The 224,278-nt window shown below is 35.1% G+C and overlaps 8 protein-coding genes across 11 annotated transcripts; 3 read left to right on the forward strand and 5 right to left on the reverse strand.

Moving 5' to 3' along the window:
* The first annotated feature begins 20,571 nt into the window (after positions 1-20,571).
* Hem (Nck associated protein 1 Hem) lies at positions 20,572-24,323 on the forward strand. The gene has a single exon (XM_031981797.2). The coding sequence runs from the start codon at positions 20,572-20,574 to the stop codon at positions 23,938-23,940; it is 3,369 nt and encodes a 1,122-aa protein (XP_031837657.1). The 3' UTR covers positions 23,941-24,323.
* Positions 24,324-24,636: 313 nt separating this feature from the next.
* On the reverse strand, positions 24,637-188,262 carry kuz (zinc-dependent metalloprotease kuz). Of its 3 annotated transcripts, none has more exons than XM_031982006.2 (15): positions 187,363-188,262; positions 58,752-59,012; positions 55,769-55,963; positions 37,167-37,465; positions 36,504-36,650; positions 36,272-36,420; positions 35,962-36,196; positions 33,648-33,822; positions 33,388-33,565; positions 32,278-32,455; positions 31,804-32,037; positions 31,603-31,719; positions 31,366-31,530; positions 31,149-31,281; positions 24,637-29,421 (listed from the first exon to the last, which is right to left on the reverse strand). In XM_031982006.2, exons 1-15 carry the CDS (start codon positions 187,439-187,441, stop codon positions 29,282-29,284), a joined length of 2,685 nt encoding a protein of 894 aa, XP_031837866.1. In that variant the 5' UTR covers positions 187,442-188,262; the 3' UTR covers positions 24,637-29,281. The 3 variants fall into 3 exon arrangements, with proteins under 3 accessions (XP_031837866.1, XP_031837865.1, XP_031837864.1); XM_031982005.2 differs by having other exon boundaries at positions 24,637-29,442; XM_031982004.2 differs by having other exon boundaries at positions 24,637-29,445.
* A 4,143-nt stretch (positions 188,263-192,405) lies between these two features.
* LOC116429292 (uncharacterized) lies at positions 192,406-199,609 on the reverse strand. 2 transcript variants are annotated; one of them, XM_076365580.1, is made up of 5 exons: positions 199,480-199,536; positions 198,700-199,015; positions 198,083-198,235; positions 194,185-194,288; positions 192,406-192,897 (listed from the first exon to the last, which is right to left on the reverse strand). In XM_076365580.1, the coding sequence occupies exons 1-5, from the start codon at positions 199,501-199,503 to the stop codon at positions 192,592-192,594; spliced, it is 903 nt and encodes a 300-aa protein (XP_076221695.1). In that variant the 5' UTR covers positions 199,504-199,536; the 3' UTR covers positions 192,406-192,591. The 2 variants fall into 2 exon arrangements, with proteins under 2 accessions (XP_076221695.1, XP_076221694.1); XM_076365579.1 differs by having other exon boundaries at positions 198,700-199,609.
* A 5,822-nt stretch (positions 199,610-205,431) lies between these two features.
* Positions 205,432-208,242, forward strand: LOC116429291 (uncharacterized). The gene is made up of 6 exons (XM_031982058.2): positions 205,432-205,709; positions 205,774-205,974; positions 206,549-206,727; positions 206,958-207,244; positions 207,330-207,583; positions 208,068-208,242. The coding sequence occupies exons 1-6, from the start codon at positions 205,432-205,434 to the stop codon at positions 208,240-208,242; spliced, it is 1,374 nt and encodes a 457-aa protein (XP_031837918.2).
* A 673-nt stretch (positions 208,243-208,915) lies between these two features.
* LOC116429290 (carbonic anhydrase 13) lies at positions 208,916-210,913 on the reverse strand. Its single transcript, XM_076365739.1, has 6 exons — positions 210,901-210,913; positions 210,649-210,831; positions 210,442-210,583; positions 209,723-209,828; positions 209,425-209,649; positions 208,916-208,972 (listed from the first exon to the last, which is right to left on the reverse strand). The coding sequence occupies exons 1-6, from the start codon at positions 210,911-210,913 to the stop codon at positions 208,916-208,918; spliced, it is 726 nt and encodes a 241-aa protein (XP_076221854.1).
* An 812-nt stretch (positions 210,914-211,725) lies between these two features.
* LOC116429321 (MYCBP-associated protein) lies at positions 211,726-213,615 on the forward strand. The gene has a single exon (XM_031982142.2). It carries the CDS (start codon positions 211,726-211,728, stop codon positions 213,613-213,615), a length of 1,890 nt encoding a protein of 629 aa, XP_031838002.2.
* An 815-nt stretch (positions 213,616-214,430) lies between these two features.
* LOC116429244 (carbonic anhydrase 2-like) lies at positions 214,431-216,533 on the reverse strand. The gene is made up of 7 exons (XM_031981984.2): positions 216,509-216,533; positions 216,296-216,430; positions 215,741-215,885; positions 215,571-215,676; positions 214,946-215,048; positions 214,598-214,734; positions 214,431-214,538 (listed from the first exon to the last, which is right to left on the reverse strand). The coding sequence occupies exons 1-7, from the start codon at positions 216,531-216,533 to the stop codon at positions 214,431-214,433; spliced, it is 759 nt and encodes a 252-aa protein (XP_031837844.1).
* A 335-nt stretch (positions 216,534-216,868) lies between these two features.
* On the reverse strand, positions 216,869-219,196 carry LOC116429289 (carbonic anhydrase 1-like). The gene is given in 7 exon segments (XM_076365740.1): positions 216,869-216,988; positions 217,073-217,212; positions 217,569-217,671; positions 217,951-218,103; positions 218,106-218,269; positions 218,856-219,038; positions 219,124-219,196. Coding segments are annotated over 7 exon segments (936 nt in total).
* Positions 219,197-224,278: the final 5,082 nt, after the last annotated feature.

Here is a 224,278-nt window from a genome sequence, read left to right on the forward strand (position 1 = left end):
AACTTAGAATTAAACCTTAATACAATGTATTTAATCTTGAAAAGTACAAAAGTTCAACTTCGTATAAGCAGCGAAACATCTGTAGAATCTGTGCAAAGCTGTTCGCATGAATGATTATAAATGGGGAAATGCAAATTCAATATTGACTTTAGTAAATAACTTTCTATCATCTTTTTCACGAATTTCTTCGCTTCTCTCACGAAATATAATATAGTTTGCAAATAGAATATAAAGAATTGTTACATATACAGTATTTATATAGAAATTTATTTATTGTTTTCGTGTAAAGTGTCACCCTCCCCTTAACCCTTCGGCAACAATATCGTGTGAGACTCGTAGTGAAGATTTCAAATGGTATTTAACAAACATAAATATTATTCAATTCGTTCGCATACAAATCGCATATTATTCCTCTGTTATCAATGATTATACCTTAGAGCACACGTTCACATAGAATCAAAGGCTGGAGTTTTCTCTTATTTTCAACAAATTAGTAATTTATCAATAACTTAATATTAATAAATTAATAAATAAACAAAGTAGTTACATCGATCACAGTTCAAAAATAAATCATATGACAAGAGGTTAACATGGCGTTTTGACGATCCTCTTAGATTACTATTACTATTCTTCTCCCTATTCTTCTCCTTAATAAATAAGTCTTCGAGAAAAAGGAATAGCGGAGAGATTATAACTGGAGAATCCCAGAAAGTTGTAATAATCTTTAAAATAATAGTTTTAATCATTTTTAAAAGACCACTTGGTTTTTCAGAAATATTTTAGGGACCCTATAAACGTAAGGAAATATAAGCAGGTTCTTACGTGCAACGATCCACACGGATGTATGGCGTAACTTACCTCAATTTATCGTTCGCGTGCTTATGCTCTTTCTCGTATACGATCGGCGAAACTTTAGGAAGTGAGACTGTCGCATTTCATCAAACATGGACACATGTCAGTCACACAGGCGTTCGTATACATATTATACTTTCTAACTTGCCGACACCATATTTCCGTGTTTTCGATCGCGAGACAGCGGAAAGTCTGCGACAAACTAGAGCAGAGGAAATACAGTAACATCTTGATTATTCGATTTAATTTTGCAATAACAGTCCTAATAAATAAGGACTCGAGAAGAAATTCTTGGAAGCAAGTTCACAGGTCGTATCTACTCCGAAGTATAATTAAAAAATTATTAAGTATGTGAATAGCCAAAGGTCTGAACAATCTGGGTCGCGAAAAATAGTGACCTGCTTAATCGAGGTCTTATTGCAACTTCTATTTGCAACTTCTAATTAATTTGAATTTTTATAATTTCTCTATGAAAATTCCAAGAGTGCATTTATTGAGACTTTAATTGATTTACTATTCAGTTTGCGTATGGCTAAATCAATTTCGTTAATAATTTCGCAAAGAAACATCTGTTATGTTTTTAATAATTGCGAGAAGAAGAAATCAGGAATGGGTCATTCCGACCCGTCTGGTAGCGTTAGTGTTACAGCTCTACTCCTGAACTTCTTCTCGGACCATTCATTCACAAGAAAAGTCATGAACAGTTTTCTTAAAATCGTATCGAAATTTTAAAATATGCTGTGTAAAAAATTACGATTTAAGGTTCATCAAATTGTACTAGACTTAACATTCAACCTAATTTATAATTTATCGTGTTGTGTACTTTTTATGCACTTTGTTTTATTTAACGGAACATTTTTTAAGTAATTATACATTTAAAGTTAAAAAATTAGGTGTATAAGGTTTCTAGAGAATTTCATTAAATAATACCTTTGAAGGTTAGATGCGTTATCAGAGGATGTGCAAATACGTCGCAACACATGTGATATGTACATGTATTATGTAATCTATCGCAGTATACGGATCAATGACCCTCACTTGAACACCGGGATCATTCAGAACAAGCTATTCCGTTTATTTGATGCTCGTCATTACCAGTATATAATAAAACCGATAATCGAACAGAACGTGCACCGATAGGTTCTTCTAATTGCTACGGATATTAAAGGATATCGATCGCGTAGCGAAATGATTGCCATGTCTGTACGTTCCAATTAGTGAAATTGATGAAAAATCTGGATTAAACGCACGTGAATGCAAGAATCCGCGAATTCCAATTTACGCGGTGTGACACGAAACTTTAACGTCATTAAAAATTCTCCCACCTCTAACCGCGTTCTGACCTGCGTTTAGTTTGTTACAGTATTACATCGATATTTGACTTTTTCTTGCCACGTATTCCCCTCAAATTACGCATAGTTTATCACTTTTGTATCGAAGCAATCTTAAAGAAATTAACAAGTAATTTAAACAGTCTCTTCTTGGAAAACATATCTGTGGTCAACTTAAACTGAAGGAAATTTTCCAGTTTAGAATCGAACAAACAATTTGAAGAACAATATTATAAACATTATGAATATGTAAACGACTCGACATTGCGATTGTTCCTTATTCACTTGTACTCTAAAATTTATAGCTGCATTCTGAACATTTTTTACGTGGACAATTAAACTTTCACCCAGTAAATCATACATGAAATTAATTTGATAAAATGTGAATCTTCAAGGATAATCGGTAAATAATGAAAACTGATACTATGATTTGACTATCGAAAGATATGTCTTGAAATTTACCTACGGTACCACCAATTATTCACTCACACTAAAATAAATAGTTAAGAAATACATCATAGAGTACGGGATTTAGAAAAAGGTTCATTGGATTATCAAAGTAAGGTAAATGCTATGTAAACTATCTATTTTCCCCAAAATCATGAGGTAAGTCAGAAAATATTTAAACGGACCGTCCAAATCTAAATTCCGTGTATATATGGAATAAGCAGTAAGGTACTGGTGCAGATTAAGATCGTAGGTAGTCCATGTGGTAGGACTCGAACTTTCTATGAAGTGGGACGGGATAATGAATGAATAGAGGTTAAGGATGGATCAATGGGGACAAAGGGATAGCACGATTGCTCGTGGAAGAAGGGACAGGGGACTAATTAAAATCCCACAACGACGCCTTCGGGTCAGCAATTCGGTTCTCGCGGTGCATGAAACTTTCCAGGCTACACCCTGCTTTATGTATAGATACCTCTCAGCGTCATATATGCTAAGGGATCAAAACTTGGACTGTGCAAATACCGTGAAATGACTACAATTTCGAGTTGTCGATATCGATAGCTTAATCGTAATTCAAACAATCCGACTGTTACATGCAACCGCAAATAATGTTCTACAGGGTAGAAACGCTGCGTACTCTCAAAATATTCTTACCGAAAGTTTGAATTTCTGGTTTTCTGTATAGACTGAAGAAAATGTTGATATAATTAGAAAATGTTGTACATTATTTTTTAATTCGTAAGTATTATTTAGAATCTACATTTATTCGAAATACAGTTAACGGCATTCAAACAGACTTATCGATTCTTCGATATCTTATTGTTGAATTTTTTATTTAAAAATCTTCTGTTGTGTTAGGTTTCTTATTACGTTTGGAAAGGAAAGAATGTAATAAATTATTTCTCTGAAAGTTTTAATAATAAAAAACAGTGGCAGATCACTGATGCAAACGATAACCACCGAGGTATAAACTAAGCTCCTAAGTTGTGCCATTTGTGAAATTTTCAATTCAAAACACTGTTTTAGATAAAAGAAAGCAAAGAAAGCGATTACACGATCGATGCACATGTATTCAAGATATATTCCCGCGAGCAATTCAACGTCCATCGAAGTAAGTTATTTACGACGCGCTTAAATTCCGTCGAAAACAAAAGGAAATAACTTTATCCAATTTCCTCGGGGCCAGAGATCATTCATGATAAAGCACGCTTAAGAATCGTCGTTGAAACGAGGGAAAAATGAATGTTCAGCGGGGAGATCGAAAAAACAGGCATGACTCGATGAAATACGGGGAAACAGCTGATGGGTCGCGAAAAATTCGCAGTCGCGCCGAAAAATTCATTTCATCGCAAGACAACGACCAATCAGCAAGTTAACCATGATAGTGCGGCTATACGGGAATAGTGGAAGCCATTCGTCTTGTCGTCGCCACAGGCATTATCATATTTCCCAGGCGGGTGGAGGAGGGGTCGTGACAGTCACCCCGAGAACCCGGAACGTGGGCCGCCCGGATCGGGGTCCCCCTTGCTCCTTTACACACGAGTAGTGTCGTCTAAGTGGATAAATCTCCTCAGAACCAATATCGTAAAGTTTCATTTGCATCGAAGGTAGATCGCCGGAATTTGATTTCGTGGCTTCGTAAACAACTCTTAGGTCTCTGCAACTCCTTAGATAGTTCGCCCAACCCGGTAAACTCGTTACGAGTTACTCGAGTGGATTTCGGCGAAGATTATAACCATACATGAATATATACATACACATACACACACACACACATATATATATATATATACATATACAGATATACATATATATACGAATCACGTTTATTGACTTTTCAGTGGAACCATGAATCGGATTACCATCGGCGTTTCGCTGTAGGTGGATCGATAACGGTTATTCGATAGCGGAATTACATGGAAAATTGGGAACACGCTGGGCGCATATGAATAAATTAGGCGCCGTTCTTTGAGGATGCGGGACGGAAGCGCGCGTGTAACAAGGCAAACAGTAACCAGCGGAGCGTGAAAGGGAATTTGGTGTCCCCCCGGCTCCTGCCTAAGATGGAAAGCTACTTAGCAATGGGATTCGAGCGAAGGAGAATATAGATTGGGTTTAAAATGGGATACTGTTGCGAGTTGTCCTACACTTGGGAGCCAGATAAGCGTAAAAGAAGGAGGAGACAAAAGGACGGGACGATGAGAGAAACTCTCATCGGCGGTCTCACAATTCTGCTCACGGAAGGGACCTTAGGAAAACGAAACTGAATCCCTCTATTTACGCTCGCAACTTTTATCACCACGGATAGCCATGCCACCCTCCGCCGGGCTTTCTCACAAGGCTGCCCGGGTAATAATCATAATTCGCTGGCTATTGTTTCACAGATAATTAAGTTCTTGCCCCCCGTGTACGAAGCGTGCCGACGGCCAGTGTTCCTACATGCCGTGCTTGCGTCTTTGCCAATTCGAGGAAAAACCATTCGCCGTCCTTATTCGGATAGAGCGGAACTTGCGCTGCAAGTAGGAAGGCATTAGGAACTCCTTGCAAACACGACCCCAGTTTTGGGAATTATAGCGCTGCGGCAAAATTTAATCGCGTATCAGTTCTACCCTCACCTGTTTTGCTATTGTTCAGTTTTGGGGGACTTTTGGGTTATTCGTTGATTAACCGTTAGAAGACGTGTGCCAAAGCGATATTAGTCCGTGGTATTCGCGAGAAATTTTATGATATAGTTTAATAACGCATAGGATCTTGTATACTGGTAGAAATCTGTTTGGGTAGGTGAGTATGAAATTTTGATTTATCGAATGGAACATTAATTGCACATAGCTTTCTCTTTTAGATAACTTTGAATATTTCAAAGTTCCAAACATTGAAATGGCTAATGCAAGTGCAAACACGAGTTAGTCTGTGACCGGTCAGCAATGTGTTAAGATTAATGAAAGATAAGTTACATGATACAATTATTAACCTTCATTACAAGTAAATACCCTGAACAACACTCAAACACATTAGTCAGCGTATTAGAGAGTATTCACATTCTCATCAAATTGCAATTTCTCGAAAGCGAATATTTCCCTATGAAGGATCAGTTCCTACGAATTTTCACCAGTTACCTCTCCAGTCTATATTATTACCCAAAAATTCCATATTACGATGCTGACTTGCGTTATGATAACACATGTGCGCCGCAAATACGATCGAAGTAACATAATATTAATGATGAAATACCGAGTAAACAATTTAGCGGAGCTCGGCAGCTGCAACAACGGTAACGGAGAACTTGCAGACAGAAGGCAAAATTGCGCGCGCGGGGTCAGCGATCTGCCAGGCGTACGTCCGTTCCATCATCCTCCCGCCGGTATTTTGGTTAAATTACGCTAGATATCTGCATACAAAACGGCCCGGGAAAATTAAAAATACAAACAGCGAGCAGGCCGCGCTCGCACCGCGCCTGCCGGTACCCTTCTTTTTCCCTTAGCGTCGGCCAATCTTTTCGTCCCGATTGCGCGGCCACCTCTATTTCGCCCGAGGCGGCAGGCGACGCTATCGCATTATAGCGCCAAGCCACCAATCTTGTAAATTGCCTTCCGCTGAGAGTAGGAATCATAAGTTTTTCGGTAATCAAGTGATTCATCGCGACCAACTACCGAACCAGATTGCAGTAGCGCTTGAAACAGTTCCAGCACGGAACGATTCGTTGTCCTCGCGCCTCTTATGACGAGGCTTCCGCTAAAGATCGTACGTTTACCTCTCACTCTACTCCTCTCGTTCCCGTTCCTGTTTTTTTCCTCCCTCTACAATCCTTTTCACTCTTCCTCCGGCTCTTTCTCTTCGTTTCGAGCATTCACACGCGAAAACGTCCGAAAAGAGCATGCGCGCGCGAGTACGACCACCGTATTTCCGGCCGGAGAACGGTGCATGTAAGAAATGCGGTCTTTTGATTTATCAGCCACAAATCACGCGACCCAAGGAAAGCGCTTGATTTTTATTGGCCACAGTTACTTCTAATACATCATTCGACGAGCGGCTGCCCCCGTGGTACGAGCGGCTTCCTCGGGCCATTGCTTCCTGCGCCGCCACTGTATTCAATTCCGGATTCTCGAGCCTCCCGGTAATTTCACCCTTTCATGGAAATTGATATGTGAACGTATGTAATTCCCCCAAGTGGCCGGGGGTATAGCCTCGTTCTTACCCGGTGTAGTCGGATCGATTTTAAAAGTCGATGGAGAGAATTATCGGAGGAATGATTAATTGACGGTTATAACTACATTAACCGGCTGCCCCACCATCGCCACCATTACCCCCGGCACCCCTCCGCCGACGATATCAGTGGTGGAAATTGCATTAATTATTCCAAGTGCTCGTTTGCTGCGGCTATACCGTTACCGATGACGATGGATTATTCGCGTCGTGCATAATTGCTGCGCCGAAGATATTATTAAACGATTTTAGAAGCTAAAACGCATCTTCCCGTTCCAGCGCCGATATATGGGAATTACGGTATCGGCGTAACTATCGTTCTAATTGGATGCATACCGCAGTTAGCGGATCGTATATGCATTAGCGCGATACATAGCATCGCCTGATAGATTAATATCCTTTCATTACGCGCTCGAATTAATTAGAAGAAGCAACGGTTTACGCTTGTGTACGTATGTATACGCTTTTCTGCAAATATTGTTCTTACCGCCTGTGCTCGTTTACATACGGAGAGTTTCGCGATGAACGAATTCACTGGAATCAGTCAATCCACGTGCGTAAATACTTTGAACGCGCGTAGAGAAGAAAAAAAAGCAGAAGCGTGCAGTTCGAAGTGTACTGTGAAACTGTAATTGGATGAACAGAGGTGTTATCGTTGATTAGTAAATTTGTTCGTTTGCCGTTTGCCGAATCAAGCGTGTGAAAAACCAATCCTATGGTAAACACTGGAAATACATTTGTACTTGTAAACGTGCAAACGGATACGTTTTTATACATTCAACAGAAATATCACGTCAAATTTTTGCTGGATCCATTTGATTATGAAATTAACGTCAACACTTTTATGAAAACATTTGGTAATCAAAAATAGTAACTTTGCAATTTTCTTTTATGCAATTGAAGATGTAATTTTTCACATTAAACACTTGCATTACTGCTTCGTATATTTAACTTATAATTCTTGTAATTCAATTGTAAAATTGTTTATTATGTTTATAATTGTTTATTATTTAATAATTTTTTGTGCAAATTCAAATTTTATTTTAAACCTATCTTTAGAAACTTTGATTTGAATTTCTTAATTATGAGTATTATTCATTTGGTATGAATTGAAGAGAAATACTGTTTTTCTCAGTTAGAAAGTCATTATCTAAGGTAATTTTTATCTAAAAACAAGAGGTTAAAACTATACGCTAGTAAAAGCTATAATCTAATAAAATTAGTCTTCTTATGCTGCATATAATTTTAATAATAAACACAACGAGACTCAGAAAAGTCCTCAAACTGGTTACAGACGGTAGATCCACTGCACACCCATTTGTACGTAAACCAGACTCCTGCTTTCAAAGACCTTCGTCATCATCAATTCTTTACTTCTACATACAATTTCTACCATTGAAACTCCCATTATACATCCAACAGAAATACATCTACTCGAATAACCCGACTGCCTTATTACCAATCCCACACAATGGCTGCGATTAATTTCCGTAATTCACAAGGAGTCAGATTACTGCTCCAAGAAACTCATGAAACGTACAATTAATTCATCGTGCTTTCAAAGCAAAATACAAGAACCCCAAAAGGAATACAGGTCTAACTGGACAGTTTTCATCTCTTCTCATCTGATTTTCGATGCTAACTTGCTATTTGCCAATAAGCTTAAACGTAATCAATGAAAACTATAAACAAAACGCATAACGAGAAACTTATTTTTTTCATTATCGTGAGTTTTGTGAAAATCTGAAAAATTTTAAGACACTTAGTGTGTTCCTAATTTAATGTACAAATAGACTTTTAACCAAATTTCCATACCATTTTACAATAAAAATTGAAAATCGTGGCAAAGTCATGAAGAAATAAGATTTTCGACAGTCCTTTAACACTAAAACTATCCAGTAGTTACATTGACTTCGACATTCCTCTACAAAAACTCCAAGTCTGTATCTACTTAGACTTTGTTATATTTTTAATAATTGCAAAAAAAAGAAACCAGGAATGGGTTATTTCGGACCGTCGTAGTGGTAGCGTTAGTATTAACCCTTTGGCCTATGATTTCTTTGAACTCTGATCGATACGGCTACTTTGTCATTAATAATTTATTGGAGAAAGAGAAAAATTCTAAGCGTATTTTATGCCTATATTTCCTTTTCAGTATAATAGTTGATTACAGAGTAATAATATTTACTTCGAATTCGAATGTACTGAGTAATATATATATTTGTTGAAACAGGTTGAAAATGTTCACCACGAATCTAACTCGTTGTTGTAGGGTAAGGGGTTAATAGTCTATATTGCCGATAGAGGGTTACATAGTAGACGGACAAACATGCTTACCGATGGCTTTCGACTTTCATGCACAGTGTACAGGCCTAACATATCATTATATATGGGCCCACTACGGTAGGCAAGGTAACAACCGCCCAAGTAACTTCCAATCGACCTTACCCCATCGAGTTTACCAACTACCATTTTTCTTAACATTTTTCGCAGGTTATCGCTAACGAAATCCTGGTTACCACACGCCAGAGCGTAACTGTCGCGTGAACGACAAACTTTCGCCGGAAAATAGATATTAATAACGCCTTTTGCCACGTATTATTCAAGATTAATGGGGAACGCCACCAACTGAATGTAGATTCCGTGTCGTTCCTTGCTGTTGCAAACTTTCCTACACATGCGCCGCGCAACGTATAATAAACCTGTCTGACATGGCAATCAACGATATCGCGGGGACGACGCGAAGCAGCGCACGATATCTATAGCAAAAGTCTGTCTGTGTGTTCGGCGGTTCTTCTGTCGCAATATGTTTTTATAAATTGGTTTAATTTCCTTAAAAGTATTTTTATCGGTACGACAGTCTGAACGGCGACCTCGAGAGTTATTTGTAAAATCGTATAGAGCCGTCGTCGGCGAAGCTAATGGATTTCTATCGTAGAGTTCGCTGCGCGATCATCGATAATATTTTATTGTATTTTTGTAACGGAAGATGTGAAAGCCTCACTTGAGAATTCACTGGGCTCAGCCATTGTTTACACCTTTATTCGAGATATTAATTATATTTCTGCGCAAATTATTCACTAATAGCGTAGTAAGCATCAGTCGCGGTTAGTGAATAATTTACTAATGTCTATTTAGTTCAGAATAATTGAATAATGTGAGATTTGAAGCTTCGTTTCCACGATATTAACAGTTAACCCCTTGACCTACAATATCGTGACAAACTCGTGGCGACAATTTCAAATTAAATTCGAGAATTTAGTTTGAAATAAATAAATTGAATATTACTGTTCTTTTATCAATCGTTAACATTGATCATAGTTAAGAAATAAATCATAGGGCAAGGGGTTAAAAATTGAAACTCCTATTTTTATGATCGAATTTTCAAACTCCGGTCAACGGGATGCTCATCCATTAGGTATAACACTTGTGTGACTTTAACTTAATTCACGATTTAACCTTCTGCACTCGAGAGATGACTTACAGTCGTCATTTGTCTCGACGTGGCTAAATTATAAAAGTCCGATATCCAGTATCAAACTTAATTTAATGTAATTGGATATGACATACTGGAATAAAATAGTTCTGTTTCTTGGTTCCTGTATTATACCCATTTAATACATTCAAAAATTTCATGAATGTTCCATTAGAAAATTATGAAGATATCTCGCTAAAAATGTTGAGTACAATGGATTAATCCACATGAAACAGAATATTTTCGTAAAAAATGCCTAATGAAGGTCTCGCTTTGCATCGAGTCGAATACGTATAAATTTGAATGTCAACGCATTGCGACAGTCACTCAGAAAGAGTTGATCGCTTCTGATTTATCTTCACTGCTATTCCTCCTTCAAATTCTAGCTTCGACTAGCTACCTGAGAAGGAAGAACGGGAATAGAAAAGGAATATTAAAAAGGTCGCTAAAGCGCGACGCAAACTGAAGTGTTCGTTTGAGCATATATCACCAGCCTGGAACTATGTCCTCTAAGAAACATGTAGTTAATACAGAACAATCATGCGCAACCTATTTCGTACGTTAGACTACGAGTCAGTGTTACCCCATGGTAGTGTGCAGTTCCGTTCGCAAATACTACAACAGAATCCGGCGAACTCGATAATTCTCAAGGTAACATGGACAATCAAATCCTAGGGACACGATCGCTAACACGTGTGAGTATATTAGTGTCGCGTCCCTCTATCCAGAATACATGTGGTGTATATCTGCATACCTACCTCACCAATTACCATTCCAAATCTATACTGGAGCACCAATTCACCATTACACGCAGATCCGAATCATTTAAGGACATAACTGCGGATCACCTCATTAAATTATTATGCGGGATAATCGTCTTGACATGCAAATACTGACAAATTAATATCATACCATATAATACGCTGGATTTCAATTACAGTAATTGAAATTGAAACGAACTGGAATTATATTAAGGATGACTCCTTGGTGCTCACAAACGGAGTCTACGAATCGCTTGTTCGAGAGTGAGAGAGACTGCAATAGGTCTTGCTGTGTCTTGCAATATTAATTAGATACGTATCTGTTACCGTAATTAGTTTTCCTGTTAAGGAAAGGTCCTTTCTATCGAGAGTAGATGCCTTCAAAAGAGTTATAACGATCTATCTTCTCCCAATGGCATTCACGTACACTGCGATAAAAGGTTGACCAATAATACTTTGATACCTGTTGATATATACGATTGATTCCTTCATATCTTCCTTCTCTTCGTTTATAATTTATAATGGACTAGAGAACTTTTTACCGAAATAAACGTTTGCTCAAAATATAGAATTATATATAACCTTGGTAAAATCTTTTCATCGGCACATTTTACTTTCAAGTTTCTGCAGGGTGGCAGAAATTCATTGACAATTGAGCTGTGAAGCAAAGGGTGAAAGATATTTAAAGAATTTACTTCTTATGTATACAGATAATCTCGCAAGTAAATTTAACAGCATCCATTTGTATTTATTATAATGCGTACACTTTACAAAACTTTTAAATATTCGTGTTCAAAGATTCTTATTTCAATTCCTGAAGGAGCAGGGAATGATTTCTATTATACATTGAATTATATCGTGTAAGTACGAATCTTTTGAAACCAACGTTGTATGGATTGTCCAGAAAAGTTCCGCCCAAGTTTATAGCAGTAGTGTGGGATATAGGAAATCAACGCATCGATCAGGGGGAATGGAGAAACGGGAAAATTGAGTCAACGTTGGGGTCATTCCCAATGTGTCAGCGCTTTAGCGTCGTTAATGACGTCATTTATTTGTCCTGGTAAGAGTTACGACATAAGAATAGGAAGGAAACTGAGGTTCTCTCTAGCAGATGCGATTGACCGACAAAAACTCGGAAGAAAACGCAGAGGAAAGGAACAAATGTATTGGCATTCCCAATCTAGTTACGGCATGAATACAAATTTCTGTAATGCAATGTAATTGCATATTCTGCGGGACGACAGTAAATTGAAAATTAAATTCAAAATGCGAATAATGGAAACGTATCCTATTCAAGAGTACTTAAAATTTGAATCGACGTGCGTGCAGTTATTGTTTGTGACAAATAATTAACTTCAAAATGAAAAATCCAATTATTCGTCCAAGTCCACAATCGCAAACATTCCGTTCTCACTTGTGTTATTTGTCCCGTCCAGTTCCATTTACTTCTGCAACATTACTCCTACACATTCAATTTCACATAATCTCGTGTCTAAAAAAGAAATTCTACTTTTTGTACTTTATATTGGAAAAATTATAATTTTCAGATATTTATAATAATATATTTCATATTTCTTAAAGGTAAACCTCATTGATTTCAATCAACATTAGCAATTCCTAACCGATTTGGATGACATTAAAATATATTGTCAGATGCTTGATTACAGCCGCTCGGTCTTAGTTTCAAAGGTATTCACCGATTGAAATTCTTTCATATAATGTATGGAAATTAGAATTATTTAAATAACAGAAATTGGTTTTAGTGGGGCTAGTTTCTTTGGAGCGGCGGTCTTCGTCCCTCCCCCTGCCGACATTATCACTTCATCAAAAACTCAAAAACTAGCTCTACTAATATAAATCTTTATTATCTAAATGAAACTTGGATGTATTTACATATTATAAGAAACAACATCAATAAATGAAGGCGACAGTTTGAGCGTTATGCAAAATTTGAATACTTTACAACTTTTGAACCAATAGTGCCAATAAATTTACGGTACAGGGCGCAAAAAGCAATGACCTCAACAGTATATGTCAAAATCAAAATCATACAAGAAATTGCTTTTTTCTAAATAATTACGATGGCTTTCCTTCTTCAGGCATATTTTCATAAGTATCGCGAAAACTAAGACCAAGCAGCGTTAACATGTACAGGAAAAACTTCTTCAGAATCACGTCCCTGATAACCTACCTCAATGTCATGAAAATTGATGCGAAGACTCCTAATAACCAAAAACACGAGGCATTATGTTGCTCGTAGTACATCCAGATAGTAATATTCATAAAACAGAATAAAGGTTTAAGTTCTAATCTGAATGGGCCATTCTACTCCGATCCTCAGCAAGGTTTCGAGTCCATAGGAGAGAAGACTTCGAAAGAAGGGAAAACTAGCGAATCGCAGAAGGTCAAATTATCTTTCGGCGACTGCCGTTTAAATCGTACGGGCCACTCCTATACTCTGCCAGTTCATGTCGTATCCGACCGGTAGAGGGCGAGAGGGTGAGAGAGGGAGGGGCAGAGTAGAAGGTACAGGCTTGAGTTTCCCCGCACACAGAGTTCGTAGGGCCATAGCCGGCTGGCTATAGCTTGCCTCTGCAGTTCGCCGGCTATTTCCCATTTGGCAGGCGAGCCAGACCCAGCACTTTTGGTGCCAACCGATAATTGGACGAATCGCAGTCATTCGCATCGCGCGAACTACTCTCATCTCTCTCTCCCTCCCCCCCGTCTCTTACTTTTGCGCCGCGCGCGCGCTTCCTAGCGTTTACTCTTTCTCGTTTTCCCTTTCTCTCCGAATCCCGTCTTCATCTCCTTTCTTCTCCGTCTCTTCCTCTTTCTCTCAGGATTTCGGTTGAACGCGATTCCTCCCCGTGTTTCCGCTCACCGTGTCCTTCCGACTCGCACCCTTTTCCTTTCTCTCCACCTCAGACCATTTTCCCGCGCGTTGATCATCCTATTCTCCGTCTCCATCCTTCAAAGGGGCCATTCCCGCGAAGTTTTAACCGTGCAAGTATCCGCAGTAAGAGTCCAGTCCCGGATATCGTATCGATAACCTTTAGATGATCGTGAAAAGGACCCGAAGACGCCATAAAGCAGTGGGTATTCCGTGAATGTACGCGTTGCTCCGCGATTTTTGGCACCGCGGTACGATTATATCCCCAGAAACTGTTGGGATAAATGGTCTAAACACGATGGAGAGGATAATGTTGCCGTATCTACCGTAAGTCGTGATCATATGCTGCACGATGTTCGAATGAAATTAATATTTTTGTTGACCCCTTGCCCTTCGATATCGTGTCAGACTCGTAGTGCAGATTTTATTTAAATGCAAATTACATACTATTGCTCTGTTATCTGTATTATACCTTATACCTCTATTATACTTTAGAATATACGTTGGCATAGAATACGACTGGAATTTTATTTTATTTTTAATGAATTACTGATAACAAAGTTGTTAGAGCGATCACAGTTCAGAAATAAATCATTGGGCCAGGGCTGAAGTTCTATGTTTCTGTTTTAAGCAGTTGTAATACGAATGTGACCTCATTTATATTTTATTGTGCGTACACTCTTTATTATATAATATTTCAGACAAGATGTTCTGACCTATAGAGAAATTCAAATTTCTATTCCTCTTCAAGTAAGAAAATTGAATTGTTAATAGTACTTGAGAATAAAATTGTGTTTATAGGAAAAACGTGGACAGGTTTGTGAAGTATACCACGATATAATAATTCTAGAACTACACGTGTTTGCATACAGTTTGTCATACACATGTTCATCTATTGAAACCCAAGCTTTAAGAGGCTTAAACCAGCTCGTGGTAAAACCGAGGATTTATGTCGGAAGCAATCATAAGATTATTGAACGCGAGCACGTTCAAACTTGTTTATTCAAAAGACAAGAAAAACAGTGGTGCATGGTTTCCTTGGTAAGTATTTAATGGAAAATTTTAATAGGAACTTGTACCTGCCTCAGTAAACAAAGAGACGAGCGTAATAGTATGAAAAATTCAAACGTGTAACATGAAACTGTGTAGAACTTGAAAACAGAGCACCTGTACTCGCAATATTTTCGTACACAAATATTACAAGAATATAATCTTAATTTCTTGTATATTTTTCTAGAGTTTAATATTGTATCATTTGTAGAAATGTTCGTACTGTTGCATTATATAATTCATCATGCATGCTCCGTTTGCCGAAACGATCACACATACTAATTCAATTGCATGACTGTAATAGTGAACGAAGCGCACAATGAAAGGCCCCTTTTGAGTCTATACTATCTCAATATCTATCTAGCCGTGTACGGGGAATACTATAATTTATTGAAATGTTCAATGAAATAGTTGTAATAGTTAACAATGCGCTACAATAGAATCCCTGCACATCGATACGCCAATTCCTTTCGACGAGACATGCGAACAGCGGTACAGTAATACTCGCTTAAATTCCACAATTTTGTGTCCCTGCAGTGAAATTTACGCGAACAGAAAAAAAACGGGAGGAAGCTATTTCCTTCCAGGAACTGACTCGAGCGTAGCCTGACAAAGGCAGAGAATCGATACAGTGAGCGAAAGCGGGACAGATACAGTCCGCCGAAAATCGAGGGTCGAAACGCGGGACTTCAAAGCGACGCCGCGCGCGTCGAATGCAAACGTGCAATGAAGAAAATTTCAATTGCAGTCATTTTAACCTTACTTTCTCAAATGTAGTGCCAGTAGATTTCTGAAATTGTTCTGATTAAAATGATTCCAAACACGGTGAAAATCGGTCTAGTTTTACCGACTTAATGTACTTAACGAAATTAAAGGTTCGCTTTTCTCAAATCGATAAAACTAAATCGATTTACGTCGCGTTTGAGATACAACGATAAGAAATGAGTATGAGCGTCAACGACTTACTTCTATCTCACTTCGTATTCTGTTTCATTTGCGATCTTCGTTTACGTCAACGTAATCAACCAATAATGTGTCCTCTTGCCACACTTGCTTCTTCACTCTGTTGGACATGTAAATAAACGTCCTCTGTAAACGGTATCAGGATTGTACGTAATTTTTAAATATTCCCTAAAATGAAGAATTTCTCATGGCAATCATGTTGAACTACGACCGAGCCAAAAATGACTTAAAGATACAGGATGAAAAATGGTAAATAACCTCTAAGCATGGTTAACAACGGAATAGCTAGACACATTGACCAACAAACTGTCCATTAAAGAACACGCACTTAAATGTTTCTAAACATATGTGCGCGCATGTGAGATGGTAAATGAGAAAACTGTAGCACAATCGAACGTGCATGTATAAACGCAGGCCTCTATGCATGTTGAAAGAGGAAATCGAAGAACAGAACCAGTTCATTTCTCGGAAGCCGGTCTTTAGTAGGCTCGAACACGCTTCCGTTGAAACAATGGATTTGCATTAGAGGCAATCACAAATTCACAGGGTATTAAGCTCATGTTCGGAGGCGATGGGGCATAGATGCGGAGGATGCAAAGAGCGCGAAAAGGTGACGGAGCAACGGAAGATAGCGACCGGGGGTACGGGAAGTATGCACTATCTGCGGGATCCATGCTATTTGCGCAAAGTGGCCTAACCCCGCCTCTTCGCCCACTTCCTCTCGATTCGACATAACCGCCCGCGTTTAGTCGGTCTGGAGGGTAATACATTGTTTGCTCTTCGTTCGCTAAACTAAACCGCATTCGGAATTAATTGCACGTTAGAAGGCCACGGGATAATTAAAGCCTCCCCGATTACCTTCGCTAGCTACGCTACGATCCCGATGCATTCCTGTCCGACGTCTTCGCCGAAATCAAGAATTGTAATAAAGCAACGCCATTACACCGTAATGAGGACACGTTGATCAAAGAGATGGAAGACTTCGTTTGGGTCTTAGAGACTGTTGATCTTTTGTAGCGGAAGGTTGGAGCAAGCTTTCTTGAAATATATCGTTTACACGAGGCTGCGGTATAATATATTCGAGAATTAGTCGAAGAAGCGCGTTTCCATTTCAGCATGAAATGTTTAGTGACTATGTAACGGAATCTTCAGATGAATATTAATATTGATAAATAGAATGATTATTAATGTGGGAAAAATTATTAATTTCTGTACCTGTTTTGTTACCAGATAATTATGTTTTATATTTGCTGTAATGGTAATGATTATACATGTTAAACACTAATGCCATTTATTTTATAAAGTTAATTGTTTTATTATCTCTTTACATTTATTTAATCGATCTATTGATTAAATTCAGCTCCTGTCAGTGTAACGTCATTATTATGAAATTTAATTTCATTCAAAAAGCATATGCAACATGAATATTGAAAAATCTGTTTATTTTCTGACATATTTAAGATTGAAAAATTAAATAATTAAAAATGTTGTAAATTAAGTGTATAATTAAAGTATCATAAAATATTAACGTAAGTAATTACGTAATTAAAAAATGATTAGTTCTTCTACATGCACTCAGTAAGATAAAGAAACAATCGCTTATACGGAAAAGAAGCAACCCTCCTAAAAGCTACCAGAGATAGAACATACGCCGTGGTCTTTGAAAAAATAAACGAAAGGATGGGCAAACGCCAACAAACCCCAATCGACTTCCCCGATAATCTATTGCTTTTTTCCTCGGCGCGGAAAACCGGCCAGGCAAGGGACCAGCAAGAAGCCATTGTTTCTTCGCGTACGGCCCGTTTGATTGTGCTAATGAAAAATGGGAAAGAAGTAAAACCCAGCTAATGGTTCTACATCGGAAAGTATCAGGGACGTTGACTTTTCGGCAGAGCAGCAGGATGAGTCAGGAATTGAATGTGATCCAAAAGAGCTTATAAATGAATAACATCCATAAAGGATAAGATATCGTGAAATTATACCTATTATCATATATCTGCGGCGAAGCAGTTTTTTTGTGACACATTATTGATGATCATATTTCTTTCCGGTTATGAGAATTATCGACCTCGTAAATATTCAGATACCGATAGTTTTTGCACACGTATCCAATGTAAATGTCCAACGGTAAACTTCTCCGATATCCGACAGCTTACATTTATATTAATAATAATCGCTAATTCGAGATTAAACTTCAATAATAGATTTAAGCGTTTAACGAAAATGGGAAACAGGTTTACAAGTATCATTTGATAGAATATGAGTGTACCACAAATTTTTAGTATTTTACCTTACCGTTAAAAATTTATTACTAATTGTACATTAATTAGTTATAAGTAAGAATTTATGGATTTCGTTATTAATATATTATATCGGAATTTCTCATATTTAAATTCTCCTTTATTTATTGTGACTCTTTAAGCACGTAATTTATATAATTTATATTATTTTGAAGTTAATTTAATTTTTATACAGTTATTATTTACTATTTAAGCTACTATTTAAATGTTTTATTCAGTTTGTCTGCCGAAGAATATTCGATCACAAATTTGTTATACTGTTTACATGTTATACTGTTATATTAATTTGTTATGCCTATTAAGGGAAAAGAAATATTAATATTTTTGTAAATATTGCAAATAATTATAAATATCTGCAATTGTAATATTATGTCCGTATATTGCACTTTAGTTAAATTTAATTTGCTACTAATAACAAGTTTAATATTATAAAATATAATTACAGCTTATTTTGATACATCGAAAGAGACTAAATAAAAAACGAGTACATGTACTCGTACAAATCAATATAATTTGATTGAACCTTCAAATGTCTAAAATTTATTTATGAAGTAGTATTTACATATGAAGTAGAAATATTATAAATTCATACTGAATTCTTAATATATTAATGTGTAATAAAAAATACATATAAAACAATTGAAAAGACCCATCGTGACTCTATGGCAGCAATTTTGAAAAGAATTTTTATTCGGAGAAGTTGGCACCAATAACATCGACATTTATTAATTATAATTTTGTGAAAATACAATTCCATCTGGAAATAAAATTCGTGAAAAAATGCGGCCACATTAAAATATACTTACTGTCACAAATTCATAAATATTCAAAATGCAAGTTTTTTCTAAATGTTCACAGTTTTTATATTAACCGTAAAATGTGCATCAAGCACCACCGGCGACCTGTGTCTCATCGGTGAGATAAGGCAGGTGAAAGAATATTTGCACACAAGTCGATAAGGCAGACAACTCTGGCCATCAACAAGATATGAGAATAGATTGCACACTTGATACACATATAGTAGATCAAGTTAACTGCTTTACCAGCATAGAAATTTAGACGCTCTTCTCTGACCTTCATAAACAACAGTCGATAGAAGAATTATCAACTGAAGTTGATAAAAACTATTCAACATAAGTCTTATCAACTCCAATGTATATAGAAAATGTTTTAAATCTGTTATATTTTTATATTTTATACTAAAGTTTATTCTGATTTTTCAAAATTAAATATTTGAAGTACACCAAAAACTTCATAAAATGATTCCAAACGATTATGAAATGAAAAAATGATAACGAAGTTATAAGGGCTGTTGGTGCTTAATTAAAAAAATGTTGAAATCAATATAACTTGAATTATTTTAATGAATTTATTTGAATTGGTTTCACCTATTTTAATATTCTGCTGAAATACTTCAAGTTTTGTCGTTTGAAGAGCTTTCCAAAATATTGTTAAGTTCTAAAAGCTCTTGCATTTTGACCTGAAATCTCTAAAATTAAAAGAAGAATGTAAAAGTAATCTCTAATCTAATAAATCTTTATTTCAATCGTAAAAAACGAAAGGCGAATATAAAATTAATGAGAACAGAATTTATTATAATGTTTTGAAACTAATAATAATATTTTAAAAATTGTAAAATGTAAAATTAAGTAACCTTTCAAAAAATATTCAATATTTTGAAAATCTATATTTTCAATAAGCTAATTCTGTTTTTAAGACTTATGTTCAAAGCTATAAGCAAAATATATTAAGAAAATTTTATAAATGCTTTTCATTATTGTGACAAACGTAAAGTAATATCGTTATCTTAAATTACAATTTATTGCATAAATATATGTAAGATTATTTTTATTTGTTTTAAAATACATGTACGAGTATAATAATTTTCATGCTCTGATTTTTAAAAACCATAACTGTTTCCATCAATCGATTTAAAATGGTTGTCTGTAATGCTAATAATCTGGCAATAGTTGGCAACACTGTTCCTTTAAAAGAATAGTACTTCATGCGGTACCTGACGTATACAGAAAGTTCTTCCCATCGTGTCATCGATTTATATTAAACATGTAATTGCAGGAAAGGTAAGACATAAAGTATAAAGTGTATTATATAATTTTTTTATGAAATGCCATTATAAACATTCAAAATTCTTTTGCAGAATGAAAAGGATCAATCTATTTTAAGCGCATCCGGTGAAGACAAATTACCCCCAGGGGTGGGGTCTGCTGTCATTTAAAGCCAAAGAAGTGAAAAAGTTATGTTGATCACGTAAGAAATAACATTGAATAATATAACCATGGCGCGACCTATTGTACCTAGTCAGCAAAAGTTGGCAGAAAAGCTAACTATTTTAAATGACAGAGGTATTGGAATGTTAACCCGTATTTATAATATAAAGAAGGCATGTGGCGATGCGAAATCAAAACCTGGTTTCCTGTCTGATAAAACTTTAGAATCTTCTATCAAGACAATTGTCAGGAAGTTTCCCAATATTGATATTAAGGGACTCCAAACAATTACAAATCTACGCAATGAAATTATTAAGTCATTATCGTTATATTATTATACTTTCGTTGATCTGCTAGATTTCAAAGATAACGTTTGTGAACTTTTAACTACAATGGATGCTTGTGGTGTACACATGGATATCACAATAAATTTTGATTTAACCAAAGGTTATTTGGATTTGGTTGTTACATACGTCAGTTTGATGATACTTCTGTCACAAGTAGAAGATCGTAAAGCTGTCCTAGGTTTATTTAATGCAGCCCATGAAATGGTACACAACCAGTCTGATCCTAGTTTTCCTCGCCTGGGTCAAATGATTATGGATTATGATGCGCCATTAAAAAAACTTTCAGAAGAGTTTGTTCCACATGCTAAATTATTGAAAAATGCTCTCACTTCCTTATGGCCTATTTATCCAGGAAGGAACTTATCTGCTGATACATGGAGAGCAGATAAAAAACTGAGTCTCGTTGATAGTCCTGGGAAAATACTTAAAGCAGTAGCAACGGATACCATGTCTTGTGAAACTTTAAGTTTAGACAGAATAGAAAGATGGGTAATTTTAGGTTTCACACTTTGTCATTCATTTTTAAGCCAAGAACAGCCTAGTAAACTCTGGACCACAGCTTTAGAGTCAGGTTGGGTTTTAGCCCTGTTCAGAGATGAAGTAATTTACATTCATCAATATATACAAGTATTTTTTGAAAGTATAAAAGGATACAGCAAGAGGGTGTCTGAAGTGAAAGAATGTTATAACCAAGCAGTACAAAAAGCAGGTTACAGACATAGAGAAAGAAGAAAATTTTTAAGAACAGCTCTGAAAGATTTGGGCTTAATTTTAACTGACCAACCTGGTCTTTTGGGACCAAAAGCATTATTGGTTTTAATGGGACTATCTCATGCAAGAGATGAAGTTTTATGGCTTTTAAGACATGGTGTGAATCCTCCAACACAAGGGAAAGGCAAAGGAAGAGGAGGAGAAGATTTAGTGGATCGTCAATTGCCAGAATTATTATTTCACTGTGAAGAATTAAGAGCATTAGTGAAGAAATATTCCCAAGTACTACAGAGATACTATGTGCAATTTTTATCAGGGTTTGATGCTCCTGCATTAGATCAAATGATTCAGAATCTCCCAGTTTGTCCAGAAGATGAAGGAGCAATTCTTAGTGACATGTGTTCAAAAATAGCTAGTCTAACAGTGAAACAAGTTGAAGATAATGAACTTTTCGATTTCCGTGCTTTTCGATTAGATTGGTTTAGATTACAAGCGTATATGTCTATCGCAAAGTGTAACATGAATCTTGCTGATAATAGAGAATTAGCATCATTTATGGATACAGTTGTATTTCATACCAAAATGGTGGATAATTTAGACGAAATGTTGGTTGAAACATCTGATTTGTCCATCTTTTGTTTCTATAGTAAAGTATTTGAGGATCAGTTTCATATGTGCTTAGAATTTCCTGCTCAGAACAGATATATTGTTGCATTTCCCTTAATATGCAGTCACTTCCAAAGCTGTACGCATGAACTGTGTCCAGAAGAACGTCATCATATTCGAGAAAGAAGTCTTTCTGTTGTCAATATGTTTTTGGATGAGATGGCTAAAGAAGCAAAAAATATCATTACAACTATTTGTGATGAGCAGTGTAATATGAGCGATAAGCTGTTACCAAAACATTGTGCTTTAATGATCTCACAAGTGGTGAATCGGAAGAAGAAAGATAAAAATAAGAAAAATATGTATGAAATTCATAAACCTGGTACAGAAAGCTATAGGAAAACAAGAGAAGAACTTACTACAATGGATAAACTTCATATGGCATTAACAGAGTTATGTTATGCTATTAACTACTGCCCCACTATCAATGTCTGGGAATATACCTTTGCACCACGAGAATATCTACATCAACATTTAGAATCAAGATTTGCCAGAGCACTTGTTGGAATGGTCATGTACAATCCAGATACTAGTGAAATCGCTAAACCATCAGAACTCTTTGTTAGTGTTAGATCCTACATGAATGTCCTTCAAACTGTTGAAAATTATGTACACATAGATATAACACGCGTATTTAACAATGCTCTTCTTCAGCAGACCCAAGAATTAGATAGTCATGGTGATAAAACTATTGCTTCCCTGTACACTCAATGGTATTCCGATGTTTTATTAAGAAGAGTTAGTGCAGGGAATATTTGTTATTCGGGAAATCAAAGAGCATTTGTCAGTCTATCAGTAGAAGGAGCGATACCTTTCAATGCCGAAGAATTTTCCGATATCAATGAATTAAGAGCATTAGCTGAACTCATTGGACCATACGGTATGAAAATGTTAAGCGAGAATTTAATGTGGCATATAGCGAGTCAAGTACAACAATTGAAAAAATTAGTAGCCGGCAACAAAGATGTACTTATCGCTTTGAGGACAAATTTCGATAAACCAGAAGTAATGAAGGAACAATTCAAGAGATTGCAACAAGTGGATAATGTATTACAACGAGTTACAATTATAGGTGTAATTCTAAGTTTCAGACAGTTGGCGCAATCTGCATTAGTCGACGTCTTGGAAGAACGCATACCTTTTCTTTTGAGCTCAATTTTAGACTTTAGGCATCACTTGCCATCCGGAGATCCCATGCGTGTTGTTTCGGAAATGACGTCAGCGGCAGGTTTAACCTGTAAGGTCGATCCAACGTTAACGGCAGCTCTAAGGAGCCAAAAGTCAGAAGTTGACGAGGACGAACATTTGCTCGTCTGTTTGCTGATGGTTTTCGTAGCGGTGTCGATTCCAAAATTGGCACGAAATGAGAACTCCTTTTACCGCGCATCCCTTGAGGGGCACTCTAATAATATACATTGCATGGCGACTGCTATAAATAATATTTTCGGTGCGTTGTTCACTATTTGTGGGCAAAATGATATCGAAGATAGAATGAAAGAATTTCTTGCTTTGGCAAGCTCCAGTTTACTTAGATTGGGACAGGAGGCGGATAAAGAGGCTATTAAAAATAGAGAATCGGTGTACCTTCTGTTGGACCAAATTGTCCAAGAATCGCCGTTTTTAACTATGGACTTGTTAGAAAGCTGTTTTCCGTATGCATTAATACGAAACGCATATCACGATGTTTATAAGCTTGAACATTCGCAGCCATGAAAACATTAATAAAGAATCATGTACTTTTAGCTTGCCACTCAGGGCTCCTTTTCTACGTCCACTTTTACTTTGGATATTATTTAAAACGATGCATTTTTGTATAGATCAGTACCTCCTATTTCATATTTGATATCTGGCTTTGGATATATTATGACATAAGTACTATATTTTCTTTCTCAGTATTTCGTTGTATATCGTATATCGTATCGGTACATAAGGGATGTTGTTTTATATTATCATAGGCGAAGTGTAAAATGCTGTCTGTCTAAGAATCGAGATACACACGTATCATAATATAAATATCACTCTATCCGCTACATTTTTTCTAATGTACAATTGTAACTTTTACAATAGTTTATAAAATAAATAAAATTATCTACAAATTGTCTCTTCATTTCACTTTAAGCTCGAACTCGTATTATATTTGATTCCCTAAAGGAATTGTTCTTTAAAGCGTTTAATTTCATGGATTTAGATTTATTTTATACAAGGCATAACTGTTAGGCTGAGTAATAGGCTGATTATAAAATGTTAATATTATAATAAGTTATTTATGATAATTATTTTTAAGCGATTAACATTATTTTATTTTTGTATTTATGAAATTTCGATTAAGTTTTCGCAGTTCTTTTCTTAAGAAATTGTATTTTATAAGGATTATCAGATGCAAAGGTGAACAATACAATTCTATAAATGTAAAATGTATGCTTTATTTACTTCTTTACAATGTTTTTGTTTTTTCTCTTTAATCACATTAACATAACACAAGAGATTTACAATCATATTCCTTTTTATTTATAATATTCTTAAAACACTCGCCGCGTTCTAAACATTTGAGAAAAAGAGAGAGTGGTGGTCTGAAGCTACGTTCAGGCGATTGGTCAGTATCATGCTCAATAAGATTTATATAAAAAAAAACAAATTCAACTAAAACGGTACAGCTAGACAGTGTAGGTATTACGAAAAGAAGTACAGAATATAAAAACACTACGGCACATCGAATGTAAAAAATAATTCGGTAGTTCTGGTAATATTTCAAGCAACGATTTGAAAGAAACGTACGGTCTTGGTGAAACGAGACGACTTATTTGGCAAATGAAACGTATCGGAACGGATTAAAGGGAACTAATATACGAGATGTAAATAATCTCAGATGCACGATGTTGATAGGTCACCACATTTTTGGATCGATAGAAAAAATATAATCTTCGATTTCTTTTTTGTTTCTTCCTCACTAACATTATGTACAAGTGATAGAGTAGTGTTGTATCGCGTCACAATGACACGGGTCTGGATTAAGATAGGTACATAGAGAAGATGCTGATCCTCCTAGAGAGATGCTCGTTCGTGTCCCGGAGAGTACGTTTTATCACAAAATGTGCAGCGGAACGCACGATTGCGGAATAATAATAGAACTCGATCTTAATCCAGACGACGCAGAAATGAATAAGCTTAAGCATACGTAGTAGAAACTTCTCGGGGAAGGATGGGGAGCCGGAGGATTTGGTGGTAGTGGTGTTGGTGGCAGTGGTGGCGGTGGCGGGGGAATGGGGGGGGGAGAACAAATGATGAAGGAAAACGTACTTTTGTTCCTTAATCGTTATGCTTCTCATACGGATAAGCGACGTCATCGTCAACTAGATACTACAACTTGGTCCCATTCCACGCTCGTCTTAGGCTTTTACCTGAATCTAAGTAACTTTACTATTCCCATTCATGTTGTCCTTGCCTTATCACGCGAGGACCGCGCACTGTACTCTTTTTGATCGTATATTCAGTCGTTTGAAATGTAACTATGGCAGTGAAATGGAAGCAAGGATAATTCATCACGAACTATATTTGAAACGTCGACCGACTCGTCCCGAGTAAAATCTAATCACACCTACGTCACGAATGCTGTTCGAATGGCAGTGTCCCGGACGCAAAAATGATCAACAATACCGTTCTTTTAAAAAATATCTACGATTTCACCGTCGCGTTGACTCACGGACTTACCGCGGTATCGATAAAACTCCACGTTGCCCATTGTTTTTACATCGAATGATCTCCCAACGAATCCGAGTCCCCCGGGTCCTCTTGCCGCAAACACAGTTACCGTAAATTACCGCGTCACGTTTCGAATAATAATAAATCTAAAATACGAAATCCTTTGGCTTATGAGCGAGATCGATTTTTATCTCGCCGCACGCTATCACGAATGGCAGTAAATCACATTCACGCCGACAGACGTGAATTCATTACGTCGAATCGACCGAGAAATCACGAAAACTAAATCAAGCAACGGTCGGACGAGCGATTGCGAATGGGACCAAACGGAATCCCGTTGCATCTATAATGCAAGAAACTTTGAAACTTCTTATATAATCTACATCGAACGATCCGTTCCGGTCCACGCTGGATCGTCGTTAAAACTCGTCACCTTAAAAAGTTAAGTGCTCGATTACACGCACGTACAGGCATTCGTTTGTCATCCTTGTTAACTTCCGTCCCGGTTACAAAATACAGAATAATATTTCGCTATTATACAGATCTGATATAAAAACAAGTATTTTTTTTGTATTCGCTTTACCATTCCTTATGGTTATATATTTACCGTTCCCTGATGATTGTGCCGTATGTATACGCAATCCACGTGGTACACGCATGCCATGTATATATACACACACAATATCAGCGTATGTACATAAGTTAACACTCTCTCTTTTATTCTTGCACGCCCATCCTCTGTCCATGCCCTTTCCTTTTATCACACCTCGTTCCGTTTTTCCTCTCTTACTCACTCTCACGTTCTCTCTTTCTCTCTCTCTCTCTCTCTCTCTCTCTCTCGCTCGCTCTCTCTCGCTCATCTCTCACATATGATCTCACACGATCCGCTCGTTTTTTTTTTATAATCACATTGCGACTATTGTACATTTCCACACGACCCGCAAACTCGTATTTCTGCGATTTGGCAGACATGTCCTTTTATTTTGTTTTCTCCATCCCTGGAAACGTTCCTTCTGTTTCGCATGCCCATAGGATTTTTCGAATCGTTACGTTCCTTTGCGAATGCTGACCACTACTACTTTGCCGTGACGTTGAACGGTACACGACGAAGCGGAAACGCCTCGTTAGAACATGGAAAGACAGTAGACTGATAAGTAAACATATTCGATTCTCGCGGGGATAGTTGGCAAGCTTCGTAGTATTATTATCAAAAAGTATAGGGAGAAGGCTAACGCTAAGCCGCGAATGAAATCATCGATGAATGGCTTTCGATCTGCGACGATAACGGTTTAACAACGTCTTCGGTTGTTATCCCCTATTGTTTCATATGGAAATCTCGCGGGGAATACTTGGACAAAATCTGCTCAAGAAGGCTCGACGAGGGACGAGTTTAAAATGGAAACAAAAGAAACTTTCAGTCAATCGTGTATAAACATTTTGGCGTTTCGAATAAGGAAGTGTGTGTTATATGGATATTGTATACTGCGCGAGTATTCGGTGCGATTCAATGGTCGAATACGCACGAATGTTCATCAATCGCATACGAGAATGCAGTTGTGCATGAATATGCTGCTTGAGCCCACGTATGTATATTAAAACATGTTTATATTTCAAGAGGAGGCCTCGTCTTTGGTCCGCCATGCGCATAATTTAAAGCGCGTTTACGGTACAGCCCCCGATAATTGCAAGTTAAAAACCGTATTTAAATATAACTTATAACATTTGCGATAGTGGAGATAAATTATCATCTGCAATAGATAACTAATCAATAATAGTAATAGTATAATAATAATATAATAATAATAATATTATTAATAATAATAGTAATAATCATAATTATAGTAATATCAGTATCAATATCGTTCTGTCATTACTTTTATCCAGACGATCGTTAATGAAATATCGCTATAAAAAGATCTGTTTTGTGTTGTCTGCTTCTCTTGTATTTACCATAGTCTCTAATAGCTTTGCTCTTTTCAATTGGCTAATAAAAATTAGTATAAGAATATTAAATATCATTAATTATTATGCAATGGTAGAGATCAAGTGAATGACCTGCAATAGTTTGGTAATGATGAGCGCCCCTCTTCGCTCCAGAAAGCAGTACAGCGCAATTAGAATACTTTTAAATCACGATTCAATATTTAAGTGTATCTTAAAGGCTACGTTAAATATCTTAATTAATTAAATTGAGTTGCATTGGAATAATAAAATCCTAACGATTAAAAATGTAAATGCGGATAAAACGGAGGATCGTATAAAAGGAATAAAATGCGTTACGCCCGATGAGAATGTTGTCGTCGCGTAGAAAAAACAATGTAGAATAAAAATCGCGCGCGTGAAATTCGTAAAATGCAAGGTACGCTCAGCGGGAGCCTTTCAAAAATTACGTTTATCATTCTAACACTTAATCCAAATATATATTGTCGTCTCCTGTCCCCCGCTGAACTTCCTTAGGTCATCTAGCAAACAATCTTATACATCCTTTGAAAAAGATTTACGCTTTCGGGAGCGAAAAAATGTGCGCGTCTCGACTTCATCCGGAAATCGACAGTCGACGCATCAACGTTACTATGCAATCTTGGCCATAAATGTTCCTTATATCGAACGGCAAAAATACGCTACGTTCAATACCACAATACAATATATCGTTTGCTGTGCGAATCCAGCGTTGTTCATTCACATAACTTTGATCGATACGTTCACTTGTTCAAAGAATTTCGCGGGCAGAGAAGTCTTTCTTTTTTTCAACCTTGTTTTCGATCTCATCACGACGCGAATACTTAATGGCAACGCGGAGGAATATGCGGAGAAACATTCAAAAGACAAATTACATAAAACCGTACGAGATAATACAGATTACTGAGGATCATCATTTACGATCCAACCTATTATTATGTCCAACGCTGTCATTCTTTCTTTCATCGTTCCCAGAACGTCGATGTCCCTACGACAGTATATTTCGCTGACCCGACGGTCGGCTCGACGAACGGAACATCAACAGAGAAAGTTCGATATATCACCGTTGACTTCTAGCATGCATCGTCATCACTTCGATACAATTCCAAACCAGACCCATTCTTTACGTGAATATACTTATATACGAAATAAAAACGTGGATCGGCGATCGTCGGTATTTTTTCTTTTTCCTTTTTGTTCACTTTATCGAAACTCACTCGATCACGCTTTTCTCTCTTTCATTCTTCCCCCTTCGTTTCTCGTTTACTCTCTCGCGATGCAAGACATCATGTGTCGGGTGGATCGGTTCTCGTTTCACAGTTTGGCATTGTTAATTAGAACAAGTTACGGCGCGACGTTGAGATTATTTCTCGTCCGTGGTAGTCCCCTAGGATCGTCACACCTTGTTGTGATGCCTCATCTCGTAGGCTGCGGCCCGACCGCCTCCCCCGGAGCCCGAATAGGCCCCGGCGTACAGTTCTGGGTGATTGGAACGGCCGTAGTTGGGTGCTGCACTGCTACTGGCTGGCGCACTAGCTGTGGGAACCGAGCGATAGCCTGCTTAAAGTTTAGAAAGGATTTCATCTATGAAATATCGAAGCGAACGTAATGTGTCTGGGCTGCGAATGATCACCACGCGATATGGTACAATGAATGATACGGAGGAGCAGCGAATAGTATGATAATCAACTATGTTAGCCATGCATTCGAGGGTTCCACGTATCGTTGCACAATGCTGGCCGAACATTTACTAAAATTTTGAAAATTAAAGGATTATTTGACGTGCTACTCTTTTAGTCTGTTTTAACTTCATGTTTATCATATGGTTTTATTATAGTGTTCCAGAATGCGTTTCTTTCGTAGTTTCTTTTGTTAGGAACATTCTAAAATTTGTAAGTAGACTTTTAGCATTTAATGCTTAACATGTAAAGAGTTAAAGGAAATTTGATTGACAGAATCAAAATTTAAAATAATAGAATTAGCCCTTTAGTGCTCTTTCATTGATTTTTGATAAAGTAATGTTACTGATCATTTTTCTTGCTATCTGTAGTTTATTTTGAGCGGTGAATTATGAACTATCGTTATATTTTCAAATATATCGAAAGTAGATACATTGAAAACATTCAGTTTAGCCGTTTGTGTACTTAAATTTATTATCAGCATTCAAAGAGTATAAACCTTTTTTTCGTCACATTTGAGAAGTTAATTAAATGCATATAATGCAGAAGCAGAAGAAACAATGAACTCTATGTATCAACACTAAAAATGAAGGTATCAATGATGATGACAAGAGAATTAGGAGCAAATACAAGAATGTGTAACTTCGTTAACGAAGATTTTCATAAAATATTCATAAAATTATTTTGAACTCTATCGTATTCCTAAATTTGCTCCTATTAAAGCTATAGAATATAGGCCCCAGCTCACCTCTGTAGGTCATAGAACGATAGTATCAGGTAGTGATGCGCGTCAATCAATGCGAGGGTGATGCAAACAGGAAAAAACATTGATGTAATTGCGGATCACAGAGGGATATATATCAGGTCATTCCATAAATAAGTTTCCATCTGCGACGTTAATACGATCAAAAACATGAAATACTGCATAATAAATCATATTATCCGAGCTGACAATCACTCATATTGACAGTTACGTAGCTATCAGCCCTAAAATAATACAATTTATTACATTTCGTGCTATACACGACATTCGGTAGTTAATAACAACTCTTAAATCACTTATTTTAATTACTTTTTTTGTAAAGTAAATACGACTTTCCATTTGTAATATAAAGTGAACATTTCTTTTAGAAATAGTGCTTTAAATATATTTTATATCTTAAAACATTAACAACAAAAGAACTGTACATGTATATACTATCTGAAGGTTATAGATTATAATATCTAGGCATGTAAGCATAAAATTAATTATTCCTGATTTTTAACCATCAACGAACATTTTAAGTATTGTATTAATACTAGACTGAACTAGTTTCCAACGCGTACATAGACTGCAGCACTGATAAACAGTTTCAATGCGCATAAAAAATATATATTTGTGTCTATGTAAATAGAGTAAGAAGCACCATTATTCATGAAATGACCCGATGCATGGCAGCAAGCTACTTAGCTTGAGTTTAATCCGTGTCTCACGAGCTAATATGCAAACATCCAGTATGCATTTTAACGAGCAATATTTACTAAGATCAAACTCGAGCAACGATAGCTGCGTTAAAAAGCAACAGAGATTTCGTAGAAACCTACCTTTCGGATAATACTGTGGACCTCTGCCCTCTCCATAACCGTGAGAGGGTCCTCGAGTTCCACTGTGGCCTCCTTGACTTTGCCTGGGAGGTATACTTCTCGGACCGGCACCTCCTCCACCGTGCGGATGTCGCTGTAGGGAGATGAATGCATCAATTTCACGAACGTTTAAAACTAATTTACATTCTATACGGTTTCTCCGTTTCAGCGTGTTTACCATTCTTCTCAAGGTGTTCATCGGCCTCCTCAAAGTGTCGCTAATACGTCTCGCCGGTGGTTTCTTCGGATTACTGGAAGGAGTGTGAACGGCACAGCATTTGATGAACAGACCCATGAAAATAATGAAAGCTATACCCATTAGCAATACTGCCCACCAGAACTCCTGGAAAAATCAATATTTTATTATTAATTTCGAGAAATATGACGAATGATCATTAGAAGACATTATACTTACGGTTACCCATTGCGCCACCGTGAGCAACGTCTCTTTGTTAAATAAAAGATTTTTCAATCTAGCTAACGGTCCTTCTGCGTCCACTGCTCTACATTTTAAAAAGACGTCGCAGTAACCCTACAGCGGAAGACGAACGCGTTATTGCCACCAGCGTTTCCGAGGTTAGTAACCGAAAATAATTTTCGGTGATTAAGTAACTACCTGAAAGTTATCGCAGGGTGATCCAGGTCGAAGACTAATTCCACCTTCGGGCAAACCGACGACATGTGCAAACTCGCTGGTGCTACGGCAACTGGATGGATCGGTTCCATTTTGACAAGCTAATTCGCACAGTTTACGTTTGTCAATATTTGGAATTACGTTACTGGTCAAAAAGCATTCGGTCAGGTTCCATTCCAGGCAAATTGATCCAGTGCACTCGCCATTAATGCATAACTGTCGATAAATTAGAAATATACTTGTCAAATGATGAAACGTCACTAAAAATTGGATTTTTAATTCGAAAGATTATGTTACTCAACTGATCGTTAGTTATCGAGATCGAATTATTCAAGAATACTTCTTTCTTTTTATTAACTCGAAATTGCTAAACTACACTTTATTTACTCTTATATATTTACGAATCTACCTTTTACGTCACCGATATAAATTGAAGGTCTGGGAAACTGTTCCTACCTGTGTTCCTTCGTTACATCTAGTTTTATTGGCTCTCGGTAACGGTGCAGGACACTCGGAGGACCACCCATTGCAGGTAGAATTGTAACTGCAATCGGATTCGGCCTTACACTGAACATTTCTAGATAGTGGCACAAATTGGCACGACTCGCTTGAACAGCAAGGTCCTTGACTCGGACTACAAAGAAAATTCTTTATTTTACCTTTTGCACTACAGTTACTGTATATTATTATTACATTACATACTAAATTAGTTATTCTTTGAAAAATATTTTTCAAATTCTTTTTTCCCAACTTTATAATTATTAAAAATATTAATTTTATGATACGTTTTTTTACTAAATTTATTTATTTCCTTTGTCACGTTTTGTGCAAGATATTTTCCATTATGCATTATAATGCAACTTTTTTTTTTGTTAAATAATAATTTATGTATTGATTTTTTAACGTAGAAGTTACACAATAAACACATTATTTTATTTCCAGAAATTTACACGTCTATATTATAAATGCAGAAGACGCAGAGTACTAAAAAAGTTCTGTCACACTCGCATAGAAAGCAACAAACGATTGTAAGTGTCTATTAGGAAAAATAATTCATATACATGTACTAAGCAATTCATAAAACATTTAAGAAACTACGCCCATATTCAATTACGTTTATCAAACAACTAAATGTTAAAAGAAAATTAATATCTCTCACTAAAACAGTCAAGAAACTATGTTTAATCTACTTCGTAATCAGAGAGTTTTTTTATTTATAAAACAAGTAAATAGTTACTCCTCTGTAGGAGGTAAACAAGTCAGAGGTAAATATAGTCGTCAAAGGAAACATTCCGTTATTGCATAAAAAGTTATATACTGTAAAATTAATGAAACAAATATTAAATGACATCAACGTGTACTGAAAAAGTATTTGAATGTGACATACGAATTATTATATTTTACAATACCGTTAATGAAACGAAGTTATATTATCAAGTAATAATGAATTGTTTCGAAACACGACGATATAATATTCCATAAATGTTCTACATATCGATTTATGAATTGCATAACATTAAAGTCACGCTCCCATTTAATAAGAAATTATTACATTGAAATATATACCTGCATTGCGTCCCAAATTTCCGATTGCAGCCTTTAGCGGTCTCGTTCTTTATTTTGTCCAACTCGGACACCTGCCTTGGGTAACAACATTTATCCACGCATTCGTCGTCATCGTACCCACAATCGCATTCTTCCCCGGCCTCAACAATTTTATTGCCACAGAATGCTCCAGCAGATGCTACGTAAGAAAGAAATACAGATTATGCATTCATCTTTTAATCTCGACGGATATTTACGCGTATAGAGCAACTCGTACATACCGGTGAAACAATTTCTCTTTTTATTATCCTCGATGGCGTCTAGGACATTGCTAATATTTCCGATACTACATTTCGAAAATTTACTGTTATTCGGTCGATCGCCGCTCGTCGCTGACGCGAACATAATGTAATTCCCGTGCAGACCACCCGGTCTACACTCTGGAGGGAAGTCGTGCTACAAATATGATTACAAGGGAATTCAGTTAAACAAAAATTATGATCTACTCTATGGCGATATACCAGTGGTTCTTAACTCTTGCCACGAGTGGAGCACGTTTGTTTATGAGAAAAATTTCTTAAATACTAAAATCACCGATAGCGTACACAAATAAGAATAAATATGCGCGTGTCTTATATCCAAAATTATATGCACAGATGTTAAATTTATGCGTGAATTTATGAGTTTGTACGGTCAATAACGGGTACCTAAATTTTTTCCGCAGAACCACTTAAGAAATTTTATGATTTCTCGGAACACCGGGTAACTTGTTACCGTACGACTTTCTTCGTGACTGTGCTTGTCAGACTTATTTTACTGTTAGCAATTGAGGGAATACAGAGAAATTTTTCTGTTTATTATAAATTCACGTTTATTCTGAAGGTAAAACAATGGCAGTGGCAAAATAGTTTCTTATTTGGACATATCTACAGCGATTTATTCTTTTTGCGATTACCGAAAAAATAACAGAGGATTCTCTGAGAAATAACTAAAGAAATTGATTTAGCAATACCCAAATTGAATTTTAAACCAATAGAAATCTCAATAGATGCACTCTTGGAGGTTCTATGGAAAAATTTTAAAAGGTCAATTTAACTGTTTGATAATTTTAGTCCTACGCATTCTAAAAAAAATTCAAAATAACGTAGTACCACGTTACGGTTTTCCAATGTATCAACCTATTTGCATCTTCGCTATAAACGTGAAGCTTCCTTTGTAAATTAGAAATGCTCAACTGAAAATTTTTCAAGTTTTTCATTGAAATTAACCTGATCCGACCGATACAACAAGCAACACATAGACAATTCAAAGTAATTGTGTGCGGAATTCTTTATGTTTTCGGATAAACATGTAATTCTTCTTTGTTTTGCTTTGGTTTCTCATTAATACGTTGAATGCCACCGGTGACCCCCAGCCAAATCGAATTATTATAGTTCACTCAATTAAGCGATGATTATTTGGAAACATTTCTGTATTATAAACAACGCTACTTAATGCGGTAACATTCAAATACACGAGCGTGTAATAATAATAATGCAGTTCAATCAAATGATTTGATATTATATTTTTTCCATGTTGTGTATTTTGCTCTATGAAGTCACGCGGCATTCAACCTGTGAAGATATACCCTAGGTGCATTCATTCTGCGTTTGACAGGTGCACACATCATTTTTTTATTTTATTGCGTGCAAAACGAGAGATTTTTCAAACTAAATTAACAGGTTAATGATGCAAGTGGGTTAAGATTTCTAGCTTAAGAGTATGAAAAAGATGATAGTGACCAAGAAAATTCAGTGTATATATACGCTAATGATGCGAAAAGGGTTAACCATGAGCTACACTAGTCATTAAACGTCAAAGAGTTAAGAACCACTACAATATACAGTGATGCTCTCTTAAATTCCACAGAAACCTGCTCGGCTTAATTCCACTGCACCGTCCCTACTCTTCCCGCACTGCTCACTGTCTTGAGCTTAATTTAACGTAATCCCAGTAAACAGAGACAGACACAGGTCAAAGAGATGTATAAACATGCAATGAAGAAAATTTCAATTACAATAATTTTAACCTTACTTTCTTAGTCGTAGTACCGACGGAATATTGAGATTCCTCTCATTAAAATCAGTCCAAATCGACGTAAATCGGTTGTTTTATCGATTTGGGGGAATGAACCTTTAATTTCGTTCATTACATTCAATCGCTAAAACCAGTTCGCTTTCCGCCGTGCTTTGACTCATTTCAATCGCAACAATCTCACAAATTCACCGGCACTGCATTTAAGAAGGTGACATTAAAATGACTGCAATTGACATTTTCTTCGTTGCATATTTATATTTAACGCATGTAGCATCGCTCTAAAGTCCCTCGTCTCGACCCCCGATACTCGACGAATCGTGTCTATTCCGCTTCCGCTTGTCATATCGATTCTTTGCCTTTGTCAGGCTGTGCTCGAGTCAGTGCCTAGAAGCAAATAGCTTCTTTCTATTTCTTCTGCTTGGTTAAATTCCACTGCTGGGACCCAAACTTGTGTAATTTAAGCGAGCATTACTGTACCTTTTCGTAGAGAAAAGCAAAAAACAAAGAAAGCGATCGTACAGGTGATCCAAAATTGTGTCCGATCTCGTGGGCCAGCGTCAGCTGCGACACTTTCGGCGGTACCCTGCTGTTGTAATTCACGAACGTGATGATCCCCGTGTTTAAGGACCTCTTCGTCGACTGATACATCCCGCCCACCGTTTCCGTGTAGGTTTTGTACTTCTCGCATATGCCCCCGGATGCGCCGGACGCCGAGGCGACCCAGGCGAGCCCGAGAGTGCCGCCGGTGAAATCCCTGTGAACGATAAGGGCGCGCGAATGAATATTCCCTGTGTAACATTTATCTCCAGACCGCGGCCAGCCGTCATACCTGTACGTGAACACGTAAGCGAGACAGAAGTCCTCGTGGTTGCCGAGCGAGTGCAAATTTAAAAAGTTACTGACATCGATGTTCTCCATGCAGAAGGGATTCGGCTCGCCGTACGTTTGCTGCGGCGTGCACGCGGTGTCGTCGTCGATCTGTCGGAAAGAACGTTCACGTTTAGCAGGCCCACGGAAACGATCGCCTTCTCGAAAATCACCCTAGGTCGCAATTTAATCACCTTAATCCGCTGCACCTCGAATTTAATATTCCTATGCTTGATTCTGCCGTCGAACCTCGTGTCTCTGTATATGTAATTGACAGCGGTGACGTGGTGCGCGATGAGAGACAGAATCTCTTCTTTGGTTTTCTCCGCGTCGTGATGCAGCTGCGAAGTCGAAACGTGGAATTCAATATTCGCGAACCGCGCACGCTTTAAAACGGTTTATACCTGTGTGCACGCGCGTACGTGTATATATACCGGCGAGATTTTTATAACGGAACGAGAAAGAATGCTACGGTCAGGAAGAAAAAAAGAAGAAAAAAAGAGAAAGGACGCGGAAATGGAAATATTCTTCTAACGCAAGGACACAGGGGAATGCAGAGACGTCTAGTTTGGAGGAAAATACGAAATGAAATTACGCTGGCCCCTATTACCCGGGAAAAGCTGTGCGAATGCGACTACAACGGTAGAATGGTTGGTATTCAGGGCATTCGGGAGGATTGCGCGAGAGGAATTATTACGTTTTCGAGTGAAATTTTATAGGGAAAAAGAAATGGGTCAGTTATTATCGCTCTGAAAGGAACGCCGTGTTCTCCGGTTTGAAAAGGGCCACCGTTCCAACCGCCTTCGCTGTCGGGTTCAGCCTCTCGTCAAACGTCCGCGTGGTTTTATTTCGCTCACCTGTTCGGATATGTGCCGCCATATAAGAGGGTCAGTCTGAATAAAGAGGGAACAAGTGTTCTTGTTGTCCTCCTTCGGCCTGGCCGCCCTTCGCACCCTGCGATGACTAGGTTCGTTAGCTTCCCGGGAGTATTTGTGACCAGGCGATTCCTGATCCGCGTTCCATGGATTCGTCCGTGGCTGGGGTTTCTTGACGTTCGCGGCCGTCCCCGGAGGTGGAACGTCCGGCTCGCCCGAATTTTGAATTCTCTCCATCCACTCCACCACGTCGTCGGTGATTCCGCAACCACCGTGCTCACCTGCGCGACCCAACACGTTAAACGTTATCGTTGCGGAATTATGCAGACCGATAAAACCGTGGAAATATTGTCGGGCACGGCGGCGGGTAATGTTTTAATGCGATGAATTTCATGCGCAGGTAATGATACCGAGTCGGTAAACAATTGTACTAATTATGACCAATCGCGCGTCATATTTACACCATAACGTGAGAATTACGCGGAATAATATAAAATAATGGTCTTCCATGTAATTGGGAAAATATCTTTTGCGAGGGAATTATTGTTTCGTCGAATTCTCGGTTGATGAAAAATGTCAAAATCTTTGCAGAATAGGAACTGAATAACGGTGAGTTCCTAAATTTTTCTGTAAAGTGAATAGTACTTTGGAACATGTAACTTTCGTATTGATTGTGTAGAATCTTACGTTATAAAATACAACTCGGTTTTGGATGTCATGTTTTAGTAAGGAATTAAGAAATAGGGACAATCCATGTGTAATCTTTCTGGCGACCTGCAAACCAAGTAGTTTTCGCCGTGTTCGGCACTAGTCATAACCGTTTTGCAGATTTTGTACTACGAAAGTGAAAACTTGAAAATACAGACTGGTAGAAGCAATATAAGTACGCGCATACTATTGTAAAAAGTTGTTTTCTTCGTTGCACGGGAAAAAGCATTTTATTTAAAGCAGTTTTAAAGATTAATCTATTCCTCTGTCCTTTCTGTTCTTTTCCCTTTCTGTAATCTTTTCGCTTGCTGCTAATTTAATTTGCTTTGCTGCTTCTGTTTTGTAACCCTATTTCCTTTTTCTGTTTTTCTTCTAATTTCGCTCAATTCCTTCTTTTTTAGCTTGCATAATATTCAACCGCATAGTCATATGATGTAAACGTAGGTATATAGGTTAACTTATAACCGCAGAAGAAGTAAGCTTAATACAATTTGTTTAAACAGATAAAAAAGGTTATTTGCCAAATAAAGTTCTCTTGACTGCTGTGATCTAAAGTTAATTTAAAATTTAAAGCAAATCACGGTAATCGCAAGTAAGGTTAAAAACAATGTTAATATTTAAATACCTGCCATGATGTGTATATGTACTGTGCATACATTTTTTCATTGATATTCAATATTTGATCATATGGTAGTTCGATTTTTAACTGATAAAGAGTATTATGTAGTTAAACGGAGACGTCCATTATAAGCCTCTTGTCAGTCATTCACGTTCGGAGAAATCAATTTAGAAAAAATATATAAAATTGGAAATAAATCTGTCAATATTTCTAAAAAGGAAACGAAAAATTGAAATTCATCATGAATCTTTCGACGGTTCTTCGTTTCCAAAGAAATGAATTTATAACAAAATATGTAAAATAAAAACGTAATTTGTCTCTCTTCCTAAAATAATATTTCTAATTCAAACGGAAACAGAACAGATGTTTTCAATACTTTAGTAGCAAGACGATAACGGTATAAATTAATTTCATAAACATAAATTCTGGTCACGAATTCCAAACCAACAAGTCCACCTTTTGGCACTATATGAGTTTGTTAACTCCTTACATGGTTTTTTAAGGACAATGACATTCGAAACAGTACAAGTCCCTAACATATGCAGGTTTGAAATTCATCAGCATAATACTGTGAATGGTGGAATGAATTTTAAAACTTCATATAAAATCATTGAATAAAAAAAATATATTATAACTGAAAGCATAACAACAAATAAATTAACTACGTAGACATTTCAATTTAAAAGCAGAGCTAATAATTTTAATATTCACGGAATAAAATCCGCTTATAACAGCGAAATTACGCTGAAACCTTTTAAATGTCGAAATCTAAAAAAGTATTTGTCATCAATGAGCCCAAATCATCGTTTATATTTTGAGAATCTATTATAAAAATAAGAATCTATTCGTAAAACTGAAAATGATGACTCCCAGGGTGAAACGTGGAATAGCGAATAAAAATTTTAATTTATAAAAAGAAATTTGTTTATTTCAATCAAAGTTTTTACTAAATTGGTTAATAATATATTACTTTTTTCACTAATTTCCAAAACAGCAAAAGTCCACAGCTTTTCAAGACTTTTCACACAAAAGCCAGTTATATAATATTATTGAAAATATATATACCATGAAAGTATATGCATAATCAATGTTCACAGCAAAAATAATCAAGATTGACATTAAATTAACGAAATTAATGAAGATATAATATAATAAAAGATTGATTTTCTCGAAATAGTGGTTACTAAATTTGTGTCGTTTTGGAATTCATACCTTTAATTGGATTATGAGTTAAACCAGCTCTAATCTAATTTAAAGTATATCTACTATATATCGTTTGGAATGTTATCGAAAAGGAGCTTCCATACCGATTTCGATGATTTTTAAATATACTGCAGAAATGAATATTTTAAACCGTTTCCTCTTACGAAAATGTCGGACTCTTCCAGTTTTCGAGATATTCATAAAATTTCACCGTATTCAGACGATAAGGATGTTCGGCGATTATGACGTAAAAGTGGGTGAGCGGAAGAGAGGATTTGCTCTCTTCCCTTCACCTCTACATCTGGTAAACCAGCTTTATCAATACCCCACTCTGCTATCTATATATATGAAGCTCATTTTAATAAATTTTAACAAACGATATCAATGATTTACTCTTTCGACAAGTTTACCATTCAATAATACATCGCTTCTTAGGGTTAAATATTATAAATAATATCATTCTTAATGAAACACCAATTAACTGCGTTTAACGTGTATACACGTCATTAAAACTCTAAACGGTGCTAACTTTTTCGACGATGGACTATTTTTTCTTTTTAGACAGACATGCAATTCTTCTTCATTCCCCTTTAATTTTTCGTCAGAATATATTATAAGTGTATTTGCACTGTGTTTGACGAGTATATACTTCATTACTCGATTTTATTACGCACACAATAAAATATTTTTGGAACTAAATTCCACACATAACGCGTTAGTATCACCTACTGAAGTATACTTTCGAATATAACATTACAAATTCGGGAATTATTGAAATCGAGGAGGTTTATTCTTTAACTCATTGCGTACGGGCTAATTTTCAGAAAACTGAATTGTGCGGATGGCAATTTTCACTGAGGTCAACTTATATCGCTATACATAGAAAAACTCAGATATATTGTTATGTAATATATTTTAAATAGATAATCAATTCGAATTAAATTTTATATTTTTTCAATGCCGCGGTAATTAGCGAAGTTGCACAGCTAAGTGTCTTTATATAAAATACATCTTCATAAATATCTCGAAAACTAAGGCTGAACAAGAGTTACGTGCGTATAAAATATTGTTCACAATGATATTCCCGGAGCATAGCTTGGAATCATTGACATCGACGAGGAGACCGTCTTTCCAAATATTTATCGAACGCAGGAATCGAGGCTAATTAAGAAGTATTTCGTATCGATGGAAGTTTGAAACATGTAAACGGAAGTTGCTTCTGACTGCGCGTAATAGAATCGAGCAACGCTAGGCTTTAATTCGAGAGCAAATCGGAAATGCCTGTATACTTTCAGCGTGCGATGTACGAAGGTGTAGCGAATCGCAACGGAAATACCGACCCGCAGTTTAATTATTCGTGTAATTTCGAAATGCAGGGAGCTCGGTCTCTACAGCGGATGCCCGGACATAATGCGTCAGGTAATGACAAACTTAACCGTTTCCCCTTGGGTGTCGTATCGCCCGTAACGACGATGCTATTATTTTGAGGACGTGGTCGACCACGTACGTACTGGTGTGAAATCACACTTCCTTTTTCACTGTGACATCGGCCAACGCAGCCGACGCGAGGCCACTGTATCACTTTTTACGAAGCGAGATTTCAGGATAGCCATTAATGTTTCCCCTGTTCTTTCTTCGACGACCCTCTTCCGCATCCGATCACTTTAGCACAATAGCCAAACGAAACGAATGTTAGCGTAGTCTTCCGAAATTGAATACTTGAACCGTTGACACGCAAGTAACTAGAATAATTTTTCAAATACATATACTATCTATCATCCAAGTGAATTGTTCCACTGTTACCAATTATATTTAAATTACTTTATGAATCTTTTTATAGTAACTTTTAACCCTTTGCACTCGAAAGTTTTTCACTTGAAATATTCTATACCTTCTAATTAGATGTAGACGACATTCTTTAAAACGAATTTAACAAGAAATCATACATAAATTAGGTACCAAAGTTATTTTCTTTAAATATTTCACGCATTGATGCAGTATACAAAGATTAATGGTAAATACTAAAGTTTATAATTTTACTGTATCGAATCATCTGGCGACTGCGAGTCGCCTCTCGAGTGCAAAGGGCTAATATGCAAATTTAATTTCATTGTATTGAATGTTAGTTTAAATGTTATACAAACACATAAAAAGAATTAATTCTTCTGCTACTGTATTTCATAATATATTTATTCTTTATTGTACAACTATTTTTGGTATTTATGCGGGTTTGAGAAAACTATTTAATAATAGTAATTTAAATGCAAAAAATAAATTTCAAACGTAGGAAACACATATAACTCTTTCTTCTAATAGGATTCTTTGAACGAAACCAGAAAAGTAACAGGACTTTGCATTTTAGTTATACAATCCACTAATTGTATAATTTTAACTCTACAATCTACTTTGTATTTAGCGTTTACATTGTAATTACTTGAATTATAATTGAGTGCCATTAAAAATGCAACTTCTGCTGGTATATTTTATACCTATCTATCATCACTGGTTCCAACCGAAAAATTATGAAAATTAATAGAAAGCCATTTTCGTTATTTTTCCGGAATAAAAGAAAGTAGCAATGTGTATTTATTTATATGCTACGCATGCACGAGCAAATCTAAAATTCTTTCAACATGGTTGTTATTAATCGGAAGTGTATTTACGTGCAACTTTCGCTGTGAATCGTATTCCTGTATATTTTATATGAAACACTGTAGCAAATGAATAAACAAGAATAAAATTCGACTGTCGAAACACCGAGAAACGAATTCAATAGAACTAAATATATTTCATTAAAAATAGTGGAACTGAATATTGAACTGTTGCATTTATGGGGTCGAGTTATAAACATAGTTAAACTAGCTCGCAATCAAAAGCCTTATCGTGTTACACCACTGAACCTGTTTATTGTGTCTGTAATCAGTGCTCTTATATTACGTTTCGTAACAATATAATAACTACACAATATTCAGCTCGCTATATGAAAAATGAAGTACTAACGATGTTTAACCTTTTACCTTATCATTTCTCCGGCAACTACGTCCACGAGAAATACTTTATTATTACTCTTTTGACAAAAGAAAAATTTCAATTTCGTTAGAGTAAATTGAGAAGATTGACAGATAATCAATGTTATATTGATAAACAAGGAACAGTGTATCTAACAGGGTTATTATTTGTTTCAAATAGAATTTTCAATATATCGCAGTTCTTATAATTTTTTAGAGGGCATGCAAGGAAAAAAAATACAAGTATTCATCGACTGGTTATTTTGTGCAATTTGGTAATTGTAAAATGGTACACGGTGATAATTTGAAAGCAGTATACTAGAAACATAAGTATAATAAGAAAATTATATTTCGCAGAAATTTCATTTAGCACAAAGTAACATAAGATTTCATTTATTTTAATGGTAATAATTTTTACGGAAGAAATACAATTAAATTTATAAGCAATATCTATTGACTATCACTGAAATTTCATGCGAAACGGAAAACAAAGGCGTTAATTGTAGGAGAGATATAAAATACGATCGATCGCGTAAAGTGTTATTCCGGGTTGAATAGCTGTAAACAATATGTGTGTATCAAACAGAATCGATACTTATCGAATACTTTCACGCCAATATCAATTTCCCGCGATAAATCGTGTTAAACTTTGTTTCAACTAAACCAAACCAACGATCGTTTCAAAGTGAAGCAACAAACTATAATACGTCTCCTTACAAATAAGTAGGATTTTTCATTTGAGAAAGTTGTAAGCAATTACAACTTTTCTGGACTCGTATTGTTACTAAAGACAAATTTTCGAGACATAGTTCGTCGAGTCGCTGCAAGGAAGTAATATACGCGACCAACAAATAGAACAATGCGTTTATACGCTGTGGTCACTTTTAAATCAAGGGACAGATGAATTACTAAAGGGCATTGTAAATTAAGTATTATTGAATGGTAGACGATATTGAACAATAAATGTAATAATCGTACAATATTCACTGTAAGAACTAATACGTTGATTCTTTATTAACCCTTATAGTACCGAGGAACTATGTATTGTTGTTAGTAGCATTTGCGAGAAGTGCCAATGACGATATATCGTTCCGCACGTATAGGTGTCTGATAACTCTATCTAATATCGAAATACGTTTGGTACTAATTTATTCCTCCTTTATATCGTAATATGTTTCTTCTTGAATCTGGTAAACTAATGTTACGAATAAAATTTCACCCTAGCACATTTTTCTGGAACTTAGAATTCAATAGAGTCAAGTAATTACAATGATCTGTTTTTTACTAAGAAAGTAATATTATCAGTTATCACATTCTTCAAATAAATTACAAAAAAATGTTAACATTGTAAAAAAAAATTGGCGGTGGATTAAGTAGCTAACTGAACGAACCATTGAGAGAAAAAGATTATTCCATTAGTAACGTTAACAAGTCTAGGCAATAATTATCGATATTCATAATTTGTTAATTCCACCGTTGAAAGTTTCAGTCGAAACGCATAAGCATTTTACTGAATTCTATTCCAGCAACGAAAGTTACTTGGTCGTAATTACAAATAATGCTACAACAATAGAAAAACCTAAATAGCGATGAGTTGAAAATATTCGGAGGCCGATGTATATCGATAACCGATTACGATCACCATAGTTTTAATTACCTTTGGACTTTCCGGAATCTAGACGAATTACAAGAAATAAGCCAACAACGCCGGTCCCCGATATCTGAGATAATTGCGGCGGATGGTGCTGGTTTTATTGGCGGGTTAACTGTCAGCCAGGAGCTTTAATAACTGGGCGCATTGGCGTGAAGATATTCGAGGGATTTATTAGTACCATCTACGCAGCAGGGTTAATATGGATCACCGTTATAAAGGCCGGCGAAAGGCGAAAGGTTACATAGACCAAAAATACAAGTCCGTTTAATGTGCGTTGTCAAGCGAAGTAACATTTCGTGATACCGTATATCGATACGATTCGAGACAATTATATTGTTCGTATTTTACGACACTCGTGACTGTTTTGTCGCAAATTCTACTGAAACAAAATTTCCGCTTGAAGTAGAACAGAAAGTTTTGTTACATTTCTTCTGAATTGTCGATAGTACAATGCTACACGAGCTCATTAGCGGACTGTGTCCGAGTATATGACTGGATAAAATGGAGTACAGCTTTTTCAATTTACAATTTATATGTATCGACGTATTTATTGTATTTTGCTTGTTGTTCTGGTAACGATTTTGTTATTGTGATTTGCGTTTCGTGTATTTAGTAAAAGTGTTATTATTTATTAAAAACCCAACAGGTTATGGGCTCAGATGATCGAAATAATGACGTTTCTATAGTGTAGTAATTATAATCATTCGGAATAGTTAAATGTAAATAAAATGAAGGTTGTGTGAAAATATAAATACGGCGTCGCTAAATCCGAATGGAACATAGAAGTTTGGAGAGAAGAATTACGAATCTTGAAAGATTCAAGTTTTAAGTCTCTTAACCCTTTGTGGACGGACGTCGACATTTTGGCGACATGAAATGTTCATATTTGGAATAATAAGTTGCAAACGAATGATTTAATTACTTGAATAGCAAGAGATCAGTGTATAGTTTCCTTTTTTCTATTGCTGAAGCACTCGATGTACAATTTAGCATCATGTGTTGTCAGCTTTGTATTCTTTAAAGAGTCTTCATTTTGTTGAGTGTCCTTTGTAATTTGTATTTTATATATTATAAATTTTTGTCCTTTGTTTCGTTAAATACACGAAGATATTATTAACGTATAATTTTCGAATGTCCTCTAATAGTAAATGCGTCGTCCAGTTAGAATATTCAAATTTGCCAATTTCTGACTGATAATGAGTTAAAGAATTCAGGTTTATCGTTTTCCTATGAAAAGCTAACAGTCAAATCTAAATATAGGTGAAACAATATTTTCTTTCTTGTGATTTTGGAATTCTTTGATAGGGGACATAAATGTTTGATGCATGAACATGGTACATGCATGCATATAAGTTAGAAGCTGATGTCCAATTTTTCCGATATTCTGAGCATACTATGCATGAGCATGCTATGCACGAGCATGCTATACTTTCTTATACTATGGGCGTAACATAGTATGTCGCAAAATTGTATTTTTTAAATGAGGAACGAGATTAAGAATTTCGAAATACTCTAATTACAGCAGAAACATACATGTGTCTCCTTTATACGTATTAAGTTTAAATGTTACATTCACAGAGCATTTTTTATAAAATATAAATACTACAGGAGTATTTGAATCATATAAATTTCACTGCAGAGTTAGTCATACAATTTTTGTAAGGAAATAGAAGCTGAAATGTCAACAATTTTCACAGAAATGGCGCTGTCAGCCCCTTCTCTAAACATCGTTATGACTCTTAATTATAAACCTCAATTTAATTAACGTTACCACTTTGGAAACTTCCATAAAAATTGCGTTTAAAGTACTTTTCCAGTAATGTATTGACCATATCGTTAATCCCTTATTCGTCCAAAGTATTTTCGAAAAATGTGCAAAAGTAATCAAATTTTCTACAGCATAATCCATCAGTACCTTATCAGTATCATTCTACGCTCTTCACTTCTATCATTCACAAGAAAGACAGTTACCTCGGAAACAAATAACTCTTAACACGTTGAACGCCATGGGGGTCACCGGTGACTCCCAACCAAATCGAATCGGTACACTTCATTCATTTAACCCTTTCGCGACGGGTGCCGCCTATATACGGCAGTCACTTGTTGGTGAATCATAATTATATTATTGTTTTATTTCAATAGCGAGCTCAAAACAAAGCTAGTACTGGCATTAGGCAACACAGAAAATGAGATACACAATTTAGCGAACAGTGGTTGACAAAGTACGATCAGCCGCGCAGTCGCGAAAAGTATAGGTACGCCGTCGCGAAAGGGTTAAACGATGATTATTCGTAAATATCTCTACATTATAAATACTATTATGTAACGCGGCGACATTCAGTTTGACAGATATACAATAACAACAACGATGTAACTCAATCAAATGATTCAATATTACATTTCTCCATTTAACGTACTTTTCTCTACGAAATCGTGCGGCGATCAACGTGTAAATGAAATAAACATCGGCGTCGCCAGAGTAAGACAGTCCTCGTCAACTGTTAGCTGAAGGCGCATCGGCGATGCAAGTAAGAACGAAAGTGGTTGTTCCGTCTTCCGGTCTATACAGCGGGCTCGCAGGAATTCATCGGAATTGTACTGGTCCCGCGGAGCGTTAACGTTGCAGACTCATAACGGCACGCATACATCCAGTGCGCAAACAGGCAAGATGCCAGGAGTTCGTCCGCGGAGCGCAATATGGACGACAACCGCGATAAATATTATACGCGATCCGGCCACTGTTTATTTAAGCGGCGGTTATTTGCACAAATGCTGTAAACAGGGCTGGGACCCGAGGACCGGGGAGCTAAATCCGCATGCGTACCGAACACCTACAGGAACACGCCGCCGCCGTCCATGCCTAATTCGGATTCGGTGAACTCCTTCCGTTGTGTTATTCCCTGTTCCATCCCCCCCTATAAGCGCTACGTATACACCCTACACGCTCGAATGGACTACTTTCTTCTGTAATGATATCGCGAACAGCGCATGGAATTCACGCTATCAAACGGTTCCCCAGAGTTCGCGCCTTTATACCGAAAATGCAATATCCCTACACGCCGGCGAACTCGTTTCAACCGGGAATTGACTATATCCGTGCTACGCAGACATTCGGCCTGTCGTTAAAGTTCCCGCCGATGAACAATATCAAACTTAACTGAACTTTTTCGGTCGCGGGTACTGCGGTCGCGTTGCCGCGACCGTGGGTTTGCACCTGTGGAAATAGCCGGGGGTAAACGCGGCGCTTGCTTTTTTATTTGTAGTCGAGTTAAACACGGTTGTTGGAATTATTATTTCACTGCAGTTGTACACTGCCATTGAGAAGTGTGGGAGTTGTGGAAATACTGACTTTTAAGAATGTAATTGGGAAAATAGAATTAGGATGGAAAATGGTTTCTCCTAGTAAATATAACGAGCGATTTCGATATTTCATGTTCTGTTTCGTACCTCTGTGCAATTCTGGGCTTTCAAGTTTTCTGTGAATGTATAGAAATTTGTAGTTTAATGTGGATAGTTTATTAATGTTTATGTCTTGAAGGAAGATTAGGAATCTTTGATAAATCTGAATACATTTTGTGTATTCTACTTGCAGTTTATATCGTGGCTAGCATTTAATACAATTGATATGTAGTCCTTGTAAAAATTGTAGCAATAGATTATTTTTAGTTCCTTTAGCCATTGAGTCCAGTATTCAAGTGAGATTATTTATTTTCCGTCCGCATGTAACGGAATATATAAGAAAGTGTTAATCACAAACTTTTAATTGTTTCAAATATTTGAATAATAATATATATGTGTAATAATCAAGACAACAGAATTAAGTAATAAACACTGTTTACAAAAATAATTCCTGTCTATATACTTTTAAGCATTTAAATTTCGTTCGACTTAAAAATGTTTGCGATAGACAAATTTTGTAAGCGAACAATTGTTGGAAAAATAAGATAAAAATTTTAGAGAAAACAGTGGTATTAAGTCATATGTTTGAGAACTGCAGAAATCACAGACAGAAGAAATAACAATACCAGTTAAACGTTTGTCTCGTAATGCAATGAATAACGACTACTGGAGATGTGCAAGAATCCAAAAATACATGGGGCGAAACAGGACGAGAAATTTGTTTAGGATCAAAATGAATTCCGGAAAATGTGCGCTCGGGATTCTCGAAAATTCCGAGGAACTACTCCGTGACCTGCTTTAGTGACTTACCATCGTGGTTTCGAATTTTCGATTTTTCATAGGTTTTCAAAAACTACATTGTATAATTCGATCGTGATAAAATTTGTGGGAATTTAAAATATTCTCGGAAATCCTAACACTTTCGGTAACTCGTCGTGATCCAATCGGATATATTTTCCGATTGGATCACCAAAAGACTGCAAGAATTTTTAATACACCTTTCCCACAAGTAGACTTTTCTTAGAAATTTTCTGGTGAACGAACTTACTCCAGAAAATAAAGAATTTTACAATTTTCATTCTTTGACCAGCTTCCAAGATATCCGACTGAATACATGCATGTTCTGCTGCCCAACTTTCGGTACGCCACTTTTTCCATAAAGATTCACGAAAGTCGGCTATTTAAAATTGATTGCATGCTGCCAGCGGCAATATAAAAAAATACAATAGGAAGTACTATTTTAATTAACAAGATATACAACGCTTATGTTTCCACGCGGACTGCATAGACTTCAGACTCCGCGTTTATCATTTCTATCGGCCACTATTTACTGTGAATATAGAACTTTATTAATCTTGGTCATATATTCTCTATTCCCTACAGGCAAAAAATGGTTTCTATCAAGAAATTAAATTCAGATAAACCTATAATCGATAGACCCCTCCGATAAACCAATGGAAACTCACATCCGTCTATTTATACAACTGCTACAATCGAAATGAATTCTCTTGGAGGTAAGAGTTCCGTGACGTCGATTACTTAGCGTCCTTTTCTATTATTTGAAAGAGGGCAAAAAGTAGCTCGAACGAGAGTAACTTAACACTACCGTACGAGCAAGACTTCAAAGACGAATAACTCGAAAGGCGGAGGGACGCGTAAACGCAATGTCGCTGGTATATCTTTCCTCGAGGTAAATGGACTGGAAGGCGCAATGTTCCGCGTCTACATGGAACTCTATTCGCGTCGTTAGGCACTCTTTTAAATCGTGAAAGTCCTGAAGCTCGACCTAGACATTCTACCCGGCTGAATTTCACATTAACCGTGTGTAACTTTAACTGCGTAGAGACGGTTCTACAGATTTTTCCCGCTCGAGGGAAATTTAACTGCGTGTACGTGTACAAGTTTCGAGTCGGACAGATTCCTCAGTTTAAATTGCGACGTGTTCCTCCAACGTGCCGCTTCCGCCATTGTTTACTGTTACACTCTATTATCTTGTTAAATTTGCTCTGTCAATCGAGTATCATAGATAAGCGACGAAGGATCTCTTAAATGAAGATTTTGTACTCGAATTTAGGCTTGATTGAATTTTTTAATTGAAATCGATAGTTAATTGTAGCTTGATAAGGAATTTAATTTTGAATATAGTTTCTATTCAAATTTAATTACATTTTTCATCGTTTACCGGCGGAACGAATCGATCTTGGGCACATGTGGGGCACCGATATCGATTCAATCTTCGGTTATCCAATACAATATTACTAACAGACGCAGAATTGGCTTGCTAGCGCTTTCAATTAATAAGTGAATTCGTCGCAAATACATTCAGGGCACATTTTAGAATACATAGATATGCAATTAGAGATAATATAAATTAGAAAAATAATGTACAAATTTATATTTAAAGAATGGAGAAGATATTAACACATCTTTTAATTGTAAGACTTATTTTAGAAATAGGTTTAACTACATAAGTTAATTAAAAAAGTTGCTCGAGCAAGCAGTGATAGGCGAAGGGTGGAAATGCATGTTTAGTGCACAATATAGAATATGTAGAAAATAAAATAGAAATTTTTGTAAACCAGGTCACATTTCTTGGTCGTAAGATCGAACTTAAATAAACAAAGGAGTTGAATTTTTAAATAAATGGAACCTTAATATCGAATGTATTTTAATTTAACCTGAACTGGATTTAAATCTGGATACTGAAGTGACCGACAAGAAATAATTTTAACATTCGAAATTTCAAAAAATGTTTTGGTTTTTTGGCATGTTCAGTGTCATTATTTTATAAGATAAATCCCTGGTTAGCACCTTACTCCTAACAGATTTGCGACCGCGTACAATTTCCGACAGTCTGTAACCGAATTCTTGCTATTCAAATGTTTCTGAACATGAAAAAATACATAATAGAACTATTTTCAATACTTAGCTACAAATTTTCAAATGACATAGTAAGTGACTGGCATTTTCTTAAAAAGGTAAACAAATTCGAAAAAAATTCAAAGCTACATAGCACTACGTCAAGGAATTTAAAATAACGTAGGACTACGTTATTGGTACTCAGCTAAAAAATGCAAAATGACGTGGATTACGTAGCAGATATCCTGTTAACCAGTTAACTGCCTTTGACGAGTGTACGCGTCATTTTAAAACTCGAAATGATACTATTATTCTCAACGATCAATTAGTTATTTTTCAGATACGCGTGCAATTCTTCGTTATAATTCGTTATATATATATATATTGTACCTATAAGATACATTTGAACCGTGTTTGACGAGTATATACTTCATTGCTTAACATTATTGCGCGCACAATGAGAGATTGTTCAAACTAAATTCCACAGTGAACTGGTTAAAGAGTTTCAATTGACGTAAGATTACTGCACCGGTCCCGAATGTGTTAGCACTTCACTTACTCCCCAAAGTTCGACGTTATTTCTGCATGCTGGTATACATCGTTAACAGGTTGACTGCTACGAAAAATTTCAGCGTTTTACGTATTACTTATTTTCTTGCAACAAAGATGAAAAAGAATAATTATAAATTATTTAGAAACACAATTCTCAAGTTACACTATTATCCAGTTATTTTCGCTATTGAACATTTTCATTCGACGTTAGTTATCTTACGAGTTACAAATGTTTTCAAGTAATTTGGAAGCTCCGGCTATCGGTGATCATCGTCAACGTGTTAACGTAATTCGGTGAAAAACCATGTGTACGGCTGGATGCGCCTTTAACGATGCCTCGCAAATGTAATCTAACCTGTCATTCGATGGTTCAAAACGGGGAGGAACGGCAAAGCAATGACCATCCAAGTGTGTAAATGCAGAGCCGCGGGACAACGTTGTGTCAAGATTGTGTTGACGCAAACTATCCGGAGAATCTATGGAAACTCCGCCGGGCATAATGGTTCAACAGTTGCCTAAACGAAACAGGACTACCTGCACCGAGAAACTTGACATCTTTCTTTCGCTGACTCAGCAGCCACCGGCACCCGGTTGGTTCGCATCTCTAAAATACTGTATATCGCTTGGAAGACACAGTCATTAGGCGAACAACTTCTGCGAGTGTGAAATCGTATTGTTCACTCGTCTGTTGTCACGCGTGTGAATGCACGAGTGCACATTCTTCAAAATATATTGAAATATTGAACTACCACTATAAATATTGAACTAATACTATTCAAATATTGAACTGCAGCTATTAAATCCGTAACCATCTAACGATATTTTCGATAACGAACTCTAAATTTAATTCGCTAAAAGTGAATTCCGATAGAAGAAATAAAACGTAGTACAGAAAAAGACCGATGATTTCTTGAAACTTTCTTTGCTATTTTCATTCCGAGAATTGTAACTATAGCTAGGCGAAAGATATTTCTTTGTGTACCTCCGTGTTAACTATTTTTAATATGCAATATTATAGTAGTTTCTTTTATTTTTAATTCCTATTTTTAATGACACTTTATATTTTTAGTCGTCCTATATACAGACGTTCTTGCACGTTGCCTTTGTTCATTCAACTTGCATTATGTCACTGAGAATTTTGCAATGAAAATGAAATTCAGGTGCAAGAAAATAATTCCAAATGATCACGTTTTATAATCCAGTAAACTGCATACAGTGTACAAAACTGACGAAAAGGTATGTATAAAAGATTAGTGTTTGTTGAAATAAAAAGCACGGAAAGCAACACGGCAACAAAAATAACCTACGTATCTATTAAAACAACAGATAGTAGATTATTTATTCTATCTTTGTTTTATTTTCGTGAACGAATATTACAAACGATCTCAAATGTTCGATGTTTTATTTGGATTACCGAATTTGCGATTACGAGGCGAATGCCCATATTGACAACATAAATTATTCGATGTTTATTTTCTTGTGTTTGTTTATAATAAAGAATTGCAAAGTTAAAATTCTTCAGGGTTTTAAATTAACTCGAAGAGTTGGGAAAGTCAATATATACACTACGGTCCATAAATATTTCGCCACTATTCTTTCATCGGAAATACATGAAATATATTTGGAATAATTTTCCAGTGTCATTTTGGTCACCATATTTATCTGCTGCATTTATACAGATAATACTCAAAATCGATTATTGTAAATACAAAAATAACCAGACAACTCGAACGAGAATTGTTCCGACGAAAATATTGTAATTGTAATAGTTCTAAGTGAATCCACTGTTGTTTGGTTTTTGTTTTCGACATAAGAACAATGTTTAGAATCAAGCTAGCGAAAGTAATTAAAGAAATTTATTCTTAAGTTGTCTCTTATTATGTATTATTTATTGAAAAGAATATATACGTATGAAATGTTTAATAATTCTAATCTACTTATTGGTAAGGTTCTTAACATGCAATTGAATTTAATATTTCCATATGTTAATAATATGAATAGTTGTCACTTCTACTTACTCAAATCTTTTAACACTTTGATTGCCACGGTCACCAAGAAAATAGTTATGACTTGGAAGATAATTGATTTCGAATACAAATCTTCCGTAACGTAAGTAACTAGATAATAGAGTAATATAAGAATTTTCATATCAAAGAATTAATAAGTCTTGTTTTGTATCTTTGCTATAGAAAGAATAAGTGATATATAAACCGCTGATTTTCGAGGCAGTCAACGTGTTAATTTCATTTCACGAAGTATGAATTTAGACAAGTGCTTCCACTTGCTAAAATAAATTGAAGAAATTTGACTGTGTGCAATGTAATCCCCATTTGAAAATTTATTTATTCAAGCATTAACCCTTTGCGGTCGAATGTCGATATTTCTGTGAGTTGAAACGTACATATTTGGAATACTAAGTTGCAAACGAATGATTTAATTACTCGAACAGCAAGAGATCAGTGTACAGTTCCCTTCTTTTCTATCGTTTAAGCATTCGATGTATAATTTAACTTTACATGTTGCAAGTTTTCCGTACTTTAAAGAGTATTCGTCCGCAAGGGGTTAAGTGTACTGTAAATAAGAAAAAGAATAAACATTCGAAAAAGAGGAATTAAAAATAAGTGTAATTGCGGAGGGACGGTTCATGGAAGAGAAAATAATATTCGTTGTTTAGAAATACGCCTTATTAAAGTTGCTGGGAACTTCGCGAACAAAGTAATTTTAAAATTAAAGTATTATGAAATGTATGAGATGTGAGAAGAGAGAATAAATAATGTAGATTTTAAAGAGCAGTAGGAAGTCATCAAGAGATCTGAAGAAAAAGGAATTTATATCGCGGTATTAAGACTATTCATACGTCTGAATATTCAGTAGTAATAATTCCAAATGAAGGTTATTCCGTTATTCTTAAGAATCCTCAGACAATGGGAATAGTAACTTGCTTTTAAGTTTTGTCGTTGGACGTACCGCCAAGAGAATTATAGCTGTCAAGAGAAAACACGATCGAGCGACAGAGCAAGAGAGAATCGTCCGAAGAAAAACTAATGCTACTTTAAACGGTCTCTACGAGAAGGGAGGAGGTGCACTCTATGGTGATGGCACAGCTGATTAACTGTAAGTATGGTACTTTAGTTTTGATACAATATAAAACTACGTAAAACTTCGAACTTTCTCCAGAACGACACTTTTGTAATTGACCGGCATGGTACGTCGTAAGCTATTTGTGCAATTTATTTGAAACTTCGAAAATATATTCAGCAGATACTCTTTTATCGCTGTAACTAAGGCCAAATGAATATTCACGAAATCGTCGCAAACGTTGAAAATGTTGTTTCAGATGTTTCTTCACTGTACGTTAAGAAATTCCTTGACTTTTGTTTTGGTTTCATTTATACTTCGGAATAAATGAATACGTTTACTTAAACCGATACTGTATATTCTTCAGTAATAAGGTTTGTAATTGGCTTATTTAATGATATTCTTTTGAAAATTCGAAATATTGCCTTGGTTTTTTCCTATCAGTATTGCAAGATTCTCTCAGTTAAACATTACATTGAAAGAACTGAACTATTTTTTAAACAATACTGCATATTCGTGAAATGCATATTAAGACTTATAATTAATGTGTTAAGTAGTTTTTTCGGAATAATAAAGAAAATTAATTTGTTCTTCACTGTCGCTGTAAGGAGACCATCAATTTACTTATCGATAGAACATTTAGTTTATTTTCGATCAGTTTATCTATAAACCGCTAACAGGTTCTATTGTTTAATATTATTATTTAATATGTGCGTGCGTGTTCTTTGAAATATTTTTACATCAAATATTCATCCATTCAAGAACCCAATATCAGTAATTTTATTTGCTGTATCCTATTCACATTAGCGCTAAATGGAATTGATGTAAACTGCAAACTATCTATTCAGGAACTGTTAATTCCGTTTCCCAAATCGGCTGTATACTACCTAGGGACTTGTTTATCTAATTTCTGTATGTATTACCAATGTACAATTGCAATGTACAAACCGTACAGTGATTGACTACCACGTTGTATTAACTATTGCTACATTTCATCGACTAAGGCGCATTGACCAATAACATTTACATCTCTGTTAAAGAAAGAGAACACCAACATACTAACAATCACCGTACTTCATAGTGTATTTCGTTTATATTAAATCCTTCGCTTTATTTCTTTGTAATTGTACTTATTAGAACTATTTTATCGTTAATAATTCACTGGAAACAGAAAGGTCTACATCTAGATCTCCTCGTTCTACATATATTTATGATTACTTTAAAGATTAACAGTTGACAGAAAAAACGATACTTAATTTAAACATAAAATAATTAAATACGTTTATAATTTATATTTGTTAAATTCTGTTTGAAATCTCAAATCGCAATACTGCCACGATATTGTAAGACGACAAGTTAATAAACGAAAGAAACAGAGGGAATAAATTCCAGAAGAGAGTCGCGAGGAAAACCTGACTTCGTGTATTTACGTGAAACTTCTAGTAAGGAATGCTCGCAGCGCATTGTTTCCGTTCGAAATATAATGCTCGGATATTCAACAAACCTTTCCGAAGATGGGCGTACGGATCGCCGACGTCATTTTCGTGATAGATCACAGAATGTAGCGTGTCATTTATCTCGTGCGGTGGAAAGTAATAGTGCGCCTTTTCCACGTACCACGCGCCGCCGCGGGGCGAAATTATTTTCCCGTGGAAAACACCGTCGCTGATGCTTCCGAACACATGACTGCCAGGTTCGCCTGAAAGAAAAGAAAAATTATATTTATTAATGACCGCCGAGCACGGAATTAACGCGGGCGAAACGAGAATGGGGTAGATTAAACGTGTAAACTTGTTATATATGTGACATACACACGATTGAAATGATCAATAGATCGCGAGCTCTAAGCTTATGTCAATATCACTATTGTGTGCGCGTATTACAAGCTAATAACTACAAATCTCACTGCGATTTATAGAAATCAGTGAAACAGAAACTTCCTGGTAAAAGGGAAACTTAAATAATTGGAACTGATTGCATTCATTAGAAAAATATGGTAATGAAGACGTTAAATTGATTAAAAAAGGAAAATACCGAGAGATATATCATGCGATGTAATTTTAATGAAAAGGATATGTAACTTTTAATCGGTTATATGTGTTGACATTTAATCTTTTAGTGAAATCAATTAAGTACGAAGTTCATTGAACAATTGAAGCTTTATATGTGTAGTCAAAGTGATACTACTGATGTCGCTTAATGCCAAGATAGAAGAAGTTTTTTTTATGGTAATTGATAGTTTCTGTTACTTATATCGAAAAGGTAGATATAAATATTATCTTTACATTTTTTCTTTATTTCAATTTTTCAATGAACTTTATACAATAATTGCAAAGTTTTGTGTAATAAACGCCCCGTTTCCATTTTATTTGAATAATCATTTTGCTGTTATTTTCACATAACATACCTTTATGACCTTCGTTATGGAAACCAAAGCGTTGCTAAAACAGTTTGACAACAAATACAAGAAAAATAACTAAATACTATTTTGTCAAATTTATATAAATAATACTGAACCTATTAATAAATTCCTAATAGACGACGAAAACATTAAATCAAACAAACATTTTCAGAAGGAAGAAATAGGCCATTGGAAAATAATTTCCCACAAAAGACGTAAAATATTGGAATGTAAAGGTGTTCCTAAAATAAAATTATAATTTAAAACAAATTATAAATTATTATTACTATACCCTCAATATTATACCCTCTTTGTTAGTATAAACTTGCAAACCGTCTTTTCCATAATAAACGTTAAGAAATTGCAGATTAATTGCTTGCTACAATAACTTCACATTTCATGATTTCCGTTCCACATGAGAAAAAATACTTGTAGAGGTCTGAAATGTATCTCGAGAAAACGATCGAATTAAGAAGAGGTGGATCTTTATTTCGCAGATGTAATCAGGTCGTTGGCGAACACAAAAGTGGAAGATATAAACTGTTCCAGCACCCAGCCGAAAATGTCCCTTTGCGCGCGTCAATTTCGGTAAATTATTGCACTGGAACTGAAGGTCTCACCCGGTATCTAACGTGACACGCACTTTTGCGTGCCACACCTGGATATCGCGAGAAACGTAGGAGTAGATATAACGCGCAAACTATACAGTGAAACGGTACTGCCTCGTTGAGGTCAAAGTTTAGAATGTAACAGCGCGCACTTAAGAAGCAAGCAGATCAGGATTTATATCGTAAGAAGCTCGTTGCTGTTTCAACCATTTTCCATGTTGCTCCGTATTTTTAAACGAAATAGAAGGTATATATTTCTTTCTGCACATACTAGTGCTTTCAACGCAGTACATTCTGCGGGAAAAGGCGGAGAGAACTTTAAAGTACAAATGATGCGGAAGGATCCTACAATTTGACAATCTGAAAATATACTTCATATTAAACCAGCTTACGAAGATCTATCAGTAATTGTTTTGCTGGAAGAGTATTTAGGTAAGAACAATGAGAAAGATGATACAAGTTTTAATAGATTATTGTAGTATTTAAGAGATATTAACATTGTAACGATTGAACCATGGAAATTAATCATTTAACAATAGAACTTTAAAAATTATTCCTCGTTTCTTAAAACACTCGGAACAATGGGAACAAAGCTAAGAGAATTATGTGTAACTACTTATAATTAATAGTACCTAGTAATTATACGACTGACTGACACGATGTTTCAAAGTTAGTTATTTAATTTATTTGAAACGTTACACATATGAATTAGCATACATGTATTTCAGTGTTTCTTAATATTAAATGCTTCGAGTTCGTATTTACCTACAAAATCGCATCCAAAATGTTATTGCATTTAATTATATTATTCAGTAAATGCAGACATCTCGCATCAGTTATTTAATAAAGTAATTATTTCGCTCAGACTGTTTATTTATTTGTATTAAAATATTATCTTATTTCGTGGTTAAATATGTACCATTGAAAACTGATAATAATGCTTTAACTGACTTCAAGCAATAATCATCAAGTTCGTTATGTGATTTATCACGAAATTGATAACAGAATGTACTATAAATTCAAATAGCAATACGACATCTAAGCAGTTATCCACTAATAATCACAAACTATCCCAAAATGCATTTTTCTTCTTCGTTGGTAGATCACAAACAAAAATATAAATTCCTTTTTCCTTAATTAATCCGGAAAAACTAAAATCAGAGGTACGTTTATTTGATTTGTTCCATTTTATCAGAAATTTCCTTCTATTTACTCTAGACATTTACTATCCGTTAAACGTATGAAATTCGCCAACCCACCAATGATCGCCCATACTCATATAAAACTTGAACTAAGAATTGTCGAACTTCCTCGAAAAAAGTAAAGAAACAAATGGAATTTGTAAAGTTTCAAAACCGATTCATTAGGTAAAAAGTGTGCAATACGAAGTTCAAATAGCTTTATAAAATTATTTCATTCCGTAAATAGAAGAAAATTGCCCGGAGCTTTCAGGAAACTTCTGCAAAAACGTGACTCACCAACTAAATAGCCCTGGTAAATGTGTGATGTTTCGAGGTCCTCCGAATGCCCGGAAGGGCCTTCGATAATTAGGTTATTGCTAAAGATGGTCAGGTCCCGCTTCAGTCGAATATGAAAGTCCTTCCCGTGCGAACGAAACTTCAGAGTCACAGAATTGTCGCGGGTAACCGACCTCTTGGCCCTCAGGTGACCCCGGTGGATCTCTTCAGTAGGATAGGAGAGTGGTTCATAGTGGTGGATGTATTCGTTCAGTCTTCGTGCTGCAAAAAGAACGACATTACATTAAATAGAAACTTGTCTAAAATCAAACAGTTATAAATATACACTGTCAATTATAAATATTGATACGTTGTTGGACCGTTGATTACAAATATAGGGTGCTCACGAAATTATTAGACAGGTGTGTATACGGAGAAAATGAAATTTTCATTATTTCGAAATGACAATGTTATAAAATATGACTATGAGTTAATTCTTTGGGGACGAAGATCCTTTAAAGTATACAAAACCTGCAGACTCTGCGAAACACATCGAATGATTAAATAATATTGAATAAGGTAACTATTTACTGGTTTCTCGCTGTCTGGGGAGTCAAATCATTTGTTTGCAACTTAGTATTACAAATATGAAAGTTTGGTCTCGGCAAAGTGTCGACATTCGTTCGCAAAGGGTTAATAATTTCTATAAAGTTTTCATTTCAAATGTTGTGTTTTTAATATTTTTACAGAGATTTTTAAATTCTTAAATAGGATGCTACAGATTTTTGTATATTATATACAAATGTTTGAAACAAGATACTAAAGTAATGAGAAAAATATAAGAATTAGAATATTCCGTATCATTACGTTTTCTAATAGTTCTTATCGATAAGGCTGCACAGCATGCGCAACGTTATTTCCATGCGGAAGTATGTATGCTTCTAGGTTTAGCAATATTTTTCATCAAATTAATCATCACTTGTTTCTCACTGTGTTCAAATATTCTTGTTTGTATTACTGCTTGTAACATTTAAACGGTATTCTATAAATTTAAAATCATGCGAACAATTTCTTTCGAAATAGTTCAATTCGCATTAATGTCGCAAAATAGGAAAGTGCTAAAGATTGATCACTTGAAAATAATTTAAACGCGATGTTAGATAGCACGCGTGTTAGCTGTACCGAAATTGGGGAAGAGTAGAGTAATTTTAAAATTTACGATGCTCAGAGAGCTATCGGAAAATTTTAGACTTCCACTTGCAGGCATTCCAGAGGAAGTGGGTCGTCCTTATAATAAAACAATGGACCTATGGGGAACCAGGTCATAGACCAACATTTTTCAGGCTTTGTGGAAGTCCTGGGGAACCGAAATCACCCTTAGAATAGCGGTAGCTTTGTACTAATCCATTTTCAAGGAGAGTGTTAGGGTACAACAGGCGGGAGGATGGACCAATATCTAATTTTTTCAATTCTTAGGACGGAACATTCGTAGACGAACAACAGAAACCTTCAGCAAGGTAATCAGAAATGCATTTTAGTAGTAAACCGTTCGCAGCGATCATCCTTTCAGCTTTCATGTCTTGTATTATACAGGCGACATTAGTTGATTACATTTGCTTAGTCAAAATTGAGTCACGTTCTCTGACATTCTCTTTATTTTATATTATTATTGACAAATAGTTAATTAACATTATTTTTAGCATTGGTTTTAGCATTTATGATGTAACCCTGTTCGTGGTGAAGTTAAAAGAAAATTGCCAAGAAAATTCTAAATGACATTAATTTATAAGAAAACAGGAAAATAAACAAGAATTACATACAATATTTAAATTGAAATATTTCGTAACTTAATAATTTCCTGCTATAAATTACCATACAGTACTTTGAACGAAATGCTGAACTACGTTGACTAATGTATTAATATATGATTCCATGTACAGAAGCACAGTTGATCTTCAAACGTCATCCGCGTCCACCTACAGAAAAACTACTTGCGTTAAATTATACGTCCTTCGACCTTACTCAACTTTTGCTTGCAACATGTTTGATATCATCAAAGGTATTGCAGATATTCAATGACATTCATGCAATTACCACAACAGTCAAAATAACTGGTCTCGATTTCTTTATTCAGCAATTATTTCTATCCTCAAAGCATTGAATACTCGAAATGATTTTGAAAATAGTTTCACTTGAGTACTGAATGTCTGAAGAAATTGAAAATAATCTGTCGTTACAATTTTTATAGGGACTACATATTAATCGCACTAAGTGCTCGGTAGTTCCAGTGTCGAGCAGAATACTTAAGAAATATTTAATATTAGAAATTTCAAATAATTTTCAATAATTACTTCCGAATAAATTCAAACGCATTCTGAACTTTCGCTTCGTACAGAGCTGTGGAACGTACCCGAAAATTTGGCGATGCCTTTAAGTGATTGCGCGGTTCCCGCGACTGTACCGGTACTATCTAATCCATCAAATTCATGGGTAACCGCACGTACCGCCATATAGCAGAGGCTCGTTCATAAAATACTAGAAAACGGTGGTCGTATCGGTTGCGAAATGGGATTCGCGCTGAAGGTAACGAAAGAATTGAGGTAAGTGGGTCAGAGTACGCGGCGGTGCGCGCTCTGTGTACACCGTAGGCGTAAATAGGGCAACGCGTCACCTTTAAATTAGCGCAACCGTGTAATTCGAATAGGGGGATTTCCCTTTCCCGTGATTCGGGGATAGCGTACAGTTTCAATAGTCTAATAGTTCCGCGACGAGGATCCCATCAAATTTTCAGGGTGTTTGCGTTACAATCCGGAAGGGCTTGCCCGATGGAGATAGTGTTTCCGTGTCATGGCCGCCGTAATTTACCGAATCTGTATCGCGACCGGAGGAAAAGCTTCGACGTTTGCCCCTCCTCGTCCCTCGACCGGTCGAATCAGTTTGATTTGGCGCTCCGGACAGCTTCAGGACAATTCCATTTCCAGATACGGCGGTGCCCCCTTCCTTCCCGAACAAACTTTCCTTGGGGAAAGTTCCGAAGAGTTGAGAAATTTTCAAGTAAAATTGCTCGTTGTCCTCGACGCAGGGAACATTTTTAACGAAGAGTAATTTCCTTGGACGTATCTTCTTGGAAGTCGTTATCAACCCCCTCGTGTAATGAACGTAGTGTTGCAGTAACTTTCTATAGTCATTGCACGACCAGTACACGTTCTTTCGAACGCAATAAAACAACACGCGGAATATTGAAGTGAAAATGGATGAAAATGTGCTAGAAATAAGTAATGTTTCTAATAATCGTGCTAATTAATTGTAAATGTTATTTTTTGAAGTGGGAATAACGAGGAAGTGATGTTTATAATAAAAGTATTAAATGCGAATTCAATAATTGCGGGATATTTTGTTACCATGTATATGAATTGTGTAATTGATAGTTTAAATAATATCTCTTATTTATTCAGTAATATTATGTAATCCCTATAAAAGTTGTAACAATAGATTATCTTCGGTTTCTTCAGACATTCATTACAGTATTCAAGTGAAACTATTTATTTTCAAAACCATTTCGAATACTCTATGCTTTTAAGGTATCAATAATTGCGAGAAATATCGGAACCACTCGTTTTGACTGATAAAGGGTTAAAAGTGTGAAGGATAGTAATTGTACATGAAACCACAAGATTTTTGAGAGCTAGTTCATATTCTCTTTGAATATTATTTCAGATTCCTACGATATTGCACGATTATTCCACACAATTCACTAGTAAACAAACGGAAGATTAATAACAGACAATGATAATAATTATTCTACCAATCAATAAAGATTTCTTAATACATCTATGCTGAAGCGGGTAATTGTTGCATTCCTCTGTGTACAATGCATTGAAGTTATTTAAATTGTTTCGATTAGGAATAACATTAATAACACTGCCTCAATCAACTTGAAATATAGACGCACTAATTGGATGACTAATTGTTTCGGTTGTAATAGATGAAGCAACTGTTCAGCTTGATTCTGAGCCAGAGTCCTAACCCGCATACTATGTCTGTTAAGGAATTACTCCAACATACTTAAGCGCTTAGGCTGTCTATAATCCGTCTTTCCGAAATTCACCGAATCCTTACTGTGACCACAGACTATAGAGTTAGATACTTCTACTTCCATTTTTGGCAAAACGAACATAGTGACATTCACAAAGCCTGGCTAAATGGCCTGGTAAGTGATACCCTTACTGGGTAGACGTAAGCCATTAAATGTTTCTCACAGCTGAAAACTGGTCTATAATTCACAGACTTAACCCTTTGCACTCGATACGTGACTCCCAGTCGCCAGACGATTTTGTACAATAAAATTATAAACTTTCGTATTTACCATTAACCTTTGTATACTGCGTGAATACGTGAAATTTGACAGAAAATAGCTTTGTTCCCTAATTTATGTGTGATTTCTTGGTAATTTAATCCTAAAGGATCTTGTCTACATCTAATTAGAAAGTATTGAATATTTCAAGTGAATACCTTTCGAGTGCAAAGGGTTAATAGAGTGTTTAGTTCAAATTGAATAGCTTATTAATGGTTCCTTCTACTCACGTTGTTTGTAATCCCGAGATTTAGTTATTAAATCATAGAACGAATTAATTTACAGAAGCAAACAAGCGAAAATTTAAGCATTTGTGTGAATAAGCAGTGTCACAACACATGAAGATATTTAGAATGTAAACAACAAGAAAATATTCGTGCAAGCATACATGTGACGGATGTAATCACAGAAATATATAATTAGATCATCAGGTACTTTGCTCCATACTGTTTCTTTACTTGTTCCATTGTTAAAAGCGAAAAACATACCATTCCATTCATACTGATTTTCTGGTTTTAACACGTTGTTAATATCCCATGTGACCGGTTATTATTCCGTAATTAAATATGGAAGTGGAAAAATCTAAATCAGTTTCAATATGCTTTATTTATACATACTGACTTGACATGAAAGATTCGACATACAATATGTCTTATATAGCTTTGAACATTTTGCTTTTGCAATATTCTGTATTGCGTTTCAAAGGTAGAAATAGCTAATGCAAGTACAAACACGAGTCAACTCGTGATCGGTTAACAATGTGTTAATTAACTTATGTAATGTGTACACTTCTATTTTCGAGAAACATACTACAGTTACAAAATATACTTTCATACTGCAAAATAATAGTGTCTTCTCGTATCTGCGTTATCCAACGCTTCTACCTTACAGTTTTTTCATCAAATTCCCGTATTCATTTCATCAAGAACACACAATCTATTGAAAATTATACACCAATAACAATAATGTACGATTCAAAATGAAAAAAAGAACTTCAAAAACCTACGTCAAAAGCTCTTAACACTAGAGTTACGAAACCCGTCAATTTGACGGATATTGAATTTTTTAAATATTATTTAGTAACAGTTTAAGTCGATTTTGATCCGTACAATTTTCGCGATTTATATACACGAACATTAATTATCTACAAAGAACAGAATAAAGTGTAGAATAATTTTCCTAAATCTAGTGTTAACAGTCAACAAATGACGTACGTGAAAGTTAACACTATTTCTCCCGAAGGTGTCAAAAGACACTTTCTGAAATTTTAACTTAGAATTCTTTTCTCAGTTTAACAATTTTTCCCCAATTAAATTTTCAACATTTCCTGTAGTTAATGTTATAACCATTTGTAAAGTCGAAGGTCAGTTCAGAATATACGACTAAAGTCAAAAAATAGTTTTAACTCGAAAATTCGGTAGGTATCCGTCGACACCTCGGTAGAAAGTGTTAAAATCATCGCGCAACGAAATAATCAATTTCCCGTGAAAAATATCGTTGATCTAAAATGATTTCAGTAATATAGTCGTCTATTGTACTTTTTCAAACCAAAAATTTTCATTATACTGCGCAGTATCGGCTGAACTGTACATCCTCTATCTCGCGGGGGCACGGATAAAGTCAAAAGAGTATTCCTGCCGGTTCTCTGTTATCGAATTTAGCAAAGATTGAATATAATTCAATGAATATTGGTTATATGCACTTTTCACCGTACTCGGTCAAATTGCGTCTGGCATCGATCTATTGACACGGGCTTCTGCCCCATTCTGTCCAGAGAGGAACCGGTTTCCAGTAGCTGGTTCTATTCGCAGGAAACATCACGGCTGTGAGGGGCGTAACTCGTCACGGACCGATGGATCTCCGTTGTATGGTTTATGAGCATACACGATGGACACATGGTATACGTTCGCGATCAATCTCACCTGCACGCATGCGCATCATATGTATAAAAATAAAAAAAGACCGAGGAGGAAGATTATGGAAGAAACGAAGATAACCGCCAGTCACCGGACATTCGAAAACGAAGTAGAAACAATGCAGATATCGTGCGTCGGTTTTATTATACGTTTATCATCGCGGGTTAACACTGGAACTACCGTACCAGTCAAGATGACTGGTTTCTCGACTGATTTTGAAAATAGTTTCATTCGAGTACTATAATGAATGTTTGAAGAAACTGAAAATAATCTATTGTTACAATTTTTATAGGAATTGCATATTAATCGTATTAAATGCTCGGTAGTTCTAGTGTTGATATTTTTATGCATTCGAACAATTTCCTGCTCAGAATGTAAATAAATGGGTATCCAGGAGAGCTTTTGGTTTTGTCGAAAATTGTCTTTGGATATTTAAAACTGAATTAAATTTCAATCACCAATATCATAGATTCAAATACATATTTTCTTTGAACGTTAAATCTATGATCCCCAGAAAGAGTACATATTACTGAAGCGTATTCAGATCGACAAGAAATACATATTATTATCCTCGGAACGAGTGCTTTCAATTCTCCGTAACGTGTTCTGTTTGTATATGCAAATTCTATGAGTACCATAATAAACAGAATAGAGAAGGAGATAGGAAAGAGCTGAACATTACTGAATATCTCCCGATATCGTTGCAAACCGAGGAAATCATATTATCAGGAATATGCTGATATCTCCTCAAATGATCAGAATTTAATATCGTTCCGCTCACATTACGTAACACATGATACACGATTTCCAAAGGAATTATTCCACCTATTATTTGTTTTACTCTAACACTGGCTCTATCAAATGGTCAAAATGATTCATTCCCAATTTCTTCTTTTATATTTATTGAAAAGATATAGCTGTTATTTTAAGGCTTCTTAAAATCTTATAAAATCTTAATTACTATACTTTCATAGTTTCTATAAAAAAACAACTAAACAATTAAACTGTTCGGTACGTCTACAGATAATTCCACTATTTCGTTCACAGACTCAATAAAATGCAGTTTTACAGCTGTTTAATTAATATTTTCTATATCATGTGTCGTTTACTTTTGACCAGTTAACTGTGGAATTTAGTTTAAAAAATCTCTCATTGCAATAAAATCAGATAATTAAGTTGTATACTCGTCGAACGCAGAGCAAACGCAGCTATAATATATTCTAACGTGAAACTGTAGCGAAACGAATTAGAATTATACGTTTATCGGAATAAATAAATAATTTATCGTTGAAAAAATCAGTAACACTCTGTGTTTCATGATTAACTGGTTAATCATTTTTCTAAGTCTACCTGTCGAAACTCTTGGAAACATAATTAGTATGTACTCGAGAAAATGTTGCCCCTTCACTTTGTCAATTTCCAGAGGATTTCCATACGAATCCCTACGCAGTCTAGCTCTCGTTAGTTCCCGTTAGGGCGCATTTAGGGAAGTTTCGTCCGTTAAGACCGACGTTATAGTTCCCGCATATTTTCAAGCATACCGGGTCTCCTCTCGGCGAAAACTTAACATCTAAAACTGCCGAGTAATTGGAACGACTTATTTCTAAGCTTTTATACAGATTAGAACAATATATTTCTCGAGATTCGATAGGACCATTATTTCTGTATCTGCACAAATACATAAATGTTCAAATTTCTCGCGAAAGCCTTGTCATAATTTAAATACCTGAGAAAAATGCGTCAATTTTATCAGTTTCATTCACATGTGTGCTTTGTCAAGATATTTTTAAAATAGATTATATTATTATGTTATTTTCAATATTATTAGTAAGAACAATCGTTTGCACTCTCTACAAACTATCTATTTTTCAAATGCATTTCAAATAAAATATCGCAATAATACAGTGTTACCGAGGAAAAAATGCAAAAGAAATTCGAAGTGGAAAGGATTAATGTCCTTGTTTACGTAGTTCGCTGGGAGCTGAGAATTTACCAGTGTGACTCGGGGGTGAAAATAGCGTTGACTTCGCGCACGTCCGATCAGTCCCAGGAGGAAGGACCCATTCCGTTTGTACCGGGACTCGTCGCGTTACTTGATTTACGCGATCATCCTCACTCGATACGGGATTCTGGCTAAACGGGAAGAAAGATGTGCGCCTCTTGTTGTTCGTGCAACTGACGTCGTTACGAACTTGGCTCGAATATTACCGAATAAGATCTGGGATAAACGCCAGGAGCTCGGGAACAATCTGTCCTGCGTACAAATCGCTTCGAAAACGTAAAGTGACTATTATTCGTGCACCGCGAAATATTAATACCCATAAATAGTTCACTATTTCTTCGTCGAACGGAAACTACTACGCGACGAGAATAAGTCTTAAACATCAACAAGTTCATCTGCAACTAAACTTTGAATGCAACATGTACCTTGAATAACAAAGCAGTGACAAAAATTAATATTTACTGATCAAAAATGTTTTAGTTAAATGACATTGGACGAAGCTGTTTATTATTTTCATGGCACACAGAAGAAAAACTGAATATTAATGTCTTACCCAAGATTAATGAATTAATTCAAGTGTATTTACCGGTATGTATATAATACCTTAGATTCAATATTCGTTTCCTTATATATTCATAGAAGCAGTAATGTATTTGATTATATAATTGAGTATGATATCCGTGGCAGCATCAATTACGTCATACTTGTATTTATTACAATATAATTCGACTCAGATAATTATCATTCGTGTACTACTGGATTCACGTGTGTTTTCATGGTTGCCTCATCGCCATAGCAGGCAAAGGATTACCCGTGACACGAGGTACGATTGATATTATAGTTTAATATAGCTTACCATGTTAACGGAAAGCAACGTAATGCTGAATATATTGCATTAATACAGAATAAAATAAAATTAAATACCTGCAATACTGAGTAACGGAGATTGGATTGATTTACATAGAAACGCAGAAATTCGTACAATATAATTTACAACTGATTATTTCAGTGACAATGATGTTAAAGTCTTCGATTGACCCAGCTCATCTCTTTATTTAAACGTTAATGAAAATATTTTAAATTGGAAAAGTCGCAAATTTTACAAAGGCTGGAAACAATATTTGAATTAGGAACAATTACGAAATACGATAATGACCATTAGGCGAAAATTCAGCGTTTAGCTGTTAAAAACCGAGTACAACGCGTTGTAAAATAGAATTTTTCGAATTATTAAGGGAAACAGGAAAAGTAAGCAGTGCATAGAAGTAAGCAATAATAGAAACTACCGATTACAATCTAGAGGATAATCGAATAACAAGGGACAATGACGATAAGTTGATTATAGGAAAACCTAAATTATATGACCTGTAGGATTCTACCTGGGCGTGGTTAAACGATTGTCGCTAAATGTATACAGGGTGTGGCAAGACGCGTGTAAGGTCAGAGTGTGATACTGCTTATCTTATAAATAGGTAATACTATTTTCATAATTAATACGTCCATCACACTCATTGTCAGTTTCTTTCAATTATAATTCTACATTGATAAACAGTTAAAATATTTATCTTTCGTCTTTAATAGTACGGTCTATTACTTTTTGTAGACAACGATTAAATCCATGAAAATTCGATAACATCTGATTAATCTAACCAGATTTTCTCAAAAATTGGAACCTAATAGAAATTGGGTAAATGTCTAGGTAAGTTACCTCTTCACCGATTACAGTAACCTTGAACTATTTTGCACATGGCGTCATTCTACACATCTTTTTCCTATACACATAATAGGCGGTCTCTTTTATTTTTCAAGATATTCGCATAAATATTCTCGGGAAAGGGAAGCTATCAAAATTATTTAGGTCAAACTTTTGTATGGCCTTGACGTTCAGATATAATATGAAGATCATTGTTCTGTGAGCCTCGACTCGCACTCAAAAATCGTTCTCTCCCTCACAATTATTCTTCTCACTCGCACAAACTCTCAAACACACCCCTTCAAAGCCACTTTCCTCTCTCCTGTTTTATTGTCCTTCGCTCTAAAAGTATCCTAAGCTAGGCTAAACATCCTAGATACTGAAATACTATATTTACTTGTTTCTGTTTTCAGTTGTTTTATTTAGTAGAAATTAAAGAAATCGTTAAAAGGGAACGAGTAATATCGTTAAGGCGGCATACACAGATTCCCGGTACCATTTGAAGCAAATATTATACTCGGCAAAGAAACGTTGCGTTACTGAGCGGCGCATTGAATACGTTAGAAGGGAAATGTTGAATGTATGCATCGAAAAAGAAGCGCATTTAAATTCGAAAGCAGGCAGAGAGTCAGAAGGGTAGAACGAACAATCGGTTTACTGCAAACAAGACGAGTCAGCTAGGAGAGATTATAATAACGACGGAGGAGGAATCAATTGACCCAATTCCACGTGCCGGTCCTGCCTGCTGGGTTGCCACCATTATCTAATTTAACTATTTAGGCGACCACTCGCACACTCCCTTCGTGTAGGCTGCTGAGAATAATGCTCTCGCGCAGGAAACCTGAGAACCGATATTTAATTTCTGCCACTCCTCCATTACTACGCTGAACACTAGACGCGACTTTGTAAAATTTCTAATGTCCCATAAATTGATTTTCATAGGCGACGCATAAGAGTTTCGAGTTCCATTAGGTCGTGAGACCGATAATAATGATAATGGCAGTATGCTAGTGTTATACGCGTCAATAACCAATTAACACGTTGACCACCGAATTAGAAAGCATAGGAGTCTCATCGAATCGAAATGATTTTCTTAATAGAACGGAACAATGAAAAATCGAATTTTCGTACAAATATTACTCTGTCAACTTCCGTCCGACAAATCCAATAAGGTTCCGTTCTATATTTCTAAATTCGTACAAGAGGTTGTGTTGCCCGAATTCCGGCGACGTGACAGTTAAAACAATGGAAATAAGAATGGTAAATTGAAACGGTAAGAAAAGAAGTAACAGAAATACAGGGTTGATGAAAGAAGCATCTTCACTGTCAATTATCGTTGAAACGATGCAAATAAATATGGCACGTACTAACGACGGTATTGAGGAGTTCGATACTTCGAGGGCAGCAACGGAACTAAAACTCAATACTGACGGAACCACGTAGTTAAGCGCGAAGTGGGGAATCCAGCACAAGGGTTTAATTAAATTAGTTTAGAAGTGCCAGATTAACATTCGTTGGCTAATTAATGTTGTGGTCGGCTGACTTTGGGAGATTGCCTTTTTCCGTAATGAATCACCTTAGTTTTCCCACATCGAAACGAACACCGAAACATGGATCTAACGCGTGGAGCGCTGACACTTTGCGCTGGTTTTTCCCTCGTAAACTTCGAAAACGTGATAATAGAAAGGGTGCAATATGTTAGGTCTACCGAAAGGTTCTGTCTGATAATGTCATCTGGAGTTTTCGAAGATGAGTCATTCCACAGAAATGGAATTCACAAATTACCATCCAATTGGGAAGAGGTTATTAGTAACGATGGAAATTGTATTGTTCAGTAAATATTAATAAACGTATTGAAAACGTGTTTTCTTTTCATTAAAAAGTAGACAAAACTTTCCGGTAGACCTAATATTTACAATGCGACAGTTGAGCAGGATTTTGATGAAATGTCACTGTTTCTTAGGGTACTTCAGAAAATGGACAAATATTTTTAAGTAACTGCAGATCGTTATATAGGTATTTGTAGCTTCCGAAATGTTTCAAATAACAGTGAAATAGAAATTTCAAAAGAATTTCAGTTATTTTACGTTACTGTTAACTTAGTCGGACTGTATTAGTAATAAAATTTCATTTTTCTTTATATTCTTAATACTTGAGCATAAAAGTGTAAGTAAAAAGAGCACTTCCGCAGCCTAATTATGTGTTACCGATGTCTAATTACTTGTATATGTTACCATTCTATTATAAGCACTTTTTCCTGAAACACTCAACGCAAGGTGTTCCATTATCTTGTGTAAATATTATAATTCGCTGCTGACACTTTTTGCACAGTGTTTTAGAGAGCAGATAATTATAAAGTATTTATCGAGAAAAACACTGACGTCGTCATTTAAATTATATAATATACCTTCATCTTGTGCCATACTAAAGAAATATTATTACAGATCAGTAAGCACAACCGTTAACGTAACAAAATCACATTAACGTGATGCTGGTTATCGACAACGTTGGATAAAATGTAATTTGATTACACGTTGCTGAGGTTAACACCAACGCGATAATCGATTTAATAACAAATTATTTTTCGAAATGTTCGATTGTCATTAATATATGATTGAATTCGAAGTGAACGTTAATTAACAATTACGGGCAGTAATTTGCAATCGAAGAGAAGTTGCGTTTTAATCGTTGGCCTCCGTGTATAATCAGACCACTCGCGCCGTAGAAGCTTCGCTTTAATTCCTTCGCAATAAGTCGCCAACAAAAAATATATATTTATTAACCTGCTTGCGACAAGTATGACATTTCGAAATTAAGCGAACAGGAAAGCATAATTTTTACGTAACTACCTATTAGGCGAGCATTCGTTATTAAACGGTGTAATGGATTAATATGTAGCCAGTGGGAAGAAATTTGTTATTCCGCGTGCGAAATTAGTTTTCACATGTTCGTGATACATAATAAGGATAATACACCGTACGGGGCTCCTTCAATGATTTACAGACATCCGCAATTACTTGCCGACCTTGCAATCAAAGTGACACGAATTGCGTGCGCGATTTATTGTTCCAGAATCTATCACGAGAATAGATGCGCGCACGGATGTTGATGCTTCGGAACGCTACGTAAGGAGTTTCTGTCACGGTGAATGACAGAAACAGAATATGGCGAACGCCTTGCAGCGTGCTCGGACTATTCGGGAATTGCATCCGAATTTCCACTCGAAAGCTCGTTTGCGTCGAGAACCGAACGCAACGCCGGCGTAAAAGAAACAGCGAACAACACGGGAAACGCGTAAAAGATTTATCACGCTTCACTGTCCGTTGCTACAAATGACCCGTGATTTCCAGCGGTTCGCATAAATCAGATGGAGCTGACGTAATTTTAATATCGGCCGCAAATGTCACCGATACCATTAATACATTCCGCGAGCGTGCACGCCTGTCCCTGTTCAAACGGAAGCAGAAATATCATCCCTGTTTGAATTTCTGTCGTGCCGCTGCGAACGGGATACGCGGGAGGCACGGCGGAAAAAGAATTTTAAATAGAAAACAGAAGAAGAGAAAGGAAAACAGGACATTCGTGCGGAGGGTTCGCGTGTGACTGAGTTTATGATACGAACGTGACCATTTTGCTACTTCCGAAATTAACGGATTTCCATGCGCAAGTACCGCGTCCCGCTCGTTCCATCCATTTATAGATACGAAAGAATGAAAATACCCATAAACCTATGAAACTATTTGAATTTTCATTCCTCCCTCCGACGATTTCCATTTCTTATTCAAAAGCTGCTTGTGTTCGGGGACTTTTTATGAGATGCATAGTTGAGAGAAGCTTCGAACAAATTTATAAGTCTAATAATTACGAGGGACGTTTCGAAAACTGTTTTCCTCTAATTCGAAAGAAATGCCTGGAATCGGCGTGGAACGTTTCGGCTGAGAGTATTCTGCACTCAAAGGGTTAATGATTACCGTGATCGTTTTACTATTAAAAGAATATTCTCTAGTAAACGTTTAGAATGTAATATTTGAGGTGCAATGGCAAAATTATTAAGTTTGCTTGAGTAAGTACCCGTTATCTATGAAACATATTTTTATTAACCATTGAAAATGACTACTAAAGTGAAACAGGTTAATAGGTACATTTGCTATGTTTTGGTTTTAATAGATAATTGTTACATTTATAGCAAAATATGAGAAAGAACTGATAATAATGTCGCACGATAACGCAATCGCTAGTGATAGCTTGAGGAAGTAGTTAAATATTTATTGCATTTAATAGATAAAAGCGTTTATTTTCCAAAGAATGTTCCCCCGGTCTTACAATGTTCGGCCGGGAGGCTGATAGATTAATAAAGATCGGTCATTAGCGTGATTAGGGAATTCAGCTTATTAAATATAATCTTGGCTATGTGGCATGGTTCTGTACGCATTACATAGAAATAATAAATAGAGTGACATAAATAGATAATAAATGAAAGAAGATAGAAACGAATACATAAATAAATAAATAAATAAACAACGAAATAAATAGATACATAGATTAATAAGTAAATGCATACATAGACAAATAAGGCATTGGGTGGATAAAAATATTAAAACGAAATTCATACGGGGTGAAATTGAATCGATCACCGGTTTTGAGGATTAAATATCGTTTTCATAAAAATGGCAAAGAAGTAAACTATTTCAATCTTCCTGCGAATATACTCCAGAATCATTGAAAGGATACTGTCGAACGTAAAGCAAGAATGTACATTGCGCTCCTCTCTGAAGCACTCGCTACGTTGGACTGTGCATCTCAGAGATACTACTATGTGTAATATCTCAAAATCCATATATGAAATTTTATATCTTTATATGTATCGTTGAATTCAGAGTTGGATATATCTCGTTTTATCTTATTACCAAGAAAGAGTTAGAATCTCAAGTAAGGATAGCTATTTCCTTTATTCTCTACATATCTAATTTTTTTAAAATTTATCTCTGTTCTGTTGTCATATACAGGAAGGTGCACAAATTTTGCTATCCAAAAGTTTATCTTCTTGTTTAACAGTTTTTAAATTAGTATCGAAAGTATCAATTTCTACGGAGTGGTTCAATACCTCAAACTTGAATCTTCCTTGATAGAAAAATCACCTTCGACTGTATTTCGTTATTACAAATAATCCTCGAGATATATACTAAATGTGTTAACAAAACCAACTTTCAATATTTCAATTTTAGATCATCCGTTTTAAAACATTTTGGTGAACTGTATATTAACAAAATATTATATCATGACTCGAACGTTAGACAATAAATATCAGAAATGGTATTTCAACGTTTTGTTATATTTCTCCTTCCAAAAATACGCGGTTAAAAAAGCGTCAAAGCCAGAAAATATTACCAAAAAAAAAGTTACACAGCAAAAACGTTTCGTGTTTACGCTTCTCCTTTAGATATGCTCAAGTGACATTTTTTCTAACAATTGCAAGCTGCAACAATACGTCTGCGAAGTACAATTGTACCTCTGTATGAAACGAAATCGTTTATTTTCCCTGCACGGAAAAGAAATAAAGGAAGCGTTGGAATTATTTTACGAATAACATACGAGCAAACCGTTTAATGACTTTTGCTTTCTCAATAAATATGCGTTCGCTACGGTAATTGATTTAAAACACATGCAAAATATCACTGCAAGAATTCCTATTCCCTAAGGAAAATGTCTAATTTCATTAAACACGACACAATTTCCTACCGTATATTTAACCTTTTGACTGCGGCGCGATCTCGGAGTAATCCATCAATACGGACGGCGCGTTATTCGCGTGTCAGTCGCTGCGACTGGTCTTCCACTGACTAGTGTCCAATGACCAAAACAGTACCCGGAGATTTGATACCATTCTTAGGATTTAAAAAATAATAACTGCAACTAAATACAAAATATCCATTTTTTATTTGTTTTTAGTAGCTGTTCAACCAGTTAACTGTGGAATTTAGTTGCGAAACCCTCTCGTTCTGCGCGCAATAGAATAAAAAAATGGAGCGTGTACTCATCGAACGCAGGACGAATGCACGTAGAGTATATTTTAATGAAATATATTCTAATTAAACGACTTTATAGTTTCGGAATTGAGTCTTTGAGAGAATACTATTACAAAAAGATACAAATCGTTCTACCGGTCAAATGATCGTGCTAGGTAAGACAGACTACAAATTTTTGTAGAAAAATATTAAATTATTTTTCCAGAAAATAATAAAGAAAGGAGTGAATATTGGAAAATGTTTTATACATATATTTTAGGAAAAGTCGTGAAGTATAAAGGCGATTCAATTACGTTGTCTATAGGAAATTCTAATCGAAATTTCAAAAACAGTCGTTTGACTGCTCGCGGTAGGAATAGTGTTAAAGATCTTATAGTACAAAAATGCAGAGGGCGTATATATACGCCTTTCGTAAATATTGATAGACTCATGAGGGCGTGCATATACGCGTTTCGCGATCAAAGGGTTAAACATTCAGCACAGCACTTTAACATTTCGTTTTATTTGTAATTACACAGGTACCACGCAACGCGTGCCATAAAGCACAATGCTTTATCGTATAAAATGCCGCGTTTAGAACAGATAACCGATGCAAAAGAAAGTGGTATTGCAACTTGCATATTAATAGCCTGCGCAGCAATCGAGGCCCAAGATTTCCAGCGCGGTGGATACAAAAGGAAAAGCGACAGTTCGAATTTGCATCGACACCGTGCGCCTCGTCGGCGTCGCGACGTCGCTTAAAAGTTGCTACGCGTTCGTTGGAACCAATTCCCGTATTTTGAGGGCCGAGTCGTATAGCCGGCGAGACATAGGCATTGTCTAAAGACGATTCGATCTCTTTCGCCCTAATCGCATCGCAGCATAGGGTGCCCGTGCGTTCAAGACCTAAGAGAATTTCTGAGAGTTAATGAGATTTACAGTGCCTCGCGCGTAATCTGGTAAGGACGCGTCTCAAAGACAAATTTACCGAGCGTGCTAAGGTAGTAAACGTCTTTAGACACAAAATATCGTGGAATCTAAATAACTCGAGTTACGTGTGGCATTTCATGCAAATCACCATCGCCGGCAGGAAATTTGTAATTACGGAGGACGTTTTCGGGATAGAGGAATTTCAATCTAAAACATTTCCTTTCGATGGTCGTTAGGTGTCATTCGTTTTCCACGAATGCACCGTGGGTTGTGTAATTGCAACACGATCGTTTATTTTTATTTAAATACGAACGGATAGTCTCTTTTTTGGGGGAAGCGTTCCAGATTCTATACCGTTGCAGGTTATGTCGCTGACTCTTACTTTGTTGGTTGTGTGCGAAATATATTTGAAGTGACATCTTTTTACTTGTATCACTGTATTTATTGGATTTGCATAAATATGTAAAGTAATGAATAATATAAATTCTATAAATTATATTCTGTTTATTTACTGTTGATGTTCAAAATTAAAGAAACCAGCATAGATTTTTCTATAAATCGTCTGAAACTTAAGGTTTATAAATATTATTTAATAAAAGTTTAAATCGATTTTGATTATTGCTCAGCATGTATATATAGTTAAACGAAGTATTTAATCATTTTTGTTCGCTTATTGGTAAAACTTTTTATATTTAATGAAGCTTTACATATTAACGTCCGGAGACATAAAAATATGCTTTCCGTAGACTGCTCGTGAAATTCTAGAAACATAAATATCTATTGCAACATGTGTGTTAAAAATAATATATCTTATCTACTAGACTAACACTGTGTGCTTTGATCATATTCGTCAAAGGAGCCCGGATCGCGATGTGTTAACCCTTTGCATTGATATGTGATGCTGTAGATGACAATACAAATTTATTACAGAACGTTGCAAATTGTTTTAAAAAGTGCCACACTTCAGAAAATTATAAAAATTAAATCTTATCATAATATGAACACACTGACTGCCGCGGTAGTCACCGATGACCGTCGCTTCCAAATTACTTGAAAGCAATTATAATTTGCCAGACAATTCTCGAATGACAATATTCAATAGCGTAAATAAATAGATAATAATGTAACCTAATAATCTCAATACCAAAAAAGAAATCGTTCCTTTTTATCTTCGCAACAAAAGAATAAACGATAAATGAAGCTCTGAAATTTTCCGTGGCAATCAACGTGTTAATAAATAAAATAAATATAAAACGTTGAATTCTGTAAATTACTTCAATTCATTCCCCTAAAAATAAATACAAGTTTCCACCCAACAACATTGAAAGCACATCGAGTTTGAAGGATTAATGCTTCTATACATCAATGATATAATTCCTACATAAGAATATCTATATCACTAGAATATAAATCTTCCGAAAGGACAACAACAAGTAGTCTCATAAGCAATTAATACTGACGAATGGCAAAATACGTCGAAGCTAATGCAAATCGCCACGCGACAATTTCCGCATCGCGTGAACTTACAAAACACCGGGTAAATAGCCATGGAAATTAGATCAACCGATCAATACGCTATTTATCATTTCTGAAAGCACTGCTGTAGGACTCGAATTTTTCAGGAAAACCGATTCTATGCGTATCGTTGCCGAATAGAATCAGGATTCCATCCGCGTAGACTGATTAAATTTGTCGAGTAGTATAGCAGTAGGCAATAGCCGGACAAACGTCATCGCATTTATCACGCCGCGGACATCAGTCATTCGTCCCTGGATGTCTAAGGGAACGCGTATCGATTGTATTCGCGTATTCATTGTCCGACAAACGGTATTTACTATTATAGTCGTCTGGTATGCCGTTGATAATCCAGGGAACATTATTCTTCTTCTCAACGCTTTTATTCCCCTGAAATATGACGTTAACTCGTTTATCACCATCTCCGGGACCGATGAATGGATACACTGCAAAAGACAATCGCTTGACACGCCACGCGCGGGGCACTGACTAACAGCTATTTCTTTTCTTGTTATCTAATAGGATCCTCTGCGTGCTTAACCGTTCCAATGCCACGGATCATTACGGAAATTTCATCGAAGAATGTCACGTTGCGCAATTACGTACGTTGGTAGACGAAAGCGTTTAACGCTAGACGTACCAGCAGTTTGTACGTAACTATTTCTTAACTTTCTTAACTCTATGTAGATAAATAATTAGTTATAACGTAAATGTAAACGAATTGGATGAGCAATTTTTTTAGTAGAAACTTTCACTTTTTCACAATTATTAATATTTTGAAGGCATTGAATATTCGGAATGATCTTGACAGTAAATAGTTTCACTCGAATATTATATTGAATGTCTGAGGAAACTGGAAATAATCTATTGTTAACATTTTTATGGCGATTATATATATTAATCGTATGAAATGCTTGGTAGTTCTTGTGTTAAACAAAAGGAAATATGAAAGCTGATAAACTGATTCGGGCAATATAAGAATTGGTAGAAAGTTAAGTGGAAAGAAGACAGAACATTTTAAATCAAATTTTAAAATCGATATGATAGGTCATCATACGAGTAATGACATTTCTTGTCTTACTTTCTAGGATATTCTTTAATGCCATTTCGAAAATGATATTAAAATTGATTGGAACGTTTTTATTTATTGTTATTTATTTATTATTTATTATTATTTCTTCAAAGTAGTTTATAGGACACTTGGAAGAGTGTGTTTTTGAAAAACATATAAGAATTAACGGAATGCATGTCTGAACGAATAGGAGAAATAAAGCAAGCCGCATCTGCAAAACTTTGAGAAACACAAAAGATCGAGAAACAAACTATTTCAATGCAATATTACTTCTGTTCTCGGTCTGTTCTCTCTTAAAAAATTTAACCAATGCAAGGTTTCTTCATTTATACCTTACCCGCTGCAATTGAGCATTTATACGATGCTTAGTTTGTCACAGTGAAAAGAAGCCTTAAGAAATATCAACGGATTGGACGTTTCTGTTATACGACCCTTGAACGAGTGACTTCGTAAAAAGTTGTACGTCGCGACAAAGAGAGAGAATTCATAATTACAATAAATCTAGAAGAAACAAAATGAATGGAAATTATTTATTTTCTCAAGAGTTTCAGTGTGTATACCGGAAACAGCAGAAGGAATTTCTCAAACTTTAATCACATTTCAATGTACTTTACGTTTCAATATTTAAAGAACATACTTTCATCGGATTAACTTTTATACGAGGAGCCATTCACGAGCTCTTCTAAAGCAGTTAAACGACAAATTTGTGCATGCATGTGGAAATAATTGAAATGTAGCAATTAACACGGCTTCGAACGCTCACCGTAAAAAAGTCCATTAAGTCTCGTAATCAGATTACAGTGTCTTTCAAACCTCGTTCGTCGAGAAATACATTTACTGCAGATACAGTACATTTAACGGTAAATTACATAATATTTTTTAAATTAAAGAGTCTCACTTAAGTATTAAAAAGTAAATACCAGTAATTCTGTTCAACCAATTTTTGTTTTTTTTTTCCGTGAATTCCTAGCATTCAATAGATGTTTCTCCTACATTTTTGTGGATTTAATATAAATCTGTAAATATTTTTTCTTCTATACAAGGCGTTTAAAAATATCTATTAGAAAAATGCATACGTTCAAATTCATATGACAAACATTATTAACTGCATTATGAATATGCAAATATTTTTAAGCGACGAATAAAATTAAGAAGATAGCAAAAAACACAATTACATACACGACAGAGTAAAACCTGTTTTCCTACAATAGATATCGAAAAAGGTTACAAATCGATTTATTCTGATATGGCTTCTTCAAAAATTATAATTAATTCGCATTTCCAAAAATTTCATGTAAAACAGAAAGAACACACGAAACAATAACAAAGTAAATCTAACGGAGAGATAAATAAATACCATTGGACGGAGAAATTATATTTACGTTCGAGGAACAATTGCAACAATTTCATATTCCAGACACTACTGAATAATCTATATAATTCAAATCTCGGAATTCTGCTCCGCTGTGAAATGCGTTCTAACTTGAGAAGCACTTAAATTGAGATGCTTAAAACAGTTCTCATTCATGACCGTACTGAAAACTGTTGTTAAGAGAAGGTTATAAAAAGCTACTTACAAAAAAGAATTGATCTTTCTGACGTTTCAAAGGACGGTTGGAAAGGAGAATCGAATGTTTTCACGGCGGCAGTCCTTCCGAACTCCGAAGAAAGTAATCTAACATTTCGAACGCTCCAATTTGAAACTTGAATTTTCTGGTCTTCTGTTAAGTTTTTCTCATTCACTGAACTAATCGAACTTTACCCACTCTATGCACTTGAATATTATACTCGGCCGTGTATTTGTATGTTATATTTTTACACAGACTTCGAATTGCTAAACGAACTTCCATTTCGTTTTACGGATTTCATGTTTGCATATGGTTTATTTATTTATTACTGTGTTTAACACTACAATTGCGGAGTATTTAATATTACTGAGTATTTATATATATATATATATATATATATATATATATTAAATTTTAATATTATAATATTATAATAATATAATATTAATATTATAATATATTATATATATGTATTAGATATATAAATATATATATATTTTTCATACAATGACTATGAGGTTACCTTTTTTCCAGTTTCTGCCGATACTCATTGCATTGCGTAATCGAAACGGAATTTTTTCAGCAATTTCAAATATTTAACGTACTTACAACACTAGTAATTGCAAAATAAGGAAATTAAAAGCAGTTATATCGATTTGTACGTGGTGCTAATATTAATAGTAAGCTTTGTCAATTTACTGTGTTTATAAATAAGGATCTTCATTTTCCATAGAATCTAATTCCGCGAATTATGGAATTAAAAGACAGCGGTGGATACGATTTTATTGAAAATCGTAAATCGGCTTTCGCTCCTCGATCGCGAACGTGTACGCATTCGCGAAGCAGCATTAACGATAAGTTATTGTAGGACTATACGTTCCAAACAATGGAAGCGACAGCTATAAATAGCGCCTTCATTATCCTGTATATATTAGCGAGATTTACCATAGTATGGGTGTTCCGGAGCGAAAAATGAAAATGAAAATAAGTAATTCACTAAGATGATAGTTTTATGGTCACCTTTATTGCACGTACTATATCTTCGACAATAAACGATTATTAAACCATTAAGCGATCTAAAATTCGCTATTAACTGAGTTACAGTTCAGCAAGGCAAATAATTCCTGGCGATGAAAATGTAATTACGTTATCAGAACGTCGGATTCCAATGCTTCGAACTTCTGATGTGGTTCGGCTTAACACGTTGACTGAATAATCAACTCTCACGACAATCCCTTATAGCAGGAACAATTTTCTTAGTCCATTTGCATCCATAAACGGAATATTCCGCACGTGACGATCGTCACCTATCACCGGACGGTTTAACCCTTTGCGGGCGAAGATTCTTTGAAATATACAAGACCTTCAGCAGATAAAGCTGAGTTATATATCAAATGCTTAATTAATATGAAAAAAGGAAACTTCGCGGTGATCTCTTGCTGTTCGAATAACTAAAATATATGGGAAAAAGTGGATATATATATTTCCAAAAATTGATTCTCAAAATTGATAAAAATATTGAAATGTTCAATAAGTAAATTAATTCTCAACTATATAGCAATGTTTTCTAATTACTAAACCACTTGACGAGCCACATATTTGATGCTACATCATATACATTAGATTTAATGTATAATCTTCTCTCGAAATCTACGATCAATGGAAATTCTATTATAAGATAAAATGACTATCAGCTATTCAACGGTTAAAACTTGAGTGCTCAGGATTCTGTTAACCACGATGTATCACAACATTCTGCTCGTTGCGCCAAATAACATTGCGCGAGTCGCGATGGAAAACTCTTGTGCGCTTTCACACGTAGCAGCCGGAGCAGCGAAGGATTTTTCGGGAATCCCTTTAGGAGCGCTTTGGAAAGGTGATAAGAAAGATGGCAGTTCGGTCCCGCGATAGTACATGTCGAAAACTGCATTCGGAAGTATTCCAAATGACAAATAACGTTTGCAACGTTTCACTTACATTGAAATAGAAATGCTAATAATATGATTTATTATTCTATTTCGACCCATTCGCGCGGCAGTCATTTTGTATATTTTGTAGGAAAAATACGCTTGGGCGATGCAGTGTAGAAACAATTGAAAAAATACTTATAAGCTGACTAGATGGTAAAAATATAACGTATTAATATTTATTAATACGGATTTCTTCATTTATTACTAAAAAGACAAGGAATGTTTCTCTGAGAAATTATTAAAGAAATTGATTTAGCAATATGCGGACTGAATTATAAATCAATTAATGTTTCGATAAGTGCACTCTTGAAGTTTCTATAGACGAATTTCAGAAAGTCAATTTAACTGTTCGGAACTTTTAGTGTTAATATACCACGGCAAAACAAAGTATATCGCAAGTATGACACGTTATTCTGGGTGAATGGGTTAATAGATTTAAATTTGTTGATTTGAACGTGATAGTTGTGTTAATTATAATATACACGGAATAAGGTTGTGAATTTATTTAAGCAGTAATTTTCTGTAGATATTATTAACACGTTGACTATCACGAAAAACTTCAAAACTTTGTGTATCGCTTCTTTTTCATAGCAAAAATAAAAAGAAACGATTATTTCTTTTTTGGCATCGCGATCATTAGGTTACATTATTATTTATTTACGCTATTGAACATTGTCATTCGACGTCAGTTGTCTGACAAATTATAATTGTTTTCAAGTAATTTGGAAGCTCCGATCATCGCTGACAGTCAACGTGTTAAACTGTGATCCTTCGGGAATAAACAATCACAACACTCGTTGAAAAATTAAAAAATTACAATCTTCCGAGATGTATAAATAGCTGCTTTTCATATGTTTATCAACATTTCTTAATTTAAATATGCACTAAAGATACAAACAATGAATACGAATAGGAAGATGACTGGAACTATGATTATAAAACGTATAATAAAGTTTATAATGAAAATGATGATTAATTCGACGACTTATTATGGGTTAGCAATCAGATAACATCGTGATTATATCCCACACATGAACAAATGAAATATGAGCGACGGATTATCATCAAAGTTCAAGTGATAATAACCCCAGTCTCATTTACGTCCACCTGGTCCTGACAGTTAGTGCAGAAAGCTGAACCTTTCGGTGTGCAAAACTTTTTTTGTCATGCAAAACCATCATTTTCCGATGAAGTTTTGACTGTTTTAAAACCTATTCATCAAGACTTCATATGTGATGGATTACCAGAGGAATGTTTATGATCACGTACACAAAATAAAGGCAAAAGTTTGATCTATCACGATTTGCTTGATTTTTATTGCAATAAAAATTACATTAAATCTCTGAACATGATTTCTAAATACTTCTCGCGTTACCTTTTGTAATCACAGAGCGATACGAGGACTTGGATGACTAAACCTTTATATTTCAGTTTAGTCAGTAGAAGGTATTGCAGAACGACAGGTCGTAAAAACAGTTTGTATAAGAATTTTATATGTAATTAAATATTATTTTATATAGTAGAAAAATAAATATCATGAACTTATGGGACGTCCATTTACAATTATCAGACTGGTGAACTAATCAAACAATTAAGCAATTTTATAGATTGAAAGATTTTTAAATTTGTAATGAACATCTTTACAACTTGAACTATTATGAAATTGTAATGATACATATAATATATTTGGATGTTAATGTTAGGTTATATTTATTTAGATTATATCTACATTACATCTATATTTATTTAGATATATTTATATTTAGACAATGTTACACTTTTTCAGTTTTTCAAAGCACGAAAGATTAGTACAAGATTGAAATTCGGAAAATTGTTCTTTGGAAGATCTTTGGAAAATCATCATTTTTTTCTATGTAACATTTTTCTAATAATCCTACTTCAGACTATAACCATAATCTTCTTGGTTATAAGAATATCACGTTCCTCAATTTCGGATGTACACAAAGGACATAATGTAATCATGGTGCTCAATTTTCCATGAAACATGGAAAAATTTACCTAGTTCAATTTCACGCGATATATCATGAACTGTTCTTCATTTCATTAAACTTTCAAAACAAAAATAAGGTATGCTCCTCTATTGGGGAAATGAAAAAAAACCTATTACTCAATTGCGCTTTCAAACGTAAATAACAGTTCAAATATCTTTCACGGTCTATCAATCCACTCGATCGGGTATTTTTCATCGGTAACTGCGTACCGGTTCAAAGATGTCAGTGTATTAAGTACAAACTGTTTCGTTCAACTTTGATATCTGGCTCGTTTTCCAGAATCACCCAGAAATGTTTCCTTAATTGCACTGCTAAACGCGCTGACCATTCCGTCAATTAAATTAATTACAGGCCGACGTCCACAAAAGTTTCTCGATTGCGAGAAAATTCACAGAACGTTTTACCTCCTCGCCCCCTCCCGCCCCCGCTCTCCGCCGAAAGCTCGTCCTTTTCTGCTCGTACCATCGACCTCCTTCCTGCACTTTAGGGTTCCTGCGCCTTATGAATGCAGCTTTCGCGTACCTCGTAGAAAAAGTACTTAAAACTTTTACAGTTCAGCATCCCCTTTCTGAGGCAGTAATTGAAAAGCCTAGCAGAATAATCGGTCATGTTAAAAAATTAATTCCTTTTTCTGTTTTCCTCTTCCGGGTCAACGAGCAACTGTTTCGCGGATCTTGCGATCTCTTCAGAAATCGACAAATTAATCTTTTCCAACTGATCATCTGGGTCACATTTCTCGGGATTTCAAAAAATAAATATAGATAAAATATCCGTATAATATAATAATACTAAGCAATGTAATAATGAATTCATATGAACCAAAAAATATGTTGTGTAGTTGTCTATATTCAAAAGACACCGATAAAATGTAAGTTTCGAATCTCATTCACTCATTTGTGTCTAAACATTTTTTAAACGAATCGTTGTAATTACCACTTTAGTAATTTAATAGTTTCTTAATAAACAACTGACATCATAAATAAACTTTGAAACGGAAGCCACTACATTAATGTTAACACATTATTGCTAAATTTCAGCTAATAAAAGCGCGAGTGTCGATGATTATACTGATACATTTTTAAACGTCAATCGAGCCAAAATTTCTAACTTACCAAAAAGAATAAGGAATTCGATCTTGTGATTTTACTTTGGATTTGTGTCATATCTAAAATGTTACATGAACGTAGGATTAGCAATTAAGCGATAGTGTTAACACGTGGTTATGCACGGTGCAATTGAAACGCAGCGGGTCAACATTTCGCAAGTTTCGTAAAAGAATAGCCCGGAAAAAATATCAACGCTAAACCGAGCAGTTCACTCGACTTTTGAAAATTTCGCTATAGAAACTCCGAGAGTGCACCTGTTTAGACTTTAATTATTTGTACGAGATTTTGATTCGTGCAATTGTGCGAATACACATTGGAATACTCTGGTTTTAAAGTTACAATTTTCGCGATTTATATAGACGAACACGTAGTTGTCTACAAAGAACAGAATAAAGTGTAGAATAATTTCCGTAAATCTAGTGTTAACAGTCAACAAATGACGTACGTGAAAGTTAACACTATTTCTACCAAAGGTGTCAAAAGACACTTTCTGAAATTTTAACACTAAAACTACCGAGCACTTCAATTGACTTTTTAAAATTTCGCTATAGAAACTCCGAGAGTGCACCTGTTTAGACTTTAATTAACGTACAATTCAATGTGCGCAGTGCTGAATGAATTGCTTTAATAATTTCTCAGAGAAACACCCGTTACCTTTCTGATAATTGCAAAAAGAAGACATCTGGCACGGGTCATTCGACCCCTCTGGTGGTTTTAGTGTTAAAGCAATAGAGGACACGGTGCTCGAGTTTTATTCCAATACACATTTACGTCACAGCTGAATTTCGATGTGAATTGATCAGTTCGCGAATCGCGCTGAAGGATACCGAACGGCATCCATAAATAAGCATACGACACCGGGTCTTTCTTGCGTGCGCGCGATACAAGATGCGGGCTTTTACGACAGCCACGCTGAAATACGATGAAGAGGAAGACAAAGAGGTGGAAGATCGAGGAAGCGGAGGCGGTAACATTTCACCCAGCGATGCGAGACCGTTGCATCCCGAAAGAACGGTAAGCAACAAATTTTCTACGTCTCTCTTCGTTTTTACGCTCTACTTCGTCATCGATAAATATCGGCCACGATGACGCTTTCCTTTTGCCCGGCGACTGCAAACAGAGACAAAATGTCGAACGTTCAGGAAACGCTCGGACCAACTTAAAGAAAACACGAATCGATCAGGAAAATCCGTCTGTTGGCAATGTAAACGTTTGCTCGGTCATTGTTTCTCGACATGCTGTAAGAATTTATAACAGAAGTTTTCTGCTAGTACATGTTAACTGTCGCGCAGTCGAGTATTTGTCTGGTCTGGGTGATCGATGGTAAAGACAGGTCTATATTGATTTTATACGAGAAAATATCAGAATGCAATGTAATAATAATAATAATATGCAATTCAATGGTGTATGACAATAAATTTATTAATATAAATTATATATATATAATTTCATGTGTTTGTATAAAAAGTTATATATTTATATATCATATATTACGTGATATTACATACAATAATATAATATATAATACATAATAATGAATCATATAATTGTTTAATTGCTTAATTTATTGATTTTCTGTGAATTTTTTATACTAGTAAGCAAAATTAAAGCATTACAAAATTTCGGTTGAAAAATTACTGAAGTTGAAAGTGATATAACTTTCTAAGAAAAATATTTCGACATACTAAACTTAATGACCTCAGAAAGTGACTTTCCGAGACATTGCAGAGTGCAACGTGCGGCCGCCAATTTGCGGTGAACAAATTGCTCTGAAACGAAAAGGCGAATGTATGTAGATTTTATTTTTGCATCAGAATCTCGAAACCTTACTGAATACAACTGTGCTTGAAAGAAAGCCGGGACGCATCCTGATCTATGGCAAAATCATTCGTAATATTGTACAACTATACGAAACATCGATGATGCATTAGTTATATTAAAATGTGAATACTCACATAAAGATTCATATCAAAACTAATGAACTATTAAAGCCGTAGGATATACATGTCTGAAAAATTTAATACCGAAGAAAAATTCGTACAACGCTTCCAGAACATACGGGAAGTTGCATGAGGAATTTCAAGAGTAAAACTCGTAGTCGAAAAATGCCCAACTTTCGGAACAGCTCAGCACTTTTCGAGTGCTCATTCGATTCAGCTATCGCAAACACCATGAATTTTACAGTTTAGGAAAATTCTGAAAATAAACTTTCGCCCATCCAGACCGGGTAAATATCTCACTGTGCATCGTGGCAGAAACCAATGAACGAGAGTAGCAAATTTCGAAATGACTGAGAACAGTGAATATTGTAAAATGAATTATTCAGCAGGATAAACTGTTCGATAATGCGTAGTACGAACGAAAAGTTCCTTTTAGAATGATTAATAGCTGTTGCAGTATAAAATTATATCTATAAAGAAATAGTATAAAGTAGAAGATTCACTGTTAAATAATTTATCATTGCTATTAACAACATTTAACTCGCTCGTGAATAAAATAAGGTACCCGTGAGAACACACGAAATCAGTATGATAGTGAACACGTTAAAATTGCTTTCTTTCGGTCTATGTTCAAATATTTTTCAGTCGTACCACGTTTTATTCGGCAGAACCGGATAACGTGCTAAGCGCAATGCCTACTTCCAGCGCAATTTCATCCAATTTTATTCGCCGATTTCACTGAATTAGAGCATCGACTTCCTTAACGTTCTCAGGAGTCGGTGTTCTTTCGCGGTACTCATCAGTAACTTCCTCAGCCCCATTTTCAAATGACTTGCACCACTTACGAGGGAAGGACCTCAATTGTGCGACTTCGATTTTAACGGGTCTTCGTGAGGCGATAATATATAGATTTCCAGCGGTGGGCGTGAAATATTAGTAGACATTTGATCATTTTCAAGGTGTGCATAAATAAAGCGATGTACATGTCACGTACTATGAATATAAATTGCAGTAATCAAAGTTGCGTTAGTGAATATTCTCTACATTAACACGCCCAACCAAATCGGATTACTATAGTTCATCGAATTAAACGATGATTATTTGAAAACATTTCTATATTATAAATAATGCTATCTAATGCGGTGCCATTCTGCTTGTGCAATGATAATGATGTAATTCAAACAAATGATTTAATATTATATTTCTTTCATTTCGTGCATTTTGCTCTATGAAATCGTGCGGCATTCAACGGGTTAAGAAAAGCATTTCTTACTTTACTATTTATACTTAAAATTATGATAATTTAACTAAGATTTTACTATACGTAATGGTGCTAAAGAGATGTTGACAAGGAATATTCTACAGCGTTAATTAAACTTTGCCAGAGGAAATAAAGAAACAAGTACTTGCTTAATATTCCTAATATTCGAATATATCGTGGTTACATTCGTGTTTACATGTGGCAATTATCGATAATTATTATTAGTAAATTATTAATAGTAAATTAATTTAATTATTAATATCAATAATAGTTAATTATTAGAAAACACATTCGTGTTTACATGTGGCAATTATCCATAATTACGTATGCTGCAACCGCAGCGAATTTCTATAGTCACGTTTCAATTGAAAAGACCTTACAACTGTACAACAATTACACAATAACACTACATTAATTTGAGATAATATTTACAATACATCTTCAATCAGTCGGAAATATTTCGCCACACTAGGAAGACAACGCCAATGGGAATGACGTCGTTTTTCACCATGGAAATTCTTCAAAATAACACATTTGTGCATTAGCAGTATTTGATTTACAGATTTTCTAAATACATCATAAAATACTTTGTCAAAATAAGTAACCAACAAAACGAGTTGACACAAAGCTCGCTTTGCATTACAAGGCAAGGAGTTGTAGTTCACTGCAAGACTAACGCGTTGAATACCTCATGATTTTATGAAGCAAAATACACAAAATGGAATATGATATTAAATCATTTGATTGAATTGCATCATTATTATTATTGTTCCAGTTGAATATCACGGAATTAGGTAGCATTATTCGCAATATAGAAATGTTTCCAAATAATCGTTTCATCGAGTGAATTGTAGTAACTCAATTTGTTTGGGGGTCGCGTGTCAGTAATGTACTTCGTCTCAGAGAAAATCAATTTCAAATATTCGTAAAAACATTGGTTTCTTGGTTGTATCAACAGTTACGGTGTACCTGACTTATGTTGCGCTGTAAATCGGTCACGATTTACAACGAATAGGGCACTGCATCGTACAAAGGTGAACCTTGGGAGACATAAAGGTGGACAGGGATCGTGAAAGAAGCACCGAAGCAGTCGAACTTCCTTGAATTCTTGGCATAAAGTTAGGAAACTAAATGAGCGTACAGGATACCGAGACCGACTGATGGAGAAACGTAACACCGTTTAAGACACTTCTTTACTAACAAGACTGCACCCAGCAATCCAAGATCTCCAGGAAGCCGTAAACGACGATGCTGGAAACGGAGCACGGCATAAACGAAGATAATGGAGATAATGCTGTCTTTTATCGTATCGAGGATTGCAAACGCAACGGCGTGTTTGCAAGCGCTGCAGGATAATCCGAGTTCCATTCCAGATACGAGACAGAAATTATGATCGATGCAGTGACAGCGCAATCTCTGATTGAGGCAAGGATGTATTGGGTAAGTAATAAGCATGGCAGGAAATTACATTTGAAATGTAATCAAATATTCGGGACGCATGAATAAAACAAATGTTTAATTATAATTCATGAAAATTTTCCAGTGGATTACTTACGGGATGGCGAAACAGGGCGCAGAAAGACACCCGTGTAGTATAAAGGATTAATTTCATTTATTTCGCTACTAGAGTACCTACGAATGAAAACGCGAAACAAACTTTCATCGCAGAAAGTGCTTAACAAGTTAAAAACACAATATAAAAAGATTGTATCAAATATACATTTCATTATTTGCTTCTCGTTAAAATGAGAATAAATGCGAGGTTTAGACATTGGTATGAAGATTCGATGATTACATGAAATTTTGTAGTTGCACTTTTACGTACTGTTGAATAAACACGTGAAATTTCTAGTAGTATTAATTGTTTCTGAATTGCAATTCTCAATTAGTTTAAGTGCGCTTAAGTTTTCTATTTAATATACGAAAGTTGGCTCGAATCTTTCAGATTGTCCACTGAAGATCTTTCTTCGCTCGAAGTAAATATCCGCGGAACGGTCTACGCAAATTAATAAGATTGCACCCAAATAGAAGAAATTCTTTGTTACCTTAAGTCTGTTAAATCATAATATGCTCAGAGAAGCGAAGAAGGTACAAAGTACAGTCGCTGCCTACGTGAAAGACATTAAGAAGGAATTTACTGTTAGTTCGAGCTCTTTAAGCTCTCCAAAGTCAAGTTTCGCGAAGCGCTTTGCTGAAAAGCTGACGTTGCATCCCATTTTGCGCGTTCTAGGGACAGCCAGTCGACTTTATTTTTGGCGAAACTACACAAAGCCTGTAAATAACAAAATGAAAACAAACTTTTGCGAAGTAGTATTAATTTCATTATTCTGCGACCAGAACAAGTCCGGAACAGACTGTTTATTGCGAAAGTGGTGAAAGTCGATCTTTTAGAAAGAATTAGAGAACATGTAACCCGTATATTTCAATAAACCAACAGCAACTTGAACCTTTTCTTTATAAACAATTTAAGATTCTCTATATACATATTTTAAAATATCTACATGCATCGATTAAAATACAGACACGTGTATATTTCAACATAAGAAATAATGAACTCGCACTACTTCCATAATATACAATCCAAACACAAAGTGTTGAAAATGGAGTTTTAAATTGGCGTTATATAACGAGGAAAAAAGTGCTAATAAAGTTGTTTCCTGTTATACTATAAAAGTGCTTTGACTTGACGAAGACAAAGGAAACACATCCGAAGTGTGAAATAGGAAATCATTACGTTATAATGAGTGTTCATTTCGCAAACTACATAATTTCTACCAATTAAATTCCATATTCTTCCTATCGCTGAAATCCGCGGGGTTTTCAGTATCCGATCGTTGCGGAAGACATTTAGTGGCGCTTTATTATTATTATTGATCCGAGTAAATTACATCACGACAGCAGAGGACGAGGATTCATTTGCCTACGTTTTCACTTGTTTTTCTCTTATCCGCATCCCCCTCCGTGCTCTCATTTGCGCATAACGTTAATTTAAATCGATTTCACGCGTCAGGGGTGAAAATCTGAGGATCGCACAAGTGACAATTATGTCGTGCCATCTACCACTGTCATATTCGTGTCCAGAAAACCTGAGGAAAAATCGAACACGAGTAATTCGCGTAGTAGCGGTATTACACGTCACTCCATTTCGTCCGTATCGTCCAAATGACAAATTGAAAAAAGTCAGAACATGGCGTTCTATATCATCTTCAATTATCGCTGGCAGATCGCGCGAACATGAACAGACAATGAGGATAATGATGAAACAATGAATGATCACCTTTTTCTAATTAAACTCCGGTCTTCGTGTTCACTTTTAGACAGCGTAGAAAAAAACTATTATTACGCTCTTCGACTTTGATCGAAACTAATGTATCGAACTCTGGACACATCTTTTATATAACTTTGAATATTTTGCTTTTGCAATGCTCTATATTGTCCTGTTTTTTCAAAAATTTAAATGTATAATGCAAGTGCCAGCACGAGTTAATTCGTGACCGGTCAACGATGTGTTAACCCGTTGTCCGACTCGTGGTGAAGATTTTCAACGTGAATCAACAAATATATGTATCACTCAGTTCATTCGAAATCAAAGTAAATATTATTCCTCTGTAATCAACTATTATACTTGAAAGGAAATATAGGCATAACGTATGCTTAGAATTTTTCTCTTTTTCCAATAAATGATTAATGACAAAGTAGCCGTATCGACCAGACTTGAGAAATACATTATAGGCCAAGGGGTTAATGTTACCACCCTAACGCTAGATTCACGGATGTTTATTCCAAGCTTTATTCTATTATTTCTAGAAAACTACGTGTTCGTCTATATAAATCGCGAAAATTACAACTTCAAGAGCAGACTATTGCAATGCGTATTCGTATAACTGCACGGACCAAAATCGACTTAAATTGATACTAAATAAATAATTAAAACATTCGATATCCGTGAAATCGACGGGTTCCGTAAATCTAGTGTTAAAATAAACTAAAACAAAGAAAGACGAAGTTTTTCCAAATATCATCCATCAAAAATTCCCTGCTCGGTCATACGTACTCCTTACATTATTTTCCTCCACTTCGTGCGCAGAAATTTAATTCATCGCACGGCCAACATATTTTTAAGAAAAACATACACCGTTCCGCGGATTCATTTCCACGCAACCATTTTTCATGAAATTTGCACAGCTTATTTACCGCGCGGATCGCATTGGTTGCGTGCGCCGTACAAAATGGACCAGGGAAAATATGTAAATATGTGTTCCTTATTCTCGGGAAATCTCTCCATGAACGTGACACACATACTTCGCCGAACTTTTGAATTCGAATGACAGGGGGCCGACTTACCGGGGACACGGCAGTCGAGGAAATTTCGTTAGGTCGGCCGTCACGAATTCAAACGAGCCGATTACTGACAGAAGAACGCCACGCGTGACTGTGCGCCGCGCGGAGACCCGAAACGTACGTCGCGATCCAAGAGTTTCGGGGGTGGACAGCTATTTCGCCGTGCGATGTACAATACGCGCAGGAGAAATGGCCGGGGAAATGTGAGCTTGCGGGGGGAGGGGGAGAAAATAAACAAAGGACACACGAACGTTGTCAGACTGATAAGGAAGATCGATGCGGCACGCGTAGGTGGAGCTTCCTTTTTCAGATGGAAAACGTCGGGGATAAAGGAACGTGAAAAAACAAAGTTGAAATAGAACAGGTTTCGGATATAAAGACGGACTATCGTGCTGCGTCAACACAGACTCGCGCTTTGGAAAACACTGTCGCGCAGGAAATATAAATTCAAACGCGACAGATAAACCGGTTTTGGGACAAATCGACTAACTTATGAACACGTTAACCCTTAAAATGCTGAGTGGGCTCCTATAGGGAGCTCAGAAAGTATTTCTCCTTAATGATTTTGTAAGTAATTTTTTGTAATTTTTCATATTTCATGTATTTTCTCTTTTTTCATCAAGTATTGTGGACGATTTGTCTATTCTAAAAACATTACTGTTATTTTGTGTTTAGCTATCAACATACTGGGGTCTCCTGGAGATTGACTGCTTGACAATATATATATTTGTGTAACTGCATCAATCAACATCGACTCAAACATTTACCACATAATGTTTACAAAATTTAATATAAGTCAAATTGACTCGTTCCGTAAATCTAGTGTTAACTATGGTTTGTCGTTTCTATCGATGGCGTTGTATTACTGATTATTGTTATACTGTAATTTATCCAATGATTCGAGTCAGATGCTGCAACAAAGCTACGTCAGCCGAGCAGCTCATTAGCTAAATCAGTATCCACGATACAAAATGTAGAGAAAGGTGGTATACCATTAATCTCCATTTTACTGAATTCACTCATATTCCTTTGTTGATTTATATCCTGAAGAGAGGATTTTTAAATTCAAAGTATCAATTACAGACAAAAGGATTATAGAATTGATCAAATAATGAAATAGGAGTCTGTATGGGTCGAAGATGACTCAATGCGGGCCTCTGCAGGATCGCTGAACCGTCGGTACTCCGAAAGTTAATTTCGACTCGTGTTGTTCACCGCCTTTGTTTTGCTAACCGGCTTAATAAACGATGACACATCGAAGCGCAAACGTACGGAGCTACGTGAACTTAGATCAACAATGCCCGAATGGAATGGAGAACCCCCGTGGAGCGATACGAAAGTCTGCCTTCTGATATTTTCCTTTGGGCGCTACCTTTATTGTGCTAAGTAGCATTTTTGCGATGTACTTTCAATAAATTCAAAGCATTTTCATACAAAATAACCCGTGCAATAATAGTATCGTATTGTATTTCAGAAGAAATCCTCAGAATTTATTAGATATCTAGTGAACTTCACGGTTTTTTTTATATTAACCCTTTGCGCTCCTATGTCGAGCGTGACTCGACATCAGCCTTATTCACAGGTATGATTCTTTGTCAAGATATTTTTAAAATAGATTATATTATTAGGTTATTTTCAATATTACTAGTAAGAAGAATCATTTACACTGCCCTCTGCAAACTATCTTTTTAAATGCATTTCGAATAAAATATCGTAATAACACAGGGTTATCGAGGAGAAACACAAAAGAACTGAATGACAATTACCAGTAAGAAAATACTTTCAGAAATTGGAAGAAAGCTTTGTAGGATATTATTGAATGAATTATTTTCATAATATACAAAATAAAATATAACTCCATATAAATCTGAATAAATGTGTGTTTGTGATTTATATTACGAAACACGAACCATTCAGTTTCACTGTTCTGTAGTTCCAGTGTTAAAAGAGATTTCAGATTCCTTTCACTGTGACAATTTTTATAGATTTATTTCGTGCTTCAGGGAAAATTCTATTTTACAATATTATCTGTACGCCTGTTTCTTTCTCGATGTCTTTAAAACTTATCTCGCTTAAAACCGGAACAAAAGGAAAAAACTGTTGAAACATTCTTTTCAGAGAGCAAAATTTAACTGTGTTTTGTTTCATTCACTGTATCATACCTTTCCACCGTGCGTTTGTTTCATTTACTGATTGTTTGTTGATAAAATAAACTTTCCATAAAACTGGTCGAAAAATAAACCCGTATAGAACAGTGAGTATTAATTATAAAATTTCGCAAATAAAAGAAGCAGAAAAATACGAAATAAGTAAAACACAAGTCGTAAAAGTGTAGGAAAAGTTTCAGTATAATGGTTCTGTGGTAAACAAAACGAAACCGAGAAGAAATCGCGCATCCACTGGTCCAGGTAATTCTTATATCGTACAAGAAGTTAGAAAGAATTCGTACTTAATGGTTCAAGTTATCGAAGGAAAACTTATAACCAAATATATTCCATAAATAATACGATGAAAGCTTCGTAAGCTACTTTCTATAGATAGTATGCAAGAGGAAAGCTTTTCATCGCTGAGCAGAATAGAATTAAACAGCTGTAATTGGTAAAATCTATACAGAATTTATAATACACTCTCGGAACAAGCTGTATGATCGAATGAAAGGAAATTTCAGCTCTCCAATTGTAAAGGGGGGTTGAAAGTTCAGAAAAAAAACTGCGGAGGGGAATCAAAAGCATCACTTGCAGCAGACTGTAAAGCACGAAGGTAGCAACGTTGCGGAATGAGGTTACCTTGCTTCGTCAAGAGTAGGAAATTTAATTAAAATCAATAGCACACTAACGACAGATAAGTATGCTGAAATTCGCTGCGAAAGTTTCGGGCACAATTCTGCCTCAACTTCTCAAGATCAGTTCGGAAACGATTTTGTTTACCGACGAGATAACGATGCAAAGCATGCGGTCAGAGTGAACCCTAAGTTCCTCAAATCCAACAAGATAAAATCTCTTTAGTGGCCCGCACAATCGTTCGACCTAACTCCCATAGAAAATTTCCGATCGAGTTTAAATTTGAAGATCGATGAAAATAGAGTATTTACCTAACCAGGGAAACTTGTTACTCTTTTACTTCTTGTTTTGCATCTATTTTATTAGGATTCCGAATTTTTACGGAATAATTGCAAAGACATGTTGATGAATTGTAAAATTTCTTTCCCTTTCATGGTTAAAGATGAGACAATAATTGTCTTTCCCAGGTGATTACAATGTCTTTATTATATATGAGTTTATAATAAACAATTGTCACGTAGAAATAATTTACAATAACAAAGATTAATATCGTTTACTTAAAATTATCGTTTCAATGTATTATACTCAATATTCTCAAATATGAATATATGGAAATTTATAACGTATACACATGAGGTTTCCATTTCTTGAGTATCTGCCCTATGATATCATTATATCACTAACACAATTATTGTATGCCATGAGGGCCACCGGTGACCCCCAACCAAATCGAATTACTGTAATTCGCTCAATTAAACGACGATTATTTAGAAATATTTCTATATTATAAATAATGCTGCCTAATGTGGTGATGTTCAGCTAGATGAATGTGCGATAATAACGCAATTCAATCAAATGATTTAACATTAGATTTTTCCATTTTGTGTATTTTGCTCTATGGAATTGTGCGACGTTCAACGTGTTAAACGTGAAATATCCAAAAGAACCCAGAGCTAAATGAAACAGCGTTAAATAATGTCATTTTGATACGTACATAATCTAAATAGGTGAAATAAAAACAGACATAATTGTCCGTTTTAATTCTCAACGTATACACAAGAGTGTAACGGTTTGAAAATCCCTGCGAAAATGAATCAATGAAAACTACAGAATATGAGTTAAAAATCGCATTATACCGAAACAGCGTTAACCAGGGTTTTACTGTAATTCTCCCTTCGATCGTTCAATTTCAACCGCATGAAAACCATCGGAAAACATCGCGTCGATGAACCGTTAAAACGAAACGCATCAAGCGTCCGAACGTCACGCTCGCTTTTCCGTCATTTCCATACCTTCCGCGTCCGAAGACATTAAAAATACTTCGGTACACAGCCCCTAATTTGACTTTCATCCGGGTCGGCCGCAACGCTAAACTTTCCGCGGCCGAAAGCTGCGCGTCCGCTGCCAAGAGTTCCGCGGTGACAGTTCACGGCAAGCCGCGGCGCGAGTGTCGTAAAGAATTTTATTACGGCTCGCAGATTGTTAGTGCCTTTACGGCGGCCCTTGCCAGCCATTCGTAACGCTTCGATCCGGCGGCATTAAAATATAAAAGCAGGGGTGGCCGGGGTGTTTACCTCGGATCTATTCCGCGCCGCGCCGCGCGGCCCCGGTGAAATATCAACGCGAGCGGCCGGGCATTTATCGTGCGCCGAATGACGTTCAGGCTTCGGGAGTCATAAATTGTAACCCGAGCGGGAGAGAGCGGAGCAGTTTCTTACTCGCCATTCCTGAATATCGCTTTAACAGAATCAGATTTGCGCTGCAATCTCATCCCCTGGCGCCGCGTCGTGGGAGACGCGGCCGGAGGTGAAAGGGGAGCGACGACGGCCGAGGGGATGAAAGTAGAGAACCTCGGCAAAGACGACGACGACGACGACGACAGCGAGGAGGAGGAGGACAACGCCGACGAGGGTCGGCGTGTACGTGCATGCGTATCCGGGAGGAAAGAAACAGCGCGAAGGACCGAGTGGCAGAAAGCGCGATGATAATTTAAGTATCTCGGTAATGCATTCGCGTTAAATGTAAAATACGACACGCGCTCGAGTACTCGTTTTCCAGGGGAGGACGCGCCGGAGAGAGATGGAAAATTTAAAAGGATATGAACGGGAGGCGAAACGGGGGTGAACCGGCCGGTGGGAAGAGATCGGCATGGATCAGGCGGTTAGAGTGGAAGCAAAACACGATTACTCTTACTATCTTCGGTGAAACGTTATCGATCAAGCGCGGTGATGCGGGAGTAAGGGAAATGTTGTTTTTCAGGTAAGGAGTGTACAGGCTGTTCTTGTAACTGGGACTGGTTGGTCTTTGTTGGACGGTTTAAATAAAACGAATACTTGAAAAGGAATCTTTTTCACCGCGATAACGCATTAGTTCACGCTAAGTGGTCAACTGCTAACATATGGTCAATTACTAGTTTTCTCATTTCCAAGGACGGTCAACTTCTAAAGCAAGTATCGAATTTTCAAAAATGTCTATCTAACTATTTCAAAAAGTTCGGTTTGTTACATAATGTAAGGAGTTCAAATAACATTTTCACGCATAGAGTCTGTCTATATATGTTTACTTTATTCACGCAGAATATTTTTCTTAATTGTTCAACTGCTGGTGCTTTAATGGTGCTAAATATTATATACATACATAATACTTTGAGCAATAAAGGTTGAAGCACCAATAGTTGACCAGTTAACACATCGCGTATTTTCAGAAAACTGAATTGTGCGGATGGCAATTTTCACTGAGGTCAATTTATATCGCTATACATACAAAAACTCAGATATCATATTGTTGTGTGATATATTTTAAATAAATAATCAATTCGAATTTTATATTTTTTTCAATACTGTGATAACTAGCGAAGTTTCATAGCTAAGTGTCTTTATATGAAAACGAGATTTCTCGTTACCAGTACGCAATGTGTTAAGATAAACATTCTGCACGAATAATAGTAAACACTTTTGTATATAATGTATATAAAGATATTTGTAATATTTTGAACAAATATTCCCCTGTGAATACCGCGAATAAGAAATGTCTGCTATGAGCCATTTTGACCCTGCATTCGCCCGCCGCGTGAACGTCGAAGCATCCGTCTTCCGAGGGTTAAATAAAGAAACGAAAAGTGAGCACGGAATGCTTCTAGCCATACCATTAGGAGTCGACTGCATCAGATACATTTTCTATGCTGTATAGCAGAAACGAAATCTTTACTTTCAAAGGAGCAGAATACCAGACGCCTGCGATGTTGCAAAGAACACGCTCGCGGGACAATAGATTACTACGATAAAGTTATTTCCAGTGATAAATCAGATATGGGCACTGATGCAAAAACCGATGCAGAGGAACTTTATAGAACAGTCAATGAAAGTTTCATCGAGATTGTTTGAATTTTAAACAAAACTATCACAATGTCATTGGACTCTAAACAAAAGTGTATACAACATACGTGATATGCAGTTAGAAGATAATAAATAGAAACATATTTATATATAAAAACATACCTGTATATTCAGATCTTAACAACTGTTTGGTTTTAAAGAGTACCGACATTTTATATTTCGACACTTTCACATTTTTTAGCGAAACAGATAATATATTGACTGCCACGTCATTTATAAATGAATGACATCGCTGTATATATAGAAGTGCTTAAATATTCTCTTCGCAGGCTTTATTATTCAGATGTAAATAACGGTAAGAAATTTGTAAAAAGTACTGAAAACATATAATCTGTACGAAATATGTTTAAAAATGTCTTCCTATAGCCAAATTATTCCAATAAATGGAAAAAAGTGGGCTGACCTTCGGGGTTAACCCCTTACCCTACGATTTATTTTTCAACTGTGATCAATGCAACAACTTTATCAATAATAATTTATTGAAAAAAGAGAAGAATTCTATGGCTATTCTACGTTTATATTTTCCCCACAATATAATCATTGATAGAAGAATATTTCATCCGATTTCAAAGGAACCGAGTAATATTTATCTTTATCGCATTCTATTTAAAATGTTCACCACGAGTCTCACACGTTGTTATAAGGCAAGGGGTTAATATTTTCTGCACAATGCGTTAATTGTCGTATGCTTCAAATAAAATATGCGTCAGAGTTAATGCACATATAAATAAAAAACGATTCGAAGCGCAAAGGGTTGATACGGTTGATCGAGAACGCGCTGTCGGATGTATTACCATCCCTTACCGATTCTCTCTGAGTACACGTACTGTTCACCGTGAATGCCGCCAACGCTGATCCTCGGACACATTCCCCGTCGCGGCTGTGTTTCAAAGTCCTTTAACGGATACTGATACATTTTAATCGCGTACTGACAATACCGACAACGTAAGTAAATTACCTTTGTTTCACGTGAACGTTCTAGCGCGGGATCGATTGAATATTCATTTCACTGATTTAACCGGTCAACTCGACACTTTTATAGAATTTTACCCGGTTAAACGGAGTAACCGACGATTGCGGTAAAAATGCAAGTTTCGAATAATACGATTACCGCTAATGAATATAAACGAGAAACCCGCACTAATTTGGCCCGTGTAATTCATATTAAATTGCCTATTGAAATATTCATTCGATCGGTATCGTGTTATGTCTTATTGTTGAATAATAATGGAAATGTATACGTAGTCGCTGTATAATGTGAAATAATGTAAATGGCTGCGTCGGTCCCTTATTATGAAGATAACTTCAACTTCTTGTTAAATCAGCTCGAACTGTTCGTCCAATGGGAATCTCGCTTTTAACGATTCCCTTTTAGATTTAACGACAAATAGGAAGACACGATTATCGGTCGGACAATGCTCGCGATAAATTAATGAAAAAGAATTCTGATGATTCGGCTCGGTGTATACCTTTCGTACGGGTGAGTTATAGGGAAAAATCATTACTGTGCGTCGTAGTATTTGCATAACAGTCGTCGAGACTGGTCGAAGCGTATTGTTATACTCGGTGTGTAACGTGAAACAACAAAGACCATTGAAATGGTTATTTGATCGGCTACCGTGCAGCGGGTAATAATATATGTATAATAACATATCAGTTTAATAAAGCATTAAAAGTCATGTATTGAATAATATTCACAAAAATAACGTATAGAGTGGGCGTATAAAATATTTGTGGCTCAATTAATTTCAACCAGAAGTTTGTGTAACTTCATTTATTACTTAATCATTATAAAAATATTGAACTTCCTGTATTTGTACAGTTGATATTAAATTAAACGACATTAAATTATTTTGCATCTCTTATACATGTACTGGCGAAAACTTAAACATCCATAAAGTTATGATTTCTTGCTAAATTGACAATTCATTATTGAGATATTTAGGCGAACGCACAAAAAGAAGTGAATAAAATTCAAATACTCTATTAGTTTTAGTAGGTGTATGATGTATCTGGTAATATTTGAAGATTATAACTATTAGTTCGGACAATCGACATTGTACTATATAGTCCGTAAAAGACCACGTTAATGTTTCAGCTGAATATTGGAATCGATTTACTGACGATTTACCTTTGATGGACAGTCACAGATTGTGGTTATATGAATACGAGCGGCGTTGGACCTCTCCATATTATCAATAATACCACGGACCACATAAAAAGTATATTGATATCCTGAAAAACCGTACGGAAACTAATGCGAACAAAATAGCATTGTATGATAATTTTATTTCTTTGAATCCTATATTTATGTGGATATAAATGCATCGAAGCTATTGAATATCTCCTCAATCTCCAGAAATAAATACGATAAAACATTAATCGAATTCTCTCGATAAAAAAGTGCACTGTGTATCTCCGACGACGTATCTGAAAAATCTGATTTCAGAGGAGAAGAATACAGTTCCCAATACTTATTAGTAAGTTCTCACAGCGATTTGAAGGTCTAAGATCCAGCTGCAAATTAGAATAACCAATGAATCAATTATTTTAGTGTTTATATACTAAATAACTCGATTACTCGACACTTAATTTACGCGAAGTATCCGTTCTACTTGAATTAATTTTACACAAATTGATAAACGCATACACAGAATCTGCCAGTATAAGAGAAAACAAAATGTTGAGAAGAAAAGCTAGCCTAACTCTTAGGAATACGTATTCATTTCATATAGCTCGACAGAAAAAAATAGTAATGGCATTTCAGAAAACAAAAGTAAATTTTCTTCGGTGCTACTACACTCAGATACCGTAAATTCATATCGCCTATGAACAATATCACATAAATAATGTTATAATTTAAAGCATAAATGAAGTCAATCTAAAATTGCGCAGAGAGAAAGGGGACTTGTGACTGGAAAAGTCCCCTTGCCTCTGTGCACTTTTAACCCTTAGCACTCCAGGTTGTTTTGTAATCTATCAGTAACTGCAACTAATTTTTATAGTATTCCCAGCTAAAATTAGAAATGCTGTAACATTTCTTCGATCTCCTATTTTCCTTCTCAATGCAAAAATCGGATGTGTGGAAAATCGAATAATTTTAGGGTAGTTTCTTTAAGAATCATTAAGATATTTAACATTATAACTGGTGCAATATTGGAGCCTACAGAGTTCAAAGGGTTAACTCTTTGCGGGCGAATGTCGGCATTCTAGCGAGATGAAATTGTATTTGGAAAACCAAGTCGCGAAAAAATGATTGAATTAGTCAAATAAGAGATCAGCATGTAGGTTTCTTAATCTGCTGAAGGTTTCGTATATCTCAAAGAATCTTCGTTCGCAAAGGGTTAAACTAACGTGAGAGACGTATAGTACTTCACGATTGTCGACGCGGAAATACCCTGACCGGAAAGTCATTTAGTTGTTTGCGTACGAGCATATATGGATCCAAGAGAATTTGCCTCGGCGATTATTCGCTCGAAAGAGATGCATCGAAGGAAACGAAGAACGGGAGCTTGCGACGCAACGAAGGGAATAAAAAACATACGGGAATGAAATTCCATGACGCGACGTATAACACCGGGGTAAACTCGCGGACGTGTCAGAGTCGTGGCGTTAAAGCACGTTCACCATAGAATGATTCTCGGTACGTACATATATAATCTAACCTCATTTATGCAGCTGCGTTTCTCTCATACGTGGCACTCGATAAAAAAGCCTGCGATCCGGAATTCGTATACAAGGAACACAGGTCAGGCTGAATCCTCGATAAACAATGCCGAGCTGCCAGGAGAGCGAGCAGCAACGTTTAATTAAATGAAACTCTTTAAAATCTTTTATTAACGTGTCTCTAGAAATGCGAACCATTTCGAAGATTGTAGCCGGGATTTAATTTCATCAGAACGGGAATTAATTAAATGTTTGTGTACAATAGTAAGCAAGTCCAGGCGAATGCAAATTTTCACTTTTGCGAAGAACGGAGGATCGAAGAGAATAAGGTTCTCTTGTTTATTGCGAAACAATTTGAATACAGACGTCTTTTGTAAGTCTTATCGTGAGTATTCAGTAGAACTTTTGTTGCTCTGCTCGTACAGTGGAGCCTACAGAACTTGAAACATTTGAAAATGAATCGTAACGGAGGCTATCAATTTCGATGAATATTGAATTCAGTTTATAGTACATGAAAATTTCAGAAAATGTTATATAAATCATGAAAGAATATAAATTTCAATAACTAGAGCGTACGAAATAAAATATTTTCGCATTGACCCCCGACCCTCGTCGGTCAATTGCAGGAATTTAATAATCACTCGATTATTACGTCACTTTTATTACGGACACGCGAAGGGACACTCTGTTTTGGCATACTTCCTGCAATTCGATATTAAATCAAAATACATACGAAATTAAGTGAAGCGTGAAGTGAAGTAGTGCGATACGTATTGGGCGACGTAAATCGTGATTCAGGAATCGTAGTGTGAAAGCAGCTTAAGACACCGGTCTACTAAAAAGCCTTACTGAAGGGTTCACTGGACGAAAAGCTCTCATTCTTTCTTATTCTTTTCAAACTTCTTCCTCCTCCAACAACCATTACAGGCTGCTTTAAATGCTAGAAAAGTTCTGCTTTTATATATGTTTGTTTATTCCATGTGTAAGACTTGTTTTATTATCATAATGATCGAATAATGGAAGCCACAGGCTTCGGCAAGTATATAGAAACGAACAGGTTTAAAAGAAAACGTGTTTCGCAACAGAGATATCGACGCTGGAAAGATTAAATGATCTAATATTCTTACTAAATCTCTGCAGGTGTCGTAATCGATCATTAACGGCCACCACGAACGGTAATGTGTTCAGTGATTAAAATTAATGTGCAATAAGACAATTTTTACTTTGATCATCGCTCAGTTCTTTATATTGACCAAAATGTTATTCCCATAAATGATTAATGACACGCAACCGTAGTAGGTGAGCTTACAATTTATAATGTGATTTAATATTTGTAAAATATGTCCCCGATACTTTAGAGATAAATGCATTGATTTATCACCTGTCGTAAATTAGAACATTTTCAGTACTTATAAAGGTACGTTCAATAATTCACAGGAAATCTCCGACTATTTCATTCGAACGTAGGTGATTTATTTGATACATGATTATTTAAAAATCATGTTATTATATAATCACATGCGTAAATACGTCGTCGACGAAATTTCCGATATGTCTATTTGTAATGAATATGTAAATTAATCAAAATGAGGAACTGAATTGTAACGATTACACGGTCGGTTTATGCAATTATTGCAAGTAATTGATCTCCGCCGAAGACCCTACAATTCAAATTAATATCGATACACGGAAATTAACTCGAACATTGATTAATATAAGTGATAATTATACATCAACGACCATGTTCGGCAATTTTAACTTTATTACGGGAAATTTTGATTACAAACAATACAAAATTATATTAGACAACTATAATTTCATGTTTATCTGTCGATAATTTAACTCAGACCGTCAATCTGTCGTTTTCTGTCGATTGGAAAATGTTTTGCAATTCGATCGAATTCAATTTCTGGATATTCACTGACGGAACATCAGGAGGCAAACAAATTAACAGTGAGAAATATTCGTAAACCAGTTTCTTGTGTTTTGTTGCCGTGCACTCTGAGTTCGTTGCCTGCGGAATGGAGGTTTGTCAACACGAATGTCCCGCCGTATCGCAAAAGATTAATAAAAAATCTAAAGTGGCACAGGTGGCTTGCAGCTGCATCTTCGGTCGGCGCAAGTTTATGACGCACCGATTGCCATTTAGACGCGGAAAGAGCACCGAATCTCCGTTTTTAAATGAAGTTTAAAGCTCCCCTGATAATAAATGGAAATTATGAATGAAGAGGAAGTAATGAATAACTATAAAAGTGCACTGAATCCTTGCTCTCAAAGATAGTAAAGAAATTACGAGTGTGTCGCGGACCCGGTAACAGTTCTGACGAATGAAAAATGACAATAAACTTGACCGTGCGCATTTATTAAGCATAATAATTATAGTAGCAGATAGCATTAAACTGTGTATCACAAAAGAGAGCAGCTTTTTCTTCTTTTTTCTTAATGTGAACACCATCTCAATGAATTTTTGTATCACTCGATAGAAGGATTTAAATCTAGTGACTGCGGTGATCAATTTATGTCACATAGTAATGAATTTTCTTTTCTCAATTTCACAAAACTGCAATTAAAGTGTTTTCGAAAATGAAACGGTGTTTAATGTAATTAAATGAACGCTCTTTATTTAGAGCACAGAGAGTAAGTAAATCAGCGAACGTTACTTCAACTTTTTAAATTCATTTCAACAGCTACTTTACTGTCTTTAATTATATATATATATAAACTTCTGGTGTTGTTTCTCTTAAATTTTCTTCACTTACGAATGCAATGCGCCAATCTTCTATTCTATTTCTAACTTTTAACCTTCCACTTTCGGACTTGTGACTGTCGAAAAGAGAAATGTTTAATTTAATCACGAACAATCCACCTCGATTGCCTTATCTGTCGAGCTATATTACGCTTTAGTTTCGTTACTGAACAGTTTTCCTTCAAACGAAATATATAGTTAATCAACTTATATTCAGCAATAAAAATGAGCAGACATGAAATTTTCCCGAAGAACAATAGACAATCGTAGAAATTAGATAAATATCATACTAACAGATGTCTTGTTTTACAATAACCATTTTACATTCTGTTGCAACGCAGATTATTTAATCCTTTGCACTCAAGATGTGACCCTCAGTCACCATTTAATTTGATATAAAAAAATTACAAGGTGTTATGTATAATATTAAGTTTCATATGATACATCAATATGTGAAACTTTCTATAAAACAGCTTTGTTTCTTAATTTACGTATATTTTCTCATTACTTCGATTCGAATAGTGTCGTCCATATCTCACCGGAAAGTGTCGAATGTTTCTAGTGAAAAGCTTCCGAGTGCAAAGTGTTAACCCTTTGAGTGCCGAACACTTCCAGCCGAAACGTTTCGCGTGGACGGAATACTTTGTGGCTTAGTTTGCTGTCTGAAGATCGATGAACTATGTTAATTTATACCAGGCGTAATTAAATTCTAATCGTGATTCCGTAGTTCCATCAGATTGAATAATATTAAGAAACGTGTACATTAATCTGTTAATCGTAGAATTTATCAAAAATCTCTCGTTTCGCTACTATGATGGCTTTCGTGTATTTCGTCTTTTTAGACGGTACACCGCTACAGCGGCACAATTCTCTCTGTCGTCGATAGCTCTGTAAACACATTATAGTCTAATCTAACGAAAAACGCATACGTGCGTCCATAGCTCGCAACGGCGACTTTCGTTGGACGCGCGTATGCGCCCATAGCACTCAAAGGATTAAAAAACCAGCGACCGGCAACTTATCACCAGTGTTGTACGTGAAACATACGGAACAGAAGTAGCGATTTCATAAAATGCAGTCATGAATAAAGCTACGGTAATTGTTTCACTTGAAAAATATCACGAAGACGAGATCGCTATGACACGCCGCGCCGCGGCGCCACGCTCGCCGAGCGACGTAAAAGAGAAGATTTTACCGGCACGTTGTAAAACAAACGATGTGATTAAAAGTGTCCCGACCGATCCTGCGGAACCCGGTTGATGCATTGGACATCGCGAGCGGCGCATGAAACGAATAAGCGCATACATTTTAATAAAGAAAATGTCCGAACGGTGTACACTGATCTCCGCAGTTGTTCCCTTCGCATGAATACATGTTGCAGCGTTCGATTTTTTTTAATAGGATCCCGTAATCCATTTCTCGGGCAAATTTCTCCCGGCAATAAATACCGAACGTGTGTTTTCCGGTGGAGTAAAAGCCCGTGTCTCTGTTAGAACGTTCCATACAACGCCGGTGTACAAGCGAGGAATCTGAAGCACGAGAAAATATATTGAACCGACAAACAAGCCTCGAACACGTTTCACCGTTTAATTTCTATTATCTATTATCGACACTAAGTCTACGAACATTTACCGTGCAGTTTATTCTGTTGGTCTCAAAAAATTTGATGTTCATTTAGATTTTGAGAGTTGGAGGTTTAACCCTTTGCACTCTGAACATTTCAAATGCCTTGATAGTTCATTTCTATATAGAAACGTTCAAGCACCTAAAATTTCGTTCTGAAGAAGGAAAATTACAAGTATACATGGATTCACGTCTTTTAACACTAAAACTACCGGACGAAAATGGCCCGTGCCTGATGTCTTCTTTTTGCAATTATTAGAAAGGTAACAAATGTATCTCTGAGAAAATATTACAGAAAATCATTCAGCACTGCGCAAGTTGAGTTGTAAATCAATTAAAGTCTGAACAAATGCACTCTTGGAGTTTATAGCGAAATTTTGAAAAGTCAATTGAACTGCTCGGTAGTTTTGTTAATTTGTTCTGTCAATTTCCCACATTCGAACAGAAATAAGAATTTTCAATTTGAGATTAACGTAATGTGACATCTGCGATGCAAATTATGTCTCTATGGTAGAGCCAACGGAGTGCAAAGGGTTACAGATTAGACAATTAAAATACATATTTGTGTTACTGCATGAATGAAAATCGGCAGGAACATTTACTAAATAATGTTTGTAGAATTCAATATACGTCGCATTAACGGGTTCCGTAAACCTGGTGTTAACTATTTCGAGAACGAGCATAGGCTGATAGAAATGCTGGCGCGCGGGGATCCGGCGCATACATTTAAGGCGGACACACGGACAGCAACGAATTCAACTCGGTCCTATTGAATTCTACAACGCTATCGATGATATCTATTCCGCAAACGCGTGATACACACACATATTCCCCGGCAAGAATTGCGCGGCGCGCTCAGCCGTACGTATTTTACAACCGTCCGCCATTGTAATAACGGAGACAGAGTCGGTTGCACTATTAAACTGGCCGTGCACGCGCACAATCTACGTAATAACCTCTCTTTAGGCGATCGATAACTCAGAAGAGCGGCCGTTAGGCGTTGTTCCGTTAACGCTGATCGGATGCGCTGCCAGTTAAAGGACTCTCGATGCTCGTGGTCCAATTTCCAAACTCCCACCCGACCGGGAATCCTCCGTGAACGCGTCTGAGAAAGGGCTGCGAATTTCAGCGTCACGAGGATCTCGACTGACCCTGTTTCGTCATCAAATCGGTTTCGTCGGGGTGGATATTCGAAATACTTGGAATACTTCGGTTGCACGGAAAAAGCTCAAGCGAAAAATGCGCATAGCGAAAGGCGCACGATGTAAAATACGCACGGCACATGGCATGTACATATATGAATTGTAGAATTCAAAGCAAAGCTTGTATTTTCAAAGCAGAAACGAAGGCGGAGGGGCTCTGTATATTTATTGAATTGTTGCAGAAGGATACCTCTTGTTAAAGAAATAATTTACCGCTTTGCAATTCTACTTACATACGACAGTTTTCTGGTGATTTACTATAAGTATTAACGACTGCTGCTATTTTTCATCCAGAAGAGATTTGTTTATGTAATAAAGATCGGTATAGGTGGGGTTAGTTCTGTCATGGGGAGGGGGTGCGGAGGACATTCCGCATAGCGTCGAATTAGTAAAGTTAACGCTAGAACTACCGAGCATTTAATGCGATTAATATGCAATTCCCATAAAAATTTTAACAATAGATTATTTTCAATTTCTTCAGACATTCATTATAGTGCACAAATGGAACTATTTATTTTCAAAATCATTTCGAAGATTCAGTGCTTCGTGGATATCAATAATTGCTAAACAAAAAAATCGAAACCAGTCATTTTGACTGGTACGATAGTTCTAGTGTTGAAATGTATGTTGCTATGTTTGAAATGTACTACTCATGATTTTCATCACATCACATATCGATCACATTTAATACTTTGTAATTCTTATGTTCAACTATGTACATAATATAAGAAACATTTGTCATAAGAAAGGAAAGTATCATTATAACGACGTTAAATACTGTATGATACAGCGAAATCGCAGATTCGTGACAGCTGCTATAAGAGTCTTAAGTAATTTTAAACTTATCTAATTCTTTGTTCATTTTTCATAGTGTCGTTTTTAGGATAACCTTTTACTCGATTGTCTTGCGACTATTTCCAGCGGGTTCAACGTTTTGTACTAATCGAACTTCCGTTGCGGCTGTCTTATTTCATATTAAATTCAATCAAAGCAAATTTAATTGTTATCACGACTTGTCCAATTTTATACCACAGCAATTGATTAAACTGGCGGATAAGAAAACACAAGTAATACGCCAGAAACATTGAAGAATCAGCACGTGTAAAAGATTAATTTTTTATTTTCATTTTTATTAACCAATCAAAATTATAAAACTGATAATTAGAAAAATACTTCTTGCTCCCGTGTTGTTCAGTTGGGAAATCACTTAACAGCTAGACTGGAGAATACGGAATGATGACGAAGTGTGCTTATTTCTATTATGATCAATTAGATATGCATTCTAGTCGGGTTTCTTCTTTTTTATTAACACAATACACCTGACGTAACGGATTAAGTAAAACCCGCACTAGTAGCTTGCACCTGTGACTCTAGACCAAGTTTATGTTAATAACCGTTGAAAACCAGGACAAACGCTGAACTTTCGGAATTTGAATAAATGTTGAAGCTTGCCTAGTAATAAATGAGAGTAAGGAAAGAAATGAATATAATAAATAACTGAAAACTCTTAACCCCTATGATTTCTTTCTGAACTGTGACCAATCTAAGTAATTTGTCATTAACACATTGCGTACCGGCTATCTTTCAGAAAACTGAATTTTGCGGATGGCAATTTTCACTGAGGTCAACTTATATCACTATACATAGAAAAACTCAGATATATTGTTATGTAATATATTTTAAATAGATAATCAATTCGAATTAAATTTTATATTTTCTTTAATGCTGTGGTAAGTAGCGAAGTTGCATAGCTAAGTGTCTGTATTTCTTTTTCTAAACGAGATTTCTCGTTGCCGGTACGCAATGTGTTCATAATTTATTGAACATAGGGGAAAATTCCGGTCCCATTCTATGTCAACATGTGCTCCAAGGTATACTCATTCATAATAGAGCAATAATATGTAATTAGCATTCAAACAAATTGAATAATATTGATGTTTGTTAAATTCCATTTGAAATTGCCATCGCAAATCTGGCACGATATTGTAGAACAAGGGGTTAATATCAAAAGTAGCAATTAAGTGACATCTGCGTCGTAAATCTGACCTAAAATGTGTGTATTTACTTATATATCTCTACTGGAAAAGTAATAAAACCAATCGAGGTAATAGGAACCTCACCTTCAAAAGACATTGAAGCACTTAGTTCACTTTATTCGTGTATATTATGCAACTTTAATGCGGATTCTATGGGCATTTGGATGCCCTGAAAAATGTAGAATTCGCTAGTTAACGGTTTTCATATTGAAACAAACGATACCCATATTTTTGCCATTTCAGTGACATTTATGGCACACGTCTGTGATAAACTCGAACGTTTCTGTAAGGTATATTCGAAAAGCTTAACAGAATAGTTTAGTAGATAATGACACTGAAATTACCGCTTCGAGAAAATTCTGGTTAATCGAAGTTCAGTTTATTACTTCCCAAGGACATAACGCCGAATACAGGAAACGTGCTAATACTTTCGAAAGAGCAGAAATTGGAAATTTGTTGGCCATCAGCAAAATTTCAACTATTTCGGCCATTATCAAGCTTTCAGTTGCAGTCAGTTCTAAAACAGTTAATTAGCTGTAGAAGTAATTAAGCTTTCAATCGCGCAGATATCTTATCAGTTGTATAGTTAGTATCGCGGAGGCAATTAGGCTTGAACTTGGAATTATAAATTCGATTAAACCGAATTCTAGGTATTGTTGGTCTCATTTGAGCCAAACGTATTCTACGCATGTACAGTTTATAAATATTTCTTGTACAGAATGTTATTCAGGACATTGACAAACCATAATTACTATTTCTTTAAGGTGCTTTCAAAAAGTTTATAAAAACACTTTAGTTGAAATATATTCTTCATTATGGAATCTAACTTTCACGCGTTTATTTGGCAATAATTACAAATGGAAATAAATTAGCTTCCTCTGATGTAAAAAGCGCTTCAATGAACTCTCGTACTTGGTTCTCATTATCGATTGTTTCCATTTAAAGAATTTTAAAGCAATCTGAATCAAGGATAATATATGCTATAGCCTTAATAAGTAATAAAGGAGGTAAAGTAAATGAAACCAGCCAAGTTCTAGAATTTTGTCTTACACTGTTCTTACAACGTGTAGTCCAAGTTATGGTGCAAAAACACTGTGCATTAATGTACCATTAAGCCAGAGTACTTCTGTAACTTTTTCATTATCGTACTGCAACTCATAATGAATTATTGTTTCCTTTATGATCGTGCCATATGCATAGAAGAATCTCATTTCCATGTCGGCTACCTTTCAGATCTGCCTAAGCTCATTCATTTGCCCCACTGTTTTCTTCGAATAATAGTTCAGTAGAGAACCCATTTTTCATCACCTATACTCGGGTCAATGTGAAAATATATCACTTCAATTTACACATAAAATTGATGTAGCAACTGTCATTTCTTCTACTTTAGTTCTAACTTCTCTCAATTCCTTAAAGTGTCGACAAATCGTAAATTGAGATGTTCCCATTTCTCCGCTAATTATCTCGTCGCACAGTGGAGTATTTGCCCGATCTGGACGGCCAAATTTAAAAACAAGTTTATATCGACTTTTTACAAGGAGGTATAAGAATGTAATATAATAATATACAATAATATGCAATTATATATATATAAAAGATTTTATATTTATATATGAAATGTTACATGATATAATATACACTAACATAATATATAATATATAATAATACATCATAAATAGTATATAATTATTTAATTTATTGATTTTCTGTCCATTTTCTATGCTATTGAGCAAAGTTTACGTTAAAAAATAACTGACGTTGAAAGTGATATAACTTTATAAGAAAAAAGTTTGTTTCGAAGCATTAACCCTTTGAGTACTGAATACTACCAACCGAAACGTTCTGTGTGGACGGAATATTTTTTTGTTCATCTGAAGGTTGATGCATTATGTTAATTTATACAAGTGAGTTGTAAATTGTAATTGCAATTTCGCAGTTTTACCAAATTGAACAATGCTAAGAACTAATATTAATAAGAAATACTATTAATCAAATACAGTTATAATTGTCATCACGGCACATGTAAAATTGAAAAGATCAAGAAACGCATGTATGCGCTCATAGTCGCAGCGATGAATTTCGCCGCACTCATATAAGCGCCCACAGCACTCAAAGGGTTAAACTTAATGACCCCAGAAAGTCGCTTTCCGAAACACTGCGGATAGCGACGCGCAGTCGCCAGATTTCCGCTAAACAGATTGCTCTAGAACGAAAAGTCGGACGTACGCAGAAGATTTTATTTTTGCAGCAGAACCTCAAAACTATTAAAGTCAGAGCATATATTTACCTGAAAATATTTGATACTGGAGAAAAATTCGTACACTTTTAAAACACATGGAAAGTGCTGCGAGGAATTTTCAGAGTAGGACGCATAGTCAAAGAATGCCTAATTCTCGGGTTGGTTCAGTACTTTTTGAGTGCTCCAAGGATAAAATAATTATTAGGACATTGTTCCTCGCATTGCTCCACAGAGCAACAACTTTACAGTTTAGGTAGCATTTTTAGAATGAATTTTTTGCTGTCCAGATCGGGCAAATACCCCACTGTGCGTCGTTTGACGTAAATTCTGCTCTACTGCATCCTTCAAAGCCTCGCCACCGATACCTGTTCATCATTCTGTCTTCAATTTACTTTGAAGGCTTGTATCTCTGTAACAAAGCTAGGAAACCAATTTCACATTGTAGATACGTTCTGATACAACACCTTCATCGGCAATGATACTTATCTCATTGATAGTAGCCACGGTACTGTTAAATATGTCGTCCTAATATTTCCATTTTAACAATGCACACAAATAAACTCGCATTTGTAATGTACTTGCTGATTGCCACTTTTAGATAACCACTTTGGATATCCCCAGAAACTAAAGAAGATATAACAATGTTAAAGAACGGAAAATTTTCCAACCTTATGACTCCCCCTCAACACTGAAATTACCTATAGCTCAATCCAATAATCTTTCCACTTTTGCTAGCAATTTGCAAATTTAATTTAAAAATGGTAATTCAATCTAGTGAGATGGTAATTTTACAGACCCACTGCTCCTTTTGAGGTGAAATTGTTGGATTAAGAATATTACACGAAATATTGTTTAATCATATTCAAGGTCGCACCAAGTGCTGTGGTTATTAGCGACCATCGTTTCTATTATACTATTCACTTCATTAGGTGTGCTTCTGTTAAAAATTTCATGAGATTTCCTATTTTGTCTTTCTTGAGGTTTTCCTCGAGTAGAATAATATTATTCTTGGTAAATACATTTTCGTATCTGGTGCAATAAGGTAGAAAATGTCACACTGTAATTGATGAGTAACTGTCTGGTATATATACAGTGAGTCACGATTCGTACTTCCTGAATTACCGACTTTGAACGATTGATATTTGTTTACAATGCAAGTTTCAAAGTTCTTATCGACAGGAATGTATATTGGAATTACGAAGCTTCCAAACTTATATAAACTTTATTGCAAAACAACATGTGAATATAACAGAAATGTAATTTTTCGTAAACCCAAGCAAAACTGGTCTCACAGGAGTATTCGTACTAGTTACACTAAAAATGCAATTAATGACTAATTTGCTTGGGCCTCCTGTGCATTTTATAATACTTTTGAGATAATTTAAATCATGCTTGCGATCATTTTTGCTATACTGACACGTTGTTTTGCAGTGAAGTACAGATAAGTTGGAAAGCTTCGTAATTCCGACATACACTCCTGTTGATAAGAACTTTGAAACTTGCATTGTAAACAAATAACAATCGTTTAAATTCGACGGTTTATGTGTCATTGTGTCTCACTGTATGTTGCAGATATGGATGTGCGTTGATAGGTGGATATTTGTTGACAGCGTCTCCATGTAACTGTTAAGTAGGTCCTCGTTGAAGTAAAATTCTCTGATAAATGTCGCGACTCCGCCATCTGCAGCGAGCGAGTTTCGATTTTTGACATACGACTTGAAGTATTTTACAGAGTTTTTGTTTCTCTCTTATATTTTATTCATGCTCGATTACAAGAGTTGAAGTATTTTATTTTTCGATACAGTAAAAGGCACGGCCCCCTTTGCAACAGCATTTTTATCCGAGCGGAATGCCAATGTAATCGAAGTACACGAGGAAGTTAATGGCGTCCACCGGTTAGGATGGCTCGTAAAGGAATTTATTGTGCTCCCGAATGTACGTCACGTGCAGAGTCAAGTTCGATTTCCACGCGGAGGAAAACAGGACGAAAGGTTAGTCTGAACGAGAAACAAAAATCGCGAGGGCGAGACGAAACCTATCGAATAGTAACAAAGTAATTACTGTAGGTACTTCGAAAAGGGGAATCGAATAATTATGCAGATCAATTACGATCAGATTACGATGAACAGTTAGCAGAATTTATTTCAAATTTCGTGTATCATGAAATGAATTTCAGTTTATTAACATTACATTTGCGGACGTTTGTCGTACACTTTATTATGTTATATTCCTACTAACAAGTTTTCATTTATATAAATCTTGAAAATTAAAACATCAAAACCAGAGAATTAGGATACGTATTCATACATGTAGTTGCATCGATCAAAATCGACTTACACTTTTATTAAATAATATTTATGAAATTTAATATCCGCCAAATTGAGGGGTTCTATTTCGGATTTTAAATGATTTATATTCTGATTTGAAGAATATCAAAAGGCAAGATGTACTATGAAATGCGATAAGCTCCAGTGATATATTTCTTTGATTGACTTCTTTTCTACGTTGTCTTAGAATACAACACATCAACATTTGATTCCTAACAATGACATAAGTAATATAACAAGGAATCAAGTGTACACGTGCCTCTAAGCATAACTGCGCGCAGGTATTAATCGCAGTTGATTAATTCCCGACATTTGAAGAAAAGAATTAATTATTCGATTGTGCAAAGCTTGCGAGCTCCATCCGAATACGTCTACAAATTGCCTGTTAAACTCTCTGTAAACAAAGAACTTTCTCTGTGTTCGGTGTAACGAAGTCAATCGGAAAATGCGCGAACAATGTAATTGAGTTCATTGTGAAGTCAAGCAATTGTAAAATATGTCGACTGTGGTAAAAGGAGATACTCGATGCAAATAAGTTTCAAGAGCGACCACGAAGTCATGAAGTATCTACAGGAAAAAACGTTTCTCTCGCTTGAAACCATTGAGGCAACAAAATATTTAACAGTAAGAATATACATGTTGGTTTTATAATGGAATAATAAATCGATTTTTATTTGATTAAGTCAGTAAGCAATCACAATGCCTGTTCGGTACAATTGATCGGGATTGAGATTCATTGGGACGTAATAAACAACTACATCAACAAGTTTAATAAATATTGTCATGGAGATTCAGATCTGTTTTTCTTTTTAATTGATTATAATTTCATCTCGTCGAATCCATAGATAGCTGTCATTATTAATTCTATTTTTAATAATACATATAATGGAGGCTATTCTTACATTCTTAAGATTTCTCAAACAATGGGAACAATAGGTGGACTGCGTATTTTTCTGCATTTATAGTATAAATATATTTTCAAAAGAGACTAAGATAAATTTAAATTTTCCACGGCATTTTAATTTTTTATACTATAAATATTAAAATATTAAATATAAAATGAAAATTTCAACTTGCATAAAGATTTGCAGTCTGTTACGTAATTATATCGACTCCTCAAACTTTAATCAATGAACGCAACGCCACGAAAATTAGTTATTAAGAGAAGACGCGACGAGGCAGCAACGCAGCAAGAATTTTTCGAAGAAAACTACGTAATGCTACTTTAACTCCTAGGGGGTGGACGTTTCCGACGTCGAAATGTAACAAATTTCACCCACTGTTGTCTCAAAGTTTACAACACGTCAGTCATCGTCAAGCCCAAGAACCAAGCCGCGGGCAGCACGCGTTTGCCAACCACGTGTAGCCATCAATCAACTTCCGGATCTCTAATCCCAATGTTAACTTGTCGAAAACACGGTCGCTCCACTTATCACGAAAATTCCGAGCTCCGTGCATACACCTCCGCCGTAAATCTGACCGTCCCGAGAGCTCCGAATACATAATGTGTGTTCGCCGCTCAGCGTGACAATCGCTAATTGCGTACACACATCCCGGGACGCGTGACGTCGCGATGATCCGTTCTAACGAATCAGTCTGCACCCATTCTTAAACTAAATCCCGCGCGGAACGCTCGCCGTCGGCTCGGGTTGGTAAGCTGCGAGCTTAAAACTCACGATCCTTGAGCGTCTAATCGGGATGGTAAGTGCGTTGCTCGGGCCGCGAATATTTCGCTTTTCGCGTTGATAGTCTGGACCCGTCACCACGAAATTTGTCTCATCAGTACATCCTGGGAACTTGGAGTGTGCAGGCACGAAGAGAGATACTGCACGCATACGTGCACACACGCGTGTGCGTGCGAGAGTAGGTGCTCTCTTAGCTACCGTAGCCGGGTCGGAAATGATGCTCGCAGGGGATCGGGGTTGAGAGGGGAGGGTGTTAAGACGCGGTCGTTGCACGATGATGCAGCGTCGCCCTGATAAATGAGAGATGTTATCGGTAGAGGGTGAAGCAGGAGGGCCGGTAGCAACTGCTTCTTAGACGAGGTGAGAGTGGCTGTAACGATTGTGTCCTAACTTGCTGCAACGTTACCGGGCTAGACACGAACCGTTATGCAAACGACGCAACAATCTTGCACACCGGTCCAGATTACGCAACAATTTCCATCGATGTAAATACCCGCGGACGCGCGATATTTCACCGTACACCCTCGCTAGGCGTTAACGCGTTTATTGTCGGTGTACGGAAATTTTCATGCAAATAGCGGATTTTTTTTTGTTATTCGAGTAGGAATACCGGAGGCTGTAATACATTTTAATTTCACTTTAATCCTCTTCCTGCCGGCCAGCTGATATGATGTCTCTCGCTGCTTGTGCATCTGTTTCCATACGTTTTAAAAGGAGCATTTGGAATGTATACGAAATGTTTGGAGGTTAGAGGGTTGTTCTTATAATGTGTGCTACTGATAACGGTACGCGGAGGGAAATGTTAGCGTTTGCTGTGAAATATAGAGAAAGCGTGTATTTCTAGAATATATTGTAATTGTATCGGTAGAAAATGTCACTCGATTTTTCGAATTGTAATGTTTAAAATTATCTTTTCTAAACACTATTGAGAATTAGTGGTCGATGCTGTAGGATTCATTGAAATGTAGGAGAGTTAGAATTAAAATGTATTGCATGCGAAAATACGATTTGAAGAAAGCGCAGAAATAATTTCTGAGATAGTATGAGCGAAAAATAATGATAAAGGTATGTCTATAATCAGTATCGATATAATCAGCAAAGTATTTTAATAATGTACTGCAGGCATAGATGATTTAGATATAAAATGCAAAGTAAATAAAATATAAATTTAGATCTAAAATACACTCCAGAAAAATTATAAAATATAAAATATAAAGAATATAAATATCTGGTTATTGTACAATTATTAAATACGATTATATAATACGCTTACATGCATTAGCGTGCAAAATTAAAAGATTAGACAATTTTCGTTGAAATATTGCTCAAGTTGAAAGTGGTACAAACTTTATGAAAAAAAGTCGTACTGCAACCAGCCAAGACTTTTTAAACCGCGAAGCCTCTACTTTCAGAACACATATCCATCATTTCCTATGACATTTTTTTCATTATGCAATAGGTGTGAAAATAAATATAATTTTTCGTCTGGAAAATAATGCAAATTTAAACGCTTCTACGGACACTAACAAATTTTTTTCGACATTCAGTCTGCCACGGATTTGAAGAATAGAGTATCCCCTTTTGTAACGACTCCTTAAAACCTCATGTCAGATTTTTTTTATTGTTTTGCTCAATTTCGAATGAAAAGTGTGCCGCCAGCTTTACAATAAATCTAGGTAAGTAAATAAAATACGAAGCGATTGGGTCGCTGTACTTACTTCTATCTTATGTATAGTGCATGTGCATTGTGTGTCGTATATTTTGTTTCCAGTTTGATTGAAAAAGTATTCCGGGCCAATTCGCAATTCTCTTTTATGGGAATCAAACGCAGTCACTGCAACCGAAACTTCAAATATTCTGAGTACCGGTGATATTTTCGAATATATGTATTATTCTCAAAGTAAACAGATCATTTCCGCACTTAATGTCGCATCGAATTAAATCCGTTAAAATTTCTTTATTGTATGAAGTCGTCAGTAACTGTACCTTCTGTACCTTCGAAATTTGAGAGCGACGAGGAGAGGGTTTCACTCGACAATGGAAATGATTTTGAATGACGAGTACTCATATTAAAAATTGAGGTACCGTCAGAGATTGATTAAATTGTCTCGAAACAACAATAGAAGGTATGAGCTGACGTGTATTGATTTATTAGTAATATTTATTCAATTAAACATCGAGTGGGATTATTTTATCCCCCAATTCAAATTCTTATTACTATTCAACGATCAATAGAAATATATTTTCACCTTTCATTATTTGATTGAAATATTTAATATTTTATGGACTCGTACAATTGCTTTAATATATATATATAATGATTGTGCAATTAAAATTGTGCAGTACCGATCATTTCTCTCGCTTTTTTTGGTATAGCTTATATCAGATGTTGCATGCAACGTAATATAATTTAAATTTCTATACGAGATGTCACAATTCGTTTCGTTTGTGAATATCAAAAAAATCCCCTCTACTTTATACTTAAAAGTGGAACAAATAGGACAACAGAATTAAATGTGTTTTTATACTTCAACATTTCGTTTCTTTGCCAACGTGAGCAGGATTTTGATCTGTAAGCTGTTAAAACCGTATTTCTCAATAAATCCAACTAAGCATATTCATGAAACTTAATAAAAGTATACTGAAAACATATGCAACGTTTCAATTAAAAAACATTAATATTTTGTTTACATAAAAATGCTAAAAGATCCATGGTTTCCAGCGTATGAAATGAGATTCGCACCTTAACCAGTTAACCGTAGAATTTAATATGAGAAATCTCTGATTGTGCCCGCAATAAAATCAAATAATAAAGTGTACACCTGTTAAACCCAGGGCGAATCAATCTATCATATATTCCAATGAAAAACTACAGCGAGAAGAAGAAGAATTATACGCTTATCTGAAAAAATGAATAATTGATCGTTGAAGAAATGAGTAGCATTTTGCGTTTTAAGATAACGCGTACACTCTTCGAACGCAGCTAACTGATTAATGACTCCATCAAAACCAGGTAGCACAGAACTTTCTCGCGACAATCAATTATTCAAGAAAAGCAAACGAATAAATAAATGTGGTTCAATTGTATTCACTGAAACGTAAAATTCGATCGACAATAACGAAGCTTAACGCGCGTCGAATTAACAGTCGATGGGGCTGTAAATCATGCCAAACGTGTTTTATTGATTCACTACCCGTGGTGCTCTCCAAGTAAGTTAGCAGAAACACTGAAATGGCAAGGCCGAGTCGCGTTCAGCCGTTTTGCGTTGGATAATCGCTAAAGCGTGTGCACGCCAGTCGCAGAATCGATTGCGAGCAAACGGATAAATCTTTCATTGACGCGTTCGCTCATTCGTACTGCTCTCACGTTGAGCCATCAAATCTTTAAGAGAAATATGATTAGTGCTCGTGTGAGAACATGATCGATGAGAACCGAAGGTTCAATGAAACGAAGAGGAACGAAAATAACGTCTCAATCGCTAATACAAATTAACCTGTTAACTATGGAATTTAGTTTGAAAAATCTCTCGTTCTACGCGCAATAGAATCAAAACATGGAGTGTGTACTTGTTAAACGCGAAATGTACTTAGGGTATATTTTAATGAAAACTCAAAGCAAAACGAAGAATTACATGTTTATCTGAAAAATAAAGAAATCGTCGAAAGGATTAGTATCATTTCAAGCTTTACGGTGAGGTGCATACTCGTCAAACGTAGTTAACATTATTTCTTATATTTTAACACATTGAACGCCGCACGACTTCATCGAGCAAAATAAACACAATGGAAAAAGTATAGTACTAAATCGTAATTGAATTGCATTATGATTATTACACGTACATCTAGCTGAATGTCACCGTATTATATAGCATTATTTATAATATAAAAATGTTTTCAAATAATCATCTTTTAATTGAGCGAACTATAGTAATTCGATTCAGTTGGGAGTCACCGGTGACCTCCATGGCATTCAACGTGTTAATAAGTAAAAGTTTATAGGCAAAGTATAACCGAAATTTCCGATAGCACGGAACGTGTTAATAAAAGAAATTCCTCTAGTACAACTGGTAGCATCCAAAAACTAGAGAGCGTACGAGTCCATTGGACACCTCGACCGAATAAGGGTTAAATCGCGTTTAAACGTGAAAGGCGCGAAAGCACAGAGGCCTTTCACGGGAAAAGGGGGACTCCTGAATATTGTATACCGTGGAATACGATTTCCCTACTTTTCCTGTCGTCTTTCCAAATATGGCACCGCTTTCGATCAAAGAAGAGGGAAAGGCGCAGACCGAAAACAGGCGAGGGGAGTGCAGTGGATCAGGAACACGACCCTTGAGAACAATGATGATTGCTAGGTCGCCGTCACATGCGACGCAGAGTAGAATATTTACACGATCTGGGTGGCCAAAATTAACACATTGCACTCGAGCGCTCCGGAGCGGAGCCATTTAACCCTTTGCGGACGAACATGCTTTGAAATATACAAAACGTTCAGCAGATGAAGCTAAATTACACATAAATTGCTTAACTAATATAGAAAGAAGGAAACTACGTGCTTATCTCTTGCTGTTTCAATAATTACATCATTTGTCTGCGACTTAGTCTTCCAAACACGAAAATTTCGTCTCGCAGAAATGTCGACATTCGTCCGCAAAGGGTTGAAATTTGTCTTCAAACTCTAGGGCTCCGCCATAGACAATGCAAATAATTTTGGACACCTTGGACGATTACAAAATGGAATAATTTTATAATTTTTTGTATTTTTCATATGCTATAACATTTGTATCCATAATCAATTAAAAAAATAAGAATATGATTACGAAAATACAAAATTTGGTCAGAACCATTTATTTGTTTACAATATATTAAATAACAATATGATATTGTGTTTTTCTACATTTCGTGATGTAAGGTAATTTCATTGAAAATTGCCAGCCACACAAGCCAGTTTTCTTAAAATTAGACGGTACGTAATTTGTTGACGACAGGTTTATATTGACCTTTTTTCAGGAAAATATGGAAATGTAACGTAATGATACATAATAATATGCAATTGTATGCCATATAACAATAAATTTATTAATATAAATTATATATAATTTCATATATTTATATATAATATATTACGTGATGTAATATACAATAATATAATATATAATACATAATAATACCCCATAAATAATGTATAATTGTTTAATTTAATAAATTTCTGTGAATTGAGAAGTCAGGAAATTCCGGTTGAAAAATTGCTGAAGTTGAAAGCGGTATAAATTTATAAGAAAAACATTTGTTTCCAAGTATTAAATTTGATAACCTCAGAAAGTGGCTTTCTGAAACACTACAGACCACGACGCGCCGCGATAAGTAAAATGCTCTAGAACAAAGTATGCAAATTTTATTTTTGCATCAGAATCTGAAAACCTTACTGAATGGAACTATTCTTGAAAGAAAGCCGGGCCGCATTTTGATCTATGACAAAATCATTCGTAAAATTGAACAACTATATGAAACATCGATGATGTATTAATTACGTTAAAATACGAATATCCGCATAAAGATTCATGGTAATAAGTTAACGAATTACTAAAACCACAGTATATACTTACTTGAAAAATTAGAGACTGAAGAAAAATTTGTACAACACTTCCCCATATGAAAAGTGCTGCGAGGAATTTCAAGAGTAAAACACATAGTTGAAAAATGCTTAACTTTCGAGATAGCTCAGCATTTCTCGGTTGCTCCAAGGATAAAATAATTATTCGGACATTGTTCCTCGCATATTCAACTACCTCAAACACCAACAATTTTACAGTTTAGGTAAAATTTTGAAAACAGACTTTTGGCGGCCCAGATCGGGCAAATGCTCCACTGTACGACGTGTGCAACGTACGAGGAGTTCGGGCTATCAGTGAAACAGACTGTCTATTTCCCTATCCTCGTGTCTCTCCAACTTCGTAATTACATCCCCAAAGCTCCGAACTGACTTGGACGATAAGAGGCAGCTGAACGTATACGTCCGCGTTCGCGCACGATTCCTTGTTTATGCATGTATGTACATGTACGTATCTAGGCACGTTTACGTCTGCACCATGACCAACCCTCAATCCGCAAGGTATTTTGCGCAAATCCACCATATCGGCCGTGTGCTGTCAAACATCGCGACGTGGTTTACCCCAGTTAACGATAATTGTCACATGTCTGCCAACGGAGACGTCACGGTTTAGATACTTCGCATTCGATGGTTCAGTTTTCAGTAATAGGGAGCATTCCGCGGAAGCTCTAGCGTGTGCAAGAAATAGATTAATACTATTTATACCGAAGGTGTCAAAAGACACTTGAAATTTTAACTCAAACTCCTTTTCCATGTTTAGCTTTATATTCTGAATTGGCTGTCCGACTTTTCCAATGACGATTATAAAATTAATACGTTAAATGCCACTAGTGGTCCCCAAAGAAATCGAATTACTATAGTACGCTCATTTAAAGATGATTATTTGGAAACATTTCTATGCTATAAGTAATGCTACCTAATGCGGTAACGTTTCACTGGATGAACGTGTAATAATAACAATGCAATTCAATCAAATGATTTAATATTTTATTTTTTCCATTTTGTGTATTTTGTTCTGTGAAATCGTGCAGTATTCAACGCGATAACTACAGGAAATATCCAAAATTCAATTGTCTTTTGACATCTTCGGCAGAAATAGAGTTAACTTTAGATAAGATTTACAATACGTATACAATATGTTTACCATTTGTGAGATTAACGAAAATTAACTGCAAATTAACCTTTTCTACTGTATTTGCAGGCAATGTTGCATAGACAGACAATTTAGATTTTCTGATTTTTATAGAGCAGTGGCTAACAAAAACTTACATTTCTACTGCTTAAACAATTGATTATTGATAAACAGTAGATAATGTTTATTCGAAAATCAATCATCGTTGACATTCGAACAGATGAATTTATGTCACTGCTATCACTAATAATACTATCTCTTTCGTCTCAGATTCTTCTTCATTCTTTAAATAAAAATTCTCGAATACTTTAAAGTATGTTGTAAAATATTTTTACACATTCTTTACCATATTTATTGTTTTCCATTCCAATAGTAAGTTATAGATTGAACTTTATGACATTACTAATGAATAGCACTTATCTTTTTTTAAATTGACTTAAGGAATTTAAGCTTTTAAAATGATTTTACTATTATACGTTTTTCTCTTTACAAATATGTATCATTCTAGAATTCTGACTCCCAAGTTGGTAAAGATTAATATATAAACCTTTAGACACGACGCACCAGTCAATGGGTTCGCTTAGCGCGCACCCCTCTTGGAGCCAGTATCGCAGGGTTATTAACCCTGCAAGCCACTTCGTATCGCATTTTCACCCTCAGAGCAGTGCAATAGTAATTTCAGATTTGTGAAAGTGACTAGTTCTCAATTCCAAGATCTAAATAAACGAACATCAATTCCTCTAAGTGCAATAGAATAAAGTAACGAGCGTCCATAAACCTAATGTTAACCCTTTGAACTCTGTAAGCTCCAATATTGCACCAGATATAGTATTAAATATTTTAATGAATCTTAAAGAAACTACCCTAAAATTATTGTATTTTCCATCGGAATTTTCTACTAAGAATGAAAATAAAAGATCGAAGAAATGTTATAGCATTTCTAATTTTCGCTAGGAATACTATAAAAATTAGTTGCAGTTGCCGATAGATTACAAAACAACCTGGAGTGCTAAGGGTTAACACGTTGTTGACCGGTCACGAGTTAACTTGTGTTTGCACTTGTATTAGCTATTTCAATTTTTGAAACGCAGGGCAATATAGAATATTGCAAAAGTAAAATGTACAAAGTTACATACAAGATATCCTGAAAGTTTCATTCCAATTCATTATTTACAAATAAAGTATGTCGAAGTTCATTTAGATTGTTTCACTTTCATACTTGATTACAGAATAATAACCGGTGACATGGGGTGGCTTTTGTGTAAAATTGCCGGTCAACGATGTGTTAAATAAAAATGATTCATTATTTCGTGTACATCCCAAGGACACCTACAGGAGAACAGCAACATAGGGAATTTATGAAGAGGGACCGATTCTTTGCGGCAAGGTAGCAGAAGCCGCGTCGCTCCATTTCCCGAGCAACGATGCCTTTCTTGCGAACGGACAATAACTTCCAACGTTTCGTTGAAACTTTTTCCGACAGTTTTTCTTTCTGCCGCGCCCGGTCCCGTCCGACTGCCTTTTTCCTGCTCGCGGCGCTGCTTTCGGTTAAAGTTTCATCCTTGCCGGAGTTTCCGATTTATTGGCTTATCAAGTTGACCCGGCGAACTTACTTGCTCAACACCTACAAGCACGTGCTGCTAGGCGCTACAAATATCGCCTGACGATTCCTTAAGCCGTCTTTGCGTAAGATGCAGAAGACGAGGGTGAAGGGTACCACGGAGGACGGGGGTTGTTCGTGAATAGGTACTCCATTCCAGGAGGTACATATTGCTCCCGCGTAAGCTGATTGGCAGACGATGTGGGTCCTTGACGATTCACCGGCAATCGGCTTACGTTTGCGAAGAAATTCCCTCCCCCGTGCCTCCGAGCAGATCAGAATATCGATAGTTCATCGGCTGTCTCGAGTATCTTAAAACAGTATTGCCCCGCCGAGATCATTACAATGAATAATTTATACCGACGGATCATTTTTCACGGCGAAATCGTATCGGCTTCCTGCGGATGTTGCTCCTCCATCTCGTTCCGATATCGAGATGAAAATTTTTGTATTTTTATCCACCTATAGAGAAATCAGTAGGATTTCATTTTCTTGAGTATTTTCGGAACTCCGTTTCTCGTGTGCGGAATATACATTGCTGTAAAATCAATAGGAACGCGATGTGAAAGAGCATGCTATAGAAAAACAAAATGTTATTGGATTGGAAGCTAGCATCAAATATCACCGGGATAAGATCCGTGCTTCCAATATTAGAAAGCTTACTGTATTTCTTGATTTATTCTTAAATCCAAGTTTTGCAATGGATGATTTTTAGATACAAACAATGATGGTCGATTTACTTTTCTCGTGGCTAAGAGATGTAGGAGTTGTTTCACTGTTGATAATTTCGTAGTAAGCGAAATTGTGTATTTACTTTGGATGTAAGTTTAATTAAACAATATTTCGCTTTAATAATATGAATTAAGGGATATACGTATCTTCGAAATTTTATCTCATATTCTTACTACGTGTCTTCTTTGATATTAGAATATAAGGGAATGAAGTTATGTAATTACTTATTATTACTATATAAATAAAATTAATTATTATATAATTAATTTGGAGTAATTGATTTTTAAACATAACCTATATACGATTTTATATGAATGTAATTTTATATACAAGGATACAATGTCTTTCACTAAATAATTTTATCACTGGATGATTTTTTGAAACTTTAAAGAATTACTGGAAGATTTACATCAGGATTTCAGGTATTTAGATTTTATTCTATCTTCCCTTTGTTGAAAGGAAACACATTAAAAAAGGTTTCGACAAAAGATCGATTGAATAGTTTAGTTAAAAATATACTAAGATGCTATATACTAATTTTATCTACTTTTACTGATCATTTTAAACGCTTTTACAGTACAAAATTGCTTGTTCTTATCAATACTTGGAAAATTAATAAATAATGGATAGAAATACAAAGATTTAATGTAGATATTAAATGATTCTTTAATCAGGAATACTGTCGTTCTACTTACGCAACAATTTACGCGAGGCACTGTGTGTCACGCATACCGGTCGCGAGTTTCGAACGTGTTCAGATGATCGCGTTTAACAATTTCGTGTATTCCCATGCGAAAGTAAATAACCCAGCATACGTACGGTCGTCTATGCTAACAAGAACCTCTGTGCAGTCACGTTTGCCGTTTACTATCGAGTTTTAGAACAAGGCTGCAAGCGTTTGAGAAACCGTAATAACGCGATATCGGAAATTTCTCGCGAGATCTCATAAGGACGTAGCGAAACCCATGTGTAAGTGACTCATTGCACATCGTGATCCTCGACACACGCTTGATTCTTTATTAACTGGTGAAGTCATTCCATTATCAAGAATACAAACATTGTGAAATTGATCCATTCCTCGAATTCTTACACTATCTCTAGAATATTTGCAACCGATGTTTCATTGAAAGAAGCCTTGGCTTCTAATCGAATTGTTATTACATTTCATACTATATATATAATTAATATTAACTAGCATAACATTAGACGAGTAGACAAGATTTTTTAAAATTAATTTATCAAGATATCACACATAAATTAGTGAACAAAACTATTTTCTTTCAATATTTCATCTATTGATGCAGTATACAAAGATTAATGGTAAATGTTAAAATTTATAATTTTGCTGTGTTAAATCATAAGACACATTACATTTGGGAACGCAATGCTCGATTGAATAAAATATTACAACTTAGAAGATCGTTAACGAAACAAACGCAGCTAGTGAAACGTGTTAACCGTGAATGCAATGAGCCTATGAATGATGCCCTTTCTTTATTACTTCAACAGTCTGCGAGCTAACGACGAAGGGAAGGAAGTTGCTCAGCACGTCTTAAAGAATCGAGTCTTTATTCGTGGACGATAAAGTCCCCAGGAATGTGTACTGAATTTAGTTTCGACTAAGCGCCGCTGCTTCGTCGTTGCATTAACAAATATGAGTATTATTATAGTAATGCATCATTACATCCCAGGACTGGAAAACGAGCATATTAACGCATTGCGTACCGGTTAATTTTCAGAAAACTGAATTGTGCGGATGGCAATTTTTACTGAGGTCAACTTATATCACTATACATAGAAAAAATCAGATATCATATTATTATGTAATATATTTTAAATAGATAATCAATTCGAATTAAATTTTATATTTTTTTCAATGCTGTGGTAATTAGCGAAGTTGCATTGCTAAGCGTCTTTATATAAAAGCAATGCGTTAAAACATCAAGAGAATATTTCTGCTTTATAAAGAAATTCTGGAAACATATATGAACCCTCTCTTTTAACTTTTATTTTAACAGGTTGACTGCCACGAGAATTTCGAACGTTTCGTGTGACAGTATATATTCTTTCATAACAAAGGCAAATGGTATTAGGAATAATTATGTTAGGAATAATTATGTTTGTTACACTATCATCTAGCTGCTTGTGTTACTAAGTATTTTTATTCGATATCAGTCTTCTTATTGTAATTGCATTAAGGCAATTTTGAAGCTCCGATCACCGGTGACCACCGTGGCAGTCAACATGTTAAGACAGTTATATAATTGCTGCTAGCTGGCAACGGTAACACTGCTACTTTTCCAAGTATAACCATGAATTTTTCGCATCAATCAATGCAGCAGTCCATTCTCTACAAAAAATGCTAATTTATCTGAAAACCTATTAACAGAAAAATTGCATTGACGATATTTTTTAAACAACGAACAGTTTCGGAAATAATTGCGACGAATAAGTAAACGAATATGTAAACAAAATAATAAATGTATACCTGTATATAATCACACACAGTGGCAACAAAAAAAATTCTTTTTATTTATCTGTTTTCTCAGAAAGCAGGAGAGTAACTGAGTAACTGAATTATTAATTACCTTAACTATTTTTAAAGTAATATACAATAGAACCTTGGTTATTCGATTTAATTGGACGACTAACAATCAAGATAAACAGAGGCTTCGGAAGAAATTTTTCAAAATATACTGGTAAAATTAAATTACATATATTTCAGTGACTATTTAAAAATCCAACTGATTAAATTCCAATTTAACAAAGACTGGCCATCTTTATCGCGGAAAATAACAACTCGGTAATTAGAGGAATTTACAAGAATCATCTTAGAAGTAATTAATTTTAATTGACAATTTAGCAAACAGACAACTGGTAATTTCCAAAGTTGACTGGAGCGTCTCCTTATTCATAACGCAACAAGAGGACGTTCAAGCAGTTTCTTAAATGGCATTAAGCTCCGCTCCCCTTTCTGTCGCCAGGAGAAAATTCGCCGACATAGGAATGTTCTGAAATCATCGGGTCATAATCCGAGCTCGCGTTTCTCTTTCCTTCGTTATACAATTCCGAGATTTTTGTTTTCTTTGTCCGCCAATATGACGAGTCCGCGCTCAGCAGGTATCAAAGTTTTAATTAGAAGAGGAGGGTCCGCCGCGGCCGCAATTGTACCATCTCGCAGATTCTTCTTCCTTTTTCGTTTTTCCATTTTAAACCCACCTTTTTTTTCCTTGCCTCGGTGAAGCTGATTCTCTCGCGGGCTACGATTCAATTTAACTTGCAACAAGAACTTCGAAATTCGTAAAAGTAGCAAAAACATATCGATCACACCGAGCGTCCTGCGAACGAAACCCGAGGGAGACTTCCCGACCAATTATTTGTTTCGCGGGTAAGATCTTTTTGTATCGATCCTCTGCGATGACGTCCAATCGTATTACTTGAAACGTAGAGCTCCGGCAGGCCACGGAATGGAGATTAATTAGGAACGTTTCTCTTCGGGCGCGAGTCCTTGATCCCCCCCCTAATGCGACATACCTTCCATGATCTATAAGTATAATTAGGGATTTCCAGGTCTACGAGAAGCCTTAATTAAGCCGCAACTATGAAGAATCAAGGATCAACCTAATGGCTTCTTCCGGCAGTACTCTTTTCCGATAACCGTACAATTCTTTTCTCACGTTTTTCTTCTCTTCCCTCCTGATCCTTTACTCCTTCCTTCCATCATCACCGGTCTCGCTGTTGTTCTTCCTCTTCTTTAACTATCGTTCATACTTTCTTTGTTCTTTCACTCATCGTTAACACCCGGTTTCGTTCCATTACAGCTTCCAGACGTTCAACGACGTCACGGTTGGCGGTAATGGGTCTTGTTCTTTGGTTACATTAAGACCGAGGCGCGAAAGGTTCACGACCTTTCCCGTGAACTTTCGAAACATACCATCGGATCACCGTCAGGCAATTTCGCCAATATGCGAGATGTATCGTGACGGGTCGGAAGTACTTTGGGAATTAGGTCGGGTTTAGAATGCGCTTAACAGGTGCATGCAAGCCGAAGAACATGATCTCTCGAGTAAACAATATCTGTTTGTTATAATGCGAAAAATGGTTTCTTTACGCTGAACGTACCGCGAACGGTTAAATGACCGATTTTACAATTTGATTTAAAATTCTCTGTATTCCTTCGTTTATTTAACGTTAAATTAATTCCTATATCATCCGATTCATCGGTCTTTCCATTTTTATCTTCCATTCTGCTTCTGTTTTCAATAAGGAATATTTATCGTTTAACTTATTTACTTGTCTTTTATAACTATAATATGACTACAGTAGATATAGGTATATACAGAATGTTGGTACGTTTATTGTTAACCCCTTGCCCTATGATTTATTTTTCAACTGTGACCGACACAACAACTTTGTTGAAATTAATAAATAATTAATAATTTGTTGAAGAAAGAGAAGAATTTTATGCATACTCTATGTCTACGTCTACCCTACAACATCATAATTGGTAACAGAAAAATAATATTTAATTTAAATTCAAAGGAATTGAGTAATATTTATGTTTGTTAAATTCTAGTTGAAATATTCACCACAAATCTCACACGTTATTGTAAAACAAGGGGTTAATGAGATAAATGTTACACAAATGATGAATACCGACGGTATCTAGAATTTTTATACGAACATCCTGTCTGATATGTAGGTTTGAAATGTTATGCTTAAAATAACTCAGCTGTATCAGTTTATACACATTTACATACAAGCTGCTCACTGAGCGAATCGATTAACTCCACTTTTTTAATTTTTTAAGATTGTATCATTAAACCGCTTCATTGACTCTTAACTTTTTATATTTAAGCTCTTACTCTCGGAAGTTTTTCACTATAAATATTCAACAGTTTATAATGAGTTATAGACGGTGTTTTGTTTAATAACTTAATGATAATTCATACATAAATTAAGGAACAAGACTGTTTTGTTTCGATATTTCACACACCGTTGCACTATACGTGGTTTAACATTAAGTATTAAACTTTATAGTTTTACTCTATCGAATCAAATGACGACCGAGAGTCGACTATCGAGTGCAAAGGGTTAATATGAATTTCATTATGACCGAGTTTGGCACCGTGAAATAATAAGAAGTCTTTTGGTCATAGAAAAATTGCAATAATATAAAAGTTACTTCAAGGATATACTATTTTACGTATTATATATATTTTTCAGATGAAAGCTGTATCTGTGATAATAAAGTAAAATACATTCTATAATGACGATTTGATTTCGCATTTAAAGAGAAATTTTTTAAATTTTCTTTCTTTTGTAGAGTTAATCGATTTGTCCGACGAGTGGCTCTATATTACAGATAAAGTTAATGAAATTGAGATCGTAAAAAATTTCCTTTCCTTCATCACTGATTTCAGTAAATGGACAGAAAGAAATGGAACTGAAATCTAGAACAACAATAAAAAAATTATTGGTTATCGATTGGATAATTCCTCGCGAGGGATTAACTGGGACAAAGAGCAAAGACTATTACTTATTCGACGATGTATAAATATTAGAGACAGTAATACTGAATCTATCAATGTCGGATGACAAAGACATTAAATTACAAAGAAATGTGGGAGAATAAAGAAGCCCATTAGTAAAAGTTTCTAATAGGAGATGAAAAAGAAAATGTATTAAAACTTCAAACACATTTTTCATTGTTTCTGTTCACTACTCGAAATTACCAGTCTATCGTTTCATAGAGTCGAGCTGAGTTCAGTTATTCAGCTATTTTTAATTGATTTCTTCTCATTTTGCTGTATTTCCCACTTAAAAAGGAATTTAGATGACTCGAAAATTCTGATTCTTTTTAAAACTTCTTAGGTTTAAACAAGATCTCGAAACAAGTGTTAAATAATTTTTTTCGACCCAATTCCGGTTCTTCTGGGTGAAATCATCCCACCGATAAAAATAACTGTCACCCTGTTTCCCTCTATATGTACACTGTAACACTTGTTTCGATGTCCTCTACGAACCTGCAAAGTTTAAAAAAAATTCCGAATTTCCCAGCCACCGAAGTTTCTTTGTTAGATATGCAAAACAGCGTGATCTTTTAATGTAGAACTGGAGAACCATAATCGCGATGCCTATCGTGTTTCAAGTTGAAACGAAAGAAGCGCGATCGCACCACCTGGTGTTTTTCGACCGGATTTTTACAAAGGCCCGTGACACTCAAACGCTTATATAGGGTAAAGGCGCCTCGTATGGAACAGCTCCTAATATAGAACACCGCAACATTTCGGAGAACAAATAGCTTAATGTCTCTGTTGCCGTGGGAAACACTGCATTAGTTATAGAAAACAATCACATTAACGCTAGGCTTGCGGGCATTTATTGTACACTTCATTCTATTATTCCTAAAGGAATTGATGCTCGTTTATTTAGATTGTGGAAACTGGAAATTTGATAGTAGGTAATTGGGGTACATGTCAGTGTGGTCACTGGTGACCCCCAACCAAATCGAATTGCTATAGTTCACTCAGTTAAACTATGATTATTTGAAAACATTTTTATATCATAAAAAATGCTAACTAATGCGGTGACATCTAGCTATATGAACGTGCAGTAATAATAATGCGAGTCAATCAAATGATTTAATATTATACTTTTTCCATTTTCTGTATTTTGCTCTATGAAATCGCGCAGCATTTAACGTGTTAATAATTGGACATCAATTGAGAATTTGTCATTGAACGCGAAGCACTATTGTGTTTGATGATACGTGAAATTTTCTGAAAAACGAGTTGAACAGTCAAATTTCTTGATGTAGAGAGGCCAAGAAATTTTATATTTTCATGATTTATCATTGAACGTGTTTGTTTTCCACTATTCAAAAGCAATTCGCTGTAAATTTACTTTCCTCTTAGAATAGTTATTATTTTTCTATCAGAATATGAGAATATATAGTATATAAGAATATAAATTTTTATTTCAAGGTAGTAATTACAAAAATGATAATGAAAATGTAAATCCGTTTTTCACGATAAAATATCTACAACTGCATAGTCATTGTTTACTTACACTGGTCCACAAAAGTATTTAAAATCAATATATTTATAATGGTAACGTTACACTCACCGGATAGTAGACATTTTGAAATTTTCATATGTACGATGCTTGAGATAATTACACGTGAGAATAATGTGTATACATTTCATTAAAATCGAATAACACACATTTGAATTGTAAATATCAATTTTAAATATTCTTGCGGGCTAGTGTATATTAATACAGTTTAATAAAATTAATGCAATTAATACGGTTAATACAATTAATTACAGAGATTAATATGTATGTATTTGTTAGTTTCAAGGTACGTAACAAATATTCATGCATATGAAAATTAATTAAAATATAACAAATTAACACAATATGTTTTATCTCTGAAGCAAATCACCTTTCCCTCGTCGCATAAACATGAATTATGGCACCGTCTAATATCACTAACACGTTTCAGATTATTAACATTAAACATCGACTACTCTGACAATTTTATGACTCGAGTCTTCGTCTCATTAAATGTAGGTATGCATATTCAACGGAACGTAAGAAGGTCGTTTCTCATTTGGCTTTTATCGCTTCTTTAAACTATAAGTTCTTCTATAAATATTAGCATCTTAAATGCAACGGGTGTGCACACGAATCAGCAACATTATATGAAATCACAATATTTTACTTCGGATACGATGAACTGACTCTTAGTAATAACTCCACATTCAAGATAAATAACAAACGCAAAGAAAGTAATGAGCAACGAAGTGTATCTCGCTCTTCGTTTCTGCTTGCTCCGATGCTTTATCTTTGCAAATCGTTATAGAGTACGAAAAGTAAAACACCCCCGTTGCGGGGGCGAACGGAGAAACGTGCAGATATCGTAAAAAGAAGAATTCTAAGGCCATGGCTGACGTAAAACCCAGCTTTTACCCCAGTTAAGGTTGGCCGTAAGCCAACCAGGACTACGAACGCAGCAACAAAGCGTGATCTTATTCGTGGGGTAGCAGAGGTTAAATTATACCTGTATTCTTAATTATATTCCAGCGGATTCGGAGCGTTCATAATATTGAAAAATATTCCCACTGAAATTTCGAACGAACCGCTCTATTATGTTTGTCTTCGTGCAGTCGTGTTGGTGGACACCGATACTTTTTCAAACTATAAAGAAACCTCTTGTAAACTGATCGATTGAATTTTCTAACGTGTTACATAAAAAAGCAATAATATAAGAATAACTTAAACTTATTTAATAATTAAATTGGTTCTAGCGTGTGACTGGTAAATAATTGCTATTATGGTTAATATTAAATATGTAACTAATTAATAATTGCGTACCTTTATGTAACTGAAACACTTTCCAAGATATAGATAAACAGTTTCTGAATTAATTAATGGATTTTTGTAACACGTGACACAAAAAGTATAATGAATTCTCTGCGTGACATGACTTTTTTCTAGTACACATTTAATAATCTTAATTTAATAATCTAGTTATGATAATAAAGTGTCCTTAACTATACTGAATCATATGGACGATGTAAGAAGTTAATGATACGGAATTCGAATCATTCAATGAACGCAATAAAAATCATATTAATGATCTTTTTGGTGTAATATTAATTATCCCATCATTTACTATGAATAAACCTCTATTATTTTCTTGATAATATATATTTATTATATAAAATAATACTGGATAACATAAACCATGATACATTATTATATTATATCCCCCAATGAATCTAATTATAACGTCATAAAAGTAATATCCTCCATAATAGTGTCTGATCATATGTGACTGATTGTTGAAAAGACAATTAAAGGTTTTATATTTATTTAATGTACACCTAAGGTAGATCTTTCCTAACACTATGAATAGAGTGGTACAGGATGTGCACAATTTTAGTACAAAATGGTTGACAACATTATATCGATACGTTTTTGTCTAAGTCAATACGCGGATTTCCAGAACCGACCTAGATTATTATCGGCTTTTTTGACAGTGTTGAAGAGGTCAAACGGTCAAATCGCTGAAACAATCCGCCGATTTGAAGCGGATTGCCGCTAAACTGTCACGAGTACTATTACACGTTGTGTCGGTATACTGCAGAAATTTCACCAGTCTATTTATTGAAGTACAATAAGTGAAAAAAGTATTCCATACAAGGAACCTACTCAATTCTGAGTTTGGAATTATTTAATTTCAAGGTAATTCTGTAATGACTACACTAATAAATCAAAATTTTATTACATTAACACGTTGACGGTGTCGTTAGCAATGACCGGAAATCTCAAATTCCTTGGAGACAATTACAATTAAAAAAATATTTAGTACAATACCTAGGTAATAGTGTAACATGGGTAAATATAATATGGAATACTATGATAACAAATCATTAACAATTATTTCTAATGCCATTTGTCTTTATCGTCAAAGGATAAATATTATTCTACAAAACCTCAAAAATTCTCGTTGTACAATATGTTAATGTATAATATTCGAATAACGTATCTTTTATTAAGTAATAAAAAAGTGTTTACAAAGCATTAAGTATGTGTAATGTACAGATGTTCGTTAAAAAATTTCAAACAAATGTAGTCTGTGAAAAATTTCTTAGTCTTTATATCAGATGTGTTGTATAATATTTTGCAAGTGATATCACAATAGTTTATTATAAAGTACATTTTATAGAGGCAATTGAAAAAACAAAATTCAGATATAATTGAGTTTGAATATTTCATTTAAAAATCATTTACAGTTCAGATTTTGTAGAATCCATATGTTTCAATCAGTTAAAACTTTACTGGTACATGAAACTGAAAATTTATTTGTTATGAAAGTGATGGAGTTCCATTTTTCGTAGTACAATTGAATGCCGAGCAAATCAAGGAATAAAAATGTTATGTTTTACATGCGAGTTCATGAAATGGTATTTAATGATAACTCCCAAATTGATCCCAATAAATTTTTATAAAAATTAATTTAAACGGATTGAAATTTACCAGTTCATTAGTTTGGTACATGTATGAACAAATTATCTAAACACGATTTACGTGTACGTATGCATCAACGTTTCTACCAAGGTGTAGATCTGTGATTTCGATTCCAAATTAAGAAAAAATTTATTTATCACTAGTATCTTATTTCTCGTACTTCTTCATGATTAATTTAATTTTCCTTATGTAGAATATAGGATTATGGTTGTCACAAATATGTAACGCTGACAGCAAACGTCTTGAACCAACATTTCGATACTACTTTCGGGACAAACTCCCTTACACTCGACTAATCTCTATGGATTCTGCGATTCTTGTTTTTGAAGCGAACATATCAGTTGATTATTTTATCATATTATATCAACATACCAGTTGATTCCTTTATCATATTATATCAACATACCAGTTGATTCTTTTATCATATTATATCAACTTATCAGTTATATAATACGATTGGGTTGCAAACCATAATTATACATCGCCTGGCCTTTCCGTTTAACCAGCAGCAGCATGACTCAAACTGACTAGCAGTCTGTTGCTCGCAAAACAGATAATTGAACTTTTCTGTCTTGAACAGAAATATTCCAGGGAGGTATTAGGATGAAGCACAAATGCAATTACGATCGGAGGATGCTTATGCGAGCCACCCAGTCAGTCAGTCAGTCAAACTGTCAGTTGCATATTAACACAGGAAATTAAACGGGCTTGCCGGCCGAAATGGTAACTGGGGACGGTGTTGTTACTCTCCATTCGTCAACGGTGTGTCTATACATCGCACCGCCGCGAAGCTGGAAGACGAAAACGACGATTAAACGGGACGATGTAATGGCATTTTGTGTAAGGATAATTCCTCCGACGACTGCGACTGCAACGATGAATTTCCGTCGTTTCGATCCGTATTTGTCATACAGGAATTCGTCACTGGTGAACCAAACTTCCCGAAACTTTAAGAGACAATGCTAGATTCATTAACGAGAAATAGTACATGATGCTCTAGGTAAGTATACACGTGGAACTGTAACTTGTTTCTCCTAAGTGCACTACAAACAGAAATGAAGAATTCGAGCGGCCGTTGAATCGGTACACAAGATAATGAATAAAAAGTGATTTGTGTGACACGTTTTTATCGATGTTTGTTTCCGGAAGCTCAAAGCGTAACTGTTAAATATTTTTATTATTTTATGTATTGTCTGTCACGTTAGTTCCATCGATCACTAAGCTAAAAGTGCAAACAGGCAAAGTGAAAGCTACAGAATTTTTAAGAAATTACATTGAAAAATTAGTCGGAAAATGGGAAAAGGTCACGTACAGCGTGATTCAGATCAATATATCGACGATTCAAGGAAACTAATTTTTTATGGTAGAAATTAGCATTAAAAGACGAGATTACTTATGGGATAATCTAATATTTGCGGTCTGTAGGTGCTTCAGTGAAACTGAAACGTAATAATGTATATAAATTACTGGGATCAGAATGTCACTGTTATTTTCGACTGTTTCGCAGAAGATATAATTTCATAAAAATGTTAATACGATAGCTGGTGAGAGGTTCGTTTCATTACTGGTGTTTCGAACTGTGTCGCGACGTGAATTTAATTTTTTAAAATATTTCGCGAGATCCGAAGCTCGCCTGAAAAATTAATTCCAGCGGAGCGACTTTAGAAAAACGTTAAAAAAACGCGACGGTCGCGACTTTGCGTGTTTTGTTTGTATTTATTAGCGATTACTGGTTGACTGCTGAACTGTAGTATGTAGGTCACTCGACTGCCAGAACTGAAGTGATGTTGAGGATTTTACAAATCGGAAAAAAGAGTCACCGGTTAGGACTTACGATCTTTTGATGAGGACGGTGTGTTCAACAGATGCAGGAATGGTTTTACTGAACGTTTTGCTGAAAAGCCAAAATTTCAGCGCAGTAAAAAGTGTATTTAATGCAATCATAAGTCATTTAAAATTTCAGAATATATACTAACATTTGCAAAAATAGCAATAGTATCATAATTTGTTAAAAATGTTAATCGCAAATGGAAAAAAACATTTTGTTTCAGTGACGATCTTCGCAATTATAATATTTTATTTAATCCAATAAATCTCTTAAACAAACCATTGGAAAAATGAAATGAAAACGAATCATTGTGTTCACAAATGTAATGCTGTATCTTGAACCGCCGAAAAGTTGATATTCGTTCATTTAGATTTTAGAAATTATAGGTTTAAAATTAGACAATAATAATACATATTTGCATATCCGCATCAACCAGAATTAACCGAAACATTTATCAAATAATATTTATAAAATTCAGTATGAGTCAGATTGACTCGTTTCGTAGGTCTAGTGTTAAATAACACAAAATACTTAGATCGGTCATTAACGCACCGTAATTTGTTCGTAACAACGAAGTACGCAAAGATCTACACATACTACCAGTCACGGAAGAAATGAAGGAGATATGCCATATATATGTAGAAAGCAAGACGAAAATCATCCGAATGATAGAGTCAAAGAACTCTGTACAACTGATCAACCCGGAAGTCTGAAGAGGAAACATGCTATCGATCTTTTACATAGATTACCAGTAAACCAATCAGGTCAACATAAGATAAACAACATAAATGAAATTTGGCACTTTGACTCTGACATTTATTCAGTGACATAAATGTCTACGTGCTATAATCAGAAGCCGATAAACAAATTTACCAAATGCCCACTACTGGACAAATTGTAAAGAAACGTGAAAATTAATTAAAAAGGTGTTAAATAGCAATGTCAAATGTTGAAATGGAGAAATAATTACAGTGCGTTTTACAGTAAAAAAGAATCGAATACAGAAAGAAACATTGCAAGTAAAGGTCGCATAGAATGTCCAGAAAAAGTTTAGAAAAAAGAAGCTTGCTCCGCGAGAAGCACCTGCAAAAAATATCCGTACATTCTGCAACTAAGCTTTCAGGAATAGTGGTTAACATTGGAAAATATATACACCTGAAACTATGTCGACAGAACGGCTTTAATGGCGGAATAGCGCGAAAGAAAACACACGTACGGAAAATACATGGGAAGAAAAGAAAAGGTTTTACAGAAAAAAAGCTACGTTGACAAAGCCAATGCATCCAAGAGATTAATTCCTTTCGCGTGAGATTAATTTATGTAATATTGTTGGCTCAGATGAACAGCACTATCTATACATACTGTACATAAATAATAACGTAACTCGACACACATAACTCCTAGCTCTAAGATACAGAGGTACATCTAACACTGAAACCGTGAACTCCATTTTTATCGACGGAATTTTATATAAATGCAAATACTCCTATATTCCAAAAAAATACGAATTTAATAAATAATTATAAAAATATATAATTAATCGAATATTTCACTAATAATTTTGTTATTTGTTAAACGATTTATAACGTAAGCGTTGAAAAATTTCGATTAAGAATTTTACGTAGAAACAAAATATTGGAAAGAAAAGCTGGTATAAGCTTTGGAAATACATATTTAATCTGGTCAACTCGTCGATGTATTGCACTGGCATCGACTTCGATGATTTTCAAATATGTTGTCGGGAGCATGACTTTGAGCAATTTTTTCCTAATTATGTTGCTTACGGAAAGTTATAGTTCCCGAAATAATCGCGAAAAATTTTTGTTTCCACTACATTGTCCGCGAGAGAGCTACAAGCACACTCGCGCGATCGCACGCCACGCCAGCCATTGCCTTCTCAGATTTCATATGGGTACACTCCTTTACAAAAGTTTTTCCTCAAACACGACGGTTTCATAGCTTTCGTCGTACATATAATAAGTTTCTCTTAGATAACAGATATCGGTATAAGTGGAGCTGTTTTGGAGCAGGCGGTGCAATTACTATATAATTTCCCAAAATTAATTTCGATACTAATATAACTTTTGTCGGGAAGTGTACCCAACCTGAGAAGATCAAGGGCTGATTGATGAAAGCCGCCGCCGAAGCGCAAGCGTGCGATTATACGTACACTCTTACGGACGCGCTCATGAATACAGGATTCAGTGTAGTAGTGGCAAAAGCTTTCCACAGATACCTCGGACACTAAAGCCTTCCGTAAGCAACATATAAAGAAAAAAGTTGTTTAACACTAGAACTACCGTACCAGTCGAAATAACTGGTTCCGGTTTCCTCGTTTCGCAATTATTGATATCTCGAAAGTGTCAAATATTTGAAATGGTTTCGAAAATAAATAGCTTCACTTAAATACAACGAATATCCGAGGAAACTGAAAATAATCTGTTGTTACAATTTTTATAGGGATTACATGTTAATCGTATTAAATGTTCGGTAGTTGTTAAAATCACATCCCCAACAACATATTTCAAAATCATCAAAATTGATGCGAACGGAATACATCGGCAGGTGTATTCTCACTTAACATATCTTAACAAAAGAATAATAATGAGATTTCAGAAAACAAAGGTACATTTTATTCGGTCTCTATCGCTATTGTAATGCAGATCACATATAAAGAATACAAAGGAATGGAGGGATAGATATGTATTCGATTATGAATGACAATAGTTTTTCATGTATGATGTATAATAACGATGAAGAATACGTGCTTATTAAAAATGATTAAAGATTAAAATTTCTCTGCGACGGTCATTGCATCTAAATCGTCGAATGAATTTTATATTATCAATAACAAACATAGAATGTACAAACTTGCACACGCGACAGTTACATTTCCATATTTTCCATTCGAATATTTTTCAAGACGTGTGTCAGTTACGTTCTGATGTTTCGCGTCCGATTTTATTTCGAGACATCCTTCCCTTTGTTGCAGGACCTTTATTGCAGCTGAGTTGTTCCATTGATTGAACCTGTCACTCGTAGTGACTGAATCTCGTCCTGTGCGATCGGTATAAAGATAAATCAAACAGTCATAAAGTCATTTTCATCGAATATTCTGGTGCTCGGTCTTTCGAAAACCGTAGTGCCGAATATTTCTTGTTCCGAGAGAAAAAATATTTGAAAAATCGCAGAACAAGTAGTGAGATTTTTTGGGAATATATCGAATTTCTGGTTATCTGTATTATTCAATATATAATTCCAACTTGTATTTTCATTCTTGTAAAACGTATACTATATTTTTCATTTTGACAGCAAATATTCGTAATTCCAATCATAAACACAACGACGTACATCCACAATATATAGCGATTCGAACACATAGCATTTTAAAAAAAGATTATGTAAACATTAAAACGTCTATTCTAATAATTTCAGAAGACATTCAAGCTGTTTCTGGCTAAAACGATTTCCATAAAAATAAAACCACATAATATAGCTGTTTCATCAGAAAATTATATGTTTCTGTGCTATAACTTCCATACTGCAAAGTATGGAAGTTTTTTGAGAATATCTTTTAGAATGATTGAGAGTTATGCCATGTGTAACTTGTTGTTACATTATCTATATAGGTTGTATGAGTCATGAAGGCTGGGGAAAGTAGTGATAAAATACAACAAGGGGTACATACGAAGAAGAGAGTGATAAATTTGACCAGACAGCACATTAATATGCTATTCCAAATGAAGTAGAAGATATGCGATGTCAGTATAACAAACACGTCCTTATCAAGTATTTCTGCTTCCTAAATATTCGTGTGTTTAATTTATGTATGTTATCTGTTTCCCACCACCATGCAAATAGCAGTTGTAATAATATTAAACAGTAAGGAATTAAACGAACAAGAATCAAACTTTGGACATTTGTTTCATCAGATATATAATCACCCTGCTTTGACAAGGAAATTTCAATAATATAGCATTCATTTGTATTCTCAGTAGATTTGGAAAGCGTGTAACTTTAATTATTTATGCTTTCAAAATTATCGAACATCTATACTTAATATTATACATATATTATTGGGAACGTGTATATATAATCGAAAAAATTTCAGTTACATAAAAAATTTATTCGCTATTCATTGAATGGTAATTGAAAAGATATAGGAAACCGTAGGTATCATGGTGTACGGCAATGAAAAATGGTTGCTAACAATTACAAATCTTAAAAATAGTATATACTAGTAGAAGCACGAATAATAGAATTTTTTACATTATTCAAACGCATAAGGATAGTACGCACTACTACATATTGTTATTACTAACTATTAAATAAAAAACTTTATTTAAACTTTATAGAGTAAACACTACATTGGATTACAAACAACAAAGGAAATTACACAATGTTTCACTAAAAGTATAAATTTTCTTTAATTACCTAACTGTACAAATAAAGATACTTTTCATCTTTTAGAGTAACTCATTGCTAACTGTTTTTATAATAAACTGTTTCTATAATAAATATCGCATCACTAATAAAAATCTGTATATTCTGTATAAAATATTCCATGTTATGGAATTAATATAAAATATTCATGTTTCCACGCTCGCGTATACCTCGTACCTATAAAAAATCTAATCGGTAAGAAATATCACCTCGAAGACACAAATTGCTTGGCAACTCGATGAAGCAATTATGGCGTTGATAAACAGAGCACGTATTCAAAACTGTTAGCGGTGAGCGTATTAAAGTGTATTGTGTTGTAATTAACCTTATTATAATCACAGTGTTATCGTATATGATTTACCTAATCCTAACCATCAGTCCACTCCATCGATATTATCCCAAATCCCTATGATATCACGTAGCAGGATAAAATTTTCGTTAACAATGCACAACATATGTCACAAGAACGATTTAACATCTAAATACGAAAAATGTAGTCCTCGCGTTGCACGTGTTCATCGACTCGCATAGAATATCGTACTCGACAAACAAACACGAACTTATTAACCGGTTAACTACGTTCGACGAGTGTACAGGTCATCTTAAAACGTAAAATGGTATTAATTCTTTATTTTTTCAGATCAACAAGAAATTCTTCTTCATTTCGCTGTACTTCTTCGTTAGAATATATTACAGGTGTATTTTCCTTGCGGTTCGACGAGTATGCACTTTATTATGTGTTTTTCTTGCGCGCACAATGAGAAACTTTTCAAACTAAATTCCACTGTTAACCGGTTAAAGCAACCTCACGCGAAAGAAATAACGAATCGTAATACCTTTTAATTACCCGCGCGTACGTGTCTAGGTCATGCAAAACATGTTTTATAATTATCAAAACCAGCTCAGAGACGAGCACAAAAATCCTCTACCAGCTCAAACCATTCACAGACGAATGCGCCGCGCGCCGTAAATTATGAACCCACCGAGTTGACAGAGCGTGGCAACCTGGTTACTTTCCATGAATAAATTCGTATTTACGGTAGATGCGGCGGAACGCATCGCATCGATCGCGTCGATTCCATTCGCCCTTTCGTCCGCCAAATGGCAAGAGCCCCATTGGCTACGCATTCGTTTCCCGTCGCAAAACAAGCGTAATGGGAAAGTCTCGGGAAAACGGCGAAGGCGAGAACGAATGCAGGTCGGAATGGCGGCTGCGCGGCGGTCCTGCAGAGAAGAAATTTCGCGCGCAACTCGGCGAAATTGGGACGACACACGGGGCTGGATACAACGTTGGACAAAATGATAGGACGGTGTATACACACTCGTATGTTTTATTTAATCAAAATATGAAATGTTCATCCGGTGCACACTGCATATTGAGAATCTCCTCTAAAAATGACATGCCAAATCTTGACACTTTGATGGTAACATATTCGATTGTTACATGTCACAAATGTTTTCGGCTACGATCATATTTACTGCCAGTGCTTTTTGCGAATAATATAATTAAAACTAGAAAGGAACAATTGAAAATGGTTTCAGCTACGTTTAACAACCTCTGCGTCAAACACAACATCAAAATCACATCAGGTCGACGGACAATACTCGACATCACATAAACGTAACGGTCGTCAATGTTTTCATACAACCTTCAACAAGGAAGACAAAGAGAGAAATGTAAACGTGTGGTGATCTTGGTGGGACAATCTGATAGAACGTTTGATTCGATTTCCCGGGGCGCCGTAAGAATCCTGGGTCTCCGCGGTGAAAGTATCGCGAGGTGTCGCCTTAGCTAGGCCAGGGTCCGCGACACAGTTTCCGTTAGTCGGTGACTGCTTAAAAACATCCCTTTCACGGGTAACGCTGTTTCCCCGGCTGGTCTGGAAGTAGGGTCGCGTACAGGATCGGGTGTAGACGGAGCTGGCTGGCTGGCTGGCATCCTGCCAATGCGGTGCCTCGGGAACCTATGTAGGTGAAGCTAGGTGACCCGGCCGTGTAATATCGAATAAGATCAAGGCGAACTGAAATCCCATTCCAACACTCTTGCTTTCCCCCGGATCGAATATATTCAGGGATAGTGTGTACGTGTGTATCACGCTGGGAAGAGAAAAATCGTTTAACAGACGGAAGACACCGGCGGAACGGTGGCAAGAGAGGATAGAGATAGTAGGAAGTGCACGGGAAGAGGGTTCTGGAAGCAGCTAAAGCATTCTCGCCGCTTTGAAGACTCCCGGGAGTGGGGCGAGGCACGGGAATATCGCCGGGAAGAAAGACAGAAGTACCAGGAATGCTTCGGGAGACGCCTCGCGCGGGGAGAGCAAAGGGCGCGAAGAATGAGGGAGGTAGCATCGAGAGCCGGGAACGAGGTGGCGAATTCCCCTTCAATCTGCACACCGGGAACAGCAAAGCGAAAATTTCTGTGTAGGTTAGAGGCGTCGAATACATTCTCTACGGTATATATCGCGTTTATCAACTCTTTTAAACGCAAAACGACTCGGTCGGCGCGTTTCGCGCACGGGATGCGAGGAAAACAACCGCTGATCGACGCGGAACAGACGAGGATCGAACTGTTTTCGTGAAATTGCCGATTGAGACGCGAACCAATCTAACGACGTCGTTTGTGCAGAATGCCGGATCTGTCGGAGCTTTTGAACTAGGTTTCAGCGCGATGTTGGAGAAATTGAAATGCAACGAAACATCGATAGTTGGATAGTTTCTTTTTCGTAGTTTTTCTTGCTCAACACTCCGTGACAGAACTATAAGACACCCCTATGTTATAGATTCAAAGCCATGGGCAGCGGCGATTTCCAGAAGATCCTTTAATTTCTAGACTGCAACGTGAGGAGTCACAGCCTATTTAAAGCCTCTTAAGTTTCTATTCATCCTTGCACCGACACGGACTGTTTCATTGTTTGTACTAACGATTTGATGTTCATTACTATATTTCCAGGAGAATAAGCTGTGGCTTCTGGTAAAGTCGTCTAACACGTGCTGGGAAGTTCCGAACGACTAAGATCTTTTTTACCTGTCGGTCCCTTTCGGGATAAAATTTCAAAACATTAAAAAGAATAAGCCCTAATGTGGACGACGATAATTTTTTCACCGTACGTACATTTTAAACTTTTCGATGAACATCCAATTAAAATGATAAAACTCCTACCTAATGAAACGTTTTCACTGTACGCAGTTAATCTGATCATCTTATGACTCAATTATTTTTCATTCTAATAGTCCCAACTGAAGCTATGATATTTAATTTTATGTAACTCTCTATAATTTCCTGCCACTCGTGTTCCAAAGTGAAGTGCAAGTAATAGCTCTCGTGAAATTGACGTTCGCATGAATTATTTCGTTTTTCTGTAATACACCACTTTCGAAAAGAACGACTACGACATTTGAGCTATTAACGACGGAATCGTTGTTTTGAAACCATGCCAAATGTAAACCACCAAAAGTTGGTTGTTTCAGGCGGAGTTTAGACTCATTAAAACGACATTAAATGAATGGAAAACTTGGCAACATGTTCGCCGTGCCAATTTCATTTAAACGTGCGACTAAACATTTAACGAAACGTTACGTTCACTTCATAACATCCGTTACATGAATTTTTCGCACGGTAATATTCGAAATAGAATTTTTATATCACAATAGAGATCTCTTAGTACGTTGACCATTTTATGTGTCCATTTCTTCTTTGGAAATTAAGGAAACCATGACTATTTCAAATATAAAATGCATAACAGTATTCATTTAGCTTCATTATGAATAAATATCATAATCTTATATATGAAAATTTGTAAAATTTATATTAACACTAAAACTACCAGACGAGTCAATTCATGATATCTTCTCTTTGCAATTTTTAAAAAAGATAACAGACGTTTCTTCGAGAAATTATCGAAGAAACTGATTTAGCAATACGCAAACTGAACCGTAAATTGAAGTCTCGATATATGCACTGTTACAGTTTCTGTAGAGAAATTTCGAAAAGTCAATTTAACTGCTCGCTAGTTTTATCGTTAGCACCACAGAGAAAACAAGTTGTTTGCTCCACCATAGAAACCCTGTTTTCCCGTTCACATACGAACGGAAATATATTTTTCTATTTACACAGTTGTTGTTTACTTTACAGATTGTATTCTTATATTTATTTTATTTTTATTACCCAATAGAGCTTCTATCATAGAACCTTGAAAAGAAATATCTACTAATCAGAATGCGTAATTCTCTGTTTGCGAGGGTCAATCCTACGACACAGACAATACGAAGAGATCGGATGGTCAGATTTCTTCTCCGAGAGTTCTGCGAACATTCGGCGAGTTCCATACCATTGCCACGTACAGCACACAGAAAAGTCCTACTGGATAGGTTCAGATAACCGATATCAGCTAAGAAATTCCCAAGCGTAAAATTCCTTGCAACCAGAACAGTCAAATGCTCGATCCTTAAAGCCCTGTTTTTGCAGGAGTACGAATCTACTGCGAGTACCGCCGTTAACGGCGAGCTAAATCTCGTTCTAACATCTAGAGGTATTACGGTCGAAAAGCTTCAGTACTCGGTAGAGAAACTGTAGACCCCATTACTCAACATAACTAGACTAACTAACATGTACACGAGACAAATCGTCGACCATTCCGAAACGACAGCCATTGTCCAGTTTCACAAGACATTATTGTTGCTTCAAAGTTTATTAGTCATATCTGGCTGACAACTTTCGCACTTCGAGAAGAACGAGAAAGACCTTTGAGATCGACGACAGAAGAAAAAGTAATCATGTAACATTAACATTAACATTAACATTAAACGCAATAGCAAATTCAGTAAGTATCTATTTATTCAGATCAAACTGTTCTTAAAGAAATTTTGTTCATTATAAATGTACATTTTTTATGGTTGAACCCTGACAATTGTAGAAAGACTTTTTAACTTTGGCTCGTGCGAAAGGAAGTGACACTTATTAAATTATGATAGATATCTTTTTGTTCTACCTTCACCACGGGTTTCGTTAATTATAACATGAAGGGGTTAATTAACGTATGTCTTAACTGAGTAAAAATAAGTGATTGCCAATGAACAAATTGTTGGCAAGGTAAATAAATGATATAATTAGAAACCGTTTAATTATTTAAGCAATATAACTGTACTACGTCTTCATTGAGATTCGAAACAAGATTATCTTAGCCTACATTTCTTGATTGGACTCGAAGTTGTAAAGCTTCGGCTTAATCATTCGTAAGACGTGAATATACTCGATTATTGACTGTCAAATTAATTCTAAGCAATTGGTTAATCAGGCACAGCAAGTGATTGCACATGTTTGCGACTGTTATCGATTTGAACGGAGATATTACGGTTTATTGTATTCTGACAATACTCAATAATCTTAGCAAATCGTTGCTCGACGTATCTCGACGTGCCGTGATATGTCCTGAGTAAATAATTTAACAACGCTGACAATGCTAACAAACTTTATTTAAATAAGTAATTGCGAGGTGACGGACGGTACGGGTGTTGACTATATACATGAATACTGAACTCGCTTACGTAATATTGTAGTCTGCAGGTCCAACTATATACCTATTTATCTTTAACTGAAACGATTTTGTCGTATGTCATCCTAATATAAAAAAAATATGTCAATGGTGCAATGTTGTAGTTGTTAGCACATTGTTGATCAGCAATTTTACGCATGACCTATCTCACGTCACCGGTTATTGTCCCTTAATTAAATACGAAAGTGAAATAATCTAAATAAACTTCAATATACTTTATTTGTACATAATGAATTGAAATGAAACTATGGACAAATCTTTTATATGACTTTGAATATTTTACTTTTGCAATATTTTATATTGCCATGAGGTTCAAAAATAGAAATAGCTAATGCAAATCTAAACACGAGTTAACTTGTAACCGGTCAACAATGCGTTAAATGAAGTTCCTTGCGTTAATTGTAATTCGACTTTGTATTTGATTATACGCAATCACTACGAAAATTTATATTTACCGTCTATTGCACCGTGCGCAGATAAAAAGTGACTGTGTTACTAACTTGCAGCAAAACTATCCCTATCATTTGTATCATAATATCACCACGTCTCATTAGAATGAACCCTTTCGTCCCCCAATATGTATGTTTTTCCAATATGAATTTTGTGAAAAAAAATGTACGGCTACGCATTAATCAAAAACACATGTACTGACAGCCAATTAGCACTTGAGCTGTCAGCAATAAGCGAAGATTCCCGTGTAGCACAATTTTTCTTTATTTTTAAGGCATTTCTAACTTTAAATCTCCTTTAAATGGTAACTTAAAATGTCCGAGATACCTATGTGTACCATTCGGTACGAAAGGCTTGAATATTACCACATTCATTAGTATCTACCGATGATTGTTTTCATGAAGTACTACCATATGATTTTTGTTTCTCGAAACGATTTCAGATGGACTTTCATACAGGACTTGGTTGCTACCTGTGTGAAGTATGTATTTCGAACAAGAGTATGTTTGCAAGTATTTAACACTGAAACTACCAGAGGGGTCAAAAAGAGCCATTCCTGATTGCATCTTCTCGCAATCAACAGACGTTTCTCTGGGAAATTATTAAAGAAAGTGATTTATCAATACGCGAACTGAATTGTATAACAATTAGTTTCTTGGTAGTTTTAGTATTAACAACTTCACTGTTACAAACCTGTTTGGAATCCTGTTGTTCGACACGAAGATTTGACGTGTCAGCATTGTCAAAGAAGTCACAGACAGTCATATAAAATGCAGCAGTTAGCGTCCTATGGATCAAGAAGCAAAGTCAAACGTGTTATCCACTATATGAGTTCGTGTGTAATCCGATTTATCCCGTCAAACGTTCGCAACATAAATCGAGCGACGCAAATAAATCACCGAACGCTACTTGTTTCCAATTCGAACCAAACGCTTAAAATTAATTTGGCGCCCGACTGTCTGGGCAAACGCGGCCGGCACGGGTCAATCTTGGCCCTTACGAGCCCGAAGTGGATTTAATTGAAAATCTAGGTGGCTACTCCTGACAACACGAGGAGGCAACAGTCTTGTTACGGACGTGATTAATATCTGCAGAGACAGTGAGTTCGTCACTTGAAGCGTGTTCGCACTGATGAATCCGACCCCGATGTTCCTAATTTAGCTAGTTGATCCTGATGCTCCTCGTGGAAGGACAGCTACTCACGATTTGTTACCGAACAGAGGGTTGCGAGCTGCGGTTATGCCACGCATACATATTCATGTTACCTCTAAGGCACGTGCTACATGCGATGCTTGTTTGGGATTAATACGAACCTATAAGATCGTAAGCCACGTTAAGCCATCGAGGACTTATCCCCATTCGGGATGACCGTGTTCGACAAGCTTCAATTTTTGTTTTGTATTAATGTGAACGGAATATGTTTTTCCCCTTGTTACTACAGGGTGAATTCAGGATAGTCCAACTACATTTTCGTGAATTTCTAAGCGTATTATAATTAAGCTGGATTAATTAGTTCAACCCGTTAAGTGTGGAATTTGGTTTCAATATCTTTTATTGTGCACGCAATAGAATCAAATAATGACGTGTATACTCGTCAAACACAGTGAACTGGTTAATTACGACTTTGCCATTATTGTCGATGGGAAATATATAATGGATCGATTCATTTGTTTTATTCAACACGTTGATCGCTTAATCAGGGCTCGTCGAATTCTTCGTAAGATTAAAACAATTTTCCTAACGAAACAGAAATTGGAAAGTCATGATATTTCAGAGCAATTGTTCTATATGAATCTAATGCAACAACGAAACAAATGCTATATATGTTCTTTAGACGAGAAAATAAGAACTAAATACGTATCCGAAAAAATTGCATGCCAACTGACTCAGTTACTAATCTTCCTATTTTGAATATTTACTTTATAGTTTACAGTTACAAAAGCACTATTACACAACCTTATCATGAAGATATGAAAATATTATTTTTTCTCTATCAATTTATTTAGCTACTGTTGCATAGGAAATATCCTTCCAAATATATTTCTAAAACGCTTCAAACTTCAGTTTCAGTTCTTGAACTGCATCATCTAACATTGTCATCTAAGCGACATTATAAACAGTCTTCAATATAGATAGAAATTCATAAACATCCATCGATCATGCCTAATGTAACCTATTTATCGTGATTAAGCAATAATCTCCGGTGAATAAGGAATCGAACTTTCCTACCGCAATAAAAAATTATTCCAGCACGAGTAACTTCGTTTAGACGTAACCCTATCGCGCAATTACTTCTCTCAACACCCTTCGCAGCTGACGTCGTCCTTATCTTGGAGTCTCGTGATTTCGTCCGATTCCATGGTCTCTCTAATAAACCCATATCATAATTCTATCCACGGTGGATCACACCGGTCACAGGGGAATTTCGAACGGGGGATCGAACAGAATTCGAATAGGAGAAAGAAGATGAGTCTACGAAAAGGAGCGTGGAATTGTACAGGAAATATAAGGATAGCTTTAACAAAGGCGTATAAAAGAACGATGTCCTAGCCATGTATTGGAAGAATACCGAAATTCTATCGGGACTCTGGCCACATAAAAACGTACTAACCAGTTAATTACGTTTGACGTAATCTTAAAACTCTAGAGGGTGCTAAGTTTTCGAACGATGGATTATTTATTTTTTTCAGCAAACATGTAATTCTTATTCGTTTCCCTTCAATTTTTCATTAGAATATATTACGAGTGCATTCGGCCTGCATTCGACGAGCATACGCTTCATTATTTGATTTTATTGCTTGCTGAATAAGAGATTTTCGAAACTAAATTCCACACTTAATGAGTTAAATTCCCCTTTTGCTATTAGAGCACGTCATCCTTTATGCGAGCCGTGCACTAACAGAGCAAGTTTGGTTCGTCACGTCTTTTACTCATAACATAGGAACAATAGAATTGAGTCACCGATATGCTATTGTTTTCAGCGAGATATAATGGAGTTTGATTAGAGGTGAAATTAACGATACCGTAATCAGGGAACAAGTTATTTTAATTAGTTTGCTAAAAGGCTCACCTGAGTATTCGCCGTTTTCTTATTGCCATAATATTAATAATCAGTTCAATCGTAACGAGGGTAGTGTACATTCTATGAGTCTACCTATAATATAGTTTTCTAGAACAACAGTGAAATAACTCGAAGTCCCACTGACAATGAGTCAAATATGTATCTTTTCCAAAAGTAAATTTTCTATAAAGATAAAAATTGACAGTTCTAAATATATTAAATTTGTTGAAAACATAGGCAATGATATCTGATGGAAAAGTAAACTTATTACTACACCAGAAGTACAGGATTCAGAAGATGATGTACATTTTCAAGAGGAAAATTAAAAAACCAGTTGCATCGTTCGACTACGATAAAATAAGAAAGAACCGGTTCTGAACAGTTAAATAATTCCTGAGATATCCGGGTTACCGTTGCCATGTATAACTAAAGAATGATATTGAATGAATCAGGATTTTAAAAAATCTATCGACATGAAGTTCAATAAACAGACGCTGCAGAGAAACGAAGTGTACGTTAACGCACCCATCAATGTTCACGATGTTCCAATAAAAATAGGTATACAACGTCCGTAAATATACTGTTAATCTAAGAACAGGGCTAGAACTGGCGGAGGATAATGGGTGCATAAAATGGTCGGTATAAGACATAAATAGGTCAATACGGGGGACATTAGACCGGATGTAATTCCTTTTACAATTTTCTTGTAAACACTCCCGCTCCGTTTGAAAATTGAATTCATCAATAAAACAGAGAGGCCGATAATATCAATGATCAATAACCCGGTGCCAATAAATTTTCATTGCGAAATAGATGGTAAAGAAATAATCAAGTGCCTCTTCGATCTCGCGAGACATTAACGAGCCGCGATACATGTCTCGTTATACGTGAACTCGTGAAGCTGCAAGAGCCACTATGGGCGATCAAGTTCGCGTTTACGTTCGCGGAGCCATCATTGGGAAAGGCGATTAAAGAGAGCTGGATACTTCCTGTCTATGTGGCTTAGTTAACGTAACTCATTTTAAAGTGCTCATATACAGCGCAGAAGATTTCCGTCGCCTACTTCCGGGCGACATAGAAGAATTTTATTCACTCCAGAATGTGCGAAACGATTATGACGCAGGTGACTGTGCTTCATTGTCCCATACTTCATCGCGAAATTAACGTTTCCACCGACATCTTGAGATCGTTTCGCGATAAACGCTGTAGGTTGGACATTAAATTCTCCCCTAAGTAGATGGAGTGTCATTCGCTTCCGTCTGATGGACGCTTCTATTAGACAGGAAAGAAATATCGAATTTTTAACGATCACATCCTTATTCAGTGGCTCCGAGAAGTTTTTACAAAGTATATTTATGATTCCTGCAACTTGGAATAAAGGAATTCGCTCTCGAGATTTCATTAATATTGTTTTCTAAATAATATGAAGGCACAAATAAAGGGTTGTGTGGCAGCACTTTAGAACCATTGCATACTCGATAATCGGTTCTTTATTTATTACCCATTTGCGACTCGTCGGCTTATGAAAATATACATACGTAATTTGTATCCCAGGTGGTATAAACAATTCCAAATTATAAAATTCAACGTTCATTTACTTGTATACCTTAAAACAAAGTAAATTAACGAAAGATATAAAAACATGTACAATTTCTCTTTTTCAATTGAAAACTTCAAGTCCTCGGAAGCTTCTCTATAAAAATGGGCTGAAAATGCGGGTTAATTATATCGAGAACTGCTCAAAATGTAAAAGGGTATTAACACATTACTAACCCCTTGCCCTGCAATTTATTTTTCAATTATGAACAGTACAACTATCTTGCCATTAACAACTTATTGAAAAAAGAGAAAAATTCAAGACTTATTATATATCCATATTTGCTGTAAAATTCTAGCGATTAATAACAAATGAATAATATTTCATTTGAACTCAAAGGAATCGACTGACATTTATTTTTGTTATATTTCGTTGGAAACCTTCAATCATTGGTTATTAGTTATTCACATAACAATATGCCTTCTAAACAGTTTGAATTAGAATTTAATCTGAACGTCATAGTGATAAAAGGTTCGAGTGAGCTGAGTCAACTTCGATTTGCCAGAATGTCTTGAATACCGATGTAATCGTGAATAATATAAACTAGATCTCACAGACGTCCCCTCTGTTTTCCCGTGTGCAACGATGCACAGCGCGACAATTCTCAGTGAGGTGTCTGGATTCGTGATTCGTGCGATTGTATGTATTCAGCTTTGCGCCGCGTTCGCTGCCAGTACGCGATGTAACCTACAGTTTCGTATCTCATACACCACGATCCCGTGGGGCAAAGCCTTTGGACAAAGTTCTTCGGTGTTGGAGTTCCCTTTTTGCCGGCACTCTTGGCCGTGCTTTTGTATAAGATAGAATCGACCCTTGCAGACCGAGCCACGAGAAAGACGCACGCTTCAGTACGCTTTATACATGCTGTAACGTTGCAAAAATTCCTTTTGAAATCCGTTAGAAGCGTACGTATGTGTGTATTACACACGGGAGCTTCCTTCCTATTTTTGACTCTATTTACCCTATTTACATACATAATTATGCGATGATCTACCACGTACGAAGCAATTGAAAAATTGTGCCACGAGTTACGATTACTTATTTCGTTCGCACCTTTACATTTCCAATTTGCGTGCTAACAAAGTTACGTTATTGGTAATGAAATATATTCTTAACCCTTTCCACTAGAAACACTCGACACTTCCCGATGAAACATAGACGACACTATTTGCAACGAACCAATGAGAAAACATACGTAAATTAAGAAACAAAGCTATTGTATATAAATATTTCACACATTGATGCATTATACGAAACTTAATATTACATATAACACTTTGTAATTTTGTTGTATCAAATCAAATGGTGACTGAGTCACCTCTCGAGTGCAAAGGGTTAACAGAGTAGCGAACCTGCCTATGGGCCAGGATCTGACGATGGCGCAAGCACAGAGAAATAGGAAAGGTACGAACAATATATATTAAATGGATGCTGGCTCTGGACAAAACCAAGCCAGATTATTTAATACTAACTGAAACAAATAGGGACAGTCTCAGTATCAGATTTAGAAATAGACCATTGAAGTATGAGGAGAAAGTAGGAAACAAAAATAAAATACTAGTAAGGGCGGAACTCAAAAGGAGAAAGAATTTTATACAAGTAGCAAGAATGAAAGAGAACAGTACCTTAACACTAGGTTTACAGACGTTTATTGTATATTTCATTTCGCCATTTCTAGCAAAATGGATAACCGTTCATTTAGACCTAGGAAATTACCGGTTGAAAAATAGACGATTAGGATACACACTCGTGCAACAGCATCAATTAAAATAGACGCAGAGATTAAGCAAATAACGTTTGTAAAATTCAAAATGCGTCAAATTTGGTTATCGGTTTGTCGGGACAATAGGCTAGACATAATAAATATAACCAAGGAAAAATACAAGGAAGTACAAAGGCAGAGACATCGAAAATACAGGAATCAAAATGCAATAGAAGATATCGGTATTTATTAGAAAGAGGAACACCAGAATACTTTAAAAAAGATGGAATCAAGGACAATTAAAAATTACTAGCGAGAGAGAGAGAGAGGCTTGGGAACTTTGATAACGGGAACAGGCACTGGTTGCAAGAAGCAAAAAATGTGCAATGCATGGTAGATATGTAGAGACACTAGAACACTTAGTAAACGAGTGTAATAAAACAAAACCAAAGATGACATTAGAATTCATTTTAAACGATAAGGGAAACAAATGTGCAATAGATTGGTTGAGAAGGATAGGTAAGGAGAGTAAGGGAAACAAAATGTGTGCGGAATTGAATGAATGTAATGAGAAAGGGATGAATGATAAACAGTATAGACAAATTTGTAAACCAAATTCACTCACCAGGCCGGCAGACTGTGTTTAAATAAAACAAATTATATTATTATACTCTTAACAGAGATCCGACAAATTACGTTTCCATGTGATACATAAAATTTGTAATTGGTTTGATCAATTTCTGTATACCTATTCAGAAACAGGAAAATTGTTTGGTCAAAAACTAGTTCGTTGCGACGAAAAATGTATGAGAGAGTTTTAGATCTGTTTCTTAATATAATAAATTGGACAGTGTAGTAACGTTTCGTTAGTCGAGACACTACTTTGTCAGCCCCTGGACCATCATCAAAGACTAACCATCTGTGCGCAAGAAATAATAGTGTTGCCCGAGCAACTTAATACGGAGGAAAGAAACTCAAGAAGAGGCGAACTCAAGCGAAAAAATAACAAGGAGCTACCGCCTACATCGTTGCTTTATTTTCCGTTTCGGTTAAAAATTTCCTGTAATTACATAGTCCGAAATTCGATAGGCGAGGCTACCAATGTTTTTTTAAGCGGTTAGTTCAAATTTAACCTCGGCAAGAATTAACCCGAAAATAATCTTCTACGTGTGGAATGTGCATATAATTAAAACACAGTATCCACGAGGGAAGCATGAAAGTTGCTGATCAAAGTGTACTCTTAATGTGAAGTTTGTACACGAAGAATCTAATTTTTGCAAGGCAAACAGCTATACAAAGACGGCGGGTTCCGAGTATACACTATGTAGGTTCCAGCATTGTCAACACGAATAGTGTGTAAACACTGATATTACACCGAGATTACGGGCACTTTATGGAAAACAACGATCCAACGAGGACGAGGATCAATGCATAGAAAACTTGCGATTTTCCGAAGAAGACTCTGAACAGAATTAAACCCTTTGCGGACGAATGTCGACACTTTGCCGAGATCTAACTTTCATGTTTGTAATATTAAGTTGCAAACAAATGATTCAAATACTCAAACAGTAACAAACCAGTGCATAATTTCCTTATTCTATATTATTTAGGCATTCGATGTGTGATTTGGTAAAAAAACAGTAAAATACGTCTCTGACTTTTCTTTTCATGTACGTATCATTTATTCAGATGTTAATTAAGGTCATTCTTCTATACACCCAGGACTTTAAACTTTTTGACAGTGAGTATTGGCTTAAAAGTTATTATTAAATTACTTGAATTACACTTTTTTATTCAATTACTCTAGGTATCTTCATGACGGGTCTCAATCCCCATTAACCCTTTGATTTATAACAACGTATCAGACTTGATTCATTACTCGATTCATTCAAATTCAAAGTAAATATTATACTTCTGTAATCAATTATTATAATTAAAAGCAAATGTAGATATAGAATATACTTAAAATTCTTCTCTTCGTCCAACAAATTCTTAATGACAAAATAGTCGTATCGGTCAGAGTTGAGAAAGAAATCATAGGGCAAATGGTTGAAGTGACGAAAATCTGTAAAAATGTGTCACCAGTGTTTCACTGGGAAACATTTGTTTGTTATTAATACAGAAACGGTATTATTTACGGGTTGACCAGGTATATGTTATTATTAGTCGATATTCCTGATAACGATTGATTAGATTTGTCTCGTATCGACGGCAATCGTATGTCCACGGAAGCAATCCGGACGACTACTATCCAGCAAATTGAGTTTCCGAACGGAGCTTGAGGGGTTGCTACAGGATGCGAAGGAAGCGGCAGCGTGCACACCGAGATTGGATACCAACGAAATCGTCTCGTGGGAAACCCGCCTCACCTAACCTCGGCTGCATACTTTCGTCTAATGCTGCGATCCGATTGCCAACTTTGCTCCAGGGACATCGGAAGGCGATACATTCCGAAAGAACGTCTCTAAACGGTCTGGACTCACGCTGTATTCAATTTCTATCGATCGAGTCGTTGAGACGCGACGTAATAACGCTAATGGAGAACAAGTTTCCTTAATCAACATCCACTTTTTATAAACAATCGTTCGACAAAACAAACTATAAAAAGCGTTGAACAGGCTACCAATTAACCTGATATAAAACTTCATAATCTTCGATGGGTTTTCAGAAAGGAAATTAGATAGCAGTTATACGTAAAAGCTAAAATTGCATTGCTTATCGTAACAAGTAATGTTTCTTTAATTAAATTTACATCGCTCGAGTAGTTTTGTGATGTTCATGTGGTAGATCCAAGAAATTCTTTGTAAATATTATTCGTGTTATCAGGTAATTTCTAAGCTTAACGTGGAGAATTGAGAGACCGAAATGTCGTTACTAAAATAAAAGCATTTTGAAATTCGCATATTTTCTAAACATGAAATATTTCATGCAAAATAGTTTAAATACTTTCGCGACGTACTGTATTAGGTTCAGTGTATTACGTGCAAGGGATACGAGAAAATTCTTTCTCTGCAATATTTGCCTGCATTCCACTGAAACCTTCCAGAAGGAACTCTAAGTCCTTTGAGTCCTAAATAGAATGTAGGAGTTTTCAGCTTGGACCCGTACCAACCAATATAGAGAAAATATACAAAAAATTTTAATCCCCGAAATAAGAAACGAGTCATGCTCGTGTCATAATCCGAGCCTCCAATCTTGCTGCTTTAATAACACTACGGGCGCAATGAATTATCAGAATCACAGAGAATGAAAAGAAACGCGAGAGACAATGAAAAATCGCTAAAAAGTGGCGAAAAAAAGATGTAACGGCACCTCGTGTATTTTTTATCAAAAGATACCTAAAACAACACTTTCTTCGCAATTTGTAAGTTCAAGTGAAACTCATGGTAAACTTTTCGAAAGCAATTGAACCCCTTGGCCTGTGATTTCTTTCTCAACTTTGATCAATACGATTTTTTCATTTATAATTTGTTGGAAAAAGAGAAAAATTATAGGCATATTCGATGTCTACGTTTCCTTTTAATTATAATAATTGATTACAGAAAAGGAATATTTACTTAGAATTCGAATGAATCGAGTAATATATATGTTTATTAAATTATGTTGAAAGTCTTCACCACGAATCTGACACGTTGTTATAACGTGAAGGGTTAACAAACGTGGACATTATTAATTTGTTTGCAGTTGAGATACAATAGATGTCATTTTTATCAATATCAGCATTTAACGTTCAGCTTCTAGTAAATTATTCAAGATAAAATAATTCTGATGTGTGCAGTTCTGAAAAAATTGTAAATCAAGCAGTTTCTACGAAAGTTTAGTGGAAATTAATTCGTGCAAAAATATGTGACATATATTTACCTCTTATTAGACATCATTCACATGATAAGGGTGAAGGCAGCCCTTACAGATGGGAATGAATAATGTATTTAATCGAATACTTTATAAGCTATTGAAACTGGAGGAACTTCGTTAATAACAGAATCGTGTATTTTTTTATTGAGAAATCTAATTGTGCAAGTAGGTTCGAAAAAATTCGGTCCTTGTAAGTACTAACTTTTGACAACATGACACTTTTTATTATAACATAACACAAGAAACATAAATGACGTTACATTGTTATCAACCGAATTTGTAAATTCGAATAAATAATAAATAATACTGACAAATAGTAAATAACGAGTAAAGGTTCCCTACGCGAACAACGAATAACTTGAATAAGAAATAACTCAATAATTACTTCATTGTTATTGTTATTCAAATATAGTGTTATGCAAATAATGCCCAATACTATTCACTCATACCATGGTACCTATATTCCTACCTTGCCATTCCAATAGTCAAAGACAGAAACAGGAATTGGAAAGTAGGGAAAGCTTGCTGGAAAGAACACTAAAGGAGAAGCAAGCAGGCAGAGGACGCACAGTGCAAAGACGACGCGGATGAATAAGGTCCTCCTTGTTTCATCGCCGTTATCGAATATTCACGGTCCCCTGCAGTATCGATGGACTCCCCTGTTTACCTCCCTATTCTATTTTACTCGTGGTGCGCGTTCGAGTGTCGATCCTGTGGGACATCCAGCACTTTCCTCGTTCGTGGCGCCAGGTTCAACGGTCTGGATAATTTCTTTCGTACTTCTCCTTGACCAATGTTAGGTCGTTCTCGTGCTTCCATTGATTGCCCTCGGGGTACTTTTGTTCACACGGAGAAAGGACTATGGCCCCTTTTGCGTAGAATTGAAAAAATAACGACGTGCACTTCTGCTGGGCCGGGTCTTCGGCAACAAACAGAGGCACTAGTCAATAACAGGGAAGCTAATCTTCATGGGCCTTCTACCAAGGGTTACTAGGGTTTGCTATCATGACGCATTTGCCACCGCGTGCGATGACTAATCAGGAAATGCTTGTGTATATACTGTATTCGTATTACAATTTTTCTGTGCGCCTACGTACATTAACCCCTTGCCCCACGATTTCTTTCTCGACTATCATTTATTCATTTATTATCATTTATATCAATTTATTGAAAAAAGACAAGAATTCTGGGCATATTCTATGTATATGTTTGCTTTAAACTATAATAATTGATAACAGAGTATCTGTTATTTGTTCTCTGTTGTAGATTCAGTAATATTCAATTTGTATTCGCAAAAATTGAGTGATATTTATGTTTGTTAAATTCTGTTTAAAATCTTCACCGCGAGTCTGACACGTTATTATAAGGCAAGGGATTAATTATTACAAATAAATAGACACTATTTGTTTATCTAAATGAACTCTATTATTTTAAATTTAATTATTTAATAATATATTACACTTGATGTTATACATTGAATATTATCCTCAAGAGATGATACCTTCTAATAAATCGATAATAATAAATACAATCGTGCACATAAACTGTTAAAGGTTTATGTAACGCGATTCTTACAGGTACGCTGTTTTTGATATTACTTGACTGAAATATTACTTTACAATGTCCATAAATGTTATACATCCTATAGTTTAAATGATTTGCAAATAATATGTTATCTGAAAAGAAGTAATTCAAGAGAACTGAGCTAAAAGTACTGGTGTAATTTTCAGACGCAGCGTTGTAAAGAATCTTCAAAAAGTGCACACTAAATGTAGTTGAATTCATGTCTCTTTTAGAAAGAAAAAAATGTCGTCGTTGACACACAAACCGTGTAACGTTATGCTGGAAGAGAACAATAAATATCCGTTTTGTGTCTGTCGCTACTCGTACGCTTCGCATTGCTTTAAACAAAGAAGAACTAAACCAAACTGTTGCTGGATGTTTCGAACATTTAAACTGTACCTTCAAATTTAAGTTTACTGTCAGTCCGTAGTTTTATATTTGTGCAGAATAAAATAATTTATCTAGCGAACATTTTAAAAAACCATTCCAGTAAGCAACAGGCAAGTATACCAATTGTTAAATTATTAAGAGAAGTTATTACAGCAAAAATTAGGAAAATGTTTACTTTATTCGTTTCAGTTTTTAATGAAATTTTGTTTACTTTATAAATTTGCAACCGTTGTACTCCTTAGTAGAGTCAGTAAATTATAAACACAGTTGCCTTTCCAATAAAATTTTACTTAGAAATTAATTTTATACTCTAGTTCAACAGACCTACCTGAATTTACTCTAGAACGATTTGTTGAAAAATATGCCTCGAAGCCAAAATGCAAAACGATAATGAATTCCTAATTCGTAATAAAACCCACATTTCTCCAGATAATAATAATGCAGCCATGATAAGCAAACAGGCAATAACGGAACAGTAAGAGAAGCCATATTTGAAGCAGAAGATGCGTCACTTTATAACTTAAGAATCGTTGATTAAGCGTAAATGAAAAATCTTATCATTATCAGCTGTAAAATCGTGAAACACATTTCTCTGGAAATGCAGTTTTAAAACTGGTATCCCGTTTAATGAAAAACTGCACGGTCGATTTCATTAAAACTTAACAGGCGTATCGGTGGACATCCCCCTACAGCTCGAACTAGATTTATATCGCTGGGTTAACTTTTTTACGTCTTTCTGTGGCTGTGAAACAGTAAGGAAAATAGCAAATACTAAGCATTGTTATTTGAACCGTTTCTACTACGCTATATCATTAACGCTAAATACATCATTTTTATCTTTACCAAAGCTAACTAACAACTACGTTAATTAAAACAATGTTCGGTTTCTCAATTTCAGACAAACGGAAGCTTGGGAAGACGAATACCGTTTAAATTTATCAAGTTTAAATCGACTTTAACGTCGTTTATCTTACAAAATTATCATCTTATAAAAATAACTCTGTAAGAAATCAATTAAATAGAAAAGGACATCCTTGACATTTTGGAAGACATAATTATCTACCGAAAATCTATTAGTATCATATTAAAGGAAAGTTTCATTATTTTCATCTACAAACTAACTTTAAGGAAAATTATTAAATCACAATAATGCATAAGACAAACGTATTACAAAATCTTTAGATAGGAGCCACTGATTTTTGAAAAATTGTTAATAACTGCCGGTAGTTTTAAATAGTTCACCCCGCATATTAGATTATATCCATTAATTTTTTCCCGTCTTTCGTATAAGTGATGCACCTAAAAATTGTCCCGTCACTTTATGCATTTCACCATACTTCCCAGCATTCCATACAAAACGAACAATAAAAACTCTAATTGTGTAAAATATGGAATAGTTTATATTTATCATCTTTAAGCACCTTTCACCAACGATAACATGTCTTAACAATCGATCACTTGTGCCAAATTTTCAAATAAAACACTTCGTACCAATAATAGCATCGCTTCTTCGACATCGTGGAATCGAAATATCTCGTCCATTGTAGCGAAAGAGTTAATGGGACGTAATGGGTGTACAGAATGATAGAGAAAAATAACAATCACCATTAAGGGAACATGAACTTTTTTTTTCGCGTTGGAAACAAATATCACAGTTAAGAGCATAATGAAGAACGTGTTGCGCGATAAAGGAGAGCAAGGATGCGCGCGGTGTGAAAAAGTGCGATCGAATGTGTCCAGGACAGAATGAAAAATTGAATTAGCGTATGATTGAAACGGTAATTGAAGAGCTGGATGAAATAGGGGCATTCGAAAAGCGAATTTATTGATTCAATTTCGTCGTAACCCTGCTGCCCGCCCTTCTGTTTTAACTGCCGACAGATGGCACGTTGATGCTGTCAAGTTTTCGAATTTAGTCGCACCGCAGTTTAGCATAATTGATTAGCGGCTGTAACAGATATTAGCGAGAGAAACCATTTCATTAATCGGTAACGATTAAATTGGCCTGTTTATAGTGATCGTCGTTAAAGCGATTGTTGCATTACACGTACCAAGGCTTTATCGGTACTGATATGCATATTAAGACTTCTGCAGCAATAAACAGAATGGTTTAGTTATGCAAACGGAACGTTCTTGTTCCAACGATACGGTTGGCTATGCATAATAGATATGCTGATAAAAAAAAAGAAAGAATTACTGATATTTCTACCTTCCAAGGAAACTATTAGTGGAAGATATGTAGTCACATTGCACAGAGTCTAAATATAGAGGATTCTACGTGATAGAGGTCTCGAATATCGAATGGTATCAGGCTTCAGAAACGAACCTAGCCAATCCTAATTGGGCTATAATGATTTCACGGATTCTCGTCTAGTAAGCGATACCGTTCAAGATACTGTTCAGGTGTCTAAAGCAAATCCACTAATTGTGACCCGATTTCATGAAAAGCACATAAGATAGATTGTACTTGAAGAGAGTATCATTGATGGCAATTCGAGGGCGTCTACGAAATGGCACTTTATCTTTTCCATTCGAAACACGTTCGCGTCTAATAAGTTAGCACTAAAACTAACGGACGGGTCAAAATGACCCATTCGTGATTTCTTCTTTTTGGAATTATTAAAAAGATAATAGATGCAAACTGAAGTGCAAATCAATTAGAATCTCAACAGGTGAACTCTTGGATTTTCAAACAGGCAAATTTAACTACTTGGTAGTTTTGTGTTAAATTGATAACGATAAGACTGGAAATATTATTAAATTTATACAATATTAGATATTGCTATATGTTGTCGCAAATTATTAAATAATGTTACAAATTTTACAATTAATAATAGTAATGTATTATAACTGTATAACTATGTATATAACAATAATAATAATAATTTGATAATTATTAAAGACAATAACTGTGGCAAATTACAGTTATAAATAGTCAATTCAATAGACAACTGACAATTCACAATTTACAATTCGCATTTCCCGTGCAGTAACGTTTACTCAAACGTTCGCAAACACTGATTTCAAGTCAATATCGTTCAGTCACTCGAAAACAGTCTAAAATCAATTGCTCATCCAACAGTCGCTCATTAGTCGTTAATCAGTCTTTCAAAAGCAGTTGTTTGATGAACACAAATCTCGTATCAGTCGGCAAACAACCAGTCTCGTTCAAACAGTCATTGGTAGACAGCCTAAAATCAATCCCGATTGTTGAACAGTCTCAAACGATCAATAAGAAATTCTCGATCGGAGAAACTTTCAAAATTGCTCGTGCAACAGAAATATTCATGCCACGTATGAACATTCAAACGAACTTCGTGGAACGATCTTAAACGAGTCGCGATAGATATATTATCTCGATTCGTGACTGTTTCGTGGCTTGTTCCCGCGTCACAGTTCTAAAGCACGCATTGTTCTCAGTAATAGGTGGATTAAATGGAATTAACACGAAACGACAAACTTGCCATTTATCCAAACAAAAACTGAAATTATGAACGGTTACAATAGTACTGTATGTTTAAATAGAATGATGTACCGACTGATATCTAAGGAGAAACAAACTAGAGAAGTGGTTCTTTAACCTGTTAATTGTGGAATTTAGTTCCAAAAATGTCTATAATATATTCTAACGAAAAATTGACGCGAAACGAAGAAGAATTACACGTTTATGTGGAAAAATATACAATTCATCGACGAAAGACTTAGTATTATTTTGAGTTCTAAGATGACGTGTATACTTAACTGATTCATCCTAACCACTAATAGGATACAAACATTCTCAATAAGTCTAACCGGAAACACATTTAGAGGCGGGTGTACAAAACAAGTATGAGATATCTGCTGTACATTCTTTACATGCAAATAGATTGCTGATGCAAAAAGGTGACAAACAGTATTCATAGTTGTAGTTCACTGATTTTTATTGATTGATCTTCACCGCATAATTGTTTGTTGATCCGATACCGTTTAGACTCGTTTCAACGTAGTACCCTGATTTATAGATGAGTTATTCGGTCTTAAGACTGAACCGCATTTGTTTACTGAAACAAATCCATTAAATAGCCAATGAATACCTTCAGTCTGAATTTGTTGATTTTTGGTTATCAAAAAGATTACGCTGAAGCATTTGAAATACCTTATTCAAAATATCGTGAAATAATCCGTCGTAGTAATTGATTCAACCTAATGGAATCAACTAATTAATATTTGCTGAGCAGTAAGTTACAGTATTCCTATAAGGGTTAAAACCTGAGCCTTCAACCTCAAGAGGATCTAAGAGAAAAGTCGGGTGGCTACTCGTGACATGATACAGTTTGCTGGTCCTTTGTAGCGGGACACGAAACGTGCACAAGCGATATCTTAATTTGATCCTAGAAAATATCTTATGAAGTATATACCTACTATTACAGTCACAATATAAAGATTACTTAAAACTTATCTTTATCAATATTAACAATGCAATCTTCCAGTTTAAAATTAGACATTCACAAGAATATAATCGAGTAATAGGATCATGAATTAAAACAACGAAAGGAAGACCTAATTCTTAACTCATTTGCAACATTAGCGCATAAATTCGCGGATTTTTCCTAGTCCGTATCACCGGAGCGCATATATGCGCACTACCATTTGCAGCAGAACTAGAGCGCATACGAATAAGAACACGAACAGTTACACAATGTCCATCATTACCATAAAAATTTGCTAATCAACATTTTCCAATATTCATTAAAACAAGTGCATCGAAGAAAATTAGCAAACGTTTAAAAAAATTAGAATATGTGTATCAATTTTATTGCGCTAAATAAAATTATGAATTCTTTGTTTCATTTTGAAATTTTTCTTTGTAATTTCAATTTAACTGTTCGGTAGGTTTAGTATTAATAATAGTACATTGACAAATGAGAACAGCGCCAAGATGTTAACAAGAAACGTGAAGTAAAAAATGATTTCCGTTCGATGGGTGGGACGCGCGAAGGTGCCAAAAGAAAAATCAATTAACAAAGATGAACGCTTTTGTCTATTAGATGTGACTTAATGTTCCATCCAGTAATACCTCGTCCCCTTTGGAACGTCTTATTCACCAGTTCCGCCCATCGATTCCCGTGTAATCCAATTCTTGTTCAGGTTCTTCGTCGGACGGCGCGCACCTTTTGTATAGTCAATAATTCTCACCGTTCCGCTTGAGCCTGCAAATTTATTCCATTTCACCTCTTTTTGCTCTGTTTCCTTACTTTTCAGATCATTCGGTCCACTTTTATTCCCTGATATCGACGCGCTTATCAATTTCTTTTTCGTATATTTTTCGCGTGGCGGGTCCGCCGCACTCCGCGTTTTTCGTAAATCATGAAAAACTTGCACCAACGGTAACGGAATTTCACGGACGATAGGGAAATCGAGTTATCGTCGTTCTGCATGTTATGTACACGCGACTGGAACACGGACTGTCGAGGAGTGCTAAAAGAATAACATAGCGACTTCACAGTAGCTGGATTTGTTCAAAAGAAGATACTTCTGTGTAATGTCGCACAAGTGAAATTTATAAAACACACCCTTGTGATAAGCTGTACTTCAAAAGTAATTACTAAAAATATTGATTAACCCGTTAACTGTGAAATTTAATTTAGAAAATCGCTTGTTTTGCGCGCAGTAATATCAAAAAATGAAATGTGTACTCGTCAAACGTAGGGCGAATGCACCTAGGATATATTTTAATGAAAAACTAAAGAAAAATTGCGTGTTTGCCGGAAAAAGTGAATGATGTATGAAACTCTAAATGAAATGTTACGCTTCAGTTGATAATAAATATATTTACTTCGAATGTCACAGTTCTGTACACCCAAAATTCTATAAATTTCTGTAACATATTACATCAGAAACTCTAACACTATTTGAGGGGGTTTATTACTCCAAAAACCCCCCAAAAAATAATTTTTTCATTTTTTAAATTTAGAGATTGTTAAAGAACTTAGCGTCATTAATGCTGTACAGGTCACAGCGTCACCTATGATGAATCAATCCTTTCTACCGTTACACTAACCAATAATTCCTATTTTATGTTATAATGTGTAAAGTTTATATTTGCAAAATATCCATATGGATGCAGTTTGGTTTTTTCCTTTTACGAAGCACTTGCCAATATTTCCACATTTGACAAAAAGTCACGTATTGTTGCAGTACAGAAATACACATGAATCAAAAATAGCCACAAATATTCGATGTTAATGGGTACACAACTGGAAACTAATACCGAACTTGTGATCAATGGAACGGTCAGTGATTAATAAAATACTGAAAATTATAAACATATTCGATACCTGACGGATGATTGAAAAAATGTACTGATACATTCATACAAAATAAAAATCCACATTACTACTAAATATATCAATACAAATCTTTATTAGAATATTGTGACCTTTCGTTTTTACTAACAGAGTTTATTAATAAATGACAACTTTAAATTCATTATACTATGCAGCAATGGCGGTCAATAACGTATAAATAACTTGAAAAACATAATTGTTTCTGTTTTTTAATCGAGTTCCTGTTAAACATTAAAACTACCGAGACGACAAATTCTCTTTTTAAAATTTCTCTATAGAATTTAAATGATACATCTACTGAGATTTCAATTAATTTGCAATGTACTTTGTGTATTGCTAAATCAATTTCTCCAATAATTTCTCAGAGAAGCATCCGTTAGTTTTCCAATAACTGGAAAAAGAGAAATCATGAACGGATCATTTTGAGCCATCCGGTAGTTCTAGTGGTAAAGAAACCTAAACGCTTCTGAGTCGAAAATTGTTTGAACACGGAAGCCTGTAGGTACGTTCCTAAACTAACTATATCGGTGCAGACTCTTAGTAACAGAAGCCTGGCTAATGCAGCAGCTGATGCGAGACTGGTTTGTTTGAACTAAGTTTTTACTAAGTTGAACTAAAGCTATCCCTTCGAGTAATCCTTGAAAGACGAACACGATACGTCAAATTTCAACATCGATTTATTCGAAAATGAAGCTTTCTGTAAAAAAGTGCTACAATGAACATTGGATAGTTACAACACATATCGAGGACCAAATGTTGCAATTATGAAGATGTTAGAATCGATTCGACTCCAAGAAACGAAGATTTTAGCATGGCGAAGAGTGAAAGACTGAGAATCGGAACGTTCGACAACATTAAAGGCTCGCGATGAGCTTGAGATCCTTAACTCAAAAATCAAATTTCTTTATTTTTGACTTTTCATGAATGGAACTTTCACCATCATGTTTGTTACGTTTCTCAGGTTAAAATGACACCAAGCACGATAGAATTATGATCATAATTGCTTGTATAATAACCGATTGAAGCTTCAGATATAGATAAGGACTGCGCACAGAATAGAAACAGATGTTGAAATTGTCGAGTTCGACAATAATCGGATCTTGCTACACCACTCATCTGCAGCCGGTCGTTGAGCGCTATAGTATGTTAAAACGAACCTAGTAGGGATGTGATGGGGATGACAACATTGCAATTACGAAGAGGTCCACGATGTTGCAAGTGTCCAAAGTTCACTATATTTCGTATAGTTTACTTATTTCTTCATGTAGATTTGGATCCCTCTGGGTTGTGTCACCGGATCAAAAATATCCTGTGCAATTTTTATATTTTTCATGGTTCAATATTTACTACACAATACAATCATAATAAATCTTAATATATGAAAAAATAAACAGGATTTTTTAACGCCAAAATATTGAATCGATGAAAGCTTTGTTCAAACACTGACTAACTAAATATTTGGAATACTCGATACATTCAATTTGAAGATCAGGATTCAGAATTTATGAATTTATTTCGAATATCTTCGATAGGAAATTGTCACAAACCTGAATTAAATGTAAAGCAACTACGAAATATTAAAGCACCTTCATAAACTTTATCAAAGGTATCAGTGTTTCAGACCTTTTCTTACGGGCAGTAAAACGAATGTTCAATTTTGTTAAATTATTATATCTCTAGTAATAATTATCCGCGAAGCCGACGGAAATTCGTTCACCAGGCACGCGGAGGCTGCATTATTGATTTTCTGTAGGCGCGTGCGGATTTCTACACTCACTAACACTGACTCGCTTTCAAACAGCACGCAATCATAAACTTTTTCGACAGTTTGCCGTACACACACACACACACACACACAACACTGCCGTTCCTGCCTTAAACTGAAATAAAGCGATTTCCAAAAAAATACAAAAAAAAGCAGGAGAAAAAGGAAACAGCGACCGCTTCGTCGTGTAACGCCCTCATCGATATTCGTATGGTGGTTCCACGCTTCGGAGTTTACAATGATTAAGCTCTATTATTACGAAACGTTCAATCACCGAAGTCCCAGCAGAACTACAGGTGTAACTTTATATGATGGGAACAAGATTAAGCAATCGTTTACTTCGTGTTATTATGTACCCGTGTCACAAAGATAAAAAGGACATGTCAATTATAGTTCCGACTGAAACAGTTACGAAGAACCGAAATAAGTCATAACCGTTATTCGGTACATCAGTCCTGAACTATATCGGTTTCGGTTCCGATTCTTCAGAATCGACATAATATCAGTTCTAAAAGGGTTCTATAACTGTTATTTTTCGGTTCTTCATTTCAATTCTTCAAGACTGTTTCAAGACTGTTTCAAATACAAGTTTCCTGAAGAAATATGTAAAGAATTTGACAGACTCTTAACCTTCACTTATATAAGAAAATTATTTAAACATACTGTGTTTGCTATAAATGTATAAGTATATTCATTCGCAAGATTATAACCCAATTTCTACGATGAAAGAATTATGAAAATACTTTTGGAATTTTCAAATACAAGAAATCAAATTTATAGTAATTCGTTGTTAGAACCTATGACTGTTTACATTTTAAACGATTCATAATTAAGAAAAATGAATACGTTTTTTAATAGTGTTATATGTTTACTTGGAGACAGGTACAACCGAGGAAAAAGGTTATATCGGTGTATACGCGCAGCATTTTCAAATCCGAACATATTTTCTGCCTTTATCTCCTGCGGTTGCTTCGTGGACAGCTAGAAAACGAACGTAGGACGCCGGGGTAATCCTAAAGTTTATGGTAGTTGGTATCCTTACGATACAAATCGCAATTTTTGTTTCGCCATACAGTATGCTTAATATTTCTTTGGACCATAACGCTTTGTACTATTACTTGCGAGGTCGTGCGGATAATTTGCGAGAATTATCTAAAATTGTTCTTTACGGGGATAGAGTATGATACAATTTCATCTTATCAATATCGAATATTCTCCTGAATGGATGAAGTAATGTAACATTTCAATCATTTATTCCCGAATATGAGGGTTTCTACACAAATAATGAATTGAAGTCAGAACTGTGACAACAAAATACTTAATTTCAATTTGCGCAGGTCAATTTAAAAGTGAACAATGAAAATTCAAAGAGAAATGGTAATCATTCATTTTTCACGAACTTTTTAAACATGTAAAGACTACTGCTACAATACGTACTATTATACAGACAACGTTTTCCACAAACTTTTATTTCAAGTTATAATTTTTCGACATTTCAAAAATACACAAAGTTACAATTCAGGTGTATTGTGTTTCGTAGAGAAATATTATCAAAATCTACATATTTAAAGTTTGCGAGTAAGATTATTTGTAATACCGTTCTGTTTCGTTAGTGACAACGTTTGTATTAAAATACAATCTATGAAAAGCAATTTACTTGATGATATTTTACTATGCCTATAGTAACAGACGCAAAAGAATTAAACGAGTAAATATCTGTTCTGACTCGTTACAAACAAAACGTAAATTCCAATATATAGTCTCAAAATAACTTTAAATTATTCACATCGTTCACTTAAAAAATAGAAGCATTTATGAACTTAGTTTTTCGTTTATGCGCGTTTTTACATATTTACAAAAGATAATTGTTGCATAAATCACAATCTTACATTGAGTTGCGTACTTTTACGTGAATTATTCCATACTAAATAATTTACGATACATAACCAAAAGAAAACAAAGAATATTGCACTCGATTTATTTTCAATGTTGTTGGATGTACACTTGTACTTATATTCAAGAAAATGAATTAAAGTAATTTACAGCGGTAGAGTTCTACGTATTATATTTATTTTATTGATTATTATTATTATATTTCATTTTTACGATCTTCTACAATGTAGTATGTTTTAAAACAATTTCCAATGTTGTATAACAAATTTGTATTGTCATCTCCAGCATGGCATACGAGTGCAAAGAGTTAAACAGGACGTTGATAATCGGCAAAAAAGAAATTATTCAAAGATCCGCCGTAAAAGGATCACCCATACATAACCACTGCTTTCGAAATCCGCACAATGTCACAATTACGGACGAAAGTTTCTACAGGACGCACAATGTCGGCAATACCGTCTCCGCGCTCATTGCGCGTTCCCTAAATTAACGAGTCGGCCATTTTCAGAACGATATTTGTCTCGCGTCAGTGTTCCCCAGGGGGACTACATTTATCTCGCATGCAAAACTTCCCACATTAATTTCGGGTCTTTTAAAGTCTCCCCGACTTTTGTCAGCTTTCGCGTTGCCTCTCCTCGTAGCAGCACCCCGCCGCCCCTTTGTCGGGAACATTAACGAAAATGCAAGTTATAACGGACTACGTAATAAGAGCGGTTAGATTTCATTTCCGACGAATGACTTAAGCAGAGAGAAAGGAAAGAAAGAGGGGCGAAGAGGTGGGAGGGGAGTTGGGGGGCCAATTTATCGCAGCACTGAGTCGTGAAGAGGAACAGGATGAGAAAGAAAGTGAATAATAGGAGCAAGAAACCAGGGGATACGGGCTAAAATGGCAGAAGGGGGGGGGGGGGGGGGAGGAAGGAATAAAGAGACGACGGAGGAGGACGTAAGAATTGGGTACAAGTTGCGAGAATGGTTTCTGTATTGGTGAGACTGAATTCACCGATATTATTTCGCTTAACCGATACGTCTTCGTAGACGGGCAGACGAGTGAAGAGGGAAGAGAAGCTGGGCTTGCTTCGCCTATGCGACTCGTACCGGAAATTTACAATACCCCGACAACTGCGTCCATGAGGATGCAACACACCTTCGATTGACGACGTTGACGTCTGTTCCATTATCATGCACAGTAATCGCTATGCGGACGCAAAAAATTAAATGATCTGGATCCGCATGTTCGAGAATGTGTTCGCTTATTGTTAGAGATTCAATATCATAACAGGCAGCGGTGATTTCTAGAAGATTCCTTAACCCCCTGACCTACGATTTATTTCTTAAGGGTCATCGATACAACTACTTTGTAATTAATAATTTATTGGAGAAAGACGAACACTGAATACTGTATGTCCATATCTGCTCTACTCTATAATAATTCATAACACGAGAATGATATTTCACTTTAATTCACATGAATCGAGTAATATTTACGTGTTGAGTAATATTGAAAATCTTTACCATGAGTCTGATACGTTATCACAAGACAAGAGGTTAATTCTCTACAATGCAACGCGTGGAGTCAGGGTCTATCCAAAGCCTTTTAAATTTTTATGCATCCTTGCACTGACAGGGACTGTTTCATTGTTTGTATTCGCGACTCAATGTTTATTACTTCCAGGAGAATAGGCCATGGCTTCTCGTAAAGTCGTCTAACACGTGCCGGGAAGTTCAAAACGATCAGCTAAGACCTCTTTTTGCCTGCGGTCCCCTTTTCCCTAGAGGCATGGTCACTCGCGCGCCCAAATAAGAGGCTTACTCGCCAAAATGATGTATTTACGCGCGTAGCCCATTTGATCAATGACAAATCTGTTCAGTTCAACCGCCAATAAGGAAATTACTCATTTTCAAGATTTCTGAGAGTCTCCGGAGGCGCCCCCACTTTTCTTTTTTGTCAACGACGAGATTTTTCTAGGAAATAGCTAGTCAGCAACGAGACTCCATAAGCTCAGCAGCATTTCTAATTTCCGTTTATAAAGCTTACTAAAGTTTCTAAAATATGAATCTTGAAACTACACGAAGAAAAATCGACATTTGAACATTTTTAACACTAAAACTACCGAGCAGTTGAATTGACTTTCTGAAATTTCTCTATAGAAACTACAGGAGTTTTTTAATAATTTCTTGGAGAAAAATTTGTTATCCTCTTAATAACTGCAAAAATAAGAACTTAGGAATGGGTCAGTTTAATCCCTCTGATACTTTTAGTATTAAGCAATTATGTCCCTGTAAATTACAAGTACCTTGACACCGAGACCTTTATATTCGTCGTACACCATAAGTATGTGAGAGCGATATGCAAAGACCATATACTACTACTATGTATTATAAGATCGCAACACAGCATAGTCGATGAAAATGATACTCCAAGTTTCTTCATGATGTTCATAATGTCGAAGAGAGGTTAGTCATCGTGGGGGTTCGGAGCACGTAATTATTCACAGCTGGATGGGTTACTCGGCCGAACCGTTTGACGAAGAGAGTGAATGGGATTACCCTGAGTGAGGAACGACACGGAGTGCTAAAGAGACTCGTTGACCGGCTCCTAAGACTTCAAAGCGGTGCTAATGTGTCTTCAAGTCAACTACTAGTACAATATAAAAATTCCCTGACAAATTTCGTACTTTCATGGTGTATTTATATGCGATATTCCACGAATCAATGACAATTCAGCGGAAGTGCGTATAAATACAACTTTGTTCTTAACACTTTTAACCCCTTAACCTACAATACCGTGTCAGACTCGCGACCAAAATTGCTAACTAAATTTGAAGAATCTAAGTGATATTTACTGCTTTTAAATGTAAATTAAATATTATCTTTCTATTGTCAATCTTTAACCTTTGGAGTAAACGTAGACATAATATAAGCATCAAAATATGTTCTTTCCCTAATAAATTATTAACGACAAAGTAGGTTTATCGATCATAATTAAGAAATAAATCGCAGTTAATAAATCAGTAATAGAGCTGTATCACTGATTATTCGATTTTAGTAAAATCTACCGTCATTTGACGGGGGTCCAGTTCCGACTTTTATCCGATGTATAAAAATTCAAATGAAGTTTTATGAATTTCATTCAATGTTTTATTTCATTCAGATTTTATTCAGGCTCATATTTTGTTTCGGCGATATATTGACAGATACTGACAGATAAGGATCAAACAAACAAATATTTTAAGTTACACGTTTAAAAATTGGAGGCTATAAATGCGATAAAATCTGCTAGTTACTCATTCCTTTTATTTAATCCTTTTCAATATTGCATGAAACGTTTTCATTATATAGTATTGAATGAAACTACGAGAATGCTTTTGATACTTGGCAATTTTTCATAATGGAAAGAAATGTTTTTTTTTATTCCACACTGTTCTACGTGTTCTTCATTATAGTAATCTCTCGCAGCATGATTTCTTCGACAACTATCTTCACAAAAACACATTGTTGACCGGTCACGAATTAACTCGTATTTCCATGTCCAAACGTTATTGGCCGGTCATGCGTTAGCTCGTGTTTGCAGTTGTATTAACCATTTGAATTTTTGAAACGCTGGGCAATACAGAATATCGTAAAAGCAAAATATTCAAAGTTATATAAAACATATATCCAGAGTTTCATTTCTACTCAGCATATATACGTTTATTGTTTTCTCACCTGTGTGTCCACTTAGGTGCACCCTATTTTACGTTTCACTTCATTTACGACTGCACTATATCTCGTTCGTAGACTATGCTTAAAGTGATCGTAACATCTCCCTCGAGGCTGGTACTAGTGAAGAGCCCAGAAGCAAGGGATTTCTCGGTTACACTTAAGGATTTAAGTCCGGAACAAAGGAACTCTTCTAGAGTAGGAGAATGCCGCCGGCATGGATTTCGATTACGAGATAGATAGGACTTACATTAGCCAGATAGTTTACAAACGGGCGCAGAACTTTTGACCATTATCCTCTAACCATTAAATCTAAAGATTGAGTGTCACAGCATTAAAGTAGAAGAAAAAATTCAATTAAACCGAAGAACGTAATGATCAGGCCGTAATTCGAATGAATGAATTAATCACGTGAATGACAACTTGACTGATCTTGTTTAATCGATATCTGCCATACAATAACCACGTTACTTGACCATAATGTAAATTCATTAAACGTGGAGAACAGATGCTAACACTACATTATACGACGTGTCAATATTTAATACTATCAATCACTTGCTTTATCGATAATTCCCGGGCGCACTGTCGGTACGAGTATCTTATCACGTTATAAATTGAAGATTCAGTTAACGTACAATAAATCATGTTGGTTGTTACACTATGTTTGAAAATTAAGTCGATATCTCTTCATTTAATCAATAATAGATGTATACTTTTTAATTAAAACGCTTGCTCGCCACGTTGTACTTTTCTATCTTCATCTCAATGATTGGACAAAGCTATTGAAAGTAATGACGAATATTTCGAGGATTAAAAAATCCTTACCTAAGTAAGAGGTAAATTTACTTTAAAAAGGCATCGAATTAATTTCTACGCCTAATATATAAGTTGAAGATATTTCTCATTTAAAAATAAATATTTTGTTCATGTGGTAATAACAAGAACCTGTCTAGATACTACATGTTTGGACCAACATTTAATAATTTGATTTGTAAGTATTATTATTTGAAAATTTCAAAGAAGGAACACTAAGAATAGTAACCTTCATCACTTTTTATTCAAAATACTTTACATGTAAAATAGTGTTACAACGTTTCATTTTTTTATAAACTATTAAAATATGATTCTTCTAAAAATTACAGACTTTATGACCGTCTAAGGTCCACAGGCCGAAAAGTAATGTAAAGTCACTAGATTAACCTGAACCCTAATTTCTTTTGCTAAATTTTACCACGCTTTGTAGTCTTTGTATTAAACATGTAAAGAGAACATTCGATAATTTCAACACTCATCCAAGTACTGCAATTATTCAATATTCACTGTAACGTGAGCAAGATTTTAGGGAAAGCGATACAAAATGGAATAGAAAATTATTATGTATTGATGAAAACCTACAGAATGTAGAATAAATGAATTAATACAAAAATTAATAAGAGACCTCAATAACAACCTTAAACTTTTTTTTCGAGGACTCTTTTCATTGTAAAACAGAGTGAAAATCTGAAGTTATTTTTTTCCTTTAGATGCTTAGAATAAAAGACGCTAAACAAAAGTGCGAATTTCCTAATTTGGACTTTTATTTCCAAGAAACTTCATTCAAGCAAAAGTATAATTGAAACCGTCACATACCCACCAGTTTGCAATTTCAATAAAAGGTCCGAGCTCCTTTTATATATGATGAATGCAATGAGTACAAACCAGTGGCTGAAACTAATTCATTTGAACATAAGGAGGATAGAATCACTCGTTCAGAGCTACAAGCGTCGACCATGTTTGAAAATGCAAGGTTATCGAAAGAAACGAAAACTCTAAGCAGCAGTAGCGTTTTAAAAAAAAGAAAAAAACTTTATGTCAAATCAGAATCGCACAATAATTATAAGTTTCAATTTTTTACTGGTATTTTGTAACAATTGCATTAAAATCTTTGTCCACGTTCGTTAACTACATTTGGTAATCACAGAGTCGATCGATTCACGGTAAAATTTTCTAAAATTCACAACATAAATATAACTATTTGTCAAAAAACTCTACTGCTCTATGTTAAAAAAGAAATTAATAAAAAGTTGACGCTTCTGATTAAAAGAATACATACTTGGTAAGTTTTATGAAGGATAAACAGGGAAAGTACAACTAAACCATCAACACATAGAAAATTGTATACCACAGAAAATTATATCTAGTCCAATTCCACAGAACATGTTTACATGAAAACTGTCATTTTTATTTTGTCAGAAGCTGAGTTCGAAGTGCCCGTTCGAATGTGTGTGTGTGAGAATGTATGAAGGGTACGATTGCTTATGTTTCGCATGTCTGTCGAATGTTTAGAAGCAATGTGAGTATGAATGAATAAAGTGCCAGGAAACGTTAATAAATTATAAATTCTAACTTAGGCCGAGTTACTTCTTTAAACGTTGTCCCATCAATATTCAAACAACATTACAAACAATTACAAACATATTTAAAAAAAATGATTTCATTTCACCAAAAAAAATTTCGGGAAAATACCCTGCTACTCTGTGTCTAAAAAATACAATGACAAAATTTAGCTACTGTTAACACTTTAAAATGAAGATATTTTCCAAAGATTTGTGTCAAATATGTTATCAATCAATATACCGGTTGGATTTACTCTTAATTCGGAAAACGACAACATTTTTCCACGGATCATAACTCTATGGAGGATTCGAAAATATCACTGTGCATTCTAATCGGGGATGAAAATACCGGTTCGTGGTCCGCGTTAGCGTATCTGCGATCGCATTCGATACGGATACATGTAATCTATGAACGAGTAAAATGACGAAGCAGTCGTGATAGCACTCTCGTCTTACCATGTAGCTTCACGCAACGCGCATTCGAATGCAAGGGATGCAAGTATGCATGCAATTAAATCGACGTCTAGGGAGAGAGTAATCAGGGAAGGCGTCTCCCGCCCTTCGTGTGCATGCACGGCTACACGCGTGCGTTCGTGCACGATACACGAGGCACACCGCCATGAAGGACGGAAGTATTTCTCATTCCCATTATCGGTTTCTCATTCGCTCTATATTTTACATCGCGTTATGCAGGTAACATAATCGCCGGAACATTATAAATGAAAATGGTTGCATATGTTATGCGACACGACGAAGAAAAATCGAAAAACCGCGGTATCAATTGGAAAATGTTCGCTGTCGGAGAGCAGCCGTTATACAGGGTGTATCGTTTATCTAGTGAAACTCTTCGAGTTTCTATCACTTTCTGCAGATAGATAGATACATTTCTATAAGTTCTTAAACTGTGTGTAAACTGTATAAGCTAAAATTATTTACCCATAAGAACGTTATGAAATTAATCTGTCGTACGACGAATTTTTTACTCGAGTAAGTTTCAGGCTAATTCAGTTAAGACCAAACACGTAGAGTGAGAAATATTGGTTAAGAACAATTGACTACCGCGTTACCTGGAAACAATGTAACTCTGAAACGGGCGTAAATCGGGCCCCATTATATGCTGTGCAGCTCTCGCGTCTTGAGTCAATTCCAAAAGCTAAAAAGTCACAGGGGCAGGGGGAATCGGCTGCACGCGCCATCTCGGTCCTTTCAGAAAACATAGTAGTCGGACCTCCGAGACCCTGCGATTTAGTAAACATAAAAAGCCGCTGCCATGGAAAAATAAAATCCGACGCCAATGTTCGTACGTCTCACTTTATCACATTCCGTTTCGTTCGCGTTCTTTGTCGCGCGACTCGACTAATAACAAGGACGTGCCGAAACTGAGCCGACATAACTAAGGGCCGAGCGTCGTGAGTAGACGGTTTCCCTTGCCTCTGTGCACTTTTAGCTGGGGCTATGAACGTGAGAGGCGAATTATACGTGCGTAGTGTACGCAATGGCGCACTATGGAGCATTTGTCTCCCAAATGTAGTAAAAAGTCCCTTTTCGTGAATACCCCTAAAACCAAAAGAAAAAAAGATACTGAATGAATGATTAATAATGAATTATTAACGTCACTATACAGCTTTAAAGAAGACAACCTCGAAAAGATTAAGAACTAAAATAATCAATTGCAACTTTACTGCTGTTACAATTTAAATAATTCCAACAAATGCGAGAAGAGTTCAATTTGTATGATACTGATTCAATATTCACGGAAATAGTATTTTTTATCGGTTTAGTGTTAAAAGTAGTTCGTGATGAAAGTCCAACAAAACTTTGTCTCGTCTACAACATATTATTGCACCAATGAAAGTACTAAAGTTATTAAAATCACCCATTTATAATTTAACATTTTACAATTACCAAGAATATCACAAAGGAGTTTTCGTAGCAGATCATCATATGACTTTATTCATTCCTGGAGGAGTTTCAATAAAAATCGTAAAAAATTCCACTAAACGCGTTCCTGGGAGTTGGAAAAACATTAAAAACTAGTCATTTTTAGTGCACGGCAGTTGCAGCGTTCATAAAACAAATGTCTTTCATGTCCACGACACAATTGCGGACAAAGTAAACTAAAAACCTCTCTATAAAATGTTGATCGTCGTGCCGTGAACGGAGCTGTAAATTTTCAATAGCTGACATTTATTTTCAATCTCCACGAACTCTTCGACAATTTTTATCTTCGAATGTGTACGCGCGGAAGTAAAATATAGAAAAGTGTGTTTGAAAGAACAGTAATTATCGATAATTAAACGGGAAAGCGATCTTCTGTAAACCGACGTATTAAGAAAATCCAAGTAAGAAACTTCCCACTCGCGCCACGGTCAATTGACATTTCGCAATCGTAAGAATAAAATGAAAATCCTAAGTGGACGTGCTAGTGTACGTGCGCGCGACTCTATTTTCAGAAACTTATACTCCGTTTTAACCGACAATAAATCAGCTGTCGATTAACGAGCCGCGGGTAAGTTCGCGTGTCCCGAACTCGAACCGATTCGAAGTAAGAATCTGGCTCGTTTCCAGGAGTTTTCCAATCGCCTTTTCCCTCGGGATCATCTCGGAACTTCTCAGCTGGGCGATCGGCCATCGGCGTGATAACGAATGCTTTACGAACCGGAAGCGTGACTCCGAGACTTTGTCCCGACTCATTGTTATCTCCTATCTTCCGACCTTTTTTTCAGATAATTCCACGAGCCACCGGAGAAACCGAGGAAAAACCGGCGGACCGGCGATTTTTTCTCGCGTGACATAAACGTCGCGTTTTTTTTCTTCTTCGCGGAATTAAAGGGACCAACCTAGCCTCGCGCAAAATTTCCTTGGCCAGGGGAAAGGATAAGAGACGGGCCGTAAGTACTCGAAATCTTAAAAAGACCTTACGACCTTGCGCGGTGAACTATCGCACGCGTTTGCATATCCTTAGGTAAACCACCCTCTCGCTCCTTGAGCCAAGCCGAATAGTGGGGCTGTGCCAGGAATGCCGAGTAGAAAGTTTCGGAGGCGGGCCAACCACCTACGTATATCCCTGAACACAGAATACCTTAGAGATAAGATCCCCTTGATTCGGGAATTCGGAATTCTCGAGGATCCTTCCGTACCCTATTCCCGAAATTCCTAATAAAGTTCATCTTACTATATAAACACCTTGGACAAGATGATGTCTTCAGTCACTTGTCGGTGCCGGACTGCAAGATTAGTCAGAAAACGAAAGCTGCGATAATTTTGTAAGCAGTGTAGCAATACCGCTGGCTCGGCTTGAAACACCGGAAACCGGTCGGCTTTGTCAAACATAGTTTCAACATAGTCCTTCCTGGAAGTAATTAAAATTGATAAAGAAAATTGTCTTCGTGCATCGAAGTTTCGTTTGTGAAGTATAATATCCTATTGTGTATTTTAGCTGTGGTATGGTGTTTTTAACACAATTAGAAAGAATACAGTAATATACGAGCATAATAAATGATTATTTATTATTTGGAATTCAATTCAGTATGTTTTGGAGGAAACTGATGACTGAAAGTAATTAAATATTGGTTACCTATTGAATGAAACCATTGGTTGACTCTCGATTTCTATGTTACATCATCTGACAATGCTTAATCTTTTACATTTTTTGAAGCTTGAATGTTAACAAAATTTAATTCATTTAGAAAATTGCCATAAAAACAAACTTTTAAACTTAGATAAAGAATAGCGCAGCCCAAATATAGCTGGTATGTCAATCAACTGTTAGGAATTCAATTATTATACTCATAAAATTTCTTTCCTGTGCCTACTTTTGGTAACATTTCTTGAAATTGTCACAAACAAATCCGATAGGTACTTTCGTAATAAATAACAGCTAGTATTTCGATATATAATAATACGAAACATTGATGTTGCAGTAACATTTTTCACGTATTCTTATGTGATCCTAAGAATAGAGTTCAGAAAGAAGCAAAAATGCGACATGCAAAAAAAAGTTGTCGTTCGCCGTAATGGTAAAGTAGATACCTACAATTTTATGTCTTCAGTGATCTAAATTCCAAGAACCTGTTTCTAATAAGTATCTCAAGAATGAAATCGAGGTAACCTTACTGTGTAGTAGCCGTCACAAAGCATATATCTCGTCAGCAAAAAGGTATCTGATTTTTCAAAGATGTCGCTTAAAACACTGAAATTTTCTAAAACACTTGTTAAAAAAGACGTCAGTTGTTGTTACGATAACTATGAAATATAGGTAGCTACAAAAACAGACAAAATCAAAAACCAAAAAAGTTTCTCAAAATTTATATCATTGGTAATCATCTTACTTATATTTACAGCATAGAAACAAAATTGTAATTGTTGCACATTTGAAAGAAATAGTACAAAAAATGGGATATTTTATGCATAATATTACAGATAAAAATAAAAATAAAATAAGAACTTTTTAATTTATTTTTAAACCACGTCTTATAATTATATTAATAAAAATTCTTTTAAACTTATCCTATCAGAGAAAAATTCCAAAAACGATCTGGCTAGGAACCTTCGAACGTCACTGTATATATCTTATATATAAGTTACAATTAATTTATAACTGAAAGTACGTGCATGTTGTTTAATCTGATTATATAGCTGTTAACAGGAGAAAATTCAAATTGATTGTCCTTTCATCAAGGATCATGGCCGGACGCTGTATGTTCTGAATTGCGAAGCAGTAACACTTGGTCCAAAAGAAACAACAAGTACAACGAGGTAAAAGTGATGCAATAAATGGATAACAACTGTTACGTCATGTTTCCGTCGTGAATCCGTCCACTGATGAGAGAACAGTGTTCACGGCCGTGTCTATCGGATCTAGAGACCGCGGTGAAGCATTGACCTTACGAACACTGAGCTTCGCGGAATGTTTTCATTCCATGTTTCCAAACTTCTGGTCCAATTGTGAAACCATCCGTGACCAAAAAACTGTATATGAAAAACATACAGTTGCTACCTTTAATACTTCGACACCAGTATACTTTTCTCTTTACTCCTTTGCTCTGTATTTCAATCAAATATAGAAGAACTGTTAACTTCTTGGACTAGTTGCTTATTGTTAGCCTGTTCGCTTTTCAGCTATTTTCTGAATGTAAAAGCGGAACTGATAATTAAAATAAATCAAAATAAACTTATTGAAAATAAACGACAAAACTCAACTAAGTTGTCTTTATAAACTTCGTTGCAATATTGAATTTCAAATGTAGAAAAACTTCAAAAGGTGTTGCAAAAATAGTAACATAAATTTATTTAAGAAAGAAAGAAAAATTAGATTATACTAATCGATGTATAGCAATGTTCCTCAAATGGTGTGTCGCGACACATTAGTGTGCCGCAAAATCTTAAAAAAAATCTAGCGTGGTTTTTATATTAACATCGTTTTTCGAACGTACGTAAAATATCATTAATAATTTCATTTGAATGCATTTTGGATTTCAGTCAGAGTGGAATATCCAAAATTATCTAAAAGAGCAATAAATATTTTACTCCAATTTTTTACGTTGTACTTATATGAATTCGGACATTTTTCTGGTGACAGTACCAACTAGTCGAAGCAAATACAGAGTAAGGAGACTTGCCTGAACACGTAGCTATAAAAATTTTGAATTTTGCGTATCATTAAATGTTTGTAAATGATGATCGAAGTTTAAAAAAGGGTAGATGCGCGTACTTTGTATGCACTTCTGTTACATTTCTACGAAAAGTGGGTTGGCTAGCACGAATTTGCTATGCGCCATTGGATTCTGCAGACAATTCTGAAGAGGAACCCCCCGCGGGAAGCGTGAGATCGGTTTTTCTTTGGGACAGGGTAAGAAAATGTCCGCGAAGAGCGCGTGCACGGAACTTTCGCGCCACGCGGCCATCGTTCGCCGGCCACAGCTATGCAGGGCCGTGACTACGCGCTGTATAGACCTGGACCCCGGTCACTTCTTATATGTATATATAATGTTTAATTGTTCTATAAATTTTCATAATAGTTATGAGAAAGCTATTCACGATCGTTCTGTTTTAAATAATTTTACCCTTTTTTAAACTTTGATCATCATTTACAAACATTTAATGATACGCAAAATTCAAAATTCGTATAGCTACGTGTTCGGGCAAGTCTCCTTCATTTTCTGTGACAAATTTTAACTGACTATCGTTTTTAGTTTTCACGTAACACTTGGTTTTCTGAAAAATTCGACCGTTTTTGCAAAAACCTAGTTTTTTCGAAAACTGGACGTGATCCAGCAATTTGGTTTTCGAATTCGTATTTTGGGTAATGAATAAGGACCACCTAGTGGCTATTCAAAAACAAAAATCCTGTTCCACAGTGTTACTATCGGACCGAACGCCGCATGTGAACGTATCCCCTTACCCACCTGCAACTTTTAAACCCGTGGTCGCTATCATAAACGTGGAATGTCAACCAGTTAACTGCGTTCGACGAGTATTATAACAGAAAATTTGAAATAACTTATTTCGATGCTGTAAAAGCGTTTTGGATATTAAGAAGTAAAAGTGTCCTAAATATTTAACGATATTATTTTGTTAATACTCTGCATATGTAATGTTATTCTCTCTAGTACCTTAATTAAAACACTACAGTTAGACATTAGTTAACCGAATTTAATTTGAAATACGTTTTGCATGCGCTTCAATGCGACAATAACGGAGTTTAATAACTATCTGCAATAAGAATCAGTATTTTATTTTTGTATGTCCCACCGCATGAATAATAAGAATCCAAAATTGACTCTTCGTGAGCAATTACCGCAGCTTAATACTGGGTTAATTACATTAGAAATCAGGAACTGAAAGCGACCAACTAAATTCACCATTCAATTTGTGCAGCGAACTTGCTGTACGAATAACCACAGTCTGGTTACCAACTCGCACAAACCGCGAACTTTTCTACGCAGATCAAATCATAACGTAAAAAAAGTGCGTCCAAATGTCTCTTGGATCAAGAACGTAAACATCTAGACTCGACTTCATCCCAAACATTAAAATAAAAGTAGAATTAAGTAAAAGAACAACACTGATATTTTTCAGTAAATAGATATCGCTATTCTGAATGTAAAATTATAGGTGAAAAACGTTAATACATCAAATAAACTTTCATTTCACTACGGTTTCTGTTAATTGATTCATAAATGTTTACATTTGCATAAACACCCGCAATCTATTTGCAAGTTATAATTAAGTATGAAATTTACATTTTAATGGATTAATTTAGTCGTATATTGATTATTGAAAAGTTCCGTTATACTTGTTTCGATTAACACTGCACACACCGAGTGTAAACGGCGTTCTTGCAACAATTAACAGAAACAATATCTACATATTTATAACACCCATTGCAATAAGTTTTATATAATTAGTACTACTATATTTGCATCTGTTTAAAAAATACGACCTAACAAACATTAGGAAATTGATTGTCACATACGCTCCAATAAGTATTGTACAATCTATGTTTCGTAAGGTTGTTTAGAATGTTTACATTATATAGTACACGAAATGTCAACACAAACGGTATCAGCATATTAAACTGAAACAGACTAATCGGCTGTAATCTAAAATATTTAAACAAATAAACCAATTAGATTAAATATTTAAACAAATAAACCAACGACGTTCCTGACGTTCTAAATAAACGAAGATTAATTGTCGAAAAGATCATCGATAAATGTGGTGAAAGAGAAATTTAAAAAAAAAATTGGTATCTGCGAATGATAAATGAATACACCAACCAACTGGTAATTCGTAAAATAAAAGAGAATTTGAGAATAAATGTATAAAGAGCCGTTTATTTTGAAAGTGTATAATACTCCCTCCATTTACGCGGAATATTCGTTCCACGTGAATTCACAAATAAAGTTTGTCAGTACAAAAGGAGACAAAATATTGGAGAAAAACGCTGATATAAGTTTTAGAAATACATATTTCTTTCGCATAGTTTAAGAAGAAAGTAATAATAATGACGTTTCAGAAAATAGAAGTACGTTCTTTCCGGTGTCTCCAAATTCAAATCGCCCAAATCAATATCGCATGCAAACAAATTTATCTAAAATAGTATAAAGATATTAAGAACGAGTTTATGTACAGTGATGTTCGTTGAGCTGAGACTCGGTCGAGCGTAGGTGTACCGAGTAGATCTTTGAAAACGATATTTTCAAAAACGAAGTCTCAAATGAAAAACATTCACTGTATATTTTCGACTTGGTTTTTGACATAGAATCAACCCCTGGCCGGTTGTGCTATTAGTTACATAACGTCCTGTATATCGCGACGTGCAAAACACAAAAACAGAAATTTACAGCGGAGTGTAGGTCGCAGTAAAGGATCAGTCAGAGTTTGGTGTAGTGTGAGTGTGAGCGGCATTACGTTTCTTTGTTTTAACAACGGTATCATAAATCACGGTGAGTAAATTGATATTCTGAAAAACTATATCCCAGCGGGTACAAAGAAAATGGAATTACAAAACAATTTTACCCTTATGCACGATAATAATTTGGAGGATACTGCTCGCAAAACAGTGGATCGTATATAATATCTAGAAATAATTGGAAATTTCGCCACAGTTTACAGATATAATCAAAACTTAGCATTAACCGTACATTTTCAAAAAAATAATGTGAAAAAGCGCTTCTAAAAGAATTAAAGCTGCATCAAGTATTAAATTACCCAGTAACTGAATTTTTCCACGCTTGTGCATCAGATTATACACATTTTATGAAGTTAAAAGTATAATAATACGTATTGTACCTATATTTCCATCGATTTTTGAATTTCCGTCAACATGTTTATAACAGACGCAAGTACTTTTATACCAATCAGGTGCAATTTATTATAATAAGTTCTCCAAATGTGTTAATATTCTTCGCTGTATAAAAACTGTATGATAAATGAAACTGTACAAATATTCTCTAGGAATGATTCTATTAATATATTTATTTAATTTATCATAATTTATTGATCCCGTTCAAAAAATCATCATCTATCACGAAATGAATGTTAGAAGCAATAATGATCGACAAAATCATCTAAAAATGTAAACGTGTTGCGAATAGGTATTTTTGAACACCTAGAAAACTAATAAAAATTCCCAAAATGGCTCAAATCAACATGCTATATTATTCAGCTCTCGAATGTACATTTTCTAGAAGCCAACGCCGTTTTCAGAATGAAATATATGAAGACAGTTGCAACGTGCCGCGCCTGAAGATTTCCTGAAGACTTCCGTCTGCCTGGAGGCGATCGTAGGGTTCGTCTCTTAAAATTGAAAACTTCGTAACAGAAAAATCGGTCCTTTGTCCTCAAGGTATCACTCAAGGGTCAGGAAAGAAGCGGGGAGCAGACTTTATTTAATCGAATTGTCAGAATATTTCTTTGATAAGTCGTTTAACTTGTACCGAAGTAACCGATATGTGGAGGATGCATTCAAAGAAATTCAACGGAAAGGAATTTTTAATAGCTACGAAGCGAAACATCTAGAATTATACGCATAATCCGGTCATTTTCCTACAGTTTTTTTTTTATTCTCCCTTGGCTCCAGATAGATAATACAGCGCCGCGTTCTCGAGCATGTAACTATCACCTACATCGGCCGGTGGTCCCTAATTGGCACTTCCGGTGGCGGTAATTTTACGATTTACACTCCGAAGAGGAACTCTCATACTCGATCAAACAGGAAAACTTCTTGCCAGCCCTTCGCAAAAACGAATAAAAGTTGCTGATTATAAATTCCACGAACCTGTAGCGATAAGATAATTGTTTTGGAAACTGCAATTCACAGAATAATATTCGATACTGCATCGTTGTCGTGTCCTATGATACCTACTTGGAAATGAACGATACGTCTTTATGATACGATACGATATCGATGAATTCGTACAACTGAAATGAATGATAACCAAACGTTTTATTAACGATGGCAAATTTAATATCTGTGCACAATGTTGTAATGAATCTTATAATGTAGAAACAAATGGAGATTTTTTAGGACAATGTAACTGTATAAAATAATTTAACTCTGGAACGAACAAGATAGGTATTAAGCTTGTGTATATCTAAAGAATACCTTTTCCATTATTTCTTACTTTATATTACTTAACACTTTTTCTCGTCAGTAATTATTTAATAATTTTTTAAAACTATGAACTAACAACTAACAATTCCTTACAGTGTTTGATAACAATGAACCGAGAGTCCATTTTAAATATCATGATATAATAATTCGTTTTAGAGTAACCGCTTAAAAGACGTTTACTGTATTCTTAAACATATTACAGATTTTCGAAATACGACGACACGTCCAAATATTAAAAGTTATCGGACCTAATATAAAAGAGATGAAAAAATTATTATTTAACAATTTCTTAAGGTTTCGTTATTACGTTCATATATAATAAAATATATAATAAAATACCTAGTAGGTCAAGGATGTCACAATGAGAAACCGTATTATTGGATTTTGAAAATTTATTTTAATATTTCTTACTTTTCCTCTATAATTGAATATTTCTTTAATACAGCACATCAGTCTTCAGACGAAAATAAAGAAAATTTTGAAGACAAATTAGTATTCCCTACAGAGTAATACCTCCAAACTCAACTTTTAGCTAAAAGAATAGTGTATATATAGCTTCTTCTGAAAGATCAAGCATGAATTAGTCACGGAGGCTGCTGACTAATGGAACCGCATAGCAACGCGGGAAATTCTGTAGAAAACCTCTTTCGTCCTGAACACTATCCTCGTTGTGTCATTATTCGGAGCAGTCGCAAACACATTTACATGCGTTCATTAACTGTACTCCTACAATTCATTAAAAACATCTTCTAAAAAGAAAATATAAAAATGTACCCCACAACATTCAAGGAATAATGGCTGAAACTAAGTGACATACGATCATCTGACCAAAATCCTTTGATCCCGTTACGGAAGAAAACAACAAAAATGTTGAATCATTTCGATTTCGTTGAAAACAATTAAACTGGTCGCTATATGTGGGTTCATTATTTTATAGTTTCATACGCTAAACATATAACAATGACAGCACAATAAGACAACAGTTTCCATGCATTTAAGAAACATTTCTACATTTTCGAAAAGCGGACTGTATGTATGCATACACTTATGCCTTTCGTTTCAGACATATCACACGGAAACGCGCGAAACACACTGGCGTGAAAGGATGATTCATGAGATGCAGGATGAGTGGGGTCGAGAGGAAGAGAGAGAGTACGAGAGAAATAGGAAGAGCTAGAGAGAGCGAGAGCGAGAGGAAGAGGGGGGAGAGAGAAAGAGAGAGAGAGAAAGAGACAGAAAGAGACGGAGAGAGAGAAAGAGAGAGAGAAAGATATGGTCACACACGCAGAACACGCGCGACACACAGATGTGCGCGTATGCATATGACGTCTAGAGCTAAAAGCACATTTCACGGGCCAGATGTTCGTCGGGACGGGTAGCGGCGGATTGTCACGCGAAACACATCGTATGCATCAATGGAGGAAACTCTACTGGAAGATCGTATGTGCTTCGGATAAAAGGGGGAACAGAAACAGTAGAGGATAAAGGCACAACTAAAAATTCGTGGACTTACCGCTCTCGATATAAGGAACCAGCAACAGCAGCAGCAGAAATGGAACGTATCCACACGTATCACTGATCATTGTAACCATATTCTCTCGCACAGTTAAAAGCCACTGTTCCGGGGTTAGGTTATTAGCACCACTTCGCGGGTACGCGCGGACAACAATAAACAAAACAACAACGCGACGACGCAAGGAAGTAGCGGGTAGGTAACAGTCACGATAGGGCACAGGGGAACGAGATGCGTCGACGGGCGACGGAACGCTCGCGCGTTATATATGCGGGAAGTAGAAGAGCGGAGGTTCACGGTACGCGCGATGATCAAAGACGCACCGATGTTACGAGTATATTCACTATGTAGCCCGCGTGCCGACCGGACAGCATAGCACACACTCGATCCTGTTTTCACTGACCTTACTTTGTAAACGCGTTCCGTTGTTCGCGCGCGCGACTTTTCGGAGCAGCCGAATCATATGCGTAGCAAGGGAGCTCGGATGGGAAAATGACGGACCAGGGGAGCACACGATACACGGCACACGGCACACGGCACGCCTCGGTTCGAAACTGACGAACTTACGCCATCGTTTACCAAGAATATTATCACTTTCACGCAAACGGTCCTTACCATCGACGATCCGCCCCTCGTAACCTTTTTTTCCCCCTTTTTCCTGTCGCACGGTACTGCTCTGACTCCGATATTTTATTTACTTTCGGTATTTACTACACCGCTACTCTTTCCTCGGCACTGTCCCCCGAACGATGCACCAGCTGACCACTGCTTTTCTCACACTCTTTTACCTGTCGATTCGAGATTTAGGAAACGCATTGCAGCAGCAACAAAACACACGCACGACGTCGGCCAGTCGCCACCATCGCCACTGGCAGTCCTGCCACTGCTGGAGTCCCGACTTCCCTGCCATGTTCGCAATCTGTTTTTCTTTCGTTTCACGCTGTCCCGCCAGGTGGCGATATTTACCGTTCTGCCGAGGAGCCATTGCTCTCCAGCAACGACATCGTGCGTCATCGTTCAGCAACGCGGTTTCAATTCGAGCATTGATCTAACCGGAGATTATTTGGATATTGTTTATATGTGCTTTTAGCGAATTTACATTCTGCGTGCGATTGTAATAGTATTTCTAGGTTAGACATTTTCTTGGTACTATTCAATTGCTGGTATTATTATTATAATGTTGTAAAATGATGTGAAATTTGATCAAATTTCCTGTAGGTAATTTACCCAATTACAGCTGTTTCTGCTTTAGTTATGTTTTAATGTTTTATCATTTATCTTTGTTACCATTTCAGTATAATTATTTCAAGGAGGTAAAAATAAAAGATAAAAATGTTCAGCGCTGAATTGTACGATTTTATGTCTATTAATACTTTAAACTAGTTATCGTGTGCCATTTACATTAATTCTCCGTTGAAATGGACTAATCGCGTGAAAAAATGACAGAAAAATTGTTTGATTTTTTTCAAAATCATATATCAGTTGATACATTAATACAATGCGAAAATTTGAAATAAAAATGATTAGACACACATCTGGTAATATACGTTTAGGAAGAAGAATTTTCAATATGTTTATAGAAATAATTTTACTTGTATTCAATTATGTCTTCATAGCTTTCCGAAATTATTATTCTCACCAAAACTATTCAATTCGAATTGAATTATTTTTGAAACGCTCTATTCATAGTTTTGAAATGTAGATCGAAGGTTTTTTTAGGGAATTTGTGTTTATATAGGTTACGCGCCTTTCAGCAACCAAAAACCCGGGAGTTTCAAACCCTAAACACGGACTAAATTCTTATATTACCAAATTGCTTACCACAAAAGTTTTACTTGTTATTCAAAATAAAATCAATATATTAAATATTGCAATAAACAAATTATAATTCCGAAGTTTATAATGCATTTATTTCTGCACTCGTTTAAAAATGCAATATGACAGAATTAACCTTCATTTCCTAATGAAATTAACCTGTAGCAACTTTTTTGAAATTAAAGAATGTTTATTAGTTTCTTTGATAAAAATTTATCGCGTTTCTTGTTAACATTCGATGCAAGTGTACATTAGAACACAAATGTTTCAAAGTCATTTGGTAATATGAAAAAATGCAAAACACATACACTTCAGAGGAAACCGTTACTCCGAACAAATTTACAAATATAAATAAACATCCTAAAAATATAGCGCACAAGAAAAAGCATAAAAATAATCAGAAGCGCGCTCACGTCGTTTCTGGAGAAGAGATTACTGTTGATCATACAAGTATGTCAATCATGTTATAAATAATTACAGTTTGTCTGTTTCAGTTGAACATTAATTACATTTTATGACAGTACAGCCAACATCTGCGAAGTATCAAGAGTCAAAGGGGCATAAAGCACACACGGGCGCTGCTTCAAGCTCTCAAACTGGAAATAAATCTAACCCAGTGAAAACATTTTTCCTCTGGATAACTCAATGTTGCAGGGCACCGCAACGCAGAAACGCTGCCAAACGGACGAAAAATTTTTGGAAGCGTGTAAAGGATAGAGTGAAAAGGTGTACAAGGAAAAAGAAATCGAGTGATATTGCTGACCAAAGCAGTACTGCAACCACAAAGGACTCACATCCAGAGGCCAGCGAAACTGCAGATAGAAAACATAGTAAAACTAAAAGGTCAAAACAAGGAAGAAAGAAAGTTACATCGGATACTTCCATTAGGAGTCCTATACGTCCAGCAGATGAGAAAGAAGAAGTCATTAAGGATCACGTTCTAGAAAAGGGTTTCCCCGATTTTACAAAAAGTTGTTGTTACATGTGTGCCAATGCAATGACAATCACTGGTATGATATCTAACAAAATTGACAAATCACATATATCGATACAAACTTCTAGTTCTGTCAAAGAAACAGTGGATAAGGGTAGTAGCCCGGTCTCTTATGTTCGAACAGTACAGTCCTCCGTTAAAGTGAAAATACGTAACGTTGGAACTAATTTTCCGGACGATAAAAAAGCCAAGAAAACGAAAATGAGACCCAAATTGAAACTGAAAAATCTGAAGGAAACAATTTTACCGAAACTACCGAAAGTTCCGAGTATGCCAAAAATGCCAAAAATGCCTAAACTTCCACAGGCTCCGAAATTTTCAAAGCAGCCACGGACACGAACGGTTGCTTGTGCAACAGACACATCGACGAAATATACAAACACTCCGCAATGTATGGCGAGACGTGGAACTCAATGTGTACGGGAAACTAAGTAATATTCCTTTTTCGGTCAATGTACTGTAATTGTATCTGTAATTTGACAAAACTGTTAAGAATCCGAACTCTGTTTCCATATTGTAAATAAACATTTTATTAAGACACGAACAAAATCTGCAGAGGGTTAATAGAACTTATTAAAAACAGGAGTGCCCTTAGTGGTTATTCTCCTACAATATTAATACGTTTTCTATTGTGTTATGTCAACACTGTGAACTTAAAACTGTGAGGCTTTACGAAAATAACAAACAACTGAATGACAACGGATTCCCGAAATTTTTGTAGCAACCTACGTATTGTTGGTAAAGTTAGCTATACGCTGTCTGACTTATATCCCACCATCTTTTTCACGTGTAGTGTAGTCATCGTTTTATCATTCATTTTACACTATTCCGTTAAAAATATTACACTAGGAATAAGAAATTTTACAAGAATAAAACATAAACAACGAACAATGACCTGATTTTTTCACAGAAAACAAAACCTAATTAAAAATTCCATCTTAAATTCTATCTAAATTATTTGCATTATGTGGGTCGGTAATGCTTCAGGAAATTAATGGTTACATATATGGTAGTCGGTATGGAAATATTAATGAATTATATGTGTGATTATCTTTCCTTATTAGAATAAAATTATTAAAAGATTATCAAAGATCGAGATCTCCTTTGAACTTCGAAAGCCTGAAGGTAGTCAAGATCGCCTACCGTTTTTAACCCACCCCTGAAAATGTGCATCATTTTTTCACATATAGAATGTTTGGTAACAAGTGGAGGAAAGTTTAAAGAATAGTTTGTCATGGTAATATAAAGCAAAAATCACGAGTAAAACAAGGCTTTCAGCATCGTTTCTAAAGTATTTATAATTAAAACCTACCAAAAGCGGACCTGTTTCATGGTTCTAACGTGTTCTACGTGCGTAATTGTTATCAAATTTTTATAGTGTAGAGAAATTTTTAAATCAGATATTATTTTTCTGCACTTTTCATAAAAGCAGAAAATAATCCTTCGACAATGATTCACGTTATGTAAATAAAGATTTTATTCCAATTGTAATTCAATAGAAATATTTGTAGAATTTAAAATAATATAAAAAAGACCACTAAATATAAATCAACAATGAGACATTATTCAAAATTGTACATCTAATTTATTCATAAATCTTTTTAGCTAAACTTTCATACGAATGTTGAAAATAATGCTAAATAAGATAAAACAAGTGTGTCATATCTGTAATGATCTTTAAAATGTTTGTCGAGATAAAAATTAAGTCTTATTGCTCGAAATTAATCTAATTCCTGTTATTTAGTTAAACATCTAACCGTTTTAATGTTAATGTACTGAAAATACAGGATTAAACTAAATATACAATTGATGATTAAAAACGTTTCCGTATCTAGTATATAATATTTCTTTGTTTTACAGAAGTTATTTCATTGTTCTATTTATATAAATAGTAAAATATTTTATACAGTTTAGTTATATGGAGATTTACTAATGGTTATTTATGTACTAATTTAAATTTAAATTATCTATTTAATATTATCACACTATAAAATACACTCTTCTATCGTACATAACACAAATAATTATGCTTTCTGAAGCGTCGCCTCATGTACGATTATTGAATTCTCAATGGCACGACTTTTAAATTTAATTCTTCGTTATTAAACACCCAATAAATGTATTTAAGAAAACAATAGAAATTGCTTGGTCAATATTAAGTGTATTTATCATCGCCGCTACTTTATATACATACCTAAAACATTCATATTGTTAAATATACAATGTGTCTCATACATTTCTGATAACTTAATATTCACATTTTATATAGCCATTTTTTCTACTTGAACTTATTAAATTAAATGTTTTTGACTGTAATTTAATTAAAAAACCTATTTTCCATAGTTGGTATAGTCACATTTTTAATACACTTCGGCGTCACGCGATTCACGATCGGCTAAGTAGTGCGAATCGATATCAGTTCAGACAGTATCTGGAGACGATACCACAGGTCGTGACGATATCGTTGCCACGTTCACGTTAGCGTCATCTGATGTTGGATTCCCAAACACCAGGGGTGAAGTGTAATACGGCAACAGAGGGTACTGTGTTGGTGGGAAATACGGAGGTGGAAACAGCCCCTGTCTCTGAGCAATTTTCAGCCTCGAGGTAAGTTGTTTCTTCCATTTGGTACGCCGATTTTGGAACCATGTCTTAATCTGCACTTCCGTGAGATTCAGTGATTTCGACAGTTCCATTCTTTTGCTCACGCTCAAATACTTGTCAATCTGAAATGAAAGTTCGATTTCCAATTATACAAATAGTGTGATGTACATATCTCATAAGATGTACATTTTTATACGCTAATCAAATCGAATTACGAATATTCGTAATATTGTTTTATTCCTACAATTCGAAGAATTTTCTTCTGAAACACCCTATATGTAAACATAACTTGTTTTTATTCTTTTAACTATTAAAGCCTCTTTGAAAGCGCCACAACTACTTGAAAATTGAATTCTCACGTCAAAATTATAATATTTCATGCTAAATCGCTATACTTAGAATTTGTTTGATCAAATGAGTGAAAATGTTTAACTGATTGATTGAACATAGAGTGGAGCAAACGGAAGAATTTGTGGAGTGAGAAATATTCGATACAAATAATTGTAGTTCATAAATGAATGATATCACTTTAACCTATTTTGCTCAATTTTACTAATAGCACATTCTTTCCGTGTATATGATCCCCTCGCACTCATATAAGTACATATATTTATTAAATAAGTGTTTAGCAATATCCTCAAAAAATTTGAATATATTTTTTAAGGATGTTTTTCATAAGAAAATACCATTTTCTTTAAATTAAAAGATAATTGTTTGCCTGACAAAATGAATTAATGAATATTATGGAATATTTACTTCAATAATCAGTAACTAATATAAATAAACATTTATAAATGTAGTATTTTAATATTAACTCATAACAGTGTAATAAATACAACGAAGTTGAATAATAGACTTTTAAGATTGATGTTTTCTCAATAAAAGAAATTCTATTCAGTGTATCATGTTCAGTTATTTGTATAATGTTTTAGCGACTCAATTTAAAAGTATAGGATGAAAAATAATGAGACAACTTTGTGAGAAAAAAACTTTCCATAAATGTTACTGGTAACAGTACGTCTGTTAATGAAATAATTATAAAGATGTAAAGTGTAAAAACGATAAAAATATATTTGAAACACACTATGATGTATTTGTCCATGAAAACTTTTTATATTGACGAAACGTCGAATATCGCAAACAACTCTTAAAATAAGAATAACAGAACATATCTTATGAACTGATGAAAAATATAGCAAAGTTAATACTTACATTATTTTGTGAATAGCCTATGAGAAATAAACTTTATTTCTTTATATTTAAACTAAATGATACTCAAGTAAAATACGTTAGACATGAATGCTACAGGTACATATATTTATAAAATAGAAATACTTAAGGATATCTTCAGTAATAAAAACTTCACTCTAATATTGTTACCTATATGCATTTTATATACGTCAACATACCTTGAATTCTGCTTCAAGTCTTTCCAATTGTTTCGCGCTGTATGCTTGTCGAGGTTTTCGATCGATTCCCGGCTTCCTGGACCGTCTCCCACTTGGTTTAGGCGCTACACAAAAATAACAAAATGAGTAACATTGAATCGAATTACGTATACATTAGGCGCGAGATAGACAGATTTGAAGGTAAACTGAAAAGTTTCAACGAAGTTAAATATTACTTGAATAGCACCTCCGCGGGAATGACATTTCACAGGGAAAGACCTTCCTGAAGATTTACGACCGCGATAATAAAAATTTAACATTATAATCATGCCTCTTAATTGTTCGGCCAACTTCGTCAGCTTGTACTCAATTACCACTTTCTCCGGTTCGGTCTACTCATTGGACCACGTCTAGAGTTACTGAGCGTGTCTAAAACATGTGGGATTGTTTGAGGAACGTGTGACATCTTACAGTCAATATAAAGCAGAATGTGGTAAAGAGTTGGACAAACAGTTTATACCGAGGAACGTTTGGCTGCGATTATCATTATGGTGCAAAGAAGTTCCACACATTTCCGTTCAAGGGGTTATATGAGGTATTATACCGTTGTTAGTCGCATTTAGATAACACGACACTGCGGTGTCCCTTGTATAAAAAATTGGCCTTTATTATCATAGTTACGCTCAGCGAGTCATAAGTATTGTGGTGCATTTTGCAATGGCAATTATTATTTTTAGCAGTCTTTCATTTTTATTAAGTGGCTATGTTGTGAAATTGGAAAATTGCTTTTTAAATTTATCGAAGAATAGTTTTATTCGAAGTCTTTGGATTGATATCGTGTAATTTAGATTTAGGAATTTTAAGTTACTTTTCTTATATTTTGTACTTATTTTTTTGCGGCTGTAAATAGTTTTAAAAATTATTCTATTACTTCCATTATTAAATTCTAATGATCACGACGATTTCATATAGAATTGAAAATGTTTATTTGTGTCTAGTACTCGGTTTGTCGTCTAGTCCTTAATTTCTAGTCCACTAAATATCGCATTTCTATGATGTAATAAATAATTATTATTACACTTGCGCACAAAATTCTTTAATGAACATTATTTTCGTTATATTATTTTCGAAGATTTTTTTCAGATGCATTATTTATAACATTTCCACCGCTACTACCTCCTGTATAAAGTAACTAAATGAAAAATTACTGTTATAATTTTTTAAATGTTTAAATAACTGCAATATTATAAATTCTAAAAATAAGAAATTAGAAGGATGGGTAATATTTTCAAAATTTGTTATAAAATATGGTTTTGAAATATATTTAACAATGACTTTTTATAAAATGTAACAGATGATACTAATTGTTCAAAAGTTTTTCGTCGTAGAATTTTATCTTAAATTTTTGTGAGCTACACGAAAAACGAAAATTCATTATAAATGTAGATTTTAATTCGTTTGTATAAATTAATCCAGACGAATTTGTCGCGCAAATTGATTATATTCTCCAGAAGATGGGAGACTACTGGTCAAGGAGGGAACTTTTTGATGAAGAAGAAAAACCGGCAGAACCAAGATTTACGAGTGTACGGACACATTTAGCACATTTCTGGAAGGTGGTTAGAGTAACGTCGCTGATAAATGGGCTCCTAACAGCATGGCGGATAGTAGCGAAAGAAGAGAAATAACAATGGCGGATTGAAATCTCCAACGAATATTATTCATGTTTTCTATACTTGCCGGTTTCGGAAATGGTTAAAACACTTCTTAGTGCACAACTGATATCGTGAATATTTGTTTAAAATTATTAATGACGAAGAAAAGTTTATATAAACATTATACATACACATATCCAGTTACAATCTGCATATAGTATCAAAATTCTCATGTCCTGTTTTTCATTTAAACGATTAATTTCATATTAACGAGTACCGATGAAATATTTTTTCACGCTTATTATGAGTTTAATCAACGTTTATTGCTCGTTCAAATTCTAATCTAAATTTTTAAAGTTTAAAATACTTCAAACTTGTTATTGTACATCACAGCATCTTAATATCTTTGAAAGTTAATAGAATTTCATTCCTTTCGTCGACACGCAAGAAATGATATCAAGAACAGAATAAATCTTTTCGGAAATATTACACATACATATTTTCATATATTTCTACAGAATATTTTCAGAAACAATACACACACACATGCTACTCGAACGAAAAAAGATACTGCACTAGATGCATGCCAGAAGATGAAGAAACACAGTAAAATGTGCACGCAGTTTGCATGAAAATTATCTAACAACGTTTGTAGAATCCTTCAGTGTTGTTTCTAAGAACTAATTCAAACCTTGTTCACAAATAACGCTAATTATTGTATAATTTACTCCACTATAATTTATTCTAAAACGAATGGGTGATGAATCACGTTAACTAAATATTTTATATAGCAGCTAACATATCGAAATTAAGGGGATACAACACCCCAGCTGTTAATGCGACGTTCGCGTGTCGAAAAGCTGTTACCGCAGACGCCTCGAGTAATGTCCAATATTCCCCACAGCCGAGAAAGAATACGACGATTTTGCTTTTCTCTGCATTGTTCGCGAAAATGGGATTACGACGATAAGTTATTGCGAGCAGATAATTAGAGTCTTTTGTCGTGGTAAAAGGGAAACGTACGCGATTCTGTTACTTCAAAGAAGGCGTAGAACGTTTTATATATTTCCATGAAATACGAAGAAAGAAAATCTAGCCATCATATAATAAGAACTACGCGAGAAGGCATTTATTGTTACCATTTAAATTTGTGAGATATCATTATTGATGTCTCATAACTTCTGATTCTTCTTACGAAAATATAATGTGATTGTCTAGTTCACATGTTTACCTAAATTCATGTGCTTAATATTTAATCTGTGTGCGGGTCAAATCCAAATGCGTTATTTATTTATTTGAGTTTGTAATTAGAAGCTAATAATATATTATTCTTGGAATTAAGTTAGTAGAAATATTCTTTAAGTTGTTTCATATACTACCGACTATTGATCTCACTATTTATTTTGATTTTATGTAGTGTGTATTACATTGCGAATTTAATGTTCATTACTTGTAATTACACTGGTCTAGAAAATTTAACTTTCTTTTTGTCATAGAATCTGTAATATATATAATATACAATCCATTTTTCTCCATTGTTCACAGTTTTTGAAAAAATCACTTTTTTAACTTCGAACATTTATTGTGTCTTAATTACGACAATTTCTTAAACTTTTCTTACACAATATCATTCTAGGGATCTTCTTGAATACAATCATGTAGATTTTAATGGCATTGTAGACGTTTAAACATGTTTAAACAATGCTGAAAGGCAAAACGGCACACGAAACGCACTAATCTTTGCGGATATTTTCAATTTATTTCAAAAACTAAGACTTTGGGAGAAAATTTAATTTCAGCATGCGATAGAGCAAGCATCTACCTTGCGGAATCCGTGATAAAAGTTCCGTGACGTATTTAGTTTTCAATGATAAATAGTTGCGCGAAACATAAAGTACCAACAGTGATGCTCAATGTCAACGCGTGTCTCTCCTGATGCGCATTGCTACCACAGCTATTCGATTTATATGCGTTGGCATTGAGCATCACTGTTAGTACCTTACATTTCGCGTATTAGCATGATTGTGTACAGGAAGGTTCATAGAATAATACTGTGCAACGAAAGTTTCACAAATTTTCATAATTGAAACACAACAAAGAATGAAAGTTGGAAAATTGAGTTCCTTCTGAAAACAGATTTTCGTAAAAACTGTGGATGGTAGAGAAAACTGGATCGCATATTCGAATTCAACATAAGAAACGCAGAAATCTTCTGTGACAAAAATCGTGTTAGCCAATGTTATTAATAAGATGCATAGACTTGCCTTGCAAACCAAACAATTGGCCAGGTTTCGTTTGAGTGAACCAACTGTTGTATAAAAGGGATGCAGAAGCGAAAGATGTTGCTGAATATCCAGATGGATCTGCAAATGTAACTTCAGAATATGACAAACCCGTCGGCCCATATAGTCCCATATCTGTAACATAATAAATTGTTCTTTAAAATATAAAAATCTAGCGTATCTGATGTGATATTGTTAGATAAATACATATATCTAGCACATTTCGTATTTATTATATTAACCTACACAAAGAAATTAACTCATTTTTGATAAAGTGTGAGGGAAAAAATTATTGTATCAACAATTAATATTATAGAAAAACATCAGCTTTTTATATTGTTATTTATACAATATTTATATAGTATATATTATTATATAAATTGATAACTGATATGTTCATTTTGGCGGGATTATACTGAAATATAATAGTTTCAAACATGTTTATAATGCGAGAATAAAAATTTCTTAGTATATCATGTAACGTTACAACAAAATTTCATACGTAAAAGTTAATAATAAATATTCTGCTGTCAGTATAATCCATTAACAAATTCAACAGTGATATATTTGTGTATATTGTTTCGTAGTATAAATTATACCTGAATGCATAGCAGGAATCGCCGTTGGTTTAATAAACTGTATTTCTTCTGCTTTCTCGTCCCTTTCGTCCTGCTCCTCGTCCTTGTCTTCCGAATTATTATAACTAGATGACACTTCCGCATCTTTTTCTTCGTGCCTTCCAAGAATATTGTCAATCGTGAACGCACTAGACACAACAATTGCGGGTGAAGTTTTCCGTTCAATTTGATTCCTGTGAATCTCCTTGTAGCTTTCATTGCTAGAATCGGATGCGTATTCCATTGTGTCTCGATGATTATTAAAAACCTTCAGGACTCTTTCGCGATCTTCTTTGGTCTGTTCATACGTATTATCAACAAATTCGATACTGTCAATGCTTCGTGATGCAGATGTTTGCCGAAGATCATAAATCTCATCGTTCACATTGTGATTCTGATAAGGTTCCATCGCCAATAATTTTATTGCACATCCTACCTCGACTTTCTAAATGACAAACCCCACTTCAATTATCTATCCATGCACTTTCAAATAAACTTGCAATCGAAGCCTGTTCAACGTAAGAGAATTAAATTTCACGTCAATTTTCAGGTATAATCACAATTATTTTTCAAGATTACATTGCGTTGCACTCTCATCTCTCCCTGAAAGTGGTCTGTTATCCATTTTGTCTTCAATGGAACACACTAATTTATTCATTTTTTATCACTATCTTGGAAAACCGATCTAAAATACTGTTTTCTACGAGCGATGGAAGCCTCGCATTCATTTGATCACCGGAACACGATATTCTATCAGTTTACCTCGCACCAATCTCTTGGTGGCATTTCGACTAATCTCCCTCTCAACCTTCCGAAAGCAAGTACTTCCAAATGTATGACAGGTGGCACGTGTCCGTGGTCCAGAAGGACCTCCCAGCTTCCCCACCATCGGTTTGTGAGGGAAGGTCATCCTATGAAGCTGGAAGAGCATCTCGCTGCAAAGACTCCCCACCCTCGCACTCCCACTCGTATCTGTTTCTTGATCGGAGTAGGGGTCAAAAGCTTATTCACACTGCTTTAACGTTACTTTACTATAATAGGCACGATAAATCGATAGGATGCTTACTCTCGCGTTAAAAATTATTCTTCCTGTTGAAACAATTTTAAAGGATTGAAAACAGTTCCTTCGGCGTCCAGTCATGTTTTCTGCTGAAATTGGAGTGAGGAAACTAAATTTTGGGAAATACGTTGTCGAGGAGACTTTAGTTACGTTATTAAGGTATTTATACAAATAGTATAACCATATATAAATGCAATTTATAAATATAATGTGAAAAGTATGAACAGTCAAAGTATGGCTGTGAGGTAAATTTTCGCAGCTGTTTTCTTTAAATAACTATTTTTACACTATATTTTTTGTAAACTCAAGACTACCTTTCCTGTTTTGCTCTTAAAATTTTCTTCTTAACAATATGAAATACGATGTATAATAATTACGTTCTTATATTATTCCCAACTACATAAGTTTATATACTAAGTACTAAAGCTTAAGAGTCCACGTATGTTTATACAGATATGACATTGTTAACCCCTTGTTTTATTATATCTACCCAAGATCATACTGAAGACCACGTCAAACTTCATAAACATAAATATCATTTATTTCATACTGCTTGAAGAAAAATAGGTACTATTATTTCCTTACGAAGGTTTAACGCCTACTGTGAATTTACTTCTACAATAAATATTTGTACAAATTTTCCTTTTGCTGTGAAATGATTAATATTGAAACAATTCTTGGAAGCCTAACCAGGAAAAAGAATCACAAGACAAGAAGTTAACGTAGCTTTATTCTCTACTGCGTTATTGTAATATGGTTCGACTTTATCGAATTATGGCTATCATTTGTACGTGTATTATTGGATATTTCTGAGAGTACAGTGGCATACCATCATGATATGCGCAGTAGCGAACTTCATTCGCCGAAAAAGAGTTCATCAAGGATCAGTAAGGAGGTCTCCGATTGGTGCCTACAGGCGCATGCTCTTCCAAAACGTCCGCCTTCTTCGACCCCTCTATTTCAGGGCTTTATGTCAGCAAACTAATGGTTCCTTCTTCTCTATCCCATATACACTCCGGCAATGGATAAACGTTTCTGCCATACGAAGAACGCTATGAAAAAGTACCGCAAAATACTTCTTCACACGTTTACTAAACTCCGTTCAGTGGTTCTCATGAGCACGTATAGATAATTTTGGTAAATTTACGATACAAGTGAAAAATATGCTTACCGTTTACTTGTACGTATTAACCATTTACGATCGGCACATTTTTCTAGCGACAGTATCAACTAGTCGAAGCAAAGTTATTTTCGAAGTTATTTTTCTATGGGTAGTTTACAATAAATATATGAATATTAAAAATTTGTTGAAGTTAATGCGTTTTGTAAAATGTATATTTTGTAAAGAATAACAAATATAATACCTCTCGATCGTAAAATAACACTGTATTCAGAAAAAAAGAACATGCCGCCATATTGGCGACGCCGATTTCGAAAACAAATGTTAATTGTCGGCACTATGGCGGCACCGATGGCAAAGGGTTAACCAGTTAACTGCGTTCGACGGATACACACGTCACCTTAAAATCAAAATGATACTAATTTTTTCAAGGATAAATTATTTACTTTTTCAGATAAATATGTAATCCTTGTTTGTTTTGCTTTAGCTTTTCATTCGAATCTATTATAGGTGCATTTGACCTGCGTTAGACGAGTATATACTTCGTTAGTTGATTTAGAGATTCTCAATTGAAATCTGACGATTATGCTGTGATAGTTATTCAATTTTGTCAACTTCTTTTTCTACAGGAATATTTTATTTATTGAATCTATTTGTCAATTTATATTGGATGCATCTGCTTCTCTTGTTATATATTAATTGAAATCTTAAATTATCGAATCATGTAAAACCTTCTCAAAGTATTATACCAATGGTTTGTTTATAGATTGCTTAACGAATAGTTTACGTTCTTTTTTGACTTTTTAAAGTAAAGAAAATTTCTTTTTCACAATATCATTTTTAAATCCACTTTTATTCTACGTATATTTTATTGAATTAAATTATCAACAGAATAAAAATATCTGATATGAACATTTTCACATTCTTTTAGCTTCTATTATGCAATTATTATCGACGTTGTATAATATTTTAAAAGGAAATAATTTAATTGCAATTTTCGAATAATAAACACGCATTTCTTTATCTATACCGACATACTGTATTAAAGAATTTTTAAAAAACATTTAAAAGTTCAAGATTCCCACAAATTTTTATTGTGATAAACATATTTTATTGCTGACGCAATATATTTTATTAAAACATATCGAGCCATTTCTGTTTACGAGTTTCAAATATTGAGCTTTTCTATTGGCGATGTAGCATTAGTTTACAAACATCCAGAGCAAATTTCAATGCTTATCCTGATGGGTATACTAAAAGTCAATTCTGTTCTATTCCTAAAAGAATGAACAGTAATTTTAAGTTTTCTATCCTGAGCTAGTATATAGTCAACCATCTTTTCAATCACTATCCACTTACATTATTATCATCCTTAAATACTAAGTTATTCAATTGGTGAGTTACCACTCACCACTCACTTCCTTAGCAAAACTTGTTAACTAGCGAAAATGAAAAAAATGAATAATTTCTCTCACTCAATAGTACATTTCCCTACTGTATATATTTTAAATAATTTGTAGTTATCCTGAGCTTTCTTAAAATATTTAAATATTGGTACTTAAAATACAGATATAAATTCTTAATCCGTTTAATTCAATATTTGAATAAAGTAGCTTATAGACTTCTCAATAATTAAAATCGATAAGGAGTCTAGTCTGACAATAAAGCAAATATTACAATGTATTATTCTTAGAAGAAAAAATTAAGGAACATTTTCTTCCTGTTCAGTATGGCTGCCTTAGAATCTGAATCTCGATTTAGAATCAACGATGGAATATTTATATTTTCATGAATGGTGTCGTATTTTAAGTATGCCGCCTAAAATCCTTAAGAAATTTAACCATGCAAGTGACAAGAACAAATATTGAGCCTTGGGTACGTGAAACGAAATGCCGTGCATCACCTTTTCGTTAGGTGTGAAAGGAGGAAGTAACGACATGGTCAACGCACACGGAATTTCACGGATAAGTATCCACGCTTCTTCCAGGAAACCATTGTAAGCCCTTTAAAGCATGTTTCAACATATTCGGGAAGATATTGTCATTTATTCTAAAGAATGGCAGCAAATAGATTATATTATAGACGGCGAAGATGTGTTTTCAAATTGTTTCAATAACGTATGGAATCTGGGAATCTTAAATATCAAGCTCTATGGCAAATTCATGCGTACCTATGTAAGTATCTACAGCATTGTTATAAAATTCAATATTGACTTGCTTAGGAAGGTTAACTTATTAATTTACATTTTTTTTTCAACTTGAAAATTCCATTTTGTCCATGAACATTTATATGTATAAATTATATACGCAATATTTATAAAGTATATACATAATTGAAACCGACAATTGTCATATTTTACATTTCGGAGACAATGCGTGAAAATAAATGAGAATTATGTTAATAATGAAAAAATGTTTGCATCGAATTAGTATTGTATAAATATAGTTGAAATCTTTAAATTTATCAAACATGTATTTTATTGGTACAACGTGTGGTAAAATTCCCGGAGTGAACGATTCTGCTCGTGATGTGGATTTTACTCCTGTGTTTGATGCACGCTGCGCTATATAATTGAAATGATCAATCAAACACCTGTGTAAAGAAGGGTCTACTAGCGCGTGCACAAATTGCTGTGGAACGCTTTCATAGACGGAGAATTTATTGATGCCACAGAGCCTTGCTGGAAACAGCCTCACTAAAATCAGCTTCGTCGCTGTCGTTCGGTATTAAAAATATATGTAGAATTCAAATTTATGTATAATTTACGGTGTGCCGTTCAATATCGCGCAAAATCCTGTTTTAAATAAACAAGGAAAACCGTTTCAATTACATGGTTCGATAATTTTATTTTGAAATAAAAAGATACACGAAGCGTACAATAAAAATGAAATTCTACATATCATAATTGAAAAATATAATATGTCGTCGATAACAGAGTTCTTCGGATATTTATATTCTTTCTTTTAATGAAACAATGAGTTTTTATTATACGATACACATATGTTCATTGTTCTGTGTTCGTAAAACAATTTTGAAAATAATCGCCCTGCTAATAAGGTGTACTTACGTTTCGTACTTCTAAGGAAATGAAATTATTAATTGATCTACCGAAGGAAAGATCTATTTAGAATATAAATGGAAGATTAAAGAGATTGCGAGAATTCTGAAAACTGAGCGATTAATTTTCAGTATGCTCCGCGTATAACTGGTTGCTATTGGTACGGGCGCAGATATAGCCACTCTCGTGAGATATTAGACAGGTGAGCGAGTTCCCAGGGGAACAAAGCCCCCATTACCTCATCTCGCCAAACCCATCCCCATCCCCATCCCCATCCATCCCGACAAACCCTCCGTCCCTAAAACATTCATAAGAGCAGTGTAAGTGGTTTTTAATAAAGGTATTTAATCATAGGTGTCGGATTACGTGTAAATCGCCTGGTAGTGTCATCAACTGGTACAGGATTAGTCACGCCTCCAAACATATACACAGGAAATTGAGTTCGTTTGTATGTGGGCGATTTGTTTCGATGGTTTGTTAACTATGAAATGAACGAAAAAAGAAATTTTAAAAGAGACACAATGGCTATTACATACTGGCCCTGGTCGTTGTACCGATTTTAGCCATCTTGACACCATGCCCTAAGATTTCTTTCTGACCTGTGATGGGTCCAACTACTTTGTTATTAATAATTTATTGAAAATAAGAGAAAATTTCAGTCTTATTCTATGTCAACGTGTGTTGTAAGGTATAATCATTGATAATAGAGGAATAATAGTAATTTGCATTCAAACAAATTGATTAATATTTATGTTTGTTAAATTACATTTGAAATTTTCACCACAAATTTGACACGATATTGCAGAAGAAATTGTTTTACAGTAAAACAGTACTTTGTGCAAGACGTGTGCGAAACATCGTTGTAATAGACGTTAAGAATACATTATATTTGTAATTTTTATATTTACCAATAAAAATGTATGAATATATGAAATTATTAAATTTTTCGAAAACATATAGTGATGAAAAATAGTAACAGTTTTTAAAAATTTTCTTTCCTGATTTCTTGATTGTAAGACATTTCGGACACTATATTATTTACTTAATTCACATTACAACTAAATGTTCTTGCCATAGAAGTCCAAGATCTTCTTCACTCTGTAATATTCATTTCAATTACAAATCATTTTATTTTTCTTTCGTGCACATATTTCTCAAAAAGCGTATATTATTTTAATATAGTAAAAATTTGGAAATGTACATACACGTATAACAGTCACGCCCTATATTTGAAAATAAATTGTGTACTTTTTCTATTTCCACTGAAACGTATTAATTGCAAGTATTTTTCTTCGTGCGACGCTATTATTCATTTTGTAGGTGAAGCTTTGTTAACGCTGCTCAAGCACGTATACAGTTAAAGTAATTATTTCTAGTAGTTGGACATCTTGTTACAAGACCGTGTCTCCGTTTTGTCCTCTCAGTCTCTAGCGTGCCACCGTCCGTTATGATAAAACTTCGTTTCTATGTAGCACCATGTTGGCGTCCTTAAAAATGAGTTTCGTAGAACGAATTCAACGTATCGTGTTTCTCAGTTTAATTTCATCGATGGTTTGTGCAATCGTTGGGCAACAGTGCTTCGACGATGGCAATGAATTTTGTATCGACGAAAACGACATATTATCGGTGGATCTCCTGCCTGGATCATTCTTGTTTCCAGATCAGCAAGCGGCGAAAAATACATCAACTGCCTCCGAAGATAAAGTTGTCGATGGATCTATTAACGACGCATTAAGTAACATGGGTTATCACAGGTAAATTAGCGATAAATCGTTTTTGTCGATGTAACACGGGTTTGTTGTTCGTGATTTATTATAGGAAAAAGATGAATGAATATTTATGTCACGGTTACATGGCTACGGAAATTGTGAAGTTGATGAGTACACCCAGAGTTAAAAGGCGACTCGGCAGTTCAGATAATAATGAATTTCGTAACTTAGCGGATGATGATAATGTCACTGTTCATGACAAACTCCTGGCAGATGAAGGAAGCTTGAAATACAAAAATTGGCTACAACGGTAAATATTCCATGTTTTCAGTGGAAAATGAAATAATCCATTTCCTATTTGGTGTATTCATTTAGGGTGCCTAATACTTTTATTAAAAGATTTATTCCTGCGGAATTAAGGAAAGAACGCGTCACATTTTAGTAACATTCGTTACTACTCTGTAGTATTTCACATTATTTTTATTAAATATCAAACCGGAGAGACTATGAATCGCTAGATCTCATCTTTAGCGGCTGAAAATATTTTCACTTCGAAACCTGCATCAACGATCTTTAATTCTATCGTTGTTTAACATAGCCCTTTTCTAATTTATTTGAAAACATTCGAAGGGCACTGACATTTCATTCGTATACAGTATAATTCTAATATTACAAATAAATGTTATAAGAACTGGCAACATACATAGCGATTGAAGTAAAATCGAATATCTAGTGTGCCACAATGTAGAGCTACAAGAGATTAAAACTTAGTGATACTAATCATAAAAAGTAATGATAAACTATTAAATTTTGCTTAATATTTACTGTCAGTAATAAATAGTACAGAAAAACATTTGTCATAGAACAAATATTTGTTCATGTAGTAGGACGACGTTGGATGATGTGTATCGACATTACATTCCACGTAAGAAAATGAGTACAATGCAAGGATCTAAGGATGATAACCTCGAAGAATTTGATGGTGAAGTTACGGGTTATGCGATGCAGGCGCCATTGCCATCTGGCAAAGTAGGCTACTACGAGGAGCCAAGTGAAGACGATGGTAAAAATGCACTTGAAATTGATTTTATATTAACCAATTAACTGCGTTCGACGAGTACACGCTTCATTTTTTGATTTTACCCCGCGCAAGACGAGAGATTTTTGAAACTAAACTCCACAGTTCACAGGTTAATACAGACGTCAACACAAGTCAACAAATTGTTTTTTATATTAATGATATTAACACATAGCTTAAGACAATGGATTATTTATTATTCATTTATTGGACAGATCACATGATTTCGTCCTCTTCTGGACACAATATTTATTATGGTCACTCTTATGGTCACGGAAACGAACCGTACCTACACCACAGCGAAGTTTATCCCGCTATACACGAAGAACATTATTATCCAACAACTCATTATCATGAACACGAGGAAGAGTATCACAAACCGTATTATTATAAAGGGAAAGGAGGCGATCTTTCAGTAAAGGATTTCTTTGAAATTGCACTCACTGCTTTAGCGTTTCTAGCGTTCGGATTATTTCTTATCCAATTGTTGATGAACGCTATGGTAAAATATACAATATGGCTTCGTTCGATTGTCGATAGGTCTAAGTAAATTATTATTTTATAATCTCTAATTTATTGTTTTTTAGAACTCTATGAATACGACTATGCCTACAGTAGTAACAACCGCTAGACGCTCTAAGAGAAATATCGCGGGTTTACCGTTATATTATAAGAGCAACGAGGAATTGAATGAATTATCTTACAGCGTTCTGAGATCAATTGAAGGCGCTCTTGTCGCTGATTTCGATTCTGGTAACTGTCTTCGCAGAATTTTATGCGAGAACAATCATCACTCTACACAAACCAAGGATGCTCGTAAAATTTGGGTCCCTGTTTGGAGGTAAATCATTACAGAATCAGTATGAATAAATTCAATTTTTGGTAATGTGAAAAAATACTAACGCGCAATTTTATACAAGAATATAAGATTGTTACGTTAAGTTCGACGAGTCGCCAGTAATCCTCAATCCTTTCATGCATATAGATACTATTTACAAAGAGAATAAAACAATAATTTCTTTCGTCCTCAATGCGTTAATTTCAGTGATCTTTAATACCAATTTTATTGATATAATTATCTTACATAATTCCTACAACGTGAATCTTGTGAATTTTGTTTAAAATTTGATTGCGTGCTTTCTGTTATTCTTATCATTTTATAACATGCTTACAACATGTAACATTTATTAGTAAACTTCATTGTAAAAATTCTCATTATTCGCCATACTTAGTAAAAGAGGTATATCGAAATGTATTCACTTCAGTTACTTTAAACTGTATAAAAATATAGACAAATATAATAACTGAGAATGATTTACTTTTAGCTTAGGAATGAGTTGGGCGTCTGGCAGAGTAATGAAAGGATCGCCGTGGTCGTCAATGTTGGATTCTCTAAAAGCCTCTATCCTGGGTTTGGGCAGAGTAGACTGTGCTTCCTTGTATCCTGATTGCAATCTTAAGAGGGAAAGGATTAAAAGGATTCGAAGACGCCGAAGATAATTCATCACTACTTTTTCACAAAATTGTTCAGTTCTTACAGTACTTATTACTCTTAGAACAGTTACTCAATTTTTAAATACTTATTAGTATTCACAAAGCTTTTTGACTTCACCTTGCTTCAATATTTGCTGCTTGTAATGTATCTAGATCTCAAACAGAATATATAACACAATATCTGTAATATGAATATGGTTTTAAATATTCAGTTAGAAGTTAAAATAAAGGAAGAAAAATCTTTTCATTGTAACATATATATACTTTATTAACAACGGTTGTTATAAAAGGACTAAATATTTGTATTAATAGTATCATTTTTACTTTGGACAGTTCCTTCTGGTTTAATGGATGGCAAATCTCGCGGAAGCGGTAAAAGCGAGGCATATGTTGAACCCGAGGGGCAAACGTGGAAAATACTCCTCCCTCCTCTTTCTTTCACTTCGCGTACGTTCGATAATATAGGCACGTTTTTTTCATTCAGTAACGTTCGAAATGGGGCAACCTTTACGTGAAAATATCGTACCTTAAATTTCGTGTGCACTGTAACTCATACAATTGTCAAAATTATAGTCCGTTTTTCGCAGTAATTTGACAAATTTTTGTAGGATTTTGTAATTTTTCTAACTATGCAATTCATTAAGAAACAGAACAAGGAATGTTTATAACGTAATGTAAATCATTTCAGAACCTCATTTAATAAAGATACTTCTTCAAAATATGTACCTAGTATCTCCTAAGTTAATCATTCTTCGAACATTTAAATCCGACATATTCTTAAAAGAATTTGGATGAAACATTCTGGATTATTTTTTAATTACAAGTCTCTGAAAAGTGAACTATTTATAACTTTGAATTGAATGAAGATTTATTGGAAAGGTTTAATTCATATATTAAACAGAGCAAAATATAACTCTTAATAATAATATTATTATTAGTTTTCACATACTGTCGTCGAAAATTTAGTTATCATTAGTAAAGGAAATCTTTAAGAAGTCTTCACAAAAATAAACTATTAATGTAAAAATAAATGTGTATATTTAATTAAAAAGTATACAAATAAATATTTATATTATTAACTTATTCACTAAAAAGAAACATCTTCATCGCGATTTCTTTTTTATGTTCGTTTAATAATACACTTTTTGTCAGGGTTAGTAATGTTAATTTATAATCATATGAACTTACTTGCTCAACAGATACTCCTATAGGTTCTCTGTTTATTATCCAAAGAATTTTGGATTCGCTAGTTTGTACTCTCATAGATCCCCAATATAAAAAGTAATCTTGATTGAACGGTCTTACAATATTCGTCAACTTGCTGGGCATAATGCGAACCGAGGAATTTGCGACTTGGATAACAGACAAATGTTTCAGAATATCATGTATAAATTGATTTGGTTCGTTGCGCAACTAAACACGTAAAAATTGTACAGTTGCACTGTTCATTTAACTTGCATTGCTTATTTGCACTCGAAACTATTACCTTAAAAAAATATACTACAACAATGATGCCATCAATCCGTCGAAGTGCTAAATCAAACTTTTCGTAGTCACTCTTGAAGAATACTACATGAAGTTCCATAGGCATACTGTAAATGGAATAAAATTAAGCGAAATTATTTTGAAAGAAAATTAACCTTAATCAACTGTTGTACTATCTATCTTTCTAACTTAAAGTCAAAATGCTTCTAAAATATAGACATTATTTTAACTACTTTAGTTTCCACAATAAACATCTTCGTTAATAAATTTAATTTAGATAAAACAGTAATCGGATGAAGGAGGATAGAAATGTTAAACAATCGATTACTTTATATCGTTGTACGTATGTTATACGAAATATAGACATTTACACCTTTTATAATTCATATAAGTAATTGTCAAGGAAAAGATAACATATGTTCACATTTCATAAATATTCATATATTTACTATACTAATATTAAAATACTTTACGTCCGAAATTTCTCTAAATTAATAATCAACGAATTTTATGTTTAAAGAGATCATTTCTAACGAATTTTTGTATTCATAAATAAACTTCTGAAGGTATTATTTCGTATAAACGGCCACAGGCTATTTCCGATAATTATAAAAATATTTGAGAATTGAGAATTCTCTTCCAGCGGCAATTAAAAAAATTATTGCTGCGTAGATTATACATAGTTTAAAAAATAATAAAATATTACAACATATTTGAAACCTTGCACCGTCAATCGAGTGCTCGCTACCGTTCATCTCGTTCTCTCCCCAATGAAAATGCAGTTGAGAAAAAACATAGCTTCCTTTAAGTGGACCACCGGTAAGATAAGGTCGTTCTGTATCCCAGGTTGCACTAAGAATCACTGTTAAAAGTTAATGAGTTGCAGTAATCACTTAGGAACAATACGGCACAAAACAAGTGTGGTACCTGTGTGACCTGTATTAGTTATTTTTAGTTTCCTGGGAGTTACATCAATATTAACCCATTCTAAAGGTGTCAAGTTGATAACTTTCATAAAACTGATATCCAAATTTATTGGAGATTCCAAATTGCCGTCGGTAAAACCTAAGCCTTGAATGAGAATAGCGTTTTCTGTGTTCGGATCAAGTTCTAAAACATTATTTGTCAAATATATAATAACTAATACACATTGATGCTTGATATAAGATTTTTGCATACCTGTTTTATTCATCTTGTGTTACAAACGACTTCACGTTAAATTATATCAAAACTCGATCCTTTTTCAATTAATTGCAACTTCAGTTAGTATTACTCAGCTACCTATTTATCATACTTTTTTTTTACTAAATGTAATCATTTATTCCTATTAGATTTATTTACGATTCCTTACATATTTTTTACGAACTACTCTACTGTAGCAATGTTAACTCCGCAACAAATAATAAGTAAAATCATACATATATATATATATATACTAAAAAAATTGCTACATTCATTAATAATTTCGAAAGTTTTTATTAGCGTTTAGTATTAATCGTGTAAATTATAAGTTTTCTTTCCCTCTCTTACTATCAACCCCATTTTAAAAATTGTAGCTGAATTATGTTTCAATTAAGCTTATTACCCGCGTGATGCGTTATATTAATGAACTCTAATTTAATAGGAAGATCTAGACAATGAGCTGCTAATAAAAGCAAATGAAACAGATGCTATACGAATCTTTGTTAGTATTTTTGTAAACGACATACTATAACGTCACCTATATTTAAATAAAAAAAAGTAATAACACAAAATTTCTGTTGAAATACTACTTACATTTGTATAAATATTAATATTATTTGCACTCATTATATATTAAAAGTTTTACGTAAATCGAAACATTTGCTAACAGCTAATTAAAATATGCGTATCGCGTTATAGTTCTTCATTCTTTTCATCACTTATATTATTCCCTCATTTTCTCCTGCAGTATGACTAGTATCTGAGACTACCTCTAAAAATTACAAAAACTAAATACAATTACATTCTAAGTAATCTCTGCACATGGATTACGCACGAAAAATCGGTAAATCTGACAAACCCAAGGAATGGAGGAAAGAAATGCCCACGTCTGTACTTACAACTGACCCAACCTTCAAGAAGGATCGGCCTCACGCCGAAGATCCTCCATTGATCAATTGGAAGAAGTGGTTGGCAAACCGAAGAAAACAATACAAGCATATTAAATCCTCATCCGGTCGCCATCAAACCGATCAAATAATGAATGCCTGCGAAACCATTCGTCCGTTAATCGAAATGCGAAATTTAATGGACTATGCCAATTCCCCGGTTTTTTCCGACAGCGTTCGTGGAGGGCCAGAATTTTGGAAAACTCCGCAAGCACTGTCCAACCGAGGCGAACAATGTCTACCAGACGTTACAGTTACACCGAGCAAAAAGGAATTAAATGTACTTCCAGAATTGATGTACGTCGACTTGCCAGAGTTAATAGAAAAAGAAAAAGATCTCGTTAGTTTAAAATCCAAAGAACCATCGTGGAAAAGAAGTCAGTATCTGATGGATCGGAAAGCTCAGTTGTCGAAGGAAATTCAATCGTTAGTCCCGAAGGAACCGGAAACGAAGCACTTGGTGATTCAAGGTCGCGCTCCACAGCCGAAAACGAAACCCACGAGAATCCCAGTGATAACAGTTTCTAACGACTCTTTTAAAGAAGACGAAGAAGAGGCTGAGTGTGAACCGGAAGTTCTCCAAGAGCAGGCGGTAGTTCTAAGGATTCAAGACCGAGAAATAGTTTGGAAGAGACGTGTCTCTGAACGCGGAAAGGCCGATGCAATCTCGTGGAACGTAACATTCTCGTCGCAAGTGAATAGAAGGCAGGAGAAACAGATCGAATTGGAGAACAAAGGAAATCGTGTGATTATTTACGAATGGCGGGACGCGAGCTGTGTGCCAACGACGATACCCTTGAAAAGACGAGTAAGCCCGTTTTTCTTCAATAAAACCAAAGAAGTGATTCTACCCGGGCAAATTGTTCAATTAACATTTTGGTATCGACCTCGAGTGTCCGGTGTTTCTTCCGAACTTTGGAGATTCAAAACTGATCCCGAATTGTGTCCGTCGCCATTGTTGTTCCGTCTTTCCGGATGCTCGGACACCGCACCCGTGGACAGCAACATTCGTAATGACGTTGATGAATATTTGGATGGTTGTATTCGGGATTCAACGGTGAGAGATGTTATCAACGAAATTCTGGAAGACATGTATTCCGTTAAATCCTGCGAACCGTATTATGGTAGTCTGTTTTTGGAATCAGAGGTATTCTTAACGAAGAATCCACTGTGCTTTTATCATCCGAGTGTTGTAACCGAATTTCATAAGTTATATTACGCCGCTACGAAGCCAAAGAACCAACGTTGGAACATGTGTATAGAGGATCTCCGTGAGATTTTGTTGAAAATCAATCAGCCGGATCGTAGACGAGATATGCTGTCAGAATTTAGTCGGCTTTACAAGGAATGTCTGAAACCTACTTTACGCATACCTGATCCTTACACCAAGCACGAGATGGTGTACAATTTGTTTTGTTCCTTCTTCAATCGGTTCGAGGTCGAAAGTGAGTACTCTAAGCGCGCTTGTTTCGCGAAAGAGGACAAAGTAGATGTCACAGTGTCGGAAGTGGTTAATATAAAACCGACAACGTCGCAAGTAACAATTAAGAGTAACAGTACACGAAATAAACGGAGCAGGAGGTCGACTGCTTCCGCTCAGAGTATTCAAGTTCAAGAAGCTATTAAAAAATCTTCTCTTGTAATTAACACTCGACCATATAAAGAAGTATTTTTCATTCGCGTCCGTGAACAGTTAGAAGTAACATTGAAACAAATAATTGCAACGATCGATTCGTTTAATAATCTGAATCAGTCTGACAAGTAAACAGTTAGAGACCAGTTAAACACAGTTATGTAGAATTTAATGCAAAACTAAATGTATTCATTTAATGATACAAATACAGTGGCTTTTCATTGTTAGTGTCTTTTCCAATTCTTTTCAAGCCTTTTTTTATTCAATCTATTCAACCAAACAACGAATAGATTACATTTTAAAACTAACGATTGAAACTTGTTCTTTTACTTCAATGTGACCGACCCAATAAACATGTTTAAAAAATACCACCTTTTAACAGTAATAACAACTTTTTAGTATGCTATTGTATATAATTTTCAGAATTGTGAATGTTAGAAAGATTTTAGTACCTTATGTTAGTAAATAATCAATATTTGTTTTTCTGTCTGCGTAGGCAACTTAAAACGTCAACTACTTCTACAAGACTGTTGTAAATAATTGTTCATTTTGCAAAATATAATAAGTAGAAAAAAATACTAATCAAAGAGAAGTTACGAAACGAATTGTAAGGGTAATTAATATACGGCGGAATGTGATACTCTGTCTTTTATGGAAAACTACTATTAAATGACAAATCTAATTTTTAATTTAATTTTTCTAAATGTTGCCATGCTATTATTAATCATCCCTCTATGTTAACGCACATTACAATGTACGAAAAATTTAATTATTTTATTTCCTTTTAATAAATCCAAATTTAAAAAAAAAGTATATTAAATAAAATCGAAATAAATATATTTTTACTGTTAACACAAATACAATATAATCGGTGTTATATTTACCCATGATACGTACAAAATTATTGACAAAATCCGAGTCGACAATATTAATTGAATTATATCAGCTTAAGACACAGCTAAATATATCTTTCTGCATTTTAAGGGTTGTATATCCCGCCGATTCGACTTTATACACTGTCCATCCTTGTTCCGTAATTTCCGAAATTCGTCCAACTGTAGGTTTTTTAGTCGTTGAGACAATAAAAACTTATTACGTCTGGTGAAACACTTACTTGGCTGGATTTTATTGGAATGACTACAGGAAACACGATCCACGTAACACACTCGCTGAAATCACCGATATTGTACGAACCTGGATACGTGTAATATCTGCTACAATAGGTTGCACTGCGCATAAAGGATAACGAATCTAGAACAAATGCGCACACTGTATTTGATGTATGTCTTATGAAATAAATATTATTTTATCAAGATTCTAATTTTACTAGTACATTTATAATTAATATTAAACACTGAAATATATTTAATACTTTACAGTGTAAATCTATAAAATTTATTTATTTGTATATTTATTGTTATTATATTAACACGTTTTCTGCCTAGCTGGTTTATGAGCTTACTGGGTGGTATTTTAACTTCTGAATCAGCCTCGACAACATACTTCAAATTCTCCGTTATCCTTTCCATTTGTGGATTAACACAAGCACAACAAGTAGGCTGCACCTTTCATAATGTTACGTGTTTGTACTTGTAACTGTCAATAAACTGAGTTGCAACAGAATGTAACAATAGTATGTACAGTAGAACATCGAATTTCCAATTTAATTGGGCGATCAACAGGAAAGTTTAATCGTATATGTCTTCAGATACAATTTAACCCTTTGAGTGCTGAACACTCCCAGCCGTAACGTTCCGTGTGGACGGAATATATTTTCGCTCATCTGAAGATCGATGAATTATGTTAATTCATACAATTAAGTAAGCTGTAGTTAAATTCAAATTATGGTTCCTCAGTTTCAGCGAATTCAATCATGCCAAGAAATGCGTATATTAATCGCATTCACTTATAATTATCACCGAAAAACGCATATATGCGTCCACACTCGAAGGGTTAAGAATCCGAATTATTGGATCGCAAGAAGTAAAGTAATCATTAAGTTAGTGGATAATTATCTAGTAAGACTCTAAACGATCTGTGACTCGATTAATCCAAGTTCTACTGTAAGTATCGTGAAAATATCATACTAAAAACAAATGCGCCAGGATGCACAAGCCATCTTTATGTCTCTGACATTCTTCGAACGATATGTACTTCCGATTCCAATGTACCGCATGACACTCCATCGAATACCTTGATAATATGACATTCGTGAGAAACGCAGAAATCGTTATTGCCGCACTAATTAGCTGTTTACCAAGTGCCATTGATTGTATGCTCAGCGCCCATGCAATTATCCTCCCCCCAGTGAAAATGAACTTCGTAGAATTCGTACACGTCGCTTGCCAATGGTCCACCGGAAACCGTAGATGGAATTCGATCTCCAGTTAAAATTACTTTCGCTAAATATTATAATAATACTTTTAGTAATCATATATAACCTCTTGTAATTGGTAACTCAATCGAAGCTGCGGTTTTTAACACTAAAACTGCCAGACAGCTCGAAATCACACATTCCTGATTTCTTCTATGACAATCATTGAAATAATACAGGCGTTTCTCACAGAAATTACTTAATACTTTGGCCTATGATTTCTTCCTCAACTGTGATAGATATGACTATTTTGTTGTTTATAATTTATTGTATAAAGAGAATTGTTCTGGGTGTACTATATAGGTGTCATAGTTAAAATTTTAGGAACAATGTTCAATTTGAATTCGAGAGAATTCAATAATATTTATATTTGTTGACTTGTGTTTAAAATCTTCGCAACGAGTCTGACATTTTATTATAAGAAGAAATAAATATTACCTATGTGTCCAGTATTTATAAGGTGCGCTTCCCCGTCCTGCAACCAATGGCCGTTTAAAACAAGAGGAGGATATCTACGTGTCCGTGTTAGTCTATCGTCCAAGTCAATCGGAGATTGACCTGTTGTTGGTAAGCCTTGAGAGGTTGTTGAATAATATATAAGTATTTCATCTGTATCGCATAACCTAATTAAACGCTATAGATTTATTTTACCTATAGGACCGTTGTATTCCGACATTTTTACAATTTATATTGAATATTTATCGAAATGGAACGTGTAAATGCATACTTGAAACTTTATGTTTTCTCATAGGAAAACATAATGAAAAATTATCGCGTATATAAAATATTAGCAGGTTATATATCAATGTGACATTTGAGAAACAGATGAATAGTTGATTGCGTCATTCTTTGCGCTAATTTCAAGTAACTTTTAAAGAACTGTACTTATTTTTAACTGTAGAGCCCAACTATTTTTCATAGGCATGTTGTATAAAAGTGTATATATTTGTGTATATTTTTATAAAATGTTGCAAATCAGTCATGCACAGAAAGAAGAAAAATGTAATTTTGTCATGCAATAAAGCTGTCGCTGGCAAAGAAAATTTTTCTTCTGTGAAGACGTTGTTGCATTCTACCATTTTCTACTATATTTTGCAGTTTACCATCGTAGAGGCCTCTAAATGCATCTATCTGTAAAGAGAAGAAAGATTCAAATGAAATATGTTGGTAAAGTTTAAAACTAATATACTGTAAAAAGTATTCGGTAAAAAATACTTGACGAAGCGATATTTTTATCACGCTAGGTGAAATTATCCAAATAACGCATTCGTTGTACGGCGGTGTTGTGAGAGAACCGGAATAAACGTAATATCCCTGTGCCAAACACGCTTCCAACATCCAAAGCAGACAAGTCGCTAAATGTAGTTTCAAAATGTTATTAACTTTGAATACGATTTTAAATGTAAATTTGAAATTTCGAAAAAACCTTACTGAAACTGTAATTATCATTCTATCAACCATTCATAACACAATTTATAAGTATTACAATGAACTTATTAACAAAAACATTGAAACCATTATTTAAACAGTATAATAAAATTTCATTTTTCGAATAATTAGAAACATTATAATAATTTCGTTAATTTTAAGAATTAATTTATTCGACTGAATGGGAAAATTCGCAACGAATAGATTCTATCAATGGGGGAACAATTATGTGTAGTAATAACATTAATACATTTCATGAAATAATTTTTAGAAAATATATTACTTGGCGGAATGTTAGTTCTGCTTCCCATTCTTTTAATCTTGCACAAGTTATCCGTAATAGGTGAAAGAGAAGGATTATCGGGCATTCCCGGGCAGCCGACAACCTATTCAAATATAAAAAGTGTTCGGTAACTCGTGGTACAACCGAGCGGAGCCAGTTTTTCGTGAAGAAGTTAATACCAAATATAAAATTCTTCGAGGATTCGTTTTCGAGAAACTTTAAATTATAAACAATGCTTCCCAACGCAGTGGTATTGAGCAAGCTCAGCGTGCAATAATAATAACGCGATTCAATCAAACGGTTTAATATTATATTTTTCCCATTTTGTGTATTTTGCTCTATGAAACGTGTTAATTACAGTTTATCTTAAAACTTTTCCTACTTGTATGAGATACGAGAGTATGGCAATTCCATCCGGTCGATCCAGACATCTTTCCATGCTTCCATAACGGGTATTCCAGTGTATTACCTGTGCTTCCATCGAATACCTATTACAAACGATTTAAATGGAATAATCAACGTTACTACTTATAAGTTAGTATAAGCAGTATTTTCTAACCAAATACCATCTATAGAATGTTCCGCGCCAAATGAATTTTCAGCACCCCAACGAAACTGCACATTTTTAAACTGAAATTCCTCGTTGGCCAGAGGACCACCTTTCATGGTAGGCAATATTTCATTTGAAAATTCAATCTTAACTGAAAATTATTTGATATAATACCAGGTCTTTTCCGCGTTGTATAATTTTATAGATTATGTGTTTGATATTGTTCAACATATTCATTAAACATCAGCATCAACTTTCATGATCGACGGAGTGTGATCATTGGACATTAATAAAATTTATTGTTATAGTCGAATGTTAATTATTGAGTCGATGAATTTTATTTTTACGATTAAGGTCGAACGCACTCTTTCATATTATTTATAATATAGACTTTATTATAGTACTTTCTAATACTTATTTGTTTATATAAAATATTCTAATTGATATTTGATTTGAATAAAAAAATTATTATCTTTGAGGAAATGATGGATGCTTCTGGAACAATTGACCATGGTTAGGTTCAAAGATTTTTATAACTCGAATATCGATGTAACTGTTGATATTATACAATATATAATACCTATATTATACATTTTATTGTGAATAAAATTTATTCGTTTTTATCAGCGCTTGTAATAAATTATATGTTGAAATAGGATTAATAAAAATGATCAAAATTAACTCGAATTATCCGATATCTAAATATATCCAGACGAATTAAAATATTTGCAAAGAACCTGTTTTGCCTGTGTTTGTCATTGTAGCTGAACCTTCATCAGGCCAATAGTTAGTTAAATATAAAGGTGGGAATTTTTTAAGCCAAGTAGCCGTTCTGCTTAAATTAATCGGCGATTGCTGCCATTTTGGTAATCCCGAAGATGACGTGCAAATAATTCCAGCAAGTTTCGAAACTTTTGCAACTATTCGAAATATAGAATTAACTAAATTATGGTGCAAGATATCGTTAATAAGAGAATAAAAAATAACTTACACATTTCTACTAACCTGATTTTTTACTTTTCTTGCTTATCTTTCTTTTCGTCGACGTCCTTTTTACTGCAACTTTTGCCACCGACATGTTTTTACTTAATTTTAAGAAATTTTCAAAGAACTGCAAGTACTTTTAACTCCATAGCCAAAATAGATGACAAAATTGGGTACTTTCTTGCTGTTTACATATTTGAAACTTCGCAACTAAGTTTGTCGCACATTATCAATCATTAATTTGTTTTATTAAACCTATCAAGTATCTTATTGATTTTGTCAGTAATAAAGAAAGTCTAACATGTTTTTAGTATCGCGTAAACATTTTATGAACTTTAGATCAAAATGAACTTTAGATCAATATAAATTTATGTTTATAATCATGCATCTTTGTTCAAAATTGTCTGGCATGTCTCGAGTATGTATAAAAATTTCCTCTGGCACTCAAAAGGTTAAATCTGCAATCTTCCGTTACTACTTACCGTATTTCCCGTCCGATGTCGCTCGGGTCGTTTCTAAGAAGTGACTCGTTCTGCTTTTTAAGAGCCCGATTTCAATCCACATTGAAAACGAACCGTTTGAATGGTAAAAACTCTCCTTCGTCTGGTTACGCCATCTGTGGCGAACTACTGAAGTTTGTATAAGTTTGTGTATACCATAGACACTGACTTAACCCTTTATAGGGCAAATTATTTTTTTGATGATAATTCGTATTCCCTACCGTATACATATTAGAAATACTTTAAAAAACAATTATTATTGAGAATCTTTTTCTGAAATTTTCCTAGATTCCTTGTTTTATGGTGGTACCTATTTGTGCCACCAACCGTTCCTGGAACACCATACGGATCAAAATGGTGAACAGAGTCCCTGTAATGTTTTGACCCGTAATAAAAGCGGCATCTATATGTGCCACCAAGCTATAAAGGGTTAAGAATCTCAAATAGTACCTAAACTTAGTGACCAAGCTGTGAAATTTATAGCATGAGATGTCCATATGATATTCAAAATAATATGCAACTTCCGAGAACCTGACAAACCCGATGGATCTGCAATTTTGCATATACATTCCTGTTAGATTGCCACAAATCGCTTTCGTAAACGTTTTTTCTAGCCAAAATAGAACTATCGGAACAATACCAGACTAATGAAACCATAATAGCATAAAAATGACGGAGAATGACACCAAAATGATAGAAAACTTTTTTTTCAAAAGTTCGCACTTTAACCTTTGCATAGTTAATAATCCTTCTAGCAAACTTTGTTTTTGTCTAGAAGAGACTTGTAAAAACGTGAGAAAAATGTAATCAGTTTCTATTCAGCATTGTCTGTCAATTATAGTTTTAAAAACATGATACATATTAAATTGGGCAATGCAATAAGTTGTTAACGACCGTGATGTTGCCTATTCGAAGTAAAAGAACCATACGCTGGTTTATTACAGACTATAATAATTTTTACTGTTTTTTTCAAACGAATATATCCTCTGCAAACATTATTGTAAGAAGACATTTAACGAGCTCGTAAACATTTTTATTTAGATGATATGTTCTTGAGAATCGTTTTCAAAACAATATTACTCTTTAGTTAGTAACATATATACTGCGAGTTCGAAATTATATAATATAATTTAGTACGTATAAAAATTTAATGTACTTCTTTATTATATATAATGAATGGATAATATTATATAGCTACACCTACACATTCATCTAGCGAGAAAAGTCAACATAATAACATGGTCCAAAATGTGCAATGTGAGGAATCGATCTCTGTAAAGTAGGTTAACAATACGGATCGCGATTATACAATACATACAGAACACCTGTATGCACTTTCACATTTTTAATTGGACTAATTTGTAATTACGAGCAATGAATTGATCTGTGGTCTTTTTGAAATTTTATAAAATTTGGTTAGACAAATATTTTGGAAGCCAAATAAGTGATAAAACTTTACCAATATAATACGCGTTTATTTTACTGAAAGCATTAATCCTAATTTGCTTTTGTGAAAGTCAATCTGCAGAATACTATTATGTAGATTTTTAATATTTATCCAATAATTCTTGCACTTTTAAAAAACATTGTCCTTTCTCAAAAAACACGTGATATTACAAAAATAAAATGTTACATAAAAGCTAAAATAGGTACTTGAAAATTTCAAGTTTACAGTTGTTACATTTTATGGTGTCTAATGATTCTAAATGGTTATGAAAGTTTACAAAAATTGCTAACACGCATACTTCCTATTTTTTACTTTTGAATTTTTACGAAAACTTCTTGATCTAACACGAATTTTTAAATATTGTTAAATAAGAAACCATTCAGTAAATGTATCAAAATTAGTTTGATTTGGAATAGGCCGAGGAAATAATTATTGGCGTCGCATACACGGTATATTGTCGCTAATGCAGCCATCGCTTGTTTGATTAAACTCGTTAGAATCGTAGCTCAGTGTAATACACTCACATTTAATTTTTTCCATGTATTCTTGGACTGCAAATACAGAATTATGAAGAATTTATCACGATCATTCTGAATCTTAAGCAATCGCAACATTCACTGCGAGAACATGTATTATTTGCTAATATAGCATTTTTAAAAGGCAAGTCTGCCAAACTAAGTTAAATAAAAAAACAATATATTTTTTTCAGTTACTAGTAGTTCTAGAGTAGTCAGAGTTGCTAGTAATAGTTTCTAATTCTAGTTATTGATCGTGTTCAGTGCACTTTATTTTACTTTCATATTTCATTTGATATAAAATATTTAAAATGTATGAAATGCATTTCTTAATTTACTTACATTTTTCAAAACTCCTCAGGAACTACGTGAACGAATAATTAAAATGACCCCTTAGCATTAATGGCGATTACGTACTTAACAAAATACGAAGGAGTTTTAGTTTATAACTGAATTTGAGCAATGTATACTCATTTAACGATTACTCAATGTGAAGCGTGCGAAACGAGAAAGTTACTCTATTAATCACTCTGTTTAAAACTCGAAACTGTTATTTCCTCCAAAATTTTGTAATTTCTGTGCTGCGTGCCAAAAGAAGAATCTCTATCTTTGTACAATCTGAGACTGATTCTCGATAAAATAACATCGTATTGTTGTGCAACATATATAAATTACACTACGAATCTATATCACGTATCAAAATAACTTTGTAATATTGAAATCGTAATAGATTTCCTAAAAGCAGACGTTGAATTTCATTCGAAACACGAAACGTTTAGCACTGAGGCAAAATACACATCAGCTTGTTACAGAATTTTGAAATTTTACATATTCTCTTGTTCAAGTTTGTCATACTTCTAGGAAAGGCTTTTACAGGGAATGCGTCAACAAATTTTCGACGTTCGCGATACTTTCGTTGAGAAACATATTTGAAATTAGCCGAATATTTCATTCCGGCACATTCGAATTCTTCCAAGAAAATTAGTTATGGCGAATCTAAAAAATGTCTGCCAGTCAAAATACCATTTATTTAAGTTCTAATATTTTGACGTATATACTTTACCGGTAAAAGTGAGAAAACAGATTTATCCTTAAATCATATTGGCTTTCACACTCAATGATGAATCTTTTTCGAAGAAATCTTTTCCGTTGTTTTCTAAGGTGAAATCTGAGGGTGACAACGGTTTCGGTCTTTTCCGGTGTATGTACTCAGACTTTTTTCGGTTTGTCAAGTTAAATACAAGATATGGTAGCAGAAACAATAAGTATTCTTTCATGAGAAGTCATGTAGACAGTAAACTTTAAATTCCACGGGTGTTCGATGTATAAACTTCATTTTACATATGAGTCGTCTGATTTAACTACGTCAACAGATGATAAATTATACCTAAGGATTTGTCAACATAAGTAGAAGGGAAACATGTACAGCGAAATAAATTTTTCTTTCCCAATGTGTCTCCGAATATGCACATTTTCTTCTGCTGTTAAAATATTGTACAAATTACACACAAGTATCTACACATCAAAATCAGTATGTTATATAAAGATGAATAACAATATCACTATTAACATCCCATCATTACCTTAAATAATTCAATTTTGTTGTATCTTTCGAATTATTTCACATTAGATGACCCTCTTCACGGTTTCACTACCAGATATTGGATACTATGCATATATTGGATACTATGCATTATTAAATTCTATAAAGAATATACTATCGAATTTAAATTATATGAATTATATGAATTATATCAATTGTGCGCGTCCAAATAAAGATTTCGGTTCACTTATGTACTTATCTTGTTAAACGAACGGTACTTAACACATTGTTGACCGTCAATTTCACGCAGGAGCTATCCCACGTCGCTAGTTATTATTCTTTAATTAAATATGAAAGTGAGATAATCTAAATAAACTTCAATATACTTTATTTACACATAATGAATTGAAATAACACTTTGAACTCGTTTAAATAACTTTGAATACTCTGTTTTTGCAATGTTCCATATCGCTCTGCGTTTCAAAAATTGAAATAGCTGATGCAAACAAGAGTTGACTCTTGACCGGTCAACAATGTGTTAAGCTACAGATCGGTTATTCTTCTTAGCAAAATACATCATTTCACGACACCGCTAAGTTCTCCAACTAAATACGAAAAAAGGGAATCTAAATTCTATTTGAATATCTAAGATGAATCCTACCGCAGTTTAGTGTCCAAGGCACATTTGATGCATAGATATACGTATGTCTTTGCTTTGATGGACAGAGTGTACTCCCCTTTTCGTTCCGGTAAGCATAGAGAAGTATCAGAAGAAATCGTAACTGTGACCAACGCTTATTCCGGTCGAGAACAGCTGTCACGCTCGAGGCAGGTGGTAATTTACTTCGGGAAAAATCGGCATTTTGTTGAATCAGTGAAACGGCGAGTGAGGAGCAATTCACGCGTGTATTGCTTTCGATGCACCGTTAGACACGGCTAGCGGGCTAAGCGTACTGTTGTGTGCCGCGACCCTCGCCAAACGTGTTTCACGATCGGTACGGTCGACTATCAAAATTGATCCTTTAAGTGGGTCGACTCGCTCCGCGTTAGATTCATTCTAAAAGTATCCACACTTTCCCAGATGCAGGAGAAATATTAGCCAATCGTCTATGCAGAATTTTCTCCTTTCGATTCGCGATTCACGACACGAATGTCGTAAAAATATTTTCAT

Source organism: Nomia melanderi, chromosome 3 (genome assembly GCF_051020985.1).
Source record: "Nomia melanderi isolate GNS246 chromosome 3, iyNomMela1, whole genome shotgun sequence".
Classification (NCBI taxonomy): domain Eukaryota; kingdom Metazoa; phylum Arthropoda; class Insecta; order Hymenoptera; family Halictidae; genus Nomia; species Nomia melanderi.

Coding starts and splice junctions, on each gene's coding strand:
- LOC116429292 (XM_076365579.1), bottom strand. CDS start 199,126: ATGGAACCTTATCAGAATCACAATGTGAACGATGAGATTTATGATCTT. Junction 194,289..198,082: donor CCAATTGTTTGGTTTGCAAG/GCAAGTCTATGC, acceptor ATTTTTGTGTAG/CGCCTAAACCAAGTGGGAGA. Junction 192,898..194,184: donor GACTTGAAGCAGAATTCAAG/GTATGTTGACGT, acceptor CTTTCATTTCAG/ATTGACAAGTATTTGAGCGT.
- kuz (XM_031982004.2), bottom strand. CDS start 187,441: ATGGTTACAATGATCAGTGATACGTGTGGATACGTTCCATTTCTGCTG. Junction 31,282..31,365: donor TGAACACCTTGAGAAGAATG/GTAAACACGCTG, acceptor ATCTCCCTACAG/CGACATCCGCACGGTGGAGG. Junction 29,446..31,148: donor TCCACAGTATTATCCGAAAG/GTAGGTTTCTAC, acceptor CTAAACTTTAAG/CAGGCTATCGCTCGGTTCCC.
- LOC116429321 (XM_031982142.2), top strand. CDS start 211,726: ATGGATTACGCACGAAAAATCGGTAAATCTGACAAACCCAAGGAATGG.
- LOC116429290 (XM_076365739.1), bottom strand. Junction 210,584..210,648: donor AACTAATACAGGTCACACAG/GTACCACACTTG, acceptor AACTTTTAACAG/TGATTCTTAGTGCAACCTGG. Junction 209,829..210,441: donor CACTCGATTGACGGTGCAAG/GTTTCAAATATG, acceptor TTCCATTTACAG/TATGCCTATGGAACTTCATG.
- Hem (XM_031981797.2), top strand. CDS start 20,572: ATGGCGCGACCTATTGTACCTAGTCAGCAAAAGTTGGCAGAAAAGCTA.
- LOC116429291 (XM_031982058.2), top strand. CDS start 205,432: ATGTTGGCGTCCTTAAAAATGAGTTTCGTAGAACGAATTCAACGTATC. Junction 205,975..206,548: donor TACAAAAATTGGCTACAACG/GTAAATATTCCA, acceptor TTGTTCATGTAG/TAGGACGACGTTGGATGATG. Junction 206,728..206,957: donor GGAGCCAAGTGAAGACGATG/GTAAAAATGCAC, acceptor TTTATTGGACAG/ATCACATGATTTCGTCCTCT.
- LOC116429244 (XM_031981984.2), bottom strand. CDS start 216,533: ATGTCGGAATACAACGGTCCTATAG. Junction 215,677..215,740: donor CATACAATCAATGGCACTTG/GTAAACAGCTAA, acceptor CATATTATCAAG/GTATTCGATGGAGTGTCATG. Junction 214,539..214,597: donor TTCCAATAAAATCCAGCCAA/GTAAGTGTTTCA, acceptor AAAAACCTACAG/TTGGACGAATTTCGGAAATT.